Source organism: Centruroides vittatus, unplaced genomic scaffold (genome assembly GCF_030686945.1).
Source record: "Centruroides vittatus isolate TY-2023 unplaced genomic scaffold, ASM3068694v2 contig_1031, whole genome shotgun sequence".
NCBI classification, from domain to species: domain Eukaryota; kingdom Metazoa; phylum Arthropoda; class Arachnida; order Scorpiones; family Buthidae; genus Centruroides; species Centruroides vittatus.
In genome coordinates this window covers 282,855-571,212 of record NW_027120669.1, presented here as the reverse complement: position 1 = coordinate 571,212, position 288,358 = coordinate 282,855, and the positions used below count along the sequence as shown (strand labels likewise).

The 288,358-nt window shown below is 30.9% G+C and overlaps 12 protein-coding genes across 20 annotated transcripts in view; 6 read left to right on the top strand and 6 right to left on the bottom strand.

Moving 5' to 3' along the window:
* LOC136990667 (U2 small nuclear ribonucleoprotein A'-like) overlaps positions 1 to 10,401 on the bottom strand; it is a 19,676-nt gene extending 9,275 nt beyond the window's left edge. For both annotated transcript variants that reach the window (XM_067289075.1, XM_067289082.1), the window contains exons 1-2: positions 10,249 to 10,401; positions 2,023 to 2,063 (exon numbers count right to left, since the gene is read on the bottom strand). In XM_067289075.1, the coding sequence (XP_067145176.1) occupies positions 2,023 to 2,063; positions 10,249 to 10,330 (123 nt within the window). In that variant the 5' untranslated portion in view covers positions 10,331 to 10,401. The remainder of the gene's footprint in view (positions 1 to 2,022; positions 2,064 to 10,248) is intronic.
* Positions 10,402 to 17,799: 7,398 nt separating this feature from the next.
* Positions 17,800 to 50,874, top strand: Stam (signal transducing adaptor molecule). Of its 2 annotated transcripts, none has more exons than XM_067289139.1 (14): positions 17,800 to 17,954; positions 36,473 to 36,633; positions 40,737 to 40,832; positions 41,036 to 41,115; positions 41,751 to 41,814; positions 42,442 to 42,520; positions 42,610 to 42,814; positions 42,899 to 42,996; positions 43,115 to 43,203; positions 43,284 to 43,371; positions 46,875 to 47,074; positions 47,146 to 47,263; positions 47,843 to 47,984; positions 50,660 to 50,874. In XM_067289139.1, the coding sequence occupies exons 1-14, from the start codon at positions 17,912 to 17,914 to the stop codon at positions 50,697 to 50,699; spliced, it is 1,503 nt and encodes a 500-aa protein (XP_067145240.1). In that variant the 5' UTR covers positions 17,800 to 17,911; the 3' UTR covers positions 50,700 to 50,874. The 2 variants fall into 2 exon arrangements, with proteins under 2 accessions (XP_067145240.1, XP_067145231.1); XM_067289130.1 differs by lacking the exon at positions 50,660 to 50,874 and adding an exon at positions 49,647 to 50,176.
* A 2,876-nt stretch (positions 50,875 to 53,750) lies between these two features.
* Positions 53,751 to 79,007, bottom strand: Uqcc1 (Ubiquinol-cytochrome c reductase complex assembly factor 1). Its single transcript, XM_067289217.1, has 9 exons — positions 78,840 to 79,007; positions 75,851 to 75,940; positions 68,118 to 68,190; positions 66,644 to 66,701; positions 64,280 to 64,385; positions 61,653 to 61,733; positions 59,620 to 59,733; positions 59,474 to 59,548; positions 53,751 to 53,963 (listed from the first exon to the last, which is right to left on the bottom strand). The coding sequence occupies exons 1-9, from the start codon at positions 78,891 to 78,893 to the stop codon at positions 53,838 to 53,840; spliced, it is 777 nt and encodes a 258-aa protein (XP_067145318.1). The 5' UTR covers positions 78,894 to 79,007; the 3' UTR covers positions 53,751 to 53,837.
* A 6,188-nt stretch (positions 79,008 to 85,195) lies between these two features.
* LOC136990748 (tumor protein D54) lies at positions 85,196 to 121,270 on the top strand. Of its 5 annotated transcripts, none has more exons than XM_067289204.1 (8): positions 85,196 to 85,333; positions 107,744 to 107,874; positions 116,299 to 116,447; positions 119,323 to 119,382; positions 119,970 to 119,996; positions 120,114 to 120,215; positions 120,290 to 120,350; positions 120,440 to 121,270. In XM_067289204.1, exons 1-8 carry the CDS (start codon positions 85,288 to 85,290, stop codon positions 120,572 to 120,574), a joined length of 711 nt encoding a protein of 236 aa, XP_067145305.1. In that variant the 5' UTR covers positions 85,196 to 85,287; the 3' UTR covers positions 120,575 to 121,270. The 5 variants fall into 5 exon arrangements, with proteins under 5 accessions (XP_067145305.1, XP_067145283.1, XP_067145298.1 ...); XM_067289182.1 differs by lacking the exon at positions 85,196 to 85,333 and adding an exon at positions 104,351 to 104,643; XM_067289197.1 differs by lacking the exons at positions 85,196 to 85,333; positions 119,323 to 119,382 and adding an exon at positions 104,359 to 104,643.
* Positions 121,271 to 131,166: 9,896 nt separating this feature from the next.
* On the top strand, positions 131,167 to 153,122 carry LOC136990827 (uncharacterized). The gene is made up of 6 exons (XM_067289269.1): positions 131,167 to 131,382; positions 143,750 to 143,882; positions 143,956 to 144,102; positions 148,409 to 148,553; positions 152,616 to 152,653; positions 152,730 to 153,122. The coding sequence occupies exons 3-5, from the start codon at positions 143,961 to 143,963 to the stop codon at positions 152,650 to 152,652; spliced, it is 324 nt and encodes a 107-aa protein (XP_067145370.1). The 5' UTR covers positions 131,167 to 131,382; positions 143,750 to 143,882; positions 143,956 to 143,960; the 3' UTR covers position 152,653; positions 152,730 to 153,122.
* On the bottom strand, positions 140,108 to 140,602 carry LOC136990377 (uncharacterized). The gene has a single exon (XM_067288800.1). It carries the CDS (start codon positions 140,600 to 140,602, stop codon positions 140,108 to 140,110), a length of 495 nt encoding a protein of 164 aa, XP_067144901.1.
* Positions 153,112 to 161,806, bottom strand: LOC136990821 (COX assembly mitochondrial protein homolog). Its single transcript, XM_067289255.1, has 4 exons — positions 161,731 to 161,806; positions 161,552 to 161,653; positions 161,382 to 161,472; positions 153,112 to 153,291 (listed from the first exon to the last, which is right to left on the bottom strand). The coding sequence occupies exons 1-4, from the start codon at positions 161,786 to 161,788 to the stop codon at positions 153,174 to 153,176; spliced, it is 369 nt and encodes a 122-aa protein (XP_067145356.1). The 5' UTR covers positions 161,789 to 161,806; the 3' UTR covers positions 153,112 to 153,173.
* On the top strand, positions 161,785 to 178,651 carry Sf3b6 (splicing factor 3b subunit 6). The gene is made up of 4 exons (XM_067289243.1): positions 161,785 to 161,928; positions 162,037 to 162,155; positions 171,272 to 171,410; positions 178,417 to 178,651. Exons 1-4 carry the CDS (start codon positions 161,905 to 161,907, stop codon positions 178,501 to 178,503), a joined length of 369 nt encoding a protein of 122 aa, XP_067145344.1. The 5' UTR covers positions 161,785 to 161,904; the 3' UTR covers positions 178,504 to 178,651.
* Positions 178,652 to 182,945: 4,294 nt separating this feature from the next.
* Positions 182,946 to 207,353, top strand: LOC136990739 (dnaJ homolog subfamily C member 27-like). The gene is made up of 7 exons (XM_067289170.1): positions 182,946 to 183,093; positions 195,663 to 195,745; positions 198,667 to 198,739; positions 198,862 to 199,020; positions 199,095 to 199,211; positions 199,286 to 199,443; positions 207,023 to 207,353. Exons 1-7 carry the CDS (start codon positions 182,977 to 182,979, stop codon positions 207,153 to 207,155), a joined length of 840 nt encoding a protein of 279 aa, XP_067145271.1. The 5' UTR covers positions 182,946 to 182,976; the 3' UTR covers positions 207,156 to 207,353.
* Positions 207,354 to 207,652: 299 nt separating this feature from the next.
* Positions 207,653 to 245,715, bottom strand: Naprt (nicotinate phosphoribosyltransferase). Of its 3 annotated transcripts, XM_067289108.1 has the most exons (15): positions 245,434 to 245,713; positions 244,126 to 244,296; positions 232,847 to 233,054; positions 232,602 to 232,732; positions 232,403 to 232,518; positions 231,109 to 231,302; positions 217,204 to 217,233; positions 216,754 to 216,894; positions 212,218 to 212,302; positions 212,051 to 212,131; positions 211,173 to 211,275; positions 208,340 to 208,425; positions 208,165 to 208,236; positions 207,976 to 208,083; positions 207,653 to 207,900 (listed from the first exon to the last, which is right to left on the bottom strand). In XM_067289108.1, the coding sequence occupies exons 1-15, from the start codon at positions 245,495 to 245,497 to the stop codon at positions 207,823 to 207,825; spliced, it is 1,668 nt and encodes a 555-aa protein (XP_067145209.1). In that variant the 5' UTR covers positions 245,498 to 245,713; the 3' UTR covers positions 207,653 to 207,822. The 3 variants fall into 3 exon arrangements, 2 of the variants coding, with proteins under 2 accessions (XP_067145209.1, XP_067145216.1); XM_067289115.1 differs by lacking the exon at positions 217,204 to 217,233 and having other exon boundaries at positions 245,434 to 245,712; XR_010883101.1 differs by lacking the exon at positions 207,653 to 207,900 and having other exon boundaries at positions 208,042 to 208,083; positions 208,165 to 208,249; positions 245,434 to 245,715.
* Positions 245,716 to 254,229: 8,514 nt separating this feature from the next.
* Positions 254,230 to 259,556, top strand: LOC136990666 (bone morphogenetic protein 7-like). Its single transcript, XM_067289059.1, has 6 exons — positions 254,230 to 254,697; positions 257,836 to 258,022; positions 258,387 to 258,538; positions 258,613 to 258,813; positions 258,978 to 259,042; positions 259,110 to 259,556. Exons 1-6 carry the CDS (start codon positions 254,316 to 254,318, stop codon positions 259,368 to 259,370), a joined length of 1,248 nt encoding a protein of 415 aa, XP_067145160.1. The 5' UTR covers positions 254,230 to 254,315; the 3' UTR covers positions 259,371 to 259,556.
* A 2,585-nt stretch (positions 259,557 to 262,141) lies between these two features.
* On the bottom strand, positions 262,142 to 269,387 carry LOC136990570 (bone morphogenetic protein 7-like). Its single transcript, XM_067288998.1, has 6 exons — positions 268,923 to 269,387; positions 264,376 to 264,562; positions 263,866 to 264,017; positions 263,591 to 263,791; positions 262,678 to 262,742; positions 262,142 to 262,610 (listed from the first exon to the last, which is right to left on the bottom strand). The coding sequence occupies exons 1-6, from the start codon at positions 269,302 to 269,304 to the stop codon at positions 262,350 to 262,352; spliced, it is 1,248 nt and encodes a 415-aa protein (XP_067145099.1). The 5' UTR covers positions 269,305 to 269,387; the 3' UTR covers positions 262,142 to 262,349.
* Between the last annotated feature and the right edge of the window lie 18,971 nt (positions 269,388 to 288,358).

Here is a 288,358-nt window from a genome sequence, read left to right as displayed (position 1 = left end):
AGTTGCAGTTATATGATCAAAAAGTTTATTACACAAGCAAAGCAGAGAACAAAAAACAAATTAAAATGTCACAATTAATAATGACATCATTGTATATCATTGAAAGAATTTTCTTTTATTGCATAGGTAAAAATTTTTTTTCAAGCAGAAATACACATTTACATGTATTCTGAATTAATTTCAGTGAAATCAAAGAAAATACTTCAACATTTTTTATTTCTATTTACATTTTGCACATTGTTTTATGCATGTTAGATTTCTGATCTAAGATTTGTATGTTGTGAACGTAATAGTTATGTTCACAACACTATGACAGTAACTATTACCTTCATTACTGCAATAAAGAGAAAACGTTCCTATATGCTAACATATAAATAGGAAAATAAATATATAACTCAATAATTTTGCAATATGCTAATGGTATCTGATTATGTATTTGATAAAATATGTATGTCAACATCATTTTGGTATCTCTCTTATTTTTACAATTTAACTAATAAAATTAAATGAAAAATATCCAGCAACTTTCCCAGCTGTTATGAGATTTTGTTATAAAAACTTTGTCTATTTTTAATTATCATTGAATGGCAACAAGCAGTTATTTATTGTGACATCATCGTAATGCCAGACTGCAATTTTTAACGTTATTTTTAATTTATTTAATTTAAAATATATGCTTTTCACCTCAAATTAGTAATGTCGCTAGTTGCCATCTTTGCTACTTTCTAAAAGAAGACAGAGGAAACAGTGCATCACAGGTGTACAGTACCCAACAAAACTGTTTGAGTTGCTTTTCCATTTGATGTATTATTTATAATTGTAACTTAAATATAATAAATACTACAAAGCCTTAAAACCCTGATATTCATTTTGAAACCCTCTGTACTTGGTCATTAGATAATAATAAATTTTTTCAGGTTGGTCTCTAAAAAGCATTTGTTAATTTTAATTTATAAAGTTCATACAGAGATTAATTAAACATTGAATCAATATAATTTTTTATTTTAAATTCATTGAAGAAATTAGTGTTTTTGGATCTGTTAGTGAATATATCATATTAAAATCAAGTACTTTATCTTTGATTAATAATATAATAATAATAATAATTTCTTAGCTATTTATTAAATTATTATATGTGTATATACTATTAAATCAGATAACTTGACTAGAAAATTTTATCAACTAAATTACAGTAATACCTCGATTTTCGTTGACTTTGGTTATTGTCAATTTTTTTTGCGAAAAATTTGTCTCGGTTTTCGTTGGTGTGTTCAAGTGACCTCGCTGCTAATTTTGCGAAAACAAAGGGCGACCCACATGTTTTCCAGCACAGTGTGACATTACTTCTTGTTGTGTGAACATTACCCCATGACAGCCCACCACTGGCCAACGGTTCCGTTCCCTGAACACTGGGAGTTCGGTCGTGGGTTCGCACTTCGCCAGGGCAGACTGGCCACGTGAAGTTTTCCATGTTTTCTCCACATCTGTAACACCTGAATAGGAGCCAGTTACCGTTAAACAGATTTCCCAGAAGGCATTATTCCCCTCATATGACCATCATAAACACACACAACTATTGTTACATAACAATTATGTCACACTTTACCATGGGGTGATATAAGCTAGAAGCTCATGTCCATCTAGCTTCTACAAGACAAGACATTACCCCGCATGTCTAGCTGAACAATTCCATTGCTTTCATCTTAAAGCTAATTATCTTATCTTTAATCTTAATGCTTTTATCTTTATGCTAATTTCTTATTGCTTTTAGTATTTAACACTATATTAATTCTCTATAAAATGTATTTTTGGTATGTATTTTGGAGTGTCTAGAACAAATTAATTGGATTTACATTGATTCATATGGAAATAATTGCCTCGGTTTTTGTTGGTTTCAGATTTCGCTGATTGTATTTGAACGGATTATCGACAAAAACTGAGGTATCACTGTATAATTGATTCATTTTTAAAATTTAATATTGCGATTAATGTTAAAATTTTAAAATTGTATAGACAACTTACAAGAGTTGCTCCTAAATTCTCAATCACTGGTATTTTATATCCTGTAAAAAACAATTCTAACTTCAATTAAATTTAATTCTTAATCATCAATTAAATTAAAGAAATTAAACACAATTTGAATTAAAACACTTAAAATTTTATATTAAAAAAATTTTTATATAGTCTTTCCTTATCAAAGGTATGCCATTAACTGCACAAATCAAGTACTCAATATTCTATCACATTTACAGACCATAACAAAAATCTTCTATTATACTTTTTTAATCATTATGTAAGAAGTTTTAGGTCAATTTTATGGAAAGTATCATATTTAATATTGTAGCTCTTGTTATTTTACATATTTTCAATTTCTCCTCATATCAAAATTATATATCACATTTTCAACATTTGCCTCATCCATCTTTACAAATTTTTCAATCCAAAATTACAGAATCACTTGACTCAAATACAGTAGAGTGTCGTTAATCTGAACGATTTTCAGTCGGACTGTGTCGTGCTGAATCAAACGTTTTTGATACTAGATTTACTTCTAAAGTATAATTTTCATGTTTTTATATTCTTCAATATATTTATTTTGTTTGTACAAAATAAAGAAATAATTTTTAACGATACAATAGCCTCAATTATTATCATAAAAATTTTCGTTAGGCTTAAAATTGATGAAAATTCAACACAAAGCGACACGCAATGGAGAAAAATTTGAACATCGGACAGGTTAATATATTTTTTCGTACATAATCGGTTATCCAAACAACCCCAGTCCCCAAGTGATTCGGATTAACGACTCTCTACTGTATATATTTTGTATAATAAAAGGATATGTGAAATTTACACATAAGACTGAAAATTATGTCAAAAATAACTTGCGGAAACAATTGATATCAAAACTAACAGCAGTAATTTTATTTTATTTATTTCATTAAATTTACAGGAAAAGTCTGGATTTCCTATAAATTTGATTTCCACCCCCTACAAAAACATATATCATAAAAATAAACAACACCTCTTAAAACAAACAAAACAGGCCTAAATAAAGTAAAATAAAAACAGGTAAATCTTAAAAGAGATACAGCACTTGTTACATTTTAATTTAAAATCAGAGATCAAGATGTAAAAATTCATCAAAATTATTATGTTTTTATGATATACATTAGAAAAAAGATCATTTAGACAATAAAAAAGAGTAGAAAAGTAAGTAAATGAGTGAAATTTTCTTGATGAAATTTGGAGTGAAAGTCAATCATGATAAATAAGAACCATTAAAATATTTGTAATATATTAACCAATCAAAATATTTAATTCTCTTGAAAAAAAGATGGGAAGCCCAGGCAAATTCTAGCAATATTAGAGTTAACAGTGAAGGGCAGATTACACATTTTGTTAAGCGTAAGATATATCTTACTAATAGCAGAAGTAATCTTGTGTGAAAGGGAGAGTGCAGCCATTGATCAGATGGGTAATCCATAATCAATGCAAAATTGAAAATTAGCCTAAAAATAGTCTGCAATGCTCTTTTAAGGAGGATGCACACATGTGGATGGCAGGGAAAAGCGGTGTCGCAAATGCATCATCGCCACGCAGCAGCACAACCACACAAGTGGCAATCCGCTTACATTTTGGCGCATGTGTTCAGTATTCAAGAGGGTGAACGATACTGACACTGCCTCAATCCATGTTTATAAATTGTTTTGTATGGCTTGCTTTATTTAGCTAGAAGATTTTGTCGAAGATTCGATCAAAGATTTTGGATTAGAGATATTTTCTTGGATTGAGAAAGAACTGGTGTACAAAATATGCTTATTCCTCGATTAAGATCTCTCAAAAAAAGCCGACAACGGCCACACCTTCCAATATTAACCCGCGAACAAGAACAAGAACCTCTCAATAAAGAATACTATTTCAAGTAAGATTGGTTGTTTTGTTCTTTGAATAATTTAATTCAAAGAACAAAACAAAAAAAAATTATATATGATTGTTGTCTAGAATTTGTGTTAAATTTAGTATCCTTTCCTCTTTATTCTAACGTTAGTTATCTCAGTTAACTGCGTTGAACTTTCCACCATTAAAACATCGCGATTGTATTTTCTCACGTGACTACCAGACAAACTGTTATTGGCTGATAGAAACGTGTCATGGCGGCAGTCGCTGCAAAAGAGAATTCAACCAACTTTTATGGAACAAGAAAAACAGCACAAAATTGACTTCTGCAGCAAGAAAAAGTGACATCGTTCTGCCATTTTTCCTTGCCGTGCCGCATGTGTGCATCCTCCTTGATTAAAGATGGGCTTACAAAATCATCATAAAATTCCAATCTGATAGCCAGGGATTTAACTAGTTTATCAATAGGATTTTTGAAAGTAAGTTTGGTTTCAAAAACTATGCCTAAATCACTAATAGAAGTTATGTAATTAATTGGATTAGAATTGATATATTATAAATATTCTAGGAAGGCAAGATAAATACCATACCAATAATGATAAAAATAGTTTTAATGCTTTTTTATTTTATTTTTTATAGCCTAACATGAAAAGAATTGTCTTTTTCATCCTAAATGTTTTCCAAGTTTTCAAAAAACATTTCTATGTTTCTGTAAAAGATTATAAAAAAAGCTGTAAAACTTTATACAAGTAAAGGAAATATTCATTCATATGTATGAATATTATAAAAAAATTAAATATATTAAATACAATTCTACAGAGAACTATTCAGATAATAGCAGTATACTTCTGTCAATTCACAAAACTCCCAAATGATAGAGGGAAAATGATTCATCCCTTCACAGGATAAAACATACATAAATAAAATCAAAATATTTTTCAACTCTAATATCCTTCATCTTTGATTCTGATGGAACAAAATCAAACAAATGGATACATTGAAAAAGCATTATATCATCATTTTAGTCAAATCATACATCAAGTTCTTTGAATTCTTTAGGTGTCTACTGGATTAAGACTTTTCTTTCTTCCTAAGAAATACAGTCATAGAAACATCTCAAAAGCTGGAACCTTAAATAATAATTAGTATATGCTTAATGTACAACTTCCAGCACAATGAGTATTCAATCACAAATGTTTTCGGCTTCATTCAGAGCCATCTTCACATAAAACTACAAAAATTATAGTTTTACTGATCCTCCATACATTGTGAAGTTATTTAAATATCCTGTTCTATGTACCCCTCTATAAAGCTTGAACCATGCTTTTGCATACGAAGAGATGCTCTTTTGTATAGCATACAAGAAGTAAATAAGCACCACCAACAGCTTTTAAACCATACACACATACTCTGTTATTCATCATTCTTTAATCTGTCCTGTGTCATTCTCAACATATATCGGGGTTGTGACCTGACCCACGAGGTCAAACCCGATATATATCATTTCTGTTTAAGAATGGTTTTTTTAACATCAGATGTCGCTACTTGTATGAAAATCCGAAATTAGTGACTCATATAGCCCTGGTCACACTATACGATTTCCAGCCGCGCAGGCGACCGCAACTGCGATGGCTGTTCCCGTTAACCAGTAATCCCCCCTCAAAAACCAGAGCGACTGCAACTGCAACTAGAAACAAAAAGTTTGTTCTACTCGCACTGGTTGCAAATGCATATCCAATCAGCAAACGCCTTTGTGCTACGTCATACAGTGACATTGAAAATAGTTCATCCTCATGGCGGATAGTTAGAAAATTTATACTTTTACAGAATCGAGATTGATTGAGCTTATTCAGGCTCACAAATACCTTTTTGTGTATTCCCACCAGCTATATCAAAATAACACCTTTTTGTGTATTCTCACCAGCTATATCAAAATAATTGCTTTTTTTATTTTATTCATTCCAGAAAAGGAACTGCTTACCATTTTAATAAGAAAAGTGGCTAAAATTCCATAAATACTATGAAATAGAACGTAAAATGCCAGTAAACTCACGGAAGTAGTCAAAAACTAGCTACTGTAATTTTATTGGTTTATTATAGGATTACGTGTTTCCAAGTCGCAATGTCAACAAACAATGTGTGACCACGAGAAGACACGCGCGACTCACGCTTGTTGCAGCCTGCATGGCTGGAAATCGCATAGTGTGACCAGGGCTTATCAAAAGAATCGTTATGTTATCTAGTTTTTGCACAGCAGGATATTACAATTCTAGAACTAATTGTTTAAAAGAAATCACAAAGAAAAGTAGACCGTTAGTTAAACTCTGTTTTGACATGGCAAGTGCTCTAAATAAGTCAGAAATGATCAAATATTTATTTAATTTAGGATCGGATGAGTCTGAATTATCAGACAGTAACAACGAGTATATAGTAAATCAAACTGTAAGTGATAGTAGTAGTGATATTAATCACAAAATACCATCTACAAGTGGATACAGAGGCCAATCACACAGTCTGCTAATGGAAGCGACAGTGCGAAACATCTGCATTTTAGTAGTGATGGTTGGATCCATACCAACTTTACAACACCAAGTCAACACTTTTACAGGACAAGCAGGAATCAAGTGTAATTTGCAGAGTGATGCTATACCATTTGACTGCTTTAGTGTCTTTTTCGATGATAAACTTGTGAACAAGATCATTGAAGAAACAAACAGGTATAGTGATACTTTGATGAACTGTGACGATTTATGGGAAAATAGTTGAATAAAAAGCTGGAAACCGACAACAAATCCAGAAATTAGATAATTCATAGCACTTATTATGGTCACAAGTATTATTAGAAAACAGCACCCAAGTATACTTTACAAAGGAAAATCTATTCTCTACGCTATTTTTTTTCGAGTGCAATGTCTTGCAACCACTTTCTGCTTTTATTGTCATGTTTGCATTTTACAGACAATAATCGAGCCTCAGGTGGTGGTGATAAACTGCATAAATTACAGTGTTATCAACTATTTTTGCCACAAATTCAAATATGCGTACATCCCAAGTGAAAATCTTATGTTATGGAAAGGAAGACCGGGATTTTGACAATATGTACCAAGCAAGCATGCTCGTTTTGGAGTAAAAAGCTTCAAAATTTGCGAGTCACATACAGGATATGTTTGGGACTTCATAGTTTACATGGGAGCAATGACAGAATATGGAAATTTTGAAGGTGGGCAAGGTGAGAAAGTTGTGCTTACCTTATTAGAACCATTGCTTGATAAGAATTACAAGGTTTTTTTTAGACAGGTTTTTCACCACACCAACATTAGCCTCAATGCTTCTGGAAAAACAAACATATGTATGTGGTACTGTAAACACGAATCAAGTTGGAATGCCACATAATTTTCCTGATCGTAAATTGAAGGAAGGTGAATTTATGGCCTGTCAAAAAAATTGTTTGTCTGTGTTTTGTTGGAAGGATAAGAGGGATGTGATAATTCTAAGTACGATGAGTAACAACAAATTCTCAGATTCTGGAAAACGTAACAGATCAGATGTAATAATGAAGACAAATTGTATTTTAGAATATAATTGAAATATGGGTGGAATTGATCTGTGTGACAGAGTAATACACAATTAGCCGTACACAAGAAAAATGGTGAAATGGTACAGAAAAGTGTTTTTTCACATGCTGGATATTGCACTATATAATGCTTGTGTTTTGTATCGTTAACATAAAAAAAAAAACATATATTATTTCTTGATTTTCGGATGTCTGTTATTAGAGAAGTGATGGAAAAGTTTCACACAAACAGACATGTAGTCCATCACGGTCGACCGTCACATGAAAATCCGTTACGTTTATCGGAATGGCATTTTCCAACCCACATGCCAGCAACAGATAAGAAAAAATATCCAATCAGAATGTGTAAACTGTTCAGCAAGCAAAAAGTGAGTGGAATCACACCACCAGTGTGAAAAAGGTTCTGCTCCACTATGCATTGCACCTTGCTTCGAAATTTACCACACTAGAATTAATTTCTAAAATCAAGTTTTTTGTTTTTACATTTATTTATATGTCTATTTTCTGTGTGCAAAATATAAAATAATTTGAAACAATACAATAGCCACAATTATTATTTTTCTAAAATGTGTGATCGTGTTAGGTTTAACATCAAAAAAAATTTGACGTGGAGCGACACATGACAGAGAAAATATTCAACATCGGACAGGTTAATGGTCATACATATGTGCAAAAATGAATTCCAATAGGAAGCCCCATATCTGGGGACCTTTATGAACGATATTTAGACAATTGAACAAAGGGTCCTCGACAAGTTCCTGGGCACAATTGCAGATATGAATGATATTGTTGGGACTTTAACAAAGCTGTTGAGCATGCCCGTAGGAACAAAAAAATCAAAGGAACCATACCTCTACAAGTGACCCTTTGCAAGATATAGCCCCCCCAAAATCAGTCTGGAATTTGATCAGTCCAGTAACACAAATGTTCATTTTATAGATCTTGATTTAAAACTTACAGAAAAACATAGTACACAACACATAATCACAAAAATCTTCCATAAGCCCACACATCAATCTGTTCTTATTCCAGCTAACTCCTATGATCCATGGAAATATAAAACTGCTGCCTTCAATGCTCTCAATTGCAGAATAGACAAATGGAATTAAGGAGATTGCTGTAAAGCACGGATACAAGACTAGCCCGATTTCTGGATTATCTCAAGCTTTAGAAGAAAAAATTCTGCAGCAGCCAGATAGTAAAGATTCTAGACAAGCCTATATTCTATTAGATTACAACCTAAGCTTCATAACCTCTACACAAGGATAGCTACAAACAAATGCAAAGTTGCCTATAGGCCTACACTCTTTAAGCTATTAACTAACAGGAAAGATAAAATAAACATATAAAGAGCACCCAGAATATACAAAATACTACTAGTGGATACTAGATTTAACTGTACTAGCATCTAGACTTAAAGAACACATCTATGATATAAAGAACCACGCAATCATTCCGGCCCAATTTGCATAAGATCCTGAAATAATACCATACCGGACCGAAGCTAAACCCATAAGAACGACATCTGACAGAACGAAACTATCAAGATCTAAAAACAGGACGGGGAAATTTTATAGATTACTCCCTATGGAATTTCAGGACTGAGTATATATCTGAACTCAGGGGACCAAGACTAGTTCAATGATACCTTACTTTTGGACCAGAGATGAAAATTAAGAAAGTTATCATATTTACAATTTCTTCCCTTTCACAATGCATTCTATGCCATTTTAGAGTTTTCCACTAGGTAGTGCTATTTGTAGTTCAGTATGACAGCATTTCTTTATGCAGCCAGAGTGTAGCAAAATGATATCATGAGCAGTGTTGGCCAATTAGAAACCAGTTTCAGTGTGTTCGTTGTAAAGCGCTTCTTAAGCACTGCATAAAGAAATGTGGCCTATATGTTTCCTTTTTTTTTTTTTGTTCAAGAACTACCACGAATCAATAACTAGTGACATTAAACACTAGGCGGCCTGCCGACAGCAGAGTTCGTTGGGAGCACAAACAGTCAAACACATCTAGTGGAAAACTCTATAATGGCATAGAATGCATTGTGAAAGGCAAGAAATTGTAAATATGATAACTTTCTTATTTTTCGTATCTGGTACAAAAGTAGGTATCATTGAACTAGTCTCGGTCCCAAGTTCAGATATATACTCAAAGTTCTGAACTTCCATAGGGAGTAATCTATACAACAGCCCAGGATGGTATAGGAAAAAGCATTAACAACAAAGACAAGTTAAATCTAGAGCAAGCTTGGCAAGTTATGCAAGGAAATGTGAATCAAATTTTAACATCAGCATCCACTTGTTATAATGTTGACAAACAGTATATTCAGATAACTTTAGAATGTACAGAAGCTCAGTAGAACTAAAACTTTTATTTCACCCAAAGAGGGCCTCTGAACAAAGGCAAACCCATTTATGATTAAATACTCATTGTGCTGGAAGTTATAAAATACAGGGTCATCCATTAACGACATCTCCAGAGGATACAACCTTTGGTATACCCAACCTTTGAAGTCGACGAATAAGTGTTCTGCTCTCAATTTTAATAGACTATTTTTTTTTTTTTTATTTTAAGTTATTATTATATTTCATTTAAATTAGTTCAATGATTATTTAATTACCCAAATATACACGAACAAATTAATTTGATCAAACTAAATGAGATTGTACTATGATAAGTTTGAAAGAAGTTTCAAGTAACAAATCTCAAGTCTATATTTTTGGTTATTGAATTCAGAACATTTCAATAAAAATGTTTAAAGTTACCTCTCAAATCTAATTCCCTGTCTCGAACAGGATTAATATATTGAGCCGACTGTAATATTAAATCCGGAGTTAATTTAACCATTTTCGTATCTTTCAAACTAACAAAAAACCAAACGACAGACGTACGACGCACGTTGCCAGATTATCTTTATATTTTTGTCAATCGTTCGAAAATAGCCCAGTACAAAAATGTAAATTTCAAAGAGTATATTTATAAGTAAATAATATATTATTTATTTATAAATATACTCTTATATAATTAAAAACTAACTTAGAATAACGGGGGAGAAAATATTTGGCTTTATTCTAATGATGTACTACAATATAAGAGACTATTTTAGTTCCCTAAAAGTATTTAAAACATACTGAAAAAAATTTTAGTCCTCTGAAACTATAAATTATGACAGTAATATAAGAAATAATTAAAAACGTTTTTTGAAGTAAAGCACTTTCACTATTTTTTTATTTAAATTCTTTTTGAGAGCACCGAGTGAACGTTTTTCCAAATCTTTAATGGACCACGATAAAAAAAGGCGGGCTGATGATGAAGGACAGCATTGACTATATGTGAGTCGACGGCCGGACTGCCGAAACGGTTAGAACGTCAGCCTACCGCTCTGAAAGCCCGGTATCGAATCTAGATGGTCAAAAATCTCTGGAATTTTTTGAAGGTGATCTGTCCCGGATATTTCGGGTTCCATCTCTCATCGCCCGGCTACCTCATTGTGGATTTCGCTAGGCTCGTATTCATTTTGGTTTATTCTGCTCTGTGGGCTATCTAAGTAGCCATAGGGCAGAATTAATCAAAATGAAAAACTGTATCCGGAAAAACTGGGGCATAAAAATGTCTGAATCGACTCGGACGCGAAATTGCAGTTCCAGATCGGCAGGATGGTACTTTATCACTTAGCGGCTATTCGGTCTTTCCTCTAAAAAAAGCAAGGTTAAAGCCGAAGTTTTAAACACGAAAACGGACGTTCAGCGCTGCTTTCCTGTAAGCCTAGAAGTTTGACAATGGCGTTTGGAAAGTCAGTGGAATCATGGTCGACATTCTAAACGCCATTGTCAAACTTCTAGGCTTACAGGAAAGCGGCGCTGAACGTCCAACGTACACGTTTTTGCGTTTAAAACTTCGGCTTCAGCCTCGCTAATGTGCAATATTGCATTACACTTTTTACTTTTTATTAATGTCTGATAATTAAACATTTCAATAACATGGACCTAGAAGAAACTTGCAAATGATCACGTAATAAGATGAATTTTAATTTAATAAAGTATATTATGCGGACGGCCGGATGGTCGAGCAGTCAAGGTAACAGCCAACCGCTCTGCAAAACCTGTCATCGAATCCGGACTGACCAGAATATGTCAGTTCCCGTCCCTTACCACCATTGTGGGCCTGGCCAAACCAATAATAGACTTGCTAAAACAGGTCCTCTTAGTGCCACAGAACGGAAAGACTTTTTAAAAAAGTATATTATGCGATGTTAGTGATATATTTATAAAACGAATTTCTTGCTTTTATCTATTTTGTTTTGTTTGTTGCTTTTTTTTTTTTTTTTTTTTTTTTTGTAACTCTTTCCGCCCTGTGGGCACTAAGAGGGCCTATAGCAAACCCATTGTGGGTTCGGCCAGGTCCGCAATAGGACGGCCGGGTGGTGAGGGACGGGGACCGACATATCCGAACGGACTACCCCCCGAAAAATTCCTGGGGATTGCTTTTATCTATTTAGTTTAAATGTAATCTTTTGAACAAAACTAAAATCTTTTTGTTTTGTGCAAAATTTCTTAAATTAAGCATTAGAAGTATCAAAAAGAGCCACCCGGATTGCCAAAACGGTTGATGTATCAATTTTCATGGGAATTTATCTTGGATGTCAACCGTGTCCTATACTATCTGTTCGCTTCATTATAGACCTGCTTGAACTCGCAATTGGCTTAAAAAGTAGTCCTCTTAATGTCTACAGACTGAAAGTGTAGGAACAGAAGAAAAGGTATTAAAAGAAATCTGTAGTAGTTTTAACTAAAGTGCACAGGCAAAATCACCGTATTAACTACAAAGCATGCATAATTTATAATAATTAAACGTTATTTTGTACATAAAACTGTGCAAAAAAATCAGTTAATATTAACCTTCCTTTCCCTTCCAGTGGGGATGCCATTTATGGACACCCCCTATGACGGTTGCTGGTAGTACGTTTCATTTTTACTTATGGTATCTATCATTCGTAAAGTAATAAAGATTTAATTACATCTTTTCACTGGTCCATATATTATTCACTAATAAAAATACTCGTTCAGTGGGACCATTCGATCCAGGTTAGATCAGGGCCGGATTAACCCACTTTAGGGCCCTAGACATTTTATTCTTACCGGGGCCCCTCCCTCTCCCTCTCCCACAAGAAGAAACATAAGAACACATTTTCTTTAGATTTTAGAATTCACTATAACCATATAAAAAGCAATATATTTTTGTTTATTGGTTTATTGTATACAGTTGTCCAACAGAAAAGTAAACTATCTTATTTATAAATCTTTTTCAAAATAGACAGTTAGACAGGACCCTTCAAAAAACCGGGCCCTAGACATTTGTCTCATTTGTCTATGCGATGATCCGGCCCTAACCCTAACCCAGGGCCGGATCATCGCATAGACAAATGAGACAAATGTCTAGGGCCAGGGCCGGATTATCCAATAGACAAATTAGACAAATGTCTAGGGCCCATAATTCGGAGAGGCCCGGCTTCAGTGCAGAATCTTTCTCTGTTTTAAAACGAGTTAAAAATTATTTAAGAAATTCAATAGGACAGGAAAGGGTCTTCAACAATGCTTACTAAAGAAACAGACACTCTCAAACGGCTAGATTGATCAATTTTCTGAAATGAAAATCCAAAAACGAAAAATTTAAATATTTGAAAGGCTGATTGATGGCTAAAATTATATACAGTAAGACCCCGCTTATCGCTGATTCAATATAACGCGGTCTGCCTGACGCCTAAAAAACACTCAAAATTTATGCTGATTCAAATTAACGCGGTATTTCATTGATTCATATATAATACGATTATTCCGAAACACGAATCAATCAGCAAAAGGTGGCAATTCCTCTTAGCGCTGTACTTCCCTTAAACCTATGTTTGTTTTGTTCAATTTTGGAAAAAATTTAACATCATAGATGCCATAGGAAATACCGATTTTTCTTGGCAAGAATTAACTGATAAATGCATGAACGGAGTGAGGAAGAAGTTATGGCTGGAGGTATCCAAGAATTTTCATCGAGAAGAGTCTATCGCTGTATCGTTAGGTTGACAAAATTGTCAACTTAATCGATACATATGTAGACGAGCAGGATATTGGGGAGTTACTACAGGTTTTTGGTAAGAGCCTTACCAACGACGTATTCAAGAACTGGCAGAACAAGGAATTCGTGTGGAACTGGAAAATAGAGATTGTGAAGACGAAGAACCAAAGAACTTGCTACAGATTTCCTTAGGAAAAGTTTGGTAACGATAACCGAAATCGTTGATCAAATTGTAGCGAATGATCCAGATTTTGATAGAAGTGCCAAAGCAAAACGAGGTATTCTTGATGCGATCTTCTGCTACCGACATTTGCTTAAGGAAAGAAAAAGAAAGAGACCAATGAAACTACAGGACTTCATCGCAAAAAAAACAAGTTTATGTGTTATTTAACATATATTATTATGCGAAAATTTATATAAAAATAACTTAAAATTATAGTAAAATTGCTTATTTTTTGGTCGAGTGTTCCCCTATCTCTATTTACTCTATATTAAAATGGTCTCGTTTAACGCTGTATCGCTTAGCGCTTTGTCGTCTAGGAACGCATCCCCCCGCGTTAAGCGGGGTCTTACTGTACATTCCTCATTGTACCAGAAACTCTTTTGTCGTACAATTATTATTGTATTAGTGTTTGTATTCTCTATTATTAATAAAAATTTTAAGTGACATTATTTAAGATTTGTTTACAAGCAACTTATTTATATGGGGCCCCAATTTAAATTTTGTCTAGGGCCCGCTAGAGGCTTAATCCGGCGCTGTCTAGGGCCCGGTTTTTTGAAGGGTCCTGTCTAACCGTCTATTTTGAAAAAGATTTATAAATAAGATAGTTTACTTTTCTGTTAGACAACTGTATACAATAAACCAATAAACAAAAATATATTGCTTTTTATATGGTTATTGTGAATTCTAAAATCTAAAGAAAATGTGTTCTTATGTTTCTTCTTATTGAAAGTAATTCTTCCGATAATTTAGATTTTTTTTTTTTTTTTTTTTTTTTAATAGCGACAAGAATAATATTAACTACAAGATGATGAGCCCGGCGTGGCCTAGGCCAGGGGTAGCGAACCTATGGCACGCGTGCCCAAAGTGGCACGTAAGAGAAATCATCTGGCACGTAATGTATCATATGATTTCTGTCCTTTTCAATCATCCTTTCTGTTTATCACCTAATCATCTTTTTTTCAATCAGATTTTTTACATTTATTCGAATTAAAGCGTATTCGTTTAATTTCTTTAAATATCATTATTCGAAGTCTAAGACTTTTGCACGCGTTATCATCTTTAAAGCTAAGTATGCTTACGATATGGCATGCAGACCAAAAAGGTTTGCCATCCCCGGCCTAGGCAAAAAATAACAACAAAGGTTAAGATTATTAGATTATTTCGTACTTCTAATATTTCTATTATATTATTTTATAGCCAGGGAGGGGGCCCGGTAAGAAGAAAATGTCTAGGGCCCCAAAGTGGGTTAATCCGGCCCTGGTTAGATACAAGCTATTCTCAACTTTAGGCCACCTCGTTTTTCCGTACGTAATACTTTGATATCTCTAAATCTTTTTCATGTCCATCAGTGGTCGAGTGGATAAAATCACTGAACACTGGTAGTTGATGGAGTTTGCGCCCGTCTAACATGCTGACTGAAGTTTACTGGATTTTCTTTATGAGTCTAACATCTAAATATGAACTCTTTTCTCAAGAAATCAAGGAGGATGCATCCCGAGAGATATCTTTCTTGGAAGATCGTTTTCATATTGTCATCACCTTATCACACACAATAAAATCACTTTTTGTGGATTTTCAGCTAGCAAGCAAAATTTCGAGATATTATGCAATGGCATTTTTCGCAAATTTTGATTTCTATCATTCTGATTTTTGTCAATATACTTTTATTATCTGTTTTCTGCTTAATTTAAGTTTTAATGTTTTAAATAATTGGGAGATGTTGGAAGATGCATTATAATGTTTTAATCGAAATAAAATTCCTTATTGAGGATTTTTAACGTCTAGTATTTTAATCCTCGGAAGTTTGTATTGATTGAGTAGTTTAACTCGAAAAGGATTTTTCTTGTAAAAACTTTTTAAATAATGTTTCAATGCATTACGGCACATTACTATTTCACTATAAAAAGCTAAATCGTTCCTATTTTAATAAGGAATTTTATAGTTTTTTTTTAGTTCTCTGGTAACAGAACTTTTACCACATGAAACTTTATTGTTCCGCTTTCTCACATTGTACTTTCGTACGCATTTTTAGGAAGCTTTATAGATTGTTTTATAGATTGAGTGATATGATAGTTACACGTGTTGATAAAATTGTCAGAATTTAAGCATGCAGTTTGTATTATGAAATTCGATATAGATTCTGCTTAACTAATTCTAAGTAGTCTACATATTTAAGAGTGTTTGATTTTACTGTACAATTAAGTTTTCTTATTCCCACTAAAAGTTATTGAGAACTTTGCTCTGTTTGCTAAAAGATATTTGTTTAAGGGGAATGTTAGATACACTAATTTGCAAAATATCTAAAATAATAATGTTCTCATATATCTGTTATCTGTATCATTATTTAAGATAGTAAATTAAGTCGGTACATTGCAGTAGGAGCAATATGTTTTTTCTTTACATTTCCTCCTTTTATCTTTTTTATTTTTGTGTTATTTATGTTTATATGGCTAATTTTTTATTTTTAGGTTCCGATTATTTTAACAAAACGTTTGTTTCTTGTAAATATGTTATCTGATGTTTCGTTTGTCAAATAATCAAAAATCAACAGAGACATTTTAAAAATTAAACATTCAATTTTACAATAAATTAACTTCCAAAAAGTGTTGAACACAAAATTACTATCAAAATGTATCTGTAATTAACATTTAATTACACAAATACACTTATAATGTTTTTACAGAAATACTGATATTTTATCAACAGTAGACAGATAAAATTATATTGTCTGGCCTAAGTTTTAACTTATATCTATACTGTGGAATTTGAAAATCATAAGCAAAAACTACCATGCTGCAATTAATATTTGTGTTAAAATTTGTTATTTTGATGAAGAAAAACAAATTTTGTTAATTTTTAATTAACGATCAATTATTTATTGTTCGTTAGGCTGAAATTTTTAATCATATTTTTAATTAATTTAATTTAAAATATATATTCTCCACCTGAAATTAGTACTGTAGTGTCTTGCCCCTGTACATAATACTTTTCTTTTAACAATAGAGTCGTGCCGGTCATCTATTAACTACTTTCAGGGAAAGATTTTGAATTGAAATAATATGACTTCTAGGGTAAACTAGAAATTTATGTATAGTTAATCGGGACCTTATGTCTCTACGGTTTCCATTTCTAGTCTTAACTTTCATATACACAACTTATTTCTCGAGATTAAGAAAAGACAGACGGACGACAGTGGGAATTTATAGGTTTACATTTTTTGCAAATTGTTGCCCAATAATGAATATATTAATTGACATAATTTGATTTCTCTGTATCTTTTAGAATCCTTTGTATAAAATAAATGCTATCTAAGGGGCTGTCGATAAATGACGTCCACACTGAAGGAGAGGGAGGAGGGTTAGGACAAGTCAGACAAGGGGGAGGAGAAGGATTGAGCTTCATTAGACGTCTGTTTATTTCATTAAATTTTATACAGTTTATGCATTTTATTATATTTACTTTATAATTCGTTGTATGTTTCGTTTCTACTTTTGGTATCTATTATTCATAAAGTGATAAAGGTTAAGAGGAGTCGAGTTTTGTTGGAGACGTCTAAAGAGAGGAGGGGTTGCAGAAATTTGGACAAACTGTAACGAGAGATCTATGAATTTCAAGAAAATGCGGACATAATTTATGGCCAGCCCCTAATTACTTGAATTTTTGTTAATATGTATAATGCTCCAACAAGTGCTTAACAATTAACTAAAGAGAGTGGACAACTTTATTAACATTGTATTTTAATCTTTCTTAACGGAAAAACTATTTTTGTTTTAATCACGTTTTCAATTTTTGGATGAATCGTTGGCCGGATAGTCAAGCAGATAGAGTGGTACCCTTCCGCTCTGAAAACCCGGGATCGCATCCAGATGGGTCGAAAAATCCAAGGAATTTCTCTGAGGGGGTGGTCTGGCCCGGAATAGATAAAAAGTGCGAGTGCTCACGGGGCGGAAAGAGTAAAATAATAAATATAAAAAAATCACAGTTAACGGCAAAAATTTTAGATTGTAATCATTTCAGACGGCGCTGTCAGCAGTCATGCGCAGTTTGTGATTAAATGCAATAACATTGAGTCATTTCGAAGTTTTGCTGAAAAATTAGGTGATAGATTATAAAATTAAATCGCTTTTTGTTTCGCCAATATGCCATTTTTCAGTAGTTCTTCACCTTTTGATCAAGATGTGGGTAAGTAAATTATTATTAATACATAAAAATATACGAAATACTTACACGTAGTTAACCCTAAGATTGTCAATAAAAAGAATATTTTTGATGAAGGAAAAAAGAAATAAATTGCAGACGTAAGCTACAAACAAATAACTCTTGTTTACTTTTAACACACAAGAATGCTTCTGTCTTCTATCGACAAATCATTTATTTCTGCTTTTTCTTTATTTACATGCGACGTACACAAGTAAACATACAATTCTCTTGAAGTGAATGTGATTAATTAATACATTTCATTTCTTGAAATTGAACAATATCTATTTTTATATTTTCCATTGTTAATGTTTGATTTCAAATCTTACCACATTTCTAGTAAAAAATGTTCAGTAATCTTAATTATTACTTGTAATACACTAATAAAAGACAGATTATTACATTTACATTAAAAAAATAACTTAATTTCATACCAAGAATATTGATTGGAAAAAATAAATCGTTATTTAATATTGTTGATTGTGAAATCTTTTATCTGATTTTTTTTTTTTTTTTAAAGAATGCATCAGTCATTACGATTCACTTTTTTTTTTAAATCCGATTATATCAGATGTAATTAGTCACTGCAAAAATTATACAAAGAACTTGCTTTTAATTGTTTTTAAAATAATATAATAAGAAATGTTTGTAATTTTTTCTGATATAACATATTGATCATTTTTAATAATTAAAATAGTATTTTTATTAATATTTTATGGTAAATTAGAAAATTAGAGTGTAATTAATATCTCTTTTAATTATGAATAGGCTTTTTTTAGTTAATTATATGTGCGATGCCACTTACGTGTGTCTAAAGTGATCCCAAATAACAATTTGTAATTAAAATTTCACAAATACAAATGTTTGTCCAAATAGAATGCATACCTATGAACTAGTAAACTTGAAACATTCCTTAACAGATTTGTTCACTGGATGATATAAGCTATTTGTATATATTTTCATTGAAATTGACAACTATACAAACTGTGAAAATTGTAAGTAGAAAAAATTGTTGTAATGAAATACAATAAACAATATAAAATACATATCATTTTAATTATAAAAATATCATATATATGGAATTGTACCAGGTGTATAAGCTTAAATCCACTGTTTTTTAGTGAGAAAAACACATGTTTTTTTCATAGAAAGCAAAAACAAATTTATTCAAAGTACTTTCCCTCACTAGCGACACATTTTTTCCATCTCTCAGGCAATGTGTGGATACCATGCCAAAAAAATTCTTTCTCTCGAGGCAAACCACTCATCAGGCCATTTCCGAACGTCTTCGTAAGAATCGAAGAGCCGCTCAGCGAGTGCATGGCTTATCAACAAAAACAGGTGATAGTTGGAAGGGGCCAGGTCTGGTAAATAAGTGGGATGGGGTAGCACCTCCCAGTTGAGTGTCACCAAGTAGTTTCGGACCAATGTTGACGCATGCGATCGTGCAGTGTCATGGAGGAAAATCAGCTTGTCATGTCTTTGCTGATAATTCAGCCTTTTTTCATGCAGAGCATGGTGCAATTTGATCAGTTGTTGGTGGTAGCGGTGGGCATTGACAGTTTTACCAGGTTTAAATAGCTCATAGTAGACTATACCCTGCTGATCCCACCAAACACGCAGCATCGTCTTCTGTCTGAAGCAATTTGATCTTGGGGAACATGTTGCTTGTTTTCCTGGATCAACCCACGATTTCTTGCATTTAGGATTCTCGAAATATGTTCACTTTTCATCACCAGTTACAATTCAATGCAGAAATGACTTTCTTTTTTGTCTGTCGAGCAAGATTTTGCATGTGTTTTGGCATCGCTCCATCTGCCTATCATTCAATTCATTCAGCACCCATTTTCTGATCTTCTGAATCTTTCCCATGGCATGTAGACGCATGGAAATGGCTGGTTGAGTAACATCCAATTGCTCGGCAAGCATTTTTTGCGATTGGGTATTGTCCTCGTCTAAAACAGCCTGTAATTGATGGTCCTCAACCTTCGTGGGCCGATTTTCATGCTTCTTGTTTCTCAGGTCAAAATTGCCGTCTTTGAACTGACAAAACCAATCTCTGCACGTGGTTTCCGATAAAGCACTATTGCCATAGGCCTCCACACTAGTATTTGATGTGCTTCGGCAGCCAATTTCTTCAAATTGAAGCAGAACTTGCAGCATATGCTTTTTTTCTGGCACAGAACTAGACATGATTATCAAAGGAAAAATGTATGTTGTTGTTTGAAATTGCTGATGATGTGCTCTGATTAATGTTGACAGATGTCAAAATCATTAAAAAAAAGTATGGCGTCTCCATGATAGCTTAATATGCTCTCTTACACCATCTATTAGCAAACAGCGGATTTAAGCTTATACACCTGGTATTATTAAAAAATATTCCAATGAAATGGAATAAGAAATTTCAATTAATTTTTTGCATTTATATAAGCATTTAACAATAATATAACTTAATCAATAACCAGATCCAATTTATTAATATTCAAATATTGACTGCTAGATTTTCAGATTATAACTAAGCTAATAATTTATTAATCAAACTAATATAATTTGTCCTAAAGAGTAAACAGTTAAGACTTTATCTTTTGTTTGGTTCAAAATTAAATAATTTAAATTTTGGAAGAAAAGATTGACTTGGAAGTACTCAAATCCACAACTTCTGCTTATTCTTCATATGGTTGTCAAGAGAGGAGAGCTGGGAATTTTTTCCACAAGTTCTCGATGGCCCCCATCTTTAGATACATTTATCTGTTACAGATGCTGGATCTCTTTTAAGATAAAAGAAGTCAGCTGAGAGTTAGAGAGTTGTGGATATAAGACACCTTCACTTAGTACAGCAATTGATTTCTATCATTGTATGATCTAAATTAATATGACTACAATTGGATCAATTGGATATCCAGGTAGCATAACATAAAATGAATCTGCATCACAAACTGAAGTTATGGGTTTGAATCATGCTTTGGGTCAATCTTTCCTTCCAGAATTTTCTAAATTATTTAATTTAATTTAAAATTAATATTAATTATTAATTACAGCAGAAGATTGAAGCATAACTATCTACCTACAGGACAAACTATTTAGTTTTATTAATCAATCATTAACTTAGTTATAACCCAAAAACTCTGGCAGTTAATATTTGAATATTAATTAATTTAACAATATCTGAAGAATTTATATTATTATGTATAAATTTGATTAAAACTGAAATTTGTTCATTACATAAATAAAAGTAAAAATCACTTTATTGGAGAATGACTGTTAATTTAAATTTTGCACACACCAATAAACCTTCAAGTTAATCTATGAATTCAATTGTGTTTGTAATAGACTGTATACATTTTGATATATGTAATGTATTGTAGAGAAAAATATGATAAGTTTTATAATTGTTGTTCTGTGAAGAATTTATTTGTGTTCAAAACATATTTATCATTTAAACCAGTCATTCTCAACTTTTATGGCATTCCCTTATTTTTTTTTTTTTTTTGTTACCATATTGTTATGATTTCTGTAAGCATACTGACCCAAATAAAATATGTATATGTCATCAACACCTGTCAAATGTAAACATATTTTTTGATTTCTTGGTGGTGTATATGAAGTTGAAAAATAAACTGTGCTCAAAGCTTATATATTTTTATTTATACAAAAGTAATTTAGAAAAACAAAGATAATATTAATATTGGGCAAATAAAAAATAAACAAAAAAATTAAAATATTAAAAATACACTTACAATTAAAAACAAGAAATTCAAAATAAATGGCCTAAGGAGAGTAATGAAGTATAAAAATAGTAAATACTTAAGCCAATCAAACAACAAAGTGCATTAGTAATGAATAAGGAGGTTTATAAATAAATTAAAAATCTTTTTGTAAAAATTTAAAAATTCAAAATAACATAAATTGAAGATTAATTACAAATAAAATTTTCTGTCTTCTTATACCTTTTTTTAAACCACAGGAACAAAATTAACACTAATAGAATCAATCTTTTCTTTGAGATTCTTCTCTCCCTGTAATTTTTCTTGTGTCCTTAAAGAATGTTGGCTAGCATTGATGATGCTTGTGTCTTAGCTACAGCTCTCCTGAATAATGTGTTGTTGTTTGCCCTATATCAATTTAAATTTTCAGTCATTATCTGTTTTGTCTATCTGGTATATATCTTCGTTCTATTTTTCCTGAATAATAATTTGCATTAATTGATATTTATTATTCTTTATAATATACCAAAGATACTCTGATTTCCTTCTTTTTATGGCATCTATGATTTTAGTTCTTTTTTTATTTAATTGTTTTGTTATATCTTTATTGAGAACTCTGTCCATTCATGATATTTTCGTGATTTTCCTGTAATGCCTTCTCCCTAGTTAACACTGTTTACAAAGCCAGATTTATCCTGTTCAATTCTTGCTCTGATTTTACTTTTACATTTCCAGTTATCACTTAACTGGCATCCTAAATATTTTATATTTCAACTTGTTTGATCTGAGTATTATTTATTCTGATATCTATCTGATATTATTATTTAATGTCAATGTTATGTATGGTTTTGTAAATTATTAAAAGTCCCTCTGGAACCAGATTCTTGTAAACATTTAAAAAATAGTACAAATTGAAGACAAAATATTAAACTCTTCACAAATATTTCTTTTCCTAACATTCTTACACACAACTACAGTATTCTCCAATGACTAGGGCTAAACTTAAGGGTAATAGAGGAAAGGAGAGAAGGCTATGCATGCTTATATCTTCAATTCTGTAATTGCTAACTTGGATGAGTATTTTTTTATTGAAGTTTTTGTGCAGATGCCTTTGTTTTCAGGTAGTACTGAATTTGTCTTATAAAAAATTAGCATAAAACCTAATAAATTAAACCAACTCAATACTTTAACATTGCCAAATAATCTGTCCAATTTTTATTGGGCTATATTTTAAGGCTACTTAATAATCAGAATCAAAGCAGTTTGTCTAGAGGTAGGCAGTTAGGCTGCCATCTGTTGATAAATTTATTAGAAATAAATTAATTTTTAAAATTAAATTTAGAAAATTCTGGAAAAAAGAATTGGCCCTGAGCAGGACTCAACCTACAACTCCTGCTTGCTGTACAATTGCATTGCCAGTTATGCTATCCAGACCCAATCTGATCTTTGCTTCCAGAGTTAATAATTAATAAATTCAGATATAATCATTTAGATTTTGTTAATTCTATTACTTATTGGAAAAGTTTAATTGTGCATTCAACCATCTTTCAATTGTCCATAGCTTACTTTTTCATTTACTTCATATTACTGCTTTCCTTCAGTCTTTGGCCCCCCAGGGACTTCTTTACCCAGGTTGAGTCCTTGGTATTTGATTTAAACTAGTACAGGTACTCCTCACTTTACGACCTATCTGCTTAATGACCACTCACACTTACGACCAATTGAGTTTCAACCTGCAATTCAGGGAATCCCCATTCTCAGCTTGAGTGTCGGTCAGTGGCAAATGGTGACATGCACACTAAGTGTACTATAATAGGCTTGCGCATACTATATTAGTCTTTTTATGAATAAATTTGAAGTTTGTTGCATAATTTGGATAATTTTACAATGATTCTATATTCCCGGCGCAAGCTCCTTGCTTATTGACCAATTTGCTTAACGACGTAGTCGTCAGAACGGAACTTGGTCGTAAAGTGAGGAGTACCTGTATTGCAAATCTTAGAAAGATTAGAACAAAATGTTTGTTATATTAAATAATTCTTACTTGTTTTATTTATGGGATTTTAAAAGAATAAAAAAATTGTTACTTATATAAGTAATGAACATAAAATACCATATATTTCCGCAGATAAGACAATAGTTGAATCGTAAAAAAAGGCCCTCAAAATCTAGGGTCGTCTTATAGGACAGATACAAAAAAAATTAGATTAAAATTTATATAAATTAAAACCATTATATATATATATAAAAAAAAAGACAAACCATAATTATTTACTAGTAGACAGTAGGGTATATCCACAAAATAGAATAGCCCATATGACATTTTTGTGAATAGTCAAGGTCATTACCCGAATGCCCGAATCAGTGCAAATGTTTACAACAATTGCAAGGCAGGCAAGGCCAGGTGCAAGAAAATAAAATTTGTTTGTTTGAAAACTTACAAATAGGACATAATTTCGTATACGCTATACAGTATTATTATCCAGGTGATGATTGAGAACATTGTTCTAAAGCAGTGTTCCGCAACTGGTGTGCCGTCACAAGGTGTGACGTAAACTTTCACATATTTTATTAATTTAAAGTTTTATTTATATATTTTTATCACAGTTGCTGTGTTTCTTATGCTTGTATTTCATTCTCTGTCGCAGCACTGATGAAATAAGATGATGTTAAAGCAATAAACACATGTTGTCCCAGTACTCACTTATTCTTTTGGAGTTATACATTGGACTCACACAGATCTTGAGCCAACTGCAGATGAAAACAACACTTACTAAGCATAAACAACATCATCCTAAATCTGCCATAGAAAGATTAACCCTTCCATGTAAAGATGGTGGACAACGCCTGATTGACATACTGTAGTTAACCTCCACTACAAACAAATACAGACACTGCGAGAGTTTTTCTACAAAAAAACAAGAAACATCACAGTTACATAAAGCAGACTCAAATAATACACCATTAAATTTACATTCACAACGTATAAATAGCATAGACACCATTAAGCAATCATGGGTTTGAAAGGCACTCCATGGCAGATATCCCTATGACCTGGCCCAGGATTTTGTTGACAAAACTGCATCAAACAGCTGGTTAGCTCAGGGATGCCTCTTTGGGGAAACAGAAGTATTCATGATTGCCATACAGGATCAGGTCATAAATACTAAACACTACAGAAAACTATACTCAAAGATACAACAATCACAAATAGCACATGCAGAAAATGTCATATCATGTCAGAAACCATATACACATCACTTCTGGTTGCAAGCTCTTGGCACAGACAGATAATTTACATAGACATAATCAAGTAGCAAATACATCAAGAGCTTGCGAAGAAACACAAATTATTAGACATCTACGAACCATACTACAAATACATTCCACAGACAGTATTGGAAAACAACACGCACAAAATGTACTACGACAGAGCCATAATCACAGATAAAACAATTTACCACAACAGACGAGACATCACAATCATTGACAAACACAATAAAATCATACATTATAGACATATCTGTTCCAAACACTCACAATATACAAAACACATGCACTGAAAAGTCAGCAAGTACACAGAACTCACCCAGGAAATAAGGCATCTATGAAGGATGGATACGGTGCCTATTGTACCTGTCATTCTCTCCTCTACAGGTGTCATGCCACACATGCTACTTAGTATTTAATTAACTTAGTATTACTTAGTATTTAACAGTAGTAATATAGCCTGATATAATTCAAATTACTTAACAGTAGTAATATAGCCTGATATAATTCGGCAGCCCTTTGGTTTTAATGTATAACAATTGGATTTAAGTTGTTTATATTTGTATTTGTATCTATATCTATTTCTGTAGTCTGGCAACACCCAATATATATATTGGGTGTTGCCAGACTACAGAAATAGATATATATATATATATATATATAATAAACAAAATTTTCATTTTAAATGGAATTTTACCAATGTGTATTATTAGTAAATTTACAAATCTGCTAAGAGTTCTAGTTGTAAATTGTTATAGATGTTGGTGTTTAGAACTAATTGAGTGTTTAAAACATCCAATTAATTTTAAACACAAACATTTATAATAATTTACAATTAGAACTCTTAGCAGATTGGTAAATTTACTATAATACACAACACCCAATAATTGTTTTCTGATTAGGCTGTCACTTTTATAAATAGATCATTTTGTAAAAAAATAAGCTGAACTTGCATGTTATGTTTTGATTAGTTTAAATTATCATTGAGTAGAAGTTTTTTTTTAGAAGAATTGATATGGTTTACTTGATATATTAAAAATAGTATTATTATTATTATTATTATGCATTTACTAATTAACAATATAGATATTGATATTACCAATATGTTATTGTTAATTATAATTTAATAATTATTACTAAGTTATAATTTAATTATCATCAGTAGTGATTAGTGGTGCACCCAGAATTTAATCTTGAAGAAGCTGAGTTGAATGGATAAAAAATTTTTAATGCAAATTCAATAAAATTTCCACCTTATATGGTTGCTAATTCGTAAGTATAAAAATAGAGTCATGACACAATATAAATAAAAAATTAATTTTAATTAGTGAGAAAGTTTGTATTTGTTTCCTTTTTTGGAGGGTGCTTATCCAACTGGTAGCGATTACCAATGTAAAATTATTAGCATATATTGATGAAACTATCAAATTGTTAAATATAAGAAATTAAATATTCAGTATAAATTGATTAAACATTTTTATTTTTGGAATTATTCTTACTTTAATTTCAAATTAATTTTAATTGTAAGTACTGGTACTGTACATTAATTCATTAAGAACATTTCTGAATTAACATTTACATGTCATAAATGTCATTTCTATGTGACTTTGAAATAATAGATTCAGAATTGATCCATTCCTTATTAGTATAAGTTTATTAAATATTTATAGCAGGTGTCATAATAATAGCATCATCATACTTAATATAATCTATAAATTATTATTAGTTTCTAACTAAAGTTTTTAATCCAGTCTTAAAGGAAAAATAGATATATTTTTTTTCTAACATTGTTACAGTATTAATTTAATTTTTAAATTTTGAGCTGTTTTGAGTAGCTAATCTAAATCAAAGTGTAACATTTGTAATTAGAATTCTAGTAGACAAGGAAATGAGAATAGAATTAATTGTTACTCCAATAATAATGATCAATTTCATTAACAAATGCAATGAGATTGCTTATATAATAAACATCTCCATTCCAAACAATCATAACATGAAAAATGTTCACATTGAAAAAATCACCAAATACATTCCACTTGCCCGTGAAATAAGGAAACTGGAGGATGTATAGGGTATTTATTGTGCCTATTGTCTTCTCTTCCATTGGTGTCATACCATATTCACTACACAAAAGTCTAGAAACATTAAACTTTAATAAAAATATATATATACATGACACTACAGAAACCTGCAATATTGAACCTGTATATCTGAACCAATATTGAACCTGGATGTAGTTTCAAATTTTATGCTACGTTGTAATCAGTTAATGTGTGTACATACTATACTACAATACAGTAATCGTGTTTAGGTGTAATAAATTTCAAACTAATGTTTAATATTTTAATTAATTAATTTGTATTTTTACTAATAAAGATTCATGAAAATAGAGGTGGTCAATCATTTTCAAACCAAAATCATACTGAAAGATTATTGTAATGTTTGTATGGAATTGATTTTATTTTTGTTCTTAATTTCTATTTATTTTATTATTAATTTTCTATAATGTTGTTATAAAATTAAAGGTAACTGATTGTCCAGACAGCAGCTCTATAATGATTTTGGTTTTTCAAAGTTATATAAATCTAAGTGATTGTGAAACATAAATATACCAGTTTTTTGTTATATACAGTGTACCTATTTATTGTTTATTATAATATTACAGCTAATGTTTAGTAACTGTACCACACCATTATTGAACTCAATAATACTGTGGGTAATCGGTTAATGAACAGTTCGGACTGCAAATAAATTGGATAATGAACATTTTCATGAAACATTTTTATGTTTGGACAACAAACACAAAAAGAAGCGATGTAAAATAATTAATACCAATTGGTTTTCCTTTGTCTCCAGGTAACAATTTTAAACCTTTTGGAGCACGGGAGACACCAACATTGACGTTCAACCCAATACCAATTGGATAGTATTCCTCTGAACTTTGAAACTCTCCATTGTAATTCCAGCTTTTTGTTTACCTTTCTGACAAATAATTTTTTATAATCTTTGCAAGACTGTCGGACACTCGTTAAATTTTGCATCGGTTTTTATTTTCTAAAGGTGAGAGTTTAATTGATCTATTGGATATTTGTTAACATTTTAACACCCAAAATTTTGAATTTTATTTGGACATCACATTTACATAATTCTTTTGTGCACTAGTTGATTTCTGTTCTCTGAATTTCAAAAAGAAACTGATAATATTATGAAGCCTAAAAAGAGTGGTGTGTCAAGAACCGTGCTGGCCATAGAAACCAAGCAAGAGATAATCGCCAAGGTAGAGAGTGGGCAGAAAATGTCTGTTGCTGCTAGGCAGTATGGTTTGAACAGGTCTACAGTAGGCACAATCTTAGCTAAGAAAGATATAATCAAGAAGACTTGAGCAGCTAAAGGAGTAACAAAAATCACACCTGAGAAACAAAGATGTATCATCCATAAAAAAAAATGGAGAGATTGCTTTTAATTTGGATAAAAGAAAGGGAAATGAAAAGAGATGTAACTAGTATGACTATCATTCAAGAGAAAGCTAGTGAAATTTTTGAAGAAACAAACTCCACATTTGTCACATGAGGAGATAGAATTCAAAGCTACTACTGGATGGTTTGCAAAGTTTAGAGGATGATCTGGCATTAAACATGTGGTAATTCAATGAGTCTGCTAGTACAGTTAAAGAAGAAGCTGAGAAGTTCTGTCTCAAATTTGAAGAATTCATTAAAAAAGAAGGATATTGTCCACAACAAATTTTCAATTGTGATGAAACTGGTTTATTTTTGAAGTTCATGCTGAACCGTACCTACATTACAAGAGATGAAAAAATATTCCTGAGCATAAACCCACGAAAGACTGATTAACATTACTTTTGGAGCTAATGCTAGTGGTGATATGAAGCTTATCCCACTTCTTGTCTATCACTCTGAGAACCCCAGAGCCTTCAAAAAAATTCTATTATTAAAGAAAAACTGCCAGTGACGTGGAAATCAAATAAAAGGGCGTAGGTCATGCAGGCTCTTTTCAAAGAATGGATGTTTGAAGTTTGTGCTCCAAGCATCAAGGATTACCTTCAGACCAATGAATTGCCATTGAAAGCACTGTTGCTGTTAGATAATGCACCAGAACACCCAAAATTGACATTGAAGATAATTTGCTGGAAGACTCCCAGGCTGACAGTTTCTACTTCTAAATACCACTTTATTGATTCAACCAATGGATCAAGAGGTTATTACAGGTTTTAAGAAATTGTACATTCAAGCACTGTTTCATCAGTGTTTTGAAGCATGCCAGTTCTCCTCAATGATGACATTAAAAATGTTTTGGAAAGAAAAATTTGATATTCTTGAAGCTATAAGGCTCATTCAAAAGGCATCAGTCACTCAACAACAATTGAATTCTGTTTGGTGAAAGCTGTGTTCTTCCTGCATTCAGGGAGATGGAGATGATGTCCCTGAAATTATGGATGAAATTGTGACAACTGCTAGAGATCTGGAATTGGAGGTGAATAAAGATGACATTGAAGAGCTCATAATGGAAACTGAAACTGATCTGATGACAGAAGAACTCCAAGAACTCTTAAATGAACAGCAAGAAACTCAGCGAGATGATGTGTTTCCTTCTGAAAAACAGGAAGATGAAAAAGGATCAATGCTAACATCTGCTATTAAAGATCTTTTGAAAAAGTGGGAAGATGTTAGAACAATGGTCTTGGTTTGGATGCCATTCTCAGTTGAGGTTAATAGGCTTGGGGATCTCTGCAATGATAATACTATTAATTACTTCCGAAAAATCCCGAAGAAGAAAGAAAAGCAATCAACTTTGGACAGATTCTTTAATGTCCCACAAACAGAAAAACAACACGACTGATAAAAATGCAAGACTGTGCATATATGTATATTTATTATTATACAGTAATACCCCGAACTTACGCGATAGGTGGGACTGAGTGATAACCTCGTAAGTCGGGGTATAATTTTGCATATAAATACATACAAATTATTTTTAATTGGGGCCGGAGACTAAAGAACACAATAATTTAGAAGAAAATGTTTAATTAAATCTTAGATAATATATATGTATAACAAATTATATAATTAAAATCGTAAACCGAAGTTATTTTGATGTAAAAGGCTTCATAAAATCTAACAAATTCGTCTGACGGCTCAAAGATTTTTTTTTCTCCCGCAACATTTCCTCGTAGCATGCTAATGATTTTTTTATTTCTCATTTTGTAGAAGAAATGTGCTCTTCGTTGGAGTCTATATTTTCTAAAGTTTGTAACCCCTTTTCAATTGAACTGAGGCCTTCTGTCAAGTTTTCGCAGCTTCAAGAATTTTTCTTTACCTTTTATAGTTGTTCTTACCGTCGATTCCGGTAGATCAAACTTCTTTGTCAATTCACATATTTTCATTTTTGTATCGAAGTCTTTAATAATATTAACTTTACATTCCAAAGATAAAGTTTTTTTTCCTTGTTTGATGCAGAAGAATCAGTTCTACTTCGTTTAGATGACATAGTAGAGTCTCTCAAGTCTCCGTAGATATAACACAGAAATAAATAACACAAAATAAATTATAGCTACGGGTCGATTCCGTGCGACACGTCCGAACATGTAAGCTGAACGATAATGTGGGGGGAGTGAGTAATCAAGAGTTTCTTGGCGCTCAAACAAAAGACGAATCGATGAGATTTGAAAATTGCGTAACTCCGGGTTTGCGTAAGTCGAGGTATTACTGTATATAAATAAACATAGTAAGAAAGTGTATAATTTTTTATTTATTTTTTGGGGTCTCCAGAATGAATTAATCAAATTCCCATAAAAATCTATGGTAAATTGATAACCAGTTAACAAACAATTTGGGTAGCAAACAAAGTCTTGGAATGGATTGTTTGTTAACCAATCACCCACTGTATTTTTGTTACACTAGTTTTTCTCATTGTGAGTATGGCTGGTCATAAGTTGTAGATTGAATGTATTTGACAGTTATTTTTTGTAAATCTTTTTGAAAGTTAAATATTGATGGATATTGAAAAGCTTTCTAATATATCAGCATATTCACATTTCCTTGAAAATTATTAAAATTTCATTTCATTTTGTTTTGTCTGACATATTTATCTAGAGATGTCACAACATCCTCATTTTCTATTGGCTATGGACTTCATGTTTCTGCTTACACCAGAAGTTAAAATATTTAAAAATCTGATTTTCTGGATCCTTTCTATGCTACAGAGATGGAAAGTATTTTTGATTTTTGTTTTTACATTTTTTCATAGATGAGAATGGAACTTACAATTTGTAAGAAAAATTATTTTGAAGTCAGTTTACTGATTAACTAGCAAGGCGGTCAGTAAAATCACTTAGACAGTGCTCAGCCAAAAGGCTTGAGGAGAACTGGTTGGAGGCACTGGTTCTCATTGATTTTTTTTTTGATGTCATAATTAATACACAGTATTGATTCATGAAAACAATTTCTGAAAAAAATCATTGTTTAAAAATGTGATTTTATTATCTCCACATGAATTAAATAGATTGTTTTGTTGGTTTTATGTTGAAATGAAAGCTAAATATTTATTCAACAAATTTGGCTAATTAGAAGCTAGAGAGACCAGTTAAAAGTTTGAATTACATAAGTTTCAGTATGGGTAGTTCCAAAAATAATTCCAAAAATCATTTTTGGAACAAATAATCAATAAAAACAATTTATTCAAAGACATTTTTTTTATGTACAATGTAGCTTGTTTAGAAATTTTTAAAAATATCATAAAATTAAAAATATTTTTTTAGTTTATTTTTTGAATAGTTACATACTCTCTAAGTTTATTAAGTGGATGGAAAATGATGTCACTTATCTCTGTTGTCTATTGACAAACCATTGTAATTCCTGGATATGCTTCATGGCCTGTGCTGCTGATGGAACTGGTTTCTCAGGAAGTTGTACTTGTTGTTCCCCTTCTTCATATGAAGATGCACTATTAGTTTTGTTTTTCAGCACATCAGCCAAAATTTTGGTATCTAAGTTTTCCACAAACTGCCATGTTGTTGTCCATGTTAACAAAGTCCTCAAAAGAAATGCCTATATTTTGTCCCACATCTTTCCAGTTATCCAAAACAGTAAATCTCTTCAAAATCATCTATATTTTCAGCTTCTAAATGACAGAAGCCAGCTTTTCGAAAGCTGTTGGCTATGGTTATGGGTTTTACTTGATCTCAAGCATTGTTACACATAAAGCAGCTTATAACAAGTTGATCCTGACCTTATTGTTTTTGTCAGTGTAAGCACATGATGAGGTATTCTGGACTACAAGGCATCAATAGTAGTACTTTAAATTTTTCATCACTTCCTGATCCATTGATTGAAATACTGATGTATTTTGGAAAGAAACATAACCTTTACATTTTCCATCAGAGGAATGGTGCTTTACAATTGTTAATAAACAACAGGATCCTTTGGTTTTCTTTTCCAAATTTTTTGTCAGTTTTTAAGAACCAATTTTTGAAAATTTCACTTTTCATCCATGCTTTTCTGTTTGATATTCCAATGGTCTAATTTTAACATTTTTGAAGCATCATAGGTTGGCTGACTTCCCAATCATCAACAAAAGTAATTTTTTGGATCCATCCAAAAAATTACTTTTGTTGATGATTGGGAATTGATTTTTCCAATTAAAAGCATTATTCTCTCCTTGTTATATTTACCACCACTATAACATTTTTCTTTGAAAGCCAATGCTTAATATGGTGTGCAATTATAAACAAGTCCAGTTTCATCAACATTAAAAATGCATTTGAATCACTTAAATCTTATCTCTATTTGAATCATTTTTGAGAAATCACTTTTCCATTTATCAGCCACTTATACATCAACAGCTCCACTTTCCCAATAAACAGTTTTGAAAGAAATGCTATTTTTTTTTTAAATCCATAAAGCTAACCAGTATTGATTTTAAAACCACTCTTTCCTAGGCCACAAGCAAATTCTCAGCTTTAGCTCTAAAGATGAATTGGAATAAGTCTTGTCTTGTGCCTGTTTAAACCATTTTAACTCTTACTTGTCAACATTGTGTTTTCTGGTTGCATTCTTACTCTCTTCCTATCTTTACCATTCTGTTTAGTCACACTGTTCAAAATTATGTCCTTATTAAATAGGTGAACAGTGTGTTTGGTTACATTCCACAGTCTTGGATTTCTTTTTTTAATTCCTTCTATACAGTAGAACCTCTATTATCCTGACTAATTGGGGATGAAGGTAGTCCAGATAAGGAAAAATCCGGATAATTGAAAAAAATAATAATTGACAGTGCATATAGCAGACATGGGCAAATGTGGCTCCAAGAGCCACATGCGGCTCTTTTTGAGTTACATGCGGCTCTTGCTGAGTGTTAATTTCTGTTTTTTATTATTATTTTTACAATTTTATTTTTATAATTTTATGAAAAAATGTTTGTTAAAAAAATTAAATATTTGTTTTATATTATATTTATATTATATAATAAAATCGTGCGCTTTACCATACTATCCGCCATGACAGTACAGAACTGCGGCTCCCATGCATTTTGCAAAACCTACATTTTGGATCCCACTGAACTCTTGCTTGCCCATCCCTGGCATATAGTATGAATAATTTTTATTTGTCTAGCTTTACATATAGCTTCAATATTAAATTATTTTTTATTAAGAAATTCAATTAACGATTTTTGTTTAAAGCTAGCTGTTCTTTTTGAAGCTGCTAAATCGTGAATACTTTTAAGACATATAAGTTGTCCTGAGTTACACTCTTCTTAGCTCTCAAACCACTTCATGGCAACATCTAAGCACCGAAAAGCTTCAGAATGTGTAGGACCAATATCTCTTACTTCACAAATCTCTTCGTCTTCTCGATCTTGTTTATCTGAAGGAGATATTTCTTTAATTATTTCCTCATCATTCAAAATTTGGAATCCAGGATCGTTCGCATCGCAATTTAACCACTCAGTTACATCTTCTTCGTCACATTCAGCACATATTGAAATTTGTGCTATTGCTTCCGCAATGTCTCCTATACCACTTTCTACTGTTACCGGAATTTACTAATGGTCTTTTCAAAATTTTGTTCCATGCATTCCATCACGTACGTACATTAACAGTGCCAAGTGCAAATCAGCAAATTCGTACAGTTTTTGTTTATGTTGAACAATCCGGATAATGGAGGTTCTACTGTATTCTAATTCTTTTTCACTTCATATATGCTGCTACTTTTTTGGCAAAAGTTAATGTTTTGTATTGCACACACTTTGTTTTTGACAGTAAAACACATAATGCAATGGAAATTGCAAAGTAAACTTACTGTAGCAGCAATACTTTTCATCTTTGTTATATACAATGAAATAGCTCTTTAATACTATATACAAAACTTATAAAAAGATTGCAGTAGTAATCAATTCCTTCCCCCAAATACAAGAATAGACTGGTCAGTCACAGGGACAAGTGATAAGACAATGTCATAAACTTAGAAATATCTCTGGTTTGGTAATGGTCACTTTGAATTAAACAAAAAAGTTCAAATTGCATGTAATTTTTTTTTTTAAAGAATTCAATGGACCAAGGAAAATATTAAATTAGCCAACTTTGATTATCTTGTGTATATACAGTAATCCTTTTATTTATTCACTTTAACACAATTTTCAAATCTTACAATAAATAATCAACTTTATGGAAATAAATGATAGTTACATCAAAAAGTGGTTTTTTTTCTTTTTTTTTGTTATCAGTAATGTTTTATATAGATGTATAATATGTTTAAAAAATTTTTTAGTTAGAACTTTTCTATTCCAGTAATAGTAAATTTGTATTTGATTAAATGTGTATTTGAAAATCTGGAACAGATCTCTGTTTTAAACTGCTTTTCATGGCTTCATTTATGTGGTTTTCATGGAACCAAGTAATTTGTTCCATGAAAACCACATAGTGCATAAATGGAAATATTACTGTATTTAATTTAAAATGTTAAAATTTTATTGTTTTATGTTAATACTAAGCACTATTATAAAGTTTAAATGCTAATATTAATTAGTATAGTTGTTATAATGGTTTTTTGTACTTTGTTCTGATTCTCTTTAGTCCTAGAAAAACTTGTGTAATTTTAAAAAATACAAATAATTTACTAAATTTTGTTTTTTATTTTTATCTGTGTTATAAAATATGGTAATTATAATTAATGAAAAGAAATCTGAAGAGAGAGAGTTTATTATTTTCATTGTAAATATTATTTGAAGTGAAAATTTTTTTATTTTCAGCATTTATTATATGTACAGTACTGTAGTGTACATTATAGTAAATCTTCAAAACATTTCTTAATTGAATATATAACCTACTTATTATTTGATAAATTACATTTTTAACATTGTGCAATATTTATTAATTTTGTTATTTTTACTCTACTCATGCTTGCTTAGAACTTATAATAGAATTACTTTTTAGTGAATATTTTTATACATTACTAATAAATTTCTTTTTAAATGCTTTGTTATTAAAGTTGCCATTATTTCTGTACTTGATGGCTTATAAGTAGACTTAAGCATTTATGTCCTGCTTTGGGCTGATTCTTCTCTTCCAGAAAATTCTAAATTAAAATTAATATATTGTAATTATTAAAATTAACACAAGCTGGCATCATAACCACCTATCTCCATACAAATTAATTAGCTTCTAATTATTAACTCTATTATATGGCACGTCATACCAAATGAAGTGCCATATAATAGCCCTATAATTTGGCACTTTATTTTGTATAATTAGAAATTTATGTTCAGAAAACACTAATTAAAATTTTTCTCTTCTTTATTAATTGTTAGAGAAAATCACTAATATTTTTTAGTTAGATTACAACATTAATTATTGGTAGTAAAGATAACTTTTTTGGCTGTGCAGTAGTTTTTAGTTTTCAATCTTTCCTGTGCTATATAATAATAGCATAAAAATCAAAGAAATTAGATAAAACTATCTGCATTCTTATTTGCTGCTATCTATCTATTTGCTGCTATCTTATTAAGCAGCAAAGAGTGTAGTTATTGATTTAAATTGGAAAATTAAAGATAAATTTGATAATTAATTATTCATATCTTTATATCAATTCTGAATAAAGAGTATTTAAACAACAAAGAATTTTAATAACATTTAATATATTTCTTTTAAAAAAGTGAAATTGATTTTTTAATATTATTATATTAACACTTCTTAACATGATATGAAATAATGCTTTGCATCACTTTTTATGAACTCTGATTGTCTTATAAAGTTCAAAATATTTAATAATTTAATGAATTGTTTTAAGCTTTATGTCTTAATCAAATACTTTTATAACATTTTAATTCAGGTTTTGAAATAGAATAAAAAGACAAGAAATGTTAATAATTAAATTTAACGAAATTAATCAGTAAAAATTAATGAAATTAATTTAAATGGAAATTTGAAATAGTTTATGTAAACTTATAAGAAATGATAAATATAAGAAGAGAGAGAGAAAGAAAGGTATAAGAAATGCTAAATATTTTATGTTTCAGAAAAAGCTACGAGTGAATTAAATACTACTGAAGATTGGAGCCTTATTATGAATATATGTGATAAAGTAGGCACGACAACAAATGGACCCAAAGATTGTTTTCGTTCAATTATAAAACGTCTAAATAGTCCAGTGCCTCAAATTGCAATGCAGGCATTAACTGTAAGTTTTATATTTTCAAATTTAAAATTATTTTAATAAAAATAAATTAATAATATTTTACAAAAAAATCAATTCATTTAAAGAAAGTATCATATTTAAAAATTTATTCAGGATTAGGATTTTGAGAGAGAGTTGTATTTGTAATTTTAGTGAAATATCATGTTTTTTTTTACAAAATATAGAATCACACAACTTTTTGATTTTATTTACTTTTACTAATTTTGATATTCAAAAGTATTTAACTACAAGTAATCTGAAAATGTATCCACTGTTTTTCACATGATTACAATAATATGTTTAGTAATTTAATTAAAAATAATAATAATAATAAATGATATTTAAATTTTATTTTTAGAAAATTCTGATAGTCAAAGTAATTGTTTTTAATTGGCCTTTTGTTTCATAGTCATATCCCTATGTGATTGTTTTTGGAAATTTTTATCATCATTTCCTTTACAAGAGGAGTTAACTAGTGTAATTACACTTAGATTCATAAAAGCTGTACATGTGTACTTGCACAAATATCTAATTTTATCATCTATAATTTTAAATATTTTATATTTATATTTTGTAAAAATTCATGTAAAATCTAATTAAGTTACTTAAAAAAATTAAGAAATTTCTTAATATCATGCTATTTTTTTACAAAAGATTATTAATAGCTAAACTGTTAAATTTTATTTGAGAGGATAAAAAATGAATAATGCAAAATTATATATGTATAAAAATTTCAGAATGTATCAATATTATTAGTTATAAAAATATTAGCATTTATACAGAATATGAACAGAGAATAAATCTGAATTATATATTTGTGTAAAAATATTTTATTCAAAAATAAAAATTAAGTTAGATATTTTGACAGTAATGTTTGATTATATATTTATTGAGATTAATATATTGTTAAGTCTCATTTTCATGTTTTTTTTTTTTTTCTAAATTCAAATATTTCTTATTTTTCTTAATTGACCATTTAAATTTTATTTCAAATGAATCAGTTATTTTATAATTTTTTCTTATTGAGTCAATCTGTCTCCAAAACATGTTTGAATAATTAATGATATTTTTTGTAATTTACTTCAACAATTTACCAACATTTAAGTAACATTCAAACATTTAATTTTATCTATTGTATTAATTCAGCCATATTTAAAAAAATTTTTCTCTGGGAGGATTGATATCATCTCTCCTAAAGATATCTTAAATTTATTTGAATTTTCTTCTAAATCTACATTACTAGAAATTATTTCCAGAACATTAATTATAAACTCTACCATATTTTCTTGATAACACTTTTTGGATAATTGTAAAAAGAACTAACATATTATCTACAGCTGAGAAGCCTTAAGAAAACTAATCCATAAATCAGAAAACATTGAAATTATCAGATCATTGAATTAAATAATTACTATTTTATTTTAAAAAAAATCTTCTAAGACAATGTTGATATACCTTTTATAGCTATTAAGAAAAATCAGTCTCAATTTCACTGTATAGCTAATTATCACAAAATGCATTTTTTACATTTGATTATTTTGATTCTTATAATAAATAATTATCATCCTCATTATTCGTTCTCGTTTACACATAACTTTCCTGCTGACTTCAATAGATACAAGTGTTATGTTGAGACTTTTTAGAGTTATTAATTTTTATAAAAAAAATTTCTTAATCTTTTAACTAATTTAAAATATAAAAATTCATTTATGAGTTTATATTAAAAATCTTTATTAACTTCTGCAATCAATGCATTGTAAGAAAATCCCAGTATACATTAGTGGTTAGTCTAGTTACTCTGAATAATTGTCATCTATTTGGTCATTATGAAACAAATGAGTGAGATATATAAAAAAGTTATTTTTTGTATTAAGTATAATATAAATACTTTTGACATATTTGCATTGAAACATTACATACTTATTGCAGTATAATATAATCAAAATGTATTTACAACTATAATTATTAAAAAAAATTTGTTATTTTTAGCAGTGTTAACACATTTACATAATTATAAATTAGTAGTTATTATAATTGTAATTTTTAAAAATATTTCCTACTTTCAGTATAGTAATTTAATTAGAGTATAGAAGTTTAGGTGTTATATTTTCCTATAAATACAGTGACACTTCAAAAATCTGGAGCATCAAAAATTTGGATTTGGCTATTTAAAAATGGATTTAAATCCTTTCAATTGTAACTTTGTTGTTAATGTTCTTTTAGCTTTGCATTGTTGATGATCTGACCTTCATTGGAATTCAGAATTTTTAAATTTGATTGGTGTATTTTTGTTTGAATATAATGATTATGTAAATTATATTTTGAATCTTTGTAAGTGTTCCTACATTCCTTGTGAAATACTAATATGAACCTAGAATGTCTAAGCTTGATTTACAGTGCTTAAAATGCTAATTTACCTATACAGGGTTTAAGCTTAGAAAAAGTTTTCTGTAGCAATTTAGCTAATTTTACTAAAACATTGTAGCAAAATTTTAGAAACTGTAGCTAACATTTCTCATCCGTGAGGCTACCCAGAACAATACACATTATTGTTTAAACATTTGTTTATTCTAATAGATACTGTATATTAATAGTGTACTGTACTACCAATATAACCATAAATCTGTTGTTACAACCCACAAGTATCATACCTTATTAAACAATTCTTCTTGGTTTTGATTTACACTAGGCAACAAATACTGAATGAAAATTAAATTCCAATCTTGGGGGCCATTTATGCCCCCAGTTTAACAAGTTACTGACATTTTTTACATCAGGACAGTTTCCAGTTGGAGTTTTTGTTAATGTCATATCATTGAAACTTTTCACACTGAACAGTAAGCACTGGGTGTGAAAAAAGAAATTTAATAACTATTGATATATGAGGATAATCTGAGAGAAGGTCATTTATGATTATCATTTTATAAATGTTAGCCCATGACATACCCTTACATCTGACAGCAACAAATCTCACTTTATCAGAAATTGTGTTTTTAAAATTAAAATATTAACAATTAAGTATTCATTTATTGGAAACTTTCATATCTACAAAGCAGAGAATACATGGCGCTTCATACATGAGGTGACATCTGTCAAGGTGGACTTTTATTTCATGTAGCCGGAGCAATGAGAGATTGCACTCGGTTGGTGCTATCTGTCTCATTTTAGGAGAGATAGGGTGACGTTAGGGTTGCCACCTGGCTGGTATTGGGCCAACTTGATTGCAATTTTAAATTGATGCTGGCAGTTAACTAAAATATTTAACTTTTGGCAAAGCAGTTTAAACTAAACAATATTATATATTAATTGAAAGAATATTAGATAAAATTATTTTTAATATGTTTAATTTTATTTAGTATGTTTACTTATAATGATAAAACACTTGAGCAACACCTTAAATACTTTTTCAGCAACACTTTAATTTCTATAAAAGAATGTTTTGGATCCTTTTCACAGGTCTGCATCAGGTTTAACAAGAAGATTCCCAATGTTTAAGAAGACAGTTCAGATCTTTTTGTTAAACCTGAAGCAGACCTGTGGAAAGATTGAAAAATGTTCTTTTATAGAAATTAAAGTGTTGCAGAAAAAAGTACATAAGCTGTTCTAAATTAGTTTCAGCCTATACATAAGTGTTTTGTAGTGATAAAATGACTAAGAATGTTTTTTGTGTACTATGACTGTTTCATTGTTAAAAAGTAATAAAAGTATGAAACTTAATATAACAGAATATTGAATATTAAGATAATAGTAAATTAAACAAAACGTAAGTAATATACACGCTGTCTGCTTTTATAAAATTATAAGCAATAGTGAATAAAAGAAAGACTTTTTTTTTTATTTTTTTATTTACATTCTAAATTCAGAAGCAATTAAAAATTATTTCTTGGCATTGTTTAAAAGTTGAGTAATTAGATTTGAAATTATACGATTTTTTTCAGTCTTTTCAAGTAAACGTTTTTTCCTGTTGTTAATAGAAATCAATTGTAATGTTAATTCTTTATTTTAGTTAATTATATCACAAAATTTATTGTGTATTTTTCATTAAACTAGATTCATCTTTAAAATTAAAGTTTTGAATAAATTAATGAAATATTTATTTATTTTAGCTTTTAGATGCTTGTATTCAAAATTGTGGAAAAGCATTTCATCTTGAAGTTTGTTCTAGAGAATTTGAAACCGAAGTTAGAAAATTAATTGTGAAAGTATGTATTTTCTGTTTAACAACCTAGAAAAGATAATAAAATTATTAATAATAAGTATTAGAGTTTAATTTTATTATTAAATAAAATATATTAACACAAATAATAAAAGAATTACTAAAAAATTTATCTTATTTTTATCATCTCTAAGATGATTTTTATGTGATAATTTTGAATGAATATTTAATTGAAATTTTTGTTGATAGGCTCATCCAAAAATAGTAGATAAATTGAAATTATTAATTAAAAAGTGGGCAGAAGATTTCAAAAGTGATTCACAGCTGAGGTAGTCTATTTTTTAATTATTTTTTTTATTACCAGGTATAATAATAATTTAAAATAATTAGGAAGTGTTTTATTTTTGTAGTAGCTAGTCATCATTTAATTTAATTTTATTATAGAGTTTTTTGTAATATAGTAAACATTTTGTGTGTTTAAATGAATTAAAATAAATATTATCAATGAATTAATTAAGAAAATAATATAAAATAGTGAACAATAATTGAATTCAGTAATTTTCTATGAATTTTTAAAGTTGCAGAAAATTAATAAATTTGATTTTCAAAATTCTGAACTATATATTAATAGAAGAATTAAATAGAATTCTAATATTAAAAACTGTTTGTTTCTATCTGCTTCCATTATTGAGAAATTTTGGAAAAGGACATAGAAAAAAAGCACGAAATTTTTAATGCAGTCTGCTGGAGATTGTATTCATAACCAAAGAGGTTACAATCAGCCTTAACAATATGAAAAATAATACAAGTTTTAGAATTTGTATAAAGTAATTATACAGATTTTGAAAACAGTGGTTTAGTGAGTGTTTTAATATTAAAACATTATCTTTAAATATTTAATTTATTTATATAAATTTATATTTAAAGTTAATAACAATTTAATAATTATAAAATGTGATTTCAGTCTTATTCCTTCCTTATATTGTGCTTTGAGGAATGAAGGTGTTGACTTTAATGTTGAAGAAACAGTAAGTTTGTTTGTTTATATATTTCCTTTACTATGATTAACATTATTAACCAATGAATACTTGGATTAATTGTTTAGAAGATAAAATTAATTATTCTGCAGATATTTAATAATAAATGTGTAAATAAATTTATGTTTAACTTTTAATTTTAATGACTGACAAGATAATTTTATTGCTGTGATGTAGGAATTAGTTTTCTCAAAGCCACATAAATTTATTAGAAAAGATTTAAATTTTATAATTGAAATTTTTGAATTATATATCATTTATAATGTTTTTTATTGATATATTTAATATTGATTAATTAACATTCTGTAAATATTTTATATTGGAATCAAATATTTATAAAATTGCTATCATATCTAATGATGGCATTTTTTTTATCTCAAAATGATTAACTTTTGGTTTTAATTTAAAAGCTTATTAAAAAAAAAGACTGGATGTTATGAAGTCTGTCTACAGTAAATTTTGATTTGATATAAATTAGTTGTCGTGGATAAATTTTAAACTGATAAAATTTTTGAGAAACTACTTTTTGTTGATAAAATGATATGGGATATTTTAGTATTTAAGTAATTTTGTCTTTTAATAAATTAATATTTTATATTTATTTATTATTTTTTTTAGCCTAAAAAGAGTACTGTAACATTTAGTAAAGATCCTAATGTTGTTAGTAGTCAACAGGAAGAAGATGATATTGCTAAAGGTAATAATAATTTATGGTAAACTAATTTCAGATTATGTGTGTAATTATTTTAAATTAGATTTTAATTACTTTTTATATTACATTTGTAGCTATTGAACTATCTTTAAAAGAAACAAGTGCTTCACCTAAAACAAATTTATATCCTACTGCACGTCCATCTTCTCCTTCTGGTGCAATAGTCGCTTCTCCTCAAAAAGAGCCTAGGAAAGTTCGAGCTTTATATGACTTTGAAGCTGTTGAAGATAATGAATTGACTTTTAAAGCTGGAGAAATTATTCTTCTTACTGATGATAGGTAATATTATTAATTATTATAATTATTCAAATAGTTATGTCAAAATTTCTTTTCAAAGTCAAAACTTTTTATATATTATTGCAGTGATGCAAATTGGTGGACAGGTTCTAATCATAGAGGCGAAGGACTTTTCCCCTCAAATTTTGTCACTTCTGATTTAAACATGGATGTAGAACCATCTTGTAAATAATAATTCTTAATTTTGTACAAAAGTTATTTCTTTAATTATAAATATAACACTTATTATTTTAATATTAAAATCTATTATTTTACTAATTCTTATTAATATTAAACTTACAGCAAGACAAACAGAAAAGAAAACTGTTCAGTTCAGTGAAGAAGTAAGAGTGAAAACTGTTGAAAGAGAACAAGATATTGAAATTGATGAGGTCTAACACTTAAAAATGAAAATTAATTTAAATTATTTTTAAAATATCCATTATTATAAGGTTATTGATATTATTTACAGGAAAAGATTGATAAAACATTACATTTTCTTCATGAAGCTGATCCAACTGGAGAAGTGGAAGATAGTGAAGAATTATTATCTTTAGAAGGTAAATGACATAAAATGTGTGTGTGTGTGTGTAAAATTTAAGTGGTTAATTTTGTATGTGTGTGTATATTTACACTGATACATAAAGGTATTACTAAAAATATTTAACTTAGTTCAAAAAGGATATAACTAAGATATTTATTAAAAATTGTTTGTTTTATATTAATTTAAAAAAATAGCATGCTTAAAAGGATAAATCATATTTACTTTATTAACTCATGAAAAATACAAAAAAGTGTCAATGATAGAAATAATAAGTTTAAAGAAAAGAAGCCTGAAACTTTTTGACCATATTTCTTGTTTTTTTTCAAATTTTTCAGAAAAGAATAATGCCAAATTTTTTAGTTATTGTAGAATTGTAAATAGGTTGATCAGTGACAGAAAGATGTTTTATACAATGATAAAAGTTTTCATAACATTTAAGTAGATGATAAGATGATAAAAAATGTTATCAGACTAAAAATAAAAGAAATAAAGAACTTTAAGACTTACATCAATTTCTTTAAGTTTTGTATCTTTTGTATACATAATGGCCATTATAGACATTAAGAATCTGTCCTATCTCTCTCTCTCTCTCTAAAAGTAGAAATAATTCCTTATTATATTTATGAGAAAAACTAATCAAGGGTAAATTAGAACTATTGTTGAAATAATGAATCTAACATAATCAAGGACCAAATTTTAAAGATAAGCATAAACTTATGGATTACTTACAAATATTTTAGTCTACATTAATGCTAGTTTTAGCTTATTATGATTGAAATTTGGCTTAAATTATTTTATGAACTATTGAGAACTTCTAAGAAATAAGTAATTATGTTCGAGGTTTATTTTATAAATTTAAAAAATTGTCAAATTATCAGGAAATTTTTTAAGTTGTTATAAAAACTGAAATAAAAGTAGAAAAATCTTTTTATTTTTATTACAGTGTGTTTTAATAGTTTTAGTCTAAGGTTTCTGAAAGTGGAATTGAATTTTTCATAGAAAATTATACAAGATTATTAAACATGAGCTTTTTAAATGAAGTTTGTAGTGTTTGTTGGAAGGTATACTGTTTGATAATACAGTAGAAATTCTTATTATAATTACAGATATTGTCATTCGTCTAATCCTACAGAATTAGCACATCCCAAAACATAAGTTAAATACATTTATAAAAATTTTGCTTATTGTAAAGAGTTTTGGTTTTAGTTATCATAATTAGGGAACTAAGCATTTTTTAAGCTGTTTTTTTACTGTCAGACTTTGTGTGGCTAATTTGCAATTATTATTAGTTTTAACTACTGCTTTAAATGTTTGTTCTTTTAATCATTTTCTAGCAATACAGTAGTTTAAAGTACTGACATTTCTTACTCTAGTCGTTAAAGATGATACTGCAAAATCTATTAACAAGTAGTACTGATGAATTACTACTAATAATAATAGTATAAATTGATAATAAATCTTTCAAGTTACATATTTACCCAAGTGATTAAAAAGTGGATTTTATTTTCGATACAGAAAAGCAGAGATGTCTGGCAAATATAAGATATTAAATGCTATTAAAATCTAATTACAAGTGGAAAAATATAATTGAGGAAAGATGGAAAATAGTTAGAGGTTATGGAATTATTATTTTGTTCAAAATTTTGTATTTGTGACTGTTACTGTTTAAAATATTTGAATTTTGAACTTATTTTTTTACATCTTTTTCACCTGTACAGGATATTAATGCAAAAAATATTATTATTGATTTTCTAATAAATGAAAATATTGATAACAAGTTCAATATAAAATGATTTATTAGATTGAGTAAAAAACATGCTATTAAATTTAGTCGGTCAATTTAAAGATTATACTCTGCTTGGAAAACAATAATTATTCAGAATATTGATTCTTAATCTTTCATAGATATTTATAAGAACATATAAATTCTTTTTTAGGAGATATTCTAGGAGATTAGAATATATTCTGAGCAATTACAAAGTTTATAAAATCTTAAGAATTTCATAGTTTAAGTATTTCCTTAAAAAAATTCTAATTTAAAAGGGAAGAACAAGTTATATAAATAATTAGTAGTACATTTAAAAAATTATTATCCAAAATATATTAATGGTTGTGACAGATTTAACAGGAAAAAAATATCAAATATTCTATGTTAAAGAAATGAAGGAAAAAATTATTATTATAAAATACTGATGAGTATTTTTATTTGAAAATTTCTTCTCTTGTATGAAAACAATAATGCTTTATTATAAACTTAAAATAAATAAATTAACAGATACTTTCTGTGATTTGCTGATCAATAGAATTTGTTCAGGATTGAAATATTCTGAATATATATATACAGTAGAGCGTCGATAACTGGAACCAATTGGGGACGGGTCGTTCCAAGTAGTGATTTTTTCCAATTTCCGATTATATACGAAAAAATATATTAACCTGTCCGATGTTCAAATTTTTCTTTGTTGCGTATCGCTTCCTGTTGAATTTTTCTCCGTTGCATGTTGCTTCGTGTTGAATTTTCATCGATTTTAAGCCTAACGAAAATTTTTATAATAATAATCGAGGCTATCGTATCGTTAAAAATAATTTCTTTATTTTGTACAAACAAAATAAATATATTGAAGAATATAAAAAACATGAAAATTATACTTTAGAAGTAAATTTAGTATCAAAAACGTTCGATTCAGCACGACACAGTCCGACTGAAAATCGTTCCAGTTTCCGGCCATTTCAATTACCGACGTTCCAATTTTCGACGCTCTACTGTATTTATTTTTATGTAATAATTAAATAGAGGACATATATTTAATTTATTTTTATTTTTTCAAAAAAATTTGGAAAATGAATATAATTGCTGCAGTTTTTCCTCTTAAATGGAACAACTCCATTTTTTGCATAACAAAATACTACATCAAGGATTTATTATTAAATTAAAATGACATAATAGATTCTCAAATAGCAAACTTTAATTTATTTAAATGCAAATGATAGATGTATGTAATACTAACTTAATACAAAGTATTTATAAGATATAGGCTGAATTAAACAAAAATATTTTCAGAGGAAAGCAAAATCATACTTTTTTTGTTGCAGTGTTTCTTTGAAAATTAATGTTTGTCTTAATAATAAGAAGAAAATTTTTTAGGATAAAATTATTATGTAGTTATCTAATTTAAACTATTAAATTTTAAAATGTGACAGTTTTTAGCATAGTAAAATGCTATTCATTTTTAAAGAATTTTGTAAAATTCACAAAAAATTTTCCTTAGATATCCTTATATCTTGTAGATATTTCTTCAGTTATCAAATGTATGTGTGTGTGTAAATGATTATAGTAATCATTCCTCAACATACACAAATATTTATATTTCAACATTGAATTTAAAGTAATTCTATCATTAAACAGTATTTTTAGGGAAAAAGATTATTTTTAAAGTCTTTTTGTAATATGTTTTTTATAGCTAATTATTAAATTGTTAGCATATCCTGATGAATAATTTTCATTACTGCTATAATTAGATCAATGTGTGGCTATGGGACCGCTAATTGATCAGGAGTTAGAAAAGGTGGATCGAAGACATGCTGCATTGACATCATTAAGTCAGCAGTTAATGGAAGCATTAAATATGTATCATGGATTGATGAAAGATATTACTCCTCCTATGGTATATGGTCACTATCCACCACCTAATCCTAGTCAAAATCCACCTCTGCCTCCAGTAAGTGAATTATCTTTTATCTTCGTTAGAAAATTTGAATAGAATAAAATAAAATAAAATATCTTCTACAGCATTTTAATGGTCCATTACCACCCAATTCTTTTCCACCACAACCACCAGGAGCAAACTATCCTTCGTTTCAATCTGCGAATACAGTTCAGTATTTACCATCTCAATTGCCAGCAACTGGTAAGTTCAGAAAATATTTTATATTTAGAGGTGTGTGATATAATTATATATTTACTGTAAACAATATATAAGAATATATAAAATTATATGTATAATTTTTCTGTTTTTCTAACTGAATAATAATTTCATGAAAGCAATCTTCAGTTTAGCAGGAAAGTTCTATTGCAATACAGATGTTTTCAACTATTTAGATAGACATCTTCAAGTAAAGTGTTTTTATATATGTTTTAATGAGTTTATATGTGAAATTGTTATAACTTATTTTTTTTTATAACAAAAAAACATGAGATTCAAAATAATAATTCAAAATTATGTAAACCTTAACAAGAAAGTTCAGAGCAGTCTCAAAACTTGTATTGTACATATCAGTAAATATTATAATTTAATATGAATATTAAACTGAGAATCACATGTATAATGCTCATCCCTTTCAATATCTTTCAAACACAGATAACCTGTGGATTATCTGCTCAAAATTACCATAATTTTTCATAAAATTTTTTATGTTCTTGAATTTATTTCTGATATCTCTAAAAATCACTAAATAAATTTTTATTCTAATCTTTTTCCTATATTTAGGCATACCTCAAACAAATACAGCAAATCCAACTAGTAATACTTCTCATGTAGGAAATGAAGTACCAATGAATTTACCTCCTGCAAGTGGTAATCAGCCTTCACATCCACCTTTATTTAACCATCCAATGACTACATTTAACAGGTAATAATTTGATTTCTTTTAGTAAGAAGTATGATTACATCAATAATTATAGTATAATATATATATATATTTGATTGAAAAGAGCATTTTCAAGTTTAACATAGATAAATAAATTTAAATTTGTTGAATTGTAGATGGTGATCTAACATTAAAGTTTTTAAAAAATTACAGAAGCAATTGTACTATTTTAGATTTTTTAATATAAATCCTATTCAAACAAAAATTGTTAAAACAGTATAATAAAAATAAAGAGTACTTATATTAATTTTTCAAAAACATTTTTGTTCAAATAATTTAAAGCAAAATTTCTTAATATATAGGAAGTAAAATATAACAAAATGTAGAGTATGTTATGAGGCGATTCTTACTCTGTTCTAATAATATTTAATGAAATTATTAAAGGTAAATTTTATCTTTTTGGATATTCTGAAAAATCTTTCTGTAATAAATGTTTGTTAATTTTTTGATGTACTGTCCATTAATTAAACATGAATATTTTATTTAGTACTGTTAAAACAAAAAAGTGTGCTTTAAAATGTACTGTTTGTTATAAAATATTACAATAATTTAATACATTGATGATAATATAAATCTTTTTAAAAAGGAAAAAAATAAATATTTCTAATTTTAATTATTAAAATTTATTTACATTTTGTTTTTTTTCATTATATTTTTAAAAATTGTGACATAACATTCACAGCCAGTTTCAACCAACCTTTGAAAAATTTTAGCTTTTAAATTTTACCATCAAACCTTGTTAATGCTAATGAAATGTTAAACACTTTAAAATAAGGAAAAGTTTAAGTGTTAATGTTTCTAACAGCTCTTTAAGTTAAAATCAAGACGACAGATTATAAGTTTAATGTAAATTTGTTGTTTATTGACTGTATTGAAGAATAGGACCATAAAAAAAGTATTTATCATTTATACAGAACAGTTTAACAAATTTCACTTTATATAAATAATCTATTCTGCTTACTAATTGTATTGCAGAAATTACTACTTTTAGTCAAATACTAACCTAATGAGCACACATCAATTTGGATAAAGTTACAAATATAAGTTTAATGATAGCTTTTTTAAGGCTAGACTTATACCATTTTAGGAATATAGATGAGCTATGAACTACATTATTTTTATTAAGGTTTTCTTTGTTGATATACATTTTGGACAGAGTCCCTCTTTAGTCAGTTTCTAATGGCAATGTACCCCAAATTTATGTAGACTACCACATATAAACCATCAACATGGCTTATATGTTTTCCCTTGCCTTTCTTGACATTAGTCTTTGGATAATCAAATTGGTACATGTTAAATATTTTCAACTTACTACCACCATTAATATTTCTAAAGATATAGTTGATATAATGAAGGATAACTATGTACCAATTTAAAAAGTACTTTAAAAAGCTATGATTTTGCTTATATTTGTAGTTTATCTACACAAGAAGAGCACTGTACTATTGCATATTATTCTTTTATATAAAAGAAAAAAATTTGAGCAACATACAAACATCAGAATCAAATGTATATATGTCTTTATAAATGATTTACTCTGTTGAAATTTTTATTATATAACATATACCTTTATATGTAAATTATGAATTATTTTATTTTAGTGTGTAATGTTTATAAAACAATATTGCCCTTGTCTCTATCTAGCTTGCCACCAGGATCAACTAACTATACCAGTACTTATCAAACTCCTGGACAGAATATTATCCCATCCATTAGTACAGGAACTCCAGCTACTGGGCCCTTTCCCATTCATATGACTCCTAATTTTCCTCAGACTCAAAGTATTCAACATCAACCACTTTTGTAAATTATTATTTCAATATAAAAATTGTGTGAAAGATTTTTTAGATGCAAGAATGAAAACATCATAAATTTCAATCTCTGAAATTTGTTTTTCTGTTTTCAGTATTTGCAAATTGATTGTCAACAGATAAAAACAAACTTTTTCTTAAATTGGTTGATCAAAAAGAGAGGAAAATATATCTGTTAACAGTGAATTGCCATTCATTTAGTTACGAAAACATAAAAATAAACGCTAAATGCCATAACAAAAAATGTTATGGGTAATTCCAGTTTTGATATAATTGCAATGCGGTATGCCAAAACAAGTATCGTATGAAAATATATGTTGATAATTGTATTATAGTATGTTATTTGTAAGAAATGATTGTGAGTAGTATAAAAGTTTTATTTCTGGAAATTTTTGGACAGATAATATACATATATAAAATTTGTGCAAACGCTATATTTTTCAGTATTTATAATTTCAAAAATAGGTGTCCATTTTTCAATGTGTTGATTGGGGAATTGACTAGCTAGCCATATATCAATAAATTAAATGATTGATGCAAAGTATTCAATCAATCAACACAATGAAATATGTATTTATATGTAATTGCTTTGTGATTAATTACAAACGCTTTTTTCTTTTTCCACTTGAAAATTTGGTTGTAAATATGTTAATGTGACTGAATGTACATTATTACAATTGTCAGAGTATTTTTACCAATAAGACAACAAATAATGTATCATACAATATATATATATGCATATTGAAATCATAAACAAATTTTTCATAATATATAATTATTATTTCTTAGTGGGATATTTTCAGATCTTTTTAAATACTAGTTTAATTTTTGTCTTTTCATCCATAGGAAAATCTTATCTTCAAGTAAATTTTATGCTAAATTGTAAAATATTCATTGTCAACTTTATTTTGTAATTTTTTATTTTTATGTATTTCTTTTATGCAATTTGTAGACATTGCACATAGTGTACAGAAACTGGTGTTAAGAACAAAATGTAAACAGAAAAATAAAAGATTTCTTAATGCAAAAAAATGTTAAAAATATAATTTTTCAGTTGAAAATTATGGTATAGATATTTATTTTGTATATAGAAAAGTTAAAAAAAATAGCAGGCAGAAAAAGTTTAGTTTAAAAATTTTATTGGAATTTTTGTCAAATTGTAATTAAAAGAAAATAAGATTTTCATATTAATAAATATTTTAAAAATATTTAACAAGAGAAATTTTATTGTTGTTGTGAATGATATAAATATTAAATCACTTTATATGATAGCAATGTATAATAAATTCATTATCTATCAGCTTGTTTGCATAAATATGAAAAATTTATGCATACAATAATACAAAATATACCAAAATGTTATTTCATGTCTGTTATGTAATTTTTACTGTGGAATAAAAATTAAACAACAGATATGGAAAGTCATTTTCATAAGAGATGACATTAATATGAATTTATTTAATTTTTCTATTTTTAAATACATTAAAACCTGTCTATGGCGACCACCCACAGTTCCTTCAAAAAGTGGTCTTTTAGACGGGTGGTGGTCCAATGTGGGTGGTGCTGTAATACCATATTTCCGTACATATTTTGCACATTTTTTAGCCATTTCTACTAAGCAAAACTCAAAGTGAGCAAAAATAAGGGAATTTTTTCAACGATAGAACTATATTGGTATTGTATTTTATTCTTATCGGATAACTTGATTTACAGGAGTCGTTGTGATTTTATAAGACAGATTTAATACCAATATTTTAAAGATTAATACAATACTTGCATTTTCTTGATTATAATGCACACTTTCTTTTTTCCGACTTAATTAATTCAACTTTATTTACCTGAAAATATCGTGGAAATAAATAGTTTCTGTATCAATCTACCTTATCGCACATGTACTGCATATGAGCGTAAAAAAAAAACAAGCATAAATAAAATAAATTTTATCAAACGATGAGATCAACCGATTAATTGTATCGTGTACAATATTTTATACCCCTAAGGAAAATACTGTAGGTTCATTTGTCCACAGTTAAACTTCGCTGCTAATTGCCGTTGTGATAAACCATTTTCATTTTCTCTAATAACTTTAACATGATCGTCTAACGACAGCACTTTGCATTTCTTTTGTTTTCGGACAATTTTGAACAAACTGAAATGAATTTCCTTTGTTGCTAGACTAATTCATTAACAACATTAACACCTGCACCTAATTTCAATAGTGGGAGAAGTGCCCGAGGTGGGTTCCAACAATAGTTTAGACCAGATATATTTGCGGAACTGGTCGCTTATTACAGTTGTACATTGTTTTGGACCAAAAATCGATGCCTGTGGTCGCAATAAAACAGTTGGTTGTTTAATACGGGTAACTTATAAGAAGACACTATGCATAAACTATTCCATGCCAGAAAATTTTGCTCGTTTTGACAGGTGCCTGTTGAATGCAGGTGGTTGCCTAAGCAGTTTTCACTGTATATGTTTAGTTTGATAGTAATGTAGATATGTAGTTAATATGTTTAATTTGTGAAATTCAATAATTTAACCTAGAAAAGATATTAAATTCAGTTAAGTCATTTTCATTGTTCTAAATAGAAACTTCAATCAAAATATAAAATGCAATTATAAAACCCTAGTATATAGTGTTTCTAAGAGAGAATTTTACAATTTTTAAAAATTATTTCGTAAACATTTCAGTCTTGTTCAAATAGTATAGAAATAAATCTTGACTTATCACAATTAGCATCAAACTGTTTAGCTTTTAAATATAATATTCTTCAATATTAGGGGTATTTAACAGAACGTGCTCAGCAAATAATTAGAGTATCATAACACACCTTTTATGGTATTATTGAAAACTAACATTTTCGGCCTATTTGATAGGCCATCCTCGGGTTAAACCAGAGAATTGGAACATCAGTGTTCCAAAAATAGAATACATATATTTAAATTTAAAATTGACAATGGAAAAAATAAGAAAATAACAGAAAAATAATATATATAAATATAAAATAAAAACAAACTCAGATATAGTAATAAAAATAAAAAGCCACTAATAATACTTTGAAATTATTAAGGTATATTGATGAAACGTAAGATTATGAGTTCGTGGAAAACTTTTTGACTATAAATTCCAAGCCGATGGTAGGCCTTTTGTGCCCCTTCCATTTATGCATGCCTCTTCCAGTTTGCTTTTGTATATTTCATTTATAAATTCAAGTATTGTCGATATATTCAAAATAATCTCGGAAATTCTGTATTCATACATTTTATGAAACTGGAATTGATCGGTACACTATATCCAAGAGAGGAAAACGGTTCGAGTTTTATCATTGACTACGCTGAAGCACTCTCCAATTGAAATTAAAAATGTTTTCAATTTATAAGAGATAAGACTGGCAAATATATCCAATCAAACGGGATTTTCTTCTATAATCAAGTATTGAGATCTTCCAGTGCAGTTTGAAAATCCAATTTTCCACATTATTCGGCAAATCTAAAACACTAAAATGACGATCGTGCACGTGTCTTTAAAGCATTTTTGATTGATTTGTTGCCCGATATAGTAATTGAAATTATAAATAATCAATCATCGAATGTTGCAAAAGAAAAGTTTCTTTTCATTTTTCATCTCTTGTGACCTGAAAATTGAAAAATGCTAAAATTAGTAATAAGATTTTTGAATATTGAAGATGGATTTACACATCTTTTACTTGAGATTCTTTCACCTGTATAAAAGTAATCAAAACAAGAAACTGAAAATGCATTCTTCACAATGAAAAATTTATAACAAACGGAGAGTAATTAATTGTTACGTTGGCTTAAATTGAGAATTACTTTCTTTTGAGATAATTTAAATACGATGCGAAACTTATATTAATTATTAGAATTTAATTCAAATATCCTTAGAAATTTGACAGATTATTATTATTTATTCAGTAAATGAAAGTTTTATTGGAATTAAATTTTCATATTTTGAATAACGAAATGTTCTTCGGCATGATAAAAGAGTGATGAATAACACCGCATTTCAGGAAGATTTTGATATGGGGTCTCGGGGGCTTTTGCATCGTACTTTATTTTTTCGTTTTCTGTCTCCTACCATTATGCAACGCCATCCATGGAATCTGTGGAAGCACCGCTTCTCTTGTATTTTCTAAAATATAAATACATATCGTGCGATTATTTTCATATTTTAATGTACTTTGAATTCATTAATATTTTATTATGTATATTAACACAAATTTCTATACTGCATGTGAAAAAATGACAAGATTGCTATAAAATAAATATTAAAATATTGTTGAATATTACTGCATCAAAAATTATGTAAATACTATTAATTTAAATACTGGCGTATGTGTAGATACATGCTGGGATATGGTGATAGAGGATAAAAGTATTGGCGATGTAAAGTGCGATATCCACTGATGAGGCTAACAGGCAACATGTATATGGAGAATAAAGTAAGACATAATTAGTAATTTCAAATTGTGTCCATCTCTGAGTTTAATCTTTTCGAAGTCGGATAAAAAAGAGTGATTTTAACTCGTTTATTCTTAAAATTTACAATTTTTTAGAATTATCGGTTAATGTTACCTATGGTTCCAAGATGGCAGCTCGTCTGATTCCAGCAAGGAAACAGTGGGGACGCACGTTCTAACCTAACATAACCTATTATAATAAATTACCATAATTATTACCAACAAAATTATTAGAATAGGTTAGGTTAGAACATGCGTCCCCCACGGTTTCCTTGCTGGAATCAGACCAGCCGCCATCTTGGAACCATAAGTAACATTAACCTAATTATCTTTTTGACAAGATTGCTATTGTATATTCGAATATAAATTCATATAGGGATATTCCCAACGGAAGCGCTGTATTGTTGAAAACGGAACAGATTAAATACTGTGAAGCAGCCAGATTATACGCATTCACGCATGCGCTTTACAGAGTACCAACCTCACGTGGTTTAGCTGGTGGACGCTACACACCAAAGCATCGTATACGCTTCCAACGATTCCATCCGGCGTTGTCACAGCTTCCCTGTCATCAAATGTTACCTCACACCACTGAGCAACACTTACTAAGCTGACATTCGTGAGAAAGAGCATGCAAACTAAATTTATTTTAGAAATCCATATTTAATATTTTCAGAATAAGATCGTGTTATAATGTATAAAAAAATAAATAGTTTTTTTAATTCTCTTTGTTGTATTCATAAACTGACTTAATATTTGAATTTTCTGTTATTTCTGCTCCTGTACAGGTTGATGATAATGATAATAATAAGCACATAGCCCAAACGGTTAGTCGAAATTTGAAATTTGGTAGACATCATGAGAATGCATACTAAGAAGGGATTTTTGGAATCCCCTGCGGGAAGAGGGAGAGGGTTAAGGATTAGCCTGAAGAACTCGGCTTCTACTGTATTATTTTAGAGGTTTTTTTGTGTTTTTACGGGAAATCGAACATATTTTTAGACCCATCTAAAAATTCTAAGTTTCGGAAGAGGGGGGAGACCTAATTCTTGCACCCGGTGAAAACGGGTAAGATCGGCTATAATCTAATAATCTTAATCTTTGCTATTGTTACTTTTTGCCCGAGCAACGCTGGGTTCATCTGCTAGTCCATAATAACTACCGCTAGAAAATTGCAAATGAATCAAGACTTTAAACTAATGAAGTTGCTACTTACATATGCGAAAGTACTTAAACATTTTGTTTGTAAACGATAAATCCGTTAAATAGTTTTCGTATATATAAGACAAATTTGTCGACAATCGAAGATGAATACATATTAGTGATGCAACGAATAGTATATTCGGCTAGAAACGTGGCCGAATACCGAATATTCGGCTTGATTAACGCACGTACGAATATTGGCGCGCAAACCGCATTATGGCAAGGATCGCGCACCCTGCTCTCTATTGGCCTGCTGTCACTATGATTTTTTCTTCCAGTAGGTCTAAATTATTTAAATTAATTAAATTATAATTATTAAAGTTAATATGAGATGGAGCCTAACGTCTACCTCTAGTGCCGAATTGGTTTATAATTTATGTAATAGCCGTAAATAGCTCGATATGATTCGGCAGTTGTTGGTATTTAGATGTAAGTTATAACTAAGTTATTTTATTTGCAATCGATCTTTTTGACTCTTTAATTAAGCACTAAAATTTTGTTTTTACTACAAATTTGTAGACTGAATAGTACCCTAAGGATATACTTTAGTGGGGACATATGGTCTAGTTTCTCCCCAATTGTGGAACAGTTCAAATATATTATTGGGGGTTTCTATTTGTGAAGTTTTGTTGCTATTGTTTTTGTCAATATTTTTAAAATTAACATGATTTCAAATGTTATCTTGTGATAAGTGGAATGTACAAGACAAAAGATATGAACAAGCCACGAGGAACAAAAATATTTATTTACAGAATTATTTTATTAACAAGATACGAATGCCCGTCACAGAGACGAATTCTCGCGGATATATATATATAGTCTCCACTCTCGTTCAGGATTTTACAATTTATGTTACACGCGATACAATTAGAATTAACTACTTATGACTATACTTACAACTAAACTTAACCTATCACTATAACTAATAGGAATAGATAGATGAAGAAAGTAATAGCAGGCGCTACCGGTAGTTAGACGAAAGGGGGTCCTGATCTGGGAGGTCAATCACGGTGGATGTCCAATCCGTTAGCATCGGGTCTTATACTATGCGGTGGATATTCGATATGCACCGAGGTGTTTCTTTTAGAATTCACAGGAACGAATCTCTCAATTAGTTCTCGATTCTGTCCCACCTGTTCTATCTGGGCTCTATCCGTTGGTCTTCGTTCCACCACGTACCAAGGAGTCTCTCCCGACCTTCCTTCTCGGTGTCCGGTCCAAAAGTGTCCGATATTCATACCCCTGACTCACGGTTCATTCGGGCAGGACCCCCTCCTGTCCCTATTGTGAAAACCACCAATCAGGACCCACGAGAAAAGCCGTTCCTGTCAGGTGACGGGAAGGGTTAAGAGCGGAAGAGAGAAGGATTAAGGAAAGAAGAAAGGGTTCTAATTCTATACACAGTATTTACAAACAACAAAATGGCGGACAGCCACAATCTTTTGTATATAATGAGAAATGCTCATTCTTTGCTTTATATATAAAATAAATTATATATTAGGTACTCATCTTCTAGAAATAGATAAATAATTCTTTCATTAAATACGATAAGTTTCAATAAAACGTTTCGTAAATCATTTTAAAATATCGTAAAAAATATTAAAATATACGCGAATACGAATATAACATAATTAACTAAACAACAACATTAATGCCCGATACATTCTAACCTACACACCATGAATGCAATAAGATATCGGACTAGATAAAGGCTATAATAATATTTAATTACGAAATAATTTAATACTAGAGTTAGATGCTATTTCTTATTAACTTTAATAATTATAGTTTAATGTTCAGCATTAATAAAAGTTACCAAAATGATTAATTTACTGTGTTTTTGTTATTTCTTACTCCTGTTTTTAGGTATTCGGTATTCCGCCGAATAGTGAAAAATAGGCCGAATATCGGGTAGTAATCGAATATTCGTTACATCACTAATACATATACACATACTAAGAAGGCTTCGCTCGTTTGTTTAGAAACTTTGTAGCGATGTTTTTTTTACTCTTTCGCTCTATTGGCACTAAGAGGTCCTCGTTTTTGCAAGCCTATTGTGGGTTTGGCCAGGCCCATAATTGGGTGGCCGGATGGTGAGGGATGGGGACTGACATATTCGAACAGACCCGTCTGGATTTGATCCTGGGTCCCCCAGAGCGGTAGGCTGCCACCACGACTGCTAGATCATCCGGCCTCTTTGTGACGATTTATCGATTTCTGGTCATCGTTTCTATTTTTTCTTTTTCGTGACAGAAAACAGTGACGTGACGATTTTAAGCTACGTATTTTATGTAGAGTAGATAAACAGTATCATCTTAAAAGTTTATTATAATTAGCTTATTGGGCTGCAATTTAGAAAAATTTTAGATCCATAAATTCTCACTGTCGTCCAGTGTCTGTCCTCCTTTAATCTCGAGAACGAAGTTAGAAAGATGAAAGTCGAGACAAAATATGGAAATCGTACGGGCAGGAGGTACCGAGTAACTATATAGAAACCTCTGGTATAGGCCGAAAGTCACGTTATCTCAATTCAATGAGTTTCCCTTGAAAGGAGCTAGATAGATATCTAGCACGACTCTACTGCTAACAAGAAAAGTATGATGTACTGTACAGCATCTCGATTATATATACAGACTAGTAAAATGCAAACCTCGACATACAGCCTCAACAATGAATTAAAAATGTTAAATATATAATTATAAATGATTTTTTATTTAATTCATTTCTGCATTTGGCATTGTAACCAGATAAAGCAAATTGATTTTTCATCTTCTCTGTATTTCTATAGCCTATGTTACATGTAAGATATCAAATCAGCATTAAGTAGGGTCTTGCAAGTGAGGAATGACTGCTTTGTAGTCGGCATGTCCCTTCCCACAAAGAAGAGATAATTGTATTCCTGAGTGGCTGCATGGATAACGATGCATATGACATACCCATTCAAGAATTTTATTGCGATCGTGATGGGAAAGTAAATTTATCTTAAATAATATATTTGGAGAAATTCGATTTGTCAATTTTGGGGCAAAATTGTCAATTTTAAAGCCATGGAACAGAGCAACGTAAGGATTTTATTTTCTCCATGGGGAGAACAAAGAAAAGACATTTTAAACAATATATATTTTGATATAAACTTATATTTTTGAAAAAGGGTAAACAGAATAGACATAATTTTGATATAAGTTTGAAGAACTAAATTAATTGAAAGCACCATTTGAATACTTTTATCTATTGTGGGCTATACAGAAATGCACAATATTTAAAAAACAAGCTATCAATGAAACAGCAATGCTAACATTGATGTATTGAAAATTAACTCCTTACTTTTATTTGAAAAATTGAAAAAACTGCATTCTGGAATCTGACTCTAGAGAACAATAATACTAATTTTTAATATAAAAATATAAATTGTGAAAAATAGGTTGGATGTTTCAGAAGAATTGGAGAGAATCAGTTAAAACAGAACAGTTATAGTTTGAATAAAAGAGACTTGGAGCCAATAGATGAAAAAGTGTAACTCATTGGCATTAAAAATATATTTCAAGTGTAGTATGTATTACTAAATTTTATTTACCCCAATCTATATTTGTTTTGAAAACATGAGTGCATTTGTTAATAGCTGTCGCTCCGCATCTCCACTACTATGGGAGAATGCTGCTGTTTGTAGGCATTTAGGAATGATGCCGAAAGAAAGATGGCCAGGTGGTTCCATTCCCTAAACATTGGGAGTTCAGTTATAGGTTTGCACCTCACCAGGACAGGCTGGCCATGTGGAGTTTTCTGGTTTTTCTCCACATCTGTAATGCCTGAATAGGGGCCAGTTATCCTTAAAAAGAATTATACAAAAGTAGAGGACCACCTGTATCTGAATTTTTAAAATAAATATCTAAGCAAGTAAAAACAATTGATGCAAATTAAAAATAATATTTTATTTATAAATACATCTACAACTAAGACGAAAGGAAAATTAACTAATTACAAATTCTTTCAAAGAACTCCATTTAATATTTCCTTTATAATATTCTTCTGTATTGAGATGATCTAAATAAAACATCTAGAAAATAAAGTTTTAAATGAATTTATAAAAGTGTTCATGTAAAAAAAACTGATTTTAATAAAACTTACATGTTTGCGAACATAATGAACTAATGTTTCTAATATACAAGGATTGTGACATTTATAAGAAAAGAACACTCTCCATAGAGCCGCTGCTAAATCCATATCATCACCTAAGAATCCCTATGAATTAAAAAATATATACAAATAAAAGTATTAAAAATTAATACATTCAATAAATTCAATTTATGCAATAAATTCTCCAGTAATATACAGTGAAATGTTGGTATAATGAGTGCTGGTATAACAAATTTATCTTGATTCCACTGCCAATTTCCTATTCAGCTCAATGTAAAAATGTTTCAGTTTAACAAATACCATTATAATAAAAATTTCAGTTCAGCATAATAAAAATTCTGTTGCTACGAAAGAATAGTTTCAATATAACAAAACCTATAAATACAAAAATCAATCATTTTTAGTAAACAATGGATATTGTGTCAAACAATCTGGAAACACTAATTTTAATCCCCAGTTACGGTTTCATTTTGATGTTATTACTCAAAAAGGAATTAAACAAAAAGATGTGCCTGACAACCTACAGGAATGCTGAGACACAGTACAGGATTTTATTGAAAAGCTTTGATTAAACAAACAACATCAACAAAAATTAGACTTCAAGCAGAAATAACAATTAGAGAGGCAGAATTTCAACTAATCAATACTGATACATCATTATTTTAACTGTTCGTATGTGATATTTTTGATGATTAAAAATTTATACTGTAATATAACTTACATTTTGAAAATTAAAATTTGGTTCCATTTAACTACAGTTGTCCCTTGATAATCCGACAGGTATGGGACCAAAGAGGTGTCAGATTACCAAAAGTGTCTGGATTACCGAAAGTGATTACATATTTGGCATTGTTTTGCTAGCAGTAGCCTATAATATGCCTACATGTTATGAGTAAAATGCTGCCTAGTTGACTATGGAAATGAAACACCCATTTCGGTTAACTAAAACATGCTTATTAAAAGAAATATGGAAGCCAATAAATGTACATACAGTATGTATAGGCATAAATAATACAGTATGTACAATAATTTATAAACATTATAACTAAATGCTACAACATAGGTAGATTAATTATGTACATATATGTACATACTGTGCTCACACTTTGAAGACTGGGACTACGGTGACCTTGATGGGAGGTGCATTGGACTACTGAGCATGTCAGATTACAAAACGTCGGACTATCAAGGGACAACTGTACTAATAGATAAATTGCATTTTTAAAAACATTTTTACCTCAAAATGTAAGCAGTTCTTTCATCTATGCATTTTTGACTGAAATATTTTCATTATATTGAAATACAATGGTCCGTACCATTTCATTATACCAACATTTCACTGTACTGACATTATTAAAACATAAATTTGATTAATCCAATAAAGAACAATAAAGACGACATGAAGCAACAGTTTTTGTTGAAATGCCTTTAAGGTCTAATATACTATCCCAATTGTGAATAGTCCTTCTGCTACAACTTCAAATCAATTCATTATTCTTAAACTAAAACAAAAAGGCTTAAGGAATAAAATTTTTATAAGATATTTTTTGCATGTTATAAAATTATTATTGCAATAGAACCTGGTTAACTCAAATCAGTTGGAAAAAATAATTTGAGCTTTGTATTAAAAAGTTGAGTGATGGAATTCAGCTAAAAATCAAGATTTTGTGCATTGGTTTATTGTTGACTCATAAACTATCCATATGATATTTCTGTGAGTCTTATTATGTAGGACTACTGTCAATATAAACTTCTTGGTATTGTCCAGAAATTCAAAAATGCTTAACCGAGTGAGTAAATACACTACTGAGAAATTTTTTCCAAATTGTTGATTTATTCACTTCTAAGTGATTAGTATGGATTTAAATTTCAATACTTCAAGCCTAGAATCAATCTGTTTGGTTTTTTTTGTGATAAAAAATAATATACTTTACAGCAAAATTTAAAAAATATGAGTTGTAGAGGTTAAAAACATTATTTTTATAAAAATAAAACAGCTATGATCTTAGTTTTGTAATACTAACCTCATCATACGATACTACAGCAGCTTTAAATTGATCAAATAATTCTATTAATGTTTCTTTACGAGCTTGAGGTGATACTCCCTAATCAGAGAAAGGTAAATTTTTTAAAATATAATTCAATAATGATGATTTAATTAAATTTAGTTTAACATTTTTATAAATTTAAATTACAGTGGGTGATCGGTTAACGAACATAATCCGTTCCGAGACTTTGTACACTATCCGAATTGTTCATTAACCGATTATCAATTTACCATAGGTTTGTATGGGAATTTGATTAATTCGTTCTGAAGACCCCCAAAAATAAAAAATACATACTTTCTTACTATGTTTATTTGTGTGTGTTACAGTAAAAACCCGTTTTTTAGTGAAAACGCGTTTTAACTAGTTGAAACTAGTTTTTACTGGATGTCATTGTTAAAACTAGAATTTATTGCTAGTCAAAAATGAATTTGAGTTAAAACTAGTTTTAACTAGACAAAACGGGTTTTAACAAAATGGCTCAGTAAAAACTGTTTCGACCAAGGTCATTCAGCTAACACATTCCTATAGCGTATGATGAATTTCGTATCGCTTTAACCCTTTTCCCCGACGTCTTGTTTACGTTTATTTTGCGATCCCTCCTAAGGCAATATAGGTCAGTCAGGCAATATTATTTTAAAAGTTCACCAAAAATCAAATTATCATTATATCTATATGAAAAAAATCACTTACATTTATTAATATCTTTAGTTTTAAATACAATATTTTTCAATGCATTTTATTAGAAAAATTTATAAGAAAAAAAAATAATATATATCAGAACTGACACACAAACTTGATAATTTGTAACATTTTGTGAAAATTAACATTGTCTAGTTACATAGTTGTTTGCTGGCACTGAGCCAGAAAGAAGTAGAATATTGTTTTGTACAATTTGATATAACACTTATGCATGTATGTTTATTCGTTGTGAAATTATTGCACATTATATCAAACATTTGTTTGAAATCAAAATTTTATACTGCTATTGACTAATATAATGAATTATTATACTTTATTCACTTCATATCGAACGAGATTATATCTGTTGTTAATAAATTTTACAAAAATCGATATTTACCAAAGTAATGATGAATCGGTACCCTCGAAGTTTTGCTTAAAAAGCCAGGGTACCGATCGATCGGTGCCTTCGGGGACAAAGGGTTAATTAATGTTAATAACACAGATGTGTGACCAATATTTTCAATAAATATCTTATTAAATAATACAAATGTTTTAATCCCAATCATCACTTTATTTATTTTCCCCAAACATATTTATGTAGCTAAAATTAGTTTTAACTAATGTTAAAAGTTAAAACTAAAATCAAACATTAACTTTTTATCTAAAATCAAAACATGTACAGCAGTAAATCCTAGTTTTAGCTAGACAAAACGGGTTATAACAATGACATCCAGTAAAAACTAGTTTCAACTAGTTAAAACGTGTTTTTACTAAAAATGGGATTTTACTGTAACATATGTAATAATAAAAATACATATATACACAGTCTTGCAAAGTATTTTTATTAGTTATCTTTTTTTCCATTTGTGGGGGTTAAAGAATCTATCCAATGTCAATTGCTTTTCTCTTTTCTTCAGGATTTTCAGAAATAATTAATAGCATTGTAATTGTAGAAATCCCCAAGCCTATTAACCTGAACCTGGTTTGTATGCCATTCTAAAACCGTTGATCTGACCTCCCCCACTTCTTCAAAAGATCTTTAATTACTAGCAGATATCGGCATTAATTTTCTTTTTCATAATAAAACATATCTTGCCAAGTTTCTTAGTGTTCTTCATTCAAGAGTTCTTGGCATTCTTCTGTCGTCAGACCCGTTTCAGGTTCCATTATGAGCTCTTCAATGTTCTTTATTTCTCAGATGCAATTTTTGTTACTCCTTTAGCTGCTTGAGTCTTCTTCATTATACTGTATCCTTCTTAGATACAACTGAACTGCACCCTACTGTAGACCTGTTCAAGCCATACTGCCCAGCAACATCAGACATCTTCTGCCCACTCTCAACCTTTGCTATTATACTCTCACCTTTCGAAAATAAAAACCGACGCAAAACTTAACGAGTGCTCGCTTAACAGTCTTGTGAATACTATAAAAGAATTGTTTCTGTCAGAAAAATAAAAGGCTGGAATTACAAGGGAGTATTTCAAAGTTCGAGGAATACTATCTGATCAGTATATATTGGGCTGAGCATTGATGTCGATGTCTCCTGCATTCCGAAAAGTTTCAAACTGTTACCTGAACACAAGGGAAAATCAATCAGTATTTGCTATTTTTGTCGCTTCTTTTTACGTTTGTTCAGTGAAGTGTTCGTTGTCCGATCATAAAAATCTTTTGCGAGTGTTCATTATCCGATCTGTTCGTTAACTGATCACCCACTGTATTTTAATTTAAAAAATAAGTTAAATAAATGTTTTCTTAGGCAAATTTACCTGAATACAAATAAATAACAGAACCATAAAAAAGGAAAATAAGTGAAATTTATTTTCATGTATTAATTGCTATATACAATATTTATCATGTTTAAAATTATTATTTTTATTATTCTTATATGAATAAATAAAAGCAAATTTTAATTATAAACTTACTTCAAACATCTTTATTCTTGTTTCCGTATCTTCCCACATTGCATTTACAATCTTGTTCCGAAGATATTTACCTTTCTCTTCATTCATTGCTCTTGTCATACACATCCTGGAATATTTTTGGATTAATTAATCACATCAATCATTATATGCATAAATTACACACACATCCAATTGTAACAGGTGTGCTGGTGTGACAATATAGTAAATGGATTTATGGGATTTTATATTAAATTTAGATATAATTGATTTATGAAATTTAAGCCAATTATATCTAAATGCAATTGGTATTTAACAATTACAGTCTGTTGCAAAATTATAAACACACCCACAGTTTTGTAAATTTTTAGATTGATATATTGTATTTGCAAAATATCTATGGTGGAAAAATATCTATTTCCACCACTAGAGTTTGTTAAAAACCATTAATTATGATTTAAAATAATCACTAACAATCTTAATAAAGTTTTCAACAATGCTGCATGGAACAACATTGTCAGAGAAAGAGATTCATGAAATTTACTTTTTGTATGGTTCTTGGTAAATCTTTGAGGAAAATTTCACTGCTATTAATTTCTCTACACATGCCATAAGAAATGTTTTAGCTCAATGAGAGAAGTATGGCAAAAATCAAGACCAGGAAGACCAAAAAGTTTAACTCTCAGAGATGAAAGTAGGATTTTTCAAACTTTTAATAAAGTTACTACTGTTAAACTAAGAAAAGCCACAGCATTAAGTTTGTTTTTGTGTTATTGATATCTAATAAATAAATTTACTTAATTTTAGATATCAATAACACTAAAACAAACTTGATATTCTGCAATAAATAATATAAAATCCAACAATATCGACCAGATCAGTTTATTTTTATTGCAAAGAAAAATCATTATAATAAAATATATTCATGCCAATAATTTAAGGAATTTGCTGTAGGTGGTTGTGCTTCATTCATCTGCAAGAAACACATTTGAAGAAGATGAATATAATTTAAAAAGACAGAATAAAGTAAGAAAAGAAGTTTGGGTTTATCTAGCCCATGGGAAGAAAGAAAAAATAACAGACTTTGACTTTCCCACATCACACCACTTGTGTCATGAATGTCATATCCATGATCATGTGAAGCTTAATAGTCTGTATGGCCCTGTGAATGGTAATACATTCTGCATAGCACTTTGGCATACTGTTTATAATGTTGTCCAGCAGTTCCTGTGCTAAAGAATCCCACTCTTACACAAGTACTCGGTGTAGCTCTTCAGTGATCTGTGGTGTATGGTGGAAGATGATGTGTTGCAACCCTACAACCAAGGATCTCCTATACATGTTCTGTGTGTTTTAAGTCCATTGAATAGGATGGCCAGTCCAGATGCCTTATTTCCTTAGATTCCAAGTATTTCTGAACCAAACTAGACCTATGAGGATGAGCATTACTGTCCATTAAAATAAACTCAGAACCAAATGCACCACTAAAAAGCCACACATACTGCTGCAGGATGACATCCATAGAAATTTGGTCTGTTGTTATACATTTGAACACTTGCATCAGTGTATGAGATCCTAACATGATATCATCCCAAACAAGAATGTCTCCAACTCCAAAATTACGACGTACGCAGGAGTATAACATGTTCCTGGGGCACTCCAGATGTACACTCGTCAACTATCAATCTCTAGGCTGAAATGGGACTTGTCCGTAAAGAGTTCAGTGGTCCATTGTTGTGAGGTTCATGCAAGGCATTCAACTATACCATGTTTTGCAGTTTGGCATGTGCCGTGCAGTTATAGAAATGTATACTGCAAGCCATCTTGCATATAGGTTGATGTCATATAGCTGTCTGTAAATTGTTTACCTGGAGAAGTTGCCATACAGCATTTCTACTTGCATTTTGTTCCTTTACAGCACTAGCAAATATATGCACTTGTGAATTCCTCAAATTATGAACGTGAGTATATAATTACAATGACGAATGAATCTATTAAAAGAATCATTGCTTTTAAATTCTGAAATGTTTTTGTAAATATCTTTCCATTTCCAATAATGATTACACATTTAATTTTTAATATATTACCAACTGAACATATGAATTTTTTTTATACACAGTAGACTGTTATTTAGATAATAATAATTAAAATTTACTATTCTGAATAGTCTTTAATAAAATAAAAGTATTAGAACATACATTTTAATTAATTTATTTATTTCAATAAAAGAGAAAATAGTTAGTACTGAATATTTACAATTCATTTCTGAATAAAATTTGGGATTATAATATAAGGATATTCTAATTTAATAATTTTAACTAATTATATTATTTAATGCATAGTTTAAGTAAGAAGGAAAAATATTAAATAAAATACTTATATATTTACCAAACATGAAGTTCAATAACCAAAAACCAAGAATGAAAAGTATCTGGTAATTTGAAATCTGAAAATTAATTAAATTTGCATTAGATATTTTTTTGTAAATATTTCCATTCATCACATATTATATATTAAGAATTATAGCTCTAGAGTAATCTTTGTAATAATGAATAAAATTCATTGGATAATATAAATAAATAAAGTTTCCATATCCAATAAATAAATATTAAAATGTTTAATGAATTAACTGATATTGTAATTTAATATGTACTGTGCATTACACGTTATCAACACATAATGCTATGACTTCAAATATAATCATATCAAGTACAGTTTATGCAAACAGTAATTGTACAAACAATTAAATATTAAAATAAAAAATATGACAAATAGAATGAAACTTGAATTATCATATTAAAGTATACTTCTAGTTCAATAAACAATTCATTATGAAAAATATTCGTAACATCTTTAAGTTTCAATTTTACCAATTTTTTTTTGAAATTTTAATGTTTTACTCAAATTACAGTAAGTATGAAGCATGTTATTAATTAATTAATTTACATATGTAAATAGCAACTCTGTTTACTTCAGTAACAAATTGTAACAATCGAAATTTAGTTCACTTAAAGAACAGGTGTTTAATTTAATTTTAGAAAATATTGTTTAATTGAAAGTATTCCATGAACTCAACAGTGAAAATTATTTTGAAGAAGAAAATCTTTTTATGAATATATATATTTTTTGTAATTAAAGTTTCAATCATGTTGGTTTCATGGTGTTTTTAAAAAAACCACAATAGAATCTCGTTAACTGAGACCGGTTTAATCAAACTGAATTGTGAAACAGTATTTTGTCAACAAAGATAAGAGAATGTAGTACAGTACAGTTTGTTTATCAACTTTGCAGGATGATTACACAGTAATCAAAGGAGACTATTTAAAAGGAATTTACTCTGATGACGTATCATAATATAAAATCTAAAAATTTTATGTATAATTGTAGTTTTACATTTCCTTTAATAAATATAGTTTTAAATAAAATTAAAAGTATTTTATTGTATAATTTAAAAGTTATGTTCAGTAAGTAGGTCTAATCTAAAAATAGTGTATATCATACATGTTAATTTACCAAATATTCTGTGTTATCTGAGTTTTTAACTATACACTCAGTCCTTATTACTTTGGATAATTAAGAGTTTTATATTATAAAAATTCAAATTCTACATGTTTAAGTTTCAAAATATTTTCACATTAAAAGAAATAGTTAAAATTACTTAAAAGTGTATGACAATTATAAACATTAAGTTAGTAATAGATATTTAATAATTTGTTTCAATTGTGTTACACAGTATAATAATAAAATATTTTTAAAAACTCGCATTTAACTCAAATTTTACATTTATATCTTTAATAATCTAATCAAATGTCCAGTCTACATTATAATAAAATTGTAAAATTTATCAAAGTAATTTACTTACATGAGAAAAACTCTTTAACATCAATATTATCTGCACAAGCTTCATAAATGTAAATAGCAGAACTCTCTCTTTTCTAGTAGAAAATTTAATGTTATCTTTCAATCACTTGAAAATTTAATACTCCTTTCATTTGAGTTTTTTTAATCTAATGATTTATACAGAAATTTAATTTATCAATAATATTAAATCTTAGACTTTAGTTTGATGTAATATTTTAACTTTTATATTAAAATTTATTTAACATTACAAACAATATAGCATTGTATCATATTCAAAATATTCCTTATAACATGTTTATCAAAATAATTCTTTAATCTGTTTCTATACAATGCTAATTTCTTTAAATCTAATTGTGTTAGATCTAAATTAGTTTTCTTTAATTATAAATTATTTGCATTTAAAGAAAACATCTTATCCTTTATATATTTATCAGTATATTATAAATTTAAAAAATTGAGATTTTTCATTACTAAAATTTCTTGTGTATAACCTTCAAAGGATATGCATATACAGTCAAACCTGTTTTTATGTGGGGGATAGGGACTGCATTAAAAAAAACGCATAAAAAAAATCGCACGAAACTTCACGAGGGGCTATAAAAAATAGTTTTCGCAACACAATCAAAAAAATATTTTTTTATGCGGTCAATAGGGACCGCATAAAAAAAAGTCTCACATAGAAAATAAATTCTATTTCGTACGGTTTTGAGTTATTGACAACAGATGTCAGCACTTGACTGCATCGTCTGGTCTATCGTCTGTTTTACATATTTTTGTCCAGGTGGTGTTTTGTTGACTTAAAAAGTAAATTATTTCATTTTTCGCATATTCATGCAATAATATTACTATAATAAGTGCATTTATGCTATAATAAGTTTATTTAGCTATAATAAGTCAACGTAAGACATGACGAATCGCACGAGACTAGTCGCCAACTATACCGCACAAATTAAAAATTCGCATTAAAAAAATCGCACAAATAAAAATCGCACATAAAAAGAGCGCATAAAAACAGGTTTGACTGTATTTGTAAACAGTTGTTATAAAGAAAATTTATTTATTTAATTAAAAATGTGCGCTCTCCACTTCAAATTAGTACTGTAGTGTCTTGCCCATGTACATCATAGTTTTCTATTAGCAAGGGAGTCGTGCTGGTCAACTCTTTTCAGGGGAAAAGTTTTGAATTGAAATAATGTGACTACTGGTTTGCATCGGAAGTTCATATATAGTTAATTGGGGCCTCCAACCCCCAAGCTTTCTATATCTGGTCTTGATTTTCGTGTATCTAACTTCATTCTCAAGATTAAGGAAGGACAGGCATTGGACAGACAATAGTGGGAATTTACAGGTCTACAATTTTTTCAAATTGCAGCGTAACTGGTAACGCATCCGCACGGCAAGCGGGAGTTGAGGGTTCGAGTCCCACTTCAGGCTGATTCTTTTCTTCCAGTTTATTCTAAATTAAATTATTCTAATTGTTAGTTTGTGCAAGAGATGGCACTACTAAAATTAACCCGTTCACTTACGGCTGTTAGATGTGTTGTTACCAATAAACCTTTGCATAACCTATACTCCGAATACTTACCATTACTCAGTGGATAAATGGCATTGTCTTAAATATTTCACTTTTTCTCAGTTTATTTTGTTTTATTTACATTAACAGCTCATTGAAGATTATTATAACTTAAGTAAAATGGAAAAGTAAGAGTTCAAAGAATCCCTTTGATTTCATGAATAATATCTATTAAGATTATAATGAAATATAGATGATAGCTTGTTGATAACTACAGCAGTTATTAAATACTTATAAACTTGATTAATAATACAATCTAAGATTGTGTTCTTGTTTTATCCATACAGTGTTTGCTTTTACAATGATAAAAATTAATATGAATCAGAAATTATCCAGGAGTCATGCTGAATACATGACTATGTATGTATTCAACATGCCATAGCTTTACATTGTCAAGATCAGCCACATCTAGATGATGACTGTTTTCCTTCAAGAAGACCATGATATTTTTCTTTTGCAATAATGAATAATATTCATAAAAAAATGCACTAAAAGAAAAATAAATTGTTTATTTACATTTTACTTGTATTTATATTTTTCTTATTGCTAATTTATATTCTAGATAATAGTACATTTTATCTTAGAGTGACAGGAATAGTAATTAAATTGTCATACATCTTGGTTGATTGCTGTTCTCTCTATATGTAATATATCCTATCAATAAACCAACCTTTTTCCACTAAAAGTGTTCCTGTGTTATTTGTTCTCAATGGCAACCTTATGCTAAGAAAATACATAAACTGTCATAGTATGACAATGATGCAACATTGTTAGCATCTCAGGAGGCTGTTTATTTCCAAAACTTATGCATTATAACTTAAACTATTCACATTGGAGTAAATTTCATTACATATTCTGAAAGCCCATGCCTTTTAATGTATTTTGTCTGCAATATATCCAGATCCAGTTCTTATGATTTAGAAGAACCAAGGTGCTTTATTATAAATAAAAAATTACATTAAATATTGTAAAAAAAAATACAAATAAAAGTTTTATCATGTAAAACTAAGTAAATATACAATACTTTATTTAATGTGTGTTTCATTGTGTCAACATCAAAACTTTAAATGTTATTAAGCAGTAAAGTTGGAGTCACACATTGTGGCTGAAAAAACATCACACTTCTGTAATGCAAAAAAATGCCTAATAACCCTTGAACAGGCATTACTCATATCAACAGCTAGGAATAATCAAGATGGAGCCATTTAAATTGCAGTTTATCAAAAATACAAAATGGCTGTTGAATGTCAGTTTTTTAATAATAATAAACACACTTCATCTCAGTACTGATGTATTCAATTGGAGTTTTACATTGAACAAAAACAGAACTAGAACAATTTTAAAGGAAAACATGAACAACACAAACAAAGCTCAACAAGTACTAATCATCAATAAAAAGGATGACACTTCCTTGTAAAGAGGATGCTGCATCATAAACATTTTAAATCTGCACAAATAAGTACAGACACTGCAAGTTTTTCTATAGAAAACAAGAAACATCACAATTACACAAAACTATCTCATGCAGACAAAAAAACAGGTACACCATTAAACTTACACAACAGTGACACAAATCTAACACAATACACAAAATGAACAGATGCTATCGTGGATGTTGGACTCAGGAGATTCAGGGTAGGCATCTTGAACTCAGCCAGGATTATGTTAACAGAACTGTGTCAAACTGTTGACCTATTCATGGGTGTCTCTTTGAAGACATAGAAAGATTCATGATTGTAGGAAATGCCACATCATGCATAAGGCTACACAACACATCATGTCAGAATGCAAGCTTTTAACACAAACTGACTACTTATATTAACATAAACAAATAGCGAATATAATACATCAAAAGCTCACACACAAACTACTAAACATCCAGGAATCATACTATAAATACAACACATACAAAACATACTATGACCAAGCCATAATCACAGACAAAACAATAAATCACTACAGACTAAACATTACATTCATTGTAAACAAAACAAAATCACACATCATACACATAGTTGTACCAAAATAATCACAACATACAAAATACATACACTGAAAAAATTAGTAAATATGTAGAACTCCCCCATAAAATAAAGCTTTATGGAGAATGGATAAGGTACTTATTGTGCCAATAGTCCTTTCTTGGACAGGCATCATACCACATACACTATACAAAATTCTTGAAACATTAGGGCTTCACAACAACACATATATTACTCTACAGAGCACTGCCAAGCTAATATGTTAAATATTCAAGAAATTCTTAAACACAGATACTTTAACTACTATTTTTTTATGTAAGTATTGTAAGGAACTGAGTCCGAACGTTATTTTTATTTTATTATTATTTTCCATTTTATTATCTTTTGTTTGGGGTTTATGTTTATTTAGGACGAAGGTTCCCCACCACTCTCTTGTTAGTAATGAAAAATGAAGATAAAACAACTCACGGAGAAATAAGCGTCATAGGAAAAATCTTGCGCACTTGCGCTGCCCAGCGGAAGTAACAGTCTGCAGAAAAAAAATGGAGGGGGGAGTCCCCACCTGCACTAGTAGAGAAATACTTGATAAACTGTCTTTAAACATCCCAGAAAATTATGATAAATATTTTGTAAACGGTTTATAAGCTTTGTCGGAAACTTAAAGCTGCCAGAAAAGAAAGTTAATGTTAGCAACTAAGTATGTAAATAAGGGGAGTAACCCAGCTCAAGTGTGACGTCACCTCACAGTATAAAACCTGTACGTTAACCGAAGAAGGAGAGGTGAATTCCAAATCGAGGCGACTGTGAGAGCGAGGTAGATTCAAAAGCGAAGTATTTTCTGATAGAAGTCCAGATTGATAATTGGACGATCCAAGGTGTTAAAGAGGAGTTCGAGTGACGATATCGAAAGGATTGAGGAAATAGTTTCTTTGTATAGTGAGGTGACGGATAGACGTTTAATTAGTAAGAGATTTTGTTCATAGTTTCTAAGTATTTGATTGTCGAATTTCAAAGGGGAAATTAATATTAAGTTAAGCTAAGTAGCTGAGTTTATTGTCGGGTCGACTTGTTGTATTTCGTTAATAAGTTTTGTTTGGATTATTGACATTTGTACGTAGTACATTCTAGTTGCTAATTAAATATATTTGAACTTTTGATCTGACTTGATATTTATCGTTATTATTACTAATTTTTCGGTGCACGCTTAAAAGCCCAGGCCTGGCAAACTAATCTCGAATCCGCGTAAAGTACCCGTTAGGTTAACGGAAGTTTTACCGACCGTAATTATAGTCGGTTTCCTAAGATACTAAAAATAGTACTTTACAGTATTTCTTTTTTGTTCTAGCACTGGTATATATTCCGTATAGAAAACATTCAACAACAACATAATAATAATAAATTTTTCCTGCAGCTAAAATTTAGCTAATCCTACATGGCCTAATGTGACGTCATACAAGGTCACATACACTAAGCATCAATATAAGCAAAGTAGGATACATTCCAGTAACACAATATTAATAAAAGCTACAAAAACCTTAAAATAATTTTAAAAGATTTTTATGTCACTAATACCTGTTGTATATTTATGTTTAAAGAGCCATCTGGACTCAATAAATCCAGAGAAGCATGTGACCAGTGTGGATTGCCTTGTCAAATGTAGAGTAAACAAACAGTAACTGAAGTAATTACCAACCGATTCACTGGATGTAGATGGCTCACTTCATTTTTTTCACAAATTTATCTATTTTGCATTAGAAATTTAAAAAAAAAAACAATTCGGTTTCATGGTTGACTGCACACTAAAATAAAAGCACCAGATGTACGCTTCGCATTTGAAACTTAACTGAAATGGTGCAATCGCCAGTGCCTCTTTTACACTAGTGACAGCATGACTTGTTCAAAGGCATCCATATGCATGTTCAAATATGCTCTCACAGCGAGTATTATAGAAGGAGATCAAATTGGAATTTGTAAATTGCTCATGTATGTACAGTACACATCATACATGCATGTTCATACCCGTTGCTATAAACGAAGCGACATAAAATAATAGGAATAGTAGTATTACATTTTTTACTTTTTCAATATTTTCTTAATGTATAAAATTAGTGCAATGTGATTATATATTTTTAAAAATTTACATTTATAATTACAGTCAAAATTCAATTAGTAATAGTAAGTCTTACTGTTGTTATTCATTTGGGTGGGGGGCTTGCAAAATATTAATTTTATTTATATTTACTATTTGGGAGGTCGATGAGCTAGGAAGGTTGAGAATCGCTGAAATAGACTGTACTCATTATGTAGAGAAGAGGAATTACTAGAAAATTATTAGCTTGAACGGTATATGGGTCAAGTAGGTGTGTCTAATAATATCAATAATAGCATGGAATGTAGACAGCAAATAAACAAGAGAGAACTAAAGGCAAATATATGTACATTTGGTGATTTCAGGAAAAATCATGACAGCAGATGAATATGATGTTTGCAGCAAACAAAAAAATTTTTTCATGTTTTTAAAAATGCTCTAGGTAAGTTTACACAAAGGAAAAGCTGTTGGATGACTTTATAATTATGAGTTAAAATTGACAGATAACCTACATATGCTTTCACATTGACTTTTTATATTTAAAAGTGTGCAGAAAGTCTGTAAAAACTTTAAATATTTGTAAAAAAGTGGAAGAATTATCAGAATGAAATGCAATTAACTTGGTAAGTACTGTTGTGCAAGTTTTTGTTGATGGGAAAAATTAGTTCCAAATCACTGACAGGTATTGTTGACATACAAAAGAGATTTAGTTATTTTCAGTTGTTTTTCAGTGTATTTATTAGACAAATGTTTGACAGTGCGCCCACCACAGAGTATAATGCAATGTAGCAGAGTGCAACAGGTCTAGATGAATGTTACCTCAGGGCAAATAGCATTTTCAATTCCAACATGGAAAGACATGTAAGGAAGAAGAAAGCATATTGTCTTTTGGCATTATGTTTATACTTTTACTGAATTAAATGCAAGTACTTTTGACATTTCAAAATGTTTTCCTCGAGCAACAAAAAAAGAATATATAAAATTTGAATATTAATTTCAAAATCTCTTTACGTTAATCAAACATACAAGTGTTTTTTGACCTAAATGTGTCAGTTTTCACAAGTGTGCTATAAAATTTTTTCATTTGAATTTAAAACAAGTACAAAAATTAATATATAAAATGCAAATAAAAAATAAATAAAATACGAAAGTGGATAGTTATGGACATAAAAATAAAAATAAAAGCTTAATTTTTATCTAGGTTTTAAGTTTTCATAAAGTGTTATTCATATGTCAGCAATTTCAAGAGAGAGAGAGTTGCATGGTTTTAATAAAGATATGTATAATGATTCACAGATAAACAATGTTCTATGATCTATGTTCATCACTTGAGAATGGAGGTATTGACCCATAGTGGAATAAAATTATTTTCCAATATGTTTTTACAAGATCACTGGAAGGTGTGTTGTTTTTAACATCATCCTGGTGTTCATTTAAGCAGTTTACTAACTTTCTAGTTGTAGCACTTATATAAAAGATCTTTGTTCTTGTATGCATTTGCTGTAATGGGATTATATAAATCCCAGACTTCTCCAAAAAATGTAAGTCTTGCTTGAGGAAGACATTTTGAAAGGTCAAAAGTACTTGCATTTAATTCAGCAAATGTATAAAGATAACACCAAAAGACAGTATGCTTTCTTCCTCTCGGTATATTTGGCATCGTTAGTGAGATTATAAAGTTTTACAATGGAAGGACCTGATTGAAACACTTGGAAATTTAAATATCCTCGCAATCAGAAATCACATTGAAAAATCATCTTCATTGTTGTTTGCACATCTACTTGCTTGCTTGCCTGCTCTCTGGCGGGATGGTTGGGCATTTGCACATTTATTTATTGTCTGTATGTGAATGCCACCTATCGGTGATTTTTGTAACTAATTTTTCACATCAACAAAAACCCATGCTGACAATATTTACCACACAATCTACATTTCATTCTGATAATTCTTCCATTTTTTATGAATGTTTGAGGTTTTAACAGACTTTTGCCTGCCAAGTAGATGAAGCTAGCTATAAAAAAATTATGGTAATTATTTTAATTTTGACATTACTTATTCCAATTTAATTAACAAATTCAATTGCTACTTACACCTTTTACATAAAAATTCCATTTGATTTCTTTACCAATTTTCTTAAAAAATCCATCTTGATCTGGAATTGAAGGTTTGGATATTGGAAACTAAAAGTATATTCAATTATTTACTGAATGTTAAAACAAATGTTTTATTATAGTTTAAATATATATTAAATTGATAACTTTTTTATTTGAAATTTTACATTTATAAATTATCAAACTATTTACACAAGGTATTCAATAACAAGATTATCTTAAACATTACTAAATATGGATGTATCTTGCTAATATAGCAGATTAAGTTTTAGACAACCACTATAAAGTGAATATCATCTTAAAGTGAAACAGTCTTTTTTTCACATACCATAAAAGCCTAAAAAAATAAAAAGTAAAAATAATAAATAAAAATCTTTGGAAACTCTAAGAATAATGCAAATGCCAAAAATAAATGTAAATCTAAATTGAAAACTACTATATTAGCAAAGCACTGTATAGCAAAATATGTTAAAGCCTATATAGCAGGCATGTCAAACTCATATGATATTATGAGCCACATGATCTATTTTGTATAAGTTGGGGGCCGCATGTTTTCAATGTTCAAAAAATTAATAAAATATGATTTTTAGAATGATTATATTATGTATTTATTAGACTCAATGTATTGTATATTATATGTACAGTACATAGACATTTTATATTTCATATTATTTTTTAAACTTAGACTATAAATATTTTATATTTTTTTATAAAAAACAAAAATAAAAGTTATAATAAGAAATAAACAAAATCACAGTTTAATATTACTTTTTAGGAAAGATATTTGACAACGTTTTTCACAAAGCAAGTTCCTATTTTTCTTGAAAATTACGATGTTCTTCTTCAATTGACCTTTTCTTACTCATTGTTCTTGAAGTTAGTCAAATTTGAAATACCTCTTTTCAAATTAAACAGAACGTTTATGACGACTATTTGACGTTACATGAACTTACACGGTTTACAAAATTTACAAATCACAAAAATTACGACGTTTACAAAGTAGATTCACACAAACAGTCAAAATTCCAAAAGTCACTATTCCTGAACAGATCCGTCGAAAAGACAGCTTGCGATGTATACTTCAGTTTACTTGGAACACTCCTCCCGTCACTCGTCACGGCAATAGTAGACGAAACACCTTACGGTAGAGCACACAAACGTCCGCCTTGAAGTTCCAGCAAAAACTTGACTTTTACACCAAAACCTTTCCTTTTATATGAATTGTAACAATCGCCAATGGACCAATCAGTGCGTAGCAGTCTTCCACGACATCCGCTCTCGTACAATGTTCGCTGGCCAATCATCGTTCGTAGATTCAAAGCCGCGGCCGTTATCCAACTGTCTTTCGTAGCGTCGACCAATTTGAATTGGTTGGACGAAATGCAGAACGAACAAACAAAAAGGGCGGGAATTGTACAGTTCAAAAAAGTTCAAACTTTCCAACTTCAAGCATCAAAGCTTGATATTTAAAAATTTTTAAAAAGTCTTGGTGGGCCGCATGTTTGACATGCCTGCTATATAGATATAATCTTGAAATGAATTATCATTGTAAATTGCTGAAGGTAATACATTTGCATCTCTCACATGCAGGCATTGCTCTTTGGTCTTGCTCTTGTAAATAAGTTTTTGTACATTGCCAGTTCATTTATAGTGGAACAAAAACTTGAGGATAGTTTAGAAAAAAGCTCCTAATATTTACAACTTACTGAAAAATGATAAAGACAAACTAAAGAAAGAAGAACAGGCTGGAGTATACAAAATACCTTCTGAAAATCAATAGTTACAGGTCCAAAAAGATAACCTTGGAGTCACAAAAAGAAACCTCATGGTGCGACTCAAGGAACACAAGTACAATATAGAAAAAGGCCATAGCAATACAGTTTTAGTGGCAATGTCACAGGTAGAAGGCTCTGTTATAAAGTGAGATGAAGCAATCATCATTAAAAAAAGTACATTCTCCAACCATCACTATGAATATGGAAAAAATAGAGATTTACAAGAACAAGATCAAAGAGCAGTGTCTGAACGTAAGAGATGCAAATGCATTACTTTTGACCTGGAAATACATCATTGAAAAAAGATCTGGACATAAAAACCCCTGAATTTTGTGTCTCCCTATAATCATATTTGGCTTTTGTGTTATATTATCATAGTTTTTATTATATATTTTTCTAATTCACATATTTATTTGTATTATATTGTACAGCCTATAGTAGTAGGCTGAAAACATTAGTGAATAAAAAAATATTCTCTCAGCAAATGAATAGATGTGGTCAAAAATTTGTAAATTTGTGTATCATTGACAAAAATTTCTTTCTTTCTTCTTTAATATTCTGTTTTTTTCACATTAATAAAATAAAATGTTAAAAATAGCAATGGGATTGGCATTTATTTCTAATCTTTTTAAATTTCAAAATTTTAAAAATTTTTTCCATATTACTATGAAAATATCCAATGGACACAACAAAATCAGTTAAATCTTCAAAGGAAACAAGAATAACACTGACAAAACATACATCATCCGAATTTGAATTGAAAAATTTTCTTAAGATAGTCTATTTTATGATATTAATTTCTAGCTTTTGGAGTTAAAAATAACCAATAAGAACAAGAAAGATAAAAACTAAATAAGCATTTTAAAGAAAAAAATTTAAAAAACATAACAAGAGTAAACAAATTATATCTACAGAATATGCCAAAGATTAAATCAGAATGACTAATCCTGTGTGTCCGAAACTGATATGCAAGAGTAAAAAAAAAATGAAAAACTCCATTACATCTACCTGTTTTTACAGCAAATATCAATTAATCAATTAAATCAATAAATCATATCTTCTTTACCAGAAGAAGTTTCCAAGATTAATTCCTCTAAGTTTTGTACATACATAAAAAAATTTCTTCCTAGCACAGAAACTGTAAGGAATGAAAAACTTTTCATTTACACAAAATATTTAGAAATAAAACTTACATTTAATAATTTGCTTGACGTTAAAGATTTTATAGATCCTTTACGATTTGTCATATTAGAAGAATTATTGACATTTTGGTTTATAATGGTATGACGATTTTGTTTTGTATCATATATCCATCTTGAAAATGAAGATGTGTAAATATTTTGAGATTTTGATATTTTAATATTATTATTTCGAAAAATTGTCCTAATAAAAGAAAAAAAGAAACATGGTTATTATTTAAATGTTTAAAAGAAATTATATTTAATTATAATTATTCAAATTTGAATTACTCTTATTTACCTGAACATGTTTTATAACAATGAAAACTCTTTCATTTAGCAATATTTATCCTATCCTAAAATAAAATAGTTTTATTAATTAAAATTATTTATTAAATAAATAAATTCTTAACAAAATCTTAATTACACATATTCAGAATTTTTTACATAACATGCACAATATTTACAAAGATGTTTTAATATTAAATTTAAAATATTAAAACACAGCTAATGTATCTAAATACAATATGTTTGTTATAACATATATAACAAAATGTATTAACAAAAAAAAAAGGTTTAAATTTGTATAATATAGTAATATAACTATACACTACGCCCTCAATGCTTGAGGATGTTAGTGTTCGGGAATTCGATCATTTGTGACTGGAAATTTATAGAACAAAATTTCAACTTTTGTGAAAGGTTTTGACCTTTCGGGAATTGAGAAATTATATACTACTGTAAACTGGAGTTGGCACTTGCAAGAATTGGATGTTCAAACAGGCAAATGTTAAAAAATCACCGCACTTGTTCATTCGTATGGTGTCTGCCATAAGTTATGTTACTGTTTTGTTTAATTTTTTCTTTTGGTTTCAATACAATGACTTTTGCAGTAATATAAACTACTGCAAAGTATATTTATTTAATAAAACTATTCATTTTACTGAAATTTTTTTTATAGTAATACATAATTTTACAAATTACAAATTTACATTGAAAATGAAACTCAAAGTTTGAGAATTTGATGTTCACAAAGGATTACTTGGTCCCAATTATTCACAGACATAGGGGGATTAGTTTAATTCAAATATTCAAATAACCTAAAAAGATAAGATGCAAACTCTGAATGAAGGGTTTCCTACTTTCAGAATTGTAGACTCCCCAGTGGCTTAGAATGGGTGTCAGCCGCCTGGGGCGGAAGAAAATTTCGCTGCCCCCTTATTTCGGTATCTCAATTTAAAAGATTAAAATATACAGTAATTCTAAAGAACTTTTCAGCAAGAAAAATCATCATTATTGTGTATTGTACAGTGTCAAATTTTTACAAGATATTATTATTATTTATTGAAATTTTGCCACCCCTGCTGCCCCCACTACGCTACGCCACTGAGACTCCCTGTACAAATAAAATCGTAAAAGGAACCATACCTGCATATGCGACTCTTTGCGAGGTCAGTTTACCTTACTGCCTATTCTCCATGCTCTGTGTCAGTCAAGGCTTGCCATTGCTCTGCACGTAGTAATGCACTTTGGTTCTTGCTATTGCTGGTATCTCAGTGCCCACACGGGGACAACCCCTCACCCTCTAAAACTACATAACATCAAGTACTTCACAATCAGTCAAGTGGGCTACTCAAAACCAGCAAAGTTGCATTGGTTAAATAGTTAAATGCAATAGAGCAGAGCAATACGACTTGTGATTGCACGTAACCTGATTTCAGGGGGCTGCATCTTACGAGGAGTCACATGTAGAGGCATGGTTCATTTGACTTTTGGGTTAGTTACCTATGGTTTCAAGATGGCAGCTTGTCTCTGATTACAACAAGGAAATAGTGGGGTCGCACATTCTAACCTAACCTAACCTAACCTAACCTATTCTAATAAATTACCATAATTATTACCAACAAAATTATTAGAATAGGTTAGGTTAGAACATGCATCCCCACTGTTTCCTTACTGGAATCAGACGAGCCGCCATCTTGGAACCATAGGTAACATTAACCGACTTTTTTTGCTCCTATGGGTATGGTCTACAGCTCTGATAAGGTCCCATCCGTCTCACTGAGGTGTAATTGTACTTTAACTAATTCTTTACTGCAATGAACGAAATAAATTCATTAAATTTCTGGAGAATATACTTCATTTGGGTTAAAGTGTACCTAGGTAAATAACTACCGTGAATCAATAACTAGTGACGTTTAGCACACGGCGGCCTGCCGGGGCTTCCCTCTGGGAGGTCAGTCGGAACCGCGGCCACAGCGCCACCACTGGGGTTACCTAGGTATACTTTGACCTTCATTTGATTTAAGAGTAAAAATTATGAAAATCCAAAGTAAATAATTAGGAATGTTAACCTTTCAAATGGATAAGCTCGTAACTATAATTATGTAAATAATCTTTTCAATTATTTGTGTGACATATTTACTTGTATATAATGAATTAGCAAAGTATAACACACGTGCCACCTTATTAAAACAACATTAGATAACAATACACAAGAATAGTCAATTCACTCATTCGAACAACGTGACTTACTACAACCGTTGCCAGCTTACTCTCATTATATTGTTCACGTACAGTACATGAAATAATCGCCCAAAATTCGAAAATTTAAAAATTGAGTTTTTAAATTCTGGAAGTTTTCTCTTTTTTCCCCCTCCTCCCCTTCTTCCTAAAGAATAAAAATGCATTAATGAATGGGTAATGTTATATGTTGATGGTTTCCCCTTCTATCGTCTTTACCGTACGTCCGAAACGCAGACTAAATTGTAAATTGTGTATGTTAACTATTGACTGTTTGTAAAATTTATAAACTGTACTGTTGCGGAATTTATAAATTGTATGTAAAACTGCAAATTGTGCCCGCAACTGCGAACTGTAAACCTGATACAAAGATGTAAAGAACGCTACGAACTGTAAACCTTATATAAAACTATAAACTATGCATGAAAATGTACATAGTTTTGAGCCTAGTTTACATTTTTATAAACTGTGTTGTTCTTTGTATGGTTTATAGTTTTATATAACTTAATTATACATTTTATACTTCCGGGCCTTTCGAAAATATATATCAGATATAAACTTATAAATTGCATGCATTTCTTTTATCTAACAAAACTATAAACTGTAAGAATTGCAAGTAAATGCGCCCAAATCAGTGAACTATCACTAATAAATAAAACTAAATATGCTCGAAATCGTAAACTATGATTAACATAAACTTTCATATAATTTATTGTTTTTAAAAATTATAAAATACGCCAAAATAATCAGTTATACATCTCTAAAAATGTTAATTTATCCATAGTTAATTGCGTTTAAGGAGAATAAGGAAAAACCCTAAACCAAGTTGTCTACAAAGGAAAAAAATTCAAATATACTGTACAGACTTTAAATATTCATTTAAACAGAACTTTAAAGTGTATTTAAAAAAAGAGCAATTATTTGTTTTGACATCGTCACAATACCGGCTTGCAATTTTTAATCATATTTTTTAGTTTATTTAATTTAAAATATACGCTATCCACCTCAAATTAGTAGTGGCTTGCCCCTGTACATCATACTTTTCCTTTAACAATAGAGTCGTGCCGGTCATCTATTAACTGCTTTCGGGGAGGGGGGAGTTTTGGATTGAATAAACGTGACTTCCGGTTTGCATCGGAAGTTCATATATACAGTGGCGTGGCGAACATAACTGGCGCCCGGTGCACGACACTTTATTGGCGCTCCCCTCCCCCTCCAGAAACACATATAATTTGTCTTGGAGACCATTGGGTGCCCCTCTGCGAGTGGCGCCCTGTGCATGATACACCCCTCGCTACGCCACTGCATATATAGTTAATTGGGGTCTCCTGTCCCTAAGGTTTTCACATCTGGTCTCGGATTTTATCTAATGGTCTCCGTTCTCGAGATTAAGACGGACGGACGTCAAGGGAAATTTATAGGTATACAGTTTTTTCAAATTGTATTTCAAAAATACAAAATTATAAGGCAATAAACACGAGCATTTCCTCTTCATGAAGGTGCTCCCCAGTTGAAGAAGTGCATTGTTTGAAATTTAAAAAATATTGAAGAATTTTAAGGTAAATATTTCAACAGCACCCTCGATAGATAAGATTTAAATAAATATTCAAAATGTGCAAAAAAAATTTGTTTGCCGGATGTTAGTTGACACATAAGAAAAAAACTGTAAATTATGATAGAGTACATAAAAAAGAACTAAAATAATTTACCGGTAATTTTGATGTAGCCTAGTAAATTAAAGAACTGGAAACGTTATTAATGAAAAAAAAAATTAAGTTGACAACAAAAATTTATAATATGTAAACAGTTTAATTAAATATCAAACTCAGCTTTTCTAAAAACCTTCTATCGCTGAGAATACTTTATTTAATTAAACACAAACGTTTTCAGCCTAATGGAACAGGCCATCCCTTTGACGGCCGGATGGCCGAGCGGTCAAGGTGGCAGCCTACCGCTCTGGGGGACCCGGGATCGAATCCGAACGGGTCGAATAATCCCAAGAATTTTTCGGGGGGTGGTCCGTTCGGATATGTCGGGCCCCGTCCCTCACCACCCGGTCGCCCCATTGTGGGCCTGGCCGAACCCATAATGGGCTTTCTAAAAGAGGCCCTCTTAGTGCCCACAGGGCGGAAAGAGTTTAAAAAAAAAAAAAAAAAAAAAAAAAGGCCATCCTCAGGTTTGGCCTATTCCATTAGGCTGAAAACGTTTAATTAATTAAAGTATTCTCAGCGATAGAAGGTGTTAAATGTTTTATTAACAAGTAAGTGTAAACAGTTTAATTAATTGTAAGTAATTATCATAAAAATTTTGTAAAAAAAAAAAAAAAAAAAATATCCTTTAGAATAAATGTCCAAATGGTGAGACTCAAGTTAAAGCTATAATTCCCGAACATCCACGAATAAATTTAAAAATTCAGGAGATTTTTTTCCGTTATAGAGCAATTCCGCTGGAAAATGGGAAATCGCAGCTGAAAAGTATCTGAATCGTCATACTCGTATCAAGCTGGATGAAATGCGTTCGTGCCACGAGGAGAAGTTTGAACAATGGATTTAATTAATTAATTAATCAAATACACGAACTCTCCAAATGAGGAAGAGAATATAAGTAAAAATTTTTCTTATTAATAACAAGCGTAAGCCCATATTGAAATATGGAACCAATCATAAACTTGGTAACTATTATATTGTCCAACTCGATGAAGGGAGAAATCAAGCGACATATAGAGCAACTTCGAAAATTTGAAATTCAGAGGTTATAAATGTTAATAATGGAATAAAATCTTAATTAAGTCCTACCCCTTTTGAGACACACGACTTTCTCGATCTCTCATCACCAAAATTTAATAGCACCAATGCTCCTTGTATACAAATCACCATGCCAAATATCATTTCTTTATCTTCACTCCATTTTTACGAAATGGAAATATTTTGCTCGTATAGAATATTTTGATGGTGAAAAGAAATTTTATAAATACAACGTTTATGTATGCAAATCAGTATGATCATAAATGAGTTAATTACTCATTTCTGTTTCTCGCTACTTACTATTGCATTTTACTACGATCTCGTCCTGATTTGGTTAATGTTACCTTAGGTAGCCAAGATAGCGGCTTGTCTCTAATTCCATCAAGGAAACAGTGGGACGCACGTTCTAACCTAACCTATTCTAATAAATTACCATCATTAGCAACCAAATTATTAGAATAGGTTAGGTTTGGTTAGAACGTGCGTCCCACTGTTTCCTTGCTGGAATTAGAGACGAGCCGCCATCTTGGCTACCTAAGGTAACATTAACCGAAAAGGAAATGGGTGGCGCAATGACCCCACGCGTCGCCCCCGGCTCAATCTAATATTCTACGTATTTTATTCGTTTTACGCTTCATATTAATAGAATGGCAATGGAAAAAGGCATCTTTGTTTTTAATCTAGCATAAATTTTGATTTAAAGGCTTGTCTTTATTGTAAAATTTGATTCGATTTTATATGATTATATTAAATGAGCCAGCGAAAATAATTTTGAAAATACATCCGACAGATGATGATCGGAAAAATATTTAAATAGATTTTAGAATTTTTATAAAGTGAAGAACGGGATCCACGAGTTATTTCTAACTCGAAATGAAAAACGCCGATAAGAACATTCATATTAACAGGAAAAAATAGAAGGAAAAAAAATTTCAATAAAAGTAAACTGTTTAAATTAAATATATGTTTCAACCTTTATATAACACGCTAACATAAGTTAATAAATAATAAAAAAAATAACAACAGTAAATAAAATTTAAAAAATACATATATATTTTTATTTTCCGCCATAAATTCACGCTAGGAATTAAATTCGGAGAGCGCCACCAAACGTTTATTTTAAAAAAGACTAACAGGGAATATTATCGGGAAAAGTTGAAGTTACCGAATAATTTTGATTTAAACTTTTACGAAAGATGGCTCGTACACCCGAAGGCAATTTCACCGACTTTTCTATACAAGGTATCTCTTACCTCTTGTAATATTTTATCTCTCGTTATATAATTGGATAAATTTCTTTTTACGTCTTAAAAGTATCGTGACGTGTCCACAGTTTTTCCTCCATTTCTCGTTATCTGAAGTGGGAGTTTTTTCTGTAAATAATAAACAATATGAAAACATCTCGTTGAATTACGTTCGAAATTCACAAGATGACTCGCACGTGTTACTGTGTGAAATTTACATAATGAAATTTACCTAATTTATATAATATTTGGGTACTGTTCGAATGACAAGTCATGTGGTGTGGAAGATAAGCAAGCGCCTTACATACATGGGCATATGCTAGCTTCGACTATTTACAATCATTAAAGTAATGGTTAATGAGTCATGCTAAAAATATCCCAGTTTTTTATATTTTAAAGCAACTTTCTAATAGTTTTTTTTTTTTTTTTGAAATGTAGATATGTTTTTTCTAAGTAATATCTACATGACTATAACAGTTGGATAAGTGAATCATATGTTTGATTACATACGGTAGTATAGTAAATATTTCTTACAGATATACTTGTGTGTTTTTGTAATATGAAATATTCATGAATTCAATTTAAATAGTCAAACTTATTTTGTATAAGCACTTGAATTCGTCTTCTACGTTGAATGATTGTTTATGAGGTAAATGTATGAAAATGTAATGTAAACGTATGTTTTAATCATTTCAAAGATTAATAAATAATGAATAAAATTTCAATTTCTTGAATTAATAGACTTAGTCTGCTTTTCGTTGGAGCTCGTTAATTTACATTGTTTCTTGATTAGCTTTGAAAACAGTAATCGTTGGGAGATGCAAAAGTAAACTGGCCTGATGGCCGGGCCAATTATTCGAATTTGCACGTCTTGACACCAAGGTGACTTTGTCGTCCGGCAGGCCGGTTTTGCATCTCCTTACGATGGGTTTGATTGCTTGAAAGTACTTGAGAAACATTATAAAATTAAGTTTGACTTATTGGAGTTTCTTAAGTTTGTTAAAATTTCACTTAAGCTATTGGTATCAATGTTATTAAAACATTGCACTAATGTCCATTTTCAATAATTGAGAAGTTTAACATATGTAACAAAATGTGACTAATATATAGGCTTCTAAAATTTTCTCATAATTAGATATATTTATTATTTAAGGGAATATAACAATTGGTTATTAAATTATTACTGTTTAAAAAAAATTATATATATATAAATTTTTTTAAACAGTTAAATAAATAAATAAATAAATATATATAGATTGAATTTATACCTTCTTTATCATGTTTATATTTGTATTATGTAATACAACTAGGTAATTGTAGTAGGATAAATAAAATAATTATAGGAAGTTTCTGTACAATGATATGTACAGTACCTATAAATTTTAATAATCAAATTTTTTGAAAAATTATGCCTATAATAATTAGTACATTACTGAAATGATATATGAAACTGATTTATCTTAATATTTTATATAAGAATAATTAAGTGAAAATGTTTTGACATCTAAATAAAGTTTTCTGTTAAATCTGAGAAAGGCAGTTCACTTTAATTTTCTACCTAAAGTGCTTTCAGGCTTTAAATTCTTCAAGAATCAAGAGAAGATGCCATGATCTTTACCTCTTGATTCCTGATAACGGTAAAGACCTGAAAGGTCTTGTGTTTTCTAAAAACAGTTCTCTCTAGATAGCTTGAAATGGATTTGTTTGAGAAACTTCCATAACATGTGTGAAAACCTGAAAACTATTTTTTGTCATGGATAGAATGTTTTTGCTGTATGGGGTTAAAATTTATAGAATATGTATGTTATATCTGTAATGTATGGAGTTATTCTCAAGCTTTATCAACAAAATATTTAAGATAAATATTTTTGATATTTGGATATTTTTTCATTAATAGTGATATGTAGCAGTGATATGTATATGTAGTATGTTTCATATATTTATATTGATATTATTTATTGTGGTCCAATTTGAAAAACTGCTGTTTAGTGTCAATTTTTTTGCTATGAAATTATTCTATGATATTTCATTTGCCGTTACTAATAAAAGTATTACAAGCCATTAAATTTGATTACTCATATTTGTAAAAACAATAAAAACAATAGTTTCTATTATTTTCTTATTATAATGTTTAATATGTATAGACCTAAGCTTATAATAGCTTATACAATTCCATGAGCAATATTTTTTAATGTTTTAATATTCTTTACAATTAAAGATATTTCAAAACTGGATGAGATACATTAAAAGTATCAACTAACACCTGTAATCCAGTTAATATGAAAACATCTGCTCTTATAGGTTCAATTGTTGAAGGTTAAAGACAGTTGAAAAGTTTGTTCTTATAATAAATTGGTTCATATTAACTGGATTATAGATGTTAGTTGATGCTTTTATTTCTTTACAATGTTTAATTTACTGTTACTAAGTAAATTAAAATTTGCAAAATTTGAAAAGTTTCTAATTTACTGAAATTTAAAGATAATTTTAGACTATATTAAATTAAAATTTCTAAGAAACTTCTTTACCATTAGAAATGAGCTATAATCATTGATTGATTGATTTTATATAGGCCTATATCATATGTATTGTTACTATTTATAATAATTGAAATTTAGTTCAAAATTGTTTTCAAAATTTCTATATCAAAATAAGATAAGTTTTCATCTTTATACTGTGTGTAAAAAATACGGAAGATCAAACTATTATTATTAATCAAATAATGATTAAACTTGAGTTTTATCTTAAGAGAAATTTTAAATACTTCATAATTTTTGTAAAATATTTTAGTTTACTTTAAATTTCTCTATCAAAATTTAATGTTTTCTTGCATACATATACTAGCTGTTACCCGCGACTTTGTCCATGTGGATTTTGCAAGCAAACACCATTTATATTCAGTATTTCAACAACTATAGTAATTGTTATATAACACCTACTGCTGAGAATGATGAGAATTGCTGAAAATCAAACAAACTGTTTTCAATTTGATCAATTTTCTGAAACATTTACATACGTTCTATAATCGAACCAATATGCAATAACAAATTTGAATTTAAAACGTTTCGAACATTTGGTTAAAAAATCGAAATATATAAAAATAGTTACAACAATGTCTGAAATGTTACCAATTTAATACACCTAATGACTAAATGTAGTTAAAAACAAAAAATCACATCTAAAATAGTACAGTAGAAGCCATTTTTCATATTAAGCCTTAATGCTTTCCCCCTCCCTCTGCTGGGGAATTTTGAAAAATCCCTTCTTAGGATACGTCATGGAAACGCACACTATGTACCAAATTTCACCTCTTTAGGTTCGGCGGTTTGCTCCGGGTGATGATGGGTCAGTCAGTCAGTCAGGACAAGTAATTTTATATATTTAGATTAATAAATGTATATAAGAAAAACATTATCTTTTGACAAATTTGTAATCAAACAATTGTAATCATGCTTCAAAAATTACTTCAAATATTATTAATAAATTTTTACATTGATTTTGTACAACTTGAATGTGAATATAAAAAAATTAATGGGAATGTAATGTAGAAATTTATCATGATTTAAATAATATATATATAAAATTCTTGTTGAGGTAACTGTTGAAGTAAATGATTAAAATCACTAACTGTAAAATCCACAACATAAAATTATAATTTTAATTGGAATAAAGGTCTCTTATTAAAGAACTTTTACCATAGCTGAAACTTTTGATTTAAGACTTGAATGTTTTTGTAATTATAAATTACTAGCAGGTAGGCCCGGCGTTGCTTGGGCAAAAGTAACGATAGCGAAGATTAAGATTATTACGTTATAGTCAACATTACCCGTTTTCACAGAATGCAAGAATTGGGTCCTCCTGTTTCCAGACTAATTAGAGAATTTTTACATGGGTCTAAAAATATGTTCAATTTCCAGCAAAAACGAAAAAACTGCATCTGCGTCTTGAATGTCACTTTCTCTTAACAATTCCATTGTTGATGGAAGTGTTAAGCCTTAATCCTCTCCCTCTCCCCCATGGGGAGGAATTTCAAAAAATCCCTTCTTAGTGTGCGTTTTCGTGACTTACCCTAACTGTGTACCAAATTTTAACTTTCAACTCCTAACCGTTTGGGCTCTGCGCTGATTATTACAGTAGAGCGTAGTTTATCCAAAAGCCGATCAACCGAAACGTCTGTTAACCAAAAGCTTTCCAGTTGGACTGTATCATGCTGAATTAAACATTTTTGATACTAGATTAACTTCTAAAGTATAATTTTTTTTTGTTTTTATATTTTTCAATATATTTATTTTGTTTGTACAAAATAGAGAAATAATTTTTAATGATACAATAGCCACGATTATTATTATAAAAATTTTCGTTAGGCTTAAAATCGACGAAAATTCAACACAAAGTGACATGCAACGAAGAAAAATTTCAACATGGAATAGGTTAATATATTTTTTCGTACATAATCAGTTATCCGAACAACCCCGGTCCCCAATTGATTTGGATAAACGATGCTCTACTGTATTATCATTATCATCAACTTGTCTTGATTATATATATATATATAGATTAGCCATTTTAAAAATTAAATAAATGATGATTAACTACTGAAAATTAGTGATAGTGATATATTATTATACAGATTATGCATGTAAATAAATGACAAAGTAGGTAAACAGAAATAAATTATCAATTTATTTCAAATATTGTAATGCATTTTTTACTTTTTATCATACTTGCATTATTAAACAGTTTGTGTTAATAACAGTATTACAGTAAACTGTACCAGTTTACTGTATTTAAACTTCATTAAGCACACCTTCTGTACTCTTTCCAGTGAAAATGTTTTCTATTTGCTGAAAAGAGTATGGAAGACATGGAGTTGTTTATTACTAAAGTGTTCCAGCTTCTCAACAGTATATTTAAACTTCAAACGAAAGCAGTGTAACTGTGTAATAGAAGCAGAATTGTTTAAATTCCATCAATGATAGGCTGACCATAATTTCTTGATGCCAAAATGAGATGAGAAGCTGCAGTGGTAAATATATGACCTCTTCTATTAAAATTTTGTCAAGAAATATAGATAAGTATTGTTAGCAATCTGTTTGTACTTTATTAATGATACGGGACGTGGATAGTTCAAAATTCCATTAGTTCGTAACTACTACTGTCCTGGCCAGGGATATAGAGATTTACATGTTAAAGTATTCAATTAGTTCAAAATATGGCTACTTCAAAATTTGAAGTGAAAATTCTGTTCGATCTGTGATACGTGTGTGTTAACTGATTTGTTTAGATTGAAATGCCTCCATGCTATAAGAGAAAAATAGACCAAAAACAACTCTAATCTGGTCAATATGACTTTGCTTTTACAGTAACACAGGTTTGGTTGTCACCTTATCCATGGACTACCCTTTTTTCTCTTATCTCATAAAATATGGCTTGTTTTCAGGATTGCAAAATTGGGCTACAAGTAGCAGATTGAGATATTTGTAGGGCTCTAGGCTATCATATTTGGGTTACTTACTACTTTTTGGGCCACTTTAAAAATAATTCAAGTTACATTTTGATGAATTAGCTTTAATAAAATGTAAAGGAGATCTGACAACCTGAGGTTCTTACTGGAGACTTGCTATTTACCTTTACATTTATATTAATTATTAATGAAAATAGCATTCTGTATACTTAGCTGTATTCCATTTGCTTAATAAATTACATCAGTTACGTGGCATTTGGCATATTGTACAGATAAATGTAAATCTCTGATGATTCGAAACTTGATAATTGTAAGCAGGGCCGAATTTTCCCATAGCCTATACTAAGCCTATAAGAATTTCAAGATCAAGAGGGGCCTACATTCAAATTGTTAGCAAAATTAAAATTACACTATTCTAAAAACAGTGAACACTAAAACATTGAACTGAAAATAAGGAGAAATTCTACACATATGACTAATAAACAAACACAAAAATGGGAGGTGAAAGGGCCTCTCTTCAGGGTGAATAAGTGGAATAGCCTAGGGCCTCTCTTCATCTAAATCCGGCCCTGATTGGAAGTTGCAGTTATTTTGTTCCCTGAATTTTGAACTAACTAGGATTTCATCTATTGATCCAAATCAATATTATTAATAATGGCATAAAAATATGTAAATTTTTCAGATTTTATTTTCAAATTTCTAATAACAAAAAAGTGATTTATTATTTTTTTTTTTATTACAATATGTTGTTAAAATTTAATAGATTGATGTAGATTTTCTAGACTCAAAGCATATTTTTCAGATGAACCTCTTTCAAGTTCTGTCACTTGCATTTTTATTGTAAAACTTATTGTATTATAAGTTGCAGTTTTGCTTTATAATCAGTATTGCTTTCATGGCTTCAACATTTAATTTCAATTCCTATTTGGTTACAAGGCCTTTTCAAGTGAAAAATATTGCTTCTACAAAAACCATAGTTTTTTCATAATAAAGGACTAAGTTTATCAAATTATCAAAATCTTCAAATTCGTATCCCTTTTTTGTTCGTTTCATTTAATCTCTTCAAGTGTTTATTATTACCTTTTTATTAGTACCAATTGTTGTGTTTTATTTGTGGAATAATCTCCTTAAGTTTGTTGAAACTATAAGCTGTATTTCATGGCATTTCTTTTTCACTAGTATCCAAATAGCAGAGTATCCATTTCAAATTTATGATCCTTATTGATGCATAATAAACATTTTCTAACAAATCATGAGTTTGGAATATAGTATGTAAATGTATTTAATATACAAACTAGAACATTGAATTTTCCCTTTTTATTTGTAATAAGTCATATTGGTACTGTTGTCATTCAATGTGTACTGTACATGCAAATTTTTTTCCAAATAAAATTTTTGTGCAAACTTTTGTTCATTGTGATGATTGTCAGATTAGTATCTTGTTATGATATTTAAACAAACTTTTATTATTTTATTTAATAAAAAGTTTATCAAATTTTAATTTAGTATAAATTTTTTTCAATTTATCACTTTTATGAATTATTCATGTTTTTCTTTTTCATATAAGAAGGAAACTATATCACAAAAGTTATAACTGTGTGATTAATATATAACCATTTAAAATGAATGTAAAATATTTATGTATTTATTTCTTTTGTAACTAGCATTAAGGAATTATGTACAGAAAAGTAAAAACTTGCTTCCAGAGACAAAATAGCCAAAACAAAAATAAAATGTATATTAAGTTCACAATGATGTACTTATTTGTTATCAAAGAAAGAAATTGAATAAAATACAAATGTTCCTAAGGTCATGTGTATGGAGGTTTTTATGTAAGCAGTGCTCCCGACAGGTCCCTAATACCATGTTCGCACTGAGCATTTCAATCTAGATTGTGACCGAGGTCAGCGACTATGCCGTGGTGCAACCTCTCTCAACCGTTTCAATCTCGACTGAAATAAGGTTCAATTGCTGAATCAACTGAAGAGAGTTCTTGAAACTAGATCCAGTCATAAGAGAGATCCCACAATCCCATGCATGTGAGAAAATACAAGATGGCTGCGGAACATGTGTCGGGCTATCGACAGAAATAAAAAAGATATTTGGAGAGACAATGACATCTGTCTATTATTCGATATATGGCAAGAAAAAGTATTTATTTCTAACCAAAACGTCCATTTTATTTGTGTTTGTGACTTACTGCGTAGTTATGTCAGTTTTATCATTGAGTGTAATAGCCGGGTTCTTCTCAAGCAGACTGCCTGTGCAAACAGCATGACATTCGACTGGTGACAGTCACAATCCAGATTGTAGGTAAATTGAGATCAAAGTGAGTCGTCGATTGTGTGTGAACATAGTATAACAATTTCTGAAAGTTTATTCTTAAACTTGACTCTTTTTAAAAGTTTTTCATCATTGGTCCATAAAAGTACTCATTTTATAGAGATTAGTTTTAATTTTCTATGATATGTATAATAGTAAATAAAAATTTAAGATACTCATCAAAAGCTGAAATATGAATGAACTACTGTTTTTGTTTTTTGTTCTTTTACCTTGTTTTTAATGTTGTTAATACTGTTATAGATAGCTGGATGACTGAGTGATTAAGGTATCAACCCATTGATCTGGAGATCAGGAATGAATTGGGGTGGGCTGAGAAATCCTTGGAATTTTTTGGGTGTCCCATCCCAGCAGGAGTCCTGTCTTGCTGCCACCTGGATACTCCATTGTGGGCCTGGCTGAATTCATGATGGCATTGACAAAAGGCTCAGTACTACAGGATAAAATATAAAAATAACTGAACTGATTTTATATATTACACATACTAGGGTTTCTCAAATGGGATCCTGGTGTTTTGTTTAACCCAGGAAATCCTGCAAATTTCTTAAAAGTTCACTTTTTTCTTATTTTATGTTAAGGTTGTGGCAATTTTACCAATAGAAAGTATAATTAACTCATAAACTGTCAGAATACATTTGTATTTATTAATTTTAAACACACTTATTAGTTTTTTTTAATTTTTCCTCGTTATGGCATGTCACAAATGGTCAATAATCAATATGTAGCTTATTTGTGGCAGGACTCTGAAAATTCTTTACTTGTCAGAACCTGTAATATCTAGAATAATTTTGCTTATGCTGTCTTGATTTTTAACCATGCCCAGTAGCTTCAATAACTGCATAGCTGTAATGCCAGGTTGTGCAAATTGGGCAAGGATACAAATGAATATGAAGTCTGCAAGTATGAAGTCTTTCTTCATAAACCTAATTATTAAAGCCGAACGAATTGCTGAATTATCGGACTATAAGCTTGATGTCGCTATTAAAGCAGCCGAGCCAGACAAATCAAGAATACTAGAGAGCAAAAGAAGTACTACAATCTCAAAAACATACTAGAAATCTTTCAGACTACACAAAACATGCGCTCTTTTTATGTGCGATTTTATTTGTGCGATTTCTTTAATGCGAATTTTTAATTTGTGCGGTATAGTTGGCGACTAGTCTCGTGCGATTCGTCATGTCTTACGTTGACTTATTATAGCTAAATAAACTTATTATAGCATAAATGCACTTATTATAGTAATATTATTGCATGAATATGCGAAAAATGAAATAATTTACTTTTTAAGTCAACAAAACACCACCTGGACAAAAATATGTAAAACAGACGATAGACCAGACGATGCAGTCAAGTGCTGACATCTGTTGTCAATAAATTCTATTTCGTACGGTTTTGAGTTATTTTCTATGTGAGACTTTTTTTATGCGGTCCCTGTTGACCGCATAAAAAAATTATTTTTTTAATTGTGTTGCGAAAACTATTATTTACAGCCATTTGTGAAGTTTCGTGAGATTTTTTTTAATGCGTTTTTTTTAATGCGGTCCCTATCCCCCGCATAAAAACAGGTTTGACTGTACTACAATCTCAAAAACAAACTAGAAATCTTTCAGGCTACAGGTAAAAAAACACAAAACATCTGTCTTCTCTTAAATGCATTAAACATGATTCCACTATATCAATTGAATCGGAAAGAACGTTCTTGGTAGAGGGACTTTTCATTACTAAAATAAGAATCAGATTGAGTGATGGGAGTGTTGACTGTCTTTGCTTTTTAAAATCTTTAATACAAAATATTATTGTAAATTTTTATAATGTTTTATTTAAATCACGAAAATTACCTTTAAGTTCATTTTTTTTGAAATTTTAACTCAATTCAAAGCATTTTTGTTGTTGTTGTTGTATGTAGTTCCAGCAAACTTTAATAAATTTTTTTCTATTTGTGAAAATTTCTATGTAATTCAAAGGTAATTTTTAATATATATCTTACACAGCATTATTAATGATTTTGGAGGTTGCAGAACATATAATTATTTTTCATTTTTTAAAGTAATTTAATATCATTTGATTTCAAGATATTTTGTATATCTTAAAAATAATAAATTCTATCCCAAGATCCCAGGAAACAGTTCACTTTTTATCCTGGAATCCTGGGACAAGCAAAAGACTGGGAAATGAGAAACCCTAATACATACCATATATAATTAGAAATTTTATGTAATATTCTGTAGGCTGTTTCTTCATGAAAATTTTGAAAGCCTTCTCTGCTCCAGGGAAGAATATTTGAGATATTCTTATGCTGAATCTAGATTTCCTATTGAATGATTGTTATTAGCATTTGAAGCTTTTAAAAGTTAAACACAATCAGTACTCAAGCATCACCTGGCCAAGATATATGAAACAATCTGCACAAATCTTCATTTTTCAAATTTTATATATATAAAATACTCACTAAATATGCAAGATTGAGTATTCTGAATTTATAATCATCTTGAATTTAGTAACTGATGAAATTATTTAAATAAGGGAAGATAGTTCTGAAATTATATTTATCAAAAATGTGTTTTTGCAGGGCTGTGGAGTTGTGTAAAAATTTACCGACTCCGACCAGGGGTGGACTTGTTAGCAAAATAGGCCTGGGAATTCTGATGTCATCATGTGACCTCAAAATAAAAGATTCAATAAATAGTTCTAATAAAGATAGAAAAATGTAGAAACATTTTTATTCCAAAGCTAAAAGACTCCTCTAAGTAATAACAGTCAATATACAAATATGTATTCAATAATTTTTAGTTTCCTGACTGTTATATATTACAAAGGGAAAGTGTGTAGCAATTGATCAAAAAATGACCCCCCCCCCAAATTTCTACATTTTTGGACTCTGGTCACCCTGAAATGTCGAGATATGCAAAAGATTCGTTTTTTTCTTACTGTATGCATGGATGTTAGACTGTGTGTTTGGGGCACGATTTTGTTTACCCAGTTTTAAGCCTAGTAACTTTTGTGGAATTTAAATTGGAGTTGGATAGTTTAAAACAATAGTTATTAAGCTTCAAAATGGTTGAACTAATATAAACATCAACCGAAACCTGATGCATAGCAAATACACCCACAATTGTCGTAAATAATTGGGCTATATTTTGGAAATAATAATTATGAGTTACAAATAAATTTGGCACTAAAGGGAGGCATTAGGCACCATCTCGTATTAAAATTAATAATAATAATTATTCTAAATTAATTAATTAAATATTATTATTATTAATTTTAATACGAGATGATGCCTAACGCCTCCCTTTAGTGCCAAATTTATTTGTAACTCATAATTATTATTTCCAAAATATAGCCCAATTATTTACAGCAGTTGTGGGTGTCTATTTGGTTGAACTAAATTGTGCCCCCTTATGCATTCTAACATCTCAGGCGAGAATGTCTTAACGGGTTCTACTGTACTATTATAAAATGACAAAAAGCTTAATTTCGATGGTAGAGAGACGAGTTGTATAAAAAATTGTGAACGCTAATAATGAGTAAAATAGTCATTAAGTCTGACCATACTGGAGATGACATAGGATGCTTCCATCCAATGCCTCCATTCTGTCTACCTTTTAATTAAGAACCAAAATTTAAATTTAATAGCATTAATACTCTTTTATACACAAGCTACTGTGCCAGATTTAGTTTTTTAAACTACTTATTCTGATATCTCAGAACAGAAAATAAAGAAATTAAACAAATTTGACATCAACACAAACACACACAAATTTTTTCCCTTTATTTCGCATTTTTTTGGGTTCAGGAGGTCTCCAAACATGTAGATTTGCAAAAAACTCTGAGGGTCAAATTTGATACAATTCCAATACTTTCCAACTTGTTATGTATATAAAAATGGAGAAGTAAAAAGGAGTCTGAGTTAGTGGATTTTTGACGACTCTAACTTCGACTAAAACTCCAACTCCACAGCCCTGTGTTTTTGTTTCATCAGTCATTATAATTAATGATACAAAGGATTGTAGGAAATGTGTATATTTTTCTACGTGTTCACCTTTTCTTGAATCAAAATAGAAAGTGTAAATTTTATATATTAAATGGTATACTGACATTTTTGTTGTTTTGTTTGTTCAATCTGTTCATAAATATGAATTTTTTTTAAGCCACAGCAATAAACTGGAATAAATGGCTTTGCCCTCAAAATGTAGAGGTTAGCTCTGTTTGTCAATAGAGCCAAAAAAAGTGATTTTTAGAGATAGAATATAGATTCTGATTTATTGTGAAATACGTGCAATGAGCAAGCCTATGTGCATCTTAGAAGATCTAAATAAGTTCTTGTCTATTTTAAGAATTTACTTAAATATGGTATGTTTAAACTGATGATAAAATTTCAGAAGATGCATATAGTTCTGAAATAAAACTATATGCATCTTCTGAAATTTTTAAGTGCTGTATTATTTGCTGCTTTGCTTCAACCTTCAGTCTCTCACAGCTTATAACATTTCTAATGTACAAAATTGGAGAAGTTAATCATCAACTCAGTAAAACTGATGATAGGCAGGAATAATCTGGTACAATATACAGAGTGAGTCAAGTCTCTTGCACACTTTTCATTCCAAAAGTACTAAAGATGATACATTAACAAAATTTAGTTACATAGGAAGTCATGCAAAGAGAGTAGGATGTGACCTTTTGTTGACCTTGAAAGTGATTTTCAAGGTCATTTATGTTGTAAGTTTTTAATTAGCAGAGATAATATAAAAGTTTCAGTGATAGTTTTAAAAAGCAGCATTTAATGAGTCTAAAACAATTTTCTGGATTCAAATAAATATATTTAGGACTGCATAATTTGCAAATTTGAAATTTAAATGTTGTTTTATATGTCCTTAAATTATATATTCATACTAGGAGTTTTTCCATTTCAATAACATGTGATCTCCTAGAGGTCAATGTTGTCACACCTTTAATCACATCTGCTGCTTTCATTGCTTCCTTGTTAAAAATGGTGCACTCTGTTGACTTTGTCATCTTAAACATGGCTGCCAGATCTGCCATGTGTACAGCTTTGCAATAAGTTCCTTTTTCACCTCAATTGCTGATACCACAACCTTCTTTTTAGAATTTGCTTTTACTTTCTTCTTGGACACTATGGTGAATAGTTAGGGGTTTTATAGAAGAAGCCCTCAGACATATAGTGCTAACCTTCAGAATCAATTTCTGAAGTAATTGAATTTGAATGTTTAAAATATCATAAAAAGAAATATCCCAAAACCATGAGATGACTGCCACATCTACAGGCAATGTGCAGAGAGATAAAATATTAACACACAACTATTCATACGATTTTAGGACTTTTTTGAACATTCAAAGTTAGTTACCTCAGAGACATGATTCTGAGCATTAGCACTATACATCCCTGAAGGCTTTGTATATATCCAGACAACCAAAAATAAAGCTGGAAAAAAAGGACTAAAACCACAAATGTAATGCAAAAGATCATCTCATAATGAGAAGAGTTGCCTTGGGCACACAACAGATGTTTTACAGTGAGCAAATTTTTTTCCACTATGTGCGCAGTTTTAATGTATAAGCATTGTTTGAGCTACGGGTTGAATTTCTCTCAAATTTAACACAAACTCTGGAACATTTGAAGTAAGGGGGTATCACTGTGTTTCATTTTTATTTAAAATTTTATAATATTGAGCATTTGTATTTTTCCTGCAGTTTTTGATTTGTGCTTAGGTAATTGGAACATGTCTCAAATAATTTTCATTAAAATTATTATAAAAATATATATTAACCAACTTGATCCCAGCAGGTGAAACTTGAAAAAAATTTTTTATGGTTAGTCAATCCAGAATAAGTCCGGCATTGTTCCTCAAAATTGATTGCTTCTATTGGGTGTTTCATTATACCCACTGAGATGTGAATGGAAAAGGGGGTTTTCTTAGTGGCCATTGGGCAAAGTCAAAGGTAAAAAAAATTTCGAGTTCCAAGGCTCTATAAATTTGTGGTTATTTATTGCCAAACTAGTACTTTATGGCTACTACTTCACAGAAAACAGATTTATTAAAGTGACAAAGTGCAAACACAGATGTGGGAACGCCAGGAGGTAGGACGGAGTCGTATCTCCTTTTTATCGGCGAACAGGTCGGCAAGACCCACCCCACTGTCAAGGATGGCTAATTCTTCTTCCTTTTCCCGACTTGTCGGGATCGGGTAATTACTTGTCAGGTCGAGTGGAGGAAGTGTGAGGGTTCGTCGATAAGGTTAAGGCGATATTCGAAATAACGGAGCCAGGATAGCACAAAAAACCGATTTATTTGGATAGATAACCTATTACAGAGAATCTGCGCATCCCGTCCCTAATCGCGGGAAAGGGAGCGTTCACAATGGTTGGGGGAATCATACCTCGTCGATGTATCGACAACAATCGCAGAATGTTCTTCGGCTCTGGCGGTGGGCGGAAGGATCGGCTTGTAGTCAGTGACTCCGGCGTCTTCGAATTGGCCTTCAATTGGGACTCGGTTTCGCTGGGACGTTTGTCTTCTTCGGACTTTCAGCCACCCCCGTTCTCAGATATCTCCCCCCTATTTATACTCCAGGTCTCGTCTGCTGCGATCACCAATCGCGACAGAGAGTGATGAGTCGAGTCCCATGACTCAGAGGTTGGATCCGGAGAGGAGGGAAGCGCGTTTGACGGCGGAAGACTGCACATCCTTTGCATCCAGATCGCTATCTCTGATTTTGATCGTTATCTCCCGAGGGAACTTGAAACAATAAAATTTTAAAATCGGACCAGCTTAATTCGGTCTTCACACAGACTTCTTTTTGGTAATTCTTAAATGTTACTGCTTAAATTTTGCTAAAGAAGTTTTAATAAACTGCTTTGAAATAGCATTAATACTTCAGTTTTTTAAGAAACAGATTGACAAATTTTCTACGTTTTTCTGACATTTGATGCTTTTGGCTGAGCACTAAGTTTTTCACATAAAAGGGATATGTTACTCTTGAGAAGAAATTACTTGAATAGAGCAAATAAATAAGTGAACTTGCTACTTGCATTTGTTATTGATAGATTACTAAAAATACATCATTAATATGCTTTAATATCCTTACATAAATGTCTTAGTAAATGTCATATACATACATTTTATATAATATATATTTACATAAGATACAGGTATCTCTTGTATAACACAGTACTTACTTTCCAAAAAAAGTGCCATGTTATGCGAATCTGTGCTATATGAAACAAAGGATTAATGCAAAACATGGGGTTAGGTTCCAAAAGTTAACAATAATATACTATTTGTGTTTTGTTACTAAGAGAGATATGTTTATTAAAGCAATCAATAATTAACTAACAATCACAATTAAAAGTTCTGTATGATGTATTTATATGAATTTTAGTTAAACAAGAGCATTTTCTTTGTAAAAAGTATTGTTGTCATCTGAGCTTTTTTGTTGATCTTGATCAGAAATATCAGCAACAGCTTCATTTTTATTTTTATCAAAATTTTATATGGATGCAAAATAAAAATGTTAATCAAAAATTTGTTCAATTGAGTACCGAGCAATATATTCTTTTTTCCAGAATGTGTTCTAATACTGAATTGTGTTTGAGTTGGAAACAACTCAAGTACCAAGATATCGCAGTATTTCATTCATCATTTTTAAAGTTGATCACTTACCTATGGTTAAAAAACTGTTTAGGTAAGCATTATTAAAATGTTTAAATAAACTTTACTAAATACAATGATTGATCTATAAAAACAAAATACAGTAACAGTCTTAGAGGCTAAAGTCTGAAAGCAATGATGACATCTGGTTGATAAGAGAGTGCAATTTTTTCCTCCCATGGCCTAGCTATCAGTTTTTATTAAAGTACACCTGACAAGAGGCACAAAACAAATTTGAAAATTTCAATATTCTAAAATCTACGGGCAAATTGGAGGCTGGCTTGAATAAAAATTATTGAATAATGGAATTTACACTTCAAAATTCGAAATTTTGTATGGAGGATTTCTCAAACCACATTAGAACAAAACTGGAAACACTGTTTGAATATTTTGTATTAAATATAAAATAAAGTCTTCAAAAGGTTGATGAATTTTTTAATATATATTTTTTTAAAATTTATTTCAGTTGCCTGGTTTCCTATAATTTCATTGTTTTCCAAGACTCACAACTTCATTAAAATTCTTTATTTAATTTTATAACATATCTTCAGCATTTGTCCTCATCAAACTATTTAAATAACACTGAAATTATCTTTTTTTAACTAATACATAAATATTAATTGAATAAATTGCTTAGTGAATGAACATATTATTTAAATTTTTTTACTAATGTTTGTAGCACTTTTTAGTTATTTTTATTTTTAAAAGGTTGTCTTATTTCCTAAGAAAATTGTATTAATAAAGTACTGAAAGTGTATGAATAACTGAGTAATAGAGATTTTGAAATTAAGTGATGTTTGGTTTTACATATCACTTCATGTAAAGTTGCCATTTTTTTACAGAATTTTTCTTTAAGAACTTGTATCTTTTCTTTTTCATCATCTTCTAATTATATATTTGCACTATTTTTGTATTTTCAAAAACTGAATTTATATTTCTTTACAATAATAATGATTTGTTTTTATTGCAGGAAATGTTAATTCTTTCTTAGTAATAAGGATTCTTCTGGCTCTGACCAAAAAGTCTCTCTTTGAAACAAATCAAGACATGCTGCATTTAGCTGTACAGCTTGTATATATGTCACTATAGAGAAAATTCTGGGTAGATTTCCCTTTCTCTAGTGAGATCAGTCTAAAAGTGTGTGTGTTCTATGCAGAGAATTGCTCCCACTAGATCACAGCTAGATATGTATTTGATTAACTATACTGTGATTTTTATTGTTTATGCACACAAGGATATTTTTTATCAAAACTCATAAAATTAGTAAAAGAATTAATTGAAGATTATAATAAGTAAATGTCATTTATATATATATATTTTTTGTTGTAATTTTGTTGTAAATAGTTTGGCATTCATTTAGCATCTTAAGTTGTTATTTTAGTTTTATCCTTCTAATCAAAGTTTTAAAAACTTTAAAATAAGGCTTTTTGGCTTTTTTGTCTTTATATTTCTTAGACATTCTATAATTCTGGAAACAGTTCATATTGTTGAATCAATAAAAATGTTTCCTTCCTACTCACTTATAATCTTTATCCTCCAGTAAAGAAAGCAAAAATATTCTGTAGTTTGGAAATATATTTGAATGAACAAATAGAGCTAGAGTAACCTAGACAAGCTCATGTTTTACATTATTCTTCTACCATTCTACTGAGAGTTGAGATAAAGCATTGTGAGAGCAGTCTTATTAATATTTACACTATATAGAGATATCTAATTAAAACTAAATCTAGATGAAAAGTCTATTTGTGATTGACCTCCCGTCCACAGTTCATTTCAATTTTAAAACATGGCAAGTGAAAAGAGTATAGGTGTGCACTTAGCATTGTATGTATATGTGAACAGTTAATGTATTTATATTTAGTAACAATGTCCTTTTAACAAAATAAAATTGAGTGATATATTAGTTTATGCAAGAGGAGAAACTAAAATGTTTTAGTAAAAGAAAACCAGTGCTTGATGCAAATCATTTTTGTGGTCTTACTTGTTAGACACTGTTCAGAAGAATGTCAGTCAAAGGTTTGTTTACACTCTAATGTAATGTATCAAGAAATTGTGAGAATTTTAAAATGTAGTATTTAATATTAAAAGAATAGCATTTTCTAGTATGAAAAAGTCCCGAAGAAACGATTGATTTGAACAAAAATAAAAGTTTTATTTAAAAAAAAATTAAAATATATATGGCTGAGCATTTAAATTATTATAATAATAAATGGCAAAATGAAAAAGAAATCAAAGTTATGAGAGATTAAATAATCTATTTAACTTTATGCAAATATTTCAGAACGAATATGTACTGTACTGTACAGTGTTTTTTGAAATAATTGAGACAATTAGCATTGTAAAAATATTTTATCCAGCAATTAGTTGTAAAGAACACAAAATTGTTCTTGGGTTTGTTCCTTTCCAAATTTTGGAAATATGGAACCATTAATGTATTTATGTAGTTTGGAATTTTTTGATAGGAGATGCAGAAAAACTTTGCTTTTACATTGTAGATTGTAATACACAGCAGAATCAGTTGGTTTGTTTGGTTGTTTCTTAAGTTTCTTCTAAATCCACAATAGAATTTAAAAAAAAAAAAAAATAAATAAAGTAAGCACCGCTAATTTCTGGATTTCGATATTATTTTTAGCAATTATCTAAACTGACACCAGATTGCAGGTCATTCGTTTTCAGTCGCAAATACTGTACACATACTTTAAAAATGAACAAAAATAACTCTATAATTCCCTTGTGAAATCTAATAGAAGGGACGCCCGTGAAATTGATTATTCTCCCTTTGATAATCTCCAGGCAAGATTGACTAATTCAGAATATATGACCTTTTTGTATCCGGATTGTGCTCGGATTTTTATTCTAAAATTATGAATCAACTGTTGAATCGTATTTCTAGAAATTTAGAACTATTAACTTCTATACGGTTACTTATGACTCTTAATGAATTTATTTTTTAAATTCTTAAACTACTTGTTAAGTACACTTTTGATTGTAAATTATTATCAATTATTAATTTCCATATTTTATCAATATTTACTTAATTTGTATGTAGATAACACTTCAGAAAAAAGTTACTTGATATTTGCTTTCGAAAAATATTCTAAAACTAACTTTCTGTAATTAATTATTAATAAAGTATATTTCCGGTATTTAAGCTGTTAAATGTCAACAAGAAGTAAGTGTTAACATTACCGATCTGACCGGATAATTCATTTACTTTTTTTCCTCTCTCGCGCGTCCTAAATTGTCAAAAATGATAAGTTGCGAATAATAAGTAATGGATGAAATGTGACGGCTGTGGTTAAAAATTTATAATTACTACTACTGTTCGTTTTGTAAAACGGAAATCGATTAAACCAATTATTAAAAAAAGTTTATTATTAATTTGCGTTTTATAATGTATTTTCGAAATTTAAAACTGTTTTTCTAATTTTTGTTCGGCGTCAGATTTAAAAAAATTCGTATCCTATATTACGTCTTGTACTTTCTAATATTAATGTAATCGTAAGTGCGATATCAATCGAGTGATAACTTACGAATGTCAACTGACGTCACAGCTTTTAAAACGGATTTATCCGAATCAATTTTGACTTTGTTCGGTAAAGGTGTTATAATATAATACTCTAGTGGAATTTTCACGCATGCTTTTAGATAGTCTGCAGTGGTGCAGTCGATCGTTTTATTGATTCTTTAAAGTGGACTGTAACATTAACATCAAGATGTTGGATCACGCGGAAGATATGTCACCCAGAGAAATGACTAAAACGTTTAAATTGGATTTAACTGATAACTATCATCGGTATTTAAGAATAGCAGCTGATGAAAACGACGATAAATGTAAGTTGTTTCGAATTAACGCGAATAACCTGTAATCGAAAACCAGACTGGTAACGTCAGTTGGGAGTTTTGTTGAACGATTACGTCACGCGATCTCGTTTTATTCCTCCATGTATTTTTAATAAAATGTCGTGACTTTAAGTATTTAAATCAGTAAACTGTGTAAATACTATAGGCTACACTTTCTACCGTTTACTTGTTATGTTTTTAGTGAATTATTTTCTATAAATAATAACGTGTATCGTGCAATATTGTAATTGGCGCATAATTATCGATCAGAACGTAATTTATTTCCATTTTAAAAATTTATTTACGGGAAAAGTTTTTTTTTTTTAAATGAAATTAATGACGCATTTATTTCCTTTTTAATTGTAAATTTAAATTTTTATTAATTTTAAATTTCTCTCTTTTGCCATTTATGGAATCTTTGCATAAAAATGAGTAAAAGATGTGAGAGATGGTTTTATTTTTCGGTATTTTTAGTTATTTCAACAGGGAATACGATTTGCGATAGACAATTTTTAATTTAACAATACTGCCGGAAGTCTTCTGTTAAATTACTACAGCTGGTGACAGCCTTAACAAAATTTGAGTTTTAAAACAAATCTGGAAGTGTAATTGACTTCATTCAAATGAATAATTAACATTTTATACTGTTACATTCAGATACATGTTTTTGGAATGTGTAGAACAGATCAGACATGGGCAAATGCGGCTCTTTTTGAGTTATGTGCGGCTCTTGCTGAAAGTGTTAGTTTCTGCTTATTATTATTTTTACAATTTTATTTCCACAATTTTGTGAAAATATGTAATTATATGTAATATTTAGTAATTTATTTCCAAGTTGCTGCAATAAATTAAATTGACATTTCAAATATCTATTCTTTTAAAACAAGTTCTCGACCCGGATGGGGGACACCCTATCCTTCCCTGCCTTACCATACTATCTGCCACGACAGTACAGAACTGCAGCTCCCATGCATTTTGCAAAACCTACATTTCGGCTCCCACTGAACTCTTGCTTGCCCACCCTCTGGTGTAGAAGAAACTATGCCATCTTCATATTTGATTGATTGTGTGTTAAATAATAAAACAGAATAATTGAAATTTAGAATTTCTGTAATTTCAGATGATACAATTTCTGATAAGTGATATATATTTTTTTTTTTTGTATTGGGCTTAAAATAGTGTAATTATTAAAAATACATTAAAAAAATACTTTACAAAATTGATAATATCCTGAATACTGCCAAACAATCATCAGATCAATCAAGCTACATTAATGTTAGTGTTAATTAAATGTCAAATAATTTGGCCTAGAGGCAAGCATAACTTTCAAAAAATTGTAAATATTCATAAAAATTCATAATAAATGTGATTGATTTTTAAAAAAATTTTGATAATAAATGTTAGACAAAATTTTAAATTCTTTTACTAAAAACATTTTTGATATGGCTTGTTATTCGATTGGTCTTTCCTTAAAAGATGTAAAACTGTATTGTCAAAACAGTTTTACATCAAGTTGAGATTTATATAGTTGGGAAGACTGTATTTTCATGATTGTGATAAAAATTAAGATATAAAATTGATAAATTTAATAGTGTTTCATATTTTGCAACTAAAATAACATGTTTGAATCAAATTCTATAAGCATAGAGTTAGTTTTCGATAAAATAAACTCGGTTTCCAAGGAACAGAATATACTGTAAATGTTTCTCATCTAATATAGAAATATATAATGAACAATCACCTTTTTCTGAAAATGAGTACTGTTTTTCCTTTCTAATTCTTCTATAATATATTTTGACTTAATAGATAATTATATTCTAAGATATTTGGATTTAAACATATAGAAAATAAGCATTAGAAGACTTACATAAAATATAATTTCTTTTAGTTTATTCTTTATATATTTTTTAGTCATTTATATGGCAAATATTTATAAAATTTATTTTTCATATTAATTGCTAATACAAAGAGCAATAAATATAAGCATAATAATCCAAGATAAGTTTAATTAAATTGGCATTTGCTTTCATTAGGAAAATTTATATAACAATTTAAGTTGTATTATTCTAGAGGAAAAAAGTGAAGAAAAAGTCAATATTTTGTATTAATGGTTACACTAATAGAGATCTATTGTTTGTGAAAAGTTAGGAAAGATTAGATGTTTTTTCTGTTTTTAAATTCTAGAAAATAAAAAGAATATTAATTTGCAAAATATTTAAAATCTTACAGCAAAAAAATAAATATCAAAAATGATTATAAAAATATTTTGGAAATTATAAAACATAAAATTGTAATATTTTTTGTTTACTCATTTAATTTATTTTAAATTTAAAAACTTGGTCCTTTAAAGAACATAACTTGTAACAGATGTCAAACAAGCATTAAAGGCACTGCCTGAGAAAGATGAGAAAGTATAACACTACATCTTTCTCAGGCATATGAATTTGGAGAAACATATTCATTTCATATGAGTTTGGAAAAACACTATTGCTGCATGTACAGACAATCATACACAATACAGAAGACACACAAGTTAGCTCAGATATACTGAAAGCAATGAGGTTTCTTCAACCAAAAAAGTACAACAAAGTTGTACTGATGTTTCTAGGATTGCTAAACAATTGCTGACAGATATTTCGCTTGATAAACTTGTGGATTAATGGAAGCTTTTACAGCTAGAGGAGGAAACCCACAAACAGGAGTGAGTTGATGACTACTGGAAGCAATTTCTGACACTGGTTGTCAAGTTATGTAGTTTTTCACATAAGAGCATGAAGGATTGAGCATTAAATTGTTAAAATTATTGTGTTGTATACATGTATAAATTATGAAGATTCATGTTTATTTAGAACTGAACAAAAAATTTTTAAAATATTAGTTATCCTATATGATTTAAATTGATTTTTGTAATTTATTAACTTAATTATATGAAAAATAATTTTTTTTTCAACTTTAATACTTAATTTATCTTCAGGAAAACTTTTTGTGAAAATATTTTAATTTTCATAGGCATTGAATTTTTCATATAAAATGAAATTAATTTTGATTTTTTTATTCTATAATTAATATATTTTAAATGTTTTATTCTTAGACTCTTTTAATGAGCCTCCAGAAGTCAAAGGATATGATGCAACTCCTGATAGTGGTGTTCATGATTTATCATCTATGTACCCAGAGCAGAGAGCTAAATTAGAGGAAGAATTAAAAAATGAATTGGCCAAAGTAAGTATCACATTAGCTTAATGTTTTAAAAAATTTTATTAATAAATTAGAAAAGCATTGATAACAGTTTCATTTGATATTCTTTAGCTGATAGTTAATCAATCATTAACTGATATATGATTTCAAAAAGTATATTAACAAATATTTTCTAATGCATAATTCTGTTCATTTGAATAATACAGAAAAACAAATTATATAGTATAAACAAAAATGTTTTGTTAATTAGGAACTTTATAAACTTCATCAATAAATATTGTATACAGAAAGACAAAATGTCACATTCAGTAGCTTTAAAAGTTAGTGTCATAAATTATGTGGAAAGATTTTTTAAATATTTTAATTCTGTTTTGAGTGTTTAATTACTAGTTTACAAATTCAGAAATAAGATTCATAGGGCCATCCATAAATTACATAAGGTATTTGGGGGTAAGTGGGAGTCAAGGATTTCTTATGATTTCTTACTCGGGTAGGGGGTAATAGATCTTGTCTTACATAATATTCTTATTTTTATTTTTTGATCTCATTGAGTGGTGGAGTTTTGAATTTGGCTTTAACTTGGTGGTTTCTATTAAGAATGTTTGTTGTACTAACAGCATTAGGTGTGACATGATAGAATAATAATGCTAGCTGACATTTTTTTTATCATGGGAGAAAGGCTGTGGTGGTTTCTCTCTCTCTTTTTTTTTATTAGAATAAGTGCACCACTCCTATGGGTGTATAACAGTAAGAATACATAAACCAAAATACATGATACAAAGTAAACATAAAATTAGTATTCGGTTTTTAGTGAAAACTAAAATGTAAAACTAGAAGTTAGAAATTATAAATAGTCTTATCTTCCATATTTTTTGAACATAATTGTAAAAAGCATCAAACAGTGGCTTCTGAACAAGCTTATCGAGTGGATATGGCCACCTGAAACCAAGTGTAAAGATTTCTAATTTCAGAATAAGGCTATCTTGATTGTAAATTGGACAATAATAGATCATATGGTTGACGGTGTCTAGGTTTTCTGTAGAGCAATAGCAAGAGGCAGTTTCTACCCAGTTATACATTGCTAGGTGGCTTCTAAAATTATGCTAAGTAAGTAGTTGAACAGTAACAAACGTTAAATCTCTAAGTGGTGATGAGAAACCTGCATTCAACACTAGGAAAATAGTCTTGTTATTCTACCAGTTTTATTGCTCAACCATTGTTGATTCCACTTTTGCATATGTCATGAATATAATTTTAAGGCTGCTATGTGAGAGAGGGATGTGAGTGTAGTCCAGTCAATGTCCTTTGCAGCTGACTTAGCCTCAAAGTTGGCTTTTTAATTTCCTAGTATGCCACTATGGCCAGGAACAAATATAAAAGTTATCTTATTTACAAAATTTTTAATATGTTGCTGGATATATGTGATTTTATTGCTATTGAAATTGGTATTTATTAGAAATTTTAGGACAGAGAATCACTGTAAATGTTGATAGACAGAGTTTTGTTTGGTAGTGAAGTGGTCCACTGAACAGCTTGGTAGACAGCATCATCTTCAGCTTGATATGTGAGGGTATCTGTACCTTCTAATATATTTTGCCCAAAATATGTCAGTTTGGAGGAAGATACAGATACTTCATGAGAAGACATGAAGTATCTGTATCTTGGGCAGACATAAATGGGCTTTTGGATCTATCTGTGTAGATATTAATGTCTGCATGGTTATCCATGGAAGAAGCAGATGACATCAAATGTACCCTGGGGATAACCTTGTTTACAGGGTGATGATCAGAGATAGGGTAATTGCAATATGGTAGCATATGAACAGCCATAGATAGGAGTAGAGACTGTTGTTGAGCCTTGACATTTATAGTTCTGATGTAGTAGTTTAGAATCTAACATAGTGGCAAAGGAAGGAGATCTGCTAGAATCAGAGAGGCATTAGTAGAAACAGTTCTGGAGTACTTTGAAATTCTGATGGCAAACTGTCTTTGAAGAAAGAGTAATTTACTTGCTACTGAATTTTTACTAGTTACGTGACCCCAGCTAGAGGCCGTGTAAAGTAGTATTGGTTGTATTGCCCATTATATAGAGTTTTACAAGCTTTATGATTTAGTCCTCAGATGCACCTAGCACATTTTAGCAGCATGTAGTTTATTTTCTTGGCCTTAGCCAAGATGTAATCAATATGGCAAAGGAATGTGGTTTCTCTCTATTCTCTCTTGTTTTATTTTGTAAGACATTTTTGTTTACAAGTGCACTAGCTAGTTGATCAAAGTTTTTTGCGTCCTTTTGTGAAAATTAATATAAAAATGATTATTATGACATTGATTAATGATGATGATAAAAAGATTGTTAATAATTAAAAAGATTGTTAATAATTAAGATTGTTAATAAAAGTTCATAAAATAAATTGTTTATTCGAATTTATTAAATTTTTATATTTTTAAATTAGTTCACAGTCTTTTATAAATAATAGTACATATTAATTAACAAATTAATAATTATATATTTTGGACCTAAGGTTTTTAGGGTTTCATTAAAAAAATTTATTTTTGTTAAAATCTTTTAATAAAATTATGCCTAAATATTACATAAGATAGAAAAGGGGAGAGGGGATCAAAGAAAATATTAGTTTCTTACACAGGTGGGTAGGGGTCTAGAATGGCTGAAATCACCCTTGTGTAATTTATGGACGGCCCCTTATCTGTCTAGTTTTACTAAAACAACTTACTGAATGTAAATAATGTCTTTTATTAAGTTTCAAATTTCTTGAAAAAATTGAGTTTTATTATATTTAAATAATATATAAGGAGGATGAATTATTAAAATTTGTTATATACACACCAATTTTTAATTTAGCTAGAGAGAGTTTTATAATCAAAATTAAACACTTACTATTTTTAATAGCTTTTTAAACATCTTTTGAATGCTAAGAAGATATAAAATCAGTTAATAAGAATTTTTGTTAACAAATTATTATAAATATATTAGGTTGAGTCATAAATAAGTTCAGTTTTCTAAACTGAAATTTATTTGCCAATAAAATGTACAAAAATAGACTTTAATCTAACATATATTCGCCATCATTATTAATGACTTCTTGCCATTTTTCGGGCAACTTATCAATTCCCCTTGCATAAAATTCTGGTGGTTTTGAATCAAAAAAACTCTTGGATGAACTCCTGAACCTGGTCATCATTTTGGAAGCATTGCCCTTGTAAAGCATTCTGCAGTGCCCGGAAAAGATGGAAATTTGTTGGTGCTAGGTCTGGTGAATATCGTGGATGAGGCAAAACAGACCAGCCAAACTCCAAAATTTTTTTCTTGTGTAATCTTTGCTGTGTATGGCTTTGCATTGTCATGCAATAAGGTGATCTTTTTCCTGTTAACAAGTGCAGGACACTTTTCATGAAGTTTTAGCCGAAGTTGCTCTAACTGTGTACGTATACATTTGCAGTAACAGTTTCATTGCGTGGCAACAACTCAAAATGGATAATTCCGTGACGATCCCACCATACACATAACAAAATTTTCCTTCCGTGCACACTGGGCTTAGGGTCTGGTTGTGGCTGATCATTTTTGTCAACCCATTGTCTTTTTCAAATAACATTTTCGTATGTGATTACTTTTCATCTCCCGTAACAATTTTAGCCAAAAAAGATTCCTCTTTTTGCCAAGAAAGCAAGGTAGCAGCCATCGACCTTCTGTCAGCTTTATTCCGTTCACTGAGGTTATGTGGAACCCAAACTCTCAGCTTGCTTACTTTTCCTAGTTTTTGGAGGTGACGATTAATGGTTGATTGGGATGTGTGCAGTTTCTCTGCTAACTCCCTCGTCATTTGCCGTGGATTCTGCTCAATCAGGACCTTTAAAACGTCATCGTCAAAGTCTGAGGAACAGCCTGGTTTTTCATCATTTTTTAAGGAGAAATCACCAGAACAAAATTTTGTAAACCACTTTCAAACTGCTCTGTCTGAAATTACACCGCTGCCGTAGACATTGCAAATCTTTTTTGCTGTTTCTGTAGCGTTATTGCCGAGATTAAACTCCCACAACATGATACGGTGTACATGCACTTTCAAATGTTCCATTTTAAATGAATTGAAAAATAATTTTTTATTACATTATTGACACTTCAGTGTTAAAATTTACATTTATAGACTATTTGCTAATAGCCACTAATAAAACTCAGTTGAAGCAACACAACATCTGGCAAGTATTTGACAGTCATTTACACTTACTCGCTAACGGAACTTATTTATGACTCAACCCAATAGTATTAAAGTTAAGTTCAGAATGTTTTGTTGTGGAGATTGTTTTGAAATTTTGGTAATTTTAGATATAAAGTTTATTACAATTTTTTCCTTGCTATAATAATCCCTTCTGTTAGACTTAAGTTGTTCTCTCAGATTTGTCAAGAAGTGCCCAGAATTCGAGAATTTCAAACTCCTGAATTAAGGCCTACTTGTATAATTTTTACTTAAGATAGTCAGCTTATGGGTTATATATATAAAGTAAAGAGGTAGTTAGTGAGTAAAAATGGATGTTGTTTTGTTGTTGAGAATTCAAAAATGTCAAATCTAAAATGGTTTAAACAAGGAAAAGAGAATTTCTTGAATCAACTCCTGATGAGTTGGTAGATATAGTATCATATCAGTTGGCATAAAGGATAAGAAACAAGTTTTTCTAATTTTTCTCATGACACATTTATTTTGAAACATTTCATTTCAATCAAACTCATACTCAGCAGAAAGAATAATTAATAAAATCATCACTAAACACCATTGGTTGCTGAGACACATTTGATATACACTAATTTTCAGTCTAATGCATAAGCTATCCTCAAGTGACTGATTCATGGAACACCAGTTACAAACTGTTCCAAATATTACTCACCTGAGGATGGCTTATTCATAAGTCTGAAAATGTTAGTGTGTATCAAATGTCTCTCTCAACCAATGGGATTTAATGATGATTTTAATAAACACTTTTGTGTCCATTCTTCTGTTTCATGTTAACTAATGTAATATGATTTTTAGTGTTCAACATATTTGTTTATACAAACATGATAACAGATTATGCTTTTAATTGCACTAAATATTATTTTTAATTAAATGGATTATAAAATAGGTTTAATTATAATTTTAAAAAATGCCAATTTTAATTGGAACCATTTCATTTCAAGTTAAAAGTAAATTTATAATTATAACAAATTACATTTCTGAATGTTATGTTGTGATGAAATAGCTATTTTTATAATAAATCTTTACAGTTAACATATCAAAATACAATAGAAACTCAATTTAATATTCTCCAATTTAACAAATTTTTTTACCAGTCCCTCCAAATCTTAATAGACAACAATGTTATGTTGCTACATTTAATGACTTTCAATTTTGCATATTTTCAGAATTTAATGCATTTGAAAAAATGATTCCTAGATAAATTTTCATTTCAAATGTTTTTTTTTTTGGAAAATGAATGTACTATATTTCATGTTCAGATGGTTATAAAGAGTGGTACTAAACCAGTTCAAGTTGAATTATCAAAATCATTTCACCAACTTGTAATAGTGAGAATATGTCACATTACTTAGTTTTGACACATATTTGGCAACTATTGCTGGATTTGGATATTGATATAGCAAATAGAGTAAAACAATATCATGTTAGTTTTTAAAGTTCACTATAGATCTGCAATATAGTTGTGTACAAATACTGCATGCAACTATAAATCTGAAAATTATGGCAAAGTACTGTACATAATGTACAGTACAATATCAGTGACAATAAATTTGAAACAAAAAACATTTTCATCAGTAAATTGCAGTGATTAAGGCATATCATATCCTCAATATTCCTATTGAGGATATGATATTACTTTCAAAAGACAGCTTTAACATTTTATCATTGTGTAAAACATATGCTGATCAATTTACAATATATTGTATGAAATGAAGGTTTTCATGGAAGCATTTACATTAGAAATATTTTTTCTTTACATTATCCAGAAAGGAAAGAATAATGTAAAGAAAAAATAATGTAATGCATATACACAAGTTTCGTTTTTTGTTTTTTTATGTATTCTGAGATATGATGTGTAGTTTCTTTATCACTTCTTTGAAAAATGTTAAATTGAATTACTGCTGTATTCTTTAATTTTCTGATATTTTTCATATTGTGTTATGAATTTAATAACTGTTTTGGAATTATATATAAACCGTATTTATTCTAATACCTAGCATACTGTCTAATACATTTTCATCTTTAAGCTATGTTTTTATTAGAATACACTTAGTCACTCTGTATTAGTATTTTTTTTTGAGAATTAGGTGCAGTTGTTATTCAAGGGTAACTATTAATAGAATAAATCCAATAACTTTTTCACTTTATTATTATTTGAACAACAATGCAACGTTCAACACATTCATACGTTACTTCACCATATGGTAAGAGTGACAATACTAAATAGAATGTGCAATTGTTCAGTTTACAAAGGCTAATTCATACTTTGTGAGAAAGGAAAGATTTTTTTTAAATTCTTTCCTTTCCAAAAATATTTTTACTTGAAAAGAATGAGAGAAATGTGCTCTTTGACATTCTGCAGTTTAAAATAAAGCTTTGAAAGCATATCCAAGTTGTAAAATCCTTAAAGTGTATGTAATTAAGAGAATATTATAACCTTATAAAATAAATTAATGATGATGATCCCAAAATGTATTTTTGATATTTTAGGTAAGTTTTAAATATATGTAGTGTATCATATATAAACAGCTAAAATCATTTAATGGGCTATTTAAGACTAATTAATTATTTTTGGCTAGAGATAAACTAGCAAAGCTGCTCTCTCTTGTTGAATTTAATTACAATTAAGTTAATTTTTAGTTTAAAATATTCTGGAAGAAAATATTGAGATTTTATGTATGTAGAGAAAATATCTGAATTTGATAAAATAATTGAACTTAAAATATTAAATCCAAATAGATCCATTAAATATCAGTGTGTGAAAAAAATATCATTTAATATAATACAGTATTTTGCTTTGAGAGTATATATTAAATGATAGAGCACTATTATCTTTTATGAAATGTAATTTAATTTTGGTCAATTTTATTGGTCTCCATGTTGAAGGACACAGAATTATGGACTACAACAGAGTATAGTAAAACTGATGACTTTTCTTACTAATCAAAAGAGAATGGAAGTATATCACTAGTAATGTGTGAGATGTGGTTTCTCTTCTCTTTCTGTTCTCACAAAGCATGAACTTTGTGAAGCTTTAAGCTTTATCTTCTTCCAAAAGACAGCATGCTTGCTATTAGAGGACACTGCACTGTCTTACATCTTGCACCTGTACTATCTATTAGAATGAATATGATAATATTATTGAAAACTACCTAGCCCTTCTTCTACACTTAATTATACATTATAAAATGTGATATGAGCAATAAAAATATAGGCTGAATTAAATACGACTTTCTTACTTTGTCCTATTACTAAATACAGACTTTTGGATTTATTATTATGGTGGTGCTTGATTGTATCCTACTTGGTTAACAACATAACACTTAAGCAATGGTGCTTAAGTGCTATGTTGAACTAAGATCAAATTATAGCTACAGAAAAACTGTTATATGCAAAAACAGAACTTAATCACTGGAAATTTTTAAATACACATATGTATTAATATGAATGCTTTTTATAATCTGATGTTAAGTGGTGGTATTAAGCCTAACAGACTTTTATACTATTACTATATTTTATACAGAGTAGTAATATATATAATGATATGAAGTCTTTTCAAGAAAGGACTACAGATATAAGTATCTTGCTTACTCAGAACTCTTATGCCTTTGGAGAATATTTGCCAATTCTTTTCAGTGCACATGTTTGTGCTTGGACTAGATATATCTATATCACGTTGGTCATAGTATATTGTGTATGATGTTTTCTATGATAATGTGTGGTGTGTATTTGTAGTATATTGGTTGGTAGTGTAATAATTTGTTTGCAAGCTTTTTATGTATTACATTTACTATTTGGTTATGTTGATGTAAGTAGTCTCTGGTAAAACCTTACAAGCTGATATGGTATATTGTATGGTTTCATGTATGTGGCATTTTAAGTGTTATCTGTAAATGTGTTTTCAGATAGTCATTCTGTAGGTTTTTTTTGTTTGACTTGATCTTTTATGGTAATCATGGTCTCTGGTAATAATAAGCATTAGTCCTTTTTGTGATAGTTTTTATTTAGAACTTAAAGAAAAATGCTAAATAAAATATTTAAGTTTTATTACAGAATATTTTTTGTATTTAGTAGTAGATTTAAAAGTAAGTTCTAAAGCTTAAAAATTTGAACATATTAAGCTTATTTAAAAACCTCAATGTTTTATTCTATAAAATTGCTAATTATACCAGATATTTTTCAACCTTTATAATTTGTGTTTTTAGACAGAAGATGAAATAGTAACCTTAAGACAAGTATTATCAGATAGAGTAAGACATGCTCAAGAATTAAAACGTAAATTGGGTATAACTCCATGGAAAGAATTTAAGGATGATATGGAACAAGGCTTTCGTAATATTCAAGAATCTTCGGCGTAAGCTATTTTTAAATATAAATTTTTATCTTAAATTCTAACTAATGATATTCTGTATATTATCTTAAAATTTAGTATTGTAAACTGAATGAAATTTTTAATTTATATCATCATAAGATTTTGAACATTCAGCTAAATAAAATTGTTTCATTTTTTTGAGAAATTTTGTGTGTAATTTTTCAGTCATAAGAATTCAATTATACCCAAATACTCAACTGTGTATTTAACAAAGGAATGACACAAATATTATTGTGACAAAGAAATGACAGAAGAGTGAGCTATGTTAATCTATAATAATAGTTTCACTTTAAATACATACTTAGAGAAATCCAAGCCCTTGAAGAAACAGACTATTCCTATGATACACTAATTTATACAAAAATTATATTGAAATATTTAAACATTTTGCTGTCATTATTTGAAATGAATTGTCACATGTAGCAAAAAATTACTGATTAGTATAATTTGGAATGGTTCTCTATATCAAATGGTAAGGTTGGCTTAATTAATGTGCTAGAACTTGGCTAATTACCAAGGTCCGGATTTTTGAGTGCAGTTTTAGAATGGATTGGGTGCTCATTTGGGTGCTTTTTTTCCTCTGTTTTGGGTGCCAGTTTGGGTGCTTTTAAATGCTGTATTATTAAGACAAAAACCAACAAAATGTACTATATTTACAAACTACGTAATTGTTTATTGCAATTTAGACATAAAGATGAGCATTGTAATTTACAACAGTAAGCATTTCAATGTTCTTAAAAGTGAAGTTTTCTCATTTGGAGGATAAAATGTCTTTATATAAGGAAAAAGATTTTTTTACTTGACCGAGACTAAGGGGACATATTTCAGTTTTACTCAGAATTCTAGTTCAGTGCAATCCAGAATATTTTCCAAATTAGGATTTTTTGATAAACTAGATTTGAGTTTTTCCAGGGCAAAATCATCCAGTACATCAAGCACCTGACTTAAAACATTTCACTGTTCCCGCATTTCAGTTCCATGTCTTTCCAGCTCGTTGATTTTATCCACCAATAACGTGTACGAATGCATGGAATAGAGCTCTGTGGTCACTACTGGATCAGCTACCAGTTTCTTGACACTGTTGACGGCTGCAGAATCACCAGGAGAAAGTTCATTCACAAATGCATTGATTTTCTCGAAGTTCTCGCAGTAGAATACCACACTGTTTATCCAAGACCCCCAATGGATGACCAGATATTAGAGTTCATTGAGTTCGTATTTTCCACTTGTTATATTTTGAACAGCATTGGTTGTATATAGCATCTGGTCAGTGGTGCAACAAGAATGTTCAGCACGTACTGTTTTGTGAAATCCATTGTTTCTTCCAGTATAAATACTACAAGATTGTCTCCAACAATGTCCAGGTGCCTCTATAAATATATGCTCAAAATTCCTTTTTTTTTTTTTTTTCTGTTTGCCTTCTCTATGCTTTTCCAAACTTGTAAATCACCGAGAAACGAAAATCAGGCGACACATATCAACTGAAATCACATAATCGCAAATGGAACAGCGAAGAACTTTTCCATCTGTGCACACGCCTTCATCTTTAAACTTATCTAAACTGAACATTTTAGTTCAGTTTAGATGTGGACAATTTCGCCATTTTCTAATGTCGCCGACACCGAACAAAGGAAATTGGAACTGTTGTGCTCACAAGTCAGGGTAAGGTGACATCAATACAGAATTTTCTAGATTGTTCTTTTCTTAGAAAACACATGTTGCAAATTTTCAGTGAATCTGTTTACGTTTTTAAAACAGCCCTAAGGCTTAGTTGTTTAGTCCAGAAAATTCCACTTTATCCCTTTTTCTCTCAACAAAAGAAGAGAGTAAGCTAATTATCATATTTTTTTCCTCAGCATACGTGGTCTGGTTTAATGAATTTGATTTTTCTCCCTCAAGTGAAAGAATAAAAACCACCAAAAAAAGAGAATTGTCAACCTATTTAAAAATGTAAAAAAGGGGGAAGCTCGATTATATATACATATATATATATATATATATATAGAGTCTGGGTGCTAGTCACTGTTTTGGGGGCAGGTTTGCAATTTGGGTGCTAAACAATTTGGAAATGAGTGGGCCTACTGCACTAAAACCAACTTTGTCTTTTCACACTCTGCCCCTTTCAAAAATCTGGACCTTACTAATTACATAGATATTATATAATTTAGACTAAAGGTAGTTATGCTGTTGTCTAATTATTAAATTTAATCTATTATGGTTTGCCTTAAGTCCAGTGATGTAATATTTATGTAAGTAATTAGGAAAGTTCTAGCCCAATGGTTAATCTGATCTTGTAACTCAATCATTTAACCACTTAACCATTTTGTCATCAATCATTCAATATCAGAATAACTAAGATATATATGTATATTAGATTTATAGAAAAAAATTCTTTGGGAATTTAAAATATTTTTAAACTTATCATGTGATTAAAATTGTTAAATTTTAGTTCTGCCAATTGCATATCTTAATATTTGTCTAGATGTGATTCTTATTCACAGGAAAGTAATGAAAATAAATCACAAGAAATAGAGGAAAATTATTGTTTGCTGGAAATTGCATTTAGGTGTTATTTATTTGAACATTACAGTTCCAGTTTGTGCTGTTTTTTGAAATAGAGGGAATTACTTTCTCAAATAACTAATGGCTATTCAAAACTAATAACTCATTTAATAATATATTTTGAGACAGAATTTGTTACATCAATAATAAGAAAAAGTTGAATAAAATTTTTATTTTAAATATTTGTCAGTTTAAAAACATTGATTTACTCTAATTATTAAAAAATTCTTCACTAACAGTTTGAATGAAGATTTTAAATGTTTCAATCTTTGAAACAATGCCCTTTCTAAATTAGGTATAAGGAAGTTGGTACCAAGTTGACTGAGTGGAACAGTGCTGTTGTCAGCGCTCCTATGTGAGTGAAAAAATAATAAATGCAGTTTCTTTTTCCTTTCTGCACTTTATCCATCACCTTCACCATTCCTAACAATAATAATACTAACAACAAATCTTAAAATTTCAGAAGTGATTTGGATTTTATTTTTTTTTTTTTAATATAAACTTTAATTGTGATTATTTGATTGAAAAAATTGTTTCAATAGTAATTGAAAACTAAAATATTAAAAATTTGGATAAATTTTTTTTTCTTTGTATTGAACATTTTTAACAAGTTTTTGAAACTTGTTTTGATAGTCACTATTAAATATCAAAATATTTCAAATTTCTGTATTGATTTTAGTAAAATGTTTTCAAATTATTTAAAATATTAAAATCTAATTTTGGATCTGAATTTTTGTGACAAATTATATCATGAATTAATATATAACATTTTTTTTTTTTTTTTTTCAAATAAACTTCATCTACTTGATTTCTTTACAAATGCAAAACTTTTAATTTTCTAAATAGATGCACTAGTGACACCCAGTATCCTTGTGAACTTATCCAATGTTTTCTCCCATTCTTTTCTTAATTTTTTTCTAATAATTTCTCTTGTTCCTCAAGCTTGCCAGGAATCTTCAACTCTTCAGCGTAGGTGATATTACTATTATTTTTAAAATAAGAATTAGTTAATATAAAAAACATTATATATAAAGTTAAAATTTATTTTTTCTTAATTATTTTCATAATATTTCAAAATATTTATAGTTATCAGAAGACTAGTTCAACATTAAAAACTGCAGGAGAGAAAACTACAACAGCTATAGGAACTATCAGTGCAAGTGTTACAAAGAAGTTAAGTGAAGTCAAGTAAGGTTTGTTTTTCTAATTTTGTATACACTTTAGCCATCTCTATTGATGAAATACTTTATGCAATTTATTAGAAATTCAACTGCATTCAAATCTTTTGAAGAAAAAGTTGGATCTGCATATTCTAATGTTAAGGTATTGATATTTTTTTTTCTTGTGACTATTTTTAATATGAATGCATCTTAAAATATTTGTTAATTAAAAATTTATGGATTCTTGTGCAGACTAAAATGGCTGGATCTCGCAGTAATAGTGTGAATAGCTTTGAAGAAGCATTGAGTAATGCTGAGGGAAGGTCTTCAAAGATAGCATCTCCTGCAACAACTCCAGTCATTCCAGAAGGAAAACCACTATCCTAAACTTTCCATTTTGGCAGATGTTATCCATAGGGAAAAAAAAAAAATTGATATTTACTAGTAATCATGTTTCAAGCATGTATATATATAAAAGAAGTGGCAAAAAAAAAAAATGTAAACTTGATTTTTGCTTCATTTCTAATAAATAAATTTCCTTTTCTATTTATTAAAATTTTATTCTAATTCCTGTAAAAATCTTATTAAATTTATATTAATTTTTTATGGTATCCATTCATTAGGTCACAGAATCATAAAATGCGTGTAAACAATGTTTGTTGAACTTCTTTCCATGTATACACTCTGAGAGTGCAAGCAAAAAATAACAAAAAAAAAAAAACTTTTGCAATTAGAATATTTAATCTGTTTCTATAAACTTAACTTTTGTGATCTTTGACAAATAAATTCATATATATTTCTATTTTATGCATTTTTCTTTATTTCTGCTGCTGTTAATTAAAATTTATATTTTGAAAAATTTCTGCTTTCTCATAATTTGAATAATTCATATATTACTAATATGGTTAAGGAAGGTAGTGGCTGTATATGTCAAATGTATATTTTGTTGTTTAAATTATTGGACAATTATTAGTCAAAAAGTCTAATTAAACAGTTGTAAAGGAATTTATCTTTGTGATTATCATCAGTACTTACCAACTTTAATGTAAAAGATAATAAACCAATTTCATTCTGAAAATACAATTGTATTATTGTAATGTATAGTATATGAACATTTTTTTTTTTTTCCATCTTCAACATTCAGATACAAACCTTTTAATTTGAATTTAGTTTATAAATTTGACATATATACATCTATGATTTATTTGAATATGAAACTTTGCTTATGTTAAATTTCTGTTCGAAAATAAACTTATAAAATTTTACCAGAAATAAATCTGTAAATCTTTGGTTATATCATGTTTGATGTATGGCTTAAAAGAAATATGATTTGTATTGGAACAATTTGAACAACAAATCAATATTTCTATTATTAAATTTTTCTTTAATGTGATTTTAAACAAGAAACACAAATACTTGCTTCTTCAGGAACATGTTTAAATTTTAAAAGCCTAAAGGAAAATTTTTCTACAGTTGAACTGTATCAGATAAACAAAGAAAAATCAAAAGAAAAGGAAGGAAAAACAACGATTCATATAGTAAAACAGAGGAAGGAAAAGATTTGTGAAAAGCCAAAAAATCCAGCAACGAATTGCGTAACTTTCCCGGCGACATCTGTTATATATTAAATATTTTACCTGTAATTATTATTATATGGCAAAAAGCTTATTTTTGAGGGTAAGAATGGGTTTTATAAATAAATGCTAATAACGAGTAAAATCTATGTCCAAGCCCTACTTGAAATACGACTCAATTCCCGTCGACCTTTTAATCACCAAAATTTAATATTATTTTAAATATCATATATTTGACGAAAACTATAAAAAATGGATACATTTTAAAAACTTTTTTATGAAATTTTGTCGTCGCTAGTCGAGGTGGTCGTAACTCGAGAAGTGACTGTAGATTATTTTGACTTAATGTATTGATTCTGCACGTACGCATGTCGTATTATCGATATTAATATCGATTTTTAAAAAAATACTATCGCACATTACTGATTAACTTTTGAACCTAGCGGTACAGTAATATAGGTAACACTACAACCAACCACACAAGACACAACAGTTATTTTTTGAAGTTTTGTGTGGGAGATAATTCTAAAGAACTTTTTCAATCTTCAAAAATATGAAATGAAATGGTTCAAATTTTTACAAGATATTATTATTATTTATTGTGAAATTTTGCCGCCCCCTAAAAGTGCCACCCGGGCGGGCCGTCCCTGTGGTTCATTATCATACTAAGAAAACAAGCACCGCGTTTCAGTACGGGCGCGTTTTTTATGCAGTGAAAGTGTAGCGAAATGACGTCACGAGCAGCGTTGGCCATTTAGAAACGGGTTTCAGAGGATTAGCTGTAAAGCGCTTCTCGCCCTACGTATCCAACCCAAAGACGCACGTGTTTTTCCGAAGCAGTTTTCTTTGCCTGCGTACAGGTGGCGCTCAACTTAGTTCCACTAACTCTATAAAACACTTATGATTATACCTTGACAATCGACAAGATTAAATTATTAACGAATTGAATATAAAACACAAATCGACTTCCAATTAGAACTAGAACGATACTGTTACTATTTATATTTTTATTGAAAAATAATATAATTGAATGATAGAAGTCATTCTTGCTGAATATTAATCATAAACAATCCAAGCACAAAATAAAATACGGGAATCCCTACAAGTCGGTACAGACTTGTTGCCAGTCGCTACAATGAGCAAGATGTCATTATTACACATTCATTTAAAGAAAGGGGGATTCCCCAGTTTCGTCACAGAATAAGTAATGAAATATTCCGTGCTCATTTCAATCGGTCCGAATCGTAGGTGCGACAAAAATATGAAATGAAATAGTTCAAATTTTTACAAGATATTATTATTATTTATTGTGAAATTTTGCCGCCTCCTAAAAGTGCCGTCCCTGCCGCCCCCCACTACGCTACGCCACTGCTGCTAGCGGTTAAACTTAGAAAGAATAGATAGCTCTTTACACAAAGGTAACAATATTAAAAACGTTTTTAAACTAATTTTAAAACATATCATTTTCATGTGAAAAGTACGATATAAAATTGGACTATCGATAGTATCCGAGCATTGGCGTAGCCAGGGTTTTGTTATGGGGGGCCTAGTAGAGGCTGTAATTTTCTGGGGAGGGGCACCAGGTTAACTGGGGGGCCGTGCTTACCCATGCCCCTTTCTGGTTACGCCCATGTATCCGAGCACTACTTATTTGGTCTACCACGTCTGTGTGTGGCAGTGCCGTAACTAGGGCGGTGCCAGCGGTGCCCAGGCACAGGGCGTAGACCCTGGGGGGCGCAGAAATGACCTGGACCAAGTTTTGGGGCGTAGTTACAGATGCTCGCACCGGGCGCATCAAAGGCTAGTTACGACGCTGGTGTGTGGCATTCTGTCTTCCCTCATTCAGCTTTTCTTCATGTTACATCTAACTGTATATTTCTGTTCGCCCTTAGATTCGTTTATTTGCTTCATTTCTGACACATTGTTTTTAAAATAAAACTATGTCAATATCTATACCTCATTTCACTAGATTTTACTGTTATATAATATTTTTAATTGCATGATTTTTTGTATAAATAAGAAACGGGATACTATAGATTACCACCTATGGAATTTCGGGGCTTTGAGTATATATCTGAACTGAGGGGACCGAGACGAGTTCAACGATACCCTACTTTTGGACCGGAGACGAAAAATAATAAAGTTATCATAGTTTTTAAGTTATCATACTTTTTTAATGCTTTCATGTAGACAGCACCATAGTTGCTAGTGCTGCCATCTCGCGGTAAAGTCTGCAAACAAATTTAAAGAAAAGCACTCTGAAAGGCAAGAAATTGCACGAACAGTTGAACGCCACTTCCTTTTTTCCCTTTTGTTCAAGCATCGCGACTCCCGATCGCGATAGCGCGGTCGGCTCGTAGTACTAGCCAACCGCGAGCGTTAGCGAGACTGAGGGGCCGTAGCCCCCGAGATCGACTAGCGAGGATGTGCAAGAAGGACTTAACTCGAACTGTAGACGATCGGTGTGCTCGTGGATAAACATCTGCCTTTGTTGAAGGTATATATGGCCGACTTGCCGAACTGCCTGTTAAACACGCGACAGGCTTAGCGGAGAGAGCGGCGCGACTCCCGATCATCGCGCGATCGCCGCAAAAAATATGATAACTTTTTTATTTTTTGCCTCCGGCCCAAAAGTAGGGTACCGTTGAACTCGTCTCGGTCCTCTGAGTTCAAATATATACTCAAAGTCCCGAAATTCCATAGGTGGTAATCTATAGTACACCCTAAGAGGCTTACTATTGATTGTGAAAAGCCGCTATTGAATTTGCTCCGTTATATTTTCATAACAAATGAAACTGTGCTGTTAAATTTTACAATAGAGTGGTTAATTTGTCAAATAACAAATACCTCGCATACTTGGTCAGCGAATAAACAATATTCGTGACGTATAAATGACCATCGGACGTCTTAGTGGCAATGACGTCACCGTCAATGATAAGAGTTTACAGATCAGTAGACTATCTGTTGTCGCGCTGATTAGAATCTACACAGGAATATATTTTACACTGACGTTTATCCGTGACCTAATGAATTCCGATTTAAAAACTTACGTAGTAGATAACGACAACTAAACAGTAAAAGGCAGAAAAATAGAACTTGTAAAAGTAATAGACAAAACGCTTCAATTGAAAAACTATATATAATTTTCAGCCTTATAATATATATGTATACAGCGCTTCGAGAGAAGAGTTGGGGATTCTTGCCCTGGCCTGGAGACACTTGTCTCGTAGTGGTTCCTATCCATATAAATGAAATGTTTTTACTAACAATGCAAATTTTTTAAGACTACTTTTTATTCATAAAGAAACATTCAACGTATTTTGTTCCAGGAAAAAAATGGCAAAAGGGACTCACTCTAACCCCAGACCCCATACAGTTCTCGACGGCCCTGTATGTATGTAATATGTATAAACATACAAATATAATTGCTTACAGAATAAATTTTACATTGAGTCTGATTGTATGATACGTTCTTGTATACAAGGTATAACAAGGCCGCTCAAAGGTTAAGAAGAGACTTGTCCACTTCCTTTTTGAGTATGCAGTGTATTTAAAATAAAACTAACATAGCGTTAAAAAATTCTAGTTAATATTTTTTTACTTTTTTTTTGTCAGATTTTTTATTTTTATTTTAACAGGAGAATGCAATGGAATGAAGTATAGTAAGCATAATTACTTTTATAATGTTGCGTGTCTAAGTTTTAAACTTCAAATAACAATTTTTATGTAAGGAAGCTGATTGAGAAAATTAACCTAAATAATGATATACTGAACTGCATATAAAACCATAATAAAAACCTAAAATTTAACAGTTAAAAGTAAACAAAATCTTACATGTTGAGTGCCAGACAATTTCTCCAGACGTGCTTCTTTCAATCTGTCTTCAATGCCCCATATATATTCAATAGATATAATTCTGTTAAATTTCGAAATTTTTGGTTCATCCATCCAGTCCTGAGATATAGTGCAAAATAAACCTCTAGATTTTTTAAAGTATTTTCGGGCTATTTGTGTGTCAAAACGTCGACAAATGCAAAAAAGGAGGGTAGGTCAAAATTTAACCGACTATCATACTGTTATATTCTATGACAGCCGGAAAAGTAATTGAAGTTATTCGAAATAATAACTTTGTAATTTTGTATTTAACTAATAACGTCGAATGATGAATTAATAATTTCAAGTATATAAAAATACTGTTTTTTTAACTTTGATGACAACTAAGATGTATTTTTATACATATTTATCTCATCTGTAACATAAACATAAATTGAGATCACGGTTTTATTTTTAAATTAAAAATAGCAGACACATACAAGTACATTATTATTTATTAAATAACATAATTTGCATATTATTAAATTACGATTGATGTAATTATTAGAGTTAAAACACGGAGGCATTAGTACAAGTTATGATTCTTAGTACCTAGATGTCCTAACTCTAATAATTCTATATAGTTTTGTATTTTATTTCCAAATCATAAAAAATGCAACGTTTGATTATAGTTAATATAGATCTTCAATGTAATGATATGATTAAAATACAATTATTCGTGTATAGAGCCAACGAGAGTCTGTACGGGCCCTTTAGCTTTTTGTTTTTTGAACAATTCGAGAAAAAAATTAGAAAACGATTATACTAGTGTTTTCGTGAATTAATAGTAAATTTTAAGTATAATTTTGCGATGTATTGATTTATTAGCTATTTCTGATGAATGCTTACACAGCTAAAGAGATATACAAGCATCCCTTTCGATGTGTACATTGAGTTTTCTTAAAACTATTTTAAAGGTAACAGACTTACGCCACTTGTGCATCAAATACTTAAAATCTTATGCAGTTGCTTTCGACGGTCGTAACTTATTTAAATTGATTAATTATTCATTTTGGTTCAATATAGAATTAATTTTTATTACAGAAATTCGTGAATTCTTCTTACATTTAACTAAAAGATTGAGAGAATGACTTCTGGATAACAATCCAGAAAATAATCAATGACCACGTGTTGTTACAGAACTGACAGTTTTGAATGCTATCTAATTTTGATTTTTCTAGATTTTCTAGATAACTGATAGGATACGACGTTTGTATACCAAGATTCCTAACAACTATCATCCTCAATATGTGGAGCACAATTGTTGTATAGTAACTTACGACTGTTATTCAGCGTAATTTGCAGTCGATTAGCGGTTACGTCTGAAGTATATTTATCTGTAAGAAGTAAAAATCCAGCCTGCAGTTACAACTCTTCTGCTGAGAAGATACTATACAAATGCAACTATAGTCGTCACTAAAATTCCACAAATATGTCAATTACGATACTTGTGCTCCAGATAGACGAAATGAAGTATTTAGCAAACTAAAAGTTTACAAACTCCAAGTTTTTACGTGATTTAAAAGAAGAAACAGTCGTAGTGATTGTGGAATTCTCACTGTTGAATTTTTCACTGGTTTAGCGGATGAATCCCTCATCACCTGTTGCTCCCACTTCTAAGTTTTCTGATGCAAAACACCTAAGATGTACACTTTGGAGTTATTTATATCAACAAACTGCACAGCTCTATCATCAGTCTCATCCGAACATCAATCTATTTAATCGCCGACCACTGTATTAAAATAATATAAAATATTTAAAGTTTATTTTTTTTAAAGTGCACTTTCGGCTCCCCTAAGAATTTGACCGCCTGCGTGCATGCAGGCACTGCATACCTATCATAACCAGTCCTGGCCTGGGAAAAATCTCCATTTTTTTCCTCTCGACGGCCCTATTCGTATATTAAGAAAGTACAAGAAAAACCATAGAAGTAATAGAAAGTACAAGAACAATCATAGAAAGTACAAGAAAGTACATAGAAGTCATAGAAAGTACATAGAAAGTACAAGAAAGTACAAGAAAAATCATAAAGTACACAAAGATTTGCATTGAAAAATTGGTAAATATCAAAATTTCATATGGTCTGTGAATAATTTTTAAGCTTCATTCAGAACAAATAGCTTTTTTAATACACTATTTATTATATCGTATCAGAAAATATTTGGAGACTGGTTAGTATTTTATATTATATAAAATACTACACAAAGCGTCCTGGATTGCCCGGAGAATATAACAATTTTAAAACTGGCCAAGAATTCTATCAAACGGGAATCCATTAGTTTCTGGATCCGCTGGAAATTTAGGATACTCAAAGGAATTAGACTGAAATCTACTAATTCCTGGAATCCTTCAATGTACTGCGAGATGATCGCCTACATCTTTCTGTTCCGCTCCTCTATACTTCTTTTTTTCTTATTTGTAGGTCTTCGTCTGAAGATTCTACTTCAAAAATTCCTCTTCTCTTCAGTGTCTTCACTCATTTTTTCAAAGCAAACAAATGAACAAGCACTTCAACAAAAATCAAAACTGAAAAAGTATTAACCGAAATCGAGAAATTATACATCTGAAAGTGAACTAGCTAAAACACAAGGAAGATTTAAAACAAGCTTTAAACATAGTGTGCCCCATTACAGATTAGACGTTTAATTGTCACCTTTGCTATTCTTATCATGCCGTATTTATTCCAAGGCAATTCATGAAACTGCTGTTAAGTGCAATCTAAGCACACTGAAGCGGACAATGTGTCGACAAAATGGATATGAATCTTTAAATAAAAAGAGTGAAATCGAATCTTCCTTTGTTTTAGCTGGTCTTTTCATTCACTTGATTAAAGTATATGTATTTCTTGATTCTTATTAATAATATACCAGTCCCCAAAAAGCTATTTATATCAAAGCAACTCGCATTACAAGAAAAAAAATGTAAACAAGAAACAAATTAGACTATGTCTACTTTAATTATGCGTATTTACTTAGAATTTTGAAGGAAATTTTGAACAAATATTGCTTAAATTTCTCTTAAAACTATCTAATTAATTTTGAGTCTAATTTATTCCTTATAGGTCAACTAATCTTTTCCAGAATAAAAATGGAGCCATTGTTCATTAGCCTACATATGCCTATTTGAAGGAAAATAGTTCCGTGCCCATTACAAAGTAAACATTGTAAAACATAATACTGTATGCACAGTACATTTATATATAAAACATGCATCAGAAGATCATAAAATGTATTTAATCTGTTACGTTAGAAATTTCTTACGTTTTTGCAAGAAATTTGAAATAAAGCATTTCATACACTCATAATAGAATATCAGTATCATTTATAAAAACAGGAGATTGTAAAGCAAGAGGTCATAAAGTAAGATCTATTTTAATTTTTATATGGAGTACTTTCAACTGGATTATAATTATAGCAAGAAGGTATCGAGCAAAAATTTCCTCGTTACTTATTATCTAAATATTTAAATTCATGAATTAAATTAAATTGCAAATAAATTTCATAACAAATTACGTAATTTTAATATCGATAAAATCAATATGTTATCAACACGAAAGATTCTGTTCCATTGACTGTTGCATTATATTTCAGCAATATGAAGTGTTAAGTAGTGCTACTACATTTCATGCACATTTTTCCGAGCTAAATCTTATCCGATAAAAAATATTGATTCGTAATATAATTGAAATTTATCATGAAAAGGGAGTTCGAAACACACACACACACACACACACGCAAAAAAAACACTAATTTTTGTTGTTGTTTTATCCGTTCGAGCAGTGTGAAGTTATAAGGTCTTCCAGAATCTCAGGACCCCTTTCACTTGCAAACTGCGCGTAAAGATAAAACTAACACTAGCAGTGGCGGATCCATATAAGAGTTAATAGGGCTTGAATCCAAAACCATGGGCGTAGCCAGGAAGGGGCACGGGTGGGCACGGCCCCCCAGTTAACCTGGTGCCCCTCCCCACAAAATTACAGCCCGGCCCCCACATAGTTAACCTGGTGCCCCTCTCCAGAAAATTACAGCGCGGTCCCCCCAGTTAACCTGGTGCCTCTCCCAGAAAATTACAGCCTCTACTAGGCCCCTCCCATAACAAAATCCTGGCTACGCCAATGTCCAAAACCCCTATCTTTTAGGAGGTCTGAAGGAACAGTTTAAAGTATTTGCAAAACAATTCTAAACCAGAGATTACTTGTCAATAAATAGGTCTAATTGTAATCTGGTTACTGGCTAAATTAATATGGAACAATTCAAATAACATTCACATAATTAATTGGTTTGCAATTTGAAAAAATTCCTACTGTCTGTCCTTTAATCTCGAAAACAGAGTTAGATAGATGAAAATCAAAACCACACATGGTTTCCCCTAAATGGAGTTACATAGATGATGTATTTTAAATTGAATAAATTAAGAATATGATTAAAAATTGTAGCCTGAAATTGTGGCAATGTCACAATATATAATTGCTCGTTTATTATATACGTTTTATATTCTTCACTTTTTTTGACAAGCGAGTTTATCGTTTTAAATTTAATTTTTTAATTAATAGTAAACTTTATAAAACTATTATAAGAATTGATTGAAATCGATTAATTAAATTTATAAAATGTTTTTGCATAAAAATATTAATATTAAACATGAACAATTTTATGAAAAATGTTTTAGAATATTGGATTTTTTTCCCTCATGACACGAAAATATAGGAAGGTCTTTCTAATTACTTAAAAGTTCGTTAACTTCTTTCCTATTAATAAACGAGCCACACGAAGATCGCACTGTTATTTATTTCATCTTGTATCACCTTTAAATTTGACCTGATTCCTAATGCTTATGATATGTCATACAGTGAAGCTTTCTTTACGGTAATAAAACCCTTTAAAGAAAGCTTCACCGTATGACAATTCATAAGCATTAGTAAATAGCGAGGTTGAGGCCGACGTTTTAAACGCGAAAACGTGTACGTTGGACGTTCAGTGCCGCTTTTCTGTAAGCCTAGAAGTTTGACAATGGCGTTTGGAAAGTCAGTGGAATCATGCTCGACATTCCAAACTTCTAGGCTTACAGGAAAGCGGCACCGAACGTCCGACGTACACGTTTTCGCGTTTAATTAAAACGTCGGCCTTAACCTCGCTAATGTTGTGTTCTTAATTTAACACGATGAATTGCAGGACCTTTACATAAGGCTTAAATAAATCGTAACGCTTAATTAAGCTATAATTAAAGATATATATATATATATATTTGTACTTATTAAACTCATTTAAAAATAAGTTAATAGATAATTAAATAAATTTTAATAAACACTTAAAAAAGTCTACTTAATAGAAACGAATTCAGTATATAATTCATCAGCCGTAGTTTATTTATTCAAGCATCTTTCTGTAAATTCTCAACCGAATTTATTTACATTATCGTCATCGGCAATCATCTGTTTATCAATCACGTGACCGACGATCTTGCGTTAGACACGGCCGTTCGCCATTTTGATAATGTTTTAAATTTTCTCGTCCAGATCGAACTTTGCCATAAAGAAAGCGAGCAAACGACGGTGCGATAATCGGTAATCTCGTCGATGAATCGAAAACGTTTCAATCCGTGATCGAGAAGGGACAAACGTCGCTCTTTGTACCGTTTCATAAGAGTTACATCATTGCCATCATTGATTTCTCAACACCATTTAATAATAACTCCATCTCATCCAATCATTCCTTCATTTCGTGTGAACCAGTATTTAATACTAAACTTGTAAGTCAATTTTCCTATCATTTATATATACTATAAACGCCTAGAATATTATATATATTTATATTATTATTATCATCATTTAAACGGTTTTAATTAAAACAACAAGTGGAAGCATGATAACACTTCTTAATTGATCATACACCTTGACCTAAAAATGAAGAAAAATGCTCTCTTTGTTATCCTATAAACATTTAAATTGCTTAAACTTGTGTATAATACATTGCTTCATATATTTAAACAATTATATACATTTTTAAAACATTTTCTTATAGAAATTGCTGTTGTCATGTGAAATTTTTAACAGTTTTTTTTTTCCTTTCTTTCTTCCCCTTAACATTTCAATGTACATCCAAATATTTATTAAATGATAATTAATTGCATTCCAGATTTGCCAGATAAAAAAAAAAACATTTTTCAGTCATTTTTACTTGCATTTTTAATTTAAAAAAAAAAAAAAAAAGAGTTAAATTAAACAGAAATTATCAGTTCTTGCGACATGTTTAGTTGCATGCGGCACTATTGGGTCCAAGTTCTGCTTTAGGAATCTTTCGTTTGGATAAGAACTTTTAAACCTATTTATATGATTTTTTATTTCTGTAAGAGTGTTAAATATTCGACTTAATGAACTGATGTATTCGTAAATAGACTAAATTAGTATTTCCGTCTCGACAAACTAAATAGACTAAATTAGGAAATTCCTAATTAACAAAAATTCATATTAACGAGTATTTAAGATTTACCGTATTTACTCGCAGTTTTTATTTGTTTTTTGCTGCTTGGAAAGCCTAGGTCGTCCTATATGCACAAGTAAAGGATTCTTTAAGTTTTTTCAATAATTTTTGTGAACTGTGTATTTGCATTTTTACCGCATGCTCACCCTCTGGTGTTTAAAAACAAAAGTATTTTATTTGGGTTGTTTGAATCATTCTTGTGTATTATCGGGAGTAAAGATGAATAGGAATAGGAAAAGTAAAGCTTTTGAATTGAAATTCCAAAATCACACGAGAGCCCGATATAAGTTTTAATCCGTTCCTTCATGAAAATGGATGATTATTCGGAAATCAGAGTTCGGAGAAACTCGTAAGTGCAATGTCGACGGAGAGTGGATTCGACCGTTAAGAATTGGCAAAAAAAAGTTCCCGATCGTCTGGCTTTACGTGAACAAATTATGTTGTTGATTTTACAACATTTCTCCTTAAAAATTAAAACGTCAGTAATTTTTGTCGAACAATATGTGCATTTATGTGCATTTGATGTTTTATTTGTGATTAAATGAAATAAAATTAGAACTGTGTTAATAAATCTAATTTTTGTTTATTTGTTTTGTCGAAACCGTGTCTTCTTTTTCTTGTTTTGTTTGGTGTCACGACTTGGTGAATTTATAGACACTTGGCAAATTCATTTATTTAATCCATAATCTTTACAGAGACATGTTTCAGGCTTTCGCCCCTCTTCAGTCTGTTACGTAGAGGGGCGAAAGCCCGAAATGCGTCTCTGTAAAGATTATGGATTAAATAGATGAATTTGCCAAGTGTCTATAAATTCACAAAATTGTGACACCAAACAAAACAAATCTAATTTTCTTTATTTTGATCTTTAAAGTTACACCTCATCTTATATACGAGATTGTCTTATGCCTGAGTATATATGGTAAATTTGTTTTTATTTTATTTTAAAATAAGATATTTGGTCGTTCGGATTAATAAAATTTATTGCCGAGTTTAAAAGTTATTATCTTATTATAAAAAGTTTTAAATATAATAGCTATAATGTAATAATTATAAATAATTTAATAGAATAGCGTTTGTATTATGGTTGCCAACTCTTCTGGACTTGCCAGGAGAATTTTTTAAACTCTTAAATCAAGGTTTATTCTTTCTGTATTTGCTTGGCAAGATGATCGACTTTTGGGTTAGATATTAAAATGGACTAAAGAATAGATGACGGCATTTCGATATCACCAAGAGTAAAAAAATATCAAATTTTCTGTAATTATATTACTTCTGGAATAGAAAACGACTGGAATCGACTCTTCGGGGAGTTGGCTTAGTTTGTATATACAGTATTTTATAATATAACTAAAGTAGACTAAATATAAAAGAATTTTTGAACCTAATAGGTCTATACCTTATATTAAATATTTTTTGAAAGTAGAATACGTAAATATTACTTAAAAACTATAAAATTTATGAAATTTAAATTCTTTATTAACAATGCTTATTTAAAGGATAGTCTATTAGATTATATCATGTATTTTTATACTATAAAAATTTTGGGTTTGATTGAACTTTGATGAATTATTTTGATTTCTTATGGATAAACTTGAATTATTATTATAACATTTTTTTACATTTGTTGAAAATATATACTTTTAACTAGATTTTTTAAAATTAAAATTGATAAATATCTAAATTTTTTTATTTAAATGTGAACTAAAATCTGTAAAAATTGAATCAGAAGTTAAGTAAAATTTTAAAATACAAACTAAATTGATGGAATAGTAAATTTTTAAATCTGTGTGTAATATACTGCTTAAAAGTACCCGAATTTAATTCAACATAAAAAATGAATGATTTAAGATAAGCAATTGCTCGTCGCTTTAATATATCTTGACAGAGTTTCAGGCTGCAATTTTTAATCATATTTTTAATTTATTTAATTTTAAAATATATGCTCTCCACCTCAAATTAGTAGTTGCTTACCCCTGTACATCATACTTTTCCTTTAACAATAGAATTGTGCCAAGTCGTCTAACAGCTTTTTGGGGAAATATTTTTGAATTGAAATAACATGACTTCCGGTTTTCATTGGAAGTAATTGGGGCCGCCTGCCTCTAAGGTTTCCATATCTGGTCTTGTCATTCATCTATCTAACTCCATTTCCGAGATTAAGGAAAGATGGACGAATGACAGTGAGAATTTATAGGTCTACAGTATTTTCAAATTGCACCCCAACAAGTGACATTGGTGGGAAAATTCATCAAGTTTTATAGAGATTTTTTTTTGTACTGTGAGATGGTGCAGAATTTGAATCGTGAGCATTATTGTTGAGTCATGGCTTCATCACAGGAGAAAGTGTAGATAGTGGTTTGGTATGCCCGAGTGTGGCTGCCAAGATTCCCAATCTGATCCTTGTAGATATCTTTGTGGAGTTATGTGAAAGATATGGTTTATACAACTTCAGTCAGAATCCTTCAGGATTTTCAGGAGTGCCCCTATTGTTAGGCAGGATATGTGACATCATACATAGCAGGAAATTGCCTACTGCCTTGATGTTGTCACTGTGACTACTGGAGTGTACATAGAGATGTGTTGATTTTTTCAATGAAATTTGATGAAGTTTTCCTTCATATAAAATCTTTGGTGAACTTTTATCTTTAATCATTCATTTTTATATCCAAATCAAATTGTGTACTTTTGAGTGCAACACTATATTATTAGTCCAGAGATGCCAATTATTAAATATGTATTAATTTAACAGTATAGTAGAGACAGACTGCATTGAGGTTGTATTCAGGTCATATATTTAGAAAATTGCATTTTATTTTCAGAAACTTTACTAAATGTTTTTACTCCTTGCTATTTTCAAGATTGAAAAGAGCAATTGGATTATATTTGCTGTGGGTTGCATAATTTAATTGCTTATACTGTTGACTTAAATCATATTTGCCATTTTATATTTATATAATAATGAAAAATTTTTAAAATACCACATTTTTTGGAAAACAGTTTGGGCAAACTACTGGACAACCATCATGCTTGGGAACAGATTGTCTGTCTGACTGTCAGTGGTATATTTTCCAGAAGTTCTGGAAACATATTAACAAGAAAATCTGCATAACATTGTCCATTTAAAGGCATTTAAAAAAAATAAGGATTGATTACTTGATCTTAACCATCACACAAGGTATTAAGGCTCCATATATGTTAATGTATATTTCTCTAAGCCAAAATTCAGCATCCAATGACATCAGTGGATTCAACATGATTTTGAAGGTTAATGTTGCTAATTTCTTGATACAATACTATGTGAAATGTCATTCAAAATCCTCCTAACATTCAATTGGCTCAATCTAAATTTATTCTTTTGAATGGAATCATGCGGATTAACCATAAATGTAACAAGAACATCTAACATTCTTTCATCTCTGACTCTAATTTCTTGATAATTTTGTGTTTATAGTTGAATATAACAAATTTTGCATATATGGATCACCAAATGTGAAATACAGAAGGGTGAATTCAAGCTGGATTTTTTTGGGCATAAGGATATTTCACAGTCATAAAATTCACTTTACATTCACACAGTATCATTAACATATCAGTAGTGTCTTCATTATTGTAAAGAATGATTTTTTTTTGGGATAAACAAATGTTTGAAAAATTACCAAAAACAAATATACACAAAGGCTGAAAGCTAAAAAGAGCATCAGACAATCTATCATGTTTTAGTGTTGCAACATGCTTGTTTAATTTTCATATGATTAGTAAATAGCAAAAGCAATGTTTGGTTTATTTTGTAAATTGGGATTTTCTAATCTGTACATTTATAAAAAGCTCTATCCAGCAATACACAACTTGACCCCTATTCTGATAACTATAACTGATTATGAATTTCTTAACTTTATTTCTACTGAGTTTTGATTAATGTCAATGTCACCAATTGATTCTTCACATGGCTTTGGAGAATATTTTTTTATAGTTAATCTTTTAAAACAAATTGTTTTCAAGAAAAAACACTAATGTGTATATGTGTGTATGTATATATATTATCAGTGTATAAAATTGAAAAATGAAAACATTTTTCAATAAGAAATTGTAACAAAATTTTAATACTTTTTGTAGTATATTTTATATACAGAGGACTTAAACATTTATCAAAAGACAAAAAAGAGATCTATCCAGCATTCCATAAGTATATGTGTATGGTGTGTGCTCATTCCAGTACTAAAATAACCAAAGGGAATCAATTTAAGATATTATATATTTTAAAATACAAATAATCTCTGATTGTAAGGGATAAAGCTAACATGGTAGATATTGATACAAAAAATGAGCATTATTTTGCTAGAGAATATGTTCAAGATGTTCAAGACTACCTTTAGTGACAATACAAAGATATAAATGGTTGAGTGAAATGTTATGGATTGCATATAGCATTCCTGATGTCACTGTTTCACAGGCCTCTGTATGTGACTCTACAGTTCACCAACATCATCTAGTGCTGCTGAGTAAGCATCATATATTAATGCTTTTAGATGGCTTCACAGGAAAAAATCCAGAATGGTCAAGTCTGGGGAATGTGGTGTTTATGTAATGGGCTATGTTCCACTCTGCAAGCCACTGATGCATAACTGTCTGGAAGTGCTGTCATGCTAGTACTAAACCTATTGTAGTTGCACCAGTGACAAGTCATATGCCATTTGTTCATTGTCATGTTTGGGATATTCAGATATCTGTCACTGTTTCAGAATGTTATTTTGTGGTTCTAGATGAAATAACCACAGAATTTAACAGGTAAAACAAATTTATTTGGAGCTCTAGTACAGAGAGTGTCAGCAGTACCATACACGTGGTCAGAAAGTCTGACTGGGAGACAAAGGGCAAAATCTAGGGGCACGGTAAGTGTTGCCAGGTTGGCCACATACTCCCTCCCCAGTGGCAACACTCAGGAACTTAGAAGGGAAACGTACAGTTCGTCCAGAACGAGTTGTCCGTGAGCAAGGTGCCTTGATTTGTGTGGTCTTATCTGGCGGGTGGTCATTTCTATCCACAGGTCCATTGTCACTGTTGGAGGATGGCGGAGAAGTGGTTGTATCTTTAAGAAAGAAGGCGGGTTTGAGACGGTCAATTGAAACAGTTTGCTTCCCACGGGGTGTATCTAAGTTGAAGTGTTTCTCTGAGTGTCGTAAGACATGGAAAGGGCCATCATAGATTGGTTGTAATGGTTTTCGTGATGCATCATGGTGCACAAAGACATGCAAGGCATTCATCAACTCAGGGTGTAAAAATATATTTTTAGATGAGTGGTGGACATCTCTGACCGGGCGGATCAACCTCATATAATCCTTCAACCTGCAGATCAAGGTAGGAAAATTGTTGGCATGAGTAGTCTCATGGTCAAAGAGGAGATCAGAAGGCAGTGCAATGGGTTCGCTGTACATGATCTCTGCTGCTGTAATGTTGTAGTTGGGGATGGCATAGGATCTTAGCCCCAAGAGGGGTTGGGAGTTTAGCAACCCAGTTATCAGTCAGTTGAGCGCAAGGACTTTAGCTGATGATGCCACTATTCAATTTTCCCATTTGCGGCTGGGTGGTATGCTGTTGTTTTAATCTGGCTAATTCCCAGGGCTTTGGTGAGATCAGCAAAAAGTTGGCATTCAAACTGGCGACCCCTGTCAGTGGTTATAATGCATGGTATGCCAAACTGTGCAATCCATGTAGAAAGGATTACATTGGCTATAGTCTCAGCTGAGATGTCTGCCACTGGTATGGCTTCTGGCCAACGTGAAAATCAGTCTATGATTGTGACTAGATAGGTAAAGCCTTGGCAAGATGGCAAGGGACCCACTATATCCACATTGATGTGAAAAAAACGGCAATTGACTTGGCTGTAGGTTCCCACTGCACTGTTAGTATGTCTTCCTAGTTTGACTCTCTGACAGGGAATGCAGGTTTTAGCCCACAATCTGACATCTTTCCTTATTGATGGCCAAATAAAGCATTTGCTGACTAGGTCCACTGAACCTCTTATTTCCGGATGTGCTAACCCATGTAGGGAGTCAAAAACTAGCCGGCAGTACTGTTCAGGTACATAAGGCCTGTGTTTGCCTGTTGAGATATTGCATGTCACTTCAATGCCGTTATCGAGGCAAACCTTTTGAAATTTCAGCGAACATGTTTGTGTTTGTTGAAGTTGAGCAAGCTCTTTGTCCACAGCTTGTGCAGCGGCAGTATCTTCCAGGGGTATTCCTGTTGGGAGAAAGATAGAGCTAATTCTTGAGCAGACATCTGCAGCTACGTTGTCCTTCCCTGGTATGTACCTGATATCTGTGGTAAATTGGCCAATGTAATCTAAATGACAGAGTTGGCGAGGGGATGCCTTATCTGAACGTTGCTGGAATGCTTAGGTTAGGGGCTTATGATCAGTATATATCGTGAAATTCCTGCCTTCTAAAACGTGGCGGAAGTATCGCACTGCTGAATATGCCACTAAAAGTTCATGGTCGTATGTGCTATAGTTAGCCTGTGGTTTGGTTAGCACTTTAGAAAAGAAGCCTAGAGGTTCGACAATGGAACTATTCTTTTGTTGAAGAGCTGCGCCTATTGCGAAAGTCTGATGCATCCACCATCAACATCATTGGAAGATCAGTGGAGGGATGGGCCAAGAGGCAAGCACCTGCTAGTTCCTCTTTAAGTCGTTCATAGGCTGCGATTGACTCTGGGGTCCATTGCACTTTTCGTTTATCTCTTTTCCTGGTATCTTTGCACAAATCAAAAAGAGCTTGTTGCGTGCGTGCCGTGTTGGGAAGTGAATGTCTATAAAAGTTGACCAGCCCTAAAAATTTTCGGAGCTGTTCTATAGTATCCGGGCGTGGAAAGTTTCGGATGGTTTGAACTCGTTCGGGCAGGGGAACAATTCCTGCTTGGGAGACGTTATAGCCCAGGAAAGAAACCTCCTGCACACCGAAAACACACTTTGACAGGTTGATGTTGATGTCATGCCCGTGGAGTCTAGTGAATAGTGTTCTTAAACGGGATACATGCTCCTCCTCTGAACGAGATGCGACGAGAAGGTCATCAAGGTACGAGTAGACAAAGTCTAATTCACGTAAAATATCGTGAATATATCTTTGAAATGACTGGGCAGCGTTGCGTAGTCCAAATGGCAATTTTAAAAATTCAAATAAGCCAAAGGGTGTGATCACAGCCGTTTTTGGAACGTCCTCTGGTGCCACAGATATGTGGTGAAATGCCCGCACCAGGTCTATTTTAGAAAAGATGGATTTACCTCTTAGTTGGCAATTGAAATCTTGAAGGTGGGGTATTGGGTACCGGTCTGGTATAGTGATAGCGTTCAAGGCCCAGTAGTCCCCACAAGGACGCCGTGAACCGTCCTTCTTTGGAACAAGATGTAGAGGGCTGGACCAGCAACTTTTGGAGGGCCTGCATATTCCCATGTCTATCATCTGTTGGAATTCCAGCTTTGCCTGTGCGAGCTTATCAGCAGGAAGTCGTTTTGGCTTAGCGGTGACTGGAGCTTCTGTCTTGATGATTGTATGGTAGACATTATGGTCACTAACTTGCTGATATGTAGGTTGTTCCTTCAGGAGGTTGGGAAACTCCAAGAGAAGCTTGGAATACTTCTGTTGAGGTGATATCATTAGCACTGTCTGCTGATTTGTGGTGGTGGTAGTTCCTGGGGTTGCCAGGTGAGTGAGATTATCTCTTAAGCACCTATTCTTTAAATCCACAAGAATGCTGAAGTGACTTAGAAAGTCTGCTCCTATAATAGGGTGCTGTACGTCTGCTAAGGTAAATGGCCAGCAAAACGTTCGTCGGAGTCCAATATCAAGTTTAAGAGGCGCTCCCCATACATAGGTATCACAGAGCCATTAGCTGCGTAAAGTTGGTGATTACTGATATGTCATTTTTCTGGAGTGGTAGGAGGTAAGACAGAGATGTCTGCCCCCGAGTCCACTAGGAATCTATGACCAGTGGTAGTATCAAAAATAAATAAGCGATTGGATGTTTTCTCCCTGCCCCTCTGGGTCGCAGAGAGAGCGGGGCTTAGTTGTTTCCCAAGGCTTCCTTGATGCACGTTTAAAAGAACAAGGTGGGGTGCACTTCTTGGCATTAGCTTTGAATTTTAAGTGATACCTACAAACATTATAACCTGGTAGATTTGGACTGGGAGAACGCTGTCGTCTCTCTGAGCGTGAGGGGGAACGAGCTCGTAACTCGTGGATCGAAATGGCAAGTTCTGACACAGCTTTCTCCAAACGAGAGAGCCGATCTGTCTGGTGTGCGGTTGCATCACTGGTGGAACATATGTCTGAATTGGGACTGGTTATCTCCATAATTTTGTCAGCCATAGCGGCCAAGGTATGGAGACTGTCTTGCTTGGTCACTAAAACTGAACACACGTTGTTAGGCAACCTCTGTAGAAAGAGTGTTCTAAGAAATTCGTCCGTTACTTGCGTACTGGCCAGTGCCCACATTTCTCTTAGTAGTGCCAAGGGCTTTTTGTCTCCTAGCTCAATTTCTAAAAGTAATTTTTTTGCCTTCCTACTTTCAGATTCTTCGAACTTGTTGATTAATCGCAATTTAGGTCCGTGTAGGGCGTGCTCGTCAACGGTTGGGATATTAGATCAGCGACCAATTTGGCTATTTCACAGTCAAGCAATCCTAGTACATGATGGTGTTTTGTAACCTCTGTTGTGATATTAGAGACAGCAAATTGTGATTCCACCTGTGTGAACCATACTCTAGCGTTCTTTCTCCAAAGTGGTGGAATTTTCATCGATACTCATGCTACCTCAACGGGGTCTTCGCTTTTCATGATGACGGAAATATATAACTAATAAACTACTCACAGAATTGAGTAAATAAGTTCTTGTGATCACGTTTGGGTCACCACTTTGGGGTTCTAGATGAAATAACCACAGAATTCAACGGGTAAAACAAATTTATTTGGAGCTCTAGTACAGAGAGTGTCAGCAGTACCATACACGTGGTCGGAAAGGCTGACTGGGAGACAAAGGGCAAAATCTAGGGGCATGGTAAGTGTTGCCAGGTTGGCCACATTATCAACGAATACAGAATCATTTAAAATTCAAACTATCAGATTCCTGTCTAAATGGAAAAAAAAATTGAGAGCTAATTTTGATGGAGACACCCAATTGGCAAGGAAGCTGCTCATCCCAAATTCTATATCAGATGTTTAGGATAAAATGCACTTGATATTATATATGTCATGTGCATTGTGGAGCATACTCTACTTAGCTCTACCTAGTGGTATACATTATAACAGCTATACATTTCATTTCAGGAAAACAGTGCCATATCAGTCCATGAAATGTGCTAAAGGAAGTTGTGGTTTGTCATGCTGTAAAATTAGCATTATGTTGTATCACTCAAATTTCTGTACAGTGTCCTCTGCATGTTGTGTTTTGCAAATTGTAGATAGCAATGGAATCAATGTATGTTATGAGAATGTAATATCTAGTGTATTTATGTTCATTACATCCACAGACTAATCTACTGGAATACTGGAAAGATACCAATACTGGAAAGATTTTTTTTTTGCCCTGGGTAGATGTTTAAGTGCACATTTTTTATATGCATAAAAAGTCTATAATATAATGCTGTTATAATTTAATAATGCTAACTATTCATTGAAATAATTGATATGTTGATTTCTCCAATTCTTTCATAGTTTTATTATATTTGTTATCATACTTAATTTTTTGTTCTAACCAACCTCCTTTCTTACAGACCTTCAGTGTATATGTAATAAATATTAGAAAACTTATTGCCTTCTATATAATAATCTTTTATTATTTCCTCTTTGATGATTTAAAAAGTATCCATATTGAATGGTTACAAAGTATTAGATTCTTATAAATTATAAAAAAGTATTTGATAGATTTCAAAACTATTGGGTTGTTTGGAAAGTTCTTGCTGTTTTGAACCAACTGCTTTCAACTCAGGTAAATATCAACTTATTTAAATAAAATAACCACCATTTCAACAAATGCACTCTTGTCAATGTTGATAAAAATTCATGTCTCTGGAAGCAATAAATATCTGAAAAGTGTTTTCAACGTGTCTGATCTTGGAAGCACTTACTGTGGAGGAAATTATCCAGAGCCTGAAAAAAGTGAAAATTTGTTGGAGATGTAGAGAATAAGTGAGTGAGGCAGAATCACTATATCCAACTAAGTGCAATTTCTGCATGGTTGCATTAAACACATGTGGCCTGGTGTTGTCATGAAGAAAGATGGGACCTCTTCTGTAGACCAATAGTGACTGATTTTTGCACAATTTCTGGTAAATAACTTGTAGTTCTTGACAGTCTGTCTCTGCTCTCATAGCTTCACCAGGTCTGAGAAGGCTTTAGTGCAATAATCTGGCTGTACATCACCAAACAATCACCATAGTCTTCTTATGATGAAGACTAGGTTTAGGAGATCTGGACAATTCATTGGAATAACCCATTTATTGTGAGGTTTTTTCTAATATATAAGAGCCACTTCTCATCACAAGTGATGATTCTTTGCATGAAAGGTTCATTTTTGTTTCACAACAGCAGCAAACAGCAAACCTCCTGATCTGTATCTGGTGCTCTGTCAGTTTGTGAGGATTTCACTGATTCAATTTCTTTACTTTCCCGATCACATGCAGATGTTCTCCCACAGTACTGTGTGAAATGCCAAACTGTTGTGTTAAATCTGATCATGTTGCTGTGGGATTAACTTCAACAAATTCTTTCAAACAATCTTCTATAGTGAGACTGCTCTAGAGGACATCTTCAAGGCTCTCTCATCTCTGGATTTGAACTACTTAAACCAATCTCTCAACATCTATTCTTTTGGAGCATTGCTTTGGAAAGCTTATTCTAAATTGTGAATTGTCTCAGCTGCAGTATGTCCAAGTTTGAATTCTCAATATGCCAGAAGCTTATAATTGCACCTTTCCATGTTCTTTTATATAACATAATATATACAATATTTGGCAAAAATTACTGGTGTCAATAATACAGATGCCAAGAGTTAGATACACCAATTCGGATGAATGAATATATTGCATCCTCTATAAAGATTACATTATGTATTTCGGATGTCAATCAAAATCATGATACCAGCAAAATAGCAAGAACTCTCCGAACAACTCAGTGTATGTAGTGTGAAAGCAAGGTCCTAAAGCTGTCATGAAAAGTCTTTAAGACCACTAATTATAAACCTCAAATAGAAAAATTATCATCAAATAAACAACAGAAAATTTCCTATTAAATGAAATATTTGTTTGTTATAATCACATTATTATTTTCTTTTCACTAATACAGAGTTTATTAGTATTTTTCTGATTTTAAACATTTAAATAATGTATCCAGAATGAAACAACAAAATTCTACAAAATTAAAAAAATGGGTTGTTATAAAAAATTTTATATTGCATTTTTCTCTAAAGCTAATGAATGTCAATTTTTCCAATTTTGTATTAATTTAAGTGCCATGTCATGTCATTAATTCCTGATGATGATACAGTATAATCAAATGTATATAAAACAATAGAAAAGTAAATTATTTAATTTTATTTTAGCATTGTAACATCAAAAATTGATAAACTTTACTTATTATATTTTAGTTTTACAAACTGAAGTTCACAGTGTGTTCATCATCATCATTAAAATTATCTAGTCTTTTGTCCAAATTTGGACAGGTACAGGATACCATTGTAACCTGTGTTTGCCTGAATTATCAGCACACATTTAAAAGTGGTAATTATTAATATTTTATTATATTTTATGAAATTATTTTCTTTTCATTAATATTTAAAATTTTTTATTTTAGATTCAATGGCTTCAATACCCTGTACCTCTTTCAGTGCTGCCAAAATTCATGAAAATATGAAGAAAGAGAAGCAGCAACAAAAACCACAGTTTATGGGAGAAAATTCTTTTTCAAAAGGAAATGAATTGCCTCCTACATCAAAGTCTTGTAAGTTTCATATTCTTAAATTATACATATAACTATTTACCTGCTGTAAGGACAAATTAGATATCAAAATTTTTTATCATTTGTATTGTGAACATATATATCACATAGAACTACAAACACTATCACATATGATCAAAATAATTACTTTATTTCGATCATATATGATAAATTTTAAAAAAATTAGACATATTAAGATGATTTAATAAATTTTAAATATGAAGGTTTTCTCTAATTTTAAAATTATATTATCAGAGTTCTCCCCAGAAATTTTTACTTACGGATGGAATGGAGAATTAGTTGGGCAGACAAAAAAATATTGTACAATATTATAAAATTTTCAGTTATTTGTAAATACAACCTCTTTACAAACACATTATGTATATATTATATGTACAGTAAGACCTGGTTTAATGCGGGAGATGCATTCCTAAACAACAAAGCACTAAATGAAACAGCGTTAAATGAGGTCCTTTTAACACAGAGTAAATAGGAAAAAAGAAACACATAACCAAAAATAAACAGATTTTACTTTAATTTTAAGTTATTTTTATATTAATTTGCATAATAGTATACCGTATTTACTCGCAGACATATATAAGACAAGGTTTTTATTCATTTATCACAGCTTCAAATTACTAGGTCGTCCTATACAAGTGAGCGAAAGATTCTTTGCGTTTTTGCAAATAATTTTTGTGAACCATGTATTTGCATTTTTTACTGGATGCTTACCCTCTTATATTTAAAAACATAAATATTTTATCTGGGTCGTTTGAATCGTTCTTGTATATTGTCAGGAGTAAAGATGAATAGCAATAGGAAAAGCAAAGCTTTTGAACTGAATTCCAGATTGAAATTCCAAAATCAAGCGGAAGCACGATATAAGTTTTAATCCATTCCCACGTGAAAACGGATGATTATTCGGAAATCAGAATTCAGAGAAACTTGTAAGTTTAATCGATGGAGAGTGGATTCGACTGTTAAGAATTGGCAAAAAAAAAAAAAAGGTTCCCGATTGCCCAGCTTTACATGAATAAATTATGCTGTCAATTTTACAAGATTTTTCCTTAAAGTTTAAAATGCTAGTAATTTTTATGGGACAATGTGTGCATTTATGTTCATTTTTATATTTTATTTGTGATTAAATGAAATAAAATTATAATTGTATTAATAAAACTAATTTTCTTTATTTTGATCTTTAAAGTCATGTGAGGTCCAAAAAACGGGTTGACATTAAACATTTATATTAGAGAATTGTTAAAACAAAACTAGAAAAAAAATAACCTCCATTGTTAAAAATCGATCAAAGATTGGATTAGTTGTGCTAGTCATATGAAACTGCGGTGAGAAAAATGCTATTGATGTAAAACAGAACACAATAATTATAAATGATTAATAATTGTAAATGAGCATCCTCCAGTAGAGATGGACCTTTGACAAGGTGCTCGTATACAAATAATTAGAATGTAGAAATTTTGAAAAGGGGAAAGGTTAATGACAAAAAGGAACATTACATCGGGTCGTTAAAATTATAAAACTAGAGACTAGACAACAATGGGCGAAAAATATGAGTGCAAGTTCCAAAGTTTCATCAACACTTTCCATCCAGAGTTAATGGATGGTGTCAAGTAGATTCTTTGAAGCGGATCTTTCTTGTAACCCAAACAGGTGTCATCTTTCACTTAGGGACGACAAGGGACCAATCATGGAGTGGGAAAGAGGGATGTAGAACCAATCAGGTAGACAAAAAAGGAGAAAACGGAAATTGATAAGGCTGATTTTTGAAGGACACGACAGAGGACTCTCCAAGAAGTTTCGGAAGCAAGAAGACGTGTGCCAACGCACGGAGGTTTCTGTACTTGTGTCCGTTGAGAGAGCCATGCCGCTGACACCAACTGACGAATCTCCTCACCTGCCGCTGCCCCGGGGCCTACCTTTGAGTGACGTTAGAAAACACTCTCGACACTTGGAACTTTCAAACATTCAATTGTTTAAAGAACTTTCTGCATAGTGTAAGTTACTTCATGTTTAAATAAACGGGTTTTTGTGAGATACTTGCCATCTGTGACTCCTCCACCACACCCACATGCGAACGACCCTAGATCATCCTGTCACGGGATTAACGATTACCCCTAGAAGTTGATGAACTTACACTGGTGTTCGAGAAGTGGGATTTTAAGTCCCCAATCTCCACCAGGTCAGCGAACTTATAGTCACACCTCATCCTATATGTGAGGTCGTCTTATATTCAAGTAAATACTGTATGTTAAATAACACATAAACATATGCACACAGAAATGTAAAGTTCATTTTTTGTGACGAAGGTCCTGGCTCTTCTGAAATTCTTGTTTTTGCAATAAAGTCATGTTGTTTCATTTGTCGATTTTTTTTTTCTTTCCTTAAGCAAATGTCAGTAGCAGGAATCGCATCCAAAATGCCTCGTCTTGCTTTTGCACTCCTTTCAAAATCTGGATCATTCGCTACAATTTGATCAACAATTTCGGGTATTGTTACCAAACTTTTACTAAGAAAATCTGTAGAGAAATTCTATGGGTTCTTCATTTACAGAATCTCTATTTTCCAGTTCTACCAGTTCTCGAAGGTCATCATTGGTAAGGCTGTTACCAGAAACCTGCAGTAACTCTTCAATATCCTGCTCATCTACATTTCTTAGTCCTGTTGTATCGATTAGGTTGACCAAATTGTCAACCTAACGATAGTGATAGGCTCTTCTTGTTGAGAATTTTTCAGTCATAACTTCTTCCATGCTCCATCCATGCAGTTATCAGTTAATTCTTGCCAAGTGAAGTTGAGATTTCCTATGGCATAATTGATATTTTTTTTTTTTTCAAAATTGCACAAAACAAACATAGATTTAAGGGAAATACAGTGCTATGACAAATTGCCGCTTTTTGCTTATTGGTTTATGTTCATAAATAATCGTATTATATACGAATCGATAATTTCAATCAGTGTAAATTTTGAGTGTTTTTTTTAGGCTTTGAGCAGACCGTGTTGTATTGAATCAGTGTTAAGCGGGGTCTTACTGTACAACAGATATTGAAAAAGTTTTCTAATTTAGCAAAATTTTCAGTTTCCTTGTAAATGACCAACAATCCATTTTATTATCACTGCCATATTGATCTATAGACACCACAACTATACTTTTTTATTGGCTGTTAACTTCATATTTCTGCTTACAACAATAGAAGTTGAAATATTTTGAAATTCAATTTTCTGGAACCTTTCTATGTTACAGAGTCAGAAAGTATTTCTGATTTTAGTTTCTGCATTATTTTTTCATAGATGGAATGAAGCTTTTCATCTTATAAGAATTATTATTTTGATTTGTCAGTTCATTCAGACTTTCTTGTAACCCAAACAGGTGTCATCTTTCACTTAGGGATGACAAGGGACCAATCATGCAAGCCAAAAGGACTGGGAGAACACTGATTAGAATTTTTAAACATACTTATATCTACATATGTACAATACAAACGTTTATATGTATAAACATCTTTTACGATTAAATAATTAATGTGTAGATATATTTATACATAATGTTTTTAGATGCATAGTAGTACATTCTGATGATGTAATTTTTAAGAAATTGTTTACATTAAATGGACAACTTTTTTAAGATAACTCATTAATAGGCAGAAAAAAGAAAAGCATTGATTAGACAGATGTAAAAGTTACAGTATTGCAATTTTTGATTAATCTAACATTTGTTTGTTTGTCATCATATTCTAACTTTACAGCTTGTAAATGGTAACTTTTTTAAAAAATTTCTTAAACTTAAGATTTTGCAAGGAACAAGTTAAATTGTACCTGTTTTTAACAGTTTCTATTAAAAATATCTTTTTTAATTTTTTGGGCATGATTTTATATTTTGTATTTATTTTAATATTATATTAGATGTCAAAAATTTCTTTGTGCATTTTTTAATTATATTTACTAAAAATTTTTAATATTTATCAAATGTTACAAATTTCTAAATGACTGATTTTATTTTCATGAATTTTATGGGAAGTATTACAGATCATTAAATTTTCAATAAAAGGAAATTAGAATTCATTTCTTCAGCCATATTATCAAAATAGGAATTCAGATTCTGTTTAGAGTTAAAACACATTTGTTTTTCTTCTGTCTGAAAAGATTACATACAGTATATTAGAATGTATACTTTGGATATTTATTGTGTATCCTTTTGCTACATTAAGAATTTAAAATTATGATTTATATATAAATTTTTATAAAATAAAAATATAAGTTAATTTAATAGTCTTTTTTTATTTATTCATTCTAGTTTTGGAGATTCTTACTCCACATAACTATAATAGCAAATTGATGAACAGCATTTGGGGTTTGTATAATAGATATGCACCAGATGCTTTTCAGAAGAATTCTGAAGGTTCACTCCCCAGAGCTGAACTGGCTGCCCCTCAGGCCAAGTGAGTGTTTTTAATATTCTATATTGCATGTATTTTAAAAATATAAAATTTTATTTATATTTTTAAAATACATGCAATATAGAATATTATGATGAAATATAAATGAAATTTTATAGTTATATAAAATGACATAAAATATAGATTTACATAATGGAATTTTTTTATGACAAATGGTTCTATTGTTAATTTTGAAGATTGATTTAAAATCTTCAAAATTATTATTATATCAGTCTTCATGTTCTAAAAATTTTACTATTTTTGAAAATTTCCACAAATCAAATTTCATTACGAACATAGAATATAATTTTTAAAGCTCTTGGCATTTGTATCGGCATTTACAGGTGATTTCAAATCTTAGCTAGGAATTGGGCATTATCTGAATGGGACGCTAAAATCTTTGAAAATTACACACACCAGTGACCTGAGATGGGCTTCACATCTTGTTATATCAATTTAATTTTTACCCTTCAGTTACTTGCAGTTCACATACTTAGACTTATCCTTACTACTGCATATCAAGGTAGTGTGGCCAAGATCTGTGAAACATAATATAGATGGTCTTACATTGTAAAAGAAAAAGAAAGACTTGAAATAAAAACTTTATCTGTATTAAATGCTTTCTTTCAGATAGCCAACTGTTTAAATTTTTCCATGAAGAAATGTTCTTGTGCTGCTTTTTTAAGACAGCTTCAGCGTCTTAAACATAAGTCACTGTCCCAGCTGAATTCAAACATTTTTGATGGATTGAACAATTCAGTCAACTTGCATTAACATGAATTGCTAGGAGAACAGTAGTTAATACATATTTTCAATAAAGTGAACTAACCATTTTTGGGGTCAAGGTTAAGGATTATTAGATGATCAAAATTTGTAAATTATAATATTTTGAATTAATTTACAAAACAAAGTTAAATAATATAAAAATTTATTTACAAAAATAAATTAATGATGTAAATTATTTTCAAATCAAACAAAATGAGGAGGAGATGATATTTGTCATTTTAAGTGTGGAACAGTATATCAGAGCAGTTAAACAAAACAACATAAAACAAATCTGTAATTTTTTCTCTTGAAGATTGTTTGAAAAAGTATAAAATTATTTTTTGGCACCAAAAGAGTAAAATAGGAGTCAAATTTGGTGGCACACAAAGTGGCCAAACCCGGCATCACCGTATGCATCCCCAATATGCAAACTTGCATGTTTGCATGGGACTGCATCCATTTAAAAGGGTGAAGGGTAAACGTCCTTAAACTTTAACCCCTATTTTCTGAGTAGAGTTGAATGGTCTGCTAAAACCAGTTGTTTGAATAACTCTACAATCAAACCCATCTTTGAGCACTAGGAGAAGAAAATCTATTCTACTCAAAATATAAAATTTATTACAGTACCACTTTGTTTTTTACACTTTTTGACATGAATCATAAAATCATTATTGGAAATAGGGTTATTTCTTGGTGTTGTGAAGATAATTTACAATTCAATTTAATAAATTCTGGTAAAATTTTTGTTTGCTTTATTACATGAAAATTAATGTTGTGACAATGGTGTTTGTCAGGGTAACAGCAAAATTTACTTTAATGTGAAAATTCACTTTAACAATGTTCACTTTAAGGTGAGTCAACTGTATTTCAAATGATACATTTTTGAACTTTTATATTGTCTTTAATGGATAAAATGATAAATTAAAATGAAAATGTATAGTTTGAATTAAAATCAAACCCCACACTTGCACAGTATTAACATTGCTTCCCAATTCAGCTATAAACAGGGGCGAATTCTCTGGGCTGGCTTAGCATGCACTGCATGCTTAAGAGAAAGTTTTGACTGTCAATATACTTTTTATATGAGAACAAATATGCTAATAATAAAAGAATTTACATGTTAGAATAAATTATCATTTGTGTTTGCTTTTACATTGGCAGCTAGCTGCTAGCTGTTTTAAGTCAGTGCAATGCTTGTAGGAACAATCGCTTGCTAGTGTGGAGGTTTGTCGCAGCAAACAAGTGCACATGCATGACGTCATTCAAAGCATCTAACATGGCCAGATTGTATCGAAAGCGTGCGGTATGCAGTCAGCATACATGTATTGTGTACAGGAGTGGATCTACATAGAGATTAATAGGGCTTAAGCCCTGGGCCCCCAGTGTCAAGGGTCCAAAAAATTGAATTATCATCATAAATTTTTAATACTTTTTCATTATAATATATTTCATGTGTAGATATAATGGGCTTTATAATAGTCCATACTTTTTTATTCACGCCAAATAACATTTCTGCCTGTTGTTTAATGCTAGAGATAGGCCTATTATTCTTATTATAACTTTCAGCATGCCCAAAAATTTTGGTCAAGATTCACCCCTGGCTATAAGTATTAATTTTCACACTGTCCCCTTTATTTTTCTGTCTTGCAATTGTTTAACTGTATCCTTCCAACTTCTTGTTTCTAGTATTCCCATCCATCTGGTGTCCAGTTTTTTTAAGTCTTGTGCATTAATGCCATTTAGATGTAAGATGTAAATGAAACATTAAGAATATAAGAATTCTGAAGCAATGTCATACCAGCTTCTAAGTACTACGGGTTGTTTCCAACATACTTTTTTCTAGGGTCCAGTGTGTTAAAATCGTGCTGTTTAGTAATGGATTCAAAATGATTTTTGACTGTGAGATTCACTGATCTATAAGTGGATCCCTTGTAGAAAAATTCATTACTCCCTTTGATTAATTCAATTGCATAAATTTCTGACTTTTTATCTTTTGCCACTGCCTCTTTGTCTGTTCTAATTATCTGTGTGATTGAGGATAATCTTTTAATCACTACTTGGATGTTATATTTTTCTCTCTAACAGTGTTATCATCCCTGTGTAGTTTTGTTCAACAATATGCAATGCTTTATATAACTTTCTCATTGTTTACTTCAGTTGTAGATTGCCTTTTATGTCTATGTTTGATTTAGACAAGCTCTCACCAACTTCTATATATGACTTTTTTGGGACCCCATGCATATATGTTGCTTCAATTATCACCTTGACCTTGTTTTTTGTGCCAACTGTAGGTTGAGTGAATGACTGCTGTTTTCAGTACCAGTTTGAGCTATAGAATCATGGGGTACCAGTGAATTCCATATGATTATTGATGCTATCTTTAAGGCAATGTCCAAAGACTATTGAAGTCCAATTCCAACTTTAGTAGAAAAAAAATTAAGCACAAATCAAGATGTTTGCCAAGGCCTGAGGATGCATGTTTGGAATTTGTCAGACAACACATTTCATGGGCCATTCAGTGGCAAAATATATTCATTGATGAAAAAATTTAACCTAGCTCCAGATAGCTTTGATTATTATTTTCACAACTTAAGGAAAGAATAAAAAATTTTGTCTAGAAGATAAATGGAAACAATAGGGTACAATAAAAGTGATTTAGAAATTATTAGTAGACAGTAGAATACATTCATCTATTAAACAAGAATTTTTCATGGATTGGATGATTAATGGTAGGCTCTAAATGGCAGTTTCAACATGAGAATGTTGCAATATACATGAAGTGGTTCAATAAAAAGAAAATTAAATATTTTCAGACTTCTGCATTCTCCCGATTTAAATCCAATAGAAAAGCTGCGGGGATTGTTCTCTCAAAGTATACAACAATGGAAGGCAATTTACAACATCACAAGAACTACAGATGGCAATTATCAATGCCTAGAAAGAAATATAATTTTTTAATATAATCCTGAGATATGATTCAAGACTAATTGCATTTTTGAATTAATTTGTGCTAAAGGCTCTTTAAAAGATAAGCTCTCATTATATAAATCCAAGTATGCAAAATATTAAACTGTAATTTTTTTGTCGTATGCTATTTTTTTATTTTTGTTTAGAGAATTGAATTTTTTAATTTTTCCTATGTAAAAATATTTCTTGTATATTTTCTGATGATAATTTTGTATAATACTTGTCAGCTCATTTCATATTATTTCAAGTTTTTGTTTTTATCATTACTAACTGTAGAAGTTGAAAATTTCTAAAAACACCTAATAAAGAAGTCTTTTTTTTTTTTTTCAATAGGACTTGGAGTCTTTGGACTTGGGGCCGCCTTAACTGAAGTAAGAATATTCTAATTTAAATTTTGAAATACTTTATTAATTACTTTAATTAATTCTCTAAAAACTTTTGTTCCAGGCTCTCTCATTACCGGTCAACATCCAATAAGAAATCAGCTATCTGGTATTGAGAATTTTGCTTCAGTCTCATCTTACCCAATATATTGAAATTGTTTGTTATAACTGTAAATGTTTATTGTTCTGTATTTACTAATGTATAGATAAAAATGAAAAGCAATATTTGTATATTAAAAAAATTTGCTATTACAAATATATATATTGCATTATATTCTTATCAAAAAATACTCAAAATCATCTAAAAATATATATATATAAAAAATATTTGTTATAAAGTGTGAATTCAAGTTTTTTGTTTTTATTAATTTGGAATATGTAGTTATTCCTATATAAATGGGAAGTATTGTTAAACTGTGATATGTAAACGAAATGAAATTAAAAGATTTGTATAAGATTTGTAGATAAATATTTTATTATATACATACTACAAGTAAATATTTAATATCTACATTGACTCCATTGGTTTCCTTTTCATTGACTGTTTTATACCTGTTTGTCTATATTCTGAACGCTCCTTTAAGTATTCTTCTATGCACAATTTCTTAAACTGTGGATTTTCATACCTATGGGGAAAAAAAATTAATTTAATAATAATAGCTTATAAAATTTTATATCAAAAGGTTTGTCACCATTGTGAAAAACTGACTTGATATTTTGTAATTTGAATGAAGCATGCACTTCACATTTTTTTTCCTTTAAATTTGATTATACTTAAATAGAATTATAAAGTGAAATTAAATATTGATGATTCATAATCCTGTAAAATTGTGAACACATTGATCATTAATTGTTGCCTATAAAAAATATATAGAAGTGTGAAGACTGTTCCTAGTGATCAGATATGACAAAAGAAACTGTCAGTCTTCCTTTACAGAGATGATCTTTTATTAGAGGCTGCTCATCTGTAAAATTATGTAAAACAGTTTAAGAAATCATCTTGTGATAAATCAACAATTAAAAATACATTTTTGTGCAATATTTAGGTAGATTAATCATCCAAAAGTTACAAAAATCAATTATTTTCTTGAATGATTCAGTCATCTCTTTTTGGTTTAAGTTATTTTGGGGATACTATAGATTACCCCCTATGGAATTTCGGGACTTTGAGTATATATCTGAACTGAGGGGACCGAGAAGAGTTCAATGATACCCTACTTTTGGACCAGAGACGAAAAATAAAAAAGTTATACTTTTTTCGGCGATTGCGCAATGATAGGGAGTCGCGTCGCTCTCTGCTAAGTCAGCCTTGCTATCACGATCGAGAGTCCCGTCGCTTGCCGTTAAAATTGCCTTTAGTAGACGTTTCCTCCCCTTATTTTACTTTGTTCAAGAACTACCATGAATCGATCACTAGTTTAGCACATGGCGGCGTGTGGTGGCACCCATACGAGAGGTCAGTCGGGCCGCCATGTTCGCTGCCATAAGTAACATTAACTGAAATGGTGATCGCGCGATGATCGGAAGTCGCGTCGCTCTCTCCGCTCTCGTCTCGCGTGTTTAACCCTCCGGGAGATGACCGTAGTCCGACGTCATGGTTTGCAGACTTTACTGCAAGATGGCAGTACTAGCAACTATGGTGCCGTCTTCATGAGAGCATTAAAAAAGTATGGTAAGTGAAAAAGTATGGTAATTTTTTTATTTTTCGTCTCCGGTTTAAAAATAGGGTACCGTTGAACTCGTCTCAGTCTCCTGAGTTCCAATATATAATCAAAGTCCTGAAATTCCATAGGGGGTAATCTATAGTACACCCGTTATTTTAATGGACTTCAATAAATAGATGGTTCATTTAAATGAAAAATAATTGATCATCATATTTTATATATACATTGTTCAATTGTTATATGCTACAATCTTCAGATATAGAAAGTGATCAAGAATTTTTCTGTAGCCAAAGCTGGCCTGTGAAAAGGTCAAGAATGTTTTTACACTGTTATCCTATGGGCAAAAAGACAATTGGTTTGGAGTTTCAGGCCTTTTGCCTGAGAGTCCCAAACCAATCTTTTATAAACTCATTACTATAGTAAAAATATCAAAATTTAAATTTGGGCTACAATATGGGGACTTTGCCTGCACCACACCAGCAATCTAAGAGTGCAATGGCACAGTGCTAAAGGTTTGTTAACTTGCCAGAGGTTGTGTTAAAAAATGAATGAGGATAATGGGAGATTTCCCACAAAAATTCCTAAAAAATATGTTTGAAGTTAACACTAAATGGGGACCATTTGAATTAGAAGTCCCACGAAGCTGTAATATGCCAATGTTTTTGCATATATAGAGTTAGCCAATAAGTCCATGCAGTTTTTTAATGTGTAAATGAAGAACAATTTTTTTCAGAAAAACTCATGAAACTTTGTTATTGAATAAAGTTTTTTTGTTTAGATTGTTTTAATCTACATCTTATATTTGGACGGCTCTATAATTCCTCACAGAGCTTCCTATCTTTCTTGGCAAAAAAACATTTCAAGTGCCATTTGATGCCTTCCTTGGAAACAAAGTGCTATCCATTTAAATTCTGGAGAGCAAAACAGGTAATCAGAGGGGACAATATCTGGTGAATGTAAAAGATGTGGCAAAGCCTCCCAGCCTGCTTCCAATAATTTTTTCTCTATTTGCAAAGATGAATGAAGTCTGGCATCGTTGTGGTGGAAGATGACATCCTTCTGGTTTACCAATTCTCATGGATAGCTGCATTCAATTAGTCCAGTTGGCTACAGTATACATCTGAATTGATTGTTCTGTTCTTCAGAAGCAGCTCATAGAACACAACACAACACAATTGCAGTCCCAGCAAGTTGAGAGCACGATCCTCATTTGGATGAATCCCTGACCTTGAAATGGTTTGCTGTGCATTCCCTACGATTGTTTGTACTTGACATTGTTGTACATACTCCATTTTTCGATGACTGTTATCTGCTTCAGAAATGGATCACTTTCTTCACGTTTTTTAGTGGATTGAGCCTGCTAAGAGAACCAAGTTGATGCGGATGATTTCTACTCTCAATTTTGGTATTGAGAATGTCCCATGTCGTGTGTATTGGTGTAAATTAGTCCTTCACTTAGTCGGTGTTGATCTCTTGTGGCTGGCCCAAGCATGGTGTGTCTCGGACAAAAAAAATCTCCAGAATAAAATCTTGCAAAACACTTTTTGCACACATGTTCTTTCAAGGCATCCTTGTCATACATTGTACAAGCTTTTTACAAGTTTGTGCTGCATTTTTGGCTTTTTTAAAATAAAAAAGCCTAACTTGCTGAAAATGCTCATTTTGCTTATCCATCTAGATTTCAATTGACATTAAACACACAAAACACAATCTTTATGCAATTTTTAAAAAAAAGCATTGAAATTTCAATTTTAAATGGTTACAAACTTACAAAATTTGAACTGAAGTTTGTTGCTTTTCATAACAGCGAGGTTGAGGCCAAAGTTTTAAACATGAAAACATGTACGTCGGACGTTCAGCGCCGCTTTCCTGTAAGCATAGAAGTTTGACAATGGTGTTTGGATAGTCAGTGGAATCATGGTTGACATTCCAAATGCCATTGTCAAATTTCTAGGCTTATAGGAAAGCAGTGCCGAACATCCAACATACACGTTTTCGTGTTTAAAACTTCGGCCTCAACCTCGCTATTGTCTATCACTATCTATCAACAAAACTACAAGGACTTATTGGCCAACCCAATAAAACATTTTTCTACCTGAGAAAGCATGGTGGATTTTTAATTTTACAATATGGTGCCAAGAATTTTGCAATTTTAAAGTTAAATTTTAGAATATGGTTAAAAAAATAGAATAAAAAGTTAAAAAATTAAACATTCTAAATTTTCATAAAATTTAGAATGAATGATAATTAAACATATTAATTTAAGAATAAATATTTGTTTCTGTATGTCAGATATACAGAAACATAAGCAAACATGGTCAGTAATTTTAAACAACTGGAGAAACATATCTACAACCAACCCCAAGCTAAGTACATGTATATCTTGCATATCATGAGTACTAGTTACCTTAGTATGCTTAGAGGAAATATATATATATATATAATTGCTCTATAAATCTATGCTGAAAATCCAGCTCTTCATTCTCTAAGATGAGAGTATTCCCTATTACTTGAAATATGGAATCTAAAGCTCATTATAATAGTAAAGTACATATTTGGCTGGAGCCCTTTAGTAACTAAAATACTCTAAATCTCTTTGATTCTCTTGATAAAGACATTCACATAAAGCCAATGTAGTAAAATGTATATGCATCTTTAATTAGTTTTATCATATATTCCTGCTTTATCTACATCTTCAAGTTTGTCTTTGTCCCTTAAGATTGGCATCACAATAGAAAGTAATCATTTAACACCCATATCTATTGAATACTTTAGATATGGTTTTCAAATTGAAGTTAGAAAAACTTGCCTTTGGCAAGATTTCATACATTATTGCAACACAACTCGCGGGTGCTTCCTAAGAAAACTTTCATGGAAAACTGGCCCATATTTAGGTGTTAAACATGTGAAGAAAACCCAGAAAACCTATGTGGCCAGCCTGTTGGTGAGGGGTGGACCTGTGACCAATTATCAGTGTTCAATAGCTTTATCAACTCAGCCACTGATGGAGTTTAACAAATTCGTCAAGTTGACTGATTGCATTTCTGCGGATTATTATTATATCATCCCAATACAGATTTCAGAAATGACTGTCACATTATCCCAAAGTTTTAAGAATGGTAGACTTTTATGGGTAAGCATACAAAAATAGATATATTTAAATTAAAAAAATTAAACTTGCCAAAGTTTTAGAGTTTAAACAAATATATTTAATGAAATAGAATGGATTTAAAAAAAAAAGATAATGAATCAAAGTGAATATATAGCCAAAATAAAAAACCTGTAATTAATATAAATTGAAATTAAGCCATGTAGTTTCATATTTATGTATTATTTACTTTATTGAAATGTTGTTTTGCAACATTTTTGAAACATTTCATACTGTGAAGAGTTATAATAAGAGAATACTGTAATTACTAATTGTTATTGAAATATTATACAATGAAAAATAAATCATGTGAGCAATTATTTATTGTGACATTGTCACAATGCTGGCTGCAATTTTTTAATCATATTTTTTAATTTATCTCATTTAAAATATATGATCACCTCAAATTACTAGTAGTGTCTTGCCCCTGTACATCATACGTTTCTTTAAGAATAGAGTTGTGCCGGTCATCTATTAACAGCTTTTAGGGGAAAAGTTTTGAACTGAAATAACATGACTTCTGGTTTGCATTGGACATTTGTTATATAGTTAATCTGGATCTCCAGCTGCTAAGGTTTCCATATCTGGTCTCAAATTTCATCTATCTCTGTTCTTGAGATTAGAGAAATATGGACAGACAGCAGGTAAGACAGTGGAAATTTATAGGTCTACAATTTTTTCAATTGCAACCCAATAACATGTTGCTAGATGAGTTCTTTCAATATACCACTTTCAGATACATATTCCATATTTTTCTATTCTTGTTCCAGATTAACAGACTAAGCTATTCTAGAACAAGGATGGCAGCCTGTTAGCTGATATTCAAGAAATTAATGGATATCTGATCTAATCTTTTACATTGTTCTAAGACAGCTGAACTATATTTATAATGGTAGAATTCACAGAATGTAGGACATTTGATTTGTTGAATTATAGAATATTACTGTATTTTGTTAAAAATTAATCTAACAGTTAGAATAGCTAATTTTGTAATTAAATGTGTATTAATAAACTGCAAATTTACTATACTCCAATAATAAGCTTTTGAAATGTTATAGTTATTAGACCTGACCGATTGACAACACTGACTAATTATAGTAGACAAAGGCATACACATGTTAATTAGTGGTGTTTCAATTTCAACTTAGGAAACACACAATAACTTTTACTTTCTCAGTTATAAAGTTAAAGAGGTAAGCAAGTGTTAACATAACAGTGTCACCCCCCAAACTGAAATATGCAGGCCCGTGTTAGATAAAAGATGAGGGCCACAATCAAGCCAATACAACATACTCATAGTCTGCATTACTTCAAGCTAGTTTCTCACTATGTATTAGCTGTGAAGTCAGCATCGAGTCATATTCGAATCACCACAACTACAAGTTCTGAAAAAAAAAAAAAAAAAAACCAGCATGCAACTCTCAAATAAAATGTATTTAACATATGATAAATTTCTTTTGCAAATTACTGTTCAGAAATAAGGTTAATTGCTGATGATAACATGTAGTTTTTGTATATGTCACATCCGTAACTTCCTATCACACCCTTAACCGTTACATACTATTAATAGATCATAAGATTTTCTCATTACTGACAGATTGTTGCGGGTATTCTAAAAGACTACCTAAGGTAAATGTGAAAATGTAATCTTGACTTTCAAGTGAAAAGATTCACAGAAATCAGACAATAATCTTGGAGAATAAAAAACTGATGTCCTTTTTGCATCACACCTGTAACCATAACCAATTACTTTAATCCTCTTAATAAAATAATAATAGAAAACTACTGAATCACTTATGTAAGTGAGAAAGCGTGACTGTAATGCTTCCACACTAAGGAGAACAAAAAGCTATATCTACTAGAGCAGTGGTTCCCAATTAGTTTTTCCTGCATATCACTTCAAGAAAGAGCTCAAACTCGCGTACCCCTTATAGCAGAAATTCATATTAATCCATACTAATATTATAAATTCAAAGGTAATTCTGTCTGTCTGTTACCTTTACACTTCTAAACCGCTGAACAGGTTTTCACAAAATTTGGTACAGAGATAGCTTACATGTTGGAGATGGACATAGGCTACATTTTACTGCGAGAAAATATCTTACTCCCACGAGAAAATTCGATATAATGTGGGCAAAGCTGTGGGTAGACAGCTAGTGATAAATAGAATAAATTTTTTTTACATTTATTACCTTTAAAATACAATTCTAATAATAATGAAAATAACACAAGGTTATTTAATTTTAATGTGACAAATGTGCACAAGTTTCTTTGCACAACTTTGTAAAATCTGGTTGCTTTTTGGTCAGCTTCAGTCTCAAGTCATCTTCGAGATAAAGTCAGTAATTTCGCAAACACAAATTGTGTTAATTGTGCAGTTTTTGTTTCTTGTGTAAGAATTTCATTTAGGTATTGTCACAAATGCATTTTTTTGATGAAATTTCTAGAAAATTTTAGTTATAAATAAATGAATTGTTTCATCTCATGCATTTACATTTTAAATTGACCAATTTTAGATTGCCACACGTACCCTTTCATGCAATTTCGCGTACCCCTGGGGTACGCGTACCACTAATTGGGAACCATGGTACTAGAGAAATAATCCAAATTCTCCATCCGTAACCGGCGTCACACCCGTAACCATGGATTTACCCTTACCCAACGTATTCTTTCGAGCTCCCACAGCCGTACCTCTTACAAGTCTCTGCGGGTACCGTACTTTCGTTACATCTTATCGCGTGCACTTATCAAAATCTTTTTAGTACTATTTGAACTGTTTAACATTATGCAAGACATTAGCACAAAATATTTCATTTTTTTAAAAGATACTATACAATCTGGATCAGTTTTGCTAACAACAGATCCATCTTAAAATGGGTATTACATCTGCATCAGTAAGATCACCAGATTCAAGCGATACTATCTTTTGACTATTTAGCCAAGTAAATCAAATTTCATTTTACTTCATAAGCTAAACTGTTGGAAAATTTTGCAAAGTTTCAGGTTCAGAATACGTACATTGTCTCTTAACGGGCATTCTCTATCACAAATGTCTAAAAGTCGAATGTACCGTACAAGTTTAAGTCAAAGCAACAAAAATTGGATGAAAAATAAAATGGCTGTACTATAGATTACTCCCTATGGAATTTCGAGACTTTGAGTATATATTTGAACTCAGGGGACTGAGACGAGTTCAACAATACCCTACTTTTGGACCAGAAACAAAAAATAAGAAAGTCATCATACTTTTTTAATGCTATCATGCAGATGGCACCGTAGTTGCTAGTTCCGCCATCTTGTGGTAAAGTCTGCAAACCATGATGTCGGACTACGGTCATCTCACAGAGGGATAGGTTAGGTTTGTTGGACAAGCCGCGATAGCGGCACGTAGTACTAGTCGACCGCGAGTGATAGAGAGCGTGTCGGTGGCCGAGGAGTGCGAGGGTGTGCGAAAAGGACTTAACTCCGACTGCAGACGATCAGTGTGCTCATGGATCAACATCTGCCTCTGTTGTATGTATATATGACCAACTTGCTAGACTGCCTGTTAAACATGCAATAGGCTTAGCGGAGAGAGTGACGCAACTCCCGATCATCGCGTGATTGCCGGAAAAAAGTATAATAACTTTCTTATTTTTCGTCTCCAGTCCGAAAGTAGGGTATCGTTGAATTCATCTCGGTCCCCTCAGTTCAGAAATATACTCAAAGTCCCGAAATTCCATAGGTGGTATCTATAGTATCCCCAATAAAACTTTTGTTGTATAATTAAATGTTAACTGTGTTCAATGATACTGATACCACGAGAATGCCCCTTACTATCATTGATTCCACGTGTAAAACAAAGGAAACGTGTTATTGTAAACGATTATATTAGAAATAAATGTTCACGTTTAAAAATCCATACCAATTTTGAATGCATTTCTTTAACTCCGAGTTTTGTTTACGGCACTTAATTACCATGCTGAATCCGCTGATTTTGCAACAGTCTTCAAATTCTATAATAAATATTACATTATTATTCACTTAAAATATTTAAATACGTATCTTATAAGCGGATTTACGAATAGACCAAACCTTTTACTTCGTCCGTACATTTCCCTTTAGCTTTTTCGCGCATCAATTTGGGTATGAGAACTTCTCTCTCGACTCTCCTAAGCGAGCGATCATTCGGATCTCCTATCCAATCAAAAATTGCGGGTTAAGTCTTCCAATTATCAAATAATAATAATTTTTAAAATCGAACGTAAAAATACCTAAGCCGTGCGGTCCGAGAGAAAAGTTGGACGGCAGCACCGTGGGTTTTTCTTCCATATTTTGATGTTTCGTATTTCAGACACCAGGTGGCGTTCGGGATTAGTTACGAAGGAATTACGTCGGGAAGTTTGTCACGTTTGATTCATTGCTAAACTTTTATTATTCGAGTAAAGATGGCGATGCAAAGAAAAACAAATGTGAGTTTTGTAATATATTTAATTAGAATGCTTGCTTGTCTTTGTTTCCAACGTTATTATTTAATGTGATAGGCGATGTGTGAAATTGATTAAGCTTAAATCTTTCAGGTTCGACTTCCTCCAGAAGTCAATAGGATATTGTACGTTCGTAATCTTCCGTATAAAATAACAGCCGAAGAAATGTATGATATATTTGGAAAATATGGAGCCATCAGACAGATCAGAGTGTAAGTAAAATTTTCGTGGATTTGGTATTGCTTTATTTTATCGACACCAACGTTTTTCTTCTTAATTATATTTATAATAGAGACATACATGCTAGACATGTCCAAAACACATCGAATATATGAAGGGCAACTCATTTAAAAAACGCTATAAACAAAAAATCATAGGACTACTTACCGACTGTGCACCGTCATCGCTTTAGCTTGTTTTGGTCGTGGAGCTACACATTGGAGGGCGGACGCGCACACAGCGTGTCACGTGACCTGGATTCGACGTCAGTCGCTCACGTGACTACAGCTCTGACGCGTTTCCGGACAACTTTTTCTTGTGGCGGAAGAATTCGTTCTGTTTGCACTATACCTCGCAGGCGTCACGTGATAGAGTAAAGACACCCTACGGTGCCCACATTAATAGCAGTGCTTCTCTGGGCTGCTATTTGTAGACATTTGCGAACAACGATGGAAAAAAAGAGACGCCCGTAATATCGTGATCTATAATTTTAAAATATGCGTTTTTAGAGAGAAAATTTAAAAGATGGGTTCCAATAGCATCCAAAGTAGCTGCGAAAAAAACTCGAGATGACACTTATATATATTGACGCGCGTTTTCACAACTTGTAAATTTTCATTCATAAAACTACATAATGGACACAAAAACCCGCGTGGACAGCCCGCGGACCAGTTTGACGAACTTTGCTTAGTTACGCTTCCGTAACACCGTAACATTTTATAACGAAATTCACAAGCTAAGGTTTGACAACGACGATTTATTTTTCGAGATTAACTTGTTAAAAAGAGAACAATCAAATTACTTTAAAATTTAGATTAAATGTTTATAACTATAAATTTATAAACACGTATGTTTTACATAGCCTAACTAATCCTTTAAATTTAAAAATGTAAAGTTATATAACAATAATTTATATGTAAGATGTGGATCAATAGGCTACTACATAAAGACTTTTCTGTTTGGTAATGTTTTACTTAAAAACAACAGACGCAACACGCGTCAGAGCGAAGTTCTCACACCCAGTTTTTTTTTTCATTCCAATACCTCGCGGACCAATACTTTTGTGAATTAAAATAAAAGTAATGATAAGGCGGATCACAGTTTGAGTACGTCCAGTTAGACCGCCAGCGACTTTCTTTTAATTTCTTTTATGAATCGCATATTATAAAATAAGTTATAGTTATCATAAACAAATCAATTTATGATTGATAATGTTAAAATGAAAGATGTATAAATGAAATAAAAAATGACGACTTCCTGAATATCGTGTAATTCCTATTCGACTGATATAATAAATCTAGTTTAGAACGTGGAAAAGAATATGCCGACAATAAAACTATTTCGTTACTAAACAGTACACCTTTATATTTCACCTAAAAAAGATAAAAGTAATAGGAATTAAAAAATCTAAACATGGACTAGCCCAATGAATATTGTAATTAATATCTTAGTTTGGTAAGATACAACTTCACTCACGGGAACAATGCGTAACGAAATTTCATATCGGTGATCGAAAAAATTACAATTTTGGCTAGGAAAAGGTGGAAGGAGTAAAACTCACATTTTTATTTAAATATCGTAAATAAGCAAAGTAATTAAAAACTGATTCAAACATGTATTAAGTGGCAGACAATACACGACTCGAACGTAAGAAGTTACACGATACTGTTTGTTATAATCGTGCCGTCAAACCAAGAAAGCCAAATCAAGATGCCTTTCCTATTAGTTCAAAATCAAAATACGTATATGATACTTTTTTATTTCAAAGGATGACAATGACGAAGAGAAATGACTCGTCAACACAGAATTATTTTTAAAAGAGCGTCTTTTTAAAAACACGTTATTTTATAAAGTTTAGTTATTTAAAATGCGCAATGTAGATCTTTCTCGCTAGACTTATTATACCATCAATTAGAAACAGGACAAGCTTTAGAAAATCACATTTTTTCCCCTAGAGTATGCATTTTTCGAACTTCGAGTCCCTTATCAACTCTGTCATGTAACTGTTTAGTTGCACTGTTACAAAATTTGTAAAATTTTTTAACTTACATGGTTATGAGAAGCACAGAAATGGTGACGATTGATAAAATACAGATGATAATTATTAATTTATAGGTATTTGCTATCGCAATAGTTAAAATGTTAATGATTTACAAGAACAAACATGCGCACGAGAATTACGTTTTTCTGTTATTCAGAGGTTAACTAAAATCCCATTCGAGGTCTTGCCTAAACGCATTCCTAAGCTTGTAAATAAAATTATTTTTATAAAATTTGACCATATGGGAAGTGTTTAATGTGAACGTTATATTGTAATTTATCTTCGATCGTTACGTATACAGTATTTGTTGTCAGTTAATTCTTTGATGAAATTGGTATCAGAATATTGCGGGTGTAACTCGTAATAATAATATCGTCTGCTTGGATTAATTAAAATATTTTCTTTTGAAATTATTTGGAAAAATAATTTGTTTTCTTACACCCCATAGCTACCTGTCAATCTTCATTACAGACTCTTTATAACGTTTGAGTGGAATCCTTTGAAGGTCCACTGACAGTTTTACAAGTTTTGGGAATTTGAACTCGACTAATTAGACGCCTAAAATGTGTAAAATATTTGAATAAATACATCAATTTCCCAGCTTAAGGAAGTATGCAGCAAAAATTCCAACGTTATTTTCTACATAAAGCAGATACTAGCTCAGCCAATAATTAGTCTAATTCACAAAACAACACCTGCCACTTTTTTAAAAAAGTATCACCAGTGGAATCATTTTTATTTTCGTTTTTTTTACTTCTTATTCCCACTATAACGATTTTATTGTATATTTATTTATTTATATTACCATGTTCTTTCTTTTTGTTTTTATTTTTTATTTTTGTCCGTTACTAATGGTTTGAATTTTTTCAAATAATTGTATTCTTTTAATGGAACGATAATGTTCCTTTTTTCGAAAGTTAAAACCTGAAGATGGCTTATTGAGTAAGCCGAAAACGTTAGTTTTCTCAATAAAATTATCTCAGCTATAAGTAAAGGTGTTGTTTTGTGAATTAGGTTATTTTCTACAACTTTTGCATGTGAATAGTTTTTCGTAATGAATTTAGTAAGAATTAAAACAAGAAACCGGCTAGCAGACACATCGAAAATAATTTAAAACTAGCAGTGACTAATATTTAACCAAACATTTCTGATATATAACGTTTACATCATTTCTAGAAGCTAAATTAAGTACAGTATATGTTTATTTATTTGTTTATTTGACTAAACGACATTATGGCCATTGGCTTTTTCCAAGTGTCGACAAAAATACATATACAGAAAATAAACAATCAACAAACAAAAAAAGAACAACAAAAATAAATAATACACAAAATTAGACATCGTTCAATTTTTTAACAACTTGTTTAAATTGCCCATAAGTTCTCAGATCTTTATATGCTTTTAAAGAATTCCAGTTATACATCAGTCGGTAGATCGGTGCATCTCGCCAAAACAGTGCTAAACTCTTGGTAGAATCAAATTCTTTTTTTTCATTGACAGTTATAGTTAGAGGTCCTAAGGTGTTTATTTAACTTATCACTTATTATATAAGTGATGAGTTAAGATTAAGAATAATATTAGCTAGAATCTTATACTAAGCTTAAGATTAAGAATAATAACTAATAACTAAGCTTCTGAACTATAATATAAGCCAAACATTTATTTAAACTTCAAAAAAATGTTTGAAATATGAATATATATAAGATTTTTTCCTGCCAGCCAGAAGCTGTATCCCATATGGAAATACCATATCGAAGTTTGGTTCCATACAAGCGTGATATAAACGCAAAACAGTCTCAAAATTTATGAAACTCAGTATTCTTTTTAATATTCCAATAAATCTAGATAAAGACAATGTTAGATTATTTATATGATTGTTCCATCGTAATTTATCATCAATTTCAATACCGAAATGTTTTACGGTATTAACTCTTTGAATACGTTTATTATTAATTCTTACTTGTATATCATCTAAGTTGACTTTTTTGTTCTTATTTGATAAATAAACATATTTTGTTTTATTCTCATGTATTCTAAAGTTATTATTCACCATATATTTAATTAATTTAGCCAACAATAAATTCATGTTATTTTTAATTAATTGAAGATTCCAACCCGCATAGGTTATAACAATATCTTCTGCCAACAATATATTATTATTTTCGGGAATGGTTTCTATAATATCGTTTATATAAATATTAAAAAGCAGCTATGCTAATTTATGATTACATATTAATAAATAATTGCGATTTACTGGCATTTCTTTTTTCTCTTTTCTCTCGTTTGGAGCCCGCGTTAGTTCAAAAGTTTTTAAATACGGCCGTTACATAGAAAAAGGTTGCCCATCCCTGATTATACTAAATGATTAAGTATAAGAAGCGCGTATAAACGTATTAAAGTACGAACTTAGTTTTATTTTATTTCATTCATTTAGAAAATATTACATTTACTGCAGAAGGAGAAATCTTATTTCAGATAGAAAATAGTTAAGAAAATTTATTGAAACATCAAATAAATACATTTTAAAACAGTTTTAGACGTTACTAGTAAAATTTCATTTCATAATATAATACTGTAAATATTCTTCGATACAACTATGTAAAATTTTAGATTAACACTGTTTTATTTACAAGTTTAATAAGGGCGCTTTCGTGGATATCTGATTAATCACAATTAAGTGTTGAGACTTTGAAAGCCATATTATGTGTGAAATATAATTTAAACTCTTGCGAAAAATTTAATGACATTTTAAACGACAGCAATCTACTAAAAAATTCACTCGACTGAGAAATATGCGAAAAAAGAAGAGTTTTTAAAGATTTATAATAGTATCTAAATTTATTATATTTGTAAATTTTACATACATTGAAATTTAAAAAAATATAACAATACAATTTTTGCGTTCTTTGATAATAAAATTTTGATCTAGAACAATTTTTTTCAAGAAGACAACAACTTCCTACTCCCCCGTCAATTTTGTCCCGCTTCACAAATGTTAAAATCTGGTCACCTTAAAGAAAATAGAACTTAAATTTCATTACTTTATACTCCATTTACACTCATTCTGAAATGGATCCCCTGCTGGACTGTAAATGGTCAGCTACTTCTACCTAAAGAGAGAATTACTGTCATGTGTGTCATATGTACTGTACAGCTAGAATAGTGATAGTTGAAGAAAATACTTTAATTAATCCAAGCAGACGATATTGTTCCTTGTTCATTTAGTATAAGGCCTACAAGTTTACTAACATCATTAAAAAAAACTATTTTTCCCTCAATGTATTCTCTATGTTTTGCTTACGAGCAATTCGTGAAAATGTGTCATTTTTGTTATTTCCTGAGTCTACACAGTACAAGAAAAATTTATCTGCGCAGTTTTCGAAATGGACTCGCATTATGGTGCTTGTATATGTAAATATTTATGTAAAAATGAATTATGTAACATAATACATGTTTTGCGTTACTTCATGCTGTGTTTGTATTCCTTTCTTAAACGTTTAACCGTTAACAGAAATATTAAAAATATACACTACTTTTTCTACAAAATCTCTTTTAAAAGAGTAATTTTCTAGAAAAGATTTAAGGGTGCTACAACCACAAGTAAATTATAAGATTTTACTGTTTTTTAGGATTGATTGTCGCTTAACGCGTTCAGAAGTCTTTCATTTATCCGACTTTATTCGACTCGAAGCAGTAGGAAAAATTTCCAAGTTTAAAGATTTGTTTTTAAGCCGGCGTTACTAAAAAATGAATAACCAAACCTTTTTAGATATCGAGCACAACTTTTACCAGGCAAACGTTTTCGTTACATTAGGCATTAAGAATTCAGCCAAATATCTAGAAAGGTTACGTTATTCGTTCTTTAAATACATCCGGGTTGGCAATTTTCTGTCAACTACGTTACTTCCGATTTCTTTCAATATGGAATCATTTTTGTATACCTTTTGGTGTTAAAAGCTGCAGATATTTGCGTATTTAATTGAAAAGTCTGATAAGAAATAAAATTTGTGCGATTCATAAAAGAAATTAAAAGAAAGTCGCTGGCGGTCTAACTGGACGTACTCAAACTGTGATCCGCCTTATCATTACTTTTATTTTAATTCACAAAAGTATTGGTCCGCGAGGTATTGGAATGAAAAAAAAAACTGGGTGTGAGAACTTCGCTCTGACGCGTGTTGCGTCTGTTGTTTTTAAGTAAAACATTACCAAACAGAAAAGTCTTTATGTAGTAGCCTATTGATCCACATCTTACATATAAATTATTGTTATATAACTTTACATTTTTAAATTTAAAGGATTAGTTAGGCTATGTAAAACATACGTGTTTATAAATTTATAGTTATAAACATTTAATCTGAATTTTAAAGTAATTTGATTGTTCTCTTTTTAACAAGTTAATCTCGAAAAATAAATCGTCGTTGTCAAACCTTAGCTTGTGAATTTCGTTATAGAATGTTACGGTGTTACGGAAGCGTAACTAAGCAAAGTTCGTCAAACTGGTCCGCGGGCTGTCCACGCGGGTTTTTGTGTCCATTATGTAGTTTTATGAATGAAAAAATTTACAAGTTGTGAAAACGCGCGTCAATATATATAAGTGTCATCTCGAGTTTTTTTCGCAGCTACTTTGGATGCTATTGGAACCCATCTTTTAAATTTTCTCTCTAAAAACGCATATTTTAAAATTATAGATCACGATATTACGGGCGTCTCTTTTTTTTCACCGTCGTTCGCAAATGTCTACAAACAGCAGCCCAGCGAAGCACCGCTATTAATGTGGGCACCGTAGGGTGTCTTTACTCTATCACGTGACGCCTGCGAGGTATAGTGCAAACAGAACGAATTCTTCCGCCACAAGAAAAAGTTGTCCGGAAACGCGTCAGAGCTGTAGTCACGTGAGCGACTGACGTCGAATCCAGGTCACGTGACACGCTGTGTGCGCGTCCGCCCTCCAATGTGTAGCTCCACGACCAAAACAAGCTAAAGCGATGGCGGTGCACAGTCGGTAAGTAGTCCTATGATTTTTTGTTTATAGCGTTTTTTAAATGAGTTGCCCTTCATATATTCGATGTGTTTTGGACATGTCTAGCATGTATGTCTCTATTATAAATATAATTAAGAAGAAAAACGTTGGTGTCGATAAAATAAAGCAATACCTTTTGGTAAAAGTCCAGAGTTTGTTATGTGTTTTTGCTTAATTTTGGTTTCTTGAGAGACCTCACTAGTAGACGTGTCCTAAATGGATAGAAATGTTTGGGATTGAAGCATTTAAAAAGAGCTATAAACAAATTGTAGGACTACTTATCGACCGTGCCTCATTCGAGTGTCATTGCTTGAGCTTGTTGTGGAGTGGTGGGTTGGATGGCAGACGTGTTGTGTGACCTTTCTTCTACGTCGCTTAGTCGTGCGACTAAGCAGAAACGTTGCACTCCTTGGCCACGTGGTGTCCATGATGTGCTGCTGGCATGGCACAATAGAGCAGTGAGTGATGTCTTATTCTTAACACATGATTACTTTTTTGTGACTCTGAATGGCCTGTGGACCACTGTTTGCTAAACGTTGCTTTAGTTATACCTTCGTAACTACTTTGTAATGCTCTATGACAAAATCCATTGAGTTAAGATTTGATAATGATGATTTATTTTTCGAGACTAACTCCAATAAAAACAGAATAAATAAAATAATAAATAATCAAATTAATTTAAAATTCAGATTAAGTGCTTATGACTATAAATTTATTGTCGAAATTTACAAATGTATAGTTTTATATAACACTAATATATAAAACCAGACATGGGCAAATGTGGCTCTTTTTGAGTTACATGCGGCTCTTGCTGAAAGTGTTAATTTCTGTTTTTTTAAATTATTTTTACAATTTTATTTTTATAATTTTGTGAAAATATGTTTATTTAAAAAATTCAATATTTGTTTTATATTATATTTATATTATATAATAAAATTGCGTGCCTTACCATATTATCCACCATGACAGTACAGAACTGCGGCTCCCATACATTTTGCAAAACCTACATTTCGGCTCCCACTGAACTCTTGGTTGCCCACCCCTTATATATACTGTACATAAAATGTGTGACTGATACCATATAAATGCTTCTATGTTTTGGAAATAAAATGTTTTATTTAAAACAATATAGACCAGTTGTTTTTTTCATTCCAACACCTTGTGGACCAATACTTTTGTGAAATTAAATAAAATTAATTATTAAACATATGAGCTCTGACCCACAAATCACAGTTTGAGTAGCACTGTGTTAAAGAACACAGATGCGAAGTTCAATCGGTCACAAGTAAAGAATGTTGGCATCAAGCTAGCCCCGAACTTTGTTTTTTTTTTTTTTTTTTTGTGAATCATTTGTTGTTGTTTGTTAGTGAATAGTTAAAGTGAAAAGATTTATCCTATTTATTTATTTAGTTGATTATACGAAACAACGAAGATAAAACCTCTCACTAATGACAATAATTCTATTATGATGTAGATTATCATGATAAATATTAGTCAGATGTAACAAAAAATATTAAGTGTCTTGATATAAATATAAATATACATATAAATGTTTTTATTCAGTTAGTAACTCATTATTAATTAATGCATATTGAATTTTTATGAAGGAATTGGAATCAAAGGTGTAAAAATTTAGAAGTTGGAGTTAGAAATTTAAAAACTGCAGAATCAGAACTGGAGTTGGTGGTTTTGTGTACTGACTTCACAGCTTTTCTACTTTACATGAATTTTTTCCTGTTATTGATTTTCTAATTCAATTTTTTTATTGAATAGATTATACTCAATTTTGCAGCAAAATCTAGATAGATTTGTTTTACTTAAAGAATTTTGCTGCTTTCTGCCCAAACTGATGATGTGTTTTGATAGTGAAAATAATGTTAACATATAAAATTGTTTTCTCAAATATTGTCTATATTGATCTAATAATTTTACAAAAACAATAATTAATATTTGTGATTTTAAATATGGAATAAAATTAAAATATAAATTATATTCAGATCATTATTTAAGATTTTTATACAAATATTGAAATAATTAATATATTATAGAGGCAACACACCTGAAACAAGAGGAACAGCATTTGTTGTCTATGAAGATATATTTGATGCCAAAAATGCTTGTGATCATTTGTCTGGATTTAATGTTTGTAATCGTTACTTAGTTGTTTTGTACTATCAATCAAACAAGGTATGTGATTTATGAATATATATACTGTATATATAATATAAGTTAAAATATATATTTTTAATTGAAAATTTATGTAGGTAATATATTTAATAAATAGAGAAATGTTTATAATTTGTAATATTATTTATATATAATTATTGTTTTTGGGAAGAATAAATATTTTAATTAAATTTTTTAATAGTCACTGTCACTGTCACTGTCACTGTCACTTGTGAAAAATTTATAAGTATTATAAATATTAATTATTGAAACTAAGTTGTTTATTCAACATTTACAAACTTTTGTTCAGTAGAGAGTGAGAACCAAAATAATAATAATTAACCAAAATAACAATAAAGAGTCCACAAAAATTCATATAAATCATATACAAGGATACACGTATGTTTCCTACATACGTGTATTCCTTTTTGACCCATAGATTGAATACCACTGATTTAGATCAGTGGTATTCAATCTATGGGTTGCAACCCCAATTGGGGTTGCGGAAAATTACCTTGGGATCACACTGTTAAAATGTTTGAGTACCATTGATTTAGACTGTTATGTTTAAAGTTAAAATTTATTTGAAATTTCTGATATTTTTGCAAGAAATTTGAAATGATAAAGAATAAAAAATGCCACATATAATGTCATGTTTAAATTTCAGATTTTTCAAAAGTTCAATCAGTACATTTCAAAGAATTTTCATTGCTAGTTAGAGTATGATGACAGAGTGATGTACTGTACATTGAAATTCAACACAGTGACACCATTTTTATGCTGGGAAATACTACAGTACATGAATTTTAGCTTAGAAATTTTTATATTTTATTCTGTAATGATATTAATATGATGATTAATAAAATTATTATTTAATAATTTTATTTTTTCATTTATGATAAATGAATACAAAATGAATAAAAAATTTTAATATTGAAGTATTATTTTTTATTTTTTTTTAAAATTTTAAATAAATAAATTTTTTAAATTAAAATTTTTAATTTTATTACAAAGTAATGAAAATTATTGCAGACAAAAAGTAATATTGACATACAAAAATTTATTTTTTACATTTCATACTTTTATACTTGATTGAGATTACCCTTATCCTTAGTTTTTTTATCATATTGATACTTTAAATTTTCTGCTCAAAATTAAAAAATAGCAAACAAATAATCCGTTAAATTTTAAAATTTTGCAAGTTTCCTAATTAAATTATCTATATTTAATATTCAGATATAACATATGTTTTATGGAGTATCAATTTGAATAGTAAGATGGTGTAAGCCATAAAGGAATCATTGTACTTCTCTAAGGACTCTGATTCAAATTTTTATGGGTGATTTTACCAAGATATCTCAGGCTTTGTTTCTTATCAACTAGCCTGACCAAATTCACGATGCTTAAAAAGTGTCTGCAGAACAAGAGAGAGAATCAATTTATTACTAATACATTTAGCAAAGCAAATTAATGTAAATTATTATTAATGAAATAAATTTTAAAATTTAGTTAATTATAAGATTTAATTGAAATCAATATTGCAGAAATTTTAATAAGTGTTAACACTAATTTTTCCATAAAATGTATCAATAATTAAGTTGCTCTGGAGAACAAAAGAGTGTCAAAATGGAAATTTTTAAGTTATAAGGAAAATAAAATAATGATTGAGCTCTAAATCTGAATTATTTAATGCTTATAATGTACTTAATATATTTAAGCATTATCCCATACTGATATAATTAAAACAAGAAACAAAGACTATATCTTTATTATACATTAGAAAAGCTAAAAAAATAGGAATATATTCTGAATATATTATTTTGTTCTTTCTAGCAACTCAATTATTAAACGTAGTAAGTATGGTTGCTGTATATTTGAATTCTGTGTGTACCGTCCTTGTAATCTAAAGAAATGATTCTTGGTAGACGACCTTACAGCAATGGTTAGAAAATTTACAATTTATTTTAAAAGGTTTTTAATCAAATGCATTTCGTGTTGGTTTATTTATGTTTTCAACCCCTCTTTAGTGCTGTTAAAAATACAAATCATAGTAAGGTTCACGACATTATTAAATATCATGTAAAAAGGGGAATACAATAGTGTGGGACCACCAGGAGGTCGGACGGAGTCGGACCTCCTGTTCTCGGTTCACAGGTCGGTTAAGACCTGCCCACTGTCGAGAATGGCTTGTCCAGTCTGGAACTAATTAATTGTCAGGTCGAGTGGAGGAGGAGAGAGCGGGATCGTTGATAAGACAGAGGCGAGATTCGAATAAATGACACCAGTTACAAGAACAAACAGAATTTATTACGAAACGATAACGAACAGTTACACCGAATAATATTGACAGAGATATTACGTACTAACATAGGAAAGTTCGAACCCGAGAGAGAGTTTACAAACAAGTGGTCGTCATACCTCAACAAGTGGTCAGTCGGATGACAGAGTCAATACAAAAATCCGTAGTGGCGTAGCGGCTTCGTAGAATTTCGGCATTCCGAGGCTTCGAGTCCGACTAGAGGTGGGAGCTACGAGCGACGACCCCTTGGTTCTTGCTCCCCTCCTTTTTATTTCGTCCCCTCGTTAATTTTCTCGCCAATAAGCGAATTTTGTCTTTAGTTCCGAGTGTGACTCAGTTTCGAGTTTCGAGTTCGAGGGGTAGGGGATAGGTACGGTCAATCCCCTAAGACGGGTCAGTTTTTGGTTTGGAATTTGGTTATTGATGTCAAAATGACTAATTTACATTTTTATTTCGCCGGTGAATCCGAACTCTCACATCAGCATAAAACTTACATATTATATGATGGTACATCTTAAAATTATGTTTTTATATTTTTTTTATCACATAGGTGTATAACCATTCTCTATAATATAAAAATATATAAATTATATTATACCAGGAATGAATTGGATGACATTACTTGTCAGTATACTGTTACTCTGTTAAGACTGGATAAATACCTGATGTCAGTTTTTTACTCTGTTTTACTCTTATTGGAAATAATACATACTTACTGCAAATGTAAGTTTTCATAGAAAATCTAAAATGAATAACTGTATATATTTTATCAAATTGTATTAAACTGCAATAATTTATATATTTTTATATTATAAGGAATGGTTATATACCTATGTGATAAAAAAAATATAGAAACAATTTTAAGATGTACAGTACCATCATATAATATGCAAGTTTTATGCTATTGTATTTCCCTTTTTACATGATATTTAATAATGTCGTGAACCTTACTATGATTTGTATTTTTAACAGCACTAAAGAGGGTTGGAAACATAAATAAATCAACCTGAAATGCATTTGATTAAAAACCTTTTAAAATAAACTGTAAATTTTCTAACCATTGCTGTAAGGTCATCTACCAAGAATCATTTCTTTGGATTACAAGGATGGTACACACAGAATTCAATTATGAAATTTAATTATTGATACATTTCTGTAAAAAATGGGAAATTAAAAAGCCAATAGTTAATCATTCATTTTATTATTATTAATATTTAATAATAAACTAATTGGAATTGCATTGTGATAATTTATTGAGCTTTCTATTAGAACTAATATTCTTCCATACTAAAGAAGGGATAAATAATCTTGAAATGCATCTACAGCTACTAAATGGCAATTTATGAAATAGAGGTGTTTGACAAGACAAACAATTTTTTTTTAAACTAGTTTCTACAGGAAACTCAATAAAAAACTATTAATTTAATATAGTTTATTCATTGATATCATAAATGAGAAACTGTGGTCTAACAAAACAATATCAATTTATATAAAACTCAAAATAATGTTTTATTACTAAATATTTTGAGCTTTATATATATGTGTGTGTGTAAACTAAAACCCCAGAATAACTTCCTCTATTTTTTCTGAATGTATGTGTTTACATAAACAGTTCACATGCAACATCAGAACTGAACTTAGGCCGCGATTCCACTAGCCGTAAAAGGGCCGTAAAACCCCTCACCGTAAAAGCTTTTAATCACGTGACCATGATATTTTACGCCTGAGCAGGTCGTAAAACCAACGTAAAAGCGAGTTGAGCAGTGTTCAACTCGCTTTTACGTTGGTTTTACGACCTGCTCAGGCGTAAAATATCATGGTCACGTGATTAAAAGCTTTTACGGTGAGGGGTTTTACGGCCCTTTTACGGCTAGTGGAGTCACGGCCTTACAGATTTGCTGTTGCATGTGAGTTGCTTATTTGATTTAAAATGTTGTTTTTTGAAATTTGTTTGAGTTATAGAAATGGAAGACTTAAAATAAGAGAAATGTAGAAAAATTATTGAAAATTTTTATACTATGAATATGATAAATGGTAGATTTTTTACTGTGGAATATTTTAAATTTATGGGCATTCCAAAAATCACAATATTTGATATAATTGATTGAGTGGAAGAGAAGAAAAAGTTATCTAGGGTTGAAGGAAGTAGAAGAAAAGTGATTAAAATGACTGAAGCAAAGTGTAAGCAACTAACTGATGATATACTGTTGATAAGATGATACTCTGTATTGTGTTGTCTCTTGCCAAGTTCACTGAAATAACAAGAAAAATTCAGGTGTTTTTGAGTATCACTCATTCAAAGAAATGATATCATATGTGCGCTGAAGCAAAAATAAGATACGGAATAACTATTTGAAGTACTGCATCCAATTACGCAGTTAACAAACTACAAGTGGAACAAAATTGTTTTATTCGAGCCATCCGTAACCTACATTTTAGAGATTTGGTGACAGAATCTGTAGCTTATATATAAAATAAGTTTTACTGGTAAGCCACAGATTCATTAAGGGTAATAAGGATAATAATTACTTCAGAAATACTGTTAAAAAATATCATATTGTTTTTATTCAAAATACCTGAAGGACTTATGATTACTCTCTCCCTGTGGTCAGGGTCAGAAAATCATCACCGATATTTCAAATGATAATACACTGGAACAACCTTAGTAATGAATCTAGGGAAATATTGAGTTACAGAGTTCTTAAAAAATAATATTAAGAATTCTGTTTTGTCGTTGCTTTGTTAATTGACTTTTGGTTTAATATTTGATTTTTTTTGTTTATCTGTAGACACTTTTTGAAAGTCTGAAAGTGTCTACACTTGAAAGTCTGAAGTGAGCCAGAGTGTCTTTTCTTATAAAATTAAAAAAAAAAAAATAATAATAATAATAATAATGTTGGCCAGTTTCTCTGTAAGCTGGGTCAAAAGTTCAAAAGATTCCAAGTGTATGGGATATTAAAGGAAAGGAATATTTATATTAGGGAAAGTATTTCTGCACTCAAATACACTATAAGGCAGTTAAAACATTAAATAAGGTTACTCCAGTCACTTAACAAAGAAGATTTGCAACCTAAAAACAATCTGGATGTTGTTATGGATGACAAGTCTTATTTTACACTGGATGTGAGGGAAACATATTTTTACTGTGAAAAAGGAAAGAAGCCAGAAGTTCAAATGTCATGCAAAGTTCCAGATTGAAGGTTTTGGTGTGAGTAGTCACAAATTCAGATGGATTCAGGTCTTTATGATACTCTAAACTTTACATTAATGTGTAAATATACTAATTATATTTGTGATCAAAAAGTATGGATGGTTAATTTAAACTGCACACATGCAAGATGATGCTGTTGTCAGTTTTTTCATCATTTGGTACACTTTCATCCACATCTTGCAGCATTCTGTATGTCATCATCTATTTTCATTTGCAAAAAAATGCTTATTTTGTGTTGGAAATTTTGCAAAAAGCCTTTGGTGATGATAGTTTATTAAAAACAAGAATTTTTGAGTGGTACAAGATGTTCAAGGAAGGCAGACAATGCATTGATGAACCACACTCTCGTTCATCAATGCATTCTCTCCACTTCAACTGATGCACAATATTTCACTTGAGTCTAGAGATTTGGTGCTCAATGATCATTGTTTAACAATTAAGAACATTATTGAACAAGTTCTGGTGTCATTTGGATCTTGTCAAGCACTTTTAAAAAATCATTTGGGTTTGTGGCATGTCACTTCTTGAGTCGTCTCGAAACATTGAATTGTTTCCAAAATCAACACATTTGAGCATTTTGCATTATTTTCAGTGAAGCAATTCATAGAAAATGACCTGATTTGTGGTGAGAAAACTCATGGATGTTGCACCATGACAATGCCCCTTCTCACAATGCTTTTGTGGAACCAAAATATACGGTTCCACATGCTTTGTATTCATCTGATATAGCATTGTGTGAGTTTTTCCTGTTTCCTCAACTGAGATAATTGATGCCATGAAACAAAATTTGCTGCAAGTTCTGAAGGGGTTTTATAAAAAGGACTTTAAAGCCTGTTTCGAGAAATGGAAATGTTGGCATAAGTACATTGCAGTGGAATGGAATTACTTTGAAGGGGACAAGATAAATTTTGGTGAATAAATTCAAATCTTGCATTTTATTGAATCATTCCTCAGACTTTTTGATTGCAGGGGTATAGTGTGGAGTACATCAAGAAGAGACTAGTCCCATTTATGAAGCCCATTTATTAAGAAGCACTTCCATATGGAGATTACATGCTTGGGCCAGATATGATAATGTCCCAGTTTGCTCAGTTTACTGCCTCTGTATTCCTTGTAAAATAATGTGACTAATGTACCCAGTTGAGATTAATCATACATTTTTTGTACTAGTCAAAGCAGAGTGTGTGATGAAGGATGAGGCTAATTTAAACACAAATGATGGAGATGGAAATGCATGTGCAATGGAGCTTGTTATGAATTATTTTGCAAAATAATTCAGAACAAGCTCTATCAATGTATGAAAACAAAACTTCAAAAGGCATTATCTTAGATTTTGTTAAACTGATAAACTGCTCAAATAAATTTTCTTTATTTTAACATGCTTTATTTATTTTGTAACCCCCATAACTTTCAGAATAAATCCATTTTCTTATTCTGGATTTTTAGTTTACAGACTTAGTTCAATGTAAGTATATTTTTCAATAATTACAATAAAATTGAATTATTTATTGTTACAGGCATTCAAGCGTATTGATCAAGACAAAAAACGTGATGAATTAGATCGATTGAAAAAGAAATATGGGGTTGCTACAGATGAAAAATAATTGTACTGTACATTATACAAGATATACTGTTGTATTCTTGTATAGTTCTTCATATACAATTTTATTTTATTTTTAATTTTTTCTTATTTTCATGTAACATGTGAAATTTTAACACTAATTATAAAATAAATATAGTAAAAAAATTTGATTAACAGGCTTGTTTGATTTTTTTAAACTGTGTTTTATATCATGTAAAATATTTTCCTTTCAGTAAAATATAACAAATTTTCCTTTAGAAAATAGTGACCTTTCAGTGAGTCATGTAAGTGAGAGGGTTGTACAAAAGAGAGATTGATGAACTTGAATAAAAAATGTTAAAAATATAACTGTGACCCTTTAGCAACCATTGTTATCATGAATGTCCAGATTATTGTTGCATTCCCCTAAAGTTGTTACCAGGTAAAGTTGTTATGAATTTTATGTCAGGCCACAATTATTTACTTGCATATTTTTCAAATTTTGACAAATTGACTTTCTTTGACATGTATTCTATCTATGTCAAAGTAATCTTTGGATGGCCAATGAAATTTCCAAATTCCACATACTTCCAGTTTCTGCCGTATGGAGATTTTAACAAAAAAAAATACAGTACGGTACTTCAACCCTGCAGGCCCACTTTTGCAGCAAAACTTGGATATGCACATTAATTTCTGGTTAACATAGGTAGCAACATTGTCAGATTTAACTTTGTATTTTGCATTTTAAAAGAAATAATGCTTTTAAATGTGGTGATCAATACTGAAAGGGTTACGACATTACCACTTGTTTTATCTAAACAAATAGCCAGCAGCGATTCTCTTTCTAAAAACAGATATTATGCTAAGTATGATAATCCTGTCTGCTTTCTTATCTTCCTGTACTGTACATCTGTTTGACTTATGGCGAAGTGATCCCACTCTGTTCTTGTGATTGACAATCACGACAGTAAAGTGAGGGAAAAATACATAAGTCTGAAACATTTGCAGAGGTGTAGAACTGAGAGTCATTCAAATGAGAGATTTTAGACATTTTCTCCCATAGACTTCAGCCAGGATCAGTGAGAAATATCTCATAACTGAGAGAGTTGTTTAAATGAGAGGTGTATAAGTGAGAGGTCACTGTATATTATTTTTGAAATAAAACAGAAAAACAAAGAGAAACAAAATAAATGATCAATTAAAATAATAGATTCAATTGCTAAATGCTTTATTTTATTGCACAGAAAAAAAATTTAAGATTTATCTCTAAGTATTTATGTAAACATTGAATATGTAATGATCTTGGTTTTAGCACTGGAATTGTCTGACTCTTCAGATTTTTTATAAAAGTGGAAACTTGCAATTGTTGATCATTTATAAATACAGTGAAGCATCAAAAAATAAGATTCGGTTATCGAAAAATGAGTATTAAGTCTGACACCACTCAAGATATGACACATGACTTTTCCTTATTTCCCTCTGTAACTACCAAAATTTAAGTAACATCAAGGCCCTTATATGCAAGCTACCATACCAAATTTCGTTTTTTAAAAATTACCCCATCCTGAGATATTAAACGAAACAGATGCCAACAAACACACACACACGGAATTTCTTCCCATGTTTTTACTTTTGGATTCAGAGGATCTCAAAACATGGAGGGTCAAATTTGACATGATTCCAATACTTTGCCTTGTTATGTATATGTTATACATAACAGTTGGGTAATTAAAAGCTGAGAAGTGTTAAGGTGCAAATGTTTCCATGGGATGTTAGGAGTCACTGAATTATTTTTTTCATAACTATCTTATAAAGGAAAGAATTGATAGTTCATTTCTAGTTAAACTGGATGTTTGTTTTGTGCAAGTGATAAATGTATTGGCCACTTGGTACTTTGTACTACATAATTGTACAAAGTACAAGTAACTAGGTGAATATAAAGTTACTATGTTGTTAAATACATCTGCCCTATTCAGTCTGCTGCTCAACAACATGGACACCTCAAAACACTTACAAGAACATTCTCACACAATACAGGGGTTCAATTTCCATCCAACATACAATCAACCACCTTCTAACACTACGCAATGTGTTTGTAGACCATGGCCCAATACTTAACCCAATAATTGTCAGGATATGAGAACCAATATAGCATATTGTCGAATCCAACAGTCTACAAAATACCATGCAATGGAAAGGGCATTACAGACCCAAGAGATCTTCATGGGTTTACAGAATACCTATCACTGATGGTAGATTTAAAATAATGCTAGAATCTATTGGTTCCATCATAAGATTCTTGTGCAAAAGAGTGGTAGAACATAAGTATGATATTGATACCAACAAACTGAATATCACCCTATCCGTGTATGCCAAACAGCCAGAGGTCAAAACTCTTGAATGAAGCCAAAGCTCAGAGAAAGTTTTTAAATACATGAAATCAGAAATTTAAAAAGACTAGAGCTTGTTAAAACATCAATGAAAGCTGAATGCATTAATTTTAAGGTCTGTCAAACTATATCTCCAGCATGGAGGGTCTTCTTAGATAAACCATGGAAGTGGTTGCAAATAGGACTTGATTGGGTTGCAATTTGAAAAAAAATGTAGACTTATAAATTCCTACTGTCATCTATTGTCTGTCCTTAATCTTGAGAACGGAATTAGATAGATGAAAGCCGAAACCAGATATGGAAAGCCTAGGGGTAGAAGGTCCTGATTAACTATATGCGAACTTCCGATGTAAACTGGAAGTCGTTATTTCAATTCAAAAATTTTCCTTGAAAGGAATTAGATGACCGGCACGACTTGATTGCTAAAGGAAAAGTATGATGTATAGTGCAGTAGCCTTCAAGGGCAAGACTACTATTTAATAATAATAGTATTTTTTGTGCGTTAGCGATTATTTCGATATTTGGTTTTACAGTTCTGGTCATCATTTTCATTTAAATCATCATTCAGCATGAATTTCTATTAAAGATTCAATGGTTTCCTATTTCATTACAACACGTCTTTACAAACACCCATCACGATAACGTTCATAACTATCATTGTCTAATTTGTTCGTCGCATTCGTTCATTTACACGCCATGCGTCACAGCTGTAAACAATACCATCACATAATACAAGTACTATTACCCAAAATCCAATTCCTAGGTCCTCGTCCTGGGAAGTGGAAATGGCACTCGGTAAACTCGAGTGGCGGCTAAAGGCAAGGTCCTTGGGCTAAAGGGGCTCTGGTACACTAGATATAGGTTATATATTATAGTTCTGTCAATCTTTTCTGTAAAATTTTCTGACGAGCGATATCTTTATGGAATTCATTGATACCGTAATTCATTTAAATTGTTTCAGAAGGATGAAAGAAATAAGTACTTAGATAAAAAAAAAAAAAAAAAACAATTATGTACGGTACTTATATTGTGAATAATTTCGACTCTTCTGTAAAGAAATGAGTAGAATTATATAAAATACGTTTCCTTCCGGCTATTAAAGAATGTAACAGAGAGAAAGTATGATCGATGAAATTTTGACTCGCCGTTTTTGCATTTCTCAACGTTTTGACTCTCCGTGAGCCCAAAATCTAAAAGAAGGAAATATCTCTTGATATCTTGAGTGGGATCAAACTTAATTGTTATTGGCATTTATAATTTTTTTAACTCGCCTCTACTGCCAAGCCTTTCTAACTAGGAGAGCTCCGTTCCTGAATGAAACGCAGTAAGAGCTTGCGAACTCACGTTAGTTAGATCGTGAGGAGGACTAATCTTGCTGGCTTCTCTGTCTGCGCTTCAACAAATTCCTTTGTATGAATCTTGATTTTCATGATAGCGCCACTTTTTGGGTCTACAAACCACCATTACTGCTAATACACTTTAGATGGTAACCAAGTTATTTGTCTTATAGAAGGAAATAAGTTTTTCTCTACATCCCGGGATAAATGATCCGAAAACGTTATTTCCTATATTAAACATAAAGAAAATTACTTTTCTTAAGCTATATTTAGTAAATTACATATTTATTTTGAACTTGTAAGTGTATTTTTGTAATCACGAATTTAATCTTGCAAAGTTGGAGAATTTTCCCATATCTAATGAGAAATTAGTTTATATTTTCTTAGAATAATCGGAGAATTTATTAATAATCATTAACTATTAGCAGTTAATAAATTATGAACGAATGAATTAACCATCTTAATTTGAAATAATCTTAATTCAATGCACGAAATCAATTTTCATTCGGATGACGAACTAGGAGCGCTCATATAACGCGTTTTATAGGTTATTTTTATACATTTAACGTCCTGTTGATGAAAATATAGTATTAATTGTTTTAATACTTTGAGATTTAATTTTATAAATATAAAAAATTTGATAGAACACTTCCAAAATATCAAAATTAATTTTATTTCATTTCTATTACTTGGCAACCTTGAAGAATGTAAGAATGGATCGTCTGCATTAAAAAATTTTCTCGTTAGATGTCGCTTTACGAATAATGGCTGGTTTGTTTATGTTTGGGAATGCATAGGTCTGTATTGTATTTAATCGAATTATTAAGTCGTTTTTTTATGGATTTTAACATTAAACCAATTAAAAGAATTCAAATTATTACACTGGGGAATTCGGAAGTTGGAAAGGTAATTATTAAACGTTTTTATTTAATATATATATATTTTTTTTTTATCATAAAACTTCTTGTTTTAGTGTAAGAATAATTACAATTATATTTTTCAATATTGTCGTCAACACATCTAAATTTATCTTTTATATAAGTATTATCCAGTTATTAAGATGATATTTAAAGATTTACATATTTCTAACCATGCCAAGTAGCTTTAATAACTGCATCATGCCAGATTGTGAAATTGGGAAAGGATACAAACAAGTATAAAGTTTTTCTTCATAAACCTGATTATTAAAGCCAAACCAACTGCCGAATTATAGGGTTGTAAGCTCGATGCTGCTATTAAAGTGGTCGAGGTAAACAAATTAGGAATAATAGACTGCAAAAGAAGTACTGCAACGCATCTCGAAAATGAACTAGAAATCTTCCAGGTTACGGGTGAAAAACCACGTAGCATTCATCTTCTGTTAAGTGGATTAAAGACGATTCCACCCGCATCAATTGAATCGGAAAGGGCATTCTAGGTAGCGAAACTTTTCATTACTGAAATAAGAAGCAGATTGAATGATGACAGTATTATCAGTCTTTGCTTTTTAAAATCTTATTATAAAAATTTACAATAATACTTTGTATTATGTTTTATTTAAAAAAATGAAAATTACCTTTTAAGTTAGAAGTTTGATCTAAGTTCATTGGTTTTTTTTCTTTAAATTTTTGACCTCAATTCAAAGGCATTTTTTTTTTTTGATAAACATTTTCCAACAAACTTTAATAAACTTTTTTTATTTGTGAAAATTTTTAAGTAATTCAAAGGTAATTTTTAATACACATTTTACACACATTACTGTTATTTTGCAGGTTGCAGGATGTATTAAATTAAGTAATTTAATACATCCTGCAACCTGCATTATTTTTCATTTAATAAATGAAAAATAATTATATCATCAATTTCAAGATTTATTTTATATCTTAAAATAATTAATTATATTCTGGGAAACAGATCACTTTTTTCTCGAAATCTTGGGACAAGCAAAGGACTGGGAAATGAGAAACTCTAGTGCTGACACTATGAGTGCCAAACAGTGGAAATCAACTAAGTTGAATTAAATTTTTAACTTTTCAAATAAAAAAATTCATAAAGTTACAAATCAAGCCACTAGGAGTCCAGAAGCTGTAATTGCAGTTTAAAATGTGGCAGAGAATAATTTTAATAGAAATTTATATATCGACAGCAGTGATTGAAAATTGCTCTGTTGATATTTCTTTCAGCAATTCAGAAACATATTTAGTTCTGATCAAATCTACAATACAGATGAAACAGTTATTGTTTTATTATGCCACCCCAATGGGTCCCTGAATTTTTAAACATGAAGTACTGTCAGGTTCAAAAAAAGCAGTGGATCACATTACCATATTGTGCTGCTTTAATAGGTCAGAAGTGATAAACAGAAGTTGATAGTAATTGAAAAGCATACTAAACTTTGGTGCTTTACAAGTCTTAGAATGGACTATTTACCAGTTAAATATTATGCCAACAAAAATGCATGGATGACTTCCAATATTTTTCTGAAATGGCTTATGAGTTGGAATACAGAACTGAAGAAAAAGTCATGCTACTATTAGGCAACTCTGCTGCTTATCCTCATGTACAATGTTTGAAAAATGTTCATCTGGAGTTTTTTCTGGCATTTGTACACCCAAAGGGGGGGTAAAGGAAAAAAGTACCCCAAAGTAAAAGGTAAAAACACTAGTAAATTTCCAAAAGTCTTTTCCTAATTAAATTCATTTTTATTTATTTATTAAAGGAGCATTGTTGTAGCAATCTTCATTCAACATTTCCATACTATGGGAAAAAGGGATTCATCTGACCACAAAAATCTAATATTACTAGGAGTCCAATTTAGCTGGTCCAACAGTTAATATTCTTCTTTTGTTGTTTCATTATGAACAGTTTCAGTTTACTTTTGCAGGAAAAGAGAAACCCATGCAAAATGCAACTTGTCAACAGTCATTTGATGTCCTACAGATGGTGTTGTAAGCTTTTGGTTTCCTGCTACAATGTTAGAGCTTTCATCATTACACCTGTACAGTACGTAGATAGGACTAGTCAGCACAGAAGTCTATCTTCTCTTGCAGCTGTACACTTTGGACAACTGGAGCTCTTGTTAGGTAGCAAGCTCTGCATCTGATCTTATCTTTCAATGAAGGTCTGTATAATTGACAATGGAATTTTGAGGTCTCTGGATATTTTCCTGAATGAATTACAGTCTTTCGTTTGGAGATGATCTCTCATTTAGTGATATCAGTATGGGAGAATAAAGGCTGACAGATGTGAACATCCACAGTTACACTTGCTAAAAAGTTACTAGTAAAGCATCTCCAGTATAATGTATTGACATATGCAATGCTAGCTGCTGCAATATACAAGCTCTTGTTAATTTGATACATTTGTGTTTATGCTGTATCTGCTGTTTGTATTTCTGGATGAACTATCCAACTATACATTATGGAATTCACCTATGTTTTTGTCTTGCAACTATGTCTAGATAATAAATAAAATTTATTTTTGCATCTTCTTGTCATATTTTTTCTAAGTGGTTCCTGAGATTCAATAAAAGTGCCCTGATTGAAACATTACTGTCATGGAAAAAGTATATGAATTAAAGAACTGAAGAAGAATATAAGATAGCTGCTGTATATTTGTGTTTTATACAAGAAGCAAACAAAACTTTTTATATTTATATGAAAAGAACTTTAGTCGTTATTGATAATTGCTTAAGTTCGTAAACAATTTTTTGAGGAAAAAAATACATAGTAATTTTAAAGTATTCAGTCCATTCTTATCAGTTTGATTATTATTAAAAATTAAAAAGAATTCTTTTATTAAATGAGGAATTGTATATATATGTAGGCAGTTTTTTCAACCTCTGATTGTCCATAAAAAAAAAAAAAAGACAAGTGTAAATAACAAAATGAATTTATTACCAAAAGTTAGGTACAAACATGGTTACTTTTCAACATAATCACCGTGAAGATTGAGGCATTTGTCATATCTATGGACAAGCTTTGAAATCTCCTCTTCATAGAATGTTGCCACCAGTGAATTGAGATGGGCCCTAACGTTGTTTTGAAGATGTCATTAGTCTTGAACCTCTGTCCTCCTCGCCACGTTTTCAGTTCAGGAAAGTGGTGGAAATTGCTTGATGCTAAATCGGGGCTATATGCTGGGTGTTTAAAGGTAGTTCAGATTTCCACCTCTTTCCTGAACTGAAAATGTGGCTAGGAGGGCAGAGGTTTGATATTGTAGTGCTACGCAACTATGTATTATTGTTATTATTATTATTATTAATTTAATTTCTCGGTTTCCTTTTTTGTATGTATCGGGTTTTCTTGGTTTGTACCGTGTCGCGTGGAATTTTCTTATGATGTCACCTTAGGATACGTGAAAAGCTTTCTGATTGGTTCAGAGTGGGACAATAAGTGAAGCGGACTTCCGGAGAGTGGGAAGTATAAATTGAGGAACTCTCACGATTGAGGACTCTTTTTGGCTGTTTTTGGATTCGTCGAGGAAGGTCGTCGAGGAAAGGTCAGCAAGGACGTCGGAGTTAGACCGGGAGAACAGGAGTCTAGAAAGGGCGACCACTTTCAGTCGGGAAGCACAATCCGTTTCCATCGTAGTGTAATTGAGGAGTATCAACGAGGGACGTACTTCTGGTGACGTAAATTACGTTCAGGTATCGGACAGAACTATTAGTTTTGAGAATTGACGTAAAGAAAAGGAACGCTTGGAACTCGAGATCGTGTTGCATTCACTTAACATAATACCGTGATTCGTCGAAGGCTAATATATGCAATTATTGTATAGAAGGAGAATGTGTATGTATATATGTATATAGAGTATTGTAAATTTCGTTAGTTTTAAGTCGTGTATCGTGTAAACTTGAGGGTTAGGAAGCATCTCGCGGTTATTGTACTGTTAGAATAAATTACTGTTGTTTCGCCAAATTCGTGCACGTGTAATTGGTCATTACTTGAGTCCTTAATATACATCCTTATTACATCCGTGGACTTCGATCCATCGGATAATCAACAATATCTTCAAAACAATGTCGTTAAGGCCATCTCAATTCACTGGCAGCAACATTCTATGAAGAGGGGATGGAAACAAGGACTACGCCAGCCAATGGGCCAGGGGGCAAGATGATGTAAATTGATAAAGGATATGAATTGTATGTAGGTAAAATAAAAACGATTCATAAAGTTTTAATTATTACTATGTACCGAAAAAAATATCTTAATTAAAACATTTTTTTTAACTCACAAGAAGCCTAAGAAGATTATTTTAATTAAAACTTAGCATTTAAATAAGTTTTTCGAATTTCTAGGGGAGGGCAGCTGCCCCTCTGCCCCCCTGGCGATGCCCTTGGATGGAAAAGCTCATCCACAGATATGACAAATCCCTCAGTCTTCATGGTGATTATGTCAAAAAGCAACCATGTTTGTACCTAACTTTTGGTAAGAAATTTATTTGTTATTTACACTTGTCTTTGTTTTATGGACCATTGGAAGATGAAAAAAAACCACCCTTGTAATAGCTATGTAATTTTTTTATTAAGATTTTCAATAAATTTATATTAGTTATAAATTAAAACAAAACAAAAGAGTTTTAAAACTAATTTTGTTTTCAATGTTTTCAATAATGTAAAAATGATTTCAATAATGATGATAATTTTTAAATTCCATTTTATCATCACAAAGTAAAAGATGAACAGTGTTTGTAAAATTTATTAAACAAATTACAATAAATTGAGAGCAACATTATAATAATACAAAAGAATTCAGAACAAATTAAGTATTTAAAAAATATTTGAAAAGAGCAAAAAAACATCTTGTATGTAGAACTTTAACATAAACAAAACATAAACAAGCAATTACCGTATTTTACAGACTATAAGACGCTATGGACTATAAGACGCACCTTAATTTTTAAACAATTTAAAGAAAAAAAACCTATAAGACGCACCTGAATTTTGGAGGCAATTTTTCGAAGAAAAAAGTGCGTCTTATAGTCCATAAAATACAGTATTTATTGTGACATCGTCACAATGCTGGGCTGCAATTTTTAATCATATTTTTAATTTAACTTAAAATATATGCTTTCCACCTGAAATTACTATGGCTTGCCCCTGTATATCATACTTATTCTTTAACAATGGAGTCGTGCTGGTCATCTATCTAACACCTTTCAGGAAATTTAGATGCTTAGTGCCTTCTGGCAGGAGAGATGGCTTCAGCTTTGTTTGTAAGTAATACCAAACTATTGACAAGGTACACTATATTGACCAAATCAACACAAGATTCTTGGAGAGTCTTGGTTATCAAAGTATAAACTAATTCTAAATTGATTTGTAAAGAACTCAGTGATGGCAAATATCATGATGTCTTATGTCAAATTATTAAGCCATCAAAATGTATTTGGGCCAGATTCTGAGTCTCCTTCAGCCACATATAAAGAGACAAGAGTCAAATTTCTAAAATGTCTGGAGCTAGAGATGCTACTAAGTTGACAGCAGGTGCTATGTAACTATTTAACATTCTGATCCATTATATTTTGGTGTTTATCAAGTATTTTAGTACAACTGTTCATCTGAAGTTGGTAAGCAGTAATCTGTCTATATACTGTGCTGAAGATGCAGAAGAATCTTTGGACCACTCTATTAAATTAATCTTCTAGTAACAAAGCATAAAGAAAGATTCAATTTTGGAAAAATCTATCTGAAGGACCTGTTAGGTGTAGACCAAAAACATTAGTAACAGATTTTTCACTTACATGAAAGTCCTACATAAGGTTGGTAAATTTTATTCCTTGGATCACTTTAGAGGCTATTCTTTCTTGCCAACCAACTTTTGATGATCCTCACTTGATTATGGCATTTTTGACAAGGAAATCTACTTCAGCAACTGATCTGATGGCCAATGGCTTCAGTAATAGCATAGTGACTTAGATACACCATGCATGGCATTTGTGATCCATTTATTATTCTAAACTTTCTGAAAGCTGGTTGTACACTAGTAAATAACACCAACAAAACCTTCAAAATATACTGGCAAATATAATTTAATATAAAGACACTATGACAAATGTTTTCAATCTGAATAGGATCTGCTTCAGGTCAAAATGTTCATAGAATTAGAATGCAAAAGATCAAATTTAAATTTATAAAACTGCTGTAATAGTTTAAGATTAGAACAAGTATAAAAATCACAACTAGATGTTAACATTAACATTAAAAATTGAAATAAAAATTAATGAATATATTTGTTATAAATCATAAGTGAATTAATTGATTTTTTTTTATTGCTTATTAATGTTGGGATCATCAAAAAAGGACTGCCAAGCATGTGAGATGTTCATTTCCTCCTTAAAATTGATACATTCCCCCTTCAGTTTAGCTTTAAAAATTTCCAGAGCTTCTAAAATTTTGATTTGATTGGTGTGAAGAGTGTATGTCTAATGAGACTGGCTTGCTGTAATTTAGCTTTCACTTTTGTTTCAGAAGCATATATTGCTAGGGTGTTAGTCTGCTTTTTGTTGCGTATATCATATTTATGCTCCACCAGCTGTTTTTTAAGGGACTTCTTGGTTGAACCATTGTATGATACAATAGATCTCTGTGAAATCTATCGTCTCTCACTGGTATATTATATACCCCTAGTGTGTTGTAGGTGTTAATGGAGTCTTAGCTGTTTCTTAATAACTGTATATGGATGGGTTATGTCTGTATGTGATTGTCCATTCCCTATTAGTAGCAATTTCTTTGTTCAAAGTATTTAATTCCTGGTCATAATAAATTAGTTTATATTTGCTCGTACATTCTAAACCTTTATTATCGTCCCTGTTGAGATTGGAAGTGGAATTACCAAGATATGAAGTAAGGAATTATCCAAGGAAATCAATTCAGTGTCAAATGGGCTCACAAGTCAGTAGAAATGGAATTAGTGCTAATTAGCATATACTCTTGGAGGATGCTTCAACATTGACATTCCTGACTTATCTGGATATAGTGCCTGTTATCCTGGCTCATTTCCTTCCAATAATGATTCAAGATATATATAGCTTTAATATCATGAAGCTATATCATTTGATGTTCAAGCTGTATATATCAAATGATATTCAAACTGTATATATCATTTAAGCTATGCCCAAAATGATTAACTGTCAAGGTAGATTTCAAAGATGGCAGGCACTTTGCTGAAATATAGAACAATGAAATGCCAAGTGTAGCACTGCTTGTACTTAATTACTTACGAAATACAAAGCAAGACTACATACAAAAAAACTTAAATTTATTACATATACGGTTTATGGCGCGATTGTACAGTACAAGTCGGACATAGCATAAAAAACACGCGTGTACGCAGCAAGGTCCACACCCAGAGTAAAGTTCACAAACTGAGAAAAGTCGAAGGTTAGGCTGCCAGTTTTTGTTGGGTTCAGTGTTCCACCTGGTGGCGGCCTTTGGAATTACGACCAAAGCTATCGCCACAGTACTCCCCCCCCAGTACCGTAGGTACGAAGTTAAAGGTATCGGGGGTTGAATCTGATTCGTCTTCCAGATCGTGTTGTCGTCGTCGTGTTGGTAGGCGCAGAGTCACTCGGAGCGTTTATCGTTGGTCGCTGTGGGGAGTCTGGACGTGTTGTCCTGCACGAGTTAGGCGATGTACTGACGTTCTCGCTGTCTAAAAACGCTGGCTTCAGTCGGTCGATGTTAACTGTTGTCGTTTTTCCGTTGACTAGAATCATGAAATGCTTAGGTGTCTGCGTGGTAACTGGGAAGGGGCCGTCGTAAGGGGGGTCAGGGAAGTTCTATGACTTTCTCTCCGCACAAAAACGTGGGAGCAGGTGTCGAGTGCTGGATGAACGAAGTGTGAAGGTTTCACGTGTGCAGATGTTGGAGTCAGTGTAAGCGACTGCATTGTGGACCGTAGGCGATGGAGGAAAGATGATGGATCTGCTGACGGTTCCTGCAAAGGATGAAAGAACTCTGCCAGGAGACGAAGGGTTGTGCCGTACACCATCTCAGCATAAGTACCATTGATGTCGTCTTTTAACGCTGATTGGAGGCCGAGGAGGACGATTGGAAGAGATTCTGTCCAATGTTGTTGGTGGCATCTGAGAGCCTGTTTTAGGGAACGATGGAATCGTTCAACTAAACCGTTTGCTGATGGGTGGTATGGTGTTGTGCGTATGTGTTGGATACCCAACATAGTTGTCAGTGAAGCAAACAGATGAGATTGAAATTGTCGGCCTTGATCGGTGGTGATGATGGAGGGAACGCCGAATCTGGAGATCCAGTGAGAGATGAAGGTGCGAGCGACTGTTTCAGCAGAGATGTCGTGGAGGGGAATAGCTTCCGGCCACCTCGTGAATCTATCTACGCAGGTGAGTAGGTAGGTATATCCATCTGAAGGTGGAAGTGGTCCGACGAGGTCAAGATGCACATGTGAAAACCGATTGGATGGAAGGTCGAATCTCTGAAGAGGACTGTTGGTGTGCCGATTCACTTTGGACCGTTGGCAGTTTACGCAGGAACGGGTCCAGCTGGCGATGTCCTTCTGCATCGAAGGCCACACAAAACGATCTTGGACTAGACGTCTCGTGGCACGAATTCCTGGATGGGCCAAATTGTGCATGGAAGAAAAGATTTGACGGCGAAATTGGAGAGGTATATATGGGCGAACCTTGCTGTCCTTTACGTCACAATATAGTTGTAGTGATGGGCTGATTCGAAGTGGCTGTAGTGTGAGTGATGTTTTATCGTCCGTGAGGAGTGCAGTTAGTTCATCGTCGTTTGCTTGAGCTTCCGCTATGGCGGTAAAGTCTGTCACAGGAAGTCGAATCTCGTTGATCCGAGAAAGGGTGTCTGCCACAATGTTGTTCGCGCCAGTGACGTGCCTGATGTTGGTGCTGAACTGCGCAATGTAATCGAGATGTCGCAGCTGACGTGGGGAGCAAGTTTCTGGTTTTTGGCAAAACGCAAAGGTGAGAGGATGATGGTCTGTAAAGATGACGAAGTTTCAACCTTCGATGGTATGGCGGAAGTGTTTGATCGCGGAGTATATAGCTAGCAGCTCCCTGTCGTATGTGCTGTATTTTATTTCGGTAGGCGTTAACTTCCATGAAAAGAAGGCTAGTGGACGAGTTCCTTCAGCAGTGTGTGATTGGAGTACAGCGCCGATGGCGACGTTAGATGCATCTACCATTAAGGAGAGATTGTCGTGTGACGAATAGTATGCAAGAGTCGTTGCATTTGTAAGATCTGCTTTACTTTTACTGAAGGAGTTTAGAGCAGATTCGTTCCAGCAGATGATGCGTTTATCATTTTTCTTGGAATCCTTGAGAAATTCGAGTAGTGGGGCTTGAGTTTGAGCTGCATTTGGCAAAAAATGTCTATAAAAGTTGAGCATGGCTAGGAAGCGACGAAGCTCAGCGACAGTTTTAGGTTGAGGAAAATCGTTGATGGCCTTGGTTTTTGATGGCAAAGGCTTTACTCCTGATGATGTGATCATGCAGCCGAGAAATGGAACTACAGATTTTCCGAGGACGCACTTGGATGGGTTTAATTTTAGGCCGTGGTCTTGCAAGCGGAGGAACGTTTGGCGGAGATGGTCCTTGTGTTCATCTGCGTCCTTGGATGCGACCAATATATCGTCGAAATAGGGGATGCAGAAGTCGAGGCCAAGTAGGACCTGGTGGATGTATTGCTGGAACGTTTGGCCAGCGTTTCGTAGGCCGAAAGGCATATAGACGTATTCGAACAAGCTGAACGGGGTTGTTATGGCAGTTTTTGGAATGTTCTCGGGGAAGACTGGTATTTGATGATAGGCACGGGTTAGATCCAGTGTGGAAAAAATGATTTTGCCTTCAAGGAGTTGAGTACAGTCCTGTATATGAGGAACAGGGTAGCGATCGGGAACGGTTATAGCATTGAGACGGCGGTAGTCACCGCATGGTCGCCACTGGCCATTTGCCTTTTTAACCATGTGTAATGGGCTGGCCCAGGGGCTTTTGGATGGCCTGATGATGCCTTGAGACATTAAGAATTGGAATTCTTCATGTGCTGCTCGGAGCGTATCTGGTGGTAACCGTCTGGGTTTCGAGAAGACAGGTGGTCCTTTGGTCTCGATGTGATGGAAAGTGGTTGGCGTTTTTTTGGTTTCGGGAGTTATTGACGGATTTGTAATAGTAGTGAACTTGGCCAAAATGCGGTGGTAGGGAGAGTCATTAGTCATGGTGGTGATGTTAGTGACAGTTGTGGGGCGGTTCTGTCAGCAGCCAGGAGACTCAAGTCGCGTGACTCCATCGATTAGTCGATTGTTTTTGACATCCACCAGTAGGTTGAATTTAGTTAAAAAATCGATTCCTATGATGGGTTGGGTCACGTCAGCGATTACAAATGGCCATGAAAAACTCCGCTTTAAATTAAAATTTAGTGTTAATAGCTTTGTGCCATAAGTTGGAATAGGTGTCCCGTTTGCAGCAAAGAGGACTAGCTTCTCGGGTTTGCTTAAATATGTGTTGGGACTTTTTGGAATCACTGAGATGTCGGCGCCTGTATCTATTAGGAATTTATATTTCGTAGTAGGGTCGGCCATGGTGATTCGGTCGATGTGGCGGTTGCGACTTCTGGCCGTAAGTGCCCGCCCAGTCAGTTTTCCGCCGGTAGAAAGGAGCAAGGGGCTTTGCATTTTTTTGCCTGCGCCCCAAAGGTAGCGTGATAGTAACACATGCCGTTTTCAGAGGTGCTTTGCCGTTGATTATGACGTGATTTGCTGCGGTGCCTCGTGTTGTTAGAAGGGTATTTGGAGCGTCTAAAGGAGCGGCGCGGGTTGTTGATGGACATGGAGAGGTTCTTGACCTGTTTGGCTAATTCCGCAACTTGGTTCTCCAGGGTGGAAATGGCGACAGAGTCATGTTCTACAGTTTGGATGTGTGCGGGGGAGACTAATTCCATTATTTTGTCGGCCATGGCGGCTAATTGTTGGAGTTTCTCGTTTGATGCAGCTAAAATGGCCTGAATATTGTGAGGTAACCTCGACAGCCAGAGAGATTTCAAGAGATCTTCACTGAAATGGTTACCGGCCAAGTCGCGCATCCGTGTTAAGAGGAAGGATGGACGTTGATCTCCCAATTCTAACCCTTGAAGAAGCGTTCTGATTTTTGAGGACTCGCTCTCAGCGTAGATGTCGATAAGGCGAGCTTTTAGAGTGGCGAATTTATTCTGCTCGGGCGGGTTGAGGATTAGATCATGCACCGAATTTAAGATTTCCGGCTCTACCGCCGCAACGACGTGTTTAAATTTCGTGTCGTCGGCGGTTATGTTGGAAATGGAAAATTGCGCTTCTAACTGTGCGAACCATAAGCTGGGGTTGCTCTTCCAAAAAGGTGGAGGTCTGATCGCGACGCGTGCTATATGACGGTGATCGTCATTATTTTCTGCCTCAGCCATGATTTTAGCGTAGTTGTAGCAGTGTGAAGGGGGTTATCTGTAAATGCTGTGTGCGCAGTTCAGCACGTGGCGAGAGGACAAAGAAAGATGGCATGTAAAGGCACTTGGCGCAAGAACAAAGAAGGATGGTAATACCTTTTCGTTGAACCGTTGACCGTCGATGAAAAATATCCGTGGTTACACTTTTTGAAGGTCTAGGTGAACGATTACACAGTTCCAAAAAAGATGAATGTCCGACGTTTATGTTCGATGCGAATGGATTGAGTTTTCATGTCGTACAGTAGAGTCCTTCTTCGGATAGTGGGCACCATAAATCATAAATCACGTTCGGGTCACCAGTTTGTAGCACTGCTTGTACTTAATTACTTACGAAATACAAAGCAAGACTACATACAAAAAAACTTAAATTTATTACATATACAGTTTATGGTGCGATTGTACAGTACAAGTCGGACATAGCACGAAAAACACGCGTGTACGCAGCGAGGTCCACACCCAGAGTAAAGTTCACAAACCGAGAAAAGTCGAAGGTTAGGCTGCCAGTTTTTGTTGGGTTCAGTGTTCCACCTGGTGGCGGCCTTTGGAATTACGACCAAAGCTATCGCCACACCAAGGAGACCCAATAGAGTTGTAGAAGACTGTGTGATATAGAATTCAATTGAATTTGAAATACTGTTGTCATATTCTCGTGTCAATGTCATTCATGAATTGTAGAATCACTGAGTCAGCAGTCTACCTATTGATATTGCCAGTCTGTAATAGTAATAGTTATGCTACTAATTTCCTTCATTGTTTGGGTGATATTATTGGCTGAGAGAGAAAGAAATTGATATCAAGATGTTTTAACCATATTTATGTGTATTATGTCTTAAAGATGTAATACCTATCAAGCTAATCATTCTGATAGATCTCATAATAATAGATTAGTAAGCCAACACATATTTATTATAAAATAGATTATTACTTATCTTAAATACTGATTTTTATTAGACTGAATTTTGTTAATTAAAAATCATATTTATTTATAAAGAGATTGTTATCAGTTTTAAAAAATTCAAATTTTATTTTTTAGACTTGTATTATCAAAAGACTTTGTGAAAAGAGATTTGTCAGCAAGTATATACCAACAATTGGAGTTGATTATGGAGCAAACAGGTAGATAAATGAAATGCATTATAATTTTTATCCAAATTAATAATTTTTTTTATAAGTAAAGGTTAATCATTATTTTTTAAACCAAAAATAAAATCAAAAAATAATATTTTTCTTTATGTATGAAAAAACAATAATGCCACACAATAAAATGTAGATGAGATTACAGGAAATCCTTGTTAATTTGAACTTAGATAGTTTGAAGTTCTGTTAGTTTTTAACTGTATTTTTGTCTTAGCCAAGGATATAGAAATTTATGTGTTAAGGAATTTGGTTAGTTTGAAATATGGCTATTTCAAAATTTGAAGTGAAAATTCTGTTTAAACTGTGATATGTGTATGTTAACTGGTTCACTTAGATCAAAATATAAATGCATTATGTATTTTATTACAAATTTCTATACTACATGTTAAAAACACTGATAAGATTGCTATTGTATATTTGAATATAAATTCATATTTTCAATGGAAGTGCTGTATTGTTGAATATGGGACAGCTTCCATGGTGAAAATATCTGAATTGTGTAAAGCAGCCAGATTATATGTGCTTTAAAGAGCACCAACCTCACGCAGTTTAGCTCATGGATACTACAAACCAAAATATCATATAATTCTTCCAATGATTCTATCCAGGACTGGCACAGCTTCCCTATCATCAAATGTCATTGCACGCTATTGCCAATAACAACTCTAATCTGGTCAATATGGCTTTGCTTTTATAATAACATATTTTTTTGGGTGTCATCTTATCAATGGACAATTTTTTTCTCTTATCTCATAAAATATGGCTGTTTTTTGGGATTGGGTTATAAGTAGCAGATTGAAATATTTGTAGGACTCTAGGTTACTACATTTGGGTGACTTACTACTTTTTGGGTCACTTTTTGGGCTACATTTTGAGGAATTCTGCTTTACTTTTTATAAAACCTATCTGGCAACCTATGAAGTTCTCACTGGACATGTGCTGTTGATCTTCACATTTATATTGTTGTTATTAATTATTAATGAAAGAAAATAGCATTCTGTATATGAAGCCTTATTCTGTTTGCTTAATAAATTACATCAGTTATGTGGCATCTGGCATACCACAGATATATGTGAATCTTGGATAATTAGAAGTCATGATTATTTTGTTCCTTGAATTTCAAACTAATGAGGATTTCCTGGATGTACAATTTAAAAGGAAATAGAATACTTTAAATATAGCATCACTATTTCACCATATTTCTTCTGTTAACTGAAACTATCCTTCACAAGTACAAAATTAATTTGTATCATAGCAATGTTGTGTAATATAAGGTTTCCAGAGGATTGTAGAGCCATGAAAGATAAATTAATGACTATATTCCTGAATACAAATCTGTGTTATATGAACCCGTGTTATGGGAGGGGTCTACTGTATTTTCTTCAGAATTTTTGGTTGGATTTAATAAAAAATTAAGTCTGAAAAGTAAAATTAAGGTTAGTACATATTGATAAGATGACGATAAACTCAAGTTCAAAAAGCAGGCTATGTCAGCTTTGAAATGATCTTGACTGTACACTGTATAATATAATTTTTTTTAATTTTAAAAAGATTGGAACCTCCAGACTTTTTATGATCTCGTATTCTCTAACTTCTGGAATCATGAAATGACTTCCTTATTGTAACATATCTTCCATACAATAAGCCTGAGGCAAGCTTATCAAGTGACCAAATATATTTGTTTAAAGGTATGGTTAACTAAGCAGGAAAGCATTTTTTATTCAAATTACTTTAACTCTTTGAGAACAAAGATGATTATGTATTAATCAAAAATTTTTGTTTCACAAATACTAAGTGATTCCAGCAGTATTCTTTTTTATAAAAATATAAAACATAAAGTAGAGTAAGTTGTTCCTAAAATTTAAACATATACTTGTAATATTATATGTCATTTTAAAGTAATAACATAACAAAACTCACATTTCAATTAAACATATTTGAGGAAAAGCAAAAAAGGAAAAGATTAGTTTCCAAAGCACAATCTTTGGCAGATATATTGCTTAAATAAAATCTATTTAATTGTTCTAATATTTAGGATTTCAAATATTCATATTATGTTATGATGAAATAATAAACTTTTTTTTTTGAATGAAGTTCAATAAAAAAGTAGTTATATTTGATTCTGGATGGAATTCAAATTCTGTATACTTCAATATATACTAAAAGTTATATTAAGAAACTACTTTTCAGAGTACAACTTTATACTTTTCAGTTTTATATAGAGATTGATTAAGAATTGAGCATATGCTAAAGGTTCCAGTAAAATTACTGATATATATAATATTTATGTTGCTTGCTATATATTGTCTATATTTCTTTCTTATTAAAATTTTGTTTTGATTCTGAGTAAATGTTCATTTTTCTCTAGATGTTAATTTCTTTCTTTGGATTTTACACGTTAATCTACAAATATAAATCTTATTTATTTATTAACAAAATCAATATTCAGATGTTTAATGAATATAAAATATAAAAATTTTCTCTAATTGGTATTTAAAACAGTAGTATAACCAGGAAAAGGTCCAAGGGCCCAGCCTACTTACTTCTGTAAATAAATACATTAAGAAAAAAAATCAAATAAGTATAGGAAAAAGATTTGAATACAATAAATAAACTTAGACATCTATCCAAGCATAAAAGAGATCTTTCCAGCATTGCATGAGTGTACACATCTGGTGCATGTTTACTCCAGTACTAAAATAACTGATACATAAATATATATCCAGGGACAAAAGATTAAATTTTATTTACCTTCAAATGAAAAAAAAAAATCACATTTTTAAAATCATTCTAGAAATTGTTTATGTATAATGCAGTAAAATCATTTATATGAAATAATTCTGTAAATTTTAGAATAAATAAGTTACATAATTCTAATTTTGAATAATTCTTTTTTTTAGATTATTTAGCAGTAACAATGAAGCTGTTCAGTTAAATATATTTGACTTAGCAGGAAATCCAATTTTTTATGAGGTATTATTTTAACTGAATTGATTAGCAAAATCACCACTCATCATATGGAATCATCACATTCCCAAAATTATTTTAATTGATTTTTTTAATAATTGGCTAACGTTTCCAAATATTAATTTCAGATTAGGAATGAATTTTATAACAACATTCATGGAGTGTTACTAGTTTATGATATAAGTAACCAAAAAAGTTTAGAATCTCTTAATTTTTGGTTGTCAGAACTATTACAAATATTAGATTGTGAAAGAGAAAACGTTGCCTGTATTGTGTGTGGTAATAAGGTATGTCTTTTAGACATTTACTGATATTTAAAGAATACTGTATATACACGTATATGTGGAAAATTTATTTATAGTGTGATAAGAAAAGAGAAATTAATGAGCATGAAGGACAACTTTGGGCTGAATATCATGGTTTTCCATACTTTGAAACATCAGCTCTAACTGGAGAAGGTATTCCTGAAATGTTTCAAGTATGTTTCAGAATTATTTATCTTCATCTTTAAAATATTCTTGAAGAGTTAACTTTTGACTATTTTATTTACAGTTTTTTATTGATAATATGCTGCATATTTTAAAAGAAGGTAAACCATTGGTATATGGATCAAGATTAGGATATAGCAGAGAACAGCTGGAAGCAATACATAGACTACAGTGGTCAAAAAATAATTATGAAAGATTAGGTCTTATTCAAGGTGCTTCTAAGTGAGTAAATAAATAGATATAAATTAAATCACTTTTAACGTTTTTGTTAATTCTTCTTATTTGTATTATAAACTACTGTTTCAAAGTTAATAAAGGTATTAAATGAAATATTCTAAAATGTATTATAGCTTTGAATGAAGATTATATATTTGATTCAATAATTAAATTCTAATTTTTTAAGTTATAATGAATGCCTAGACTTATGGGAATAATCTTAGAAAAATAGTTTTAAAAATGAAATAATGTATCATATCAATTATTACTACCTACCTAGTATCTAAAATATCACATCTAGCAGCAAACACAGAAGCCATGAGAGCCTGATAGATTTAAAAGGACTTATGGAAAAACATCAGAACCAAAAAGATTAATCTATCTCATAATTTCTGCATGTAGTTATTGTTTCAGTCGTCTTAACTGCTGGTCCAAATTATTCCATAGATATTCAATAAATCAGGAGAGTTGGCGCCATGATATTGATTTTCAAGTGTTATCTTGTTCACCACATTATCCTGGGGGAAAATGCCATAGTTCAAAGATATAGCTAATCAGATGTTACCATTTATGGTTACTAATGTTAAGCTAATTGATAGCATTCAGAGAACCTATCAGAACCAAGGGCCTTGTCGTAAGCCAGTGCAAGATCTGTATCTAGGGACATCCCAATACTGCTGATACTGATACCATATATACTTTCCTTTGATACTGAGTACTTTTTGTACTCAATACTTTTGGTCCAATACTGATACCAGTGCTTTCCCTTGGGTATTTAATGTGGTATCATTACATTTTTCACAGACAGGCAAGGTCTGATTAAACTGGATTTTGCAGCCAGATCAGAAACTAAAATGGAATTTTACACTACATTCATTCAGTTAAGTTAAACTGTATAAAACATAAAATTCAATGTAATACATTATATTTTTGGTCATTATTATTTCCAGAATCTATATATGCTTAGAGTTCTGATTACTATTAATAAATAAATATCTTTATTTGTAGAAGGTAGTTACAGTCTTTACCTATTTTTCCACATAATTGTCTTGTTGATTCAGGCAGACGTCATATCGTGACACCAGTTTTCGTAAACCCATGTCAAAGAACATTGCCACCAGGCCATTCAGCCAACCTTTAACATTGTCAGTCAAGGTCCACACTGTATACCACTGAGATTTGAGGAAACTCCTCACTGAGCTCAGAAATTGTGAACAAACACGTTTCTTGCACCAATTGATCCACTTTGTACACCAAATTGTCGGTCATCACACACTTCCTCCCTTGACCACCCTCATCACAAACATTGTCATGTCCTTGTTTGAATTTCCTGCACCATTCACGCACACATCTGTAGCTCATGAGGTTCTCACCATACACATTACACATCCTTTGATGAATTTCACCTCCACTCAGCCCTTCGGTCTGTAGAAATCAAATTACTGCTCATACTTCACAGTTGGCGGGAGACTGGATTGGCGGCATCATGTTTATGTGTTTACTGCAGAGTAACAAATGTCTAAAATAGCTTGGAACAACGTTAAGTGGTGAGGGGAATATACTACTCACTAGGTGTGCACCCTGTTCCTGTCTCACATGCTTCCAATTTTTTTTTTTTTTTCATGCATCAATGGAGGTTGGAAAAAAAACCCCTCTTATCTTAGAAATCCGAGCATGATCAAATGTGGCAGAGATATGAAGGGATATTATTAAACAGTAATCTTTGTTATTTTGACTATTTTTAATTATTTTGGTAACTGCAGAGGGGGCATCTATAGTAATACTTTGCAGAGTAAAACCAAATTGTTTTCTATTAAGTATATTATTTTTGTGAAGGTGGTAATTAATTCTGTTTATTAGTAATTTTTCCAAAATTTTTCCCATGACTGATCGACCTGTAGTTTTTGGGTTCATTGAGAATTTGGGTACCAGGTTTTGGAATTAATTTGCATATTGACATTTTCCAGGTATTTGGAAAGATAGCTTGTTTTAGACAGCTATTGTAGATATTGTGCAAAATATCGAGAGTTATTTGGAATATATGCTTTACCATCTCTGAAAAAATTCCATTGTGCCTGGATGCCTTTTTGTTTTGAAGTGCTTTTATTACATTTTGGATCTCATGTATCTGAAACACGGAGTCATTTTCCTTGGGGTATGGTTGATTAATGCAGAGACAGATTAAGCTATGATTGCTATTGTCTGTTTAGCTCATCCTTGGGGTAAAAATAGTTAATATTGTTTTTGTTTCATCCTCGCTAGTCATACATTTGTTTCCATTTTTATCTTTTAATAATACAGTTTGCTGGTTGATATTGCTTTGATGTTTTAGAAATTTATATACTCTGCCCCATGGGTTTTGATTCCCTGCATCAGTACAGAATTCCTTCCAAGAGTGTGCTTTGGATTATTTGATTAATTTTTGGTATTCATTTCTTAAGTGTGTGTATGTTGTCTTAGTGTTTCTCATTGTGTTTGTTGTTTTTAGCATTGGTATTTTCACCTTGCATTATTTAATAATCTTCTCTGTAGGGTTAGTTTGCTAGTCCACCAGGGAACTGATTGATTACGTTTGGAGTATGTAGGGATATTTTTATCACAGCAATGTATGAGTTTCTTCGTGTATTCCTCAATTATTTTGTTAATGGGTAGGTCTAATTGTAAATTATTTCTAATGCTTTAACTTGGATTACAATAATGAAGTACAAAGTTATCCCAGTTTGCCCTGTATATATTATACTTTTTTGGTTATTACTGTGTTGTTTTTCTATGAGAAGATTAAATGGAATGTATCTATGTCCTTATAGTGTTTCTAGTAATAGTGTTGACCAATCTATAATATTCTGTCCTATGTTCCCAGTAGAAAGTGGGTGGGCCTTTAGTGTTTTGTAACATAATGATGTACTTCTTGAATTTATACAGAACAACAACTCCATGACTGTTTCCAATCCTGTTCCACCAGACTGCAGTTTAAATCTATTCCTATTAGTAATGGGTAGTTTGCTTTTGTTAAAAGGTATTTTATGTTTAGAATCTGCTCGTCAACATTGCCGCTTGGCCAGAAATAGGTAGAGTTTATTAGTAATTTTGAGTTATTAATTTCCAAATAAACTGTGGTCATTATCTCATTGCTGAGCTCTTCTATTATAGTAGCCCATAGTTCAGGGTTGCAAACAACAATGGCTGTATATTGATTCTTTGTATGTATTTTGAATTGCTGGGGAAAGCACTTGATTTTATCTGTATTATTTACTGTGATATATTTTACCAGGTGGTCTGTAGCACGAGATCCTCTATCCAAGTTAATTTGTATAAAGTTAATTCAGTTTTTTCTTAATATTTGCATACTCTTGCCTTAGCTACATCACACTGGTGTTTGAAGACAGGACACGTGTGATTTCTGGCTCCATGATTGGTATTAACTTTATCTTGCTCTCTTCGGCATGATTTATTATACTTCTTGCAGTTGATGCATTTTAATTCATGTAAATCACACACATATTCCTGTGAAATGGGACCAGCTTTTGAGCAGTCTGGGGAGTGAATCCTGATGTTACATTCATTTCCAAGATGTCCATATTGAAAGCACTTGAAGTTGTAAAAGTCCTTTATCTTTGAGCTATTCCAGACTATTGAGATTATGCTCCATTGTCTTTTAATTTTCTACAACAAGATGGCATCAGTTGCAGCATCCAAGTGCACTTTGCGCATGCTTGCCTTTGTTGATTGAAGTTGTTGTCTTGCAGTTGTGTGTTACATATCATCAAGTTCTTTTTGACATCGGTATTTTGTTTTCTAGGAGCCTTTGCCTCAAATTTGCTAAAATTATTTATTTCTGATTTCTGAGATGCAGCTCCCTCCTTGGAGCTGCATCTCAGTATAACTCCATTTTTTATTTGTCTCATAGCCTTGATGCCTACCTTTATTACTTTAATGTCAATTGTCTAAAAAGACAATTGACATTAAAGTAGTTGGATGCGGAACAATTGACATTGTTCCTCATCCATTTTCATTGGTTTTATTTCCAATTCCTTTGAAAACACCATTATATCTGTTTCTGTCGACTTGTGTATTGGTTTTTTTTAAATCTCTGCATATTGGCAAGCGCCAAATCCAACAGAGGGCGCTCAAGATGGCTGCTGAAACAGGTAAGGAACCGACCATATTTTTATATATTTATTAAATACATTGAATTTATGTCAAATTCTAGACTGTATCGGCGACAGGAAATGTTGTCTTGTGTCCAGCATCCAAAACGGCTTCACCTTCTACATCATATTTTGTGGATTAAACTCTAACAACAACACTGAAAGTTCAGGTTGTTGCTTTAGTGTTGCAATCTCAGATAGTGTCATTTTAATACATCTCAATTACGGGGAGAATGCACGTGCAAAGCGGGGCTGTCTGGTTTTCGTAAACATGTGATAGCCGAGCATAATACTAAAATGAAAACAAAAAACGTAAATTAACTTATATTTTCAATTAAGAATATTTTTAAAAATTTGACTGGAAAGTTATCTCGACATATGTATATGAAGATAGAAAATTCACCTATTTTCTTTCCGATCTGCATACAAAAACAATTTTTCGACAGGCATGTCCATTTACAAAAAAAAAATTAGACATTTTTTTTCTTTTTATGTGGACGGCTTCAGATTTTCAAAAGAATAATTTTCAAACTTGAATGGGAATATTACCGCTATGTCATGACTACATAGTCTTTTATTTTATTTTTAAATAATAATTCTTATCGTGTGTAGAATTAAAACACTTCTCACCTGTTAACGTGTAACGGGTGAGAAGTGTTTAAATGTTTTAAGCAGTATACACCATGTTCTAATATAAAAACATAACTATTATGATAAATAAAACTATGTTCAGTGTTGTTGTTAGAGTTTAATCCACAAAATACGATGTGTCCAGCATCCAAAACGGTTTCACCTTCTACAAGACAACGTTTCCTGTCAGCTCCTTACCTGTCTTGGCAGCCATTTTGAGCACCCTCTGTCAGATTTGGCACTTGCCAATAGTTCTTTCTTAAAAGCATGACTATTCTAACCTAAGTTTTTTCAACTCTTCTTCAAGTTGAAAGGTTCTATCCCTTTCCTCATGGTAGGTAACAAGTCTTCAAACAGCTCAGACACACAGTTGCGTGCTAGGGCACTCTTTTTTTAATACTTTATTGATGTTTCTGCATCTCTCTATTTCTTTTATGCTGTTTCTGTATTCTATTATTTTATCACCTTCCTCTTCTACTTTTTGGGTATTCTTTGTTTCATCTGAAGACATTTTAACCTTTCAACAGTGGGATAGTCAGGTATGGTGCTATCCCAAAGTAGTGGAGAATATACCTGGGAAATTTTTAAAGTATTATTTCACATGTTTTTTCTCATTATTGTTTCGGAAAAAGATTTTGTAAACAGTTATATCTAGTAAACAAAAGTTTTTTTTTATTGTTACATAATTCATTTTTTATGTGAATTTTTTTTTTCATGGTAGTTTTTGGCGATACCCCCAAAAGAATTTAGTGGATATATATGCCCCTCACCACTGCCACATGATTGCCCTCAACGTATATATATGTCTCTCACTGCTGAGTGGTTAAGCAGTGATTTTACATGAATATCTCATTAGTAAAATTTTTAAAATTGTCTAAAACTGTGTGATGGAAATAGTGTGAAAAACACTGTCCAATGATATATATGGCCGATTTAAAAAATACTTAGACTTACAGCCCAACCCAGTCAACCATAAAACATATAAAAATGGCTCGAAAGATTTTCTTAAACCTAATATCAAATTATTTCCTAACTAGTTCCTTATCCAATAATATAAAACAGGAGGTCAAATTGGGAAGTTTTTTACAAATTGAAAATAACTAGACAAAGAAAAATTTTTACTTAAAGTCAAGTGAAAATAAAAATACTTTAATGCATCATTTAAATTTTTGAAATCTGTAATCAATGTCATGAGCGGAGTCCAACAATATATTGCTTGTGATACCCAGCTAAAAGAATAAAAAGTTACAAAACACGTGTATAGCAACTTGAACCCTAAGCCTAAAAATACTTAGCAGCCATTGTTTAAAGCTCAAAACATTAAACGCTCGTAACAAACAGCATTGAACCACTAAAAAAAAAGACCAAAAACTGAGGAGCTTGCAAAAGTGTGACCTCTCCCTTCCAAGACCAACTGCCAACTGATCCAAGTTAATGAACAAAGTATTGCATAATGTTCACTATTTATAAATAAATATTTAGTTAATCAGAACTCTAAGCACATATGTCAAATTTCATTTCCAGAATCTATAATACATTTATTTGGTCATTAATATTTTATATATAAGTTTAACTTAACTGAAAATAGTGTAAAATTCCAGTTTGGTTTCTGATTGGGCTGAAAAATCTGGTTTCAGTCAGACTTTGTTGTTGTTACATTTTTCACAGACAGGTAATCAGATCCAATACCCAAAGTAAAGTATTGATACCATTATTGGTATCGGACCAACAGTATCGAAGGAAATTATCAATACGGTGTCAGTATCAGCATGTCACTAGTTGTAACATTAGAAGCTAAAATTTGCAAGCAAGCCATTGACAACAAAATGTAGGAAATGTATTTTGTCATCGATAACATTGCAATTGATGTAATTATAAATACTACTGACAGTTTCTTCCAGTAATGAATCCCTCTAAATCAGAAATGGACTCTAGTCTTATATACACTCTCTTTTTCCAAAAGGCAGTATTTAAATCAAAATATTTAATTCATACATATATTGACACTTCGTGTGTATTTGTGTATATTACAAAAACTGTTGTTGTGGTACAAATGGTGTAGCTCACTCATCATAAGAGGAGAAATGGAAGGACAAGGAATGATTTTGTTTAGTTTATTCACCCTTACAAGATCTATGAGTAAGAAATTGTGGAGTATAAAAATATGTTTCAATGAGCCAATAGAGATTGATCTTAAGTTAGGATTTCTTTTAATATGTCATATCATTGATAGTAGTAAGTCAACATTCTTTAACAGAAATTCCTAACAAATTTTTGTTAAATATACATGAAAAATGTATGTGTCAAAAATACTGTAAAATTTATCAATGATAATTAGTAATGTTGAAACTGAATTTCATTACTATAATTAACATCTTTCTAGCAGTTGATGAAACTTATATTATGTATAGTATATTTTCTAATTTCTTGTGTAAATCAGACACCCAAACACAATGCCACAAATCAACAGTATTCATTAATCATAATAATCACATCTGTAAACCAAGTTTCAACATACTAATCAAACACTATGATGATAAGATTTCAAATCTGAAAAGCTCTAAAAATTTTGTATAGTATCCTTGGCAATAAATCAAAGCACCTTTTTAATACTTTTTATTTGGAAAAACTTGTCCATAGAAATATAAGATTATATCCTAATGAAAAAGCTTATACCAATATTACTCATAATATTTCTATGGACAAAAATTTACCCTAGTGCAAAAATTTAATTAATTTCTTTGTATAAATGTTAAATTCAGTTTTTCAATAAATATTTACATTTTATAACCATAATCTTCTTTTAGAGAAGAAATAAATCGTGCTTATAGAAGAATTGCAATTTTGATTCATCCCGACAAAACAACTATACCTGCCAGCGAAGAAGCCTTCAAGACGTTGGTAACGACCCGTTCCTTGCTGTTGCGGCAAGCAAAGTGACGACAATTCTAATTTAACGAAACAATTCTGCTTTTAGATTATATAGTAAAATACATTTTTGTAAGGATATTTATGATATGCAAATCAATAATAACTAAAGTTTGCATACATTTTATTTGTAAACTAAAGTCTGTATTAATATTAAAAAGTATTTACATGATCAATTCTCATCAATAAATAGTTTTGCAAATTCTAAAATTTATGTATATAATTTTTTGTCTTTGAAAAAACATATCATAAAAAAGATACAACAGTTAATAAAATTTAAACACTTAAAATATTGTCCCAATTTAAAATCTCGTTTAACCAAAATAGTTTTTTCTAGATCTTCCAACATAGCAAACGCATCTTGTTTCGAGTTGTGTCTAACCCATCCGATAGAGCAAAATCAATTAATTTCGTGATGCGAAGTATCGATCCCTCACACATAATACTGACCGGTCTCGTTATCCAAAATAGAATGGTTCGAAGCATTCTGTATTTTACAGTAACCAGAATTTTATATAAAGGAGAAATTTATTTAAACAATACTTTGCGCTAGAGAAATGCTTTGACTTCATTTAAGTGGACATTCTGTTATTTACAAATTAATTTCTCGCTACACGTTTAATTACAATAAATACATGGCTTTAAAAGTGTATCTATAATGGGAAAAATAGCATCTTTTTTATGATAATTCACCAATTGGTGCATTTTCCAACCACAGATTGTGCATGAACTGATAAAGTTGATCGGATACCGAAACCTGCAATAGAGAGAGAATTAAGATAGGGAATTTCTGCTTAGGATAAATTTTGGAATATATTATTTTTTTCCTCACCTTGTAGGGTGTGGGATTGAGATTTCGTTTTATATCTGAACGTAGTGTTTGCAGAGACGATTTAACTCTCTGTCGTATATCTATCAATGTGGGTAACTCACAACAAACCTTTTAATTAGAAGATAAGAAGCACATGATAAACACTATTATTCTATTCATAGATATAATCAATTGCTATTATTTGCTTACCTTTCCATTTTCCCAGTATTTCTGATACAACGATTCTACTTTTGTAGGTATTACGTACGCTCGTTTTGATTCCTAATCAGAAAAACTAAAATTAATACGAAAGAGAAGTTAATCTGCTTTACCAGTTAAATTTTCATCTTGAATTGTCTCGAAGAATTATTTGGAGATCACCTACTTGAAACGGGTGTCGACAGAGAACTCTCTCCCCCATCTGCGGGGCGGCTTCTTCGGTCTGTTGTAATAAATCGATCAGGGCATAACCTGAAAATAAGGATACATTTAATTTTGCTTCTTCATATATTTAAATACTTCTTACGATTAACAATTATTACTATTGCGAAAACAAAATTATTCTTCAAAATTAGATATCCGAGATTTCTCATTTGAAATAATTGTTTTAATTTATATAAACTAAATTTTCATTGTATTAATATTTTAATTCATATTAATAAATATAATATTTAATAAAATTTAAGTCAAAATTTTAAAACACGAATATCGGAAAATATCGTGCAAAACAACCTTTTCACTTCCCGGCACAAATTTAATAATTGGACAAACGTTTTTGAGTTGCTTTACACATCAACTTCAGGTCTACCATACAATAACTTATTATTTGTTCTATTTCTGACAGACAATTTTTAAATTTTGGAATTTTACAAAAAATTTTAAATATTTAAATACTTAATAATTATGTAAAATCTGCTAGAAATCAATCTATTTGTACGCCAGGTCACGATTTAATCTGTCGTCCTTAATTGAGACTTGATATATACCGGACCCGGTGCCTTAACTGGGGTTGAATACATCACGATGTTAAGACTTTATTTCACTTTACCCACAGCATTAAATCAACATGTAATGAAAAACGTAGACAAATCAACGCTTCCCGTTCACTGGAGAGCTAATAAAAAAGCATGAATTACATGCAAAATGTTTAAAAATTGGTTTTATAACTGTTTTGTACTGGAGGTCAAAGATTATTTACAACGAAAAAATTCTTTTTTAAACTGTTGGCTTCACTGTTCATATATAAACTACTGGTAAGTGTATATTTTTGCTTTTCTAAACAAAAATTCTGAAACTATGTGAAAACGTTAAATAGTCCCATATAACGCATAAAATAAATTTATCACGCTGTACAAGTTCTAGTTGCAAAATTTTCATCGCATTATACGAGAGTTCACTGTATATTAGAACGCGCACATACTATCTTATTCTTTAGTGTTTAAATACGATGATATCACATTCCTATAGCAACACAGTGTACCCACGAGCAGCCCCCTGTTGAGGACCTACGTGAACTTGTCACTTGAACTCTTGAAAAAAAAATCCAGCAACGAGTTGTTTAACTTTCCTGGCAATATTTGGTAGCACCATCTGTTATGATAGTTAAAAATAAAAAAGTTTTTTAAATTAAATATTATAAAATGGCAAAAAGCTTCACTTTGAGGGTAAGGATGGATTTTATAAAAAATTCTAAATGCTAATAACAAGTAAAATTGTCATTAAGTCTGAGCCTACTGGAGATATACACGACCCCCATTATCTACCCACTCCTTGACCTTTAACCACCAAAATTTAGTAGCATCAATCTCCTAACAAACAAATCTCCCTGCAAAATTTCGGAAATTTTTGACAATAAGCATGGGAGTTATTAAGCTTCAAAGAGGGTGAACAAAATTGGGCCCCCCCTCACACAAACATCCATACATACAAAAAAAAATCCCCCAAGTTATTTTGCATTTCTGGATGTTTCAAAGTATCTTGAGTACAAAAATAATAAAATCTGGGTCATTTTTTGACTGTTTGCTGTACTTTCCCTCCGTTATATATAACAGATCAGAAAGTAAAAGTATTACCATAATTTCTGTCGGTCGTAACATTATTTGCAAGGTATGTGGATGATATAATTTGGTTTTACAGATGATTAACACTAATCCATATGGTAAGACCATACAGATTAGTATCACTATATTGGTCTAACTCAAATCCTAGACTCGAGTTAGACCAATACAGTGATACATCAGCGCATTTCTTAGATATAAACATCAAGTTAAAACAAGAAAGCATTAACACCAATGTTTATTACAAACCAGGTCATATGCCATTCTTCGTACCGGTAAACTTAAACTCAAATGACCCATTCTCGTACAAAGTAGCTGCATTCCGTGCATTAGTAAAACAAGCATTCAAACATTTTAGCAATAGAATCAACACAGTAAAAGAATTAAAACACATCAAGTATAGCCACAGCTCATGGGTACCACAGCTCAGCATCACTCATACAATATTTAACCCAAAGATACATAGATAATGGAGAGCAACTGCAATCTAACACTAATGTACAACAAAACACTCCAGCCGAGTCTAGAAGGGCGGTTGTGGATTTTGACACAGAGTTTAAATCACTATACGAAGAAATAACAAGGAAAGCAGGGGCAAACACTCATATTGTCGTAATAACACAATTTACTAACTGCTACACAACAGCAAAGACAACACAATGCTTTCTAAGGCAACAGGTGTATATCGAGTCCCAATTAAGACGACAGATTTGATCGTGACCGGCATACATCGGGAGTATCGGTAGATCCGAAGTTGACGTGTAAAGCAGCTCTGAAACATTTGTCCAATTATTAAATTTGTGCTGGAAAGTGAACAGGTTGTTTGCACGATGTCGTTTGATTGTTTTTCTAGTATGAAGTTCTTTTTCGTCGGAAAATAATTCCTTAAAACAAAGTTTGAGTCGCACGTGCATAATTTATTTTTGGTTTTGGAGAAAACCTTTGTTAATTTGATAATTTGTCAGCTTAAGCAATTTTTAGTTCTAAGACTATTCTACATAAATCAAAAAAATTCTGCTGTAAATGTTATGAAATCTTTGTAATAATAAATAAACTTTTATTTATTAAGAATTATTTATACAGTGAATGTAACAATGAAATAGAACTGAAAATATTGGAAGCTTGTTAATATATGTAAATTACAGAAAGAAAAGTAATTACCGTCTTGTCCATATAATCTGTAAGCATTTTTGCAACCGGGAATTGTCACTTTTGAAACATCCAGACTCAATTTAATACAAGGCTGTTTGTTGACTTCTACCAACTAAAAATTAGTAAATGATAACATTAAGAATTTTTAAGTTTTTAAAATAAATAAAAATTAAATCTTATTATTGAATAGATGCAAATCAAACTTTATTTTGGTTTTCAATGTACAGTAGACCCCCTATAACATGGTAGATACGTTCCATGTTGTACGAGTCACATGAGCCAATCACAGCCTGGCACTTGTGCAGTTTAGGGGCTATGGCTGTTTGAAAGGTTTTCTTCCATAACATTAATCGATTCTAGACTAATTTGACTCAACATTTCCAAATCACGTATAATTTTTTGGGAATAATCCATATAAACTATGCTATAAATAAAAAATTGTAGGATTACTTACCGAGTGTGCACCGTTCGACCACGCCATTGCTTAAGCTTGTTTTCGTCGCGGAGTTGCTCGTCGAATGGCGGGTGTGTGTTTCCTGATCGGCAAATTTTTCGCAGGAAAATAACTTTGGAGACATCATTAATAAAAATATAATTTTTATGGCCGTTGAATAATAAATGTTTTTTAGTAGGTCCAGTGCTCGTTTAAACTCGACGGTTCGTACAATATCCGCTATTGGTCCAGATTCGATCAATCCTGTCGCGACACGAGTCGGCGATGACGTTTTACCGTGTTATACGAGTCTCTTTTAGCATGTTATATGAACCCAATTGCAATTTTATTGCCGTATTATACGAATACGTGTTATATGAACCCGTGTTATAGGGGGGGGTCTACTGTACAAAACTGGATATTTTTTGTTTATTTAAAATTCTAATGATCTTACTTTAAACACGCATCCTAAGGCAGGCTGTTTTTGGCAGGTTACCAAATGAGTGCCAATTCCAAAACAATTGATTTTGTGATCCTAAATGAAAATTTCATTATAAAAAAAAAATTATATAAGCATCCATTTTAAATTCTAACTAAAAATGAATGTAACTGCAATATTACCTGTTCGTTTAATGAAAGAATGGTGTCTTCGTTAATATCGTTACTTGCAACGATGATCAAATTATGAAACCAAGGTAACTTATATCTATTAAAACGTCAAAATATTTTAAAATAATATTTTCGGTTATTGATATAATTACACTGAATATTAAATATACCAGAAATATGAATACATCTGACTAAACTTTTTAAATACAAATGTTTAGTAGCGTAGATCACGATTAACGTGTATTCTTTTTCTAGATAATTGATTAACCTATAGAAAAAGGCTCCCTTATTTGATTTTTGCATAGAATTATTTTAATTAAAGCTTGAATATTTCTTTAAAATATTCATAATATTATGAATATTCCAAAATTTTATGCAGGATGATCTATATTTTTTGTCTTAGTATAAATAAATGAATTATTTATGTGAATAATGTTTTGTTTCACTATTCACATATTAAAGATATTTCATTTTAATCTTGCAGAATAAAATGTACGTATATTAATTCAAAAATACAGGGTGTTAAAGAAAGTCACTTAACACCCCTGCTACATAATATAGAATGTACCCAAAATTAATTTGCTCATATCAGGACAAGGGGGAAACAGATTGACGTGTATTACATGCATGGCTGTCATCAAGATGGTGGCCATATTGAATGCAATTCCAAAATTTTAAGTGGGAAAGAGGTCATGTGACATCATTTAGAGTCAGAATTTCACAAGGAATTGATTGCCAAAACATTTATTGACCTATCTTGAACAGTTCGAGAGTTATTAATGTGTTTCCTTTGTTGTTACAGGTTGAAGAACAGACAACACAATGCCCCTAATACAGGAAGGACGCATAAAAATTATCCTGATGGCAAAGGGAAAGAAGTTCCAGGGTGATTGCATAGAATTTTAATCAATGTTGTCCATGCCAAGTGCTTATGTCACATGTAGCAGTTACCAACCTACTCCAGAAATTTGGGGAGATGGGATCAGTCCATGATTAGAAATGTTCAGACCTGGAACTTCTCTCTTCTGCCATCAGGACAATTTTTATGTATTCTTCCTGTGTTAGGGGTATTGTGTTGTCTATTCTTCAACCTATAACAACAAAGGAAACATTAATAACTCTGTAACCATTTGAGTTAGGTCAATAAATCTTTTAGCAATCAATTCCTTGTGAAATTCTAGCTGTAAATGATGTTTCTCTGACCCCCTTTCCATTTAAAATTTTGGAATATGGCCACCATCTTGATGACATCCATGCATGTAACACACATCAATCTGTTTCCTCCTTGGTCTAATGTGTTCCTGATAAGAGCAAATTAATGTTGGGTACATTCTATATTCTGTAGCAGAGGTGTTGAATGACTTTCTTTACCACCCTGTAATATATAATACTAGCAAACAGACTAGATTGTTTGGGTTAAAAAGGAAGCAAAATTCTAATTTGGTTTCCCATTGATCAATGTCGACACACAAGAATTGTCTAAATATTTTTACAAAATCATCAATTGTATACAGCATTTAAAAAATAAATATATCATCTTAAAAAGCAACTGTCTGAATAAATATAGTCACATTGCAATAACCATTTCACACATAAAACTCTTCAATCCAGTGGCGTAGCGTAGTGGGGATGGCAGGGGCGGCCCGCCCCAGGCGGCACTTTTAGGGGCAGCAAAATTTCACAATAAATAATAATACAGTAGAGCATCGATTATCCGACCCCCGATTAACCGACTTATCGGTTAACCGACCGCGTTCTAGTCGGCAAATTCAAATGTCCGCTAGTGATGTAGCGCTACAATATTTGGTTATGTCTTGGCTACTTTAATATTATTTTTGTTAAATTTTTGCATGTTTTAGCTGGCAGCACTCGCTCGACCATGAAAGGGAGGCTAGTATTTAAACCAGGCCCAGTGGCGTAGCGTGGGTGTCAGCCGCCCGGGGCAGGCCGCCCCTGCCGCCCCTACTACGCTACGCCACTGACCAGGCCTAATACACTATACTAATAATATATTTTTTCATACTTTTCGGTTATCCAACTTTTCAGTTATCCGACCAACCCCAGTCCCCAATTAAGTCGGATAATCGATGCTCTACTGTATCTTGTAAAAATTTGAACCTGTACAATACACAATAATGATGATTGTTCTTGCTGAAAAGTTCTTTAGAATTACTGTATATTTTAGTCTTTTAAATTGAGATACCTAAATAAGGGGTCGGCGAAATTTTCTTTCGCCCCAGGCAGCTGACACCCATGCTACGCCACTGCTTCATTCACTTCCAATCTTTCTTTGAAAGCTTCTAGAACGGGAATGGTAAACCTTTCTGAGTCTGCATGTCATATAGTAAGCATACTAATCTTTAAAAATTTGTGTGTGCACCAAAGTTTTAAGTTTTAATAATGATATTTAAATGAATGAAATAAATATGCTTTAATTAGAGTGTGGCACCCGTCGGCAATGTGCCGATTCGGACCGATAGAGGGCACAGAAAAGAGGAAAAAGTGAACTTTGAACTGGTCACTCACTTCCTGACCAGCGACTTTCGAAAGCGGACGTTTTGAACAGGCGATCAACACGAACAACCTCCAACCTCCGTCGACGTCAAGCTGTAATTATACTGTATTACACATTACTGAATATATCCGTAAATAAAAGAAAGGGTATTGATATTCCGACTGGATTGTTTTCATCCGCTTCGAACGATTCTCATTGATGACTAGTACACCAAAAGAGTATATGTAAAGAAAGCTGATTGAGAAAAAGGATGATCAGGTGATAAAGTGAAATTGCATGATACATTACATGCCAGATGATGCTCGATTTGCTACAATTTGCAACCTCTGTTATAGAAGGATGATGTAACTGCCTCACTGGATATGTACATTGCATATATTAAGATGAAATACTCTTCATTTAGAAAGTATGTATGGTCTTTTGTTGCTGTTAATGCTACTCAAATGGGCTAATTTTCACCCGGAGAAAGATTTGTCAATGGGAGATATATTGAAAACAGTAGCAGAAATTTACATTTTTGACCTTAATTTTGTTGAAAGAAACTTCTTAAATACAATTAAAATCCCAGGCTATGATCCCGCAGCCGTCAAAACAACAGGGGCTGGGTTGCCGTACACGTGTGAAGAAAGAAGGCGATGTAAGAAAGAGAGAGGGAAGGAGGAGAGGATGGTAAGTTTACAATTCGTAGAAAGACTTCCACGCCGAGGGGAAGGAATCTGCATCATGAAAGTTAATAGTGGTATGTTTGCCTGGCAGCCTTATAAATTTCAACTTACTCTAAATGTCTGAGACATACGGGCGGATTTGTAGTTTTACACACAAAGATATCAGAAATCGTATCTGGGGATCGAAAAAAAAACCGGAAAAATTCCACCATCTGATAAGGCTGCTTATTAGATAAACTGGCACTACGTCAGTCCCAATGAAGTCGGATTAACGGAAGTTCACTGTATTATAGAAGATAAAATTATATGAATTATGTACTTTAATTTAAAAATCCAATTGCAAACTATTTTGAAACTTCTTTTGCAAATAGTTTTGCAGATTCAATGTTTTTAATTTTTGAAAAAATTTAATAATTAAATTTTTACAGTAATTTAATGATATTGATAATTTTAAAAAACATCAATTGGAAATTTTATTAGTACAGTACATATTGTCGTCTATTCTATCAATTTATCATTTAAAAATTGATATTAAATATTTATTTTATTAAATTTTTAAAAATCTATAAGCAATATTTATATTTAATTATATAATAATACTTAAAATATCAACAGCAGTTTGTATGTAAAATGTCATCTTATAATGAAGTAACATTTGCAGTCATTTAAAAAATAATTGAAAATTCCTTGGGTCAGCATGTAGAGATTATAACCGAGAAGCCAAGAATACAAAATAAAGTAATAACTATTACAGTAGAGTCCCCTACAATGCACAAATAAAGTAAGCAACAACCCTCAAATTTTGTCAATCAGAGGTATATGGCCAAGGTTTAAACTTTCGTAAATCGTGTGATAACGCAGATTTCGATAATGTGATTTCCTAGAATGCGTAACGAATCCCCTGCGTTGTACGGGACTCTACTGTAATTGGTAAGGTACTTATTACAGTTTATCATATATAATATTTTTTAAATACCATGTTTTTTTGCCTTATAAGACACACCATGTATTGGATGATTTTCTTAAATTCTACATCCTTATCGCTTCATCAACCTCTGAAAACTGCATAAAACTCATTTGAGTCATTTGCAAATATATCCTTTGTCCATTTTGCATCAATCGGGATAAAATATATTGTGTTACGTTTTCAAGTTCTATTTTTGGGGAAAAAATATTCTTCGCAGAATAAGAGCATTCGGCTTTTAGAACACATTCTAAATTTCGGGTAAATTTTGGGTACAAAAAGGTGTTTTTTATAAGGCAAAAAATATAGCAATTTAAAATTTTGTATGTAACAAACTACTATTAAGATAAAAAACCAATTTATATTCTGTTATTTCACGATTTTTGATAAAATTTTATACTAACTGATTTGCGACTTTGGTAAAAGTTTCTCGTGCAACTTTCGATAAATAGGCGAGATCGCCGCTATCGATGCGTACTCCTATAGCTTGATAACCTAATTTGTTTAAGGACATTGCGACGGCACAGAAGTTCAGTAATCCACTTCTGCAAATTAAAATTGAAAGATTTTAGTAATTATCCGCAGCGATACGTACAAAAATTTTTAAATCTAGTTATAATATATAATTAATGGTTTTAAGCTTTACTTTTAATTAAATAAAAGGTTTTCATTAAAAAATTTATGACTAAAATAAAAAAAAAAGTGCATGAATAGTTTTTTAAAACTCATTCTTGAAATATATATAAAAACACCGTATGATTATATGATTTTTTTTTTTTTAATTAATTGCAATTTTAACTATATTGTTATCAATTACTTATAGTATTTGCAACAGAATCTCTAAAAAATCCTACCTTAATGCAAAAGGTGATGGTATTTTCCCTCTGCATGACAATAATAATTTGTAATTATTATCGACAGCCCAAACAATTTAAATATGAGAATAAACCTAAATCCAATAAATTAAGCTAGAAAATGATACTCTCCTTTTCTATATTCTGGTAGTTTGTTTTAAGAATTTTGTTTTCAATTAATTATTATTGCCAAAAATGTAGGCTAATAATAATACTAATAATTAATAATAATAATAATAATAATAATAAAGGTTAATATTCAAGAAAATTAATACATGAGGTAAAATAAATACAAAATAAAGAAAATAATTAAATCATATCTTAAATTTTGCATGTTTTATTTAAGTTTTATGAGTTTCCACATTTTTTTTTTTTCACAGACTCAATGTTACCTTATCATCCTTTTAGTTAAATATATCTCACTTTCTATGAATAAGATTATTAAATTTAATAAGAGATGACATCTAACACCTGCCTCTAATGACAAATTATTTAGAAAATAATTTAAATAATAAACGCGGAGAATAGCCAGATTTAATTCGGCAGTAATTTTGCATATTACTAATATATTGGGTTTTTAGTATTTGTTAAGGCGTAGCTGGATTATTAGTCATTTCATGTACAAATCAATCGGGTGCCACATGTATGGCTGGGAAGATGGAATCGCCTAAATGTCGGGCTATGACGTGGCTAGTTAAATGATCAGTATAAAGCAATAGCCCGATATTTAGGCAATCGTTTGGCATTGTATTATATACTACTCGGGCTTTGAGATGATGTTATTTATATATATATATATATATATATATATTTATTATATGGGAAGATGAAATTTTGAATAAGTTGGTGTACCAGGGATGATAATTACTATGGTTTAAAGAGAATTGATCTTTATTTATAGATTGAGATATGGCAGAGTTTAATAGAAGAGTATAACCGTATTTCCAGTCCTGAATGATATCTGTAAATAATAGTTCTGATACGCCAAATGAATTCAGAATTTTACATAATTTGTTTTGCCATAACTGCTTGTAATTTACATTTTTGCTCTGCTCGACTATTTCTTGATGTAGAAAAGTTATATTATCGTCACTTTTGAATTTGAGTCTATAGTAAAATTTAATTATACGTTTTAACAGCAGGGGAAAGGACCGAATACGATTTGTTTAATGTCGGAGAGCATAACCGGAATTGTTCTTTCTAAATGAAATAATTTATGTAGAAAATAGATATGAAAGGTCTCAAGTTTATATAAGTAATCCAGACTCCACATAGGGCTTGCATAGTAAATGATTAAGATTTCCGAAGTTAAGTTAAAATCTGTTATTAGCCTGGAGTTTGACGAGGTTGGTTGATTTCTTTTGGCTTCCGGTTTAGAACGATTCATTGCGGTCTTCCCCGCTTTGGTGGCAAACATTGCATTTTTACTGATATTATTACTACGTCTAATGATATTAGTTAAAATAAATATAAACTTTTTGAACAATTTGAGTTAGTCAGAAGCAATCAACACTTAAACTTATGTAGATAACGAGGTGCTTAGAAGTCACCAACAGCCTTGACTGTTGGAACATGACCCCCACAATGCTGAATTATTATCGAAGTTGAACTTCAATGACGACAATAAAATCTCAATTATTTCAGATATTGACAAATTAAGAATTGTATTACCAAAAGTCAATCTATCTACAAGTTCTATTTTAATTATTATGGTTTGTTCTTCAATGAAATATTTTGCGCTTTATGTTTTTATTATTTTTCATTTTTCTCTAAATGAGAATACACTTTAGTTTGCAATTTAAAATATTAATTTCAAAGAATTTCTGATTTTCTCTTGATTCGGTAAAACTCAAAACAAATTGTGTGTAGTCTAAAATAATATAATATAAAATTAATATGAACAGAATCAACGATCAAATGAAATCAAGGAATTTAATAAAATTTTACAAGGGAAAAGACAGTTCAATGTCTCAATAATCAGTAGGCAATGCATTTTGAGTTAAATATTATAAAATGATTCAAATTGAAATTATTTAATGTATACAGAGAACAAATTAATTTATAACAAGAACTGTAAAATATAAAAATTAATAATTCATATCAACCAGGACAAACTACTTCATAGAAATAATTGATAAAATGTGATATACATTTATTAACATATTTAAAGGATTCAAGATGTGATATAATGTTACTTATGCAGAGATGTGAACATTCAACATCTCAATGCCACTAAATTTTTTTCAGGATCTGGATCAATGTTCCGCAACAGGTGTTCTGCGGCACACTGGTGTGCCGTCACAAATGTGAAAGGTGTGACATGAACTTTTACATCTTCTATTAATTGTCAAGTTTTATTTATATATTTTTATCACAGTTGCTGCGTTTCTTACACTTGTATTTCATTCTCTGTCGCAGCACTGATGAAATAAGATGATGTTTGTTTATTCTTTATTACAAGCCATGCATTTTTATGTATTCTAAGAAATTAAATTTAAAATAAATTTGTTCACGGGTGTTGATGTCTTCTTAATAATAAGAAGAAGAATAATGATGATGATAATAATAATAGGTTAGTGGCATTAAGTAATTCCATTACTAGTATCATATCATACGTTTTTGAGGGAATAACATTTTGATGTGCCGTGTTGAGTCATGGCTGTGCCACAAGTAGAAAAAGGTTGCGGAACACTGATCTAGATGACTGATTACTACTGAGATTTGATGTTCAGATAGCCATGTGGTTAGTCTGTGCATTGCTCTGAGAGACCCAGGATTGAATCTGGATGGGTCAAAAAACACCCATATGGACACAGCTGAACCCATAACAGAATTGTTGAAAAAGCCCTCTTAGTGCCCTTAGGTGAAAAGAGTTTTTAAAAAAACTGTTGGGATTTATTCAAACTCACTTCTAATTAGTATTTCAGAATTGATTATCATCTATTTGAATGATGAAAACTTGAAAATGGTCTAATTAGACTAATAGTACTCAATATTAAAATGTTTTGCTGTAAATTTAATAAAATGTATGTATTTGGAAATTCATCATACTAACGTTTACTTTTACTTTAACCATGAATATATTAAAATGATTATTCCTCCAATGTGGCAACTAAAGTTAATTTTATTTTGAAAATATTTAATATGCAATTATATTTAACAGCAATAGAAGAACACCAATTAAAAATAAAAAAACAAGCATATTTATTGTGTTTATCAATTTAGGAATTTTGACATCGCAAAATCTTGATATAATTTTTATTACATTGCATCGATCCAAAGACGTTAAATATTAATATCTGTATAAAAAAGATTTTTATCTATATTCATAGAAATGTTATATATTTAAACCAAAATTACTAAAAGGTAATATTGCACTGTCCTTGCTTTTGTATTAAATTTCATTTGTAAATTTTAAAAAACAAACATTCTTACAATTATTTTGAAACGTTGCTATCACTTTCAGCGTGCGCAAGATTGAAGCGTTAATTGGCATGCAATAAAAGCATACTAATAAGAATGCTGCTATAAGGAAGTAGTTGTTAATAGAAATCTGTCACCTGATTCTGAGATTGATATATTCTCTCAATATTTTCCAAAGACCATTCCTGCAACATGCAGATTAACTAACTATGACAGCGGAAAGTTATTTTATTTTAAAATTATTATTTAACTAAATAGAAGAAAATTTAAGTGTGTCTAATATTTTATGTAGCTAAACCATCAGATTTTAATGTTAGTATATAGATTTTGGCAATGAATATAATTAAAATCAAAAATTAAAATGCTAAAAAAAAGAATAAAACGAGTAAAATATAAATAAAATGAGTTAAAATATACAAAGGCAACAAACCCAGAATTATTAGCTATAAACTATCAAAATAGCTAAATTTTTCCGAGCTAATATTTATACTATTAATAGCATTCAATATTAAGAAAATTTTATCTATAGATTAGCAATATTGCTCTCTCTTATAAAATTTAATTATTACAAATTTAAATTTTTAATTAATCAACTTTTAGAATTGTCTAGAGAAAAGATTAGCTCAACTTTTGCATACAAATAACATTATCCAAACTCCGAGCAGAAGTAGACCTATGGATATTGTGCTAAGAACAGCACAGTATCTACAGATATTGACATAATGAAAGTAGAACTGTAGTATAAGCTTGTAATTCAGATATTATAAATATGTAATTCAGTTATACTATGCAATGTGAAAGCCTGTAAGTTTTGAAACCAACTTGAGCCAATCTTTCTATAAATAATTATAAAATAATTCATTAAAAAATCAAAAATTCAATCTTTAGATACTTTAATATTCTTGGACTCTTCAGCAATAGTTCAATAATTAAAGTATCTATCTTTCTGCTTTCTCAGTATTTAATTTAATATTAATAGCATAAATATTAACCTAGAAAAACCTAGCAGTTTTGATAATCTATCATGATAAGACGAGTTTAATTAACGAATACTTAATAATTGTCTATGAATAAGCTAAAATAGTGAATATTTGCATTTTTATATTATTAGAAATTTACAAGCTAATTAAGTATTAGATAATATAAAAAATAATTAAAATTTAACATGATCAAATTAACAAAAACATTATTTTAAAACATGGGTGTTCTCAGAGGGGGCAAACGAGGCACTCGACCCTCCCTGGGATCGAGTAAAAAATTCTACAAATTATAATTGAAAAAGTGATTGAGGTATGTAAACCTTACATTCTCAATCATAGGTAACTTTAATGCATTACTGTATTCTATGATCTACTTGTAAAAAAAAAACTCCAAGAAATTAAATAAAAATTTTATAGATATAATTATTTGACTCTAAGCTTTGTCCCTCCCTGGAAAATTTTCTGCAAATGCCCATGTTTTAAAATATATATATATATATATATATGTATTGTACATATAATACTTAATTGAACAATCTAAAGTCTACTAATGAAGCCTTGCTAATGTCAAGTATATTTAAAAAGAAAAAAAAACATTTTTGCATCATTCACAAACTTAAATTACAAATGTTTTAAATTCAGATCTACAATGATTTATTCAAATACAATAAATATCATACTTATATAATTCTAGAACACCATGCATATTAAAACGTTATATTATCACAAACTGTTATTAAATTACAACTATTAAAATATCGTATATCTTAATACAAACACAAAGTTTGCTTAATAAGAAAAGAAAAATTTATATTTAGCATTTTTAATATATAGAATTAAGACAATACAGCTTCAAAATTTTAATTCTTATCCTTAACCTTCTGTGGCTAGATGCCATTTGTGTAATGTATAGTTATATTTTATTTTATCTTAGAATATATTTTTCCTTCTCTTTCCTATTCCTATTATCTTTACTTCCTGGAATCCTTCCCCAACCCGGAGCTTAACGACTCAACAATAGGTGACCCCATTATGAACAATGGGACTGTACGCAGCCCTCAGGGGTAGAACTAAGACAAAGGAGTCACTTTTGAGCAAGAGCTGAAGAAGGAAAGACGAGAAAAAGAGAGCTCTAGTATACGTCTTCGAGACCACGTGGGCGACGACAAGGAGGACTTTATGTTTAGTGAATATATGGACTTTTTTTTTCGTCATTAAGAAGAGATTCGTCATATACACCGTTATATGTACCGTTATATGCACCTCATCGCATTAGCGCCGAAATAGTTGGGTACCCATTTCTTTTTTTTCTTCTCCTATCCGTTATTTTATTGTCCTAAATTCTTCTATCATTCTGCATTAGTTATAATTAATTTTAAGTTTAGAAGTAAGGTCTACATATATTTGTAATCACCCTTAGTAAGATAGTTATTTATGTATCGAATAGTCGTCACGAGACCTGAAACTTATGTCATTATTTTTTTTTGTCGGGTTCTGTACTAATATATACCTGTGTCGGGGATAGAGATATTATAGCTGGCATCCCACAATCCTTCCTGTATCTATATATGCGAATAAAAGATCCTGTTGTAAAAAATTATTCCAGTTTCTTTGTGTACCACATTCGCTAAATTCACACTTCATTCTAGAATATTTTAAATGATTTATTTGGCTCGATTACACTGACAAAAATTACAACACAAGTGACATTTATCAAATGGAAAATTAGACTTTTTGATTAGAGATTAATTCTAAGATAATTTTTATTAAAACTAAGGATTTAAATTAATTTTTTTCATGTAAAAATTTCAATAAAAAGCATTATTATTTTATATAATATAAATAAGAAAAGATGTTGCCTTTCAATACAATTTTATACTTTAATTAATTATTCTTAATAACTAAATTTATTAAAAATTCATTATTAAAGTATTATTTTTTAAATTAAGAATTCTCTATACACTCTTCTCTAAATACACTCAAACCTGTTTTTGTGCGGTCTTTTTTTGTGCGATTTTTTATACGTGCAATGTGTTTTGTGCAATTATTTTTGTGCAGTATACTAATTTGATTGAAATTCATATACCGCACACAAAAAATCACACAAAACAAATCGCACAAATAAAAAATCGCACAAAAATAGACCGCACAAAAGGTGTTGAGGTACAGGTTTGAGTGTACAATAGTTTATAAATGATGTAACTACACTATAATTGACATTATGGTTTATATTAAACAGTAATTACTGTCTAATTTACAGTGATTTATGAATTCTTAGTTTAGTTTAACTTTCAAACTGTAAATTATCAACAATAAGTATACCTGTAATAAACTACATGCACTATAATTTTTCAATGATAAAATACTTTTGTGTAATATAATAATCAAATCATTACAGTTTCGATAATCAAATTAAAATAATTAAATCATTAAACATTGGAGTATTTCAGGCTCCATTTTAACTAACAATTATTGAAACTTGTAATTTTGGTCTTTAGATAGATAGACAGGCCAGTCTTGTACAGACTTCAGACATCTGGTTAGTATAACCTGTAACACATCTACAAATAAGCAGGGTCATGTTTATCATGCAAAATGCTAAGTAAGAAATCTAATTAGTTAGAAGATCAGTGTGAAGAATTGTTCAGAATCTTTGAACAGGGTCTGGAGTCAGCAATGGTGTAGCGAGGAGGACAAGGGGTGTATCATGCACCGGGTTCCCCTCTGCGAGTGGCACCCAAATGGTCTCCAAGACAAACTATATGTGTTTCTGGAGGGGGTGCCAATAAAGTGTCGTGCCCCGGGCGCCAGTTATGTTCCCTATGCCCACTGGGAGTCAGTGAGTTAGCTAATCATGTTTAAAATGACAGATGATATAAAAGTGATTATTCGTTCATTGTAATCGCAATTTTGTCATTGTTATAAAAAATATGTATATTTATTTAGTATTACATGCACTAATTATTTGAAAAGATAGCTGTGCATTGAACAACTAAGAATTCTAAAAGTGAGCATAATCAGAATTGACTAGAAATGAGTTAAGATTGTAGCATAACTAAATTTAGCATGAATTATGTATTAATAAACGAGACTCAGAATTTTCAGATTCTTTCTCTCTCAAGAGTGTTCAGAAAAATATTTTCTTCCAGAATATTCTAAATTATTAAATTTAAATCAAAAAAGATAATTTAGTCTAAAGATGGACAATTAGGCTGTTATTAAGTTTTGATAATTATTTGTTAGCCAAACTATATCCAAATAATCCATTTTAATGATTTGATTATGATAAACTTGGGCTTGTTTAGTTTTTTTATTTATAAATGAAAAAATATTGTCAACTACAATGATAACTTATCCACTTTAATTGTCTAGACTTTGTACATGAAAATAGTAAATAAATTTATTACTAAATTTTTCTCCAAGAAAAAGTTTACCATGTTTAACAGAATTTACTGTAATATGATTTGTAATAAAATAAAAAATAAAAAAATGAGTTAAATCACAAGAGAGCAAAAATTTTTACGCCAGCAGCCATGAGAGCCATACAGCACCCCGCATTGTATTAGTAATAGAAATAATTATAAATCATACAGTAAATTCTGTTAAATATGGTAAACTTTTCTAAACAGCTATTTAGAAATTTGATATAAAAGAAATTCTACAAAAAGTTCAAGAATCTTTTTTCGAGAAAGTCTTTAAATATTTCTCATCTGATAACTATTTCATTTAAGTTAAAATTTCAGAGTTTAATACAAAAAGCAATATGGTTCTTACTGTAGTTTTTTTTATTTTTTAGATTTGAATTTACAGTAATAATTTATGTCAAACACAAAGAAAAATATATAGTTTTATCATAGAATTATAGAACTAAATCAAAATATGATTATTAAATATGATAATAACAACTCTCTTGCCAGTCACCACCTTGCTGTGGTGAGAGCTCAGTAGTTCTGATAAACAACAGAACTATGTTGGCTGGAGAATTTGCTCCTGGTAAGGTCACCCATGCCAGTGAGGTCTATGGGGAGAAATGAAGCCAAGAGTGACTGAACCCACATCTGTGGAGATCTAATCATGATAATAACACAATCCAAATGTAATACAGGTTTGGATGTTGCCTGGATTAACAAGGTATGTGCTGGTGAATTAGGCAGAGGCTCACGTTTGAAAAATACATCATAGTCTCCCTTGGCCCTCAGTGGTGAAAGCAGCACTGACCAAATATAACTACTGCAATGCACACACCAGTCGTGAGAAACTGGCCAAACACTGATGTTTTTGAGGCAATCCAACAACAGAGCACTAAGGCAGGTAAACCAAGCCAATGGATGAAATGAACCTCAGAAATGAATGAGTTTATCAACCAAACTTACTTCACCATCACAAAACTCAAAACAGACATGACAAAATACAGATAACAGTTATATAATCACAGATAAAACAATTCATCACGATAGACTTGACATTACTCTCATCGGCAAAAGCAGTAAGATTGCTTATATAATAGGCATCTCTGCTCCAAACACTCATAACATAAAAATGCTCACACTGAAAAAATTAACAAGTACACTCTATTCACTCAGGAAATAAGACAATTTGGAGGATGGATAAGGTATTTATTGTACCTGTTATCCTCTCTGCAACTGGTGTTATACCACATATTCTACACAAAAGTCTAGAAACATTAAGTCTTAATAAAAACACATACATGGCACTAACAGAAAGCTACAATATTGAACATGTCACATTATTAGAAGTTTCTAGATGTTGACACATATACCAATTGTAGCTATACATATACCAATATGTTACAAAGAATTTAATTAATATGCCTTTGTGTCCTTAACTTAATTTAAACTTATCTTCGTCTACTAGTACTTTATCAATTAACAGGACTTATTATACTGGATTTACGGATGCAGCAATTAGGTCTTACAGGTCAGAAATAATAATGTTTATTTAAAATCACCTGAACACATACACTTTAACATTGTGTTTTGGTCCTGTTTGTCCCTCATAAGCAGGCATTTAAAAAACATTTTAAATTCTGGGTTTTTGAACACATTCCTAGTTCCGAGCATATTCAAAATCAATATTAACCAAACAATTCCATACGTATTCATCATTGACTGTTCACATTCACTTAAATCTCTTTTTAGTGGGTTTAATGGGAGGTTTAAGTGAATGTGGACAATCAATGATGAATACGTATGGAATTGTTTGGTTAATATTGATTTTGAATATGCTCGGAACTAGGAATGTGTTTAGAAACCCAGAATTTTAAGAATTTTATTGCTTTATTGTCAGGAATTTTATGTTTATTTATGATTGTAATAAAATTTATTTTAATTGTAGAAAATGTCTCTTAAATGCCTACTGATGAGAGACAAACAGGTCTGAAACACAATGTTAAAGTGTATGTGTTCAGGTGATTTAAATAAACATTATTATTTCTGATCTGTAAGACCTAATTGCTGCATCCGTAAATCCAGTATAATAAGTCCTGTTTATTGATAAAGTACTAATAGATGAAGATAAGTTTAAATGTTACAAAGAAGCTTAATGTAACACTTGTTTAGGTAGCTTTACCTTAACTTTAAACCTGCATAGCACTTGGAACAAGTATCAGCTGAGCATATTTGCATAATAATAATAATAATAATAATGAAAAGAACATTAAGAGACTGTGGAAATTCTTTTGTGAAACAACTGTGGCCGTCAGCCATATTATTCATGTATTTTATATGTTTTTAATATGTAATATAAATTAGTGTTAGCAATTCCTTTGTTTCTTTTGTCTTATCTATCCTCCTTTACTTTCCCCACCACTCCTTTTTACTCTTTGGATGGGATTATCGTTTCTAAGAAAGAGACAATGAATAGAACAATAGAAGGGACGACGCCGAGGGTCTCGACGAGAGAAAGTGAATCACTTTTGGACTGGACTGCGGAGAGAGAAGGTGTGAAAAGGAAGCAATCTCGACCGGGCTGTATAAGTTAGCAGCAGAGGAAAAGAAAAGGATATGACGGGAGAGTGAGAGATTCACCAAGAACACAGGAAGCCTATAAAAATCAAACAGGACTCAAGAGCGGTATCCCACCAAAGTATTTCAATCTTCATCTATTTCTATCTCTACATGTATATCTTTGTTCTTCCCCTTAGTTATAAGTAGGATAAGTTTTAGTTTTAAGATCTGCATGTGTATAATTTGTCGGGTTCCGTTTTGAGCGTGCCCTTTCGTTAAGCTTAATGACTGAATGACTGTAAAAGGATTTTTCTTTGTAAAGTTGGGATCCATAAAGAACCTGTTTCTGTTCTTTCTGGCGAGAATAAAATCGTACCTTTGTTAAAAGTAACGTGTTTCGATTATTATTTTATGTTGGTCTGTTCACAGAAACCTTTACACCTCGTCACGAATCTTCACACAATCTATCTATTTACAACTAATATATATATAATATATTACTATGCCAAGACATAATTAAAACATGTTGTACAATATTTTCTCTCTATTAAGTATTCTAATGCAAGACTTGTTTAGATTTTAATCTACATTAAAAATTAACAGATATACCAATCTAATTCAATGTGGTAATTATATTAAATTTAAGCTTACAAATAATACTTCAAAAGATCTGAACTAACATTAGAATATTCTAAAATAATTTTTAAAAATCTTTAACTGTTAGCCTTCATAGTATAAAGCATAGTTATATAGAAAAAATATAAATAATAATAAATTCAGCTAAGATTATCTGATATACTAGAAAACACTTGTAATTATATAACTTTATTATAAATAATTAATATAATTACTATAAAAAAAAACTAGCAAACATATAACTCCATAATTGACAGACAACATTAAAATAAATGAAAATTAAAAAATAAAATTGATTACTATAAATAAAAATTAATTTTTATAAATAAACTTATGTACACTATTCTCTGTCACAAAACAGTTTATCACAATATATTTTAGAACAGCAGTGGTTAATCCAAATCAATCCAAGGCCAACTTGAAACCTGAAAAAGTTTGAGGCCATATGAAAGAAACTTATGTACTTTTACATATAACTTATGTATTATTTAATTACTTTACATAAATACTGAAATCCTTGAAAAAATGATAAGTTATTGAGTTAACAATATACTGAAAGTATATTCATCTATCCATAGAAATAAGAAATGTAGAATCTATAATTTTTAAATATTTCTTAAATATACAACATGAGTAAAAAATTTATTGATCAGATTCTAATTATCTATCGCAAACATTAAACACTGTCTAAATAGACAGTTTTAATGCGTAGTTTAGCTAAGAAAATCAAGAAACAAATTTTAATGTAGTTTTAACTTACAAATCTTATTATTCACTAATTATTTCCAAAAGGCATTTATGCAACAATATCGTTTTTTTAATATTAAAACAAATCCGCACGTCATAACCGATATAAATTGACTAATCCAAACGACTGATTAAAACAAATTTATTAATTACAATCGAAAAAGAAAAACCAGAAACCATGTAACTCCATATTGTTATAAATTGTATATTACAATTATTTCCAAATATTCAGTATGCTGTATAATAGCAGCTTCCAATCTTTTCCAGTCCATCTACTCATTTTCATAAACCCACAAAAATCATAACATTAATTTATTTACTTTGAATACATTCATTCCTATTCTGCCATAATTATTAAGTCACTGTTGCAAATAAAATTTTCAATTATTTATCTATATTATTCAATTAATAATTTGAATTAAATAACAAATGAAAGAAAATAGAAATATTAGTCAATAACATAATTTCAGTTTTAAAAATAAAAGCCATTGTAATAGCAATTATGTTTGTGATTCTGAACCTATATTCTAAAGTCCATTACAAGCACTATGTCAAGCTTAAAAAGGAAAAGATTTTTCTTTTATTTTCAATAAGAAAATGAACATTTAAATACAAATATTAAATTAATTTACTTTTGCAAAAAAATTCACTTGTTTTAAAAATCAACAACGCGGTAATTAATTAATTTATTTCAGCTTTTACACTTATAATTTTATCCTCGGTTGATGTAATTTTTAATGTTTGTTTTCATAAACACGCATTCAGTTTCGGCAGAATAACGAATATATAACATTTCGTTACTTTTAAATCTAACTTCCCATCTAATTTCAACATAATAAATTAAAATCTTATCAATATTATTATTCGGCAAACTGTTTTAGAAAAACTTGTAATGAATTAATTAATTTTAGATTTAAAATTTTGAAAGTAAAAACAAGTTTATTAGAAGTGAAGATCATTAATAAAAATGCATTTTTTTATTTTTATACTAAATATAAAAAGAATTTTATCAAAATCCTAATTACGAAAATCCTGAATAACATAAAAATCGATCAGATAACCATAAAGTACCACGTAATCCGCAATATATGTTTTGAGTGATTCGGATGAAATGAATACAATAACTACAAAATTTAATGAAATGACTTCAGCAGATTTAAGGGAAATAACTGTGTAACTGGAAATTTTAAATAATATTTAATATATATATATGGTAAATCGAATACTTATAAGTCTTGCAATATATTATACTCGTATATTGACCAACAATAAATTGAAAGAGTAATTAATTCCAGCATATAAAAGCGAAAATAACTTTCGTTATCAACATTAACTTTTATATTATATCCAAAAAGTTATCATATATAAGAGATTTTATTATGTATATTTATTTAAAATCATTAAATATATTTAGTTATAACTAAACATTCAAAAAATAAATAAATATATATATTTATTTTAAAATAATGCTAAAAATTTCCGAATGTAAAAATAAAAATGCAGATAGAGACAAGAGAAAGTTAAAAATGGTACATCAAAAAGAATTCAATTTTAAAAAATTACTAAATTTTTGACAAAAACTAATAGTAACTAGCAGTAAATTTGGCAATATAAGTTAATGGGTATATATGTGAATACTATTACATGAAAAATATTGTATACAATAAGTTATAACTAAATGATAAATAGAAAATAATTACTGGTCTATCCTGTTTAAACGTTTGCCAAAATTTATAAAATAAAACAAGTTATTATACAAACTAATCCAATAATAAAAAATAAGTTAAAAGATAAAAGGAAAATAAAAAAATAAAAGCATAAAAGTCGTGTGTTTGTGTAATAGTTTAATGAATATACACTATAGTAAAATAGACAAAACATTACAAATAAAAATATATAAGATATGTAATACTTCAAAAAAAATTTAATAGTAAGTTTTAGAATATTGTATTATTTTTTTTACACTAGAATACAATACTGAATTTTATTTCTCTCTGAATTTCAAGTTTTTTCAAATTAGCCTTAAAACTGAAATTAAAATTAACATTATTATTATTATTATTATTATTATTAACAATTTTTTTCCCAAATAAATTGATATTTCAATATTTAAATTATTTAAAACTATACTAAAAAACAAAAAAAATACTTGCCTCATAACATCATAAGTATCTATAAGTGCTAAGAAGCTATCAGGAAAAGCAATAGCATATGATACAAATGCTGCTAATTCTCCCGCACTAGCTTCATCACATAATACTTTCAGAAATCTTGACAATTCTTGTTGATGCTGAATACATAAATCGACAAAGTTTTCCTCTTCACCCGTCGATCGATTGCGTAACATCTGCACAAATTTATAGGAATAAAATTATCGAGAAATTAAAATAAATTTTAAAACTCGAAACTTCTAATATTTCAATTAAATTTTTTAAATAGTAGGAACAAAAAAAGTTTACAAAATATTGTTAAAACCTTTTAAAAATTGTTTTATCAATATTTTTCAATTCTAATATATCAGTCAATTATAAAAAAATGATCATATTTGTGACAGAATAGTTCATTAATGATGAAGCAGTAGACTGTCTAATGGCCAAAGTGGCTACAGCATCAGCCAAACATTCTGGGGACACAGGATCAAATCTTTTAATATTCGTAATATACAGGAGGACTGCAAAAGTAGGTATACTTGAGAATCTGAGAAATACAAATGTTTGGTGATCATTATTATGATTATTATCTTTCATTAGTTCGTATTCCTTATTTGTGATTTTAATTTGTACATAAAAATCAATGTTTTTTCTTCCTACTTTCTCCTTGTATGTTTTTTTCCATAATAACAAATGTATACTCTTGCAGCCCCTGTATATTACACACATACACAAATATTTCACTGTGTATTTTGTATTATTTGAAAGTAACTATTTTAAGTAAAATAAAAAACCATAAGAAAACAAATTCTTATATATCATTGTGTCTTTAAAGATGAATTTTTCTTTTTTTAACAAGTTTTAAAAAATCACACACATCAAATACACATACAGTATAATTAATACATTTTGAAAATGCAAGCAAACATTAATATTAAAAAGTCAAGATTATTATTATTGTTGAATTGTTTAAAGACATTTAATAATTTATTGAAATTATAGTTATTTTTCTAAGAATTATAAACGTCTTCTACTATTAACACTGTAGTGAGTAGGACAAAGTCACCGACCAAAACCTTTTACGGTGTTGTATATGACAGAGAACCAACTACCATTTTCGGCCTCCACCAAGGCCTTCTGGAGGGAGATGACATTAGTTCCCAACCTGAAGAAGGCCTTGGTGGAGGCCGAAAACATTAGTTGGTTCTCTGTTGTATACGACACTGTAAAAGGTTTTGGTCTGTGACTTTGTCTAAGAATTATACTAATTAAAAATATATAAAATATATCAATTTACCTTAATGTTACATTCATCAATTGAATTGTAGGACATCACAAATGCATGAGCATGAGTGCCACTGACAGGGATATTATATAATTTACCAGCTAAAACATTACTTGTACCATCAAATCCTTTAAAAATATTAAATAATTTGTTAGAAGTACAGCTTTAATAAAATCATAATAATTTTAGATTTCAATTTTTAATAAAGTACCTCCAATGTATGCATACTTGGAAGCTGAAAGACCACCATCTGGTCCCTGAGCTCTTCTCAATCCAAATTCTAATAGTTTAATATTTGGTCCAGCTGCTATGCGATACCTTGCAGCATTAGTTGCTACAAGACTTAAAGAAAGTATTAATTAATACATAAACTAAAATATTTGATATTTAACCGACTTGAAATTTCTAACAATCTGTATCCTATATGACAAAGTAGTAACACAAAATAACATTTACCTGGCATAATTAACCAGTGTAAGAAGTGTTGTTTCTAACAGTTGCACAACAGGAAGTGGACCTTCAATTCTTATTAGTGGCACACGTGGAAATACTACTGAACCTTCTGGAAGAGCATATAATGTTACATCTTTTGCAGTTAAATTTGAAAGAAAAATGAAAAATTCTTCCTCAACTGATGGCAATGTCTTCTTTAAGTATAAAATATCTATAAATAGAAAATTTTAGGATAATTCTTATAATAAAAATCAATATTTCTTTTTTATTTATTAAAAAATGAGTCAATAAATTATTACATTTATATAAAATATGATGACGTTAATCTCACTATAGTGAAATATTTAAAATTATCAAATTATTGAACTTTAAAGACTCGAGTAAAAAGAAAATATCTTTATTCAACAAAACTGTTTACTAAAACAAATGATTTCAACTTATTTGACAGTTCATCTTTAAGTTAAATAAAAATTTTATATATATTGAATACAACATATAAAATTAAAAAATAAATGAAATTGATAAAAAATTTTTAGATATCAATTTTTAAATTTTATATATTGTATGCTACATATAAGTTATTATTTGTTTAAACCGAAAAGGTACTGTCAAATAGGTTAAATGTTTGAATAGACAATTTCACTAAATAAAGGTATCATTCCTTGCATCAATTAACGCTAATTCAATTTATGTTATCTTGATAAATTTTGAAGACATGTTAAAAGCAATTTAATTCATTTTATGATTTGTAAAATTTAATAAAATTAAACTAAAAATTTTTGACTTAATATAAATGTATTATAAAAGTATACTGTAAGTGGAAAAATGAAAATAGTTATGTCTAAAATAATATGTGTCCACTTTTTATTTTTATCATTATTTTCTACGGATGATAAAATAAAAATATGTCATTAACTGATAATTTGTTCTAGTGGGTCGTGTTTGTTCGGTACCAAGCAATTTTTTCCGGAGCTTATGCTCGATTACCAAGATACTGCCGTATTTCGTTCTTCATTTTTACGAACAATTACTTAACTGTGGTTAGAAAAAGTTTAATAACACTTACCTAAACATGTTTAAATAAACTTTACTAAATGCAAAGATTAATCTATAGAAAGAAAACACAGTGACAGTCTTAAGAGCTAAAGCCTGAAAGCAACAACAACGACACATGGTTGATAGGAAAGCTAGGGTAATGAAGAAAAAATTCTATCAGTTTTCATTAAAGTAAACCTAACAAAAAGTACAACACAAATTGAAAATTTCGATATTCTAAAATCCGTAGGCAAATATCAGATAACATGCATGCTTACTTGAATTTTAAAAAATATCAAATAACAGCGTTTACACTTAAAAGTTGTGAAATTTTGTATGGAGGATTTCCAAAACTGTGTTAGAGGGAAACTGTGTTGTACGAGAGAATATTCCCAATTTTCAAACTGTGTTGTAGAAGTACAGTATTTTACAAGGAATACCTGTATTTTAATTTTAGGATTAGTAGGATATTTTTTCAAATCTGCTGTTTATAGTATATCTAGTAAGTGTGATTTTTTCACGTATATTCTATCAATAAATATCTAAAGTTTCATTTGTAAATTGAGGTTAACTCCCATGGATATTTTAACCATTTCTTGGAAAGTCAGCTGACCTTAAAGGCCTACTGCTTGTACACTGATGATGTGTGTGCAACTTTTCATTTGTTATACTGTCCTTGGACAAGATGGATAAAATAATTTGATTAGGCACAAATAATTGGGAGTTTGGTGTACAGATTTTTTTTAAGAGAAAACAAGACATTATTTATAGTACTATAGCTTCAATTTTTTGTGTTAATGCACAATTAAACTTTTAGGGCTTATCACACTGACTCACGTGACAAGAGGAGTTTATTATTTAATAATATACACCTATATACATGTACGCTATTACCAATCTAAAATGCATTTCAGGCTTTGTAATGGCCCCTCTTCAATTAGATATTTTTGGAAATTTAAACATTAGGTGTATAATAATCTATTAAAATTAGAACATATATATAACAAGGGCAGTTGAGAATTATAAACAAAAATTGTAAAAAAAACATATTTTTTAAACAGGAGCTGTTCCTGTTTAAAAACATTGCTAAACTTGTAAAAGACATAAACTTGTAAAAGACTACATTGGTTGTGGATTGTTTCTGGTTGCTCTGTATGTTCTCCATGCACTAACAATAAGTAGTCTAGTTTTCAATGCCTGGAAAACTGCTTGCTCTTATCAGGGAAAATTCCATTCCATATGTGCTTTGCAGCTTTCCATACACCTCCATGTAAGGTCTTTACTCAAACAGTTGCTTCTTCAAGCAGCCAAACCCAGAAAAAGCCAAGGGGCTTGCTTGTGCTAGGGGACTGAAATTTCTTTGTTGGTAATAAATGTAATCCTAAATTTCTTATGAATTTATTAGAAATACTTCTGTGTTAATGTTAAGATATGAGAGAAGGCTTTGCTATGATGGAAAAAAACTTTGTTCAGTTCACAGGATATAGTTTGGGAACACAGACCTCAACAATTGTTTTCAGATAAAACTTTCTTGAATTGGTCTTGTGGTTTTTCTGTGTTTTGTCGTTAGTTTGGGAGCTCTGGTTTTTTTATAGGTTACCAACTTCAGTTCATCATTTACAATATTATAGATACAAGACAAGCTCAGATGACACTTTCCAGCTACTTTTTGGGCAACATGGGTTTTCTTTTGTTACTAAGGCTTTGACTTTCTTGATGGCCTCCTTGTAATGAATTGGATTGGACCACTTGATCATGTGTACTTCTTCATTAGTTGCCACTTGTCTTGCAAGGTTTACCATGTTGATGGCTTTATAAACCATAGATTATGAAGCCATACATTTCTGGTTTTTCAGTGCTTTTATTATATCTCTGGATGAACATCCTTCTTTGAAAAGGCTAATAATCCAACCCTCTAACAATCTTTGTAAATTCATCATTGTCTGTGGCATTTTCCACTATACAAACAAATGTACATCAACTAAAAGAGCATATCATAAAAGAATTGATTCTTTGACTGTTGCACATAATTATTCTAGGCACAAATTTTAAAAATGAGCCAAATAAAGGTAAACATCCTCTGTGCATCAAAGTTTGCCCACAAACAAAGACTTCTGTATGCTGAGGAATCATACTACAAATATACATTCAGATGCTCAAAAAAATACACACACACAAAATATACTATGGCATTGCCATAATCACATACATAATATATAATTTTGTTAATAAAGTTGTACCAAACATTCATGACATACAAAATACATACACTGAAAAAATGAGTAAATACTCAGAATTTGCCCATGAAATAATCTGTGGAAAATGATATAGATAAGATACTTATTGTGCTAGCAGTCCTTTCTTGCACAGGCATCATATCACAGACATTGAAGAAAAGTCTCATAACATTAGAGTTTCACAACAGCACATACATCACTCTACAAAAGGCTATCATACTAAACATATGCCACATAATCAGGAAATTCTTAAACACAGATACAGACATAAATAGCAAATAAAGCATTTGACTTTGATCCAGGATAGCATTAGGCACTGATATATATGTCATGTAGGATACATTCCAACACCATAACAACAACATTCAAAGTTTATTGCTGTGTAGATCAGCTAATATCTCTCCCATTACAGTATTTTTCTATATTGCTGCATTACTTTACTCCATTCTCTCTCTGTTTGCTATATACCAACTTTTATTATTTTATGATCAAATAAAATTTAAAAATTAAATAATATAATACTCATTGTTTATCAAAAATAGCAATGAAGAAATCAACAACATATTCATCATATTGCAATTATTTGAATATAAAATTTTTAATCTTATAAGGATTATACATTTTTAGAAGTGCAAAAATTTTGGTTTTACTAGTACACATATCCAAAACAATTGAAATATTTCAAGTTCTAAGTTCATATTATATTAAATAATAATTTGTGGCGTTCTTATTTAATTAAATTATTATTTTACAAATACTTTGCTTTATTATTTACATACAGAAAAATCTGTATATTAATAGATTGTGCTTATCTTTAATTGGATTTACATCATCATGTGTTTATAATTTTGATATTTTTAATTAATCAACTTATTCTATATTTATCTCAATTACAATCTTAAAAATGAAATGTAAAATTTCATAAGTGATATTTAATCACAGATGAAAGTCTATAGTTTATCAGTCTCTATATCTAGATCTTTTATCTTTAGTTTCTAAGTTTAATTTTGAAATTATTATAGAAAATCACATGATTTCATTTTACTTTTTATCTCATTTTCACATAGGTATTCAATAGTATTTTCGGTTAATGTAACCCTTGGTGCCAAGATGGCAACTCATCTCTGATTCCAGCAAGGAAACAGTGGGACGCACATTCTAACCTAACCTAACCTAACCTATTCTAATAAATTGGTTGCAAATAATTATGGTAATTTATTAGAATAGGTTAGGTTAGGTTAGAACGTGCATCCCACTGTTTCCTTGCTGGAATCAGAGATGTGCCGCCATCTTGGCACCAAGGGTTACATTAACCGTATTTTCTATCTCACCTATTTCAATGACAAAATATTCTGTACATAATTTACATTTTTCTTTGTTGTGTGATTTTTCATACAACCACCCAATGCCTATTTAAATAGCCAAATTAGCAATTATTTATTGTTACATTGTCACAATGCCATGCTGCAATTTTTAATCATATTTTTAATTTATTTAATTTAAAATATATGCTTTCCATCTCAAATTAGTACTGTGATGTCTTGCCCCTGAGCAACATACTTTTCTGTTAGCAATAGAGTTGTGCCGGTCATTAACTCCTTTTAGAGGAAAATTTTTGAATTGAAATAATTTGACTTTCAGGTTCTATCAGAAGTTTATATATAGTTAATCAGAGCCTCCTGCCCCTAAGCTTTCCATATCTGGTCTTGAATTTCATTTATCAAACACCGTTCTCAAGGTTAAGGAAAGAGAAACAGACAGATGAAAGTGAGAATTTATAGGTCTACAATTTTTTCAAATTGCAGCCCAATAATGTATGGATTTCTTAGGTTAAAGAACCTAGAATTATTTGGCTTATATTTAGATATTTAATTCCTTTTACTATTATACAAGTCCTCATTTAATGTCATTTCATTATAAATGTCATTGACAAAAGATCCAAGTACATCTATAATCATTTACAATTATCTTTGTTGAATTTTCTTTATAAACAATAAAACTGATTCTAAGAGGTGGGAAGGTTGAAAACACAATCCATTTAGATTATTAATAATTGATTTATATCTTGCTTATAACAATTAGCTGATGATAAAATTGTTTTTGTTACATGTTGTTTTATTTAATATCCAGTTTCTAAGAACATATCAATAATGTTAATTAAACATTTGCTGTATTTAAAATTATTTTTAACTACACTTTTAATTATATTTTATAATATAAAAATTTTAAATTTTCTTTTAATTCTATTGGAGTCTTTTCCTTCTTTCTCTCAATTACTTCTTTTAAACTGCTATTTTGCTTAATATTTCTTTTGTTTCAATTATCAAACTATACATTTTCATGAAGAGAATACAATAATATGGATTATGCAAATATAAGAGCTAAATGAATTAATTTGCAGAGCAAACTATAAAACTGGCTTCTTTATTTATATCCCTCTCCTTTGAAAGTGTTGGATATTTTTTATGATGCAGTATATCACAAATAATATTTAAAATGACTTTTGAAATGTTCCAGATCTGATATTGCCATAAGATGAAGTCAAGATGACATAATATTAAGGAGAAGGAAATAAATTTTCTTATTACAAACACTAATTAACAGCAGTGAAATATCCAGAATTTTGAGAATATGAATGCTTCTCAAGGAAGATTTGGGGTACCAAAGCACCCACTGTCTGTTTTTGGAAAATGTTACTCAATTACCTTAGAATTAGTCAGCAGTAACCTAAGCTAATTGAAGAAATCATGCAACATGTATTAGACCGTCCATTGTTAAAATTTATTATAACAATAATAAGTAAAATTCCACCAACCTCAAAATTAATCCAGCAGTCATCAAAACTATCAGTTTTCTAACATTTTTAACTATTATGAAGGTCTTCATCAAGAAATTAGAACATAATGGAGTGGTTGTTGAATCTTCAAACAGAAATATTTAATTTTGTATCAAATACAATTTAAATTGGCTGCCATGAGCACACCTTGTAACGTATGGAGATTTTACTTATTAAGTTCATCCAGTTCGAATTTAAAGAATTATATTTCTATATTTCTTTTACAGGAATACAATTGTTTGAGTTTTGGTATCGATGGGGTGCTGCAGCACAATAAGCACCATCCTGGATCTACACTTTTAATACTAATTTATAGTAACATAATTGGATCAGGTAAGTTTTAAACACAAAATCATAAAATAATCTTACAAAATGGCATATAAAGAAATAATTAAAAAGTAATTATTCAAAATCAAATAAGTCAATGTTGTTATAAATCTTCTGCATGATTCTGCAATATATTAACACTTTTAAAATTATTTCACTATTAAAGTCATTTCTATAATTATTGCTTTGAACATAAAAGAATATAATGATGATCTGTTTGATTAATTGTATTTATTCGAAATAAATAACGACTAACCCGTTACAAAGCTATACATCCACAAGAGCCGAATTATCAGGCTAGAGTTGGCTATAATAAATAAATAATTAATAAGACAATTTGGCACTAGAGCTTGGCGTTAGGCGCCATCTCTTACTAAACTTAATAATTATAATTAAATTAAATAAATAATTTTAATAATTTGGAACTGGAGGAAAAGAAATCGGCCCGAAGCGGGACTCGAACCCACAACTTCTGCTATCCGTGCAGACACGTTACCAGTTACGCTACCCGGACCTTCAGTCCGATCGCCTCCTCCAGTATATATAAGCTAACACGACGACCATCGACGGTCATTACAATGCTGGCTGGAAACACATCAAGTGCCCACGTCCTCCCAAGGCACTCAACCGGCCATCGCAACCCCGGCAAGGCGTATAAATATAAATAAATAACGACTAACCCGTTACAAAGCTATACATCCACAAGAGCCGAATTATCGGGCTAGAGTTGGCTATAATAAATAAATAATTAATAAGACAATTTGGCACTAGAGCTTGGCGTTAGGCGCCATCTCTTACTAAACTTAATAATTATAATTAAATTAAATAAATAATTTTAACTGGTAACGTGTCTGCACGGATAGCAGAAGTTGCGGGTTTGAGTCCCGCTTCGGGCCGATTTCTTTTCCTCCAGTTCCAAATTATTAAAATTATTTATTTAATTTAATTATAATTATTAAGTTTAGTAAGAGATGGCGCCAAATGCCAAGCTCTAGTGCCAAATTGTCTTATTAATTATTTATTTATTATAGCCAACTCTAGCCCGATAATTTGGCTCTTGTGGATGTATGTATTTATTCCATTCAAATTTATTGTACAGTACATATTATTAGTCCAAATATAAACACATTCTTTATCACAATGTGTTTATATTTGCTTTCTAGTTAAATAAATGTTTCATTCAAATATTTCACTAAATTATTTTTTACTCCATAATTTCAGAAAACAATACATGATAAGACACTGATATTTTCAATTAGTATAACAGTCAAACACATCTACAATTTTTTATTTAAAAAATTTTTCAACAAATTATGAATGATGATTTTTTCTGTTTGTTGACATACTTTTGTAGATTATTTAGAAACTGAATACATAAACTATAAATTCAGTTTTAACTGGTTCATTTGAAAAGTAGTCTACAATATATATCTCGTTTCTTCTTTTAATCTCTTCAGCTGCATATAAAAGACTTTTCTTTTCATCTATGAGCTCTCATTTTCTGCATAACAACTTTGTAAAAGTTTTATTACACAACTTATTACATTTTCTAGTTTTTATTTTTTTCATGCAGAATAATTTTATAAAACCAGTTAATTTGAGTAATTTTAACATTTTGTATAACAAACATCTAGTAACTTGGAAATGCTTTTAAAGAAATGGTTGCTCTCGAGGAGTTGTCACAGCAGATAGGACTCTTAGTATTTAATATAATTTCACAAATTGGAGCATTTTCTCATGATATTAAACTGTTGGACAGACAAATAGTTAATTTAAATGTTTCAAATCTTATTTTGATATCTAATATTTTCATGTTACAGATTTTTTAAAACTTACTTTGCACAGTTGTATACCATGTGAATCAATGCATAAATTGACTCATATGGTATACAACTTATGGTATGTTGCTTGCCTGATTACAAGTTTATGAACCAGTTTTTTATACATTATAAATGTTACCCTATTTTAATTATATTTAGTATATAAGAAAAAATTTATTGCAGTTCTTATAAACAACTGCAATAAATTTTTATAATTTTGCAATAAGTTCATTTTAAATGCTTTTATTCTGCTATGGAAACTAGTTAAGAAAACATTGAATCTAATCAGCATATAATAATGCAATAATTGTTGAATATAAGCTATAAGATGCAATTGTTATTTTTTAATTTCCATATTTTTCATTATTTAATATAATAATTATGATTATAACATTAGTAGACTAAATGGAAAATGGTAGGTCTGCTAGAAGTTTTCAAAAGATAAACATCAATAAATATTTTGCTTGTTGTCAATTAGATATATATCAAGGAATATAATAATATTTCTTATTATTATAGGGCATTCCAGGAGATTAGTTAATATCCTGATGACTTGATTTCAATACTATAAAATCTGAATGATGGAATAAGTGATATCTAGTCTGATAGAATAAATCATTGGTCCCTACACTGACCAAAAGATTGCATCTAGATGTACCATGAAAAGATGCAGCAAAAGAATTGTAGAAAACATGAAAGATGTAATGTTCAGCTCTATTTGAACAATGGTCAACTATTTTAAAGATTTCCATGTATACTAAATAAATGATTGCTATTATCTTTGCAAAAAAAAAAGTTAAATTGTTATTGAATAAAAATATGGTTTTGATGAGATACAAAAACTATCACCACATTTAAATTTGATGACATTAACATAACAAACAAATATTTTATATAAGCTTATATTTGATTAACAAGTATTATATATGAAATGCTAGACTCATGCCATACCAGTGGCGTATGGTGTCATTTGATGGTAGGGAAGCTGTGCCAGCTCTGGATAGAATCATTGGAAGCATTATACAATATTTTGGTGTGTAGCATCCACAAGCTAAACCGCATTAGGTTGGTGCTCTGTAAAGCGCATGTGCGAATGCATGTAATCTAGCTGTGTAAAGCAGCTAGATTACATGCATTCGCTAGATTACGGCAAAAATATTTGAATTGTGTAAAGCAATTCAAATATTTTTGCCGTGGAAGCTGCCCCGTATTCGACAATACAGCGCTTCTGTTGGGAATACGCATATACAAATTTATATTCTAATATACAATAGCAATCTTATCATTTTTTTCACATGTAGTATAGAAATTTGTAATAATGAGGTTATAATAAAATATTATATAATTAGATATATATCAAAAAATCATAAAATAATCTTACAAAATGGCATAATGAGGTTATAATAAAATATTATTTTTAAGTAATTCAAAGTGCATTAAAATATGAAAATAATCGCACAATATGTATTTATATTTTAGAAAATATAAGGGAAGCAGTACTTCCACAGCTTCCGTGGACAGCACGCCACTGTGCCATATACAATAATGTAGTGTTTCATAGTTTCACTCATTAATTCACAATGTACACATTCATGTACATATAATTTTTACTGAGTATAAAATATTCTAAATATTTAGAAAAAATTACTTTACGTACTTCATTTGTAGCCTATCTAAATAAGGTATTAAGATTAAAAAATTTCTTAAGCAAAAGGATTAAAATTAGCATGTTAAACTTTTAACATGCTAATTTTACAGTTAAAGAAAAATTTCAGCATTAAGCACATTATTCATTACATACTTTAAAGATCTGTTAAACATAAATTTTTGAGCTATTCTAGTACAACTTAATACGTTCAGATGATTAAAAAAAAAGGATCTGTTTACATTCTACTAATTGTAGTTAGCATATAAGTTACTTGAATATTGCAATTTCATTTAATTCCAATGTTTTAAATTATAATTCCAAATTACAAAATGGTATTTTCAATTTAAAGACTGTAAAAATTTGAAATTCTATTGCTATTCTTAACAAACATTAAATCAATAATAGAATAAAAAGAAAACATCCTGATGTTATCAATTCTCCATTTATTTTTTAACTTTTTCTTTAGAAGTATGTAAAACAAGTTATTTTATGCATAAATAAATGCAATATTCAAATATATTAATTCTTATTATCATTCCTATTTCAGATGAACATTAACAGTAATCAAATCACACACAAACATCATAAAAATAACATTTAATAAACAACAAATGTTTTTAGTTTTCAATCTTCTTATACAGCCATCTTCAGGTCAACCTGAAGATGACTGTTTACATTTGTTTATTAAAGGTTATTTTTGTTGGATTTTCATAGTGTTGGGGTGTGATGTGATAACACATCCAATATTCCAAGGATTTATTTTCATTAACAGTAATAAAATAGTTAACATTATCAGCAATTAGTTTTTTTTATAATATAACATATAAACTTATGGGTTAATGTTACCTATGATTCCAAGATGGCGGCTCGTCTCTGATTCCAGTAAATAGAAGAAGGGAAACAGTGGGGACGCACGTTCTAACCTAACCTAACCTATTATAATAAATTATCATAATTATTACCAACAAAATTATTAGAATAGGTTAGGTTAGGCTAGAACGTGCATCCCCACTGTTTCCTTGCTGGAATCAGACAAGCCACCATCTTGGAACCATAGGTAACATTAACCAACTTACGATATGTGGAATACAATGAGACGAGTTTTAATTAAAAAATAATTTAAAATTTTATTTTACAAGAAAGATAATTGTTAAAAATATTAGCTTACATTCTGTAACAAGGTCATACTCTTATTTTTTCAAAATTCCAAATATAGTACTTAAAATTTATTGTTGATTATATAATTTTTATATATAAGTGATGATTGTTATAAATATAAAAACTAAATTATTTACTAAAAAGTGAATATAAAAATAGTTTTAATAAAAAAAATGTTATATCCTAAATTTATTTATATTTATTGTATGTTTTATTCTTACCACTTTCAGAATAATGAAAATTTCTAAGGAATTTCAAACATTCTTCTAAGCCTGCAAATACAGTAAATTCTCCAGAGAATGGATTTTTTCGGAAAAATAAATCGAAAACGGCAAAATCCGAACACTTGTCACTTTTCCAATAAGCATAAGCCATCGTAATTTGATAAAGATCTGAAATGAAATAATACAATGGCTATTGATTAATTGCAGATTATATATTTACTTTACATATAATAAATTAAATTTTCCTACCAATAATATTAAAATCAATTATATTTAACAATTCGATTATTTCTCACGATATTATTAATGATAAAATTATTTAATTAAAATTAAACAAAACTACAATAGTAATGAATCTAAAAATTATCATGGAATATTAATTATAATTGTTAATTGCAACAAATAAATTTCATAATATTTATATATTTTATTATATAACTAAAGTAATGTAATTCTATAAAATTGCGTGTCAACTTACTAAAAATTAAGAAATTTCAATTTCTAAACAATTGTAAGTTATAAATAAAAGGTCAAAGATGTATGTAGTCCGATAAGTATTTGTTCATAACACAACAATGTATCTAAGCACCGATAACACACAATTTTCTTGTTGCTACTTGCGAACTGTTCTTTAATATTTAAATATGAATTGAAAATAAATCACACATACTTTCCCTAAATTTTAGAACGAAGAAAGAAAATTTTTATATATTCGACCGGCGATAAAATTTTTGCCGTACGTTACTTCGCTCGGTACTTAACACCGAATATTTTAGCTACTTTACTTACTTCTTTTCGTCGATTAAATATGCGACAAGCTTCCAATTCCTTTGAGACATTTTATGTTAATAAATAAACAAAAATAAGGAAAGATATTATAATTTCTCATAAAATTACAGGTTATACAATAAGGAAAAAACTGTGTAAGATATATTAATTTAATTGGAAAGCACATATACATATTGACCAATATAATTTTGCCTGTATATTTTAGAGTATAGAGTTATATGTTATTATATAGGATAGAAAAAAGAATCCATATTTAAGTCACATATGTGACTTAAATATGGATTTTTTTAAAAGTATCACGTAACTTAATGATTATATGTTGAGCATTTGTTTATCAAAATACATAACCCAAGGTAAAATATCAGTAGGCCACACGTACACATAAACAAAAAATTGCTATAGCAACTAAGCAAGACTTTATTACGTTGTCGATTTTTTCGTAAGGAATAAAGAAACTTTAAGATCATAACCGAAACGATTAAAAGCCATTAAAATAAACGAAAATTAACGATTTACCTGTTAGAAGTGGTTGCACGATGCTACGTTGAAAGACATCGTGAGAGAGACTGGTAGAAGCCATGATAAATACTTATACGATAACGAAATCAACACAACGTAAGACTATATATTTTCTAAGACGGAAAAATTAGGTTTGTTCTGGAATCGACTAATAACATTGTGGCTTAGAAGGCGTTAACTCACACCTCCAGGACATTTAAAGGACTGGTAGAGTGGCGCTTGTACAGGGAGTGACATTCGAAGAAACACGCAGGTCATTAATGAGACGAGTGAGCATGCGTCGCGGGAAAACGACTGCTCCCGCGAAAGTAGGCAACGACTGTTCCCGCGAAAGTAGGACTCGACTTATATAATAATATATAAGAAATGTAGTCGAGTTTTCTTAATGATTCAATTCTTTTTGATACGGTTTCTAGTAATGAAAAGACGAGTTTATAGTCTATTGACACGAATACGGCGAATCATAAGAATACATAAATTTTATTACTGTAAAATATAAGGGAGTATTTCCGATATACGAGGGGAAAATCTTGATTCCTTTAACGTGATTTTTCTTAATAAAAACGAATCTCGTCATTCTACTGTATTGATTTTTTTAAAAAAAAATTAAATAAATAATCATTAAGGCACTTCAAGGATAATTCGCTTATTTGCAGTTTGGTGTACGATATCCTTGAAAATATTAATGTTGTTTGTGTATTAATATATCAAATGTTAATGAGAAAAAGTGCATTTGAAAATCGATACACGTGAAGTATAGGCCTAAGTCTATTATTATGTAGCTTAATGTGTATAGTGTCGCAGTAAAATAAAACTGAATCTAGTATTGGAAGAATTGTTCCGGTTTTAAAATAATAATAATAATAATAAATATGATCGTGACTTTACAAATAATAACCTATATTTTTCTGTACTGTTTTCATTACTTAAAAGTTTTACGTTATAACCTATAAACAATAATTTATCTGAATATCTATATTAAAATCTAAAACCTTTAAATTTAAATTAGTTACGTAATTTTACTTAATTTGGTCTAAGATACCGTTAATGCTGTTATTATAATATTAAGTGTAATGACAGAATAAATTAGATATAAATTTATCAGCTAACAATTTATAATGCATTGCTTAGTTCAGAATTTAAATAGCTTAATACATCTATTTGATAATGGAGAAATAATTAATGAAGGATATTAACTTAAAAACACATGTCTAAAACCTTTGGGTAACAGAATGTTTGCTTTTGAAGTGTTGCATAAAGAACCGTACTGTTTATGTCACTGTTTTGTACGTTATACATGTAATTAATAAAATAATGTAACGTTCTGTGTATTATTCCTTAGTACAATTAAGAGGGTTGATCGATGATATACATTATGTAATTTCAGGGACAAGTTTGTGCGACAGGTAATGGGGCGTTACATGAGGGTTGGATGATAGTTGAAAAGTATAGAGTTATGTAATCTATTGGCGATCCCTATGAAGGGCTATCAATTTCTTCTATTTTTTTTCTATATCATTGCATTTATTATTTATAGCACAGCTTTTCCGGATATAAGTGATTTTTTGTTTATAGTTATATAGTTATAAAAAATCACTTATATCCGAAAAAGCCCTGGTAATAAATGCCATAATATAGAATAAATTACTGTTTTTTATTGTAATTACTCGAAATCTATGTTCATTCTTCAAAAGTTAAATAGTTATTTAGGACAAATGTTTAGACAAACCTTCTAACTTATTAAATATTGTAACTAAACTCTTTGCTTTATCCAAACTAGTTAACTGTTCAACTGTCATTTTTTAAATGCAAATTATATGCAGATAAAAAGAAAAAAAGGCGTTTATGCAATTAATAAAATTACATTACAGGTATAAAATATATTCAAAATTCTGTCAAATTATGTTTCTATTTTGAAACGATTCAAAATCAATACGTTGTGATATCAAACATTTCTTGTTTTAATATTTAAAACACTGTAAAATCAGTGTTTCATTGATCGTTTCTCACCACTTACATTCTGTTCTGAGAAGTTATGAGAAGTTTTACAATTCACACAACAGAAACTTTCTCAAACTAGGAAATAATAACACCCTTACTGCTTTTGTGCAAGACATTCTAAGTTTAAGATATAGGATTTAGATGTTTCGAATTAATTATTAAATATTATACTCTTATTCCTTGAAAGTTAGAAGTATATTTTATAGACATGACATTAATGTTTAATAAAACTGAAAAATAACAGAACTTACAGGGTCTGTTATTTCGATAGAATCGATAGAAATAGTTGCAGTCAGTAAAAAAATAAATATTAATACATTAAAACACGAGGACGCCGACATTTTTAATGATTAAATCAAGGAACCGTGCCTTTTTTTTTTCTTTGTTTTTTTTATTTTTTTGAGGTATCAAACGTATTAACGAGCCGAAAGCTGCAGAAATTAACTGTCTTTCACCCACAACCATTTGATAAAAAGTTTATGTTTTATTACTAGATTAATATAAGTTTAATATTTGAAAAATATGAAATCGTAGGAAATTTTTCTGGCAAAAAAGTATTTTATGTTTTTAAAAAAAAGAATTAATTAATATTTCATTGTTCTATCATCCACAATCTTCATTACACATCTTTTTGTGTAAATATTTGTTTTATTATACATCGGTTCAGGTCCACAAAGTAAACAATGCTGTTTATAATTAGAAACTGGCCGAAATTGAAAAAATATGTTAAAGATAACGCAATATTTGTAAAATCCACTGGTAGACTTATATCAAAGTGTATTTGACTCGTGTATAATTCATTTTTTCTGATAATAATTTTTATATAAACTTATTACAGAAAAAAAACATACCTTTTGCATTAAGAATGTGTGGCAACCTTTCTGTAACCTACTTGTTAATTAGATAGCTCTATATTTATAATGCCTTGTTTGTATGTTTGTATTTCGTTATCATCATTATATTTCAAAAATCTCATTGCACATAATAATTGCAATAATGTCTTCTGCAATTTTTACACGCGGTCAGTTTAAAAACGACTCAGTTTACTGTTCAAGGATATTCAGAACATGTCTTAGCTCCGCCCTTCTATTACATTTATTTTGCATTCTGTGTTAGTGAACACGACTTTGCTTCCCATTAGCCACTTCTATATTCTCACTGCTACGTTTAATGTCATTCAAATCCTCGTTTTTGATTGTCCACTGTTATATTACCTACTGTTACGGTAAGCGCAGTAGCAATGGCTAATTAGAAGTGAGGATCTGAATGACCTCTACATTGTATTAACGCGATATTAAGTATTCACATTGTTTGTCTTTATGGTATTTGTTCTATCAAACTCGACATTTCTTTTTTCACGTTTATATATATAATTCGGGACAGTAATAGTGGAATATGGCTTGGTTTGGTTTGATAGAATACGGCAAACCAACGTGAAGGAAGCATGGGCGATCTACCAGAAGGGATGCCTCCCGGAATGGAGTGTTATTTTCTGTAGATGAATATGTGTAACTGTACCTAGATATTTACTTATTTTTTTTAAAAACGAACATTATTAATTAATAAGATCTGATAATAATTGCTTTTTATTTATTAAAATGAAAACGTTTCGACAGTGTAAAATTCAATTTAGTGTTTCTTGTTACTGTTAAATTTACCTTTTATTTAAATAACAGACCACTACAATACGTTCAAGGTATATTGTTTCCATTGAATATGATATTACAAAAGATAAATTGAAAATTTTACGACGGAACAAGTCTGAAGTATATAATTTCAATATTGAATTTGTTTCCACTTCATAATTATTGTAATTAGTGGCGCACCCAGAATTTGATTTTGGGGATTTGGGTTGAAGGCATTAAAACATTTTTAATGCAAATTCAATAAAATTCTCACCTTATATGACAGCTAATTCATAAGTAGTATAAGAATAGAAAATACATCACAATATAAATAAAATATGAATATTAATTTGGAAACGATTTTTGGACATTTTCTAGTGTTTTTCCTCTCTTTTTTGGAGGTTGCCAAGGTTTTGGGGAATTTGTGCCCGCCACTGACTATAGTACAGTAATTTGCGTTATTTATCTATTTAACAATTCTTTATAGTGTATAAAGTATAAAATTATTACTTTAAGATGGACAGTTTAGAAGTTTGTTTATTTACCCGTAACGCCCTAAAGCCTACAGCGCACTGACGATTTTAGTTGAGCAACTTTTTAATTGACAAAATAGAGTCTTATAGCCAGGAATAAATCATTGGAAGATAGAGAAACAAGCTGAAAAATTGACTGGTATTTTTCTTTTTCAGCCAGCACTGGGCCATCAGCTAGAGTAATTAAAGTATAAAAATTAGTAACGGTAGCCGAAATTTTATGGAATGAAAGACAACGCATATACATATAAATATATATAGATCAATATTATATACTTGTAAGCTGAAGGGGCTTAGTCATAGCGGCTGGATGGCCGAGCGGTCAAGGTGGCAGCCTACCGCTCTAGGAGATTCGTGTTCGAATCCGAACGGGTCAAAAAATCCCCAGGAATTTTTCGGGTGTGGTCCGTTCGAATAGGTCGGGTTCCGTCCCTCATCACCCGGTCGCACCATTATAAGCCTGGCCTAATCCGTAATGGGCTTGCAAAAAGAGGTTTTTTTAGTGCCCAAAAGGCGGAAAGAGTTTTTAAAAAAAGTGTGTGTGGGACACGATTTTGTTTACCCTCTTTGAATCTTAATAACTCCTATGAATTTTGTTGAAAATTTCTGAAATTATGCAAGGAGGTTTAGCTATTAGGGGAATTGATACTATTAAATTTTGGTAGTTAAAGATCGAGGTGGTGGGGAGATAATGGGGGTCGCGTGTATCCCCAGTAGAGTCAGACCTAATGACGATTTTACTCATTATTAGCATTTATAATTTTTTATAAAACCCATCACTATCCGTTGTTAACGAGTGATGGATTTTTTAATCCAGCAACGAGTTGCTTAACTTCTTGTTGGTTTTATTTATACACATGGTATAAAAGCAAATTCACTAAAAACAAATAGCCTATAAAATAAATTTAAACGAATGAAAATTTGGGTATTTCTTAAATTTAAAAAAAAACTGCTATTATTTTGATTTTATATAAACAATTCAAATAAAGCGTTCTGGGCATTGAAATCTATAAGTTATAAAGATTAATTAGCATTTTGATGGTCTTATAACAAATTGACTTGACATAAAACTAAGACTAGAATAATTATGTATTGAGGAAGTTAAAACATGAATCATCCGATTATTTATTTAGATTATTTTTAGGAAGTTACTTTTGCACAAAATGTCAGCTTGTTTAAATTTGTAATGTGTCTCTTACGGTAGGTAATTACAAATATATTTAAACATTTTGATAATAAGTTGCGATTTATTTTATCGAACAAGAAAATAAGGAAATGGATTAAATTAAATCGATAAAATAAGACGACCATGGGCGATGTATCAAGAGGTGCCTTCCTTAAGGACTTCTATGGAAAACTAGCCAGTATTTAGACATGTGAATAAAACTCGGGAAACTCCCGTTGGTCAGCAGCAAACTCAAGACTAAATGGGCAGCGTTTATGGTCGGCGCTTTTGGGCGGTTATTAATTAGCACTTTACTATTTTTCAGAAGTTTGTCCAACAGGTGGTGTAGTTACAGTATTTAAGAGGACATCTGAATGTTGGCTAGTTGGCAGCGTTTATGGTCGGCGCTTTTGGGCGGTTATTAATTAACACTTTACTATTTTTCAGGTATTTGTTTAATTTACTTTGTTTTATTATTACTTTTACTTTTATATGCGTCGACCAATCGCTGCCACTTTCTTGTTTTGTGTGTTTATTTGTTATTTGTCATTTTGCTTTTTGGGGGAACATTTATTGTCTTTAGTAGGGATGTGACGCGAATAATTGTATACCTCTTTGTTTATAGATTGATTGTCACGTGTCTCGGGTAGAAGATATTGTAATTGTATTCTTATACTATTATGTATGATTGTAATATTTTCTTGTTTGTTCACTTATTGCCCGTACATACAGGACTTTCCTTGTACTATCAAATAACTCAAGACTCAAATAACTCAAATATCAGTGTTTAATAGTGTTAAATGTTTAAAACTCAAACTGTCGGAAATATTTGGCAATACTTGATTAAATATAGCAATTAAGGAATTAAATTAGAATCCAAAAAAGCATCAAATTTGCTTCCTAAAAGAAATCTATTCTAGAAATACTGTCTGTCCAAAAATATTACGAAGAGTTCTTAGAAAATCATTATCACGGGTGGCGTTAAAAGACTAGCTTATACCAACAAAAGTAATTAAGATAAAAAGATTACATTTTCTCAATTTTGTATTTTTAGAATTTTTAGAATCACAAAGAAGAATAAAGATTGCAGTTTCGTTTACAAAAATAACATTTCCGGTGTTATTTTTGTAAACGAAACTGTAATCTTTATTCTGCTTTGTGATTGAAAAAATATTGGATTAGTTTAAAGGAAACGTAGAAGCCACTTATACTACATATTCAGTAACTTAAAGTAAAGTATTTCAAAACTATTTATCCATGCAACATCTATTAAAGCATTAAAAAGTCCTAAAAGATTGCCATCGATTTCGTTTTGAGTTAAATGATTAATTACCGGTAATAATTAAATAATACATGTTGTACAGCCCAACATTTAATTCCTAGATTTCAATTGTTTTCATGCAATAGAAAACAACACTAAACAGAATTTTAACACACATCATTTTTCCCACATTTTCAATCCTTTCAAATTTCAAATAAAATGTCTGCTATTGCATATAACAAGGAATACATTCTATTCTTCCTCTTGATCTTTCAAGTTCAAATTATTCAAATGAGATATTGAGTCGATGATAAAAACACGAAAATTAAAAATTATTTATTTAAATATTTAAAAGTGTAATCTGCAATTTCACTATGTAAGCCACATTTATGTACAGAAAAGTGTATAAGATAAAATTCTAACATCTTAATATCTTAAAAAACTTTCTGTTAATTAAATGTTTCTTGTTCTGGGAAAAGAATGATTTATAAACAGATAAAACGATTCGTCAAGAATGACATGGCAAGGCAAAGCGAATAAAAAGTAAGTTATATAAGTCATTATACATTGCCATTTAATTTTCTGGTGACATTTAGAATATACATTGCGTACACAACAATGTATAATAAAGTTACTTTCAAATGTAAATGTTTACAAAGAATTTAAGTTTTATAATACAGTTATAGAAATAAAACGAAGCAACCATTGTTGCTTTATTTTATTTCCGTTTTAAATTATACCTCTAAATCTTACTAGTTTTTTAAATTATTTGTCTGTATAAAGCTGTACTTTTCTATATAAAGTTATTCCTTTACGTTTTGTGTTCTATGTAGAAGTGAAAAAGGATACAGTAATAAAAACGTGAAGGAATTACAGATAAGAACATAACGCGTCATTTATGTTTCATCCATCCAATACAAACCGTCAACTGCTTGTTAAAGAAATTCTCGACTTAATAAATAGCATTTTAATTTTGCATTTAGTCGATCTTCGTTGCTTTCTACAAAACTGCCGAGAATCTTATCAAATTCATTTACAAATAAAATGAAAAATAGAGATAACATAAAGTATATATCAAGGATGTAAACGAATAATGTTACTTTAAAAATATAAAAAAAATCTATCGAAGATTTTTTTTTCAATTTATTGAAGCACAAGAGGGCTATTTGGTTAGTGAAATCAGGTTCCTCCCTTATCATTTTAAATAAAAATCTACAAATAAATTATTCATTATATAAGAAAGGGAACATTATCATCACAATAGAGAATTATCAATCCGTAAGATACATCAAAATGCATCCTTGACCTCTAGATAACTGGTTTTAAAAACAGGAATTAAAATTTGCTTAGAAAAGTGAACTGGGACGTGAAAGAGAAAGAAAAAAACATTATTTTAGAGCAAGTTTCGTTTTTGATTTTCAATAGAGAAAGATTTCCGTTCAGTTCTAGTTAAACAGGACATTTCATTTAGAAACTACACGATTTTTTCGTATATTGCGCATCAAAACAATACATTTGTATTGTTAAAACTTAAATTATTTTATCGTTTTTATAAATACTCATTACTTTAATTAGAAACATACAAAATTATTAATAGAAATTTAATTATAACAACATTATATCTAAAACAAAATAGATAAATTTTTAAAATACACAAAACTTTATTCCAAATTTCTATTATAATTTTTAATTTTCTCAACAATTTTTTCGTCCTAAAATATAAAACAAAATCGCGTTATAAGAAAACAAAACCAAGAACCGGTCATTTACGTTTTAAAGATAAAAACCAGGTTAATACATTTAAATCTCTGGAAGGAATGTTTTGCTGAACATTCTTTAAAAACTTAAAAAAGAAAATATTTAACGTAGAAACATACAAACAAATTCTTGTAAATGTTGGATTAACTCTAAGCAAACTTCTGAACGAATTTCAACGTTCGTACGTTAAAAACAGCTTCGCTTATAAATACGTTGGTTTTGCAGTTAATCGTTAAATTTTCGATGAGTAATTTGCATTAGTCATCGTCCACGTTCGACGATTTTGCTTACACCCAAAGCATTTTTGCAGAAAAATAATATTTATAATTTCTATTATAGAAGGTTTGTTATAAAAATTAGTAAAGCCTACGCCCAACGAAAGTTTGGCTTACGTAAATTGCGATATTTCGACGGACGGCGGGACGAGAGAAGACGACTCTATTTAAATACGCGAATAATGCCGGTTTGTTTACAAAAGCCACGCCGCCATGTTACGAGTGTTGCGGCGAAAGTAAGCCCCGGAGGCAGAGGTCGGAATGCGGGTCAAGTCAGTGCCAAACAAGATGGCGTCGCGACTGGTGAAGTGGACAGTTATCGTCCAGTGCTTGTACGTGGTGGCTAGCCAAATATATATCGATAACGGCATCGATCAGACCGTCGTTTTTAGGCAGTTGCGGGTTAAAGAAGAAGACGAAATGCAACAGGAGCTGTTACATTTACTAGGATTGGATCATCCTCCCCAACCCAAAGATCACACCATACAAAGATCTGCGCCTCAGTATCTACTCGATCTGTACAGAACGTTTGTCGATTTCGAAACGGGTGACATCAAGATGGACCCGAACAATTCTACTCTGGGACGCGACAGCATACGCGCCATTAACATGTCGGACGTCATCATGAGTTTCGTTAATAGAAGTAAGTGTTATTTATACGCTAAGCGCAATCTTAATTCTTCGCTGGCGACGACGCGACAGGATACCAGTGATGTCGCGTAAATAAAAAACATTCGTTTATAAAAGAAAAGGTCGTTGCCAGGCGATGGTGGCGTTACTAACCCAAATAAGCCGGACAGAATATTTATTTCTCTTTGTTTTGGTAATGTTACGGGGAATTTTGAATATTTTATGTTTGTTAAAAGAAACGTTTCTACGCTTTGTCGTCGGTTTAGTTGTATTTAAAGCGTCGGAGGTGGCACGTTGCCGCTATAAAAATAATTGAAACCTTAAGGATCCGATAATTAGTCGGTAAATAAACGGGGAGAAGCGTGCAGTTTATTAAATTGTCATTCGCATGGAAACGTATTCGATGATGTCTTTCTCAAAAAAGTTTCGAATTTCGTCGGAATTTTTGCGACACGTTTCTTACATTAAATTGCTGAAGCCTACAGTTGATATATTTGAATAATTAGTATAATTATGTGAGGGAAACGTAATGACTCGAGTATTATCTTGTCTTAAAATAGTCTGGAGAAAGAATATTTATTCGGAATTACTAAAGATATTTCTCGACAAGTAGATTTGTTATCAGAATAGACGGAGAAAACATGCAAATAATGCTGGTTTGTTTACAAAAGCCACGTCGACATGTTACGAGTGTTGCGGCGAAAGTAAGCAGACCCTAACTTGTTATTCCGAAAAGCTGAATAATAATGCTTTTGCTAACTATGGAGAAAATTGGGCAACGACGCTCAGACTGCAATCCCGCTCACTTAGATAGGCCTATATCGAAACAAAATGGAATTGTGAATGTCTGATTGATGTGGCCAGGCAGTAAATGTCTTTATAAGTCTACAGTGGTCGCCATCAGAAGCACAGTATTTTCCTTTCATTTGTATGTTGTTTTAGAGGTAACTCAGAAAATTTTGCAATTGTAAAGGACACTTTAAACTTATCAAAACTTTATTAGTAATATATGTTTGTATAAATTTCAGTGTGTTATTTTAGTTTTTCCTTAGGAGAACTGTATTACCCTACTTTACAGTAGGGAAAATAACCGCAGAATGATTTTCTTGAGTAAGTCGACATAACATAACTTAGTTTCCGTAATAATTGGAAGAGGAGGAAGTATATATTCATAAGCAAAATTATGCGTGCATAACACCGGATTATTTCATTTAAAATGAAATTTTTTTTAAATCAAATTATTCAAATTATTTTAACTTAGAAATAACTGGACGTTGGGCAGGTTTAAGGTAATTATCGTGCCACTTTTAAATACAAATTAAGAGTTAACGCTAATTGCTTTTCTTATGTAAATGAAAATTATTAATTTAAATATCTATTGTTGTAACCTGCTGCTATTTTAAGGAAATAGTGTACAATACTGTACTGTTTTATTTAAGTCATAAAAATATAGTCAAAAAGAATTAGGTTAAGTGGCAAGTAATGTGTTTACAAACAACTGTAAATGACGAGAGGGCGTTAAACATTGTTTTTATGAAAAGTAAATATAGTATAATACTTTTAGAGTATTATATTGTAATTATACTATAATACAGTATAATAGAGGGATTTCGATCCATGTAAGCCATGTAAAATAAGTATAAAACGTAATTTATATACACCGTATAAAGCATGCATGATTTAAAATAGTGGTCCCAACTTTTTATTTGGCCATGCCCCACTAAGCATCTAACATATCATTCTTATTATTCAGAAAGTGAACTCCTATTTACGTGGAGGAAGCCTGAAAGGCCTTTGAACAAGCTTAAGAAATAATTAATTTATAAATAATATTGTGTAATAATGATATAAATGTTACAAACTTTGATATTAATAAATTTTAACAAGTGATTCATTTGTATTATTTGATAGATCAAATTAAATGTGGACTATAAAATTATTAGCCTGATTTCTTTCAATAGATGAAGCAGACAAATTATTGAATTCAGTGTGTCAAATATATATAATAAAACGAGTAATTATTTATTGTGACGTGGTCATAATGCCGGGCTGCAAGTTTTAATCATATTTTTCATTTATTTAATTTAAAATATATGCTTTCTACTACAAATTAGTAGTGGCTTGCCCCTGTACATCATACTTTTCCTGTTAGATGACCGGTACGACTCTATTCTATCTAACTCCTTTCAGGAGAAAATTTTGAATTGAAATAACGTGACTTCTGGTAGCATGGGAAGTTCGTTTATAGTTAATCGAGCCTCCTGCCCCTAAGGTTTCCACGTATGTTCTCTTCTTTCATTTATGTAACTCCATTCTCGAGATTAAGGACAGACGGACAGACAATGGGAATTTATAGGTTAACAATTTTTTCAAATTGCAACCCAATTAATATAATATAAATATTTTTTTTGTAATATAAGTACACACACACATTATATATATATATATATATATATATATATATATATGTATGAAAGCCCTTCAATAATAATATACTTTTTATTTTATTCTAAAATCGCCAGACTTATCGATTTAGAATAGAGTCTCAAGCCACTTAATTTGCTACAAGTAACAATGGAGAAGTAAGGATTAAATGTTATCTAAACAGAAAAGATACTGAGAAGGTGGCGTGGAAAGGGAGAAATTTAAAAAATATTCTTAGTTTAATTTTTTATTAATAATAAGATATAACTATATAAATAATAAGAACAATTAGCGGGCTTACAAATTCACTGTTAATAACTCATTCTTGAATTGTCCCTTTGTGGGGCGTGCACCTTATCGAGTGTAGCTCGTAAGGAAAACAATATTTATGAAATTTTTTCGTAACATATTTACTTTTTCATTTATACTATTTTTCTTGTGTTTTATTTACTACAACTGTTATTACTATATATTTCTCTAAAAGAATGTATTAAGATCATAAATAATAAAAAATATACACTTATTTTATCAATCGATTCATTAAAATAGCTGACAGTTTACAATTACCTATTTCAAATGTAAATTTCGGAATTATGTATCAATACTTTTATATGTTCGATAAATCTATTTTGCTTATTGATTTAAAATAATTGATTTAATTAAGACTTAACAAAATATTAAGACTGTTATATATTTCGTTAATACCCGAAATTATTTGATTTTTTAGTCGATCACCACGCTCCTCATCTACGACACGATCGAGATCGCAGGTTTTGGTTCGACGTGACCGACGTTAAAGCCGACGAAGAAATCATGGCTGCAGAATTTAGACTGTACAGAGATTTAACATCTTCCGAATTACCATTAAATAGTACTTACACGTTAACGTTATATCTGCTAACAGACGAGCCAGAGTAAGTGCGTGTTTGGATTGTCCCAAAGAAAAATATGATTAATTTCAGTTAAAAGTTTCTGAAATTTTGCGGGGAGCTTTGTGCATTAGGAGGATCGATGCTATTAAATTTTGGTGGTTAAAGGTCGAGGGGGTGGGGAGATAATTAGGGTCGTGTGTATCTCCAGTAGGGTCGGACTTAATGACGATTTTACTGGTTATTAGCATTTTACAACTTTATTTTTATAAAACTCATCCCAACCTTAAAAATTAAAGCTTTTTGCCACTTTATAATAGTTAAAAGTAGAAAACTTTTTAAAATTAAATGTCATAACAGATGGTGCCGGGAAAGTTAAGCAACTGGTTGCTGGATTTTTCTTTTTCAGAGATAAAGGCTTAAAATATATCGAAACAATTACAGTGCAGGCAAATCAGGAAGGATGGATGAGTTTTAATGTGACCGAAGCTATCGTCACGTGGATCGCATTTCCGGCCAAAAATCTAGGACTTTATTTGCAGATACGGATGGAAGGATTGTGTAGGTACCACACTCGCGTCTCTTTATAATTCGCTTCTACTGTGTGTTTAGTTAATGGACGATTTTTATAACAGCTAGAAATGTCGATCCGGGAGAAATTGGAATCGTTGGCAGAAAAGGAGCTAACGAAAGGCAACCGTTTATGGTGGCATTTCTCCAGTCGCCCAGAGATTTGCACGTTCGTCACACGAGGTCTACTTCGAAAAAGAAAGTTAATTTCGACCGAACTTCCTATGATTACGATAAAAACTGGTTAACCATAAAGAACAGGCGAGGTTGACATTAAGTTATCTTTATCATTTGATTAATATATAAATTCTCTTTATTCATCTAATTTGATTGAAGATTGATAATTTACTAACTTATATTAGGTGTAAATTGATATATGCTCGTTCATATAATTAATAATTAAATATCTTTTTAATGCTCTTTTTTATAGAGATAATCACGACGAGTTGTCAACGCTTAGCATTTTATGTTAGTTTCCAACAGCTCAAATGGCAGGTGAGTTGTCTAATTTTCGTTATTTCGATACTGTGGGAGGATTTCGTAATTGTTATTTTACCTTCAGGAATGGATTATAGCGCCAGACGGATACGCCGCCTTTTATTGCTACGGAGAATGCTCCTTTCCTCTCAATGCTCACATGAATGCTACCAATCACGCCATAGTGCAGACTCTAGTGCATTTAATGAATCCCAACGACGTTCCTAAACCTTCTTGTGCTCCGACTCACTTATCGGCCGTCCAAGTCTTGTATTTTGACGACAATTCCAACGTTGTCCTTAAAAAATATCGAAATATGGTGGTGCAATCTTGTGGATGTCACTGAATACCGTCCGGGAATATCAAATATTTAACTGAATTTTTTGCCAACTTCAGAACATGCATTTGACTTTTTTAATGTCGTGAATGATATTTTCGATATTTTTTAACATCTTATGAAAATATTGAAATAAAAATTTATTATTTTTTTCAACTTAATTTTTTTGTATACAGTATTTAGTATTTACTATGTATATATTATACAGAAATAAATATTTATTTAAAACAAAATACTTTTTTCATGGCTTAAATATGAATACAACATTGGTTACGGGTGTTTGAATCATTATTAGTAGGATTAATATGTAATTTGTCGAAAACAGATGAATGAAAATTGAAAATCTACTGTCGATACATTTTGTATTTGATTTTAATTTTGTATGATTGAAAATGATTTCGGACAAAAGAAAGTCCGAAATAATGAACTGTATAATATATTGCGGAATTCTTTTTACTGTGAGATGATATATAAGGAACGACTTGTAAGCAACGTTCACTTTCGTCAAGATTTATGGGGAAAGTTTGTAAGTTAAGTCAGAAATGAAGAAAAGGATTAGCCTATATATCATGAGTTTCAACTAAAAAATGAAATAAATTGATAAGTGAATATTAAACATTGTATTGAAAAATTCTCATTGCATAAATTTAAAAAAAAAGAAAAATTGAACAAAAAAAATCGTTCTTTTTTGTTCAAATAATGAACCGATACAAAATTAATACCACCGCGTGTGAAAACCATCAAGTTTGTGATAAAGACGGACGTTGATCTTTATTTTCAATAAATAATAATAGCTTCCTAACGACTTTTCTAGCATTTTTCTTCCTTTATTTTCAGTGAAATTAACAAACATCTACAGATTCAAGCATGCACGACGTAGCGGTGCATCTTTCGAAAAAATTCCTTAGATAAAAGTTTGTATGTTTTTTAATGTAAAATCAGAATATTCAATTTTAAAAAAAAGGAGTTTCCCTTTAAGAAAGGGAAATTTGCCCCACTTTTACCGATTTTAGCGCCGTCTTGATGAAACTGATAAGACTTTAATGGAACACAAGATGGAACTTTTATTGTTTAACAAATTTTTGTAATTCGATTGGATTGATTAAAAATGATTCACTCTATACCGAAGTTCATTTAAAACCGCCGAATAGATTTTATATATATATATATATAGTTTAGCAGGAGCTATTCCGGTTGCCGTGCACTAATCAGCACTGATAATCGGAAATTCCGTGTATTATGAGTTTAAAAAGTTGTAACATGGCGCCATCTGTTATGAGATTTTATTTTTAAAAAAATAGCAACATTATTAACAATTTCTTTCGTCGGATGGCTAAATTATTTTTCGTAAATTAAAGACACAGTCGATTCAAAAGACCACCATTTTATTACGTGCTTTTAGATTAAACTTTTAACTAGAGGCGGCCAAGTAGCATAAAAAGAAAGGTCAGGTCGTCCAAAAGTTTTAATCTTAAAAGCACGTAATAAAATGGTGGTCTTTTGAATCGACTGTGTCTTTAATTTACGAACATTATTAACAATTAAATTTTGGCGATTAAAAGTCGAAGGGTGGGGAAATAAAGAAAGAGGTCGTGTCATATTTCGAGTAGAGTCTGACTTAATGACGATTTTACTCGTTATTAGCATTAACAATTCTTTTTATAAAACGCATTCCTTCCCTCAAAATGAAGCTTTGTGTCATTTTATAATAATTTTTAAAAATGTAAAAAGTTTTTAATAATAAAATATTATAACAGATGGCGCCAAACACGCAATTTTAAATTTTTACCGGGAAAGTTAAACAACTCATTGCTGGATTTTTTAAGAAGTTGTAGACATTTAAAGTTACATTCAATACTTTTAGTAATATGAAAACAAATAGAGAGAAAAAAAAATTAAATATCGAAACAGATTATACTGAAATTAACACAAAAAATAAGTTATTAAAACCAGTTGCATAATCAGTTATATATAATAGCCGAGAAAGTAAAAATAATTTAATAAATCCAAAAAATTATTTAAAAAATAGTTTTATATCAATAGCAAAGGAATTCAAAACTGTAATTAACCTTGTGAATGAAAAGGAAAGATTATCTTGTACGTACATATTTACCGAGCGGAAATTCGGCGTCAAAATGTCCAGAGTTTGAATTTCATACGGGCTATTAAATACTTTAATCTCTAGTCAATTAAGCGTAATTTTACTTTCTAAAGTGAGATTAAAATAAACATTCAAGAATCAACTTATTTCGAATTTCTCAGTAGAGGTGGGTAGTTACGGTGGGAACTGTTTCGTACTTGGAACAGTTCTATTAAAGCGTACTTTTACGAATAAGGTTTCCCCCTCCATCCGTTTGTCTTTCCTTAATCTCGAGAACGGTGTTAGATAAATGAAATTCAAGATTATATATGAAAAGATTAGGGGTACGAAGCCTGGATTAACAGAATACGAACTTACAATACAAATCGGAAGTCGCGTTATTTCAATTCAAAACTTTTCCCCCCGATCGGCACAGACTATTCTTATGATGAACAGAGTCAAGCGACTACTAAATTTGAGGTGGAGAGTATATATTTTAAATGAAATAAATTAAAAATATGATTAAAAATTATGGCCCGGCATTGCGACGATGTCACAATAAGTAATAATTGCTTGTTAAAAATTTGATTATTTTAGCTTTTGTTTATTGCGAAGTATCGAGGAGATCAGATTTTAAAGAGTAGGGTGTCCGGAGTCCCAGAGAATAAGCATGAAATGTCATCAAAAAATAATACAACTATTTGGTTTCAAATAAATATATATTTCTGTATATATTATATACATAGTATATACTAAATATACAAAGTTTAAGTTGAAAAAATATTTATTATTTCAATACGTTTATAATTTAAGATGCTAAAAAGTCTTTCACAATATTAAAAATATCAAATGCATGTTCTGAAGTTGGCAAAAAATTCAGTTAAATATTTGATATTCCCGGACGGTATTCAGTGACATCCACAAGATTGCACCACCATATTTCGATATTTTTTAAGGACAACGTTGGAATTGTCGTCAAAATACAAGACTTGGACGGCCGATAAGTGAGTCGGAGCACAAGAAGGTTTAGGAACGTCGTTGGGATTCATTAAATGCACTAGAGTCTGCACTATGGCGTGATTGGTAGCATTCATGTGAGCATTGAGAGGAAAGGAGCATTCTCCGTAGCAATAAAAGGCGGCGTATCCGTCTGGCGCTATAATCCATTCCTGAAGGTAAAATAACAATTACGAAATCCTCCCACAGTATCGAAATAACGAAAATTAGACAACTCACCTGCCATTTGAGCTGTTGGAAACTAACATAAAATGCTAAGCGTTGACAACTTTTTTTGATAACATCTGCAAAAATTATAAATACTTTTGATTATATCTCGTGTGAATGAACACATTAATAAGCTTATCGCAGATCATTTGCACCTAATGTTTCATTAGTAAATATCGAAGCTCGACGAGAAGCGAGCAATCGCTGAAACATGTTTTACGAAGTAACAGCGAGGTTGCCGCCGACGTTTTGAACGCGAAAACGTGAACGTCGGACGTTCAACGCTGCCTTCCTGTAAGCCTAGAAGTTTGACAACGGCGTTTGGAAAGAACATCAGCGGAATCATTTTCAAACTTCGGCCTCAACCTCGCTATTACCTCTACCGATCTGAACGAAAATCTACACTTTAATAGAAATAATAAAACGGCATGTCGTGACGGAAGTCTAATTTTAAAAATTCGACCTACAACGGGTGATAACGGGCGGGTGCCAAATGGTCATTCCCGTGTTATTTCAGTGGGAAAATTTTGCATCGTAGAATCGTAAATAAAAGAGACATTCGAAATATGGCGAAGTTCTTGCCAAATTTTTTTTTAATACCGACCGATCTTTTTCATTTTTTAGAACGCTTGACCATATACTGTATACTTTAACGTATTATACCTCGAATTAAAAAATCTTCCAAGGTGCAATACGTTAAAGCATTCTATCTTGTATAACGTTCATTACGTAGTCTAAGTTAGTTTTAGAATAAAGGTAATAAGAAATCGCATTAATTTAGTGATAAGTCGCCCCCTAATTATCTAACGTGCATTCGCAAGCAGTCGCTACGCTTGTCAGGGAGGAAGTTCTAGTTCAGGAGGAAGATCTTTATTCGAATTTACTAATAAGCAGCATTTATATAAAATGATAACTTAATGCCAACCTCGCCTGTTCTTTATGGTTAACCAGTTTTTGTCGTAATCATAGGAAGTTCGGTCGAAATTAACTTTCTTTTTCGAAGTAGACCTCGTGTGACGAACGTGCAAATCTCTGGGCGACTGGAGAAATGCCACCATAAACGGTTGCCTTTCGTTAGCTCCTTTTCTGCCAACGATTCCAATTTCTCCCGGATCGACATTTCTAGCTGTTATAAAAATCGTCCATTAACTAAACACACAGTAGAAGCGAATTATAAAGAGACGCGAGTGTGGTACCTACACAATCCTTCCATCCGTATCTGCAAATAAAGTCCTAGATTTTTGGCCGGAAATGCGATCCACGTGACGATAGCTTCGGTCACATTAAAACTCATCCATCCTTCCTGATTTGCCTGCACTGTAATTGTTTCGATATACTTTAAGCCTTTATCTCTGAAAAAGAAAAATCCAGCAACCAGTTGCTTAACTTTCCCGGCACCATCTGTTATGACATTTAATTTTAAAAACTATTTTAACTATTATAAAGTGGCAAAAAGCTTTAATTTTTAAGGTTGGGATGAGTTTTATAAAAATAAAGTTGTAAAATGCTAATAACCAGTAAAATCGTCATTAAGTCCGACCCTACTGGAGATACACACGACCCTAATTATCTCCCCACCCCCTCGACCTTTAACCACCAAAATTTAATAGCATCGATCCTCCTAATGCACAAAGCTCCCCGCAAAATTTCAGAAACTTTTAACTGAAATTAATCATATTTTTCTTTGGGACAATCCAAACACGCACTTACTCTGGCTCGTCTGTTAGCAGATATAACGTTAACGTGTAAGTACTATTTAATGGTAATTCGGAAGATGTTAAATCTCTGTACAGTCTAAATTCTGCAGCCATGATTTCTTCGTCGGCTTTAACGTCGGTCACGTCGAACCAAAACCTGCGATCTCGATCGTGTCGTAGATGAGGAGCGTGGTGATCGACTAAAAAATCAAATAATTTCGGGTATTAACAAAATATTAACATGTTAGAAATATATAAAATCTTACGTTTTAATTATTTTAATCGATAAACAAATGAGATTTATCGACTGTATGAAAGTACTAAATTCCAAAATTTAAATTTGAAGTTTATAAAAATATTTTGCTATTCTGGTATAAGAAGTTTTCCATGCTGCTGGTTAGAAAGTTAAGACATTTTCCAGAGTGGCGGAATTCATTTTAAATGTAAACTTATTTCTTTTTTAGTATATAGTCGAACACCGTTTATACATTTTTCGAGGAAACTGAGAAAAATATAAGCGTGGAAACGTATAATGAAACTACTCTTGAATTGCTTTCGTAGTGAATATAGTCGTCACAAAAGAACGGTGCGACATAAATTAACATTGTACGACTGAATTTATTCGTGTAATCCTTAAGAAAACGGTACTATACGAATAATATACTGAAACTTGAGCAACGTATAAAAGGAAAAATAAAATAGTGAGAAATGAAGTCATGTATAGTACTTGTAAAAAACTTTAATAATCGCTTAACATTTTTCCATTTCAAAGTAAATAGTGCATAAGTAAACAAAAAGTGCGGCAAGGCACCGAAAAATATGACGTATATGTGCCAAATCTTATAAATAAAAACGCATAATTGAAGCATTTTATAATGGAGAAAGTTCCATACAGTATATTTGACGCGTAATTGAGAAAAACGTACAACTGAGAAACGTATAAGAGATTCTATTGTGTACCTTTTAATGATTTTATTAAAGGAGAGAAGCTTTCTCTGGAATGAACGTTTCACAAATTATTTTTCATCTCAAAAATTAGTACATTTTTGTAGATAAAAACAAATCTTCGTGTTTAATATATTCATTTCTTCTCTCCATATAGAAAATATTCGAAATTGCAATAGAAAAGGTAATTTCTACCCTAGTTTCTAATTTAATTCGTGAACCCTATTGTCCACATCAAAGTGTTTCAAAGTAAAACTCAAGATTTAAATTATCTAGGTAGCTTAGAAATGGAGCCAGTTTCAAAGATCCGACCATCATACTTTTCGTGCCGATGAGTTAATGGTCATTAACAATGTTTTTTACGAGATTTAACGACTGGTTTTTTTCGATTCCGGTCTAAACTTTTTCAAATCAATTTAATGGACATATTAAACTGGCCACGAAAAGGAATTCTATCGATTTCGTCCGAACAATGAAGCTTTGAGGCAAAAAAATTTATTTCTTATTATAATTTTACACACATAGTGAAGATCCTTAATATCCGTCAAGATCTTTACGAATGTTCCGTCTCGAGTTGTTCTTTACGACTCGAGAATGTCCGTTAGATGGTTCGAGGAAAGCTACACCTCCACACTCAACAAGTAGTTATATACAGTTTATTTACACAGTCTGTACAATGTTCAACAACATTACATACGCTACTGTAACAAAGCTGTGATGCCGCACGTCAGCTTGTCTGTCCGGGAACTCAAGTCGCTTTTCCGGAGATGGCTCAACCGCGTGGCCGTCCGTCTCTACACTAACCTTTTTCCGGAGGACTTTCCAAGAGGAGAACGCTCTCTCTTTACACCTCAAAGGCTTACCTAGTGTCAGAGATCACCACGTATCCGGTCTCTCGCCCTTTCTCCCCGTTTTTCTCGCCACCCTACCAATTTAAGGGATCCTGCTACTACCTCCTGCGACCAATCAGTTCCTTCCCTTTCTTAGATCTTTCAAAGACGTCCACCCTATTTCCCGCCGACGTAGCTTACATTTGCGTCCGTGCTTTATTTACATTTTTTTCCCAAGCCGGCCGGCACCTGGCCAACACACGACCCTTAAGCGGAGACGCTACTCCTTTGATCCTTCCGGCCGTTTATGGCCCCAGCTCCAGGTGGGACTAATTATCCTGTCGTGCGGCTTTTAGACTCAGGACGCTAAAAGCGACCTTTACACACATTTTCAATAAAAAGACTTCCAAAAAGTTGCTAAGAATCATGCTTCAATATTTGACAGACTGATTATAAAACTCAAGGCAGCCAATGTGTAAAGGAAACGTACACAGTAGGGTATGATATTTCATCTGTTTTAAAAGAATAGCGTTCGTAACGAGAGTTTTCGAAACCTTTCAAAAGAAATTGTGCTGGAAGTTGGCTGCTTTGGGACGCGAGGCCCTCAAGCACAATTTTAAGCACATTCAATTTTTGTACTACTTCTGAGACACACTACGATTTCGTAATTTAAATCTTGCTGCTATATTTCGTATGACAGGATAGTCCTTTCTTATGGTACAAAGCCGAGCTTAAATTTCCACTATTGGCAAGCGCCAAATCCGACAGAGGGCGCTCAAAATGGCTGCCGAAACAGGTAAGGAACCGACAGGAAACGTTGTCTTGTAGAAGGTGAAACCGTTTTGGATGCTGGACACATCGTATTTTGTGGATTAAACTCTAACAACAACACTGAACATAACTATTATGATAAATAAAATTATGTTTTTATATTGGAACATGGTGTATACTGCTTAAAATATTTAACACTTCTCACCTGTTAACGTGTAACAGGTGAGAAGTGTTTTAATTCTACAGACGATAGTCTTATTTTATTTTTAAATAATTCTTATGTAGTCATGACGTACGGTAATATTCAAATTAAAGTTTGAAAATTATTCTCTTGAAAATCTGAAGCCGTCCACATAAAAAGAAAAAAATGTCTAATTTTTTTTTTGTAAATGGACATGCCTGTCGAAAAATTGTTTCTGTACGCAGATCGGAAAGAAAATAGGTAAATTTTCTATCTTTATATACATATGTCGAGATAACTTTCCAGTCAAATTTTTAAAAATATTCTTAATTGAAAATATAAGTTAATTTACGTTTTTTGTTTTCATTTTAGTATTATGCTCGGCTATCACATGTTTACGAAAACCAGACAGCCCCGCTTTGCACGTGCATTCTCCCCGTAATTGAGATGTATTAAAATGACAATATCTGAGATTGAAACACTAAAGCAACAACATGAACTTTCAGTGTTGTTGTTAGAGTTTAATCCACAAAATACGATGTGTCCAGCATCCAAAACGGCTTCACTTTCTACAAGACAACGTTTCCTGTCGCCGATACAGTCTAGAATTTGACATAAATTCAATGATTTGTTCTCCATTTGGTCATCGCAACAGTCGTCACCGATGGAAACTGAATCGGCTCAGGCATTGAACAAACACATGGTCGGTTCCTTACCTGTTTCGGCAGCCATCTTGAGCGCCCTCTGTCGGATTTGGCTCTTGCCCATAAGGTCGATCGGGAGTGGAACTATGCTATCAATTAGCCCACTACCGATTACCTATAATCCAATACTCTCATGCACTTTTTTAACTAACACGTAACAGAAGCAGAAGCAAAAGCTCCAGGAGTGATATTTCTATCCATACCCTATATAACAAGAAGCAACGTATTTTATGGTTTTTATTACACAACATTATAGTGTTATCAAACTTATCCTCATTAGGTAGAAAGAAATTTACTTTAACTTTCTGCTAATTTTTTTCTTTATAAAAAAAAGGTAGCACATTATTATAAACCCGAAATAGCTCAGCCCAAATACCTGCATATATATCATCATCTCATTAATCAATTATACCAACGAATCACTTAGATAATCAATAATATAAACAATATACAGACATAGGAAATTAGTTTATAAAAAAGCATCAATTTCTAGGTATTCACTGTACCGAGAACCTATCTAACAAGTAACTTGTATTCTGATAAATATCTTTAGTAATTCCGAATAAATATTCTTTCTCCAGACTATTTTAAGACAAGATAATACTCGAGTCATTACGTTTCCCTCACATAATTATACTAATTATTCAAACGTATCAGCTGTAGGCTTCAGCAATTTAATGTAAGAAACGTGTCGCAAAAATTCCGACGAAATTCGAAACTTTTTTGAGAAAGACATCATCGAATACGTTTCCATGCGAATGACAATTTAATAAACTGCACGCTTCTCCCCGTTTATTTACCGACTAATTATCGGATCCTTAAGGTTTCAATTATTTTTATAGCGGCAACGTGCCACCTCCGACGCTTTAAATACAACTAAACCGACGACAAAGCGTAGAAACGTTTCTTTTAACAAACATAAAATATTCAAAATTCCCCGTAACATTACCAAAACAAAGAGAAATAAATATTCTGTCCGGCTTATTTGGGTTAGTAACGCCACCATCGCCTGGCAACGACCTTTTCTTTTATAAACGAATGTTTTTTATTTACGCGACATCACTGGTATCCTGTCGCGTCGTCGCCAGCGAAGAATTAAGATTGCGCTTAGCGTATAAATAACACTTACTTCTATTAACGAAACTCATGATGACGTCCGACATGTTAATGGCGCGTATGCTGTCGCGTCCCAGAGTAGAATTGTTCGGGTCCATCTTGATGTCACCCGTTTCGAAATCGACAAACGTTCTGTACAGATCGAGTAGATACTGAGGCGCAGATCTTTGTATGGTGTGATCTTTGGGTTGGGGAGGATGATCCAATCCTAGTAAATGTAACAGCTCCTGTTGCATTTCGTCTTCTTCTTTAACCCGCAACTGCCTAAAAACGACGGTCTGATCGATGCCGTTATCGATATATATTTGGCTAGCCACCACGTACAAGCACTGGACGATAACTGTCCACTTCACCAGTCGCGACGCCATCTTGTTTGGCACTGACTTGACCCGCATTCCGACCTCTGCCTCCGGGGCTTACTTTCGCCGCAACACTCGTAACATGGCGGCGTGGCTTTTGTAAACAAACCGGCATTATTCGCGTATTTAAATAGAGTCGTCTTCTCTCGTCCCGCCGTCCGTCGAAATATCGCAATTTACGTAAGCCAAACTTTCGTTGGGCGTAGGCTTTACTAATTTTTATAACAAACCTTCTATAATAGAAATTATAAATATTATTTTTCTGCAAAAATGCTTTGGGTGTAAGCAAAATCGTCGAACGTGGACGATGACTAATGCAAATTACTCATCGAAAATTTAACGATTAACTGCAAAACCAACGTATTTATAAGCGAAGCTGTTTTTAACGTACGAATCCTAACGAACATATCGCAAAACTTATCTTTTTCGGCTGAAGGAAAAAGAATTTTTAAGTGAAATGAAAAATATAGATAAAGATGATCGATATCTCGGGTACGAATGGGCGGAACTTTATGAAATTTGATATGCCGGTCGAAAAAAATAGTAGACCTATAACACGACGATACTCGTTTCTCTCGAATGGCTGACATAACAGATAAAAGAAAACAAATACGGTTTTTATTTTCTCCGCTCTTTTTTACTCTTCTGCTAATTATAGCAGGTGAGCATCATCTGTTTTTCATGCTAGTCTATTCTGCGCTCTTCTCGTTATCTCCTTATAACTACTCTCTTTTAAGTTATCCATTATTCTAATTCTTCTCCCTCGTTTCTTTTTGTTTGCAACCATTTCTTTCATAACGCCCTCCCATAAGTCTTCCTCTCGAATCATGTGTCTCATCTAGACGATTTGATCCCGTGATCCCGACCACTTTTTAGTCCCGAAATTTTCGGGATTAAGTCTTCCTGATCCCGAGATTTTCAGGATTGACATCATTTTAAAAAAAGTTGCAAAATAGACTGCATGAAGCGAAACGTTCTCTGCCAGTGCTCTTAACAGAATTGCTTGCCTATCATTTTAATATAAAATTTCTTGTATTTTGAACTAAAATGATAGGCAAGCAGTTCTTACTGGGTTACCTGGTAATATAATTCATTTTTGTATTTTTGAATTTTCGCGGGTGCCAATCGATTTTTTGGCGCAGTCGAGAGCACTTTTGGTTGGCTGTAGAGTTCTAACATGACCCTTCAAAAATTCTAATGTCATTCAATGGAGGAATATCATCACCCTTAAATGAGCGCTCCCACCGGCCTCTGGTTGGTGCATCCAATTTAAATTGAATAATGAACATAAATAATATGCTCGAGAACTCATCTATATTAAAATTTAGAGCTTTTAAGCGCTTTCTCAGCAGCTGCATGTATGTGCAACAAACTGAGAAGCACACTTGGTGATGAAACACTGGACGCGTTGTTATATCTCAGATCATATTTTCACAATTCAAATTAGAATGTTCCCATTAGATTGGTTTTCTTTATATTTAAGAAAAATGTGACCGATTAATATTATTTTTAAATACTTTTTGCTAAGAAACTTACTTTACTACCTACTTACTAGGTTGTTACATGAAAGTCGTCTATTTAGTCAATGTTAAGAGAGATTTTTGTTAATTTTCAACGTTTATTTGCATAGTTTGTTACATTGTAAGGTTTTTTCAATTTATGTAAGTTTAAAGAGATCTCACTGATGCTTGAAAAAGAATAACTTTAACATGAAGACTGGATGATTTTAAGTCTGGTTAGTCTGACTCTAAGTCTGATTAGTTAGAGTGATTAGATTAGCTAGGTGTATACCGTAAAATACGTCGATTTTTGCCTAAATTTTGATTTTGTTGATGAAAGAGCTTTTTGTAAGATTTTCTTAATTTTTATTTTTTATTAACCCTCAATACCGAAATAATCCCGAAATCCCGGGATTAGAAATAAGGGCAAGGATCGAATTCCCTAGTCCCATCCAATTTTTCGCCTCTTTGTTGTCTCTAATATGTACCTTTTTTCACCCCCTTCTTAGGACTTCCTCATTTCTCACCTTATTTGTCCATAAAACTTTCTGTCTTCTCCATAGCCAAATTTCTAGGTCCTCTATTCTCCTAATGTCGCATTCTCTCAAGGTCCAAGTTTTAGCATAGAAGAAAACACTCCAGATGTAGCATTCGATCCACCCTTTTCTGAATTCTAATTTTAGAGGTCCACACAAAATTGTTTTTATTTTGCTAAATGCCTCTTTCGCCATTCCAGTTCTTCTCGTGATTTTTCGTTCCCACTTCTGCACTCGGAGTGAAGCCAAGCACCCAGGTACAGTACCTAACGCGTTCACTGTTCCACTTTGTCACCATTTATATGGATGTTGACCTTTTTTTATCTCCGATCCATAGCACTTTGATTTTGTTAACATTAATTTTCATTTTGAAGGTCTCACACCCCCTCTCTAGTCTGCTCAGGATCTTTCTCATTTTACCCTCGATCTCCGCCAGAATTGCCATATCATCAGCATATCTTAGGCACTGAATCTGCCGTCCCCCAATTTAATGCCTTCCTCTTCCTCTAGATATTCCATAATGATACAAGTAGACCTAAATGTTTAAAAGAAGCGATGATAGGCAACACCCCTGCCTAACATCCTTTTCAATCTTGATTTTCTCGCTGTATTGACCATCTATTTTAACTATAGCTCTCTGATACTTGTACGAATTTAGTATTAATCTCCTGTCCTTCCAATCGACTCCTTTCTTTCTTAAAATATCCATCAATCTTTCCTAGACAAATTTGTCAAATGTCTTCTCAAGATTAATAAAACACCCAACATTCCCTTTCCTTTTTCAATGTATCATTCGTTCACCTATGGTTCTCAGCACTTCTATCGCTTCTCTAGTACCTCTTCCCTATCTGAATCCAAATTGTACTGTACCTGTACTTCCCTTATGAATGGGTTCAGTTTTCCATACAGGCGTTTCTCTAATATTCTTAAAAGGATGGGAGATCAGACTAATTGTTCTATAATCTTCACGTTTGGTTGTTTTATCTTTTATTTTGAATGGGAATTAAAATATTCCTCAGAAAGTCGTCGGGCCACGTGTCTGTATCATAGTCCACGTTGCAAAGCCTGGAAATTTTCTTAATTCCGTTTTCACCCATATTCTTGATAAATTCTCTAGGGATTTTATCGATACCTTCTGATTTTCTGTTTCTTAAACTTACGCGCTGTTTCTTTCCAAGTTCAGTTTATTTCTTCAGACCTCGGGTATTGACTTGTTTTTAATTTCTCGTATAGTTCGGAGTGCACATTTCCGTTTCCTACACTTTCCGTGCCCTTTCTGCGAGCTTCTGGCTACAGCGGGACTGTTCTTTCTGGCAATTCCTTGTCCGTGCGCTCCTCCTGGTTTTTCGGGACTTTGCACTCCTTCGTCGCTTTCGACAAGCAAATTGGTCGCAAAGGAGACCCTCGCGGTACGTTTGTTTTTTTTTTTTTTTTGGTTGTCCTCTGATTGACAGGACCGTTGCTCCGATTCTTCTTTCGGCATTTTGTTCCACCAGTTCCTCTTTTGCCGTGAAACGTTGGTCCTTCTTTCTCTGTCTCATTCTGGTCGCTTTGGAATCGGGAATTGATCGGAGTTTGCGAACTTTCCGAGTCTTTATCTCAATCGTTAAGCCAGCATCTAAACCGGGCAGTCTTCAGCAATTTCTATCACCGATTTGATCATTTGACAGCGAGTAGTTCTTGAGATCTCGATCTCTGTTTTTGCTCGTGTCGGGCTGTCTGTGGGTTTCACTTTCCGCTTTGTCATCTGCGTTGATCGAAGCGCTTCGGATCTCCTGTTCCTTTCGGATCGCTTGACCACTTTCAATGGTTTTATGTGAACTTTGCCGATCTCCTTTGCTCCTGTTTAATCGTCGAACTTTTCCCGAACATAATTCTGCAGCATTTTAGAAGAAATCTACGCTTTGTTCTAGTGATTAAACTTTATTTTCCCCCGTGAGAGTGAAACAGTTCACTCAAAGGGATGAAGCAAGAAAATGAAAGCAAAGTGGACGTCCTAAGAATGGCCGCGTACGAAGTGTTAAGCAATTGAAATTTGTGCAAATTTTAACCATAATATAAATAATAAGAAACTCGAATAGTGCTGCCATCTTTTGTCAGCTTTCTAAGTATCAGACTTTATTATTATTATAATGAATACACTTCAGTTTTTGAAGTTTTTACTCCTAAAATTAGAAATATGTTTGTCAAAGGAGAGATTTTCATGGGTAGGCTCGTTTATTATAAATTAATAAAATATTATATGTATTTAATATATATTAAGGACAAAAACAATTTTAAAAATCTACATTAAGATTTAGGAATTTGAATGACGTTAAAATGTAATAATGTAATATATTCATTATAATAATAATAATTACTATGCGCAAAACTTCTTTATTTTGTAGGTTTAGTTTATAAAAAGAAATGGGGGAAAATCCAACAACGAGTTGCTTAATTTTTCCGGCAACATTTAAAATTCGTGTGTGGCGTCATCTGTTATATTTTATTTTTAAAAAAACTATTTATATGTTTAATCGTTATAAAATAGCAAAAAGGTTAATTTTCAGGGTAGAGATGGATTTTATAAATTGGCCAATTTATTTGCAAAAAATCCATTCTTTTATAAATTGGTTTTTAAATAATGGCAAGCAGGGAAGGAAAAATTGAAATTTATAAAGCAAATTAAATTATGGTTGTATCAATGCCGGGATGCAGAAGAGTTCCATACCTTCGGCATGGAAATTCAATTTAAATGCATGTTTATTCTGTCGGTAAAGCATATAAATCTGCCCGTAAACAGAGCAATTTATTGTTAAAATGTAACTGTTAGAAAACGTTTTCTTCCAATATATATATTGAAAATGATTAAGAACATTATTTTATTCTGTGGTGAAGAAACACTTGGAAGAATAGGCAAGCGCCAAATCCGACAGAGGGCGCTCAAGATGGCTGCCGAAACAGGTAAAGAACCGACCATGTGTTTGTTCAATGCCTGAGCCGATTCAGTTTCCATCGGTGACGACTACTGCGATGATCAAATGGAGAACAAATCATTGAATTTATAAAGTAAATAATTAATAACAGGTACATGGCCGGCGTTATTTACATTTAATAAATATATAAAAATATAAATACGACTATACAAAGATAAAACTTTGCTTCTGTCTTTCAGAAGCAAGTTTTATCTTTGTATAGTCGTATTTATATTTTTATATATTTATTAAATACAGTCAAACCTGTTTTTGTGCGGGGGATAGAGACCACATAAAAGAAAATGCATTAAAAAAATCGCGCGAAACTTCACGAGTGGCTATAAAAAATAGTTTTCGCAACACAATTAAAAAAATATTTTTTTTATGCGGTGAATAGGGACCGCATAAAAAAAGTCTCACGTAGAAAATAACTCGAAACCGTACGAAATAACTAGGAATTGTTTTTTTAACTTCTTGGGCCTTTTTCTGCAACACCTAATGGGGAAAAAATCCTCTAAGAATTTTAATTTTTATATTAATTAATTATTTCCACTTAAATACGAATCTAACATTAAAAAGTTAAAAATAATCGTTAAATAATGATTTTATTTGATAAATATAACTGCAGGAAGTGTTATTTCATTTAACAATGCGTGAAATTTCACACCTGCAGTCTAAAGCTGGAGGGGAGCTAACTTACCGCATCTGTTCAAATATAACATAATAATTATGGTTTTTATGCTATTAAAATAAGAGGGGACCGAAATAAACGTATGAGAAAAAAATTTTACTGAATAAAAAATGAAAAAACCTGCTGATGTCATAGAAAACAACCAATAGAGTTTTTAAAAATTTTACAGGAGTCAATTATGTTCCAATTTGATTGAAATTTTCATATACCGCACAAAAAAAAAATCGCACAGAAAAAGACCGCACAAAAACAGGTTTGACTGTACATTGAATTTATGTCAAATTCTAGACTGTATCGGCGACAGGAAACGTTGTCTTGTAGAAGGTGAAGCCATTTTAGATGCTGGACACATCGTATTTTGTGGATTAAACTCTAACAACAACACTGAAAGTTCATGTTGTTGCTTTAGTGTTGCAATCTCAGATATTGTCGTTTTAATACATCTCAATTAAGGGGAGAATGCACGTGCAAAGCGGGGCTGTCTGGTTTTCGTAAACATGATAGCCGAGCATAATACTAAAATGAAAACAAAAAACATAAATTAACTTATATTTTCAATTAAGAATATTTTTAAAAATTTGACTGGAAAGTTATCTCGACATATGTATATAAAGATAGAAAATTTACCTATTTTCTTTCCGATCTGCATACAAAAACAATTTTTCGACAGGCATGTCCATTTACAAAAAAAATAGACATTTTTTTCTTTTTATGTGGACGGCTTCAGATTTTCAAAAGAATAATTTTCAAACTTGAATAGGAATATTACCGCTACGTCATGACTACATAAGAATTATTATTTAAAAATAAAATAAAAGACTATCGTGTGTAGAATTAAAACACTTCTCACCTGTTAACGTGTAACGGGTGAGAAGTGTTTAAATATTTTAAGCAGTATGAACCATGTTCTAATATAAAAACATAACTATTATGGTAAATAAAACTATGTTCAGTGTTGTTGTTAGAGTTTAACCCACAAAATACGATGTGTCCAGCATCCAAAACGGTTTCACCTTCTACAAGACAACGTTTCCTGTCGGTTCCTTACCTGTTTCGGCAGCCATTTTGAGCGCCCTCTGTCGGATTTGGCGCTCGCCAATTGTTTCGTGTCCAATATATGAAGATTTATCAAAAATATAACTGTTTGATGCTTTAGTTATTTAGGCAAAACTCAAAATTCCATTTCTAAATAACTAAAACATGAATAAAAAAGTGTCAGGCGAATGGATTCGAAAGATTATGAAACCGTTTCTTCCTAACATCAGATTTTTGGCAATGTCTTTGGACGAATTAAAACAGCGCGTATTCCCGTTATGCATTTTAAGAGACGACGAAGATAAAATCCATCGAATCTTATTTCACCGACAACACTCAAGCAATTTTTGCCGGAATAAAAATAAAAGGAAGAAAAATACGTATAGCTCATTATTCATCTACCGATATCATGAAAAGATGCTGAAAATCATCAAACAATTTCGATGAGTACAAGTAAATACTCATCGAATTGTGCGAAATACTGTACAAATAAGGAGGGCCCACCAGTGGTCTTCGTACCCTGGACACTGGGAGTTCAGTCGTCGAACGGGCTGGCCACGTGGAGTTTTTCAGGTTTTCTCCATGTCTGTAACGCCTAAATAGGGGCCAGTTTCCCTTAAAAGACCTCCCGGAAGGCATCCCCCTAGGCAGATCGCTCAAGTGTTGCGTTGCCATAACTTAACAACCATTTTCTATAATTTACGGGACAGTCATTCGAAGAAAGGTAACCCAATCCTTCGGGGAGAGCGGGTCCACATCTGGAGAGAAGGGGGTGGTTAGCATCCTGCAACACGAACTGGGTCCCTGGCAATAACTAATGAGGACTCGTCCGCGATAGAGATGGGGAAGACAATGGTTCTGGGACAATTAATCAATCAATATTTTATTTATGGTACAAACTGTACATACAACTGAGTAATAACAATGTGAAGATCTGATTTACAAACGTCTAAGAAAAGAATAAAGATTGCTAATAAACAAGTTTGTGTTTGATTAGAGGACATTACTTTGCGTCGAAAGTCTAATCAGAGGAGGATTTAACGGTGAACGCACTGGGCGCGCGTCTTCGGTCCCGACTTTAGATAATGTTCACTGTAAGTTCACAGATGGTAGAGTTATTATTGTGTGAGAATCCAATGTAGAGGTTAACATATGAGCCCTGTCGACAACCTCTGCTGTATTTGTTGTCTGTCAAAGTTGAGGCTTCTTGATTTAAGAGTCACTTTTCGGTTTGATAAATAGTCTTTGGTTATGTAAAAGAGATTTTCCAGGCATGAAAACTTTCTAAGTCTATACAGAATTAACGGGCACAACGCTCAATCGAAAGCTTTTTAAATATACAAGCTACATATTTAAAGCTGTTAAGGGTGTTTTTGATTTTGAAAATTGCCGTAGCTATGGCCTCCACGGCCATAGCTACGGCAATTTTCGTTTTCTAAATCCGAGTTGTCGGTCACTAAGAAGTTGTTTGGATTCAAGATGCCAGTAAATCCTGTTGGTTTTAAGTCTTTCCAGGACTTTTCCCGTCACAGAGAGTAATATGGATCTGCATTCTTTTGGCTTGTCCGCCTTGGAAATTGGTGCTATTTTTGCTCTCTTCCAGCACTTATGGGAAGCACTTAAGTCATATTTTGTGCTCGCCGGTAACTTTATATTACGTAATTTTCCATTCGAATGCCACCGTATGGCTTGGTCCGATAGGAGGAAGGGCTGTTGAGAGGGGGATTTAAGTAATTCGACCAAAAGTAGTCGTTGACCTCCTCCCGGAAGAGAGGATGGTCAACGACTACTAATTAATACTGGTCTACTATTAATATTTGTAAAGTGTTCCGTGTTAGTCAGGTTTTGATGGTCCCGCATATGATCGAAGTTGCTAACCTTAACGTCCAAAAGATTCATATAAGACTTGTTTAAATAAAATAACATCTTGTAAAAATGAGAGAATAATTGCTTTTATGTGATAATAAAGTGTTTAAATTTTGGCAGCATATTTTGTGAACTATGTAGTAAATAGCACGTTTATAGAAAAACTAGCGGATGAGCCCAGCGTTGCTCGGGCAAAAAGTAACAATAGCGAAGATCAAGATTATTAGATTATAGCTGATCTTTTCATAAGGTGTAAGAATTAGGTTCTCCCTCTTCCAAGACTAATTAGAGAATTTTTAGATGGTCTAAAAATATGTTCAATTTTCCGCAAAAACGCAGAAAACCGCATCTAAAATAGTACAGTAGAAGCCGAGTTCTTCGGGATAATCCTTAAGCATCTCTCTTTCCCACTGCGGGGGAAATTCCAAAAATCCTTCTTAGTGTGCATTCTCATGCCATACTGTATCTTAACTGTGTACCGAATTTCAACTTTCAACTCCTAATTGTTTGGGCTCTGCGCTTATTATTATTATTGTTATTATTATTATTATTATTATCAACCCATCTCGATTATAGATTATTGGGCTGCAATTTGAAAAAAACTAGACTGTCCTCTGTCTGTCTCTCTTTTCTTAATTTCGAGAAAGGAGTTAGATAGATGAAAATCGAAACCAAATATGGAAAGATTAAGACAGAAAGTCCAGATTAACTATATATGAACTTTCGGTTTGCACCAGAAGTCACGTTACTTCGATTCAAAATTCCCCTTTCCCCAAACGAGTTAGATTGATGACCGGCACGACTCGATCGCTAACGGTAAAAGTATGATGTGCAGGGGCAAGACCACCACTAAAAGAATTGAGAACATTGTGACGAAAAGTTGCAGCCCGGCATTGTGACGATGTCACAATAAATAACCGCTCGTTAGAATTAGTTTTGATTATTTAGTTACGGTAACGCGACACGTGAGCGATCTGCCGAGGGGGATGCATCCCGGGAAAACTTTTATGTAAATCTGGCCTCAATTTAGGTGTTACTAACGCGAATAAAACACGGAAAACTGCACGTGGTCACCCCGTTGGCCATGCCCTAATCCACGATTAACTAACTACCAGAGTTCGATGGTTCGACTACTATTCGACTACTGGAGGGCACTTATTATTGTTCAAAAATGAAAAAGTGGCAAGTGCTATATGCTATTGTCGCAGTAATTAAGTGAATGTAGTATATATATAAAGTTTTAAATTATATAGTTTTTTTGTAAAAATTCTATTTAGTTTATAATTTTGTTAAATTTTTTGCCAATGGATGGCGCTACGTGTAACTTAAAAAATTGAATGTAACTAAAAATTAATTAATTTATAGAAATGAAATCCATCTTCTGGAGTGGGCTGTATGACCTTATATACGTTAGGGGTATGTAAAAGTAAGTGCTGGTTTTGGTAGCTTTTGGCCGAACGATCTAGGAGTGTATAGCGAACAAACAAACAAACATTCTGATTTATAAATATGTAGATAAATGTTATGATTCATGAAAATTTTATTTGTGAATGGAAATGGCCATACTCATTAAAAAACCAGATTGTTTTCGTTTTTCCGTTCTATGAGCGTTGAAAGAGTCTTTTTCTATACCCATCTTAGGTTCGGCCATGCCCATAATGGTGTGACAAAACAGTGAGACGGGGTCCGACATATCCCGGCAGACCTCCCATGAACAATTTCTGAGAAGTTGCTGGTCTGGATTCTATCTCGGATCTATCAGAGGGTTGACGTCTTGATAGTCTCGGCTATCCGGCCTTTTAGATTCATTATAAGAGTAATTTCAAATATTAATTATTTTTATACGTAATAATTTTTCATTCTTATGACATAAATATTATTTAAATAAAATTTCTTATATATATTCTTATTTTAAAAATCTTCACTATTTATAAATCATTTTACATAATTGTTTTCATTCGTTTTTTAGATAGAAAATCATTCTAAATTAATTATAATCAGTGCCGGATTAACCAATAGACAAATAAGACAAATGTCTAGGGCCCGTAATTTGGAAGGGCCCGGCTTTTTGAAAGGTGATTAATGAAATATATATCTTTTTATATATTTTCGTTATACCAGAAACTCTTATTACACAATTATTATTGCATTAGGTTTTTTATTCTCTATTATTAAATAAAAATTACTTTATTTAAGATTTCTTTAGAAGCAATTTATTTAAAGGGGGCCCCAATTTAAATTTGTCTGGGGCCCGGTAGAGGCTTAATCAATACAATTATTTTATCATAAAACAATCAACTACACTACACCACAACTACACTCAATATAAGATGAAGTCAAATTTGTATGTTCCCATTATAAATTTTATATATTTTAACAAAACCATCAATTAAAGAATAAAAAGAAATTTAAATATAACTTTTTAAAATAAAAATGCATAAATTATGGATAGCATTCAACCAGTTTATTAAAGAAGACCATTATATAGAACATAAAGTTAACGACATTAACGGCATTAATTATTTACTAATAATTCACATTATGATCTAAAATAGCAACCTATCATTAATTCAATAATTAACTTGCTGAAATGGAAAGTAAATTATATAATTATAACTTTCTCCGACGAATATTCTTGCGTAATTTCGTTAAATAAAATAAAATTTTCATACTCTACACTTCGGCAATGATTAATTTTGAAGAAAATTTGAAATGTTACGTTTTAATTAAATATATTTTTAATATAAAAAGGATTAAATAAATATTACAATACAATTAAAAGACACAGTCGCTCTAAAAATCAGGCGATCACCATTTTTTATTTTCTTTTTGTGTTCCAGAACGAATCAGACAGCCAGACCTTTCCTTTTAGGCTACTTAGCTGCCCATTTTTAAAAAGAGTTCCTTAAAACACAGAAAAACCAATAAAAATTAAAAAATTTCTTAAAGATTTTTAGAGCGTCGTAAGATTTACCATACCAATTTTAAGAAATTTTTTAATTTTTATTGGTTTTTCTGTGTTTTAAGGAACTCTTTTAAAATTGGGCAGCTAAGTAGCCTAAAAGGAAAGGTCTGGCTGTCTGATTCGTTCTGGAACACAAAGAGAAAATAGAAGATGGTGATCGTCTGATTTTTAGAGCGACTGGGTCGTTTAATTGTATAAAAAAATATTTATTCATCCGACTGAAATGAAAACGTATTCCAAATCAAATGATCTCCGCTGTATTATGTGCTAACATATAGAATTAGGCAGTAGACCTACTATTATAAATCGCCATATTGCCGATGTATAAGAGGCAACCATTTTATAAAAAAAAATTATCAAAAAAATTTTGTTCTTTTATGCATTGGTAATGCAGTTCAATTGGGGATGACAGTTTCTATTACAGATTCTCTGGAAGGACTGGTGTACCCACCAGTTGGATAAAACCATTAAACATTGGTAGTTGGTCGTGGATTTGAGCCTCGCGAACGTGGCTCGGGCTGGCTACGTAGAGTTTTCTTTGTTTCTTTCACGTTTGTAACACCTAAATAGGGGGCAGTTTCTTTTATAAAGTCTTCCCGAGAGGCATCCCCCCTCGGCAGATCGCTCTCGTTGAGTTGTCGGATGCAAATAATTCAATCCTCTGGAAGGACTCTGCGCATGAGGTGCTTTAAATGAAACCGGCGTAATAAAGGTTCTATTTCACTATACGAAAAGTATCCGTCTTTTTTAAAAAAATAATTACGGTTATCTATATTCCAAATTTATTACCTGTTTCACACGAAGTTACGTGTGATAGTAAAAACATAAAATTACAACTTTGATTAGACAGAATTAGTTAAGTTGATAACAAGCTTTGGGTATAAGATACACTTTGATTTTGGGACAAACTTTTAGGAGAAAAGTGCGTCTTATACGCCGGAAAATACGATATTTTGTAATTGTTAAATTAAAAAAATTCAGCAACGAGTTGCGTAACTTTACCGGCTGTTGTAAAATTTTATTTAAAAAAATAACTTTTATATTATTAAACATAATAAATAAAATTGTATATAGCGCCATCTGTTATGAGTATTTGTTATAAAAATGTTTTCATATTTTTAATTATTATCAAATGGCAAGAAGACTGAATTTTAAAGACAATGGCAAGTTTTATATTTAAAAAAATTGTAAATACTAATAATAAATAACATCTTCATTAATTCCGACCCCTCTCAAGATATGACACTTGACTCCCCACCCTTCGACCTTTAACCAACAAAATTTAATAGCATTAATGCCCCTTATATTAAGAATAAAAAGCACTGTTCGAATAAGAAATCATTGCCTAAGAGAACAAGGCATTATTGCTGACAAAATAGGCAATAGCTAGACTTATTTACTAGGAAAAAGTTTCACCAAAAAGTTATGGATTTTATATAGAAAAACAAAAGAGAGCTTAAATGTAAGTTATAATCCAATTTGTGCGATTAAATATAAATTTCTCCACTTAATCTATAAAAAGGCAACCATTTTTAATGGAATTTGCTAATAGTTTTATAGAGAAAATAAAAACGTTAAATCGCATGAATTAATCCCGTAATCCGGAAAACTTAAAATATGACTAACCTATTTATTAATACAATCTCTTCGAAAATATACATGAAAATTTTCAAATATTCTCTAAAAGTATGTTCTTAGTATTCAACGCTTCTGATTTTTGTTAATTACTAACATTAAGATTACAGGATATTAATATTATGTTTAAATTTTCCAGATGTATTAAACATAAGCTTTAGATTTATACTAAAGTAGTATCGAATACGTTATGACAATTTAATGTGTGATACCAATATGTCCACAAGCTAAACAAGCTGCAATTTAGGGCCTTGCGTTCAACCTCATATTTTTATAGTCCCATTATTTGGTAGAGGAAAAGAGATTGTTATGTTACAGCTTAAGGCCACAACAAGTCTATGTTCAGTACTGATACTATCAGTTTAATTATTACTATTTGATACAGTATTTTTTATTTCTTTATAGGCTAATTAACTTATTCAAAGTCTACAATACTTTGTGTTTTGGTTTTTTAAACCGGAAAAGAAATCTTGATTTTATTTTCTATACAAAGATAATTAAATGTATTATTTTTTTAAATTGTATTCACGAAGAATAGCTAATGTTTCGAATACAGCTGACCCTTGATAATCCGACAGGTATGGGACCAAAGGGGTGTCGGATTAACAAAAGTGTCCGAATTACCGAAAGTGATAACATATTTGGCATTGTTTTGCTAGCAGTAGCCTACAATATTCCTACATTTTATGAGTAAAATGCTGCCTAGGTTAATATGGAAATAAAACACCCATTTCGGTTAACTAAAACATGTTTATTAAAAGAAATATGGAAGCCAATAAATGTACAGTACATACAGTATGTATAGGCATAAATAATACATTACGTACAGAACTGCTCACGGAAAAAACAAGAAATGTGTGTCGTCGTGTAACAATTGGGTGGGAAGATTCATATCGCGACATCCTTCTGCGCAAGCAGACACGTAACGGGACGGGGACTACGGTGACCTTGACGGGAGGTGCGTCGGACTACTGAGCATGTCGGATTACAAAAGCGTCGGATTATCAAGTGTCAGTTGTACTGCATAATTCATATCGAAGGTAAAAGAGGTGCAAGAAGTAAAAGAATAGCTTACTGGCTTTTTCTAGATATCAATTATTTAGGAAGAAAGGAACGTGTTATCGTTAGGATGATGCCGATTAAAAGTTACTCCTCTCCGCCACAGATAGAAATCGTTGGAGGAGTTATACGAGAGAAATGACTGATGGCGATGAAATGTTTACTGTGGATCAAATTTTTCATTCAAACCTGTTGCTATGTTTGCATAAATAAACTTTAATGTCTACAACATTCAACTTTTAAAAGAGCGAGTAAGCGAGTAAACGAACTTGTATCATTTTGTGATAACCGTTAATTCGATTCCTTATACGATTTGTGAATATTATCTTATTCGATAAATTTGATTATAAACGTGTTTAAATCCGAAAATATTATTTTAAATAAAAGTTCTAAAATTATAATTTATCGATAACTCATTCTAATTAAATATTTAAATTCGCAGATTTTAATTTTCCAACTTTCTTGCAATTAGCTAAGAATAAATATTTTACGTTGAAAATTTCTCTAATCATTCCAATTATTCAAATATGCCTGGAGGAAATTTGAAATTTAAACAATGAAGGTCAGTTTATGTAAATATGATTTAAATCTGCGTATTTTACTCGTTCAACTGAATACCAGTAATACGAACTGTCATTAAACCGAACTGTTAAAAATATTGTTTATATATAACTCGGTCTACACTTACTAGTATATGAGTTCATCATTTTTTACTTTCCGCTCAGTTATATATGACAGAAGAAAAGCATGGCGATCTGTTAAAAAATGACTCCAAGATTTTTACATTTTTGGACTCGAGTGACCTTGAAACGTCAAGAAATGCAAAAAATTCGGGGATTCTTTCTGTATTTATTAGTGATGTAACGAATAGTATATTTGGCCTCAGCCGAATACCGAATATTCGGCTAGGAGCGTGGCCGAATACCGAATATTCGGCCAGGAGTATGGCTGAATGGCCGAATATTCGGCCAAACTATTCGGCTTGATTAACGCACGTACGAAAATTGGCGCGCAAACCTCGTTATGGCAAGGATCGCGCACTCTGCTCTCTATTGGACCGCTGTCACTACGATTTTTTCTTCCAGTAGGTCTAAATTAATTAAATTAATTAATTAAATTATAATTATTAAAGTTAATGTGAGATGGAGCCTAACGTCTACCTCTAGTGCCGAATTGGTTTATAATTTATGTAATAGCCGTAAATAGCCCGATATGATTCGGCAGTTGTTGGTATTTAGATGTAAGTTATAACTTATAAGTTATTTTATTTGCAATCGATCTTTTTAACGCTAAAATTTTGTTTTTACTACGTATTTGTAGACTGAATAGTGCCCTAAGGATATACTTTAGTGGGGACATATGGTCTAGTTTCTGCCCAGTTGTGGAACAGTTCAAATATATTATTGGGGGTTTTCTATTTGTGAAGTTTTGTGATATTTTAGTGCTATTGTTTTTGTCAATATTTTTAAAATTAACATGATTTCGAATGTTATCTTTTGCATATAATGAGAAATGCTCATTCTTTGCTTTAATTATAAAATAAATTATATATTATTATTATATTATATATACATCTTCTAGAAATAGATAAATAATTCTTTCATTAAATACGATAAGTTTCAATAAAACGTTTCGTAAATCATTTTAAAATATCGTAAAAAATATAGAAATATACGCGAATACGAATATAACATAATTAACTAAACAATAACATTAATGCCCGATACATTCTAACCTACACGCCATCAATGCCATAAGATATCGGGCTAGATAAAAGCTATAATATTATTTAATTACGAAAAAATTTAATACTAGAGTTAGATGCTATTTCTTATTAACTTTAATAATTATAGTTTAATTTTCAGCATTAATAAAAGTTACCAAAATGATTAATTTACTGTGTTTTTGTTATTTCTTACTCCTGTTTTTAGGTATTCGGTATTCGGCCGAATAGTGACTAAATATTCGGTATTCGGCCGAATAGTGATTTAAATATTCGGTATTCGGCCGAATACCGGGTAGTAACCGAATATTCGTTACATCACTAGTATTTATGGATGTTATTATGCGCGAGTGAGATGCACGATTTCGTCACTTTCTTTAAAGTTTAATAACCCGGTGCATTTTGTCGAAAATTTCTAAATCTTGTGTATTAGGGAGATTGGTGCTATTAAATTTCTGTGGTTAAAGGTGAAGAGAGTGGGGAGATAGAAGGGAGGTCGTGTGCCATATCTGGAGTAGGGTCGAACTTAATGACGATTTTACTCGTTATTAGTATTTAAAATTTTCTGTAAAACTCATCACTATCTCCAAAATTAAGCTTTTTGCCATTTTATAATTTAATTAAAAATATAAAAAGTTTTTTAATAAAATATTCTTAACAGATGAGGCCACACGTAGTTTTCAATGTTGCCGGGAAAGTTACGCAAAAACGCAGTTATTATTTAAAAAAAAACCAGCAACGAGTTGCTGGTTTTTTTTTAATAATAAATATTGCAAGTATTAGTCGTAAATAATTATTTATGAATAATTTGATTTGAAGATAAAGTAAATGTCCTTTGAGAAAATTAGATAAAATAAGAAACACTAATAAAGAATGGCAAAAAAAATCCAAGACATCACAAAGAAGACTCGAATGGATAAGACGTTTTCAGAGAATATCAGATGACAAAATCATTCAAAGAATATTTATCTAGAAACCAACAAATAGAACTTTCTGGACGACCTAGAAAATGTCACAAAAACACCTTAAGAGAAGAAGAATTCCTGCTCGCAATAGACGGGAAGTCTGAAATGTAAGAAGAGAAAGACAAAGCTACCTCTACTCTGAAAAAAATCCTGTTTAGAAATAGAGAATTTAAATTCATTAGAAAATATTTATTCGTGTCGTTCTCAAATAATCCGTTGAACTTATTAAATGGACAGTTTAATAAGTAATATCGATACGTAAACGCTCACAAAGTAATACACGTGGATCAACTTAATATACATTGAATTTTGTAAAGTCTAACTTCCCACAATTCTATCTTTCCAAACTTTTTATTCCAAAAGAATTTTAGATTTTATAATAAAGACTACATATATTATATACAATAATGCTCAAGACTTAAAGAGCCTTCTGTTGGTAGAGGCCCCAGGCCTTTTTTGCCTTTTTTTTTTTTTGCCCGTAGGATAACGCGTCACCGAATAGATTTGCATTATTGTAACATTTTACTAAATTTCTATTCTCATTAAAAGTGTTAATTAAAGTCTTGTCGCTTTCCTCATCAATATGCAAAGTCCGTAGAATTAAATATACTTTAAAGAAGGAAACTAAACGAAAGAGACTTTAATACCGATTTTCCTTTCGACAATTAAAACAAAAGAATCGAGTGAGTACAATGAAGTACGGCAGGAGATGTAAAGTCACTAATTGATTTCCTCTCCCAAAGTCTCCATTAGATGCTACTACAGGAACAAAAACTACTATTTTATTCGGCCCGACTACTGACGTGGCTCCCCTGTCCGCCGGAAATGACAATAAATTGTCTCCCGTAGCTACATCTTCGAATGAATGATTTTCACAAGAACACCATTAACTTCGACTAGGCATTTTCCATTCACCAACCACAATTATCGAAAATTATGCATCACTTTTAATAAATTGCGAGTTTCCAGATTACTTTAGAACAATTTTAATATATTTAATAATAATAACGCTCTTCGGAAGGGTCTAGAATTATGCATTATTTAAAAGCCGTTATATATTTATTAAATGATACGGTTTATTTCTTTATTTATTACTCAGACAAACAAAGTAAGAATCAGAAGAAATTGCTCATTATTTATTTACATCCATATTTAATTCTCCGGAGTATCTCTACTTTAAAAATTTAAGAATTAATATACTTATTCTCATAATCCCACTATAAAAAGTAAAATGCATCGAAGTATATTAAAAAAGTTTTCTGTTTAAAAATACCAAGTTCTTAATATGAATTTTCTTCTCAACGACTTTAAATAACATTTTTTATTTTGCCTCACCTTTTTTTTAAGCCGTTGAGGATAGGAAAAAAAATTTTTAAGATGCATCTTGAATAGAAAAAAATTGAACTTTCTGAAAAATCGATTTAAAATTCACTTAAATTAACGGTTAAATTGCGGGAATTTTCAGTATAAACCCGTTAAAAAAACTACCGGCATTAATAAACTAAACAGTTAAAAAATTATATTTGAAAAAAAATCCTATAAAATTCTATTAGTTGGAAGAAAATAAGAAATATCAACAGCGATTTTTTGAGCTGACAAAATGGTAACTTTTCATGTTATTTCAATCAATAAAAAATAAGAAGAAGAAGAAAAAAACACTAGTCGAAAAAGAAAGAACAGATCTATAAATCATGTAAATCCATAAAAGCAACATTATATTAGATTCCAAAAGGAGAATTTACATCATATACATACGTGCATCCTGCATTTTTCTTTGTAACCGACGAAAGTATTCTTATCTACATACATAGCTGTAATTGTAAAATTTGTAAAAATCGATGTACGCTTACAATAAATGTCTTTTGTGCATTAAAAGATAGGTGGGAAATATAAGATAAAATCCACGTTATTGTTTTCAACTTGTAGATATACGAGCGAACAAAGATCCAGATAAGAGTCAAACTGTTTTCTATATCACGAAACATGATTTAAATGTATTTTTATGCTTATCGAGTTAATTTATCGGCAAAACTATTGAATTTTTATTATTAATTCTTTAATACGAAGAATGAATTTATTTTTATTAAATTCCATTTTAAAAAAACGAAATGAATAATTAAGAACAAGAAAGTTTTGTTTAATTGAAAGAGACGATAAAGGAG

Coding starts and splice junctions, on each gene's coding strand:
- Stam (XM_067289130.1), top strand. CDS start 17,912: ATGCCATTTTTCAGTAGTTCTTCACCTTTTGATCAAGATGTGG. Junction 36,634..40,736: donor TTGCAATGCAGGCATTAACT/GTAAGTTTTATA, acceptor TATTTATTTTAG/CTTTTAGATGCTTGTATTCA. Junction 47,264..47,842: donor ATCTCAATTGCCAGCAACTG/GTAAGTTCAGAA, acceptor TCCTATATTTAG/GCATACCTCAAACAAATACA.
- Uqcc1 (XM_067289217.1), bottom strand. CDS start 78,893: ATGACAAATCGTAAAGGATCTATAAAATCTTTAACGTCAAGCAAATTA. Junction 59,734..61,652: donor CTGTAGTATCGTATGATGAG/GTTAGTATTACA, acceptor TTTAATTCATAG/GGATTCTTAGGTGATGATAT. Junction 53,964..59,473: donor GGAGTTCTTTGAAAGAATTT/GTAATTAGTTAA, acceptor TTTATATTTTAG/AAAATACAAGAGAAGCGGTG.
- LOC136990748 (XM_067289182.1), top strand. CDS start 104,526: ATGTTGGATCACGCGGAAGATATGTCACCCAGAGAAATGACTAAAACG. Junction 104,644..107,743: donor TGATGAAAACGACGATAAAT/GTAAGTTGTTTC, acceptor TTTTATTCTTAG/ACTCTTTTAATGAGCCTCCA. Junction 119,997..120,113: donor GGAATCTTCAACTCTTCAGC/GTAGGTGATATT, acceptor AAATATTTATAG/TTATCAGAAGACTAGTTCAA.
- LOC136990377 (XM_067288800.1), bottom strand. CDS start 140,602: ATGTGGGCACTGGCCAGTACGCAAGTAACGGACGAATTTCTTAGAACA.
- LOC136990827 (XM_067289269.1), top strand. CDS start 143,961: ATGGCTTCAATACCCTGTACCTCTTTCAGTGCTGCCAAAATTCATGAA. Junction 144,103..148,408: donor GCCTCCTACATCAAAGTCTT/GTAAGTTTCATA, acceptor TATTCATTCTAG/TTTTGGAGATTCTTACTCCA. Junction 148,554..152,615: donor CTGGCTGCCCCTCAGGCCAA/GTGAGTGTTTTT, acceptor TTTTTTCAATAG/GACTTGGAGTCTTTGGACTT.
- LOC136990821 (XM_067289255.1), bottom strand. CDS start 161,788: ATGGAAGAAAAACCCACGGTGCTGCCGTCCAACTTTTCTCTCGGACCG. Junction 161,654..161,730: donor TCTCGGACCGCACGGCTTAG/GTATTTTTACGT, acceptor TTGATTGGATAG/GAGATCCGAATGATCGCTCG. Junction 161,473..161,551: donor ATGTACGGACGAAGTAAAAG/GTTTGGTCTATT, acceptor TATTTATTATAG/AATTTGAAGACTGTTGCAAA.
- Sf3b6 (XM_067289243.1), top strand. CDS start 161,905: ATGGCGATGCAAAGAAAAACAAAT. Junction 162,156..171,271: donor GCCATCAGACAGATCAGAGT/GTAAGTAAAATT, acceptor AATATATTATAG/AGGCAACACACCTGAAACAA. Junction 171,411..178,416: donor TGTACTATCAATCAAACAAG/GTATGTGATTTA, acceptor TTATTGTTACAG/GCATTCAAGCGTATTGATCA.
- LOC136990739 (XM_067289170.1), top strand. CDS start 182,977: ATGCATAGGTCTGTATTGTATTTAATCGAATTATTAAGTCGTTTTTTT. Junction 198,740..198,861: donor GAAATCCAATTTTTTATGAG/GTATTATTTTAA, acceptor TATTAATTTCAG/ATTAGGAATGAATTTTATAA. Junction 199,444..207,022: donor CTTATTCAAGGTGCTTCTAA/GTGAGTAAATAA, acceptor ATCTTCTTTTAG/AGAAGAAATAAATCGTGCTT.
- Naprt (XM_067289108.1), bottom strand. CDS start 245,497: ATGGCTTCTACCAGTCTCTCTCACGATGTCTTTCAACGTAGCATCGTG. Junction 232,733..232,846: donor ACACTGGTTAATTATGCCAG/GTAAATGTTATT, acceptor ACTTTCTTTAAG/TCTTGTAGCAACTAATGCTG. Junction 231,303..232,402: donor TTGATGAATGTAACATTAAG/GTAAATTGATAT, acceptor AAATTTGTGCAG/ATGTTACGCAATCGATCGAC.
- LOC136990666 (XM_067289059.1), top strand. CDS start 254,316: ATGCGGGTCAAGTCAGTGCCAAACAAGATGGCGTCGCGACTGGTGAAG. Junction 258,023..258,386: donor CTGCTAACAGACGAGCCAGA/GTAAGTGCGTGT, acceptor TTTCTTTTTCAG/AGATAAAGGCTTAAAATATA. Junction 259,043..259,109: donor TCCAACAGCTCAAATGGCAG/GTGAGTTGTCTA, acceptor TTTTACCTTCAG/GAATGGATTATAGCGCCAGA.
- LOC136990570 (XM_067288998.1), bottom strand. CDS start 269,304: ATGCGGGTCAAGTCAGTGCCAAACAAGATGGCGTCGCGACTGGTGAAG. Junction 263,792..263,865: donor GATACGGATGGAAGGATTGT/GTAGGTACCACA, acceptor TTTTTATAACAG/CTAGAAATGTCGATCCGGGA. Junction 262,743..263,590: donor AACCATAAAGAACAGGCGAG/GTTGGCATTAAG, acceptor TAATTTTTGCAG/ATGTTATCAAAAAAAGTTGT.